Raw genomic sequence first — 288,358 nt, forward strand, 5'->3', positions numbered from 1 at the left:
CTTGATGACACCTTAGTCCATGTTAGTGTCTTGGAATTGACACTTGGATCCTTGAATTAGTGTCTTGATGATGACACTTGGATCCTTGAATTAGTGTCTTGATGATGACACTTAGATCCTTGAAATAATGTCTTGACACTTGGATATTTGATATGATACCTTGGTAGTTTGTTATCTAGCATTGCATATGTTGTTGTGCTCTTCTTGGAACATTTCAAATTGAGGTCAACCTTGTACCAGCTGAACAATTACGAATACCTCCCTAGTTATGAGGGAGTGTTGAAAATATAACTAGTATCAGTCTTCATGATTGTTTTCTAGTTCATGATATAATGTATTTATCAAAATAAAAGAAAAATAATAATTATTGTCAATGAAATTTTTTTAATAAGCATGGGTTTCATGCTCATTTGATTATGTTTCTAGGTCAAAGCAACCATTGAGTGCTTATAAGGCCGTGTCATGTGTCATATTCATTTTCATCATGTTCTAGACCCTTCTCTGGCTTATTATGTCAAGGAAAGAAAATTTATTTTATGTAATTTTGTCTTTTATGCCTCCTCCACCAAGTTGGCCTCAAGAGAAGACAAGTCAAACTCATTGAAGGAATTCCACCACATATAAATAATATAAAAGAAGTGCAATTCAACCTATTTGAGCATACTTCTAGGCAAGAAGTTTGATTTGTTGGGTGTGGAGCTTGATTATCTTCTTTATTCAGAGGTATCGCTGCATTGGACCCCAGTTTGTAGTGGGGCGGAAACGCCGCTCATTTTTTCACCACCGGGGGGGGGGGGGGGACAACAACAATTTTTATGAGCCCCCTCTGGCAGGGCTTTGGGGGAAGTGCCCCCGAAGCTAAAAATTAATGTAAAATTGCCTTGTAAAATATTGTAATTTTGTAGTTAATCTGAGCCATTCATTAGGCGGATGATTTGATGGTAGAATTTATGTTTAATTTAGGGTTTTTTTTTCCCTAGAAGGAAACCCCTCGCTATATATGAGGGAATTGTACTGCGACTATGTAGATGTGTATTCTGAGTGAGAAAGAGAGAGGAGATTGTGTGAGAGTGAAGAGGAAATTACAACGGATCTGCAGTAGGTTGTATCTATTCATTTTGTTGGATAATATAAAAGGAAGGACTGGCTGTGTCTCCGTGGATGTAGCCCAAATTGGGTGAACCAAGTATATCTGTGTCTCTCTTGTTTCATGCATTTTCTGTGTTTATATTTTTGCATTATTTTATGTGTTCCATTGCTATGTAATATATAATTTTCTAACACGATTTGCATTTGAACTAGAAAATAAGGTGCGAAGATGCTAGAAAGGAGGAACAAACTTAAGTGAAGGAAGAAGAAACATTTGTCAAGCTAAAAGAGTCGAATTTCTCTCTTGTTCTTCCACACGTGCGAGTTTTTGGGTTATAGGAAGGGGCCGAAATTGTAGGTCTACAGTAAGGCCAAAATTCTGATGCAGTAGGGCCAGAATTTATGGTTGATGAAATATTGACGAAGGTTGACTATTGTTGATTAGAATCTGATTTAAAGGACTATCTTAGAGGTTGAATTAATGAATTGGAGAAGGTATTTTCTCTTGGTCAAGAGTCTTGATTGTCTCATTTGATTTGGTTCTAAAAGAAGAGAAGCTAATTTTTGGGTTTTCCATTAGAAGAGGGGTTTTTCCTTGGCTGAGAGCCTACATCTTATGTCCTTGTTGTTTTGATCTTCATGCATTTATGTTTTGGTAGTTTCTTGACGATAAGAAGATAAAATAAGACATAAAATAAGTTAATAAGTTTGTTAAGAAATCACAAGTAATTATCAAGATAAGAAAATATTTATGCCTTTATGATTTTCTAATGGTTAGCACTCCTTTCTATGCATTTAGCTTGCTTAGATTAATTTTTCTTTGCCTGCTATCACACATTTCTACAAGTTTTTAATGCATAAATCCATATCTTATAGAGGTATAGGAAACTCCATAATCACTATTTTTCTAAATAAACTCCATTCATCATAGGCATAAGGACTTGGAAAAGACTTCTTGACCTTCTGTTATCCCTCCTTCACCTTATCCACTCTTCATCTCACATATAAAACACATTTTCCTACTCACGGGTCTGTATTTTGTAGAAAAATAGGAACTCTTGTAGCTGCCCACAATTTGCATAAAAAATCCTCAATATTTTCACCCAGAGCATGATCATCCTTCCTTAGCATGTTAAAATGTACACCAGACCCTAAGTATGGAATTTGGAATTTCAGAGACCCACTAGAATCCTTGATCTAGTTGCTGTAGCAAAACTTATTTCTTTTATGCAAATTAGGGTTTAATTTTTTAAATCTTTCTTTCAATTGCAAGACTGTTTCTAATGAAAAATAGAGTAGATTTGATGTTGGTCTGGCTTGCTTGAATTAGTTTTCCTTCTTTTCTGGCAAATATAATATATTTACTTGTTCTTTAATTCCTACAGTTTCTGAGTATTTCCTGTAGCATAGATAACATAACGATCTTTATGCGACTTAGTTTCCCTTCAATTTCTTTCACTTGCATCAGATCAACCAAAGAAGAATACATTTCATGTTGCACACATAGTGTTGACACCTCTTAAGTTTGTACGAACTCCAGGTTGACAATTAAAGTCAATACCCCTTGGGAGTTGCAAAATTCTTGATGCAATACTGAGGGTCATCACTTTTTGGCATCGTTGTCAGGGAGGTGTCAAAGTATGAATTGTATTCTTCCCTAGTTGATTCACTTTCTTCATTTTCTGAAAAAACAAAAGAAATTGCATTAGCATTTTCATCTATATAATCACAAAAAAAAAAATTATATTTCTTTCATGCCTTGTAGAATTAGGGATAATACAAGATTTTTTTTACTAAAAACCCCAATTCCCACAAACAACCTTCCTTCTCTTGCTGTCTATGTGCCTCCTACTCTATATACATAGGATAAAGAGACATTTTTAGGTAAGAAAGTGATGATTTCTAAGGAACTTGTAGGAGGAGAATAACCTTCATCAACCACTAGTACTATGTCTGGAAATAGAAAACCTAAAGTTTTCCCTATCAGGGAGGAAAATGGGGAAACCAAAATGAAAATTATCAGTCCAACTTCTCTCCCATATTTCCCTTGAGTGGATACTAAAGACCCTAACACTTTCAAGTTTTAATTTTTTGTAGTTTATAGGACATACGATTATACAACAGATGAGAAAAAGCTTAAATTGTTTCCTTCTACCCTTAAGGATGTAGTCCTTCACTAGTTTATTGGCTTGGAAGGAAGAAACATCACCACATGGGGATGAATGCAACATGCCTTCAACACCAAATACATGGATTATTATAGAGAAAGAGACACAATGGATGGTATATTCAAAATGAACCATGGACTATATGAACCTTTTTGAGGAAAGATTCTAGTTAAGTTGTAGGAGAGCACATAACTACACTCTTGATCCAAATTCCTTAAAACTAGTCTTGCTCTGGGGAGTCAGAGAAGAACTAATGGATACCATCAACATGTTGGCCAATGAATATATTTATTAGCTTAACTATGAATTCATTAAAACAATATTCAAAGAACATTATGGATCTACTAGAAAAAGAGGTAGAACAAGAATGGGTTTGTTAAGTACATCCTCCTCCACTTCAATCGCTAAGAGTGAAATAACAAGTATGTTAGAAGATTTAAAAATTGGGATCTTACACACCTTTTCTATGCATAATTATACTTTATATATTAAGGGAAAAAAGAGGAAGCAAAAAGGGAATTGGCTATTTTTTTCCCTAGATGTACTAAGAGTCATCCTAGGAATGAATACCCCATAAGTGTCATAGAAATATGTTCTACATGTGAAGAAATCTACTCAACTAAAAAATGTCCATATTTGCTAGATTTGAAAGATATGCACCAAGGAGCAGAAGGAGGCATGGAGCAACACTACTTTGTCAACTAGAAGAGGAAATAAGGACCCAAACCATATCAACAAGGTATGAACTACCCCTCCTCTTTCAATATAAGTTATAATGCACAATTTCAATCTTGGTATCCACCTAGAAGCTCACTTTGGTCTATTCCCACTCCATGGACCTATCCTCCCCAACATTCCATTCCCCATTTTAAGCCATACCAAAAACAATATCCTTAATGGACTAATCCATATTCAGGGTGGAGGCCTCAAGCAACCCCACCACTTTCTTTAATGCCTCCTCCTCCTTAGCCATAATTACCCCAAAATAATCCTCCAAAAAAACAACAAATTCCTGATCAACTGAACCTGAACGCTAACAATAAGAAGGACCAACCAATCTACAATGGAGATGCACCTTATCTAAGCCATGCTATACAAATCCAAGAAATTAACCTCAAGCCTAGGAAGGTACTTCTAAATTCCCACCCACCTTATCCAACGAAAAATCTTGAAGAGGAGAAGGGAGATCCCAATCCTCAAGCCAACAAACCTCCCTATCCTGAATGGTTGATCCCTCATAGAACACACACCACAAAAGAAGCTAAAGTTTTGGGAGAATTGAAAAATATGTGTCAAGGTTCCCCTCTTGCAATCCATCAATGATGTTCCCATATATAATAGATTCATCAAGGAGGAATGTCTTAGGAGGCTAGGAAGGAGAAAAAGAGATGTGACTACTATCAATGTCACATGAAGACTAGATGATCTTATGCTTGGGAAGGTCATCATCCAAAAGTATTTAGATCCTGACATCCCCATAATATATGTGCACATAAATTATATTGTAGTGCCCAACACACTTATTGACTTAGGGGCTGCAATCAATGTCATGACGAGGAAGACCATGCTTTAAGATTAATCTCCAAGGATCCCTAAAAAAAACCACCATGGTGTTACAACTTACTGATAGATCCATAGTAGCACCATAATGAATCACTGAGAATATCATGCTTTCCATGGATTCTTGGGAGAGTCCTACATATTTACTTGTTCTTAAACCCAAAAAAAAGTTTAATGGCTATCCTCTTATCTTAGGAAGACCTTGGTTGGCCACTACTAATGCCTACATTAGTTGTAGGGTTGGAAATATGACAATCACAAATGGGAAATATAAAAATAAACTTTTATTATATCCTCCTACTTAACCCCTCAATGAACATGATTCTATATGGGTAGAAGAGGAAGAGGAAGAAGACCTTTATCAATCATCACCCTACCATATATGTACATTAGAAACCACTGCCGGCAGTAGACGATAAGATGCATATAATATAATTCACAATTTTTTGTAGAATGAATATCATGCTGCCATGAATATTAATGGCCTAAAAGAATAATCTATAGGGAAACTTGGCTTATCTTAGGACAATTCATGGGTAGATATAATTACCATTGGTTCTGACCAAATCGATGAAAAAACCATAGAAATTAGCCACTACAAAACTCTAAGAAACAACCTCTTTCCTTCACGGTCTTACTAGGAAGAAAAATTTCTCATTGCTTTGAGGTAGAATATTGATGCAATTGCATGGGATTACAAGGAAATGAAGGGAGTCCACCCCTATATATGCACTCATCATATATACATCAAAGAGGACAATAAACTTGTTCGCCAAACTCATAGGAGAATGAACCTTGAACTAAAATATATTTTAAGAGAATAATTGTAGAATTTATTAGATGTAGGTTTTATCTATCCAATATCAGACAGTGAGTGGGTGCCCCCCTTAGTAATTATCCCAAAGAAAAATGGAAAATAGAGAGTCTACATTGATTATAGATAACTTGATAAATCCATCAAAAAATGTCTTTTTCCTTTTCCTTTTATTAACCAAGTTTTCGATGTTCTTGTAGAGAAAAAGTTTTTTTTTTCATTACTGGTTGGATTCAGTGGCTATAATCAGACCCAAACTAGTCTAGAAGACTAGGATAAGAGAACTTTCACCTACCCACGGGGAAACTTTTCCTATAGGGTTCTTCCATTTGGCCTATGTAATGCCCTTGCTACCTTCCAAAGGGTTCTATTAAGAATTTTCTCTGTCTTTGTACATGATTCAATAGAGGTATATAGATGATTTCACACCTAATGGAGATTCTTTCCAAGAAGCTCTCTCCAATATGTGTAATTTTTTTCAAAGATGTATATATGAATCTTTCCTTGAGCCCTAAAAAGTGCCAATTTTTGATGAAGTAAGGGATTGTTTTAGGGTTCTTTCTCTCTAAGTAAGGAATTCAAGTTGGCCCTAATAAAATAACCATCATTAGGAAGGTTCCCATTCCTCAATATATATATATATATATATAGGATTTTTCTAGGACTTGCTAGGTACTATAAAATATTCATTAAGTATTTCAACAAGATTTCTTCACCTTTATTCTCTATACTAATAAAATATTTAGAGTTTTGTTGGAAATATCTATGCAAAATGGAATTTGAAGAGATCAAGGATAAACTCACAACTGCACCAGTCCAAATCCAGACAAATGCATCATAAAAAAAAATTGAGGTAGCACTAGGGCAGCTTGAAGGTAAACGACCTTATGCCATTTATTTCACTGGCAAGAATTTGTCCAAAGTTTGTCTTAATTACATAGTTGCTAAAAAAAATTTTTAGTTGTTGTACATTCTTTGAATAAATTCAGGCACTATGAGACTGGATATTAGGTTCTTTTACATACTGACCATGCAAAAATTAATTATTTGATGTAACTGATCGAGCCATTAAATGGTTACTACTGCTACAACAATTTGATCTAACTATCGTTGACAAACCAAGGAAAGAAAAACCTTGTCAAAAAAGGATGAATAGATGGTGGATGACCAACACCCTTATGAGCACCTTTTGTCCATATCATTATTGCCTCCATGGTTTTCTCACATAACAAAATTTTTAGTTGTTGGCCAATTTCTCCCCCATTTATCTTCAAAGGAGAAAAGAAAGGTTGTCAGAAAGAGTGCTCCTTATACTTGGATCAATGGTAACCAATTCAAGTTTTGGCTTAATGATCTCGAAAAGATGTTTGAGGGAAGATGAGGTTAATTCCATCCTCTCAAATTGTCATGATGAACCCTGTGGGGTCCATTTTTCTGATAAGAGGACATCCTACAAGATCCTTGAGGTAGGATGCTACTAGTCTACCCTTCATCAATGTGCCCAAAGATACACTGCGTAATGTGATGACTGTCATAGGATGGGGAAACCTCCCTAGAAGGATGAAATTCCTTTACAAGCTCAAGTGACTTTCAACCCATTTGAGAAATGGGGTATGGATTCATTGGCCCTATTAATCCTCCATTTGGAAAAAAGAGTTACATCATTATGTGCCCATACTATTTGACCAAGTGGGATGAGGTGAAAGAAGTAAAGGAAACAACATAGAAAAAGGTGGTTGGATTCTTAAGGGAAAACATCTTCAACAAATTTGGTTTCCCAAGATAACTAATTATACACCAAGGATCCCAATTCACTTGCAATTTTAAAGAGGGGATCATGAGGAAACAACATATCGGACATAGGAAATCTACACCATATCACCCTCAAGAAAATGGGTAAGTGGAAGTGATTAATGAATAGTTGTAAAGCACTCTAACTAAGGTAGTTAAGAGAATAAAAAAATATTGGGAAAAAAGGATTGTTGAGGTCATTTGGGCTTGCAACACCACTTGGAAGACCACTTATGCGTTCATCCCCTTTGAGTTGCTATATGTAAAGAAGGCCCTTTATCTATGGATTTTGAGCATAATACGCTAATGATGGCAACATAACTTGACATGGATCTCAATGAGACACAAGAAGAGAGGTTGCAACAACTAAATTCACTTGATGGGCTTAAGATGAAAGGCCTAATGCACATTGAAGTACTTTAGCTGTAAAGGAAATTCTGGCATGATAAACATATTAATACTGGAGCCTTCCAAGAGGGTGATTGGGCCCTCTTGTATGAATCTAGGTTAAAATATTTTAAAGGGAAACTTATAACTTGATGGCTAGGACCTTATTTGGTTAAAACATTTCATGATAATGGCTTAATTCTGACCAGGACAATTGATGAAGAGAAGGTTCCACTTCTAGTGAATGGCTACATGTTAAAGTTCTATAGTAATCCCCTCTCAAGGGCCGAGTTTACTGATTCAATATGTAGAGAGATAAATTTGATAGAGAGAATTGGAGCCCCCAATCCATTCAACCTCCGATCAACAAAGGAAAAATAGAAAAAAATATAAAAACAGGGCGAGAAAGAAGAAAAAAAACCCTCAAGTGAAAACCATCCGTGAGGTAGTTGAGGTAGGATCATTTGATGAAATCCTCCTTGAGGCAACCTATAAGAGTGATAAAAAAAATAGAAGCAATAAAAGATCTCGAGGTGAAAACCTCCCTTAAGGCACCTAGGGTAGACTTGCTAAAGCTGAAAACCTCCATGAGGCAGCTAGTGGGCCTAAAAATAAAAAAAAGAGAAAAATGACTTTTTTTGTTTGTTTTACTCACTCTAATGAATGTGAAAGTACAATAGAAAATCAACAAGCAAGATATACCGGCCAACCTATAAGCACAAGTAAATTCACCTTCAGAAATACAGGGAAGCCTCTCAACACCATTTTTATCCATTATCCAACCATTCACAAGCCTCCACCCATCATTCACAATCCCTTCCCATTAATTTTTCCTCACTGTCCTAAGTTGCTATAGGAAGGTCCTATAATGCTACAATATTCCATAGAATGAATAAAAAATAACACTGGTCTGAGGTTTTCTTCACTTGCAAGCGAGAGGAAGGTACCTAAGGCTTCCCTAACATTGTTACACTCCATTAGAACCTGTCACCTCCCATTCTTCCCTTCAATGTCCCTCACTTTTCATTCACAACAACTAAACATTCTCACTTTCCCCTTATTAGTCACAAGTAATAACCTCTACCACATCACTGCCAACTTCCCTTGAATTATTAAGATTTTGTGAAGGTTCAGGAAAGTAAAATCACAAGTTTGAGGATTTTATTTCTACAAGAAACAAACAATCCTGTAGCAACCTTCATAAGCCCTACAGACTCAAGTCTCCATTGCGTTTGAAAAAGAGCCACTACATGTTATCGGGATGTGGATTTGACATCTTTTTGCATCCATTTTCCTACCTTTCTCATCATTTTGACCTTAAAAGTCATGCTCTATTACCTTATTCGTTACCCTCTAACCAATGCATGTTTCTTTTCTATGTCACCTTACTATATTAGTTTTTCTTGTATTTTGATGTGAGGCTGATTTTTTTAGGAAATTTTATTAACAAAAACGACAAGGGACTATTTAGGGGAAATCTTGGTTCACTAAAGGTGTTATTTTCAGGGATGTTGTGTTCCAACTTTTGTCCTGCTAGTTCCAGGATCAAATATGTGCTGATACTATTGTTGTTGTGCTGATACTCTGTCTCCTAGATCCTTTGTTTTTTCCAACCATGATAACAACGATCAACATGGGCTGTCACTTGGTCAAGTTAGCATTGAAAACTATGCCAACAAAGCAATTTATTTATTGATGGTACAATGAGTATTGATTGAAGCAGTTACGACTTCCAGTTATTGGTATTTTTGTATTTTGGAGAAGATTGTTACAATATTTTATGTTCATACAAAAAAAGAAAGATGTATTGTAATTTATAAAAGAGGAAGCCTTCTACCTCGCAGGTGACGGGTGGGCACCAATATTGTGATTTTGGAGAAAACTATGTAAATGCAATCATTCCTAATATCTATGAAATTCTTATGATTTATGACATCTTACTTCTTTATTGATTACCTATTAAACTGCGTGTGCCAAATCCATGCTAAGGAAGAAGATACCTCTTCTTTGGAAGGGATTGCTAAGTTAGTAAGGTATTCTAGATGTATGATTAGTTTCTCTCAATTTTGATCTGTAACTATTTCACTATTAATGCTATTAATCTTTTAATGCATTGCAATTGTTGATTGATTGAAGTGCACAATAATGGTTTCAATTAATTGTGTAACAACCTAAGTTCTAGGCCAATCCATTTGTGATCATGTGTGCTTGTGTTATTTCATTGTTACAGTTTGGAGATTCTTATTGATGCATTGATCTATGACTGATAAAAAGTACTTCTATGTTTGACCGAGTGTGTTATTTTATTAAATTAAAGTTCGAGTGGATGAGTGTTGATTTTCTTCTGCAAAGAGTGACTGAGTGATCAAGTGATTTGTGTGAGTGTGACAATGACGACTTTTGAATGCTAAGAGTGATGATTGCAGCAACATTTTAAGGAGTGATGTAACTAGAGATAGTTATACATTGTTCCTGCATATCTTGTGCATAATAGTTTGAAATAAAAAACCTACCTTGGTTGAAAATTTATGTGTGAGCGTGGTTAATTGGTCCTTATTTAAAAGACAATTAATCCAACCGGCACATTCCACATATTCCAATATCTTCAGAAGGCAAGAAAACTAGTCTTTAGCAGTTATAAGGTTTCCTATAGGCTGCTACAAGATTTCCCATCCACCAACAACAATAGAAAAAACACCTTGGTCACCTAAAATGGTATTAGAGTCATATAGAACAGTAACAACAACACCAAAGGGTTGCAACAAGATCACTAGGAGAAACAACAAGAACATCGGAACCCCTAGTAGAGATATTAAAGGTAGCTAAATATTCAACATAATCCTCAAAGGAAACCTCAAAATCTACACTAGTATCATCCATGACACCTGCAATAGGCACTGAAGGTAAGACACAAATATGAATCTCTCAAACCTCACCCTTTTAACCTATTCTAAGCTTGAGAAAACATTAAAAAGTGCAAGGAGGAAAGGTATTTATAGCAAAATTTAGTTTGCAGGAAGCCTCAACCATATCTAGCGGTGGACTTCACTTTTCCTCCAAGACACCCACATGGGTGGGAGAAGAACAAGACAAAAAGTGGAAAAATCTTGAAAAGGTGGGCTGATATCATTTACTCATTGTGAGAGACATGGAGTATGAATAAGTAGGTGGGGACCAACTCAACATTGCACGTAGACATTAGAGAAATTTTGAGGTAAAAAATGGGCCTCAAAAAAAAAATGTACAACAAAAATAAACTTTTTAAGTACCAATATGATTCAGTATGATGGTGTCAGCCATGGGGGATGATTCGCCATTTTTGGAGTAAAAAGGTAAAAAAATAAAAAAACAATTTTTTCAACTCATATTTTCAACTTATCTCCTTATGATTTTACTCAAATTTTAAGTGGGAGGACTCGTTGAATGAAAAATTTAATTTTGCACCCAAGGAGTACCCATGTTGCATACTTTCAATGGACCCTACTACAAAAAAAATGTGAAATACATGAAAACATGATTGTAATCACTTTTTTAATGTATTTGTGTAGTGGGGTCCTTGAAAGTATGCAATAGGGGTACTCCTCAGATGAAAAATTAAATTTCACATCCAACAATTGATTTTTCTCGAAATTTGAGTAAAATCATAAGGAGATAAGTTGAAAATACCAGTTAAAAAAGTATTTTTTTCTTTTTTTTTTCCCCTCCAAAACTTGATAAGGTAGTCTATTCTTATTTTATTATTTCCATAATTATTTTATAATAATTCTTAGAAGGCCCATTTTAAACCTCAAAATTTCTTTAATGGCCCATCACTTCACATCAGCCTCAACGAATGACTGCCTAAATCGAGGCACTCCAAGCCTATCGTGCATGCAAACTTGTTTACAAATCCATCAAATCCCTACCATTTCTACATGAGATCAACATCGTGCCAAGCTTATGAGGTAGTCTGCTACATGATCCTATAGGAGACAAACAATTTTCTATAGGAGACAGACATGGTGCTAGATGAAGGATAATTTCACCCAGAACAACAATTAAAGCCTTGAGAAGCAAGGGAATCTGCGAATGAAATGTAAGTCGAATAAATTCTCCCCACTTAAATCTGAAAAAAGTGTTCAAAATACCTCAATTATTAAGCATAAATCATTTGCATTTTACAGTTCGAATTCAAATAGGTGCAACAACTGGAGGGTCTAAATGTTTTTCTATGAATATAGTATACCAAATGGTGACTCAGACAATTGCATGGTATAATTTTCCTTTCCTATCCTTAAATAAATCATTCATATTTGGATATCTGCTATAAAAATTCTTGATGTATAAGAAACCCTAAACTCTTGTAGCAGTGGAAGACCAATATCTCATTCTACCAAATTTCCTTGCTCCATTTTGTAAAAAAAAGTACTAATCCATGGGGGGAGGTTTTAATATGAGAGATCCAATAAACACCTTAATATAACCTTGAAGTCAGATACATTCTTGAGAATTACAAATGGCTGGGATTCTTTAAAGTTTGAGAGGCTTCGATGATTAAGTTGCTCTAGAATTTTCCTCAAACCTCTGACATCTTGAAGGGCATGAGATGATTACTATAGTCAAAGACCTGATTATATACGTGAATGAAGATGCCATTAACATGATCACTACTCTTCCCAAGGGATTCAAATGGATTAAAGAGGAAAGGCACGAGACCATCACTACTACGAAAATATTTTCCCTCCCAAGTGAACAACCCGTGGAAGATAAGAATGGGGTGAGAAGAGAAAGACTACCACATCAATGGGATGAGGTGGCTTACCACATCCTCAATTACATTTCCTGTGAGGGCAGGCTAAGTATTTTCTATGCCTACCAATTAAGATTCCAAGCTGACTTATCTACCTATAAGCAACTCAACATCCCCCACTTCCTTCTTTAATTCTTAAAGGAAATGAGTACAAGAGTAAAAGGGGGGAAGCGTAACAATTTTAGCTCACCATGGTCTTATTTGACTGATAATTCTAGATGCCCTAGAGCACCTATAGAATCACGTCTCCTGGATTGACTTCATTGATATAGACAAGGAAGCTTCCCTAGAAACCCAATTAGAACCTCAAAGAGGGTCATAAGAGGCAGAAACAGAAGAATAAGCTGAGACAGGGACAAAAGAAGAAGCTAAGCCAGAAACAAGAGAATAAACAAAGGGATAAATTGAGGAAAATATAGATAAATAGGCAGAATAAAAATCATAGGTAAAAATTGATCTAGAAACAGAGGAAAAGATAGTTGAAGAAGGGTTTTTTAAGCTTCATTTAGCAGAATCCGAGGCTCAGGATATACTAGCACCATAGGAAGAATATGAAAATACTTAGGAAGCTTTTGAGACATTAAATATACCAACAAATAAGAGGAAGGAGGAGGTAGAGGAAGGTACCATAAAAGAGAAACTAGAGGAGGATGTTTCTGCTACTTTAGAAGCCCTGAGCACTCCAACAAATCCCAAAGTGAGAAAACCAAGAGAACATTCTGTTTATTTTAGGAGAAGAAAAATCAATAGAATAAATTTCATTGGAAAACTTAAACCTCCATTTCCCACTCTAATTACCATTGAATAATAATCCATCCTTGAGAAGGAAGGACCTCAAGAGGAAGAAGGGAAAAAGCTAATGGTAGCCCTCACACTGCATAAAGGATAATTACAAACACAAGTAGGAGGGCTAAGCACTCAAGCTACAATGCCACAAGAGAAAACTACATTGTATATGAGCAGACTGCAGTGTTATAGGAACATACAATAGAACAACATGAAACTCCAAAAGGAATCTGTTCCTATGACTCTTGGATGAGACAATGAAAGTACTCCCTAGTCACCTAGCACCAGTCTTATTCTTCGATCTTGAGGAAGAAAAGGGTAGAACCCATAGGTGGAAACATATTACAGAAACTAAAGGGGTTGTTGACGTTGGCATGATGGAAGAAAAGATGAAAAATATGGGGGAGGAGATGGACCTCCTTAGATTTCATGAAGCTGATAGAAGATATCATCTAGCAAAGGAAAACAAAAAGGTGAGGATCTAGCTGTAGCAAATACAAAAACTATTGTAGGAAAAATAAAACCAAATTACCACTATAGCCAATCTCTCTTTGGAAGATATGAGTTGTAGGCACCCCTCGAATACCTATTCCATTTTATTGAAAGATAAATGGCGTCAATTTTAGATTAAGATGTTGACACAAAAGGGTTTCCTTCTCATGTAGGATGTAAGACAACTCATTAGTTTTTTCCTCCAGTGTAGCATTGAGGACAAAGCCAAAATTGTAGAGTTCTACATGCATAACTTAGTGTTACCTAACATGAACATTTGGGACCCAAATTCTTATTTGGGTGATGCATAATTGATGGCCCTATCCTCATGGCTATGGCATCAATAAATCAGGGCAGAGGAGGTACAAAGATTCTTAACTAAAGAAGTGGAGGAAACACTGTGGGTTAGAGCAGAACTTCCATCTCCACATATCCTCATTACCAATCATAAAATCATATAAGAAGATACAAATGTAGTATAAATTTACAAGGAAAGGAAGGAGAAGGCCATCCTTGAATTTGAGGATATATTAAGACTATCAGGTGAGGAAATTTTGCATGCATGCTAGAGGAGATGGAACACATTTCTATACAATTTGAGGATAAAGGAATATCATTCACTTGAAAGGTTAAGAACTACATTAGCTGAAAATCACTTGTATAAGAGAATAATCAAAAGAATTGGAGTCCACTGGATTGGGCTCAAATTGAGTCTTCCCTCACTGCTAAGCCTACAATAACATAAAAATCAAGAGGAGACAAGGGAATGGAAAGAAATTAAGGAAAACACAAGTTTCCATCAAGTAGGGGCCACTACATCTAACACAACATGGGATGTGAGATAGACCATCAAGGGGATAAATGAAGAGCAAAAAAAAAAGGAAGACAAATAGGTTGCTTAGAGGATGAGCAACAATTTTAGTAGGGGGTATGATGGGCCTCCCAATTAGGTACACATTAAGGCCCATCTAACCTTTCCTAGGAACATTTAACCTCTCATTCTATACTTAATAATGTATTTTACAACAATAAGTTCTTAGGTAGGTTAGAGACGATTGTCATATCTTGTGTGCCTAATGTATTTATTGTGCATGATATTGAGAATATTTGGTGCAGATCACAAAGGAATCCAACCAAGAGGAAAATATGTGACTTGTGCCCTGTTGAAGGATGACCAAAACTCGGCTAGCTTAAGGCAACTATCATTCTCCTATAGCTGTGAAGTAATCAGGAAACCATATCCTATTTCTAGGGTTTTTAGAGGGAAGCAACGTTGCCTTCAAGGAGGCTTCCCCTTAGCCATTTTTATATAAATAATGGGCTCGAGTAGCCCATTAGGGATTCAAAATTTTAGAGATTAGAGTTAGTAGTAGTAGTGAAGGATTTTAGCCTAACAATTCAGTTATGTAACCCTTTTATGAATGAGAAAATTTCATGATTAATGAGAAGCAATCTTGGTTTTCAGACCAATCTTTCTTTAGGGACCCGAGTCTCCTTGGGTTAGGGCCCAACCTCGGTGCTCAATCCTCCTCTTTGTATTCTTAATTTCCATACATTAGTTTAGTTATGATTTTGTTGCAGTTTCATTTCTGAAAATATTTTTCTTTGCATGGTTAGGGAATGAGCTTATCTCCAAGTTTGTTTATGCATCTTGCTTTAATAAATTTATCAATAAATCATTTCATGCAGTGACTGTTTTCATGTAGTAATTCCATTCATCATTTGTGTTATTAATATTATTTATTATATGTGAATAAGCTAGTTAGTTTATCAACCTACATATGCATTTTGTTTTAAATTTAGACAACAATTCTTTGATGTAGTTAGCACTCCTTTCTATGCATTTAGCTTGTTTATAATACTATTTCTTTGCTCGTTGTCATATATTTCTGCAACTTGTTAGTGCATAAATTCTTGTCTTATAGAGCTACAGGAAACTCCATAATCACTCTTTTGTTGAATAAACTCATTCATCATAGGAATAAGGTCTTTGAATTGAATTATTGACCTTCCTTTATCCCTCATTTACCTTATCCACTCTTTAAATCATATCTAAAACACATTTTCATGCTCAAAAGTTTGTTTGCTATAGCAAAACAAGGACTCCTATTGTAGCCCTCAATTCAAATAAAAAAATCCTCAAGATTTTCACCCATAGAATGATAATTCTTCCTTAGTATGTTACAACATACACTAGACCCCGAGGATGGAATTTGGAAGTTTAGATACCCCCTAGAATCCTTGACCTAGTTGCTGAGCAAAACTGCTTTCTTTTATGTAAATTAGGGTTTAATGTTTCAAAGATTTCTTTCAGCTGCACAATTGATTCCAATGCATAGTATGTTGAAAATGTAACTAGTATCGGTCTTCATAATTGTCATGATGCAATTCTTATGAAAGGAAAATTATTGTAAATATCATAGAAAAAATATTTTTATAAGCATGGATTTCATGCTTAATTTATTTTTTTTATAGGTCAAAGTACCTATTGAGTTCTTCTAGGGTTGTGTTATAAGTCATAGTCCTTTTCATCATGTAATAGAACCTTATTAAGCTTACTGTATCGAAGAATAAATTTGTTTTCATGTCAAAATTGTAATTTGAGCCTCCTCCACCAAGTCAACCTCATTTTATATCAAATTGGCCTCATTGAAGGAATTCAACCACCTTGAATAATATATATAAGCAGTGAATTCAATCCATTAAGCATCCATCCAATTGTAGTTCGATCTAAATAAATTGCAAGGAAGATAAGCGAAGGTATAGAAGAAACAAGGAGAAAAATGAAGAAGCTGAAATCTGAAGTTTGTATCCATCTTCCTCACATGTGTGTGTATTGGCTAGGGTTATTGCAACTGTGATAAAGTCCGAGTTCAAGAAGATTGGATCTTCAATATTGAGAAGAAGAAAAAGAGAAAAATAGAAAAGGAAAGAAAGAAGAAACCCTAACAAAGAAAGGAAAATCTAAACTTGTGAACTTCTCCCACACGTGTGAAGTTTCTGAGTTGCAGGAGGGCTGAAAGTTGTAGGTCTGTAGTAGAGGTCAAAATTATATTGCAGGAGACCGAGATCTAAAGTTTGGCTGAGCTTAAAGGAGGTTGAATTGTGTTGACTTTTGGAGAAGTTGACTAGAGTTTGACTAACTCTCTTGGGAGGCTACCTTGGTGGATTGGAGGAGGACTTGTTGTTGTCTAAGCTTCTTGGTTGTCTCACAATTTATTTATTTATTTATTTTTTTATCTTTATGTTTTGGTTTTTATAGTTGCTTGTTGATAAGAAGGTAAAAAAAGACATAAAAGAAGATAATAAGAAATCAAGTATATCACAAGTAATTATCAAGATAAGAAAATATTTCTTTGTTTCTAATTTTCTAACATGGGTTTAGAGCTAAGGTGAAGAAAGGAAAAATGCAACTTGAATATCATTTTCTCTCTAGCAAGGGTTCAAGAAAGATTCAAAGAGAAAGAAGAGAAGTTTTGAACTCTTGAAGTTTTGTTTTGGAAGATGTATTGGAATAATAAGCAACCTTTTTGAATTTATATAGAAGACCCCATAAAAAGTGTCATTATAAAATATATCTATGGCATCATCAAAGAAATCCAAGAATAAAATCCAAGGAGCCTCTAACTTTAGAGCATGGATGACCAGGTGCTAAAAAAATAGCTCAAAATTAAAAGTTTTTGGATTAGTATGGAAACTGGACGAATCCGTAGTGCTCTTCATCCTGAATTTGGCGCAACTTGTTTCATGCGAAACAGACTCCGTATGAATCCAAAAATGAGTTATGTTCACTTTTGGAAATAAGTGAATTTTCAAAAAAATGACAACCCAATCAGTGGTCTGTACTGGTGACGTGGCACTGACTGGGAAGGGTACGTGGTCGATGAATTGGTCAACGAGCTCCTCAGCGAATGGTATGGTGCCAAGCAACACATTCTTATTGGTTGAATTTATGTAGTTCTGATTGGTTGAAGGGGTGGCTAACCATAGGCTGACACGTGGCCGAGCCAGAGGCCGCCATGTGGTAGCCTAGGAGGTCACCAAAAACTTGGTTATAGTCCGGGTGGAGGTAGCGGGGGTTGAACCCGCGACCTCCCAAAGATATTCCAAAGCCATTACCAATACACCATCGGGGTGTTTCTTAACCCCTATGTTAACGCGTTCTATTTGAAGTTAATGCCGCGTAGTTTTGGGGGTAGGTCCAGCCCGTGGACACACCACCGAACACAACCACCGTGGAGGAGGAGTGAGGGCCCAGCCGATAGGGGTGAGCTGTTGGCCTTACTCCCAGGCATGTGGCTCCCAACGTGGCCACAATTTTCGGTACATAGGCATTAGCGAACATTTAAATTGTTCAATAATTTCGCCCGGTTTTCGGCAAAATTATCACTCCATTAGCGTGTTTATGGGGCGAAATTATAGGATGATGCTAGATTTTGGGGAATTTGCAGTGCGCATAGCATAATATTGGGAAATACCATAACTTCTTTAGTTTTTGACCAAATCAGGAGCATAAAGAGGCTACACAGGAATTTTTGGGCATTCTAGAGCCATTGGAACAGGTTTCAGAGCATTCAGAGCATTGTAAACTGATGTATTCACGTTTTTGAGCATAATAGAGAGGGCCAAGCCATTGGAAGCTAGACCAAGCAGATGTAGCCCAGGAGGGGTGAACTCCTTCATCATGTGCTGTTGTGATACTATTTATGGTGATGTTAATGTATGTTATATTTTGTTGTTTAGTAATTTGTTTATGTTAATTTGCACATAAAAATTACACAAAAACACTAAAAAATCCATGTCTAAACTTGCAAACAATCTCACGAATCCTCAAGCATATTTAATATAATTTGAAAAGGAATTTTAGCACAGTAAAACTAATTTTATTAATTAGATCAAGTTTGGTATCAGAGCTCTTGGTTTTATTTTTGCAAGAAGGATTTAACTATTTGCAAGTGAATTTCATGCTTACAAGGTTAAAATTTCAAGGGAGGAGAAGGGAAGCTAGTTGAAAGCCCCGAAGTTGGGTCAGGGGGAAGGAGGGAAAGGTTTCCATAATCTCCACCACCACTTCCTCAAGTTGAAGTTGAGACTCCAATGAGTATGTCTCATGAAGGAGAACCTACAAACATGATAGAGGATGAGAAGGTCTTTAGGAAGGCTTTCTTTGATATAACAGAGATGGTGAAGGTCCTCTATGAAGAGAGGAATACCAGATTGCAAGGTGAAAGCTTAAAACCTCCCAAAGGAGAAGTGTCTTAAAGGGGAGGAGGTAATGGAAATGGAGGTAAACCTCCACCCTCTCTACCGTCTTCTTCATCTTGTTCTTCACATGCATCTTCACCCTCTTCCACTAACACAACCCTTACTCATACTCATCAACTTACCTCAAAAGGAACTGGTAAATCACCCTTATTAAAACTTGATGTTAAATTTGAACTAGACATGTATAATGGTGAAGTGAATGCAAAAAAGCTTGATAATTGGATTCATTAGTTGGAGGTCTATTGTAGAATTCAAAACCTTCAAGAGGATGACATAAAGATTCAATTAACTTCCTTGAGGATGGAGGGTGCAACATTAGTATGGTGGGAATCCAAGACACAAGAGGAGATTAAAAAACATGGTAAGATCTCAATTTCTCGGTCTAATTTAATTGTTGCAATTAAAAGGCAATTCTACCCTCTAGATTATATGTAGAAATCCATCATGAATTGGTAGAACTTTAGACAACTTAAAGGTCAAAATGTGCAAGATTACACCTAGGAATTCAGAAAAAAGTCTCTAATGTTAGGTGTAGATTTGCAATCAGAAGACATGTTGCTGAAGTACATAAGGAGTTTACACAATTACCTTAGGCATACTATCCTTATGTTTAATCCCAATTATTTATATGAGGTGTGTGTGAAAGCCACTCATCTTGAGGAAAGAGGGAAAAACACTCCAGAAGAGGGTAGTAAAAATCCATTTAAGGGTAAATAAAAAGAAAAGGGTTTCAAAGGAAAGAAAAATGCATCCATTAAAAAGGAAGGAGAGAAAACAATATATAAACATTGTTCCAAAGAGGGTCATGATGAAGCTAATTGTTGGAAGCTTCATCCTAATATGAGGCCTAAGAGATTTAAAAACAAAGGAAAAGAAAAGACAGTTGCCATCATTCAAGAGGATTTGGGATTTGATTCCGGTGATGAAAATAAAATTACAACCATGGGTATAAAAGGAAAATAATCCATTACTAGCACTGTTATATCAAATTGTCCTCCAAATGAATAAACAAGGTTTGAATTATTTCATGTGAGGATAATCTCAAAACATACAAAAATTGACAAACTTTTTGATAGTGGGTCTCAAGCCAACTTGATATCTGATGACTTAGTCAAGAAACTTAATCTTGAAACCATTTTACATCCCAAGCCATATCCATTGGGTTGGATATGCAAGGACACAAACTTACAGGTTACAAGAAAATGTATTCTTCGGTTTGCAATCACAACAAACTTCATTGATGAAGTTGAATTAGATGTTGTACCACTTGATATATCAGGAATTGTTTTGGGTAGTCCTTACCTCTATGATAGAAAAGCAATCTTCTATCATCATGAAAATAAGTACCACTTGTTCAAAGATGGTGTGGAGTATATTGTGAGAGCTCATTGCAAGAAACTAAATCTTTCATTAGTTAATGCAGGGCAAATGAAAAGACTAGTGAATTCAAGCAAGAATTTAGTGCTTCTTATGATCAAACCCAATGTTGATGTTGATTATGAAGCGTTTGATGGTTGTAATTCAAAATTGAAAACTGATTTGGTTGATGTTGTTGACCATGATGATGAGGTGTTTTAGAAAGCAAATGGATTTTGTTCCAAGAGGAGAATCCAACATGAAATATCATTGTAGCAAAAGTGTCTTCTTCCTAACATTGACATGCACCCGATGTCAAGAAGGGAAAGTGCAGAAATAACAAAGAAAATCCATGGGTTGTTGAAAAAAAGGATCATCCGACCATCTCCTTCACCATGTGATGCACCTATTTTTTTGGTGGCTAAGAAGAATGGAGAGCATTTCATTAAATGGGATTCAAGAAGTGGCTATCATCAAAGTAGAGTTGTTGAAGGAGACATATGGAAGACGACATTCAAAACCAAGCAATGTTTGTTTGAATGGCTTGTTATGCTTTTTGGTCTTTGCCATGCTCCTACTACTTTCATGCATATGAAGAAATATGTATTGAGGCCATTTCTAGACATGATAGTCTACTTGGATGATATTTTCATTCATAGAAAATTTCATTATGAACATGTCATGTGTGAGAAAAAAATATTTGATGTCATATGTCAAGAAAATTTGTTATTGAATATGTCAAAGTATATGTTGGATAAAACTTGTTTGATGTACTTGGGCCATAATATTGGAGAAGGTGAGCTGAAGTTAGACCTCTCCAAGATTAATGCCATTATGGATTGGTCAATTCTCAAGATAGTCATTTGGATAAGAGGGTTTTTGGGAGAAACCCAAAGTTGGAGGAAATATTTTGTTAATTTTTCTTCTACTGTAGCTCATTTGCATTCTTTGGCAGTTGTGCAAAATGTCTTCCAGTGGGGAGGCAAACAACAAGAGGCATTTGATGCTTTGAAACAAAAGGTCAGTTCAACCTTTATACTTTCTCTTCTATACTTGAAAAAGTCATTTGAGTTTCAAGTTGATGTATGCGACTATACCATGGGTGCAATCCTTATGAGACATGGTAAGCCCATTTCATTTCACTCAGAAATTTTTAATGGTGTAGAGTTTAAGATGCATCGACAAAGGCACTCTCATTGGATGGGTTTTATTCTACTATTCCACTTGGTCAAAAGGAATGAGAAAGGTACAAGTGACAAGTTTGTTGATGAACTTTCTAGGCCTCTTTTTTGCGTAACTACTTTCCTCAAGCATCATTTTGTTTTGCATGAAAGTTATGTTCAAAAAAATACATACTTTCAAGATGTACATTCAAGCTTGAGTCAAAGGAATAAAGTAGAAGAATTTGTTTACCATTTTCATCATAATGTGTTGTATCATCTTGGTAAGAAGGATGTTGCTATTGATGGTAACATGGACAAAGCCAAGGACTTCATTGAACAACTCCAAATGTTACATCAAATAGTGTAAGATCAGCTCCAAAAGACCAAAGGAAAGTACAAAGCAAGGCACAAAAATAATCATGTAGATCACAAGTTCCAAGTCAGTGATGAATGGATCGAGATTGGAAAGGTGAGGGAACTGTACCCTCATCTGTTGGACAACTGAAAGTGATCTTTTGGGGTCCAAAAGGGTTTGAGTGGGGAGGAATGATTAGGTGCTAAAAAAAAGCTCAAAATTCAAAGTTGTGGGATTGGTGTGGAACCTAGACGACTGTGTAGTGATCGTCATCCTCAATCTAGTGCAACTTGTTTCGCATGAAATAGATTCTGTTTGACTCCATAAACGAGTTCTGTTCACTTTCCCAAACAAGCGAATTTTCAAAACAATTGACAGCCCAATCAACAGTGCGTACTAATGATGTGGCGCTGAATGGGTAGGGTATGTGGTCGTTGACTTGGTCAACGGGCTCCTCGGCGAATGGTATCGTGCCAAGTGGCACATTTGTATTGGTTGAATTTTTGAGGTTTTGATTGGTTGAAGGGGTGGCCAACCACGGGCTGACACGTGGCCTAGCTGGAGGCTGCCATATGGTAGCCCAAGAGGCCACTAAAAACTTGTTTATAGTCTAGGCAGAGGTAGCAGGGGTTGAACCTGTGACGTCCCAACAATATTCAAAATCCATTACCAATACGCCATCGGGGTGTTGCTTAGACCCTATGTTCACACGTTCTATTTGAAGTTAATGCTGCGTAGTTTTGGGGGTAGGGCCAGCCTGTGGACACACCATCGCACACGACCACTGCGGAGGAGGAGTGGGGGCCCGACCGGAGAGGGTGGGTCATTGGCCTTAGCCCCAGGGACGTGGCCCCACAAATGGTCACAATTTTCGCTACGTAGGCATTAGTAGACATTTAAAATGTCCGACAATTTCACACGGTTTTCGATGAAATTGGCGCTTAGTTAGCGCGTTTCTGGGGAAAAATTGTAGGATGATGCCAAATTTTGGGGAATTTGTGGTGCGATTAGTAGAAGATTGGGAAAGGCCAAAAATTCTTTAGTTTTTGACTAAATCAAGAGTAGAAAGAGGCTACACAGGCATTTTTAGGCATTCTGGAGCCACTAGAACATGTTTCAGAGCATTATGAGCATTGTAAACTGATGTATTCACATTTTTAAGCATAATAGAGAGGGCCATGCCATTGGAAGATGGACCAAGGAGACAACACATGAGGGGTGAACTCCTTCATCATGTGCTACTATGATACTGTTTATGGTGATGTTAATGCCTGTTATATTCTGTTGTTCAATCATTTGTTTATGTTAATTTGCACATAAAAATTACATAAAAACACTCAAAAATCCATGTTTAAACTTGCAGAAATCTCATGAATCCTCAAGCATATTTAATATAATATGAAAAGGAATTTTAGCACAATAAAACTATTTTTCTTAATTAGATCAATGGAAGATAAGGATGTACCTCATCCTTGCAATAAACAAATTATTGAACCTAGCGCAAAGAAAGTTCAAAGAACCAACTAATGATGTTGGTAAAGAAAAGTACAAGGAAAATGATATTATATCCATAAACCTAATTGTGGACAGAGTTAAAGACAATTTGATTCCCTACATATTCACACTAGATACTTCAAAGAAAATGTATGATGCTCTCTGCAATTTATTTTTAATCAAGAATATTGTACAAGTGGCAAGTCTAAAGAATGACCTTCGATTTGTCAAAATGACCAAAGATGATACAATGTCATCATACTTTGTATGAATTGCCTGTATCTGAGATTAATTACAAGTAGTTGATGAAATAATCCTTGATAAGGAACTTGTGATTTCCACGCTAATAGGACTACAGAAGTCTTGGAATTAGTAGTTGGAAATATACTCCCTCATTTGAGAAAATGTTGACTTCTTATACTCAATAAGAAGCTCATCTTGCATTAGTAGGTGGAAGTCAAGAAGATGAAGAGAATACCAACTTAAATGCCTATTCTACCATTTCAAGATAAAAGGAGGAAAGAAGAAATTTAAAGGATGAAAGAAAAATCGTGGGAATATTGGCCTTTCTAAAATAGAGTGCTATCATTGTCACAAGATGGGACACTATAGGAATCAATGTCTCAAGAATCCTAAAAGACAAGAATCAATGCGTCAAATTCTTATTCTATTAAGCCTTTAGGGATGTTATCCCTTGCATATCATTTGATTATAGTATAGGTTATTATTTTAGGTCTTGTTGAGTTTCTATTCTGTTTGAATCTAGTATTAGTCTTTCTTTTGATTTCTAGGGTTTATAGATCTAATAAGCTTCGTTAGAAAATGCTTGAGTTATTGAAGAAATCCCTCACAATGACTAGATTGATGCAAGATCAAAAGGGAACTTCCACCTTTTCACGAAAGATAACTATTCTTTATTTTAATTTCTTTGTTGATTTCCTCTATATATATCTAGCTTTATTTTTTGTTGCATGATTATAATTCTTTCTCTTGTATTTTCCTTGGAAGAATGATTTGTAGGAATATTCTAAAAGAAATAATTGTGGCTAGATTCAGTGGGAGCCTTCAAAGGGAGATTTTTGAGAAGCCTTGTTGCAGAAGGCGCCTTTGAACGTTTGCAGTAGAAGCAACTCAAGGTATGTTTAATATTTCAATATTTGTAGTACATATTCATCATAAAAGAAGATGCAATCATTTGGTATTTAAAATTTTATTTATATTAATAAATCTGTCATGTATTGGGTTTTTCTATAGAATCATAAAGTTTCATATATTCAATTAGGGTGTTTAATCTCTAGATTAAATCAACCCTTGTAATATATTTTGCTATTTTTTCACTTAGATAAAAACCTAGCCTTTTGTATTTTAGGGCTTGTTGATAGTATTTAGGGTATATGATAAAACCCTAGGTTTTTAGGGTTTGATAATTGTATGTAGGGTTTATGACAAAACCATAACAAAGGTTGATGTAAAAGTCTAGGGCATGAAAGTGTAACCCTAGGTGTAAATGCTTTCGTTATGGTTGAAACCCTAAAATGGTTTAGTTGTTGGATATCTAAGATTTATTTTCAAAGTTTTGATAACCCTAGATGCTCTCCTTGTAATAAAATGATAACCCTAGATTGATAAAGTTAAATTCATGCTCTTGTACATATATTTTTGTGGTTGGTTTTACTTGTTGATGAGATTTACAGGTACATAGTTTTCAAAAGATTGTAAATATGTATGCCTGCCTCATATTTGATGACCTTATAATGATGTTGATCATGATGGAAAGAGGGAGCTACAAGAACCCTGATGACATTGAAGTTTACATTGTTGATTGAAAGATGATCTTTTTGACATATGAATATAAAGAATGATGCTCCTGAAGGTTAAATTTCTCTGATGATATGATGATGCAAAAGAAAAATCTTATGTAGCTATCTCCCTACATTGAAAGGTAGCTTGGACGTATTTAAAGGAGGACATGATGTATGGTAAAATACCATGAAGAAGGAATGAGATTGGAGAATAGATAAAAGCACTACTTTTTAGTTGTAATGTATCAAGAATAAGGCTTGGATGTTTTGGGTAGTGCTGAGGTGCTGCTAGGAGAGGAAGATTATGTGAAGATTTGTTTGGATATTGTGATGACCTAAGCAACATCAAAATGGTTGAGGACCCCAAATTTTATTCTAGAATATTGATGATATGTAACAATACTGGTTGGGTTTGTGGAGCTACAGTATGTTCTAATGGATGGACAAGTAGTTGACATGTTGATCTCTCCTTGAGAAGTTTGAATATTTGACAAGAATGCTTGGATTGATGAATATTTACGATTTGGTTGAGAGGGAGAGATAAGTACCTTACATAGTGCACCTGTACGATGGTACTTGGGAGGACATATTGGCCTAGTTGGCATTGAGATCTTAGTTATAGTTTGGTATTGATGATGTCTAGATCCTGGTGTGGGAGGGTATCTTGGTCTTGATGATATGCATATCCATTTTAATATTGATATATTGAACTTGATGATACCTAGATCCCTATGAGCGTTAGTCTATTAGCATGGAGGCATAACTGGTATCTATATCTAGTTGGATTAATACCAGGTCTATAGCTTGATGGTACCAATAGTGGAAAGTTTCCTTCATGACACCTTAGTCCCTGTTAAGTTGGTATCTTGGCAGGTAGCCTTGATGACAACTGGATTGATACCTTGGTAGTTTTTGGACTTGATGGTATCTAACATTGTCTATGTTGTTATACTTTTCTTGGAATACTTCAAATTGAGGTCATCCTTGTACTAGTTGAATAATTATGAATACCTCCCTAGTTAAGAGGGAGTGTTGAAAAATGTAACTAGTACTGGTCTTCATAATTGACATGATGTAATTCTTAAGAAAGGAAAATTATTGTAAATATCATAGAAAAAATATTTTTATAAGCATGGGTTTAATGCTCAATTTATTTATTTTATAAGTCAATGTACCCATTGAGTGCTTCTAGGAATGTGTCATAAGTCATAGTCCTTTTCGTCATGTAATATACCCTTATCGGGCTTATTGTATCAAAGAAGAAATTTGTTTTTATGTTAAAATTGTAATTTGAGCCTCCTCCACCAAGCCGACCTCATTGAAGAATTTCGACCACCCTTGAAGACTATATATAGGAAGTGCATTTGATCTATTGAACATCCATCCAAGTGAAGTTCGATTTGATGAAACAACAAGGAAGAGAAGTGAAGGTCTAGAAGAAATAAGGAGAAAAGGGAAGAAGCTGAAATATGAAGTTTGTATCCATCTCCCTCACAAATGTGAGCGTTAGCTAGGGTTATTGTAGCTGTGATAAAGGCCGAGTTTAAGAATATTGGATCTGCAATCTTGAGAAGAAGAAAAATAGCAAAATAGAAAATGAAAGAAAGAATAAACCCTAACAAAGAAAGGAAGACCTAAACTTGTGAACTTCTCTTACACGTGCCAAATTTCCGAGTTGCAGGAGGGATGAAAGTTAGGTCTACAGTAGATGCTGAAATTATATTGCGGGAGGCTAAGATCTGAATTTGGTTAAGCTTAAAGGATGTTGACTTGTATTGACTTTTGGAGAACTTGACTAGATTTTGACTAACTCCCTTGGGAGTCTGACTTGGTGGATTGAAGGAGGAATTGTTATTGTCTAAGTATCTTGGTTGTCTCACAATGATTTGGTTCTTGAAGAAGAGGAGAGAGTTTTGTTGGGTTTTCCCCTAAGAGTGGGGTTTTTCCTTGACTGAGAGCCTACATCCTATGTCCTTCATTGTTTTTTATCTTTATTTTTTGTAGATTTTTAATGTAGATTCAAACTGCTTATGTGATATGCCAAAAAAAAGGACATGAATCTACTATACTCATCAGTGGAAACAAAAATTGATCGATGAAAACACTAAGCAAAAAAGGAAGAATTTCAATCGCACATAACACTATATTTTTCTAGGGAAAGAAAATGCTCAAAACCCTGACTATCTACATCACATTAACCATAATATATGAGAAGAAAATACAATGCTTGTTCAACCCAAACAATCTCTGCATAGGTACAATCTATCTCACTGCTTCACAAAACAACTCAAGCCAACATTTAGCCAATTTTGTTGCCTTCCAAGCCCCTACTTCCTTGTGCAATCCCTAAGGGAATTAATCCATATTTAATTGGGAAAATACCTCACCACAACTGTGCAATCCATCATAGGCCTTCTACTAATTTCATGCACCATCTGTACAACTAGGAAGATGATACAACTGGTAGTACACTGTCCCTGAACTCTAATCTCAACAGGATCTTCCCCTGAACTGACATGCATGAGTTATTTTTGAGTGATTATCAATTATATGATTGATCGCTGCATGTGAATTAAATCCAATTTAATTAACTTGACCACTCACTAGATCCTCCAACAGTTAGAACTAGTTTAACTGAATTTAACTTAGTTAAACTGGATTAAATAATTACAACTCAATAAGAACTCAACTTGTCCCCCTAAAATTTAGGGATCACTCTACATGAATCTAGATAGACTTCCAACTTGAATTTACTAAACGAATTAAGTCAACTTAACTTACTTAACTGCTACAAGATGCCATGAGAATAGAATTACAATTTTAATTCAAGGAAAAATTAAATTAGGATTTTATTGTTGCTATTTTTAACACTCCCTCTCAAAAAGAAAGGGATTATTTGCTACCTCAATCCTGCCTTTGTGAAACTCAAATTTACATCTTGTCAATTCCTTTGTCGAAATATCTGCATCCTGCTCCTGTATAGGAATGCACTCCATTAACATGATTTTCCTCTACAAACAATTTCAAAGATGGTGATACTAGATGTCAATATGCTTTACCGATCATGAAAAAATGGATTCTTAGAGAGTTTGATACAACTCTGATTATCATAGTAAATAAGTGTTGGATCCATTTGCTGACCAAACAAACCAACTGATGAACCCAAATAGCTGAGCACAATCCAATTAGGTTACAAGCAATTGGAGATTCATAATACAAATAGAAACCTTGTTTTTCTTTTTTGATACCAGAACCGAATTCCTTGCTTCTTCAAAGAGAGCGCAGCCAATACAATACTTTTACAACATATAACAATGTTAAAACGCTTTTTAAAAGCATTTGCAGACATACCTATGTTGCATTTGGCCGCAATTAAAATATGATACCAACCATTTGCAGTTTGATTTAAATTTAATGCGATACAATCGCAATCGGAAAATTAACACAGGTTACAATATATGTATATATCGATTGACAGATGTTCCGATACGATACAACTGCACTTATCGCGATCGGCGGTCACCACAATTAATCTCAACAATTGAATGTCAGCAATAATAGTTCGTAGATGCATTCCGATGCGATGGATCGGTAGTCGCAAATCGCATTGATTTAAAAAAACAGAAACTTGTCCACTTTTTCCACGCTCCGACCCAATTAATCGGAAATAAGGAATCACCAGAGTTGATTGTCAATTGTTTATTGCCGATTTCATAAAGCCAATGCGGATTTCCTGGATCTGACTCAATTCAAAATGGTGACATTCAATTCCATATCTGTGTTTCGATAAGAATTTACTCCACATTTTCTGTATTAAGGACTTCTCAACTCACAAAAGGCGACAACGCTATGTTTGCAAATAACCACAGATTTTATGCGACTTTCAATACAAACACAGATTGAAATCACTTAAATTAATTATGCAGACATCAATACTCAATCTCCACCATTTGTCATTCGATTTTAGACAGAATATAATTGCGCTCATAATACACAGAAAACAGATAAAACAGAACCTCGTTTTGTTTTATTATTATTCCAGAACTAACAATTCTAATACACACTGTCACACTCTCACCCAACCTGCGCTTTTGCTCCACCCCTTCTCTAAAAGAAATCTCTCCCGCACATTACAAATTCCTCTATTTTTTATCCACTAATTCCTCCCACAATAACGAATGAAATCTTCTATTTTTGAAGATCCTAACAATTAAAATCTCCTATCTATTGGCGCTTTTGCACACCTATTTTAAATAATCTTATCACTAAGATAGTCACACTTAATACAATTAATAACTAACTACTTGAGGAATCGACCTCCTTAGTAAACCAAATTTGACCAAACAGTAAATGAATTCACTCTGTCACGCCACAACATGTGGACAAATTTCCACATTTCTGGCTAGTTCTGATGCTCCTGCATCAGACTCCCGGGGAAGAAAAGATTTGTTCTTTAAACTTTCAGGATTTATTCCGTATCTCTGTAGTTCAGCTGCTGTTAACCAACTAGAATCTTCCAGTGGCTGCTCCTTCCACTTGACAAGATACTGGAAATATGTCTGCCCTCGAGTTTTCTTAGATATCCTTTGATCTAAAATAGCTTCAACTTCTTTCTTGGATGTTTTTGGTACCCGTTCCTCCCAATCCACAATTTGAACTTCATCACCTGTAACTTCAGTCTGCATCTCTGTTTCTGCCTCTTTGAATGGATATAAGTATGCAATATTAAAAATGGGGGATATTCCGATCCATTCCGGCAAATCAATCTCATATGTATTGGCTGAAAATTTCCTTTTGATTTTACAGGGTCCTATCTTCTTGAGTTTCAGTTTATTATAAGTCTTTGTAGGAAATCTCTCTTTCCTAAAATATGCCATGACCAAATCTCCTACTTGAAACTCCTTTTCTCTCCTTCTCAGATCTGCTCTCTGCTTGTATCCCTTGTTGCTTTCTTGTAGTTTACCTTTAACCTCTTCCTGTAGCTTCTGCATTTGTTCAACAAAATATTCAGCACTTGCACTTCTGACTTCTTGTTTTCCCAAGTCTCTAAGCTCATATACTCCTCTCGGGTGCATTCCAAAGACAATGTGAAATGGACTCATTCCAGTGCTTCGGTTTGGTGTATCATTGTAAGCGAATTCAGCTTGAGCTAATGCCAAATCCCACTGTTTGGGATTCTGATGTACCAGACTTCTTAATATATTCCCCAAGCTTCTGTTCACAACTTCAGTTTGTCCATCTATCTGAGGATGGTAGGTTGAACTAAAATTGAGTTTAGTTCCCAGCTTCTTCCAAAGTTTCCTTCAGAAATTCCCTATAAATTTAGTATCTCGATCTGATACAATGCTCACAGGTAAACCATGCAATCTTACAATCTCAGAAAAGAATAAATTGGCTATGTGTGTGGCATCATTAGTCTTCTTACAAGCAATAAAATGGGCCATTTTTGAAAATCTGTCTACAACAACATAAATAGAATCATTTCCTCTCTGAGTTTTGGTAAACCCATAACAAAGTCCATACTCACTGCATCCCATGGTTGATCTGGTATGGGCAATGGCTGATATAGACCAGTATTTTGACTCCTTCCTTTGGCATACTAACATACCCTACATTTCTCAACAAACTTTTTAACATCAGTTTGGCTTTTAGGCCAATAATAAAAAGCATTCACCTGAGCGAAGATTTTATCTTGTCCAAAATGACCAGATAAACCTCCACTGTGCTTTTCCTTAATTATGTTCTTTCTCATGGAACATTTAGGAATACATAATTTTTTGTTTTTAAATAACAGGCCTCCTTGAATAAGGTAGTCCATCCACTAGCTTCTGTTATGGCTCATGGGATTCTGAACAGTTGTGTAGATATCATTAAAATCCCCATCATCCTTGTACATTTCTATCATTTCATCAAAACCTACAACACCCACTTTAAAATCTTGCAAAAGAAAACTTACCCTCCTCAATGCATCTGCCACTTTATTTGACTTACCACTTTTATGCTTTATTACAAAAGTGAAACTTTGCAGAAATTCCACCCATTTAGCGTGCTTCTGATTTAACTTTGGCTGATTATTAATAAATTGCAAAGCGTGGTTGCCTGAATATAAGATGAACTCCTTTGGTAGCAAGTAATGACTCCACTTTTTCAATGCTTGCACAATAGCGTAAAATTCTTTATCATAGGAAGAATATTTCCTTTTCACATCATTTAATTTTTCACTGAAATACACTATCGGTCTTTTGTCTTGACTCAGCACCGCACCAACTGCTTCTCCACTTGTATCAGTTTCTACTTGAAAGACTTTCTCGAAATTTGGCAATGCTAGAATAGGCTTTTCTGTTATCTTCTTTTTTAGTAAATTAAAATTCCTATCAGCTGCTTCGGTCCATCAAAATGGCTGATTGACCTCCCTGATTGTCTCAAGGATTGGTGCACAAACTTGACTAAACCCCTTTATAAATTTTCGGTAGAAACTAGCAAGTCCATGGAAACTTCTTACCTCGAATACACTCCTGGGAGTAGGCCAGTTTCTAATTTCTTGTACCTTCTCTAGATCCATTTTTAAACCTTCTCTGGATATCACAAATCCCAAGTATACCAGCTCTTCTTTCATGAAACTACATTTCTTCAAATTGATTAGTAGTTTTTCCTTCTGCAGAGTTTTCAGGACTAACTTCAGATGTTCCAAATGCTCCTCTTTACTTTTGCTAAAAACCAGAATATCATCAAGGTAAACAACAACAAATTTACCTGTATATTCTTTCAAGACTTCATTCAATAATCTCATGAACATGCTGGACGAATTAGTGAGCCCAAAAGGCATCACTAACCACTCATACAGTCCATTATTTGTTTTGAACGCTGTCTTCCATTCATCGCCTTCCCGAATTCTGATATGATGATACCCGCTTTTTAAATCTATCTTTGTAAAATACCTGGATCCACTTAAACAATCCATTAAATCATCCATTCTGGGCAAAGGAAATCTATACCTGACTTTTATCTTGTTGATAGCTCTGGAATCGGTGCACATGCGCCATTCTCCTCCCTTTTTCGGACTAAGCACCATTGGCACAACACACAGACTCAGACTTTCTCGAATCAACCCCTTGTCCATTAGCTCCTGAACTTGTCTTGCAAATTCTGCGTTTTCCCGAGGAGTTAATCTATATGCAGCTTTATTAGGTAGACTTGCTCCTGGTATTAAGTCGATATGGTGACTTATACTTCTAATCGATGGTAATTCATTTGGCAGTTCATCCACAATGATGTCCATGTAATTATTTAACACAGATTGAATTTCTTCAGGCAAATCATTTAAATTTGTGGAGGTTAAAATTACCTTTGGCCTCCCCACGATAGCGAAATGCACCTCTTCACTTTTATCAACCTCCTGTAGCAGTTCTTTTCCATTCATCAACATAATACTATTTTCAGGCAGCTCTTTATCAGCATCATTCTTCACTGGCAGCAACGTATGTTTAATTCCGTCCTTCTCTATGTTGTATGTATTTCTTCTCCCATCATGAATCACCTTCCGGTAAAATTTCCATGGTCTCCCCAATAACACGTGACATACATCCATGGGCATTATGTCACATAAAATCACATCTCTGTATGTGCTAATTTGCATTTCCACATTACACTGTTCTATCACGATGACTTGATGACCCTTCTGAAGCCAAGATACTTTGTAAGGTGCAGGATGCGCTTTCCTTGTTAATTCGAGCTTTTCCACCATCTCTGTAGACACAAGATTGTCAATACTCCCACTATCAATTATAATCTTACAGCACTTACCCTTTGATTTGCATGTCGTCCTGAACAAATTCTTCCTTTGCGCTGGTTCCCCAATCTCTTTTTCTGATCTAAGCAAAGTTCTTCTGAGCAGCAATGATTCACCTTCTTTAGGTGGTTCCTCTTTCACCACAAGTCGAGGTGGTTCTGGCTCTGCCTCAGCCACGTTTGCACCCCTCTAGCTTGCTGATTTGTTATGAGGACAGTCCCGCGACATATGTCCCCATTCTCCACAGGTATAACACCTAACATCTCTGCCTCGCCCTCTTCCTCTGGGCGCGAATCTCCCTCTACTAGATTCACCCATCTGTGGTGATCTGCTGCTTGAACTTCCTGTTTCAACTTGATGCTGTGTTCCTCTAGATCTGCCAGCTCCTCTACCTCTCGCTGAGTTCTTTCCTCTGTTTCTTTGACTCTGTTTTCTTAATATTTTCTCCTCTGCTTTCAGGCTTGCTTGATAGGCATCCTCAACAGTTTTCAAACTTAATAGTCTAATCTCATCTTGTATTTCATACCTTAGCCCATTAACATATCTAGCTACTTTCTCCAAATCATCTTCTACATGCCCTGTTCTGATACTTAACAGACATTCCTTTCTGCTTCAGATTTTGCATCTGCTTAAAAAGATTCAAATGATAGTCTTTAGGCGAAAACTTGGCTTTCAGTTTGCTTACCATTTTATCCCACTGCTTGATCTTAGATTTCCCTTTTCTTGTTCTTGATGTCTGTAACTCGTCCCACTAGATAGCTGCATGGCCCTTTAGTCTAGTGACTGCAAACTTCACCCTCTTATTCTCCTCAATCTCTTCATAATCGAAGTACTGATCTATGGATCTGATCCAATCCATGAGCTCCTCGGCATTCAGACTCCCTTCATACATAGGAATCTCCATTTTGGGTTTGCTTCCAGCCTTTGCCAGCATCTTGATGATTTTGACATTGTCATTCTCTTCTTCTGCTTCCACATCTGCATCAGATTCTTCTGATGAACTCTCATCTCCCTCATCAGGTTCTCTTCTTTGGGCTGTCTCCATTGTCTCCATTCGTTCACACAATCTCCGCACTTCTTCTATCAAAACTGCATTTGATTCTGGTCTCCCGCGACCAATTCCCCTTCTCGGTGGCATTTTTGCTGTAAACACCTGTCTCTTTGGCTCTGATACCAAAAATGATGCACCCAAATAGCTGAGCGCAATCCAATTAGGTTACAAGAAATTGGAGATTCATAATACAAATAGAAACCTTGTTTTTCTTTTTTGATACCAGAACTGAATTTCTTGCTTCTTCAAAGAGAGCGCAGCCAATACAATACTTTTACAACATATAACAGTGTTAAAACACTTTTTAAAAAAATTTGCAGGCATACCTATGTTGCATTTGGCCACAATTAAAATATGATACCAACCATTTGTAGTTTGATTTAAATCTAATGCGATACAATTGCAATCGGTAAATTAACACAGGTTAAAATATATGTATATATCGATTGACAGATGTTCTGATACGATACAACTGCACTTATCGCGATCGGAGGTCACCACAATTAATCTCAACAATTGAATGCCGACAATAATAGTTCACAGATCCGTTCCAATGCGATGGATCGGCAGTCGGAAATCACATTGATTTAAAAAAACACAAACCTATCCACTTTTTCCACGCTCTGATTCGATTAATCGGAAATAAGGAATCACCAGAGTTGATTGTCAATTGTTTATCGCTGATTTCATAATGCTAATACAGATTTCTTGGATCTGACTCAATTCAAAATGGTGACATTCAATTCCATATCTATGTTTCGATAAGGATTTACTCCACGTTTTCTGTATTAAGGACTTCCCAACTCACAAAAGGAGACAGTGCTATGTTTGCAAATAACCACAGATTTTATGCGACTTTCAATACAAACACATATTGAAATCACTTAAATTAATTACGCAGACATCAATACTCAATCTCCATCATTTGTCATTCGATTTTGGATAGAATATAATTGCGCTCATAATACACAGAAAACAAAACCTCGTTTTGTTTTATTATTATTCCAGAACTAACAATTCTAATACACACTGTCACACTCTCACCCAACCTGCGCTTTTGTTCCACCCCTTCTCTAAAAGAAATCTCTCCCGCACATTACAAATTCCTCTATTTTTTATCCACTAATTCCTCCCACAATAACTAATGAAATCTTCTATTTTTGAAGATCCTAACAATTAAAATCTCCTATCTATTGGCTCTTGCACACACCTGTTTTAAATAATCTTATCACTAAGATAGTCACACTTAATACAATTAATAACTAACTACTTGAGGAATCAACCTCCTTAGTAAACCAAATTTGACCAAACAGTAAATGAATTCACTCTGTCAAGCCACAACATGCGGACAAATTTCCACATTGCTAGCTAGTTCCAATGCTCCTGCATCACCAACAAGAATCTTCCTCATCTATATAGTCTCGCAATCTACTTCACTAGTAGTCATGTACTCTGCTTTCGCTGAATTAAGTGCAACTAATCACTGCTTCCTGCTATACCAAGAAACTGTTGTTGACCCAATACTAAAGATTCCTCTTGATGTGCTCTTCCTGTCAGATGGACTCCCTACCCAATCTGCATTGGTGAAGCCTTGAAGCTTCACTCCCTCTATCTGTCTGTACCAAATATCAAACTGAGTGGTGCCTCTGAGGTATCTAAACACATGTTTGGCTGCCTTCCAATTTAGTTTGGTAGACTTAACCATAGCTTGACTAAGTTGGTTAACTGCATAGCACATATCTAGTCATGTGTTCACCAAGTACATGAGTGAACCCACAAGCATCCTCTAAATAGTAGCTTCCACTACTTCCCCTGAAGTAGCATCCTCCTTCCTCCAGTTACATGCTAGAGGAGTCTCCATGGGTTTACTTATCTCCAAGTGGAACTTTTTCAGTGTCTCGTTGGCATACTTGACCTGAGAGACAAATAATTCCTCATCTCCTTTCCATACTTCCATACCCATAAATTAATGCATGAGCCCCAAGTCCTTCATTTCGAACTCTCTTGCAAGATCCTCTTTGAAGACTTGATCAAATTCTCATCACCTGTCAGAATCAAATAATTGACATATAAAACACTAATCAACAATTTACCTTCAACCACAATATGGTAAAGTTTCACATATACTTCACTTTTGGTGAAGCCCAACCCGGTGAAATAGCTATCAATCCTAGTGTACCAAGCATGGGGTGCTTGTTTTAGTCCATATAACCCTCACTTGAGTCTCCACACATGAGACTCTCTGTTGAAGGTATCAAATCCTTTAGGATGCTCAATCTACACCTCTTCCTCAATCATGCCATTGAGTAATGTTGTATTTACGTCCATCTGATATATCTTCCATCCCATCTGCGCTGGCAGTGCTAGAATATATTTGATTAATGAGTACCTTGCTATAGGAGAAAAAGTCTCATCGTAATCAATTCTCTCCACCTGAGAGAACCCTTTGGCCACAAATTTGGCCTTGTGTTTCTTCACTCTACCATTTTCTACTTGCTTTACCTTGTAAAGCCATTTGGAACTCACCACTAACTTGTTTGTTGGTCTTGGGATCACTTCCCAAACACTGTTTCTGATAATGGAGTCATACTCCTCAACCATGTCATCAAACCATACTAGTTTCTGCACTGATTCCTCGAATGAGGATGGCTCCATCTCTACACTCCCGCTCATCAAGGCCATGTACCCAGTGTACCTCTCTGGTGACCTCCTCTTTTTGCGCTGTGATGTGGGTTCTCCCACATTATCTCTAGCATCATTTAATAACCTGTTAGCCTCTCTGGTGTGCTTTCTCCCATCTCTGGAAGTCTCTGCATGAGTGGGTTTTTCCACTCCCTACTCCTCTGCATGTGGTTACTTCACATCATCCTAAGGTTCCTCCTTTGGAGCTAAAAGGTCCTCAACTGCATGTAGTTGAAGCTCCCTCTCAAGGGAACATCTCATGGCATTTTCTTCATTGTACTTCACATCTCTACGAACCATTGTCATCTTATTGGTTGGTAGGTATACCTGATAGTTGTGAGCTGTATCAGTGTACCCCACAAGTATGCCCAACTCGGCTGTTGACTCTCTATTTTTTTGTGCATCTTTCGTAACATGGTAGTAGACTGATGAACCAAAGGCCTTGAAGTGTGCCACATCTAGTTTCTTCCTTGAAAAATAATCTTCTGGTGTACTCATCCCGAGGATTCGATAATGGATTCTATTCTGCAAATAAACAATTGTGTTGCATGGTTCATCCCATAAGTGTAATGTTAGGTCGTGATTATGCAACATCGTCCATCATGCTCCCACAATACTTCTATTCTTCCTTTCAACGACCCCATTTTGTTGTGGGTTATAAGGTGCTATCAACTCCCGTTGAATTCCTTCTGTTGCACATATTTTCTTGAATTCATTCGACACATACTCTCCACTGTTATCGCTTTTGAGAAATTTAACTTTCCTGCTAGTATCTTTCTTGACAAGTGCTTTAAATTCACAAAACTTAGCGAAAGTCTGATCTTTCTTCTACATGAAGAAAATCCAAAACTTACGAGAAAAATCATCAACAAATATTACATATACCTGTACTTGGCCATGAATGCTGTTGAGAACAGTCCAAACACATATGAGTGAACTCGATTAAGGAATGCTTATGCTTGAGTGTCTTTGTCATGAAAGGAATCTTTTGGTGTACTTCCCCAATGTACACCCTTTGGATGTGTCTCTCTACTCTAGTGTACCCTTAAGAAGTCTTGTAGAAATTTGATGCATGATCTTCAAAACTTCTTGCTGTAAGAGACCAAATATTCTATGCCACAACTCATCGAAGTCTCGAATCTGCACCTTCTCTGCTTTAGTGCTCAAAGCAGTGTAGTCTTCTACCTCCAATTTGTAAAGGTTCTTCACTCGAACCCCTATGCACTTCACTTGTCCTGTGGCTATGTGATGAAGGAAATCCTTTCCCTTACTAGATATCACATCATAGCCTCTATCCTCCAACATGGCAACAAAAACAAAGTTATTCTTTAAATCCGGAACATACATGATGTCTCTCAAAGTGAGGGGAGAACTAGAATCCCTCTAAATGGTAACAGTACTGATGCTGGTTGCGCTATACCTCCCATCATCACTTATCTCGATATGCATATGGAGATCCTTCTCCTCCAAGTTATTAAAGAGCTCTTTGTTACCGGTCATATGTAATGAAGCTCCACTATCTTGGTATCGTACAATACCCATCACCATTGAAACCATGCAAGCGATGAGGGTAAAACTTAGTTCGAATTGCAAAGCAAGAGCTTCACCTGTCGCTCCTCCTGAGGGCTTCTTACTAGCCTTCTTGTGCAAACACTTTGTGGCAAAGTGTTCTGGCTTGTGATAGTGAAAACACTTGATTTTTTACATGTACTTCCTCTCGCCGCCCTGACAAGAATCTGATTTGGAATGGGAGGACTTCCCCTTCCATTTCGTTGCCTTACTAGCTAAGGCACAATTCTTCTCATCTTCATGTTTTGATGAGGATCCGTCTCTGGTGTTCTGCAGAATCTCTTCCTTTACCAAGTCAGATCACAATCGCCCCCCCTTTGGTAGCTTCTCCTTCCCATTAATTGAGTCCTGGTAGCATGCCAGCGCTTGGTAATTCCTAGAAGTGCTAGGCTCACCATATCATCTTCTGCAATAGTAACTCCAACACTTCAAAGCTCATACCGACATTGGGTGAACTTGGTTAAGTACTTCAGAATTGAGTCTCTCTTCTCCATCTTGACCTTTCTGAAATTTTCCTTCAGTGCCAACTTCCCGTGGTCACTGCTGTTTTGAAACAGGTCCATCAATTCCTTCCACAGTTCAAATGGAGTTTCCTTTCTGTGGAGATTTGAGACAATATGATCTTGAAATCCTTATAGGATAATCCTTCTTTTCATTTCCACACACTTTCTCCATTCAACCAAATATTTAGCATTAAATGTTAGAGGCTTTGGGATATCATGGTACATGAATTCCTTCAGCCCATTGTCTTCCAACACTACCTCCATCCTGTCCTTCCCAGCTATGTAATTTGAGCTGCCCTCCAGGTCATACTCAAGTCTTAATCTGTAGAATGACACCCTACTGAATCTGAAGTATGAAACTGCAAATTCGATTTCACCTACACAAAAAAATCGTATTCTCCTCTTCTAAAGTGAATCACTACTTCGATACCATGTAGTTTTTAACTATAGATTCAAACTGCTTATGTGATATGCTAAAACAAAAACCATGAATATACTCTACTCATCAGCGGAAACAAAAATTGATCAATGAAAACAATAAGTAGAAAAGGAAGAATTTCAATCGCACATAACACAATATTTTTCTGGGGAAAGAAACTGCTCAAAACCATGACTATCTATATTTCATTAATGAGAAGATCTGATAAGAAAATACAATGCTTGTTCAACCCTAACAATCTCTCGAGAAGTTTAATCTATCTCACTGCTTCACAAACCAACTCAAACCAATAATTAGCCAATTCTGCTGCCTACCAAGGCCCTACTTCCTTGCGAAACCCCTAAGGGTATTAGCCCATATTTAATTGGGAAAATCCATCACCACAACTGTGCAATCCATGATAGGCCTTCTACTGATTTCAAGCACCATCTATACAATGCGGAAAATTATACAACTTATAGTACACAGTCCCTGAACTCTAATCTCAACTGGGTCTTCCTCTAAATTGACATGCATGAGTTATTTTTGAGTGAATTATCAGTTATTTGATTGATCACTACATGTTAATTAAATCCAATTTAATTCTCTTTACCACTCACTAGTTCCTCCAACAATTATAACTAGTTTAACTAAATTTAACTCAGTTAAACTAAATTAAATAATTACAACTCAATAAGAACTCAACCTAGGCCCCTAAAATTTAGGGACCACTCTACATGACTCTAGATAGACTTCCAACTTGAATTTATTGAGCCAACTAAGTCAACTTAACCTAGTTAATTGCTATTAAGCTGCTATGAGAATACAATTACAATTTAATTCAAGGACAAATTAAATTAAGATTTTCTTGTTTCTATTTTTAACATGTTTTGGTTTTCATAGTTGCTTGATGATAAGAAGATAAAATAAGAAATAAAATAAGATAATAAGAACTCAAGTATAACACAAGTAATTATCGAGAAAATAAAATCTTTCCCGCTTTCTGATTTTCTAGCAAAGTAGAGTATATTTGATGTTGTTCCAACTTACTTGAATTGGTTTTCCTTCTTTTCCTACAAATATAATAGATTTTCTTGTTGTTCTTTACTTCCTACAATTTATGATTATTTCTTGTAGAACATATAACAAAATGTTCTTTGTGCAACCTAGTTTCCCTTTAGTTGCTTTCACTTGCATCAGATTAACAAAAGAAGAATGCTTTGCACGCTGCAAGCATAATGTTGACCCTCTTAAGTTTTTACAAAACCCGAGTTTACAATTAAAGTCTAGACCCCTTAGGAGTTGCAACATTCTTGTTGTAATACTAAGGGTCATCATTGATTGTGCACCATTACAAGCTTAAGTTAGTGCCTCTTCATTTATTCAGAATATATATATATATATATATATATCAAACCACTCTTTAATCATTATTTAGTTCTAATATATAAACATGCTAAGACAACTAGTGAGCAAATTTTCTTACCTTAAGCTTCCCATAGTGTATCTACAGGGTTTTAGGGATAATTTGGGGGAAAATGAGTAAATTAGTAAAAAACAAAGCAAGTGATTTCGCATCATAAAGCTCAATTATGTAGCTCATCAATGTTGTATTGGGGGTCTAATGGTTACAATTGTTAGGAATAATGGCTCTTAATTTTGAAAAATATTTCATGAGATTTTCCTTCAAAAGAAAGGAAATTGAACTTAGAGTTATCTAAGGAACTTCTCTAAAATGATAAGTTTGAACAACATTACTAAATTGATAAAAATGGATACAATGGTGTAATTGTCCAATTGTATTCACTAGATGTTCAAACACCTAAATCCTTTGTTCTCGTGGATCTCCAAAAGGTTATCAATAATCACTCTAAGGTATTTGGAGGGATGTCTAAATTTATTCCACCTTTTTGAGACCATGACCATGCTAGTGATTTTAAATGGAGAAGTCTACCATCTAACATTATACCCTACATACACTCATAGGCATAAAAGAGTGAGATTGAGTGTATAGTTCAAGAAATGTTAGAGGTTAGCATCATTAAACCTATCCAAAGTCTTCACTGGTTGTGATGGTTTACAAAAAGAAAGGTTCATGGAATATGTGTCTAGATTATAGAGAGTTCAACAAAAAAAACATTAAAGTTAAGTTTCCCATTCCTATCATTGATGAACTATTAGATGAATTGCAAGGAGAAATTTTATTTTCCAAGTTGGATCTCCATTTTGCATATCATCAAAATAATAATGAGGCAAGAAGACATCTCGAAAACAACGTTTAGAACATAGGGAGGTCATGATTATGAGTTTTTGGTGATTCCACTTGTCCTTTTTAATTCACCTTCCACATTTAAAAGCTTGAGAGATTCTATTTTAAAACCCTTCCTCAAAAAATTGTGTGAGTATTTTTTAATGATATACTAATCTACAACAAATCTTGGGAAGAGCATGTACGAATTATTCACATGGTCTTAAAACTATTGGAGGAGAAAAAACTATATGCAAAGCCTTCCATGTGTGTCTTTGGGGTTCATAAAGTGGAATATTTGGGTCATATTGTATCTCATGAATGAGTTAAAGTAGACCATAACAAAATTAAATCTATGAGAGAATGAACAATTATGAAAATCTTGATGAGTATTAGATAATCCTTAGAATTGGTGGGATAATAGGACAAGTTTGTTAAGAATTATGGTAAATAACAGTACCTGTAACAATGCTATTAGAAAATCAAGCATTTTCTTAGACTAAAAAAGAAACCAAATATTTTTAAAAACTTAATAAGTCTAGAAGAAACAAGGAGAAAAAGGAAGAGAAATTGAAATCTGAAATGTGTATCCATCTCCCTCACATGTGCGAGTATTGCCTAGGGTTATTGCAACTGTGATTAAGGCCGAGTTCAAGAATATTGGATCTACAACCTTGAGAATAAGAAAAAGAGAAAAATAGACAAGGAAAGAAAGAAGAAACCCTAACAAAGAAAGGACGACCTACACTTGTGAACTTCTCCTACACGTGCAAAAATTTTGAGCTGTAGGAAGAACGAAAGTTGGAGGTCTACAGTAGAGGCTGAAATTCTGTTGCAGGAGGCTGATATCTAAAGTTTGACTGAGCTTAAAGGAGGTTGACTTGTGTTGACTTTTGGAGAACTTGACTAGAGTTTGACTAATTTTGTTGGGAGGATGACTTGGTGGATTGGAGGATGAATTGTTATTGTCTAAGGGTCTTGGTTGTCTCACATTGATTTTCTTCTTGGAGAAGAGAATATAATTTTGTTGTGTTTTCCCCTGAGAGAGGGTTTTTTCCCTGGCTGAGAGCCTACATCATGTGTCCTTCATTGTTTTAGATCTTTATGTTTTTGTTTTCATAGTTGCTTGATGATAACAAGATAAAATAAGACATAAAATAAAATAATAAGAACATAAGTATAACACAAGTAATTATCAAGATAATAAAATATTTCTTCCTTTTTGATTCTCTAACATAGTAGAGTATATTTGATGTTGTTCCAACTTACTTGAATTGGTTTCCCTTCTTTTCCTACAAATAGAATAGATTTACTTGTTGTTCTTTAATTCCTACAATTTATGAGTATTTCCTATAGCACAGATAACACAATGGTCTCTATGCAACCAAGTTTCCCTTCAATTTCTTTCACCTGCATCAAATCAATAAAAGAAGAATTATATTGCATGCTGCACACATAATGTTGATGTAACAACCTTGGTGAAAATTTCATGTAATAAAAGATAATAAAGGAAAAATAAGACCATAGTTAAGGGACACTTATTCCAAGTTGAATGTTGGGCAAAGATATCCTAGTGGGCATCACTCGATGTGTTTATGGATAAGGAAATTGGAAAAGGAAAAGACATTAAAAGGAAAAAAGCATTTTGGGCACATTCATTTATGAAAATAAAGGAATTTACGAGAAAAGTAAGGTGAAAGGTCACAAGTTGCATGTGAGGAGGAAATTGAAGGAAAATAATGGAAAATGAAGAAATTAGAGGCCTCATTAATAAAAAGGATTTTGAGGATTAGTTGGTAATCTTTTGTCAGTTCAAGTTTTGGATCTCTCTCATTATTCTCCCTCTCTTTCTCACTCTTGGTCACTTAAATGTTTTTGGAGCAATCTAGATTTGGAGCAAGGAAGGAAAATCAAGCAAAGGGAAAGGAAGGAAAACAAGGATCAAGGAAGGAAGGGTAGGATCATGCAAATTCAACAAGAATACATGTAGGTAACATATTGCATGTGATTTCCTATCTTGTTTTGACATGCATGGATTTTCATGTTGGTGTATGGTTATCTTGTTATCCATGGCATGGTTTTGCCGTGTTATGACAATGGTTTTCAGCTTAGCCTTGCCTTTTTCTGGATGCCATGGTATGTTGGAATGTTTATCTTGGTTTTGAACTTTGGTTTTCTTGATGGATTTCAGAATCTGGGGTGGAGGTTGTCTCAAGGTTCATTCCCAAAGGCCTAGGAATCCCTTGACCAACTGAACTGGAATTTATCCAGGACAAATAATTAAAGGCATTACAGAGTCGTGCATGGATGCGCCTATGTTACTTTATGCAATGGATCAATAAGATTGCAAAATACATAGACACTGAGGTAGTTAGAGAAAACATAACAGGAAAACATGTAATACAACAAGTTTAATAAGAAGCTTACCCAATACTCGTAGGCTATGTCTCCTGGTCCAGCTTTCAGTGGTGGCCTCTATATTATGTTTTCAAAGCAGAGTTTCTTTACAATAGTGAGCTCAATTTGAGTCTCACTCAACAGATATGAATCAGTAGGATTTGAGAACACAAACTCTCCGTACTGGTACTTGACCTCTATTGGTCACAGTAGTATGAGCCCAATCTGAAACTCATACATGACAGGTCTATGCTGAGGAGCTCGCTTGAATCTCTCAAGCTTTCTCTGGAGTGCATAGACTCTTTGAATCTCTCTGGCTCTGTCTGGCTTGATGCTGCCCTCAGGTCAGCTCGACTTCTTCTCTCTGTTCTCTGCTCTTAGCTTTCTGCGTCTAACTAACTCCTCTGTGTGTGTGTCTCTGTCCGTTTGCTTACGTCAGTTCATGGCTTTAAAGCTAGTCTACTTTCTGTCGGTTCGTTTCTGCTTCCCAGCGTTCTGGTTTTCCTTCCTCTGTCCGTTCGAACTCCCCTGTTCTACATCATCATCACTATATAACGCTTCACAGGGAGTTGGCCACTTATTTTGCAACGAGTGAGTGTGTCAGGTTCCTTGGACACATTTGAACGGTCTTTATTTCCATTTGCTCCAAGATGCCCGCGAAACACGAATCTTCCACCAACTCATCGTCGACGTCGGAATTCAAATCCCATGTAATCTTGCTTTACAACCTTGTAAAATTCGGTCATTTATCGGGATGCACCTCCGCCGTTGATTTGAGCCCCTAGATCCTACGGTCATTGTTCATATCGGGCAAGTAAGTAGCATGACGTTTACCCGTCTGATGTGAGCAATTTTCTCTCTCTTCCGCCGGATAAGTGTCACTCAGTGTGTGGCATCAGGCGAGACTCGGTCAAAACTGCTTACCGCCTCGAGGCCTTTCGATATCCTGCCGGTTTTATGGAATCCACGGAATCAAATTTATTACTTTTCCGCATTTCATAGTCATTTCGGGTCCGGGAACTTGAGGGCTTTCCTTCACTAAGGGGGACGCCCTATGATACATAAGTAGCACTTTAGCACTAATCGTGTATCAGAAACCACCCCCGTTTCTTGAATTAGCCTTAGGGTTTGCCAATTTGTGCTAGTGCGTGTTACCATGGGCCAACGATCTGCATGCTCGACTAAGGGTCCTCATTGCTCCGCGCTGATAACAATTGCAACTGTCATGAAGATTCCTTCTGATAGCTTGACCTTTCTAAGACTTGAATCTGTTTGGCATAATTTGAATGAGTTTATGAAAACTTAGAGAGTGTTTAGGATCCAATTCGGATCACGGCCTTCCTACTGAAAAAGCTTTTGGACCACCTAAAGTTTATTTTTAAGCATCAATCAAGTGAGGGTACTAATTCCTCACTTGCCCAATTTCTATCCATTTCGCATTGCTTGGATTTGAACCTTTGAGTCCAATCCTAAGGTACTCAACATTCCCCCTACACATAATTCTCACCTTCCTATCCAAAACTGTATCTTCTTGCTATTCATTAAGATATTCAGGCAACAGATCATCAATAGAAGGTAATTGACTCTGATATTTGGGATCTTCAATTAATGAAGGTTCAAATAATCTCAAGCTATCTGCATTAACAACTGAGTAGATGTGTATGTAAGCTAGTAAATCAAGGCGAAAAGAATTCTCACCAATTTTCTCAAGTATCTTGAAAGGTCCATACCTTATTGGCTTCAGCTTCTTACCTTCACCTTGCATTCGGTCTTTACTGATATACAGCTAGAATTGATCACCCACTTGGAAACTATGCTCCATCCGATGCTTGTCATGCCTTGCCTTGTACTTGGCTTGGTTCTTTTCTAGCTATTCCTGTACTGCTTGGTGAATCTCTTGGATTTGTTCGATGAACTTGGTTGCCTTGTTCACATCATTATGTCCATGAACCACTATGTCTTTACCAAAGACCAAATCCAAGGGAGACCTTGGTGTGAAACCAAAACAGGTCTCAAAAGGAGATCTCTGTGTAGAAGAATGTTTAGCTTGGTTGTAAGCATGCTGCACATAACATAAATGTTCATCCCAAAGCCCATGATGCTTGCTGAAATAGCCTCTGAGCAATTGGATCACTGTCCTGTTGACTACTTCTGTTTGGACATTTGTTTGCGGATGAAAAGATGTGTTCTTCTTCAGTCTGGTGTCCATCAATTCCCATAGACTTGACCAAAATTTCCCAACAAATCGGGTATCTCGTTCAGATATAATGGAAGTGGGTAATCCAAAATGAACCCATTAGTTAAGCTAAAAGGCATAACCAACCACTCATACAATCCCTGCTTTGTTTTGAAAGCAGTCTTCCATGCATCTTGCTCTGCAACTCTGACCTGATGATAGCCACTATGAAAGTCCAACTTGGAAAAATAAACAGCTTCCTTTAATTTATCCAATAGATCATCTATGCGAGGAACGGGATAACGATTTTTGATCGTTACCTTATTCAGTGCTTGGTAATCAATGCACATTCTCCATGAGCCATCTTTCTTTCTCACCAAGACAATTGGAGACCCACATGGTGATGTGCTAGGTCTGTTGAACCCCTTCTTGAGTAGCTCTTGTATCTGCTTCTTGATTTCTTCATTCTCTAAAGCGGACAACCTGTACATTCCAATGTTAGGCAATGGAGCATCTTGTTGCAAATTAATATCATGTACTATTTCCTTTTTGGGTGGCAGACCTTTAGGTTCTTGAAACAATATATCATATTCTGAAACAAATTTTTCTAAATAAGCTTGCTGTTTAGCATCACAACCCTCAAATACATTGGTTTTATTAGGTTTCTTTTCCTTTACAACCATTAGTAAAAATTGTTTGCATTAATTTACAATTCTTTTCATCTGACCTGAGTGTATGAGAGTATAATTATTCTTGATTTTGTGAGCTCTTACAATATATTCGATTCCATATTTAACGAGTTGATACTTGTTCTCAGCTCTATAGAAAATAGCTTTTATATCATACAAGTAATATATCTAAAGGAATTTTATCTAACTCAACCTCATCTACAAATGCTGACCCAAAATAAAACCTAAGTTTACATTGTCTAATCACTTGTAGCTGTGCTTTATCACATAACCAACCTAATGGATATGGCTTTTTGTGAGGTATGGTTAGTAATCCCAACTTCTTTACAATTGCTTCAAAAATTAAATTTACTTGTGAGCCACTATCAAACAAAGTATCCATCTTTTGATGCTTGGAAATAACTCGAATATGAAAAAGCTCATGCCTTTTCCTCTCATTTTCTTCATTATCAGTAGATTGTGCAAAATTACTAGTAGATGCTTCAGAATTTTTACCTTTTATAGTTGTGGCTGTGATTGTTGTTTCATCTCTTGAGTCTGACCCCAAATCCTTTTGAATAGCTGCAACAGTCTTCTTCTTCTTGCCCTCGAACTTCCTGGGTCTCAGCTCCAGATGCAGGATCCAGCAGTGTTCATCATCATGCCCATCCTTCTTATAGTGAGTGCATGAAGACTTGGTATTTTGTACAGTATTGGCCTTCCTCTCTTTCCATTTATGTTTTCTTTTCTCCTTATTCTTGCTTGCAGTGGGTTTGGATGATCCCCCAACTTTTGGGTTCACATTCTTTCCTCTAGCCTCTAGATGTGTAGCTTGAACAGATACCTCATCTATACTAGTGGGACTAAACATGAGAATTGTATGTCTTAAGTAGTTGTGTAGACCACCTATATACTTCAACAAAGTTTTAGGTGAGTCTAAAGAAATTCGTAGAATCAAAGCTCTTTTCCTAAATTCTTGAGTGTAACGTTGTACACTTTGCCCTTTCAATTGTCGAAGAGTTTGCCAGCTCATCATGGCTTGTTGCATATAGGCTAGTAGATAGAATTTCTTTTTAATTGCAGAAACAAATTCACTCCAGACATAAAGAATTTTACCATGTTTCTTCATGTCAGCTTGTGTCCTGCCTTCCCACCATACCAAGGTAGTGCCTCCAAGGCATAGGTTGGCCAACTGAATCTTACTTTTGTATGAATCAATGCTCTGCACTCTGCAATAAACATCAATTTGTCTAATCCAATTATCTAGCTTCTCTGCATTCAACTCTCCATCATATATTGGTAAATAAAATTTAACATCTAATTTAATCAAAGATGTCTTCTTTTTGTTTTCAAGGCTACTAGGAGGTGTGGGAAGTTTTTATTCTTTCCCTTTGCCTTTAGAGTGGTCATGGAGGAGAGATTATTCTGCTCCTTTTTCTCTTTTGGAGTTTGATACATCTTCCTATGTACCTTTCTTAAATTCTCTATACATTTCCTCTACCATGGCCCTCATGGTCATGAAACTATCCATGAACCGAGGGTCTAATTCCAAGGGACTTTCTTCTAACATTTTCCTCTCGGGATAGACTCTTCCAATTTCAGGGTTAGTTTCAACCAACTCTCCTTCTCCTAATTTAAGCTTTGATCTAGTTATCATTCAACAACAAAATCCAGCACAAGCTTGTCTAACCTTAATAACCTAGAGCTCTGATACCACTTGATCTGGAATTTATCTAGGACAAATAATTAAAGGTATTACAAACTCATGTGCATGGATGTGCCTATGTTACTTTATGCAATGGATCGATAAGATTTCAAAATACATAGACACTGAGGTAGTAATAGGAAAACATGTAATACAACAAGTTTAATAAGGAGTTCACCCAATACTCCTGGGCTATGTCCCCTGGTCCAGCTTTCAGTGGTGGCCTCTCTATTATGTTTTCAAAGTAGAGTTTCTTTGCAACAGTGAGCTCAATTTGAGTCTCACTCAACAGATATGAATCAGTAGGATTTGAGTACACAGACTCTCCATACTAGTACTTGACCTCTACTGGTCACAGTAGTATGAGCCCAATCTGAAACTCATACATGACAAGCCTATGCCGAGGATCTCGCTTCAACCTCTCAAGCTTTCTTTGGAGTGCACAGATTCTCTGACTCTCTCTGGTTCTGTCTGGCTCGATGCTGCCCTCAGGTCAGCTCGGCTTCTTCTCTCTGTTCTTTTCTCTTAGCTTTCTGTGTCTAACTAACTCCTCTCTTTGTGTGTCTCTGTCTGTCTACTTCTTGTTAGTTCATGGCTTTAAAGGCAGTATGCTTTCTATTGGTTCGTTTCCGCTTCCTGGCATTCTGGTTTTCCTTCCTCTGTCTGTTCGAACTCCCCTGTTCTGTGTCATCATCACTATATAACGCTTCATAGGGAGGTGGCCACCTATTCTGCAATGGGTGAGTGTGTCAGGTTCCTTGTACACATTTGAACGGTCATTATTTTCGTTTGCTCCAAGATGCTCGTGAAACACGAATCTTCTGCCAACTCATCGTCCATGTCGGACTTCAACTCCCATGTAATATTTCTTTACAACCTTGTCAAATCTGGTCATTTATTGGGACACACCTCTGCCGTTGATCTGGGCCCCCTAGATGCTACGGTCGTTGTTCATATCGGGCGGGTAAGTAGCATGACGTTTACCCGTTCGATGTGAGCGGTTTTCTCTCTCTTCTGTCAGATGCATGTCACTTTGTGTGTGGCATCGGGCGGGACTCGGTCAAAACTGCTTACTGCCTCGAGGCCTTCTGATATCCTGCCAGTTTTGTGGAATCCACGGAACCAAATTTATTACTTTTCTGCATTTCATAGCCATTTCGAGTTCAGGCACTTCGGGGCTTTCCTTCAATAAGGGGGATGCCCTGTGATATGCGATTAGTGCTTTAGCACTAATCATGTTACCATGGGCCAACAATCTACGCGCTCGACCAAGGGTCCTCGTTGCTCCGCGTTGATCACAATTGCAACTGTCACGAGGATTCCTTCTGATAGCTTGATCTTTCTAAGAATTGAATCTGTTTGGAAAAATTTGAACGAGTTTATAAAAACTTAGAGAGTGTTTAGGATCCAATTCGGATCACTAGCTTTGGTGGGATACACTGTAAATCCTGAGGGAGAAGTACCAGTTTAGGGCTCGTTGATATGGCTTTGGATTGTGGTAAATCTGAAGAGATTGGTCTCGGTTTAGGGCCTAGTGATTCAAGATTAGATTGCAGTAAAGCTTGAGAGACAAGGACACAGAAAAATTCCTCAAGGATAGTGATGGATTCCAGATGGCATTCCAAGTTTAGTTCAGTTGTGATCAGAGCACCGGTTTTGGTGTGAGCTTGGTTTGGTGAGGGTGGAGGTGGTTTAACCTAAAGATTCCATTAGTTGTTTTTGGATTGGTTTATCCATGAGATCCCACATTCATGCTTGGAATATGGCATGGGGGTGACTAGTTGAAAGAAATATTTGGTTTAGCCATGTCTACGGTCAGGTGGTACATGGAAGTCCCGAACCTGGTCAAATTTACATATGATTAATGGAAGCTAAGTTCTCTTAATTTTTCACTTGTTTATATGTGGATTTAATGGCTGTTGTATATTTGTTATCTACATGGTTTTAATGTGGTTATAAGCATGGTTAATTGAATGGTTCATGTCATGGTTATTTCATGTATTTATTTGTAATTGTTAAAATTATGGATGCAATACCTAATTGATGTAATAATAGTTCAAGGGAGAAGGTGGTGATCCTTCCTATCATGTTTCATAAGAGTTTTCAGTCATTCATGCTCTGTGTTGTATCCTAGACTTGTAGGTTGCATTGATGTGAAGTGTTTGACAGGGTGTCAGTCCCAGTTGGGGATGGTCAGGCCTAGTCCTAAGGTTGATTTTAAGTTTACTAGTCTTGTCATCATGTATTTGATGGATTTTGAAATTTATAACAAGTACTGGGCAGTGGCCGGAATTTTGGGCTAGAAAAGTGCCTTGAATTCCACGGACGCTGGCACAAGGCTGTTGGGAAAAGTCCCTGGACATTGGATTGTAGGCCTCTAAGAGTGTCCATAGGTCCTTGGACGCTGGCATACCCATAGCATGAGAGTGTCCAAAGGTCAAGAGGTCTAAAATATTAGTGGGATCCAGAGGTAGGACGTTTGAGTGGCTGAGATGTCTCCTAGGGTTGTTGTTGCTGATGTGGAAGGTATGGTTGATGTGTTTCCGTCGATTCCATTTCCTTAAGGTTACCTAGGAGGTTGAATCATATCATAGTAGCCTATTCATCGCATGTTTACTCTGGTTGGAAGGTTACTTGGGTAGATGTGCGAGGAGGGTGGTTATAGATTGGTATCAGAGTGTGGTTGCACTCTCCTTGGGTGAATGTGTTTTTCATGCATTCATGTCAGTTGTACATGTGTTACTAATCCTTGTGGTCTATGTGTTTGTTGCATATGCATGGTGTTGGTCATGGTCATAGTGATTTCACCATGGGAATAAGGATGTCGTTGTGTGAAGCATGTTGTCATGAGTGTATGACTGGTTACATGTTGTTATATGTCACTTACATGTGTCATTTTGTATGCTTGGTTACATTCTTGTATGTTTGGTTACATTCTTGCATGCTTGGTTACATGTATCATTCTTGTAGGTTTGGTTACAAGTATCGTTGTTCATGCTTGATCATATGCATTCATGCGTGTGTGTGGTCGATTATGCATTTATTATGCATGTTAATGTTTTCATGTGGTCAAGTATACAATGGTGTTATGTTGTCATGAATGTAGTCATGGTATGTGTATAGTTGATATGGTCATGCATTGACGACTGGACTCTAGCTAGACTGATGGTTACATGGTTATGTGCTTATGTATCATATGCCTATATGATGTTATGAACATGTTATACATGTATCACACTGATTTGATGATCTTGCATATGATATATCCTCCCTGAACTACGCTAAGGTACGTTGGTTTATTGTGATTTGGTTTAGCTGACATAGTATGCCTTGCAGGAAAGAGATCAAATGGCTAGTAGGATGGTAGACTACAAAGACTCTCCCTATCAATCAAATGAGAAACATGGTGTTGGGATCTCTTTTGATTTGGAAGATACATTAAGAAGCTTGAAGGAAGAAATAATGAGTTGTAAGGTGGACAACGAAAAAATCATGCAGGCACAAGAGAAACAAGCATAGGTTAATGCAATACTACTTCAAAGTTTGTCCGAATTGTAGTGACAGGGACCACTTCGGATCAGGCATGAGAAGAAGGAGAGAACTAATGGGGCATGTGGTAGAAAGTCTTATAGTGGTCACCGGTCAGAAAAATATGACACCACCAAAGATGGTAGGTTGTTGGAAACTTCAGATAGGAGAGGTGATGGACACAGGGATTATTCTAGTTCTAGTTCGAACAAGCATCATGATCATCATCGTTATCATCCTTATAGGAGGAGTGATAGGGGACACTTTCCGGATGAGTTTAAGAAACAAAAGCCACCTACCTTTGATGGAGAGATGAAGAAATCACATGATGCAAAGGCATGATTGCTTGGTATGAGGAAGTTATTTAGATTGCATGATTATTCAGAAAACATGAAAGCAAAGATAGCCACTTTCAGTCTCAATGGTAAAGAAAATATTTGGCGGGAAGCTGTGAAGAACATTAAATGTATAAATGGGAACGATTTGACTTGGAATGAGTTTGAGAGGCTCTTCAAGAAGAATTATTTGTTAGAAATATGCTTTGATGACAAAGCTAAGGAGTTTTATGAGTTGTGGATGAGTTCCATGACATTGATGAGTATACTAGTAGGTTCTTGGAGCTATTGAGATATGTACCTTACCTCAAGGAGGAGAAGGCCAAGGTTCAAATATTCATCAGTGGATTTCCAGTAGAATACAAATACAAAATTGAGTTCAATGAGCCTAGATCCTTGGAGGAGGCCATTTGGAAGTTGAAACATTGTTATGAGCAGTCGAAGTGCAAAGTTGAGCCTAAGTGTGACTTGAAAAGTAATGAGAAAGCTAAAGGAAAATGACCACCAAAGCGAGGAATACCTCAAGATGAAAGTGAGAAAGAAAATGTACTTCCTCACAAAAGGTTCAATACCGCTGAGAGGGGACAATGGGGAGAAGTAGGCTAGAGGCGGTGGTAGGGAACCATTGCAGTGTTGGAAATGTGGTAAGGATCATCATAAGTGGGATTGTTTGCAATATTAGAGTGGTGGTAGACCCAAAATATACATTTCTCAGGACGCACATACAATTGGTGATGTTGGTCATAACATTCCTCGTATTTATATAGCTTTGGACTACAGGTAGGTGGATCATCAGGAATTTATCATTAAGATGGACGATAAGATTTGTCATCAAGTTGTTTCTATTTTGATTGATCCTGGATCCAACTATAGTTATATTAATCCTGACCTGGTGGACAAGTATGGTTTGAGAAAAGAAGTGCATGTAGAATCTTGGTTGGTGCAGTTGGCTACAGGTACAAAGAAGAGAGTTCGCCATTGGGTAAGATCTTATGCATTTGAGTTAAATGGTATGACTACAACAACACATTTGAATGTACTGCCATTGGGTTAATTTAGTATACTTTTGGGTATGGATTGGTTGTACCTTCATAGGACCAAAGTGGGTTTCTTCGACAAGGCCATTGAGTGTGTGGATGATAGTGGGGAAAAGAGAAATTTGTAGGGGAAGAAGAAGCCTACATCAGTGAGGATGGTTACTACTATGCAGGCTAACTGTAGTTATATAAAAGGTTGTTTTATGTTTGCAATGCACATTTCTAGTGACAAAGGTAAGGAAGTTGGGGATGCAGACGTTTTGAGAAGATACCTAGTTCTACAACATTTTCAGGATGTATTTCCTGAGGAGATTACAAAGTTACCACCACACAGGGAGGTAGACTTTTCTATTGAGTTAGTGCCAGGGGCAGCTCCGACATTAAAGGAACCTTACCGGATAAGCACACCTGAGTTGGTAGAGTTGAAGTTGTAGTTAACGGAGATGTTTGACAAAGGATACATTAGGCCAAAAGTATCTCCTTGGGGTGAACCAGTGTTATTCAAAGAAGAAAGATGGTACTCTTAGATTGTGCATTGATTACAGGCATCTAAACAAGGTAACGATTAAGAACATGTACCCATTTCCGAGGATTGATGATTTGTTTGATCAATTGAAAGGAGCAACAATGTTCTCTAAGATTGACTTGAGATCGAGATACCATTAGATACGCATCAAGGAAGAGGATTTCTTCAAGACTACGTTTAGAAACATGTATGGGAATGATGAGTTTGTTTTAGATCCATTTGATTTGACTAATGATTCTACTATATTTATGTGTTTGATGAATAGTGCATTGCATCCTTATCTAGACAAGTTTATTATTGTATTCATTGATGAAATAATAGTATATTCTAAAAATGAGGAAGAACATGCTGAGAATTTAGTAACAATGTTGAGATTGCTAAGAGAGCATCGGTTGTATACTAAGATTAGCAAGTGTAGCTTATTTCAGACTGAGGTACATTAATTGGGGCATGTTGTCTTCAAGGAAGGCATAACAGTAAATCCAGAAAATTTAAGGGCCATCATGGAGTGGGAAAATCCTAAGAATGTGGATGAGGTGAGATCATTTATGGGATTGGCAAGTTACTACATGAGGTTCATCAGGGACTTCTCATGCATTGCATATCCTATCACATCATTGTAGAGGAAAGGTAAGAAGTTCGAATGGATATAAGAATGTGCAAGTAGTTTTGAGCAACTCAGGAAGTTGTTGACACATGCACTAATGTTAAAGATAGTAGATCTGGAAAAGGAGTTTGTAGTGTGTATAAATGCTTGCAAAAGAGGACTTAGTGGATTTCTCATGCAAGAAGAACATGTAGTGTGCTATGAGTCATGGAAATTGTATGAGAACGAGTAGAACTATCTGATGCATGATCTTGAGCTAACAATGATCATACATGCATTGAAGATGTGGAGGCACTATCTCCTTGGTAGGAGGTTTGCATTGATGAGCAATCATAGTGGGTTGAGGTATTTGTTTGACCAACCAAATCTAAATACCATGCAAGATAGATGGTTGGCCACCCTTAATGAGTTCGACTTCAAGATCAGATACATCAAAGGAAAGGAGAACCGGGTTGCAAATGCTCTTAGCAGGAAGGTATAGGTAAATCATATAACAACTATGAGCTATTATGTGAAAGAGTTACAAGATAGGATCTTGTAGGTAGGATAGTGAGATGACAAGTGCATGGAGATCATGCACAGGTTACAACATAGTACAAGCATAGGTGTGGGTGTAGTACATGTATAGGCATAGGTACATGTGTAGGTACATGTACAAGTACAAGTATAGGTGATCTATATGTATACTATCATCTCACGGTAGATTGTTTGGCGAGATTTAGGGACAAGATCTATGTACCGAATTGCAGTGAGCTCAAGAAGATTATCTTGAGGGAGTTTCACATGAAGCCATACTTGGGTCATGCGGGATATCATAAGACATTGATGATGGTGAATAAGTTCTACTATTGGCTGAATCTAAAGAAGGAAGTGGCAGAGTTTGTGGTTAGATGTTTATATTTGTCAGCAGGTAAAGGAACAATGTAAGCATCTAGGTGGTCTACTACAACATATAGTGATTCTGGAATGGAAATTGGAGGTAATTTCCATGGATTTCATTACAGATCTTCCAAGGATAGTGAGACAACACGATTCTATTAGGGTCATGGTCGATAGGTTGAGCAAGGTAGCTCACTTCATTCCAATGAATACTACATATTCAGCTAGTGAGGTAGCACAGGTTTTCATCAGAGAGATAATGTTATTAATGGTGTTCTGAAGAAGATTGTGTTAGACAAGGATGCAAAGTTCACTTCCAAGTTCTAGAAGGAGGTATTTGCAGATGCGGGTACAAATTTAGCCTCCAGTAAAACTTATAATTCACAAACAAAGGGTCAGATAGAGAGGGTCAATAAGATCTTGGAGGACATGCTGAGGATGTATGTGATGCACTATCAAAGGAAATGGGAAGAGTATCTTCCATTGGTTGAGTTCGCATACAACAATGGTTATCAGGAGTCATTAAGGATGAGTCCTTTCGAGGCATTGTATGGATGGAGTTGTAATACTCCCATTAGCTGGAGTGATCGAGTGAATATGGTACTTATTGGACTAGATATGTTGGCAGACATGGAACAAGAAATTTAGGTTATAAAGAATAGTCTAAAGGAAGCACATGATAAACATAAGAGTTATGCAGACCGACACAAGGTGTTCAAGGAGTTTTAAGTTAGGGAGCATGTGTATTTGTGCATCAAGCCCAAGAAGAGTTATTTGAGGATTGGATCATGTGCCAAGTTGGCACCACGATATTGTGGGCCTTTTGAGATCCTTGAGAGGATTAGACCAGTGGCATATCGACTTGTACTACCTCCATCAATGAAAGTGCACGATGTTTTCCATGTTACATTACTTAAAATGTATATAAAGAATGTTGATCATGTCATTGATTGGTCTCTATTATAGGTGGAGCAAGAAGGAGAATTCTAGCTAGAGCCTCAGTGCATATTTTAGTGGAAGCATCTCATGCTTAGGAAAAAATCCATAGAGCAAGTTAAAGTGCAGTGGAAGCACTTTGGGCTTGAAGAAGCTACATGGGAGATGGCAGATCAAATGCAGGTCCTATATCCTTCATTATTTGCTGGTTGAGGCAAAGAAGTTTTGGTTTGATGTTTGGTATATGTTTGGCATATGTTTTGTTGATGTTTTGGTATATGTATATATGGATGTAAATACTGCCAACAACTAAGTTATAAAGCTCCAATAAGAAGTATGGTTGTTATCTTGTCATGTTGTCATGATGTTTTGATTTTGAGTAGGTCTTTCATTGTAAATACTGCAATGAGCTAAGTTATAAAGCTCCATGGGCAGTATGTTTTCTTTTCAGTGTTTTTACTAAGGTCTTGGTGTGGTTTAACACCAAGGATGATGTTCCCCTAGGGGGAGGGTTCTGTAACAACCCTGGTGAAATTTCATGTAATAAAAGTTAATAAAGGAAAAATAAGACCATAGTTAAGGGACACTTACTCCAAGCTGAATATTGGGAATCACTAGATGATTTGATGTAGAATATTAGATTGTTGTGCTAAGACCGTCCTTAGATTAGAAACAAAATGCTTTCATTGAACTTAAGGATTCATGAGTTTTGCAAGTATAAAATGAGTTTTTACGTTAATTTTATGAGCAATTTTAACATAGATAAGATATGAACAACAACATAAACATGTACAAAACATCACAAAAACACATCACAACAGGAACATGATAAAGGAGTTCACCCCTCCTGGGCTATGTCTCCTTGGTCCAACTTCTAATGGCTTGGGCCTCTCTATTATGCTCAAAAGTATTAAAATATGTGTTTGCAATGGTCGAATTATTCTGAAACATTCTCCAATGAGCCCAGAATATCCAAAAATGGTTACCTAGCCTCTTTTTGCATCCAATTTGGTCGAAAACTATAGAAGTTATGACCTCTCCTAGTTTCTCCACTATTCACTTTACAATTTGCAAAAAATTCAGCATCATCCTACAAATTCGCCCCATTTTCCGTTAAATGAAGCAACAAATTCCCTAGATTTTGGGCGGATTTGTAGGACCATTAATTTTTCTGCCGAGGCCTTAAAGCCAAAAACTTGGTCATATGGGGGCCATGCACCCAAGGGCTAGCCTCTGGTGCTGGCTCCCTCCCTCCGACGGTCACAGTTAATGCTTGTGGTCTTCTGCAGAGTGTTCTCATGTGAAGGCTATGTGTGGCAATCAAGTGGGCAGTGGCGGTTGTGGTCACGTAACTATCTATGGCTTGGTGATTATGTGTTCACTTGGGGGGCTGTTAAGTCCATTTGCGCTCAACCTTGGCGGTAGTCAAATTTAACATTAACCCAAAAACTTAATGATTAAGAAACATAGTGCAAGTGCATTGGTAAGTCGTTACATTTGTGAGTGGGAGTTCTTGGGGTTGAGCCTGGCCTCCACCTTGTCTGCCATACCAAAATTTGATAAGCCATTAGGAGGACACATGGCTGCCTCCGGCTTAGCCATGTGTCACCTCCTCATTGGACCAAACCCAAAACACATGGACCAACAAGGCAATGCCAACTCAACAAAATATTTTGAGAATATTTTAGGAATATTCCCCTTTCCACCTAGGCGGTACGGATGCCCAGTCAGCATCCCTGTGAGCCACCTGCAAATTTTTTACTTGTTTGACAAAGTGCACAGATTGCATTTATAGGAGCATACGATGTTCGATTTGTGTGAAACGAGTTGCACCAGATTTAGGATGAGGAGCACTATGTAGTCATTTAGGTTCCGTACCATTTTGACAACTTTGATTTTTGAGCACCTAATCACTGAATGTGTTTATAACGAAAGAAATTTTCAAAGGAAAAGGAATTAAAAGGAAAAAATGAATTTTTGGCACATTTATTTATGAAAATAAAGGAAATTAGGAGAAATTAAGGTGAAAGGTCATATGTTTCATGTGAGGAGGAAATTAAAGGAAATAATGGAAAATGAAGAAGTTAGAGGCCTCATTAATAAAAAGGCTTCTGAGGATCAGTTGGTAACCTTTTGTTAGTGAGTGTTTTGGAGCTCTTTCATTATTCTCTCTCTCTCCCCCACTCTTGGTCACTTAGAGTTTCTTGGAGAACTCTAGCTTTGGATAAAGGAAGGAAAATCAAGAAAAGGGAAAGGAAGGAAAGAAAGGATCAAGGAAGATAGATCAGGATCAGGTAGCTTCAACATGAATACTTGCACGTAACATATTTCATGTGTAATTTCCTAGATGTTTTTGATATGCATGGATTTGCATGTTGGTGTATGGTTCTCTTGTTGTCTATGGCATGGTTTTTCCAGGTTATGATAATGGTTTTCAGCCTAGCCTTGCCTTTTTCTGGAAGCTGTGGTACGTTGGGATGCTTATCTCAGTTTTGAACTTTGGTTTTCCGGATGGATTTCAAAATCGAGGTAGAGGTGGTCTCAAGGTTCATTCCCAAAGGCCTAGGAATCCCTTGATTGATTTTGGCAGGATACAGGGTAAAGCCTGAGCGATAAGTCTTGGTTTAGGCCCTAGTGATCTAGTTTGGATTGCGGTAAATCCTAAGAAACTGGCCTCGGTTCAGGGCCTAGTGACCAGGGATTGAATTGCGGTAAAGGCCGAGAGACAAGGAGACAAAAAGTTCCTCAAGGATAGTGATGTATTTCAGATGGCATTCCAAGTTCAGTTCAGTTGTGATTGGAGCACCGGTTTTGGTGTGAGCACAATTTGGTGAGGGTGGAGGTGGTTTAACCTATGGATTCCCTTGGTTGTTTTTGGATTTGTTTATCCATGAGATCGAAATTCGTGCTTGGAATATGGCATGGGGATGACTGGCTGAAAGAAATATTTGGTTCAGCCATGTCTATGGTCGGGTGGTACGTGGAAGTCATGAACCTAGTCAGATTTTCCTGTGAGTAATGGAAGCTAATTTCTCTTGATTTTTCACTTGTTTATATGTGGATTTAATGGTTGTTATATCTTTGTTATTTACATGGTTTTATGATGGTTATAAACATGGTTAATTGACTGGTTCATGTCATGGTTATTTCATGTATTTACTTGTAATTGTTAAAATGATGGATGCAAGACATAATTGATGGCATAACAGTTCAAGGGAGAAGATGTTGATCCTTCTTTTCGTGTTTCTTAAGAGTTTTTAGTGATTCATGCTCTGTCTTGTATCCTAGACCTGTAGGTTACATTGATGCCAAGTGTTTGACATAATGTCAGTGCCAGTAGGGGATGGTCAGGCCTATTCCTGAGGTTGATTTTCAATTTATTAGTCTTGTCATAATGTCTTTGATGGATTCTGAAATTTATAATAAGTTCTGGGCAGTGGCCAAAATTCTGGGCTAGAAAAGTGCCTTGAATTCTGCAGGACGTTGGTACAGGTATGCTGGGAAAACTCCCTGGATGTTGGCTTGCAAGCCTGTGAGAGCATCCATAGGTCCTTGGATGCTGGCATGCCCATAGCATGAGAGCATCCAGAGGTAAAGAGGTTTAAAAGATCAATGAGACCTAGGGGTAGGATGTCTAAGTGGTTGAGATGTCTCCTGGGGGTGTTGTTGCTGATGTGGAAGGTATGGTTGACGCGTTTCCATCGATTTCACTTCTTTAAGGTTACCTATGAGGTGGGATCATATCATAGTGGCCTCTTGTCACATGCTTACCCCAACTAACTGGCTACTTGGGTAGATGTGGGAGGTGGGTGGTCATAGTTGACCCCTCTTAAGTTTTTACAAACCTCGGGTTTACAATTAAAGTTGAGACCCATTAGGAGTTGCAACATTCTTGTTGTAATACTATGGGTCATCATTGACTGTGCACCTTTATAATATTAAGTTAGTGCCTCTTCATTTATCCAGACAATATATATTTATATATAAAAGTACTCTTTAATCATTCTTTAGTTCTAATCTATAAACATGATAAGAAAACTAGTTAACACATTTTCATAACTTAAGCTTCCCAAGGTGTATGTACACGATTTTAGAGATAATTTGGGGGAAAAATGAGTAAGTTAGTAAAAAATAAAGCTAGTGATTTCGCAACATAAAGCTCAATTATGTAGCTTGTAAATGTTGTATTAGGGGTCTAATGGTTACAATTGTTAGGAACAATGGCTCTTAATTTTCAAAAATATTTCATGATATTTTCCTTGAAAAGAAGGGAAATTGAACTTAGAGGTATCCAAGGAACTTCTCAAAAATGATAATTTTGAACAACATTACTAAATTGATAAAAAATGGATACAATGGTGTAATTGTCTAATTGTATTCACTAGATATTCAAACACCTAGATCCTTTGTTCATGTGGATCTCCAAAAGGTTATCAATAATCACTCTAAAGTATTTGGAGGGATGTCTAAATTTATTCTACCTGCTTGAGATCATAACCATGCCAGTGATTTTAAATCGATAAGTCTAATATCTAACGTTATACCTTACATACACTCATAGGCATAAAAGAGTGAGATTGGATGTATAGTTCAAGAAATGTTAGAGGTTAGCATCATTAAACCTATCTAAAGTCTTCACTAGTTGTGATGGTTTACAAAAATAAATGTTCATGGAATATGTGTCTAGATTATAGAGAGTTCAACAACAACACAGTTAAAGTTAAGTTTCCCATTCCTATCATTGATGAACTATTAGATGGATTGGAAGGAGAAATTTAATTTTCCAAGTTAGATATCCATTTTGGATATCATCAAATTAAGAATGAGTCAAGAAGATATCTCCAAAACAACGTTTAGAACATAGGGATGTCATGATTATGAGTTTTTGGTGATGCCACTTGGCCTTGCTAATGCACCTTCCACACTTAAAAGCTTGAAAGATTCTATTTTAAAACCCTTAAAAATTTGTGTGAGTTTTTTTAAATGATATATTAATCTATGAGAAATCTTGGGAAGAGCATGTACAACATATTCACATGGTATTAAAACTATTGGATTAGAAACAACTAAATGCAAATCCTTCCATGTGTGTCTTTGAGCTTCAGAAAGTGGAATATTTGAGTCATATTTTACCTCATTAATGAGTTAAATTGGACCATAACAAAATTAAAGCTATGAGAGAATGACCAATTATGAAAATATTGATGAATATTAGAGAATTCTTAGAATTGGTAGGATAATAGGACAAGTTTGTTACGAATTATGGTAAATAGTAGTACTTGTAACAATGTTATTAGAAAATAAAGCATTTTCTTAGACTAAAGAAGAAACCAAATTTTTTGAAAAACTTAAGAAGTCTATGTGTACAACTCTTGTTCTGGACATGCTTGACTTCCAATTTTTTTTTATTTTGGAGTGTGATGCCTTAGGGAATGAAATTGGTGTAGTTTTAATGTAAGAAGGAATATCCATTGTCTTTAAAAGAAAATAGCTTAAAGGAAAGAGCTTACTCAAACCCATTTATGAAAATGAATTGTTTTCCATATTGCATGTAGTTAAGAGATGTTTCCCTTACCTAATAGGAAGACATTTCAAGGAAAATATAAATCATGATAGTTTGTAGTGCTTCTTGGAACAATGATTATATTTAGAAGAAACACACAAATGTGATAAATGTTCAAAGTTTATGGTTGTGAAATGTTTGGTTTTCGAATAGAATAACGGAGATATAATCAAGACCTTGGGTATTTGAAAACAATTAGCAATACTAAGTCAATTTTGGGAAGATGTATCAATGGGTTTTATTACAAGTCTACTAAAGTACAAAGGAAAGAATGCCATCTTGGTAGTGGGGTACCAACTCACAAATTATGCCCATTTTTTTCTCTCCTTTTCATCTCTTAAATAAAGTATAATGGCTGCAACATTCATGGAAATGGTTTATAAGCTTCTTGAAATCCCCAAGATTATTGTAAGTGATAGAGATCCAATTCTAACTAGTAATTTTTGGATTGAATTATTTTCTTATTTGGGTACTCAATTAGCTCACAACTCTAACCATTCTCAATCCAATACGAAAAGTGTGATTCTAAATAAATTTATTTAATGGTGTCTTCATTGCTTTTCATATGAAAACATATACAATGGATTATGGTGGTACAACACATTCTTTGATACTTCATAAAAAAAATTATCCATTATTGGCACATAATGGCTATGATCCTCCATTTGTCACATCACCCTTGAGAGGTAAATCGAATGTTCAAGCATTGGAAAACCATTTAAAGCACAAAAAAGAGCTTATCCAACTATTGAAGGACAACTTGTCCATAAAACAAAATACGATAAAACAACAAGTGAATCAACATTGTAGCGAAAGGGAATTGGAAGTGGGGAATTATGTTTTTATGAGTCTACAGTAGTACAAATATATGCCCATTAAGAAATAATAGAAGGATAAGAACTTAGCACCCAAGTACTATGGTCCCTATAAGGTGTTATACAGGATTCGAAGTATGGCTTAAAATTTGGAGCTGTCTCTATCTTCATGTGTACGTCCAATACTTTGTGTTATTGATTAAGGAAGGTAATTAGTGACAAGATCCTGATTCATACTATTTTAGTAAACTTAATGAAGAAGGGAAACTCATACTGGAAATAGAAGTAATCCATGAAATATGGATCAAGAAATTGTGAAATCGAGAAATTCCTAAGTACCTCGTCAAGTGAAAAAACATACCAATATAAGAGGTGACATGTAAGATGGGTTCTTCATTCATAGACATCCACATATAATCATGTGTTGAGGTTATCACTTATTAAGCCCTAGACATTGAGTTATTACATTTCTGTGTTAAATTAGTGCTATCCTTATTGGTCCATTAGTCCACCCTTTAATTGTAATTGTATCCTTTGTTTCATGTATATACTAAATAAATATAGTTTTAGATATTGTTCCATATTGTGAATTTTTTATATTGTAAAAAGGAGGTTTCTCCCTTGAAGAGAAGCCTCATTCATTCTTCATTATCATTCTCAAGTCATGGAGTTACTTCTATTTCTATTTTTTCTTATTGAGGTTTTCAAAACATAGAAATGGTTAGAAAACTTCCCCATACTCCCCCATATCCCCACAACATCCTCCTAGGATTGGATTTTCTCTACCTCGATTAAAACATTATCAAATGCAAGGAACATTCCAATCTCTTAGACACTATATCACCTTCCAAATTGTGATTTGAAACCGTCTTGATGGTCTCCAAATCCACTAGTCCCACCCCCTTTAATTTGAATATTAATCATGCTAGAAGTCTATCTCATCTTGCATTAACTCCTTCTACTTAAAATGAAAGTCAAATCCTTTGTATAAATAAGTGATCTAATTAGTAAAATAACTGTCCCCTGATGTTTTATTTTTCCGATATGGAACATAGCATTATATAATACAAACTATATATGAGTTCTTGAATACACAATTATTTATAAATACAAACTACAATAAAAGGGGAATCCAATAAATTAAATTTATTTTTCACCCAGTGATGAGATCCTTGATAAATCATTTACATCTAAAGCTAAAATTACCACCATTTTGAGTAATTTACTTAATGCCTCCACTAACTCTTCCCTTCCAACATTGTTTCTTGCAATAAAAATATAGTTACTAACTTGATGAGGAATCTCTATAGTACTCTTTTTCAGAGGTTGCATTTATGACTACTTTTACTCTCATTTCAAAAAGTGGTGCTATTGGTCACACCCTTTTTTTAAGTTAAATTATAAATTGCATCTATGACATGTAATGTTGTAGAAAAAAAACCTTAAGTGATCCCCAAATCGAAAGCAATGTGTTGCATTTTTTTTTCAAGTTAAAAATTGTAAATTATATGAAATCATCACCTTGATAATCAAAAGTTGATGTTGCTATTAGCAACCCCTTCTTATAAAATATAAAAATTGAAACTTGTTTGACACCAAGATCTTGACAATTGGTGCTATTGTGAACCAAAACATCAAAATCAACACTCGAATTAGAATGTGGTTCTACTCATAACATTTTTTAAATCCATTTTGGGCATAGAATTGCAAAAATAAGGACAAAGGAAAAAAATAAGCCTCTTAAAAGAAAAATAAAAAAAAATGAGTATTTTGAATTAAAAAATAAAATTAAAAAAGAACGATTAAAATTAAAATTAAAAATAAAAACAAACCCTCAAGGTTCAAGTCACCTCCTTCCCTCTACTTGCATGTGGATCTTAAGTGGTTGAACCCCTCCTCTTGGCTCGCACATGAACTCAACTAGTGGATTATCGCCTTCCCTTTGCTTAGATGTATACCTCAAGTGGTAGGCCATCCCTTGCTCTCTGCCCTTACCCAATCCTCAAGTGATGGGTTTAAAACCAACTTCTTGATGGTCATGCTTGTATAATGGGAGGGGGACGTGGGATAGAAAGGGAGAGGAGGGTGATTATGAGAATTTTGTCATATTACTTTGTCATAATAATAATAATAATAATAATATATTTTCTTAAAAAAATATTGGCCTAATTTAAGTTGTTATTTATTTGTTTAAATTTATCCTCATTCATATTTTTTATTTATTCCTAATATCTTACTAATTATGCTACTCTTTTAATTTAAAATGCTCTTTTTTATTTCTGTTTTTAATTTAAAATGTTTTATTTATTTATTTATTTTTGAATTGTCAAATTTTAACGAATTCTTCAAGAAATGATTTAGAGATCAAAAAGTGATCTAATCTTTTTACAATGCAAACTTGTATTGTTCTCTTGTTTCTCGATGTTGGATTTAGTTTTTTGTGTTCAATATCCATCAAGTCAACTTCCTCCATTTTTTGTATAAAGTATCATAATAGACAATCCCTTTTTGTAGCTAGTCCCCAAACTTCTAAATCTCCCAAAGAAAAATATAAGTCCCCATCCACCACAACCAAACCATTATGGATCCATTCCATTTAGAAGGCCTTGTCCTAGTATTCCACTTGATTCAAATAGGGTCCATAAATATTCAGTAGAGTTATTTATTTTCCAAGGTCCAAAGGTAACAATGATGCCTCTATACTTATGAAGAGAGCCATGAATTAGTAAGGAAAAAGGAACCTTTATTCAACCTATTCATGCCTCCCCACCTCCATAAATCTCCTTATAACTTCAATAAATTTGAATTCATAGTTCCCAAATAATTTTGAAAGTTAATGAATTTTTTTCTTCATGTCAGTGACAATATCTTGCAAACAAATGATAGATCGATTTGTTACCTCTACTAATTGTTTAAAGAAAATATTTTTGAGATATGAGCTAGCCCTTGACAATATAGGGTTAAAATAATTTCTTTATAACATATTTAAGGGAGTTTTGTTTAAGATCTTGGACAAAGGACAACTACTTACCACATTTTATTCCTAAACATGTTTATTTTGAAACCAATGACATACATGACTTTCTTCCTAAGTGTGAAGATGTTTGACCTTTATAATATAAATACCTTGTTGGAATTATGACTAATGTGTTGTCCTTGATGGAAACCTAGTTGATAATTTTTCCTTTGATGGAAACCGACTTCATACAAATGTCAACACAATGTGTCTCCAGATGTGACAGAGAGTTTGGACAAAGGGATAACAATTGAGAGGCAAAGGAATGACAAAGATGAAATTCCAAGAAGTATACGCAGGTTATGCTAAGCAAAGTTGCGTACACATGTGGGTATGAAGAAGGAAAGGTGCGTATGGTTTCTACACCATGGTATTCTAAATACCAAGGGTACTTACCACGATATTTCCTTCCAGTATTAATCCCAACAAAAGATATTTGATCCTATCTAAGAATACCATTGGCATTAGTATGGTTTTGACCTGTGGTATTGAATAAGGGCTAAGCTATATAAGGAGATGATGATCAAAGTGGTAAAGGTGTGCAAGTGATGAATATTTTATGAATAGTTAGATTTGAAGCAAATATGCATGTAATGGGCTATTAATGTTTTGATTGATCTAAAACTAAGTATGCACCTGAGAATTTTATGATGGATCAGATCCAATAGATTTGAGATGACAATATTGATAATGATTTGATTTGATCAGTGTTGATAATGTATCGACGGATTATTTTTCTTTGTATGCCGAGATCTAGGTATTATGAAGTTCTATGATGTAGAGAAGGTTTGAGCCAGTAATTACAGATCTGTACGCAGGTTTTACAACCTAAAGGGTGTGTATACACATGGGTTTGATTCTGGTAAGTTGTGTATATATTATGATCTATACGTGGGTTTGTTTCACAAAAAGCGCATATACACATGAATATGATTTGAGGAAAGAGCGTACAGAAACTAGGGTTTTGATGAAAAGGATGTCTGATCAATTTAATCAGTCTTCTTGTGTTTCTGCTGTCTATCAATGAAGTATTTATTGATGATATGGGTTTAACAATAATGTTTAAAAGAAAAAATGTCTGAATGTTGAAGATACTCGCTGTTTGTGATTGAAGTTCAGTGAAGCTTCTATGATTGTTTAAGAATGATGCAATGGATCTATGTATGATTCAATATTTATTTCAGAGTGACATTGGTTCAGCTTTCAGGATTCAGTGGTTCACTTTTAGGTTTCACTGGTTTAGGATCTCTACGTGGGTATGCTTCATGGAAAGCGCGTACACATGCGGGTTGGCTACTGTAAAGTAGCATATATATTTTGATATATGGTTGATTAGGGTTTGTAGTAACATAATCTAGTTTCTGCAATGTGCAATATGTTGATTGATATTCTGGTTACAGTGATCTGACTTTTCTGTTTGTTTAAGTTTGGGTTTTAGTTGATTGGTTGAGTTTTGGTTGATTTGGTTGATTCAGTTGGGTCAGAGATTGGTTATTTCAGATGATGGTTAAGTGATTTATTGTAGTAATCAATTTTAGCTTTGATATTTGGTTTTGGGCTTAAATGTTGATAGCGGGTCCAGTATGAAAATTTGACGAAACATGGCCTACAATTGTGATGGTTTATAGCAGGTGGATCCAGTATGAATATTTATGAAACATGGTCCATGGAGGTGTTGAATCTTAGAGCCTTCACTGAGGGAGTTGAAGCTTCCTTCTAGTGGTAGCTGGTAAATCAGATTAGGGGGTTGGAGCTCCCTTCCAGTGGGTGTCAGTAAACGAGATCAGGGGGTTGGACCTCCCTTCTAGTAGGAGCTGAAGAATGAGCGAAGGTTGTAGCCTTCTGTAGTTGGGTTCCTGCGTGTAGGTATGAGTTTGCACCAGTACAAGATTGTAAGAAGTTTTTCTTTATATTAAAAAGAAGACAGAGATGGCAACAACAATGGTTTTTTCCCACATTGCGTTTCCACTTTAAATATTGGTGTTCATGTATGTTGATTATGTGTGATGGTTTATTTTGTTATTGCACATGGTCATTGTTTATTTAATTCTTAATGAAGTACTGATGCACTGACTCAAGATAAACAAAAGAAGAAATTAACTGAAAAATGTGTTTTACTGGATATACGCTAGTTGTATAAATAAAAGTCGTGTACACATGTAGGTTCCCTTCAGTAAATTCACATTTAGAAATCAAGATATGAAATTGAAAAGTTTAATATTTTGAAAATACTGATTCCCCCCCCCCCCTCTCGGTAATTTCCCAACGATTGGTATCAGAGTAGGTTATTTGGCAGAAGCTTGATTGCTTGAAGGAGACCTGTCAAGATGAGTAGTCACGAAGGAGTATTTTTTATAAGACATCCTATATTTAATGGAACTAACTTAGTCTTTTGGAAAGTTAGGATGAGAGCATACTTGCAGGCACTAGGAGCTGATGTATGGGAAATCGTTGAAAGTGGATATCAATATCTAGCCTCTATTCCTTCAGACACTGTAGGAAAGAAAAAATATGAAACAAATGCAAAATATTTAAATTCCATCTTGGGAAGTCTGTCCAAGTCCAAGTTTATGAAGGTAATACAGCTGAACATAAAAAAGGGAATGCAAGATATGATTATCCAAAGTTACGAGGGAAACACCAAGGTAAAAAGTGCTAAACTTCAAACATTCAGAATGCAGTATGAGACATTGAAAATGCATGATGATGAAATAATTGAAACATTTTTTCTTAGAGTAGATGAAATTGTTATTTCCATGAGAAATATTGGTGAAGAAATAAAATATACCACTATTGTTGAATTTTTTTTGAGATCTTTGACTCCAAAGTTCGACTCCAAAGTATCTGTTATTGAAGAAATGCAGGATCTGAAAAGTCTCACACTTGATCAAATCAATGGAATATTGACAACATTTGAGATGAGGAAAGGTGGTCCTTCAGATATGAGAGAAGCAACCTTCAAATCTACTGCAAAACGAAAGAAAAGGAAGAATCAAGTTATGTATTAGAAGAAGAAGAGGCAAACTTTGTAAAGAAACTCCAAGTGGGTACTGAAAGATTTGGAGGTAAGCTTCCTTTCAAATGTTTTTATTGTGGTAGAGTTGGTCATTACGTTGCTAAGTGCCCCTATAGAGAAAATCAAGAGAAAGGAAAAGAAGTTGCAAAAACAAATAGGAAGAGGTTTGAAAATAAGAAAAGTTTTTATACACATGAAGAGATTGATGGTCTTTTAAACGGTGAAGAAGGTGAGTATGATCAAGATTGTCACATACTTATGGAATCTGAAGATAAAAGTAGTAATGAGTTTGATGGCCTAGAATAAAAGGGTATGTTTATTGAAAACTTTGATAGGAATATATTAGATGTAGTGACAGTTACAGATGTCAACAAATATTCAAGTTTGGGAGCAACCCACTTTCTATTGATCAAGAATGAAGAAGACGAAGCATCATCAGGTATGGGTTTTTGTTCAAAATGTGATCCATTTCCTTGTCTATGAAATAATGATAGTGATGATGATAGTGAAACCATTGAGCTCACACTTATGGGTAAAAGTGAAAGTAAGCACTCTAAAGAGAAAACATATTAAAAAATGATGCCTCTTGAAGTAGTAGATCAAGGCAAGTTTGAATCAATGGACAATGAAAATGTGCCTATGCTAAGCAAAGGTAATTATAAACAATGGAAATAAAATATGAAGTATAATCTAATGAATCTTGATGTATGGAATCTAGTGTGCAATGGTTACACCAAGTTTCCTCCATTAGACAAGGAAGTGCAAAAGAACAATAAGGATTTGAGTAATATATTTTGTAGCATATCTAATTCAACAATAAATAAGGTTATGCAATATACATCTGCAAAGAAAGTATGGGGTAAGATACAAGCAATCCTTGAAGAAAACCCAAAGAGGGATCTTCCAGGTAATCTTATATCTAATAATGTCTCCAAAATGATAGATGGAATTACTGATTCAAAATAAGATAGGTTAGAAGAATTTTTTGATCTTAGAACAAAACTTGATCTTGCTTTGAAAATGATTGTTAATCTTAAAGATAAATTGCATGCTTACGATAACAAGGATCATGGTGGTATGGTATCTAACCAATATTGTGAAGGCCTTTAAGATGAGGTTGTCTCTCTAAGAGTAAATCTTGAAAAATCAAATAAGTGAAATGAAGAACTACTTCAAGCATTTGAAGAACAAGAAAATGGGCTGAAAGAAGAGATTATCAAATTAAAACAACAAATGGAGGAAGGAATAAAGGTTGAAAAATTATCAAGAAGAAGTATCTATAAAAGGAAAATCAATATCAGGTTGAGGTAAGAATCTAAAGGTAAATTAGAAGAAAAAGAAAAAAAATTGTGATTTCAAGATAGTACTAATATTTTGGATAATATTCTTAGTAGTCAAAAGTCTCCTGCCATTGAATCAAGTCTTGGTTTTCATGAAACTGTTGAAAGATAATATAGTTCACAAGCCGAGGCAAGGAATTCTAATGCAAAATATGAAATGCTCAACAAAGAGATAAGAAGTCAACCTCATCAACAACCAAGGAAAAAAATCTTCAAAGGAAATAATTTACTCCTAACTATAGAAGTGTTAATCAATTTTCTCCTATGATCAATAATGATGAATGTTCTATATGTCATAATTATGGACACGTCACAACCAATTGCAGAAGTAGAATGTTTCAAGCTAATAACCGCCTCATAGAAAGATCATTAACTTCCAGGTACTTTAAGGATATTGTTTTGTTTGCAATATGTTTGGTCACAAATCCGTTGATTGCAATAGAAGGAATATGAAACATATAAGATGTTATACTTGTAACAAGTTTGGGAATGTAGAAAAAGAATTCAGGAACAAGTCTATGGATTGTCACAGACAACATGGTAAGAAACTAGATAAGAACATTAATGTCAGAAGGCCTGAAAAAGATGGATCCACCAAAATTTCTCATAATAATCAGGAAGAAGAAGAACATATAAGGTGTGGTATTTCTCTCTTCTCATTTGAGGATGAAGATGAATGGTACATAGATATTGGATGCTCTCATCACATGATTGGATATAAGAGTAAAATGGAGTCTCTCAAGAAAAAACAAGATGGTAATGTTATTGTTGGAACTAATGTTTCAACAAAAGTTCCGGGACAAGGTAAATCTAGAATTAATAAAACTAGAGGAGTAGCTGATGCTTTATTAGTTCAAGGGATGAAGTAGAATATTCTAAGTGTAGGTCAGATGGTAGATAAGGGAAATATAATTGTGTTTACATCCACCAAGTGTAAGGTTATGAATGAAGTAACTGGAAAAGTCATAGCAAGAGGATATATAAATCCAAAAAAATTATGTGTTTGAAGAACAAAATTCTCACACATATGAGAAAGATTCAAACTTAGAGTAAAAGAAGATGGTGCCAATTGCAGTCATTATTCCTTAAACAAATACTTCCAATAATGACTGCAGAAGTGGTATGAGGTACTTGACCTCATAAGAACAAAAGATGATTATCAAGTCCTCAGGATCAGTGTTGTGTAATCTCAAGGGGAATAATACATATGTGTCTTCATGATGACTTCCATGGTTGTTTTAGATTTTCATGTTACTTATACTATTGACAATGCCTTTGGTGTAGTAACAGTACACAAGTACAGACAAAGTAGACTCAGGGGGAGCTAAAAGTGTGAAATTTCAGTATTTCACTTTCTGTATGTGGATCCTATGAAGACAAGTCGTGTATATACACGATTTCTGAACTAAATAGTTGTGTATATCTTGGGATGATGAAGAAACAAAATCCATTTTTTCACTTGCTGGTTATGGCATTGATTGAGTATAGTTTTCAAAGATGACACAGGTTTAGGGGGAGAATTTTCTATGCCTCTAATAATGAATTGTTGGCATTATGTTTGCTAATGATGATTATCAATGGTGATGCTGCTTATGTTGCTGAAGGTCTTGATTAATGAGGAAGAAGTGCATGTTGCTGCTAGAAAATGCTTATGGTGCAAATCATATGTGGTGTATGATAGTTTTTGATGACTATCATGGTCTTATTGAGGTCCTTAGTCTTGGTTATACATGTCATATCCGCCATTTGATGTAAAGGTCATGTAAATACCTATGATGTAATCATTGTAAAATTTCAGTCATGTATGGACTATTGTAGTCAAGTCTTTTTGGACATGTGATGTAATTTGTAACCCCACTATGTTTGGGAAGTTGATGTAATAATGATGTCAAATATGTAAACCCACTGTGACTAGGTGATTGATATAATTTTGAGTCCTTGGTTATATGAAAATTCATATGAGTCATAAAGTCATGTACATCATTGTACATTCTTCAGAAATTTCAGCATGTGCTCAGGGGGAGCATGGTCAGTCTTCAGTGTTCATACTCAACAGTTTAGATCTACAACAACCTTCATTAAGCATTGGTCACCCCCTTTCCCTTGATGTCAAAGGGGGAGAGTAACTTGGTGATGTGTTTTACATGTATCTACAGGTGGTGGTGACCAAACACCAAAGTGGTTGCCATCAAGTCCAAAGGGGGAGATTGTTGGCATTATGAATAATGTGTTGTCCTTGATGGAAACCTACTTGATGAGTTGTCCTTTGATGGAAACCAACTTGATATAGATGTCAACAAGATGTGTCTTCATATGTGATAGAGACTTTGGACAAAGGGATAACAGTTCAGAGGTAGAGGAATGACAAAGATGAAATTTCAAAAGTATACGCTGGTTCTATTAAGAAAATCTGCATACACATGTGGGTATGAAGAAGGAATGGTGCATACAGTTTCTGTAACATGGTATTCTAAATACCAAGGGTACTTATCATGATATTTCCTTGTGGTATTGAGCCCAACAACGATTATTTGATCCCGTCTAAGAATACCATCGATATTAGTATGGTTTTGGCCTGTGGTATTTGATAAGGGCTAAGCTATATAAGGAGATGAAGATCAAAGTGGTAAAGGCGTGCAAGTGATGAATATTTTATGAATAGTTAGATCTAAATAAAATATGCATGTAATGGGCTGTTAATGTTTTGCCTGATTTTAAAACTAAGTATGCACCTGAGAATTTGATGATGGATCAGATCCAATAGATTTGATCTAGCAATATTGATTATGAGTTGATTTGATCAATGTTGATAGTGTCTTGAGCAATTATTTTTCTGTGTATGCCAAGATTTGGATATGTATGAAGTTCTATTATGTAGCGAAGGTTTGAGCCAGTAATTGCAGATCTGTACGTGGGTTTTACAGCTTGAAGGGTGCGTATACACACGGGTTTGATTTTGGTAAGTCACATATATATTTTGATCTATACGCGGGTTTGTTTCCTAAAAAGTGCGTATAGACACGGATATGAATTGAGGAAAGAGTGTACAGAAACTAGGGTTTTGATGAAAAGGATTTCTGATCAGTTTAATTAGTCTTGTTGTGTTTATGTTGTTTATCAATGAAGTCTTTCTTGATGATATGGGCTTAACAGTAATGTTTAAAAGACAAAATGACTGATTGAAGAATGTTGAAGATACTTGATGTAGGTGATTGAAGTTCAGTGAAGGTCTTATTATTATTTAAGAATGATGCAATGGATCTATGTATGGTTCAATATTTATTTCATAGGGACAACGGTTCAACTTTCAAGATTCAGTGGCTCACTTTTAGGTTTCACTGGTTTAAGATCTGTACGAAGGTATGCTTCATGGAAAGTGCGTACACATGTGGGTTGGCTATTGTAAAGTAGCGTATATATTTTGATATATGGTTGATCAAGGTTTGTAGTAACATAATATAGTTTCTGCGATGGGCAATATGTTGATTGATATTCTAGTTACAATGATTTGACTGTTCTGTTTGTTTAAGTTTGGGTTTTAGTTGATTGGTTGAGTTTTGGTTGATTTGGTTGATTTAGTGATTGGGTTTTAGTTGATGGTTGATTCACTTGGGTCAAAGATTTTTTATTTCAGATGATGATTCAATGATTTGTTGCAGTAATTGGTTTCAACTTTGATATTTGGTTTTGGGCTTAAATGTTGATAGTGGGTCTAGTCTGAACATTTGATGAAACATCGCCTACAAGTTGTGATGTTTTGTAGCAGGTGGATCTAGTACGAAAATCTATGAAACATGGTCCAAGGAGGTTTTTAAGTTTGGAGCCTTCAGTGAGGGAGTTGAAGCTTCCTTCCAATGGTAGCTGGTAAATCAGATCAGGGGGTTGGAGCTCCCTTCTGATGGGTGTCGGTAAACGAGATCAGGGGGTTGGAGCTCCCTTCCAGTAGGATCTGGAGAGCGAGCAAAGGTTGTAACCTTTTGCAAGTGGGTGCCTATGTGATGGTATGATTATGCACCAATACAATATTGTAAACAATTTTTCTTTATATTAAAAAGAAGACAAAGATGACAACAATGATGGGGTTTTCCCACATTGGGTTTCCACCTTAAATCTTGGTGTTCATGTGTGTTGATTATGTGTGATGGCTTAATTTGTTCTTATTGCACATGGTTACTATTTATTTAATTCTTAATGAAGTACTAATGCAATGACTCAAGATAAACAAAAGATGAATTAACTGAAAAATGTGTTTTACTAGATTTACGCTAGTTATATAAATAACAGTCGTGTACACAGGTGGGTTTCCTTCAATAAAGTCACGTATAGAAATTAGGATATGAAATTGAAAAGTTTAATTGTTTGAAAATACTGATTCACCTGCCCCCCCACCCCCCATCAATATTTTTCCCAACATACCTCTTCCCTAGAGAAGCTATGGATCCTTTACTTCTTAGTCTAAGGTTATACCTTGAGATCTTCACGGGATTTAGGTCACTATGGATTTCCGTAAGTTCCATGCTCAATTTTGAATTTGACCCAATCAAGGAAATCTCTCATATATCAATGTATCACCTATACTAAAAGGTATGAGGGGAAGGGAATATGAATCTATAGTCCTTGAGAGTTTGAGAATAAAATTGCTAAAATGTTCTTCACCCTTGCTCTCTACTTCTAAACTTCAAAACCCAAAATTCACATCATTAGACTAGATGATTCCTATGGATTGCATGGAACCATATTTTCCATATTGCTTTTTTTATAACCAAAAAGGGTATATATAATATAAATTCAAAATTCTAGATTAGGGCCATAACCTTTACAATTTTTTTCAATGTTATTGCATTCTATAAATTCGAAACATCAGATAATTTTCAACCTAATTTGTGTCTACTCTTTCTTTCTAGCCTGAAAGCATTTCTTTTATAGACACGATAATAAAAACCTAAAACTAATACATATATGCATAACATTAATATATCGATATAAATAAAATAATTCCTTCCAAAATAACATTGGTCACCAACATTTTTTCCTTTAAATTTTGATTAGCCTCGAATCCTCCACGCTTGAACTCTACGCTGAGCTGGTCTATTTTTTTTCCCTTCCAGTACCGAATTATTTTGATCCATCCACTAAAACATGTCACATACTTTGTTATATAATTGTTCGAGAAATCCCTTAGAAGAATACACATAGGTAATGAAACATAGAACAAAGTACTCCTTTCGAGTCAGAGTTTCCATTAAATAAAATCCCATGATTAAGGAATGGGAAGAAGGTTCATTCTCCTAGAATTAAATTCAAATTATCATTAGGCCAGAGTGGCTCCTTTTTTTCTTGATCATTTGCTATAGAGTTTAATTGCTCGAAGATATGAAAAAAATCAACTTTTTCAAATTGAAGCGAGAGGAGGTGGATTCTCTGAAGAATTGATATGATAACAATTCTTTGTGCATTTTTTTCCCTTCCATTTGTTTGATTACAAAATTTAAATTGCCTAACATAGTGAGCCTTCCAATATTTATTGCTTATGCTAATTCCAAGCCTTTCCAAAGAGACAAATATTCTTCTTGACTATTTGACGACAAGCCTAGCCTAGGAAAAAAATGATCTCTAATTTTCCATCAGGATGGGGAGATCCCTTCCCGGTGCTACTCCCTCAAATTCCCTCTTGATGCTCCATAAAAAAATAAGGAAAATTGATTTCAATCCAAAATCTGTTTGGAAAAAACTTCTAAAGTTTGTTTAAAGCAGGGAGAGTGGTCTGGTGGTAGTTTCAGATTATATTTATTGACATGGTCACACTTCCTAATATCGATCCATTCCTTTTATGTCTTTGATAAATCATCTAATTCTTCATCACGATATCCACATACGCCCGTAATGTAGGAGGATACAAGCAATATGAAAGCTAGTCCCATCCCAAACTCTGGTCTCTAGAGTTTTGGTGTTTGGAATCGATTTGCAAGTTGTCCCACCCATGTGGGGGCCAACATTTGATCGTTAAAGATAGTTTTGTTTCATGATATCCATATTGGTCAGCTTAAATATTTAGGAAAAGTGGACCAACATCTGACCTTTGCCGTGGATATTTTTCCTTCCAATTTATGAACATGTCTTCCCAAGATCGAGGAATTTCCTCTAATTGACAGATTGGAGTATAAGTGATCTTCCAGACTTCCAAGACATAGGAGTAGTATTGGGGCCTTTGTTAATTTTGAATGATTTTGGCCAATTTTTACTGATTGAAGGGCGGGAAAGAGACATATGGTAGCAATGGTTGGGTGGCATAACGAAAAATTGCGGAGGAGTGATGGCAAGGTGGTAGCAAAAGGCAAAGGCATCCAAGTAGATGGGAAGGCGCAAAAGTAGCCAAGAGAGAAAGCAACCGAGTGAGAACTCGCAGTCCAGGTAGCCAGGAAGGACATAAAAGGGGAAGAACATAGAGGAAGAAGGTTGTTGTTGAACTCGCCAAAGGAAGAAGGAGTTGGTTGAAGAAGAGGTATGCAGGTGCCGATGCCGAAGGAGAGAGTGCTAGGATCCGAGGGACTGGGTTGTAGAGCTGATCTAACCCAAGCAACTGAGCTGGGTATTTTATGTAATGTTTATGGAAAAATTCCAGATTATGATGTATTATGTTATTCTAAGTTAATATAAGAAAGAACTGATGGTTGTTGAGACTTCTAATGTATTGAGTATCATGCCTAGCGGGCCCATTAAAATTTTAAATAGTATGTCTGATTGCATGTAGATGGTAATTCATAGATTGATGCGAGGATGTTGTTAGTTCTGTGTTGTTTATAATGGATCTACGCATATGAGTTAAGGATACTGTTATATTTGTTTCATGTATTATGAATACATGTGTGTGTGAATGCCTGTGCTCAGTTGATATTCTCTTGACACTATGCTAAACCCTTCTCCCTTTCGGCCACGGGGTGCCTCGAGTGAAATTCCTTGCCCCTCGGGGTGAGGTGAAAATGTTGGTGTTATCCTTGACTATAACGGACCACTATTGTCCTCCTGTGGCCGAACCTAGGGTCTTTTCCCTGATGACTCTTTTGAGCCAACAAATAGTTTCGTTGTCGGGACATGAAGTTGAGAGAACTGGTTTAGAATATGGTGTCAAGGGTATTTGAAAGAGAGATTAGAGACTGATGGAACCATAAGGTAGATCAATTTGTGGCAGAGAAAGCTGTCCGCAGGAATCAACCGATAGACAAAGTACATGAGGGGATTTTATATGCTGATAGCATAGATGACAAGTACGAAATTTTCTAGTGCAAGTTTCCTGAGGACTTATACAATTGGTTGAGGGCGCTGAAGAGGCAGAGTCAGTCAAGTGGCTCGAATACATTTTGCCATAGTTGGACTCCGTTAGATACTGTATTATTACAACAACTCGATAACGATTAGACGAGAGTAGTCAATTTCTGGGTGAAGACTATGGTGGAGGGGTACGTGGTCGTGTTTGCTGTGGAGAGCTTGATGAGCCTAGGTATTGCAACAATAATGCTGCAAATCCCAGGGCTACCAGCTTTACTTATCAACCTAGGTTCATACAAACTTGGAGGTGACAGTGCTATATGTGTAAGTAGAAGTGAAGGTCCTTCCTATTGTCACTGGTTAGAGAGTCAGAAGAAGTTTTAATTATTTGATGGAAGGAGAGCAAACCTTATTCTAAGAGAGGGTTACTTCTACTGCAGTAATGAAGAAAACAACATGAAAACTTGCACCATAACCTAGCTAATCAATCAAATAGCTATGCTAAGGAGATTTTATAATTTAACATTAATTTAATGCTAATTATTTATGTTGCAGAAGTAAAAACATTAAAACTAGACTAAGGGGTAGCAAATAAACTTAGGCTAAATTAGGTTTGAAGCAGAATAAGTGATCAAAGGTCGAAATCAGTGAAAGGAGGACATGAGGGAGAAACAACACACAAGAACCATTGGATCAGTTGGGTGAAAGGTAATGAATGGTGGAGATTTGATCGCAGGAGGTTACGTAGGTAGATGGGCGAACAGTGTTACTAACGAGATAGATGGTTAAGATATTATCATGAAGGTTTTAAGTGAAGGGATGGATGAACAAGGGAGCAAGGCAGATGAATGACAAAGATAGTGTCATGAGGGATTAGGTGAGTGAATGGATGAATAAGGGAACATAGGAGATGAATGGCTGATATTTAATCGCGTTGGTGAGGTCAAGAGATGGACGGGCGAGGCTAAAAGGAGCGTTGAATGGCTTAGATCTTATCGCGCAGGTGAAGGTCAGAGATGGACAATGAAGATCATATCACGGGGAAAAGCAACGTGCGGAAATGAGGGAGCGGGTTTCTAAGGTAGAAAGTAGTTTCTCGTGTGCCCTTTAGGCTGTACACAGTATTTAAAATTTTCATGCGATTAGCCTTACTGCGTGACATGTAGCATGATAAAACCACTTTTCTCACATGCTCTCGGGCAGATAACTTTCGTGCACTAATCCAGGCGAGATTGCTCGATAGTTGTTGGATCAAGCGAGGTTGATCAACAGTGGAGATCAACCAAGCTAGTTGGCGATCGAGTGAAGCGACAACTGTTGGATCAGGCAAGGCAGATCGACGGTGGGGGCTTAAAGCACCTAAAGTGATCAGGTGAAGCAACAACCGTCGGATCAGGCAATGTAGATTGACTGTGGGGACTTAAAGTTCATAAAGTGAATGGTGGACTCCATGCGAGGTAGCAGTTGAAGAAAATACTGAATCAGATGGTGATTGTGAAGGTTTGTTGGTGATCAGATGATGAGGAAGCGATGTAGGGGGAACGTGCTAGAGGCGGTTTCAAAGGAAAATGACAAAGAAAACCAGTGCGGGTAAAAAGCTAACTGCATTTAAACAACAAACTCCATAGCCCATGTGAGAACTAGAGACTGTGTTTTTGGGGTTGCTGGAGGGTCTCTATCTCAAGTCATGGTCCTAGAGGGAGGAGACGAGGCTGAGACAGCTGCGCACAACTTGATAATAATATTTTCCTCTAACTAACGTGTGAATTAAAAACACAACTGAAAGTAAACTACAACAAATGCAACTACTGAAACAGATGAACAAAAACAGGAAGTTATTCAAACAAATGAAGAGAACCAGAAAGCTTCTTAATCAAATGAATCTAAACCATGAAACTACTGAAGCAAATGAATAAGCAAACCATGAAACTATTTAAACAAATAACTAGAAAAAAACTCTAAGCTAGCATAACAGTATAGTAAAGAGAAGTTGTGGTTGCTTGGGTCGGGCCCTAATGCAAGAGCTTCAACCCTCAAAGTTTAACTCAGAGTTGGCTTAAACAGAACTCATATTTATTATAGAAACCATGGATTACAGAGAAAATTCACAAGTATTTGCAGTTCAGAAATAAAATAGAGTTTTACAAATGAAGTCTGAATCCTAGTGAGTTCCTAAGCCTCTCTATTTATACATATGAAGTCTCCAACAACTTCCTTCCAAATTAGGGTGGTTTGGCTCCCAACTCAAAAGAAACTGTTTTCTGTCCTTTTCACTTGCTTGGTTGTCTTTTAGTCCTCATGTTGTGGCTATTTGCACTCCAAGTTGATGGAGAAATATTCAAATGGAGGGGTAGTAGATGAGGAGGATTAACCTCCTATAATTCCTCTATCTTGTCCCATTCGAGTCTTGACCAAGGTATTTACTATAGTTCTTTTCTTTTATCCTTTATACTTGCATTTCTCCTTGTTTTCATCCTTTATTCCTCCATTATATGCACATTAGACCGCAAAGCCAAATATCTAACTCTAACTCATTTCATGAACAAAATATAATCAAAAGTATGCAATAAGTTGTGAGCATAGTTGGTTTGACTAAGCTAAGAGGTGAATTAAGGTCAATCAAGGCCCATATAATTACTCAATAATGAGGCTCATCATCACCCCCTACTGAAAGTGTTGCTCATCCTCTGAGCAACTTAGTGGCTCTGGTAGCCTCTTTGACATCCCATGCTTCTGCCGTGGTCTCTTCTTCTTGTTCATAGAAGCCTGCTTTCCTTTCTACTTCTTTTCCTCTTCTTCTTTTCTCTGATATTCAAACTGTGTGGTAGTGTGTTCCATTTTAGTAGGCATGTATATTATCATCTCTTAGCAGCTTAAATATATCCTCAAAATGTGAAATTACTTTCCCTTAGGCAACAAGATATCTAAGTGTCAACTGAGGAACATTTGCAATTAGATTATGGGTGCTGAGTAGGGCCATGGGATTTGATTGTTCAGCTCTGATGAAAAAAATGTTCATTTTTCTCTCTGACCAATATTCTTTCATATCTGTAGCCCTTGACTTCTCATGGTTTATCCATGATGCCAAATCCATTAATTGTAGATCTCATAGCTTTGCATTAGGATCCCAAATATTCATTGCTGTGAGGGCCATGTCATGAAAGTAAAACTCAACCATTTTGGCCCTATCCTCTAGTGCACTTTGATCACAAAGATCGATAAACTATCTACAGTCCTGAAATGGCATTGTGCTCCTTTTTTCTAGTGTTTTAATATGAAATTGTAGCTATTTTTCTTTGAGGTAAAGAGAATAGGATTTAGTTGGCATCCTACACTGGATGGCCTCTAAGGAGAGGTTGGCCATACATGCTAGCTAGTTTTCCTTTCCCTGCAATTGTCCTCTCTGTTTTTCTTATCTTCTTCCTTTTGCTGTTCTTTCGAATCTCAGTCAGTTTCTTCCTTTGTTTCCTCTTGTTTCAGCATCATCCTCCTTGTCTTCTTTCAGCATGTTCCTCTGTATTAGTTTCTTCTTCACCCATCTCATCCCCATCTAGCTTTGTATCTTCTTATTCTTGTTTTGCCTCCTCCTCACTGACAGAAGGACTAAAATCATAGGTGAGGGTTTTGATTTCATCTTCTGCTGGTAAGTTTCTAAAGACTGACCATGTTATGGGGATCCTGAGGCTTTGGAGGGCATCCTTAATGAGGATCCTGATCAACCCATGGTGAACCAACTGTTGGGAATTTCCTTCCTTTACTTTGATGGTGGAGTCTATGAGTGATTGCATCAAGAAATATGGTACACTGAGTCTTTGGTAAACTGGTGTTTCTACCCCAAATCTTAATCCTTCAAGAATTCTCAAATGGTTTCCATAACAACACTATATCTATGGACTTTTGCATTTTCTTTTGACTTATTAAAGAAGTTCATTTTTGCCACCTTTTCACTTATAAACCAAATACCTCTTAACCTTTACAAATTTTGATCAAATGATGCATATGGGTGGGTGAGTAGGATACTTACCTGTGGTCTTGATGCCATGTTGTAGTTGTAAAATATCAAAGGTGTTGCTGATGGTCATTCTTCTTCCTCCTCTACTGTCTATTGATGGTTTATTAGCTTTTGCAGGTGTCTGTGATTGAAGATTTGATGTTGTTGCTGCTACTATGGAGCTCTTGGATTTGATGCTGCTGTTGCTGTGGAGCTCTTGTATTTGAATTTGTTTCTGCTATGGAGCTCTTGGATTTGATGTTGTTGCTACTGTCGAGCTCCTAGATTACCACTTGGCAATGTTTGGTGTCTTCCTTAGAATTCTTGATCATGTTGTTGGATGGTGTTGTGAGGATGTTGTAATGAATGGACAGAGGTAGTAGGAGTGTATGTGGATGTAGGGATGATGGTAATGGTTGAGGTGATTCTGTTAGAAAACACAATCTTCACCTGAATGGGAGCAATGAAGTGAGAAAACAATAGAATTGATGGAGGGATGTGTTATCACTATAAAAGTTTTAACAATTTTGGACAGCCCGCATGGTTCCAAAGTTTTTATGTTAAATAGGTCAATTCATTTTTAATGTTTTTAGAAGTCTAAAACATAGAGTGGATTCTTGTTCCCATTATCAAATAAGGTCAACAATCTTTTTTTACCTATCATTGATCCCACATTGATTCAAAGGTGTCATGTGTTAAGGCTGTTTCAAAATTGACATGCGCTACGAAATCACCTAGGAGTTTTCATAGCGCAAAACTCAGAAAATACACTATGTGCGCTATGAAATCAAGGATTCGTAGTTAGGAGTTTTTGTAGCACAAAACCCAGAATTTGCACTGGATGCGCTACGAAATCACTGAAGCAACCTTTTTCAGTAGAAAAACTGTTTTAAGTAGTCAAATTCAAGGAGGTCCCTTGAGAAATTTAAAGCATATTTTGGAACACTGAAAGAGGTTTTTATTAATAACATACTGAAATGCAAAAACCTCTTTCAGTTTCTTCAAATTAATTATGATATGGGAGAAGTTGATGACTCAAATTGCGCTACGAAACTGCTGTAGGAGCAGTTTTTCAGAAATCACAATTTCCAGTTTACACCTGATATTCAAAGACAGTTTATGGGCAGTAGGAAGGTATTGAAAAAAAAGAGAGGTTTTTGTTCAACACAGAGTGGTCTACAAAAGCCTCCTTCAGTTTTTCAAAACACATTTTTGATGAGGAGAAAAAATCTCTATCCCAACACCTATTTTTCAGCCAGAACAGAGCAGGGGACAATTTCCTAGTTTTCAGGGTAGATGAAGGAGAAGCTATTGGCGGCCAGCTGGGGGGTTATAGACATCACCAAGTTCGAATTTAAGAAGAATCAGCTGTAAAAAATTGAATTTATTCCATAGTCAAGGTTGTTTCCAGCATAATAAGGAGTTACACTCCTAGTTGTATTAGGATTCTAGGACTGTCAGTTAACAACTATTGTAATTAATAGTTTGTTTTAGGTATGGGTAGGTGTCAGGTCAATAAAATTCGAATTATCTTAATGAATGATCATGGAATCCTTATTGTAAAAGCTATATATGAATCAAGATATGAAATTAGAATGAGGGAGTTGTCATTAGTAAAGGAAAGATTGTGTTATTGTAAAAACTATGTTTTTTCATACTTAATACAATGATCAATTTGACTACTCAAGATTCACAGAGAGTTTATATGTTTGATTTTCTTATGGATTGATAGAATTACTTATTCTCAGTGGTATTCGCTTGTGAAACTTAGAATTCATTGGAAAATTCTCTAACTTCCTTCACATGCTTGTAAACTGTGTTGTTTCACTGTGTTACAATTTTCTTCATAAACCTAAACTCTAAGTGCCTTGATTTCCATATCTTGCTGATCATGTTGTTTTGTTGAAGACCAATTTGACTTCATAGCCCAATAGATGTTTTATAATTGTACTTTCAACCAATCAATAAATTATACTTCCATTCATTTTGTTCCTAGAGTTAGCCATCTAATCATTAATCAAAAACCCTAAACCTAGCGAGAGAGCCCTCTTAGGTTGAGGAGGCTAAGCCTTAGCAAAAAGATTTGTTTGAAATAGTTACACTGAGATTGACTTGATGAGAAGCCTATCAAGGTCCTATTTTGGTGATAACAGGATGCATTGGTAAGGAGTGGAGGAGATGAAATATATGTGAGGCAGGGTTCCCTTTGGATCTTCTCTTTACTCCTTAGTGTCTTTCTCACCCACCTGCACATAACAAATTTTTTTTTTTTTTTTTTATTTCTTATATATATATATATATATATATATATATTAAACAAAACACCTAGGCTGCCTCAGAGAGGTTTTCAGCCTAGATATCTGCCCTGGGCGCCTCAAGGAAGGTTTTCACCCATGGATCTTATCCTTTTCATTTTTATCATCCTTGGGCCGCCTCATGAGGTTTTCAACCCAAAGATGGGACTCAGGCACCTCATAGAGGTTTTCACCTGAATCCTTATCCTTTTTCATTTTTTCAGTAATCGGATGAGGGAGGAGCTGGAACTTGCTCCACCATCATCACTGTATTATTAATGTTGTCAATGAACTCTTCTCTTGATAAAGGCCTCTTGTACATTTTCAATCTGTGTCCATTAACTAGCAATGGAATGGCTTCTTCATCAATAGTTCTGATTTGCACTAAACCGTTGTCATGGCATCTTTCCACCACATAAGGTCCAAGCCATCTTGTCCTTAGGTTACCCTTGAAATATTTAGACCTGGAATCATATAACAATGCTCAATCTCCTTGAAATTTATTCTCCTTGATGTGCTTGTCATGTTAGGTCTTCCTCTGAAGCTGAACTATCTCTGTATGTAGGAGGGCCTGCATTCTGAATTCATCCAAGCCATTCAAATGGAATAACCTTTCTTTCTGTGCATGACTAAGATCTAAATCTAGTTGGGCTGCCATCCTCAATGTGTTATATTCATATTCAATAAACATCACAACCTTTTTACCATAGACCAGCTCATAGGGTGTAAATACAATGGTGGTCTTCCATGTTGTATTATAGGCCCACGTGGCCTCAACTAGTCTCTCTACCCAGTCCTTTCTACTGCTGCTCACTACCTTGGTTAAGATGTTCTCCAGTGCCCTATTGGTCACCTCCGCTTTCCCATTAGCTTATGGATGATAAGGAGTGGAGGTCCTATGCTTGATTTTGTGATGGTTGAGTAGTTCTTCAATCATGCTGGAGGTAAACTGGCTGCCTTGGTCTGTGACTAGATCTCCAGGGTACCCAAATTTGTAGAATATATTCTCCCTTAGGAACTCAACCACCTTCTTTTTTGTTGCTGCCTTAATTTCCTTGTTTTCAACCCACTTAGTCAAGTAATCAGTGCACACAATAATGTGTTGTTTTTGCTTTGAAGGAGGATTGATAGGCCCAATTAAGTCCATGCCCCACTTGTCAAATGGTTCGAAAGTCACTTGAGGTTGTAGGGGAATTTCATCTCTTGGAGTAGGCTTTCCCATCCTCTAGCACCAATCACACTGACTAATATACTTCCTCACATCTTGACAAAGAGTAGCCAATAATAACCTACTTGCAACACTTTGAATGCTGTTCTCTTTGCTGCAAAGTGACCTCCACAAGGCCCATCATGATAGGTTAGAAGGATGTCAAAGACTTCCTCTTCCCTTACACATCTTCTCAAGATTTGATCTAGGCCAAGTGTGAACATATTGCCTTCAATCCAGGTGAAGGGGGAACTTTTCCTGATTACCTTGCTCTTTTCTCTGGAGGGCAGGTTTGGTGGGAACTGTGCTAATACCAGATAGTTTGCTATATCAACGAACCATGGGGAGAGAACTAAAATAGAAAACAAATGCTCATCTGGTAGCTGGTCATCCACCATTCCTTCTTCACCTGTAGGCAGATTCATCCTAGATAGAAAGTCAACAACAACGTTCTCCTTACCAGGCTTATCAACAATAGTTAGATCAATCTGTTGCAATAAAAGTAACCATCTTATGATTCTAGCATTTACATTTGGTTTGTTCATTAAATATTTAATTGCATCATGATCAGTATGCGCAAATGTTTGATAGCCTGCAATATAATGCCTAAACTTTTTCAATGAATGCACAATATCCAGGAGTTCTTTTTTGGTCACAATATAATTTAACTCAGCCTTTGATAGGTTTTTACTGGTAAAATAGATGGCATAAGGCAATTTCTCCTCTACTTGACCTAAGGTTTCTCCTAAGGCTTTATGTGAGCCATCAATATGTATATGAAAAGGGAGGACCCAATTTGGGCTTCTTAGGATTGGTGCAATGATTAATTTACCGTTTATAATGTCTAGGGCCTCATGACAACTTTGTGACCATATAACTTCAAAATATTTGGCCAACAATCCGAACAAAGGAGAGGCCAATCTGCTGAAGTCCTTTATGAACCTTCTGTAGTATCCATCTAACCCTAAGAAACTCCTAACATCTATTTGATTTTGTGGAGGTGGGACTCTTTGGATGATGGCTACTTTGTTTGGGTCCACCTGCAGCACTTGCTGAGATATGGAATGACTTAGCACAGTCCCTTCAGTCATTAAGAATTTACATTTTTCTGGACTGAGAGATAGGTTCATTTTAATGCATTTGTGTAATACTTTGCCTAGGTTAGTTAGGGCCTCTTAAAAATCATATTTGTAAGGTGTAAAATCATCCATATAGGTCTCTACAACATCATGTACTAACTCAGCAAAAATACTCAAGACTGCTCTCTAGAAAGTGGTAGGAGCATTGCATAAGCCAAAAGGAAGGACTCTATAGGAAAAATCACCCCAAGGATAGGTGAATGTGATTTTATCCTAGTATTCTGGGTAGATTTGGATTTGGTTATACCCACTGAATCCATCTAGGAAAGAAAAGAACTTCCTCCTTGCCAGGCCATCTAGCTCTTAGTCAATGAAGGGTAGGGGAAAATGATCCTTCTTTGTGGCTTTTTTCAACTCCCTTTAGTCGATACAAATCCTCCACTTACCATTCTTCTTATGAACTAACACTAAAGGAGAGACCCATTCACTATCAGAGATAGGGTAAATGAACCCTGCATCTAACAATTTTTTCAGTTCTTCTTTGACGATGTCTTTAAGGGCTATATTCATTCTCCTTTATGGTTGCCTGACTAGCTTGTAACCTTCGTTGATGTATATGTGGTGAGTACACATTGAGGGGTGTACTCCCTTCATTTCCTTATAGCTCCGAGAAAAGGTTTCTAGGTTCTCTTTCAACAATTTGCATAGCTATTCCTCTTCTAAAGTAGAAAGAGATGGATTAATCTTCAAGGTTTTCTCTAGGCCAGATTCTATGGTTTTGACTCTGAGTGGGTTGGAATTGGCCAAGCATAAGTCAATTTGATGAGAGCATATTCCTAGCTCTACAGCTAATGTAAGCATTAGCTATGGCTAACCATGGCCTCCCAAGGATGAGAGGGTAACCAGTAAGCTTAGCCTTAGGCTGGAGAACTAGGAAATATGTAGGGTATTCCCAGGAATCAATGGAGACCATCACATCCTCCATAATTCCCTCAGGGGTGACTGTGGAATAGTCTGCAAGTTGTAGCATTGTTGTGGTCTTTCTCAATGACCCTTGGAGGTTGAGCTTGAGCATGGTGTCCTTAGTAATCACATTAATGGCAGCCCCAAGATCAATCAGAGTGTGTGGGACAAAGGTGCCATTGATGTGCACATCTATTACAGGGCTTCCAGGGTCCAAATATTTTGGACATATCACTTGCCCCAACATTAAGTCATACAACTGCCTAATGACATTAATGGTAGGGGCATCCATTTTTCTTCTACCTGGATGCTTGAAACACTTCTCCTTAATTAACTTGTTGTAAATGGGAGCATCTTTGATGGTCTGGAGAAGGGGGATTTTTACACATAGATTTTTCAATTCTCCCAGAAGTTCAATTTCTTCTGGGGTAGGCTGGAGTGGTTGGGCTAATCTGTATGGAAAGGGTGTATTTACTTTAAGGTTACTTTCCTCTCTTTCTTCCTCAACCTCTCTATGTGGAGAGGGAGGTTGGTTATCAGGGAGAATTCTCCCTGATCTTAGGTTGATCTTCTGGATTTCTACAACATAAGCTGGTTATGAGGTCTCTCCATTGTATGCTTGTGTAGCCTGCCTATTGTTTGGGTTTGGTTTTGGTTGGGAAGGAATCTGGGGTTGCTTGGGTGGAGCAGAGTGTAGGAGTTGTGGTTGTGCAGGTGGTGGAGGCAATAAGGTTGGAACATTATTGAATTGGGGTCTCCACCCCTGGGGTGGGGCATTCCACTAATGTTATGGCTGGACATAAGGTTGAAATGACTGGCTAGTTGGCTGGGATTGATACTGAGATGCATAGGACCAAGGGGGGGTGTAGACCAGGAAGGATGAGTAGGGGTCCCCAAGAAGGTATAACTATGTCTTGGTTGGGGTTATGGTATGCATGGGATGGCCCTTGCATACCCTACTGGTATGGTCTAGGCCGAAGAGGTCTCCTTTGGTTGATGTAACAAAGCTGCTCAGTGACCCCTTCAGCTCCTTGATATGCAACTTTGAGTCTATGTAAAGAAGGCTACTTGTCTGTGGAGTGGTTTTCTTCACAGACTGAGCAAATTTGAATACAGTTTAATGGACATTCGTTCCTAGGATGCTTCCTAGTGCATCTAGGACAAAAAATGGCCAAGGCTCTCTCTGCTTCCTCTTGCTTCCTTTTGATGTTCATGGTGTCCTATTGCAAGTCAAGGGTTTGCATCATGTCACTTTTGAAATCTTCCAACATATTTCCAATTTCACCTTTGATGGATAAGTTAGAGGATGATGTGCTGACCATAGGTTAACTACCCCTACCCTTTTTCCTGGCTATCCTAGAATGGTTTCTAAAGATAGTCTTAATGTCCTCATAGGGTAATTGGTAGACATCTCCTCCTGCTATCATATGTAAGGTATCTAGAAGATCTTCCCTTGCTCCTCTAAGAAAGACCAGCTTTAGTGACTCAGGGTCCAGTGTGCACCTGGCCCTTTTGTAACTAAGTTGGAATCTTTCTTCATAGTCTTCTAGGGATTCATCCTGGCCTATGGTCATCCTAAACTTCTCTTATTTAGTGTCTTTTGACCTACAGTAGTCCCTAATTTTTTGTTAAAAGCTTGCTGCATCTGAGCCCAATTTGTGATGCTATCTCTCGGTAAACCCATGAACCATCGCAATGTTGCATCCTTGAGGGTAGATGGGAATAATTTTAACTTTTGCTCATCATTTGTATGGTCATAGGTTTGGAATATAACAACAAATTCAAATAGGAAAGTGTCAAGATCCTCTGTGGTCAAGCCATGGAAATGAGGTAGAGAAGAGGGGCTTATATTCTTCATCTTAGTGTCCCCATTGGTTTCCGTGATGGGGAAGGCACTCACAATTCGCTCTCTATCTCTCCTGTCATTTTAGTTTCCATTCATTGGTTTAGTAGGAATGGGTTCTTCCTCTTCTTCTTCTTCTGTAGGTTCCTCAAATAGGTAAGTTTTCTCACCTAAAGGGTCTTCCAATTCACCGTCACTGAAGAAGAGAGAAGGTTGCCTGTTGGATGCAGTGGGGGTATTTGACAAGAATTTTCCTGAATTGTCCCTAATCCTACGAGGCATGAAAGGAAATGTTTTTGGGTTGGTTTTTGTAAGATTTTGTTAAAGCTAGAAAGTACTTGCAAAATGGAAAGGAAAGTAGATAATGATAATTGAAAGAAAGAAAGAAACTAGATTACTTTTGCAGAAATAAACTAATGGAAGAAAGTTTGAAGACTAAAAGTAGAAGAAAAGAAAGTTTGGAGACTAGAAATAGAAGAAAGAAGTAATTACTTCTACTTAGAAACCTCCCCAGAAATGGCACCAAAAAGTGATGAGCCTAGGTATTGCAACAATAATGCTGCAACTCCCAGGGCTACCAGCTTTACTTATCAACTCGGGGTTCGTACAAACATGGAGGTGACAGTGCTTAAACCTTATTCTAAGAGAGGGCTACTTCTACTGTAGTAATGAAGAAAAAAACATGAAAACTTGCACCATAACCTAACTAATCAATCAAAGAGCTATGCGAAACAGAATTGCTAATTTAACATTAACCTAATGCTAATTATCTATGTTGCAGAAGTAAAAACATTAAAACTAGACTAGGGGGTAACAAAGAAACTTAGGCTAAATCGGGTTTTAGGTGGAAGAAGCGATCGAAGGTCAAAATCAGTGAAAGGAGGACGTGAGGGAGCAACAACGCATAAGAACCGTTGGAACAGTTGGGTGAAAAGTAATGAAAGGTGGATATTTGATCATAGGAGGTTACGTAGGTAGATGAGCAAACAGGGTTACTAACAAGATAGATGGTTAAGATCTTATCGCAAAGGTTTTAAGTGAAGGGATGGATGAACAAGGGAGAAAGGCGGATGAACAACAGAGATTGTGTCACGATGAATTAGGTGAGTGAATGGACGAATAAGGGAGCAAAGGAGATGAATGGTTGAGATTTAATCACGCTGGTGAGGTCAAGAGATGGACGGGTGAGGCTAATAGGAGCGATGAACGACTCGGATCTTATCGCGCGGGTGAAGGTCAGAGATGGATGACGGAGATCATACTGCGGGGAAAATCAACATATGGAAATGATGGAGTGAGTTTCTAAGGCAGAAAGTAGTTTCTCGCGTGCCCTTCAGGCTGTAAGCAGTATTTAGAATTTTCATGCGATTAGCCTTACTGCACGACATATAGCACGAGAAAACAACTTTTCTCGCATGCTCTCGGGCGGATAATTTTCATGCACTAATCCACACAATAGTGCGCGATAGCCGTTGGATCAGGCGGGGCTGATCAACCCGCCTGATCCAACGGCAGAGATTAGCCAAGCGAGTTGGAAATCGGGTGAAGCGACAACTGTCGAATCAGGCAAGGCAGATCGACATTGGGGACTTAAAGTTCATAAAGTGAATGGTGGACTCCACGTGAGGTAGTAGTTGAAGAAAATAGTGAATCCGACAGTGATTGTGAAGGTTTGTTGGTGATCGGACGTCGAGGAAGCGACGTAGGGGGAACGTGCTAGAGGCAATTTCAAAGGAAAATGAGAGAGAAAACCAGTGCGGGTAAACAAATAACTGCATTTAAATAGTGAAATCCATAGCCCATGCGAGAACCAGAGACTGTGTTTTTGGGGTTGTTGGAGGGTTTCTCCCTCAAGTCATGGTCCGAAAGGGAGGAGATGAGGCCAAGACACCTATGCACAACCTGATAATAATATTTTCCTCTAACTAACCTGTGAATTAAAAACACAAATGAAAGTAAACTATAACAAATGCAGCTACCGAAACAGATGAACAGAAACAAGAAACTGTTCAAACAAATGAACAGAAACAGAAAGCTGTTTAATCAAATTAATCAGAGCCATGAAACTATTGAAGCAAATGAATCAGCAAATGATGAAACTACTTAGATAAATAAACATAACATAACTCTATGCTAGCATAACATTACAGTAAATAGGAGTTGTGGCTGCTTAGGTTGGGCCCTAACCCAAGAGCTTCAACCCTTGAAGTTTAACTCAGAGCTGGCTTGAAAAAAACTCATCTTTATTACTGAAACCATGGATTACAGAGAAAATTCACAATTCTTTTCAGTTCAGAAATAAAACTGAGTTTTAAAAATGAAGTCTGAATCCTAGTGAGGTCCTAAGCCTCTCTATTTATACATATGAAGTCTCCAACAACTTCCTTCCAAATTAGGGTGGTTTGGCTACTAACTCAAAATAAATTGTTTTCTGTCCTTTTCACTTGCTTGGCTATCTTTTATCCTCATGATGTGGCTGTTTGCACTCCTAGCTGATGGAGGAATATTCAAATGGAGGGGTAGTAGATGAGGAGGATTAACCTCCTATAATTCCTCTACCTTGTCCCATTCAAGTCTTGACCAAGGTCTTTTCTATAGTTCTTTGCTTTTTTCCTTTATACCTGCATTTCTCCTTGCTTTTATCCTTTATTCTTACATTATATGCACATTAGACCACAAAGCCAAATATCAAACTCTAACTCATTTCATAAACAAAATATAATAAAAAGTATGCAATAAGTTGTGAGAATAGTTCGTTTGACTAAGCTACGAGGTGAATTAAGGCCAATTAAGGCCCATATAATTACTCAATAATGAGGCTCATCACAGCTACCAGTCCTTCTCAAAGGTAAAGGCTATGTTCAGCTCCGAGTTGAGGGAGGAATTGATAAGGTAAGTCCCAATGTGGATTAAGATGTTTTTGGTAGAGGAATGACTGCTATATTTACCCACTGCCAGGATGGAAGCGTAAAAGCCCAGTATCAGGGGAAGGAATTAGAGGGGGAAATGTTGCCTACAAAGGGATAGGGATGCTGTGAGGGGATGGATGCAGAAGGATTGAAGAGAGCTAGGGATGTTAGAGCACAGAGGAGGGCACTTCTAGTGGACAAGTGGCAGGAAAGAGCTGCTCAGGATCTAAGGAAGAGAAGGAAGGTACCCCACCAAATAGGAGTGGTGATGGGAAAAACCTGAGTTGAGATGAAGGGAGAAGACAATGCTAGGCAACCCGAGTGCGAGAGAAAGGAATGTTGGAATCAGGAAGAGGAGGAAAGACATTTCCTGGAGGTTGCAGAACTAGGATCACAACAGGAGACCAGAGGAGGACCATCTCTAAAGTTTGCGAAAATGGAATCACAATAGGAATCAGACAGGGAATCCTCCCCGTAGGTTGCGGAAGTAGGCTCGCGATATCAGCACCCATGTTGACATGAGGAAAGAGATGATGACAATGTGGGTGACGGGGTGAGGAGGTTGTTCGATGAGGAAAAAGCATCCATCAAAATTTAGCAGCCCCAACCCCGAAATATAAGTGGCGTTTTCCACGACGTTCCCTCGGTACTTTATAACAAACCAAAATAATTTGTCATTAGATTAGCCAAGGAAGCACGAGTATATAGCGCATGGGAGAAATACATGACCGATCTCAATATTGGAAGTAGTACAAGAATAGGCTATAGCAGTAACTTGGGACTACAGGGATCCCAACAGCCGTGAAGCAAAGGTTTTGTGTTATTAGCCCATACTCAAAGCAGTATGGCGCAATCATTTTCTAGATACCCGGAATTTACAGGAATGGGGAACGAGGATTTGGAGCACTGGTACCTTTGCGAAGCCATTTGGAGGGCTCATTAGACTTCGGATAATGTTCAGGCGGTGGAGTTCTAGACTACGCTACGAGAACAAGCTCTACGCTGGTTCATAAAGTGGGCAGAGTAGAACTAGAATCCCACCATAGATGATATTAAGAGGAGATTTGTGTAGGAATTCAAGGTGCTACAGATAGATCAATAGGGGTTATCAAAGATGTGGGAAATTAAGCAGAGGGAGGGTGAGACGGCTTGGGAACTCATGCAAAGGTTTAAGGATGCCATCGCCAAGCTGAGTTACACCTTGTACCCAAACCACTAGTGGGACTGGTTTATCAAGGCACTCTTGCTGCTGACCAGAACACCGCTAACTCAACAGAAGATAGGAACCCTGTAGGAAGCATTGGAGCAAGCCTCCTGGATAGAAGCAATGGTAGAATATCCCCACAAATACTGGGGAGCTACAAGTCTACAAGATTCGATGATCACAGGCTTGCAAAGCCAGATCATGAACTTGACCGAGAAGCCGAGGGATCTCCAACCCGTATGACTAGCTAAGCCCAATGTTTGGTGCACCCACTACTTGGTGGAAGGGCATGTTGCAACAGAGTTCCCATGGTTGCGGGGAATTAATCAACTAGTGGCGGTGGTGGGGTCATCAGGGACCCCTCCCGCCGTAGGAGTTGCGGCAATCAGAGCTCAAGGACCCTTCCCAGGAAGGAATAATATAGAATTCTGTGAGATTTGTAGGACATATGGACACCTGCCGCGAATTTTTCCAATTCTACAAAATTATTCTAATGTCCCCATTAACAACTATTGTGAACAAGGATAATTTTAGGGGTGAATGTTCGCCCTTTGGCGAAATTAAGGGGTTTTAAATTTTTAGTGGACGAATATTTTGTATCATAGTACATTTTTACAAATCACCTCAAATAGCCCACCTTATTTTAAGGGAGAGGGTAAAAAAGGTAAATTTAATCCTTGAAATTAGGACTTACAACCTTCCATTCGCCCATTTTCAAGAATAGGTTTTATTTAAGTGAATCCATTCGCCCATTTTCAAGAATAGGTTTTGTTTAAGTGAATCCTATGGGCCAAAGACCATATTTATAAAAGAGGTATGGTAAATTAATAAAAATATAAATAAATGAGAGGTATGGTAAATAAATAAAACATTTTTTATATTTACTCCATAAGTCACCTTATATACATGTAAGGGTGTAAACAAATAAAAATATAAGTAAAGTGGAGGTATGGTAAATAAATAAAACGTCTTTTTATACTTACTCAAAAGGTATGGTAAATAAATAAAAATATAAATAAACTAGACGTATCGTAAATAAATAAAACCTCTTTTTATATTTAGTCCATAACCCTCGTTCCATTTATGAAGGCTCAAGAAAGAGGTTTTATTTAAGTGAATCCTATGGGCCAAATACCATATTTGTAAAAGAGGTATGGTAAATTAATAAAAATATAAATAAACGAGAGGTATGGTAAACAAATAAAACATTTTTTTATATTTACTCCATAAGTCACCTTATATTTACGAACACTCAAAAAATGGGTTCTATTTAGGTGAAACCTATGGCCAAAATACTATGGGACAAATACCATGGACTAGATTGTTATTAATACCATGCAAAAAACCATTATTAACCCTAATATTAGAATTAATAAAAATAAAGATGGCACATGGTATTCACCTGGAATGTAGCCTATTTAAATGGGGGAATTAAACCAGCATGTAGCCTATGCTAAGATTCACTAGGACTTTACAAAGTTTTATTATTTAGTGAAAGACTCGCCAAGATCTTACAAGATTTTATAATTGAGTAAAATATTTGCCATGCCTGGTGAGAGATTCACCAAAAAATTATATATACATATTATATTATTAATAAAATCGCCTTCCATTTTTCCTATATACCATGGAGATTCGCCCATTTATTATATTTATAAATTTAGGGGGGGTTCTTAAAATTTTCCCTGATTGTGAATTCTGCACATCGAGCACTTATCACACCGATCAGTGCCGAGTGCTAGACACTCTAGCAAAAAGACTAGACAGATCCACGTTAAGGGTTAATGAAGCGAGTCAAAGGGGGTGAGGAGGAAATGGATGCAGAGGAAGAACGAGAGGTAGAGGATCCTTAAGGTGCTACAACTACGATCAAGAAGGAAATGTCGTAAGGGAATGTCCACTCCCGAGAAGACCCTGGTGTTCGCAGTGTATAATTAACACCCATGTGATGGAAGGCTATTTGGATCTCATTGCGAAGTGGGAAGAGAGAACCTGACAACGAGGGGCCAACCTAGTGAATGCCGAGCCTCGGACCAACGGGGGCTTCCTCGTGACAAATATTAATATAGTCACCCGTGGAGGGAAGAACATAGGGGAGGATCGCTACGCCGGGGAACCCCCGTGATCGTTAAAGTAGTGTCACCACGAAGGGAATATCATCTTGAGCGCCAAAAACAATATTACCAAGAAGAAACCAAATTATTCGAAGGGATAGCCAAAGATAGGGATACCCGAAGACCGCAAGTCCATGGGCCCGCTCCTGCCCAACCAATTGGGGAATTGTTTAAGTTATTCTTGAAAATTGTTGAAGATGAGGCCATGCTGAAGGAATTTTGGAAAAGATTATTGTCCATAGTATCCATGGGAAAAGAGGAAGCGGGAAAACCATGTGAAACCTGGCTAGAGAAAGCCTCCAGAAGAGTGAAGCGGAATAAGAAAAGAAGCGAAAAGAAGTTCCGAATCAATGCACGAGTGGTAGGATTCTAGATAAGGGACACCATGCTAGATTTAGGGTCGGATGTAAACATCCTACCTAGGAAGACTTGGGAGGAAATGGGGAAGCCACAACTGAGGTACTCACCAATTCAATTAAGAATGGCGAATCAATATTGTATATTGCCTATCGGGATATTGGAAAATGTAGTTGATGTGGCAGAGGTGAAAATTCACATCGAGTTCGAAGTAATTGAAATTATGGGGGATAAAGATCCATATCCAAAACTCTTGGGGATTGAATGGGCATACGAAAACTATGTTGTCATAGAATTGAAGGAGTCGATGATTTTTGAAGTAGATGGGCTAAGGATGATCTAGCTGTTAGAACCCTACCAAGGACCCAGATTTACAAGGCTAACAAATGATAGGGATGAACTAGGGGTGTTATACCAATATATATGCTCACAACAGGGAAAAGGGAGGACTACATAAATCCTATAGTCAGAGGATCTGTTAGATGGAGAAGCATTCAAAGCTCAGAAGCTGGTTCAGAAGCTGCATGGGGTGCATGGCAGCAGGGTGGATACGAGCTGACAACTCGACGATGTGAAATGATAAGCCAAGTAAACTGGGGAGACATGGGGAGGGGCGACAACTTGAAGTACTGTGGCCTTGAGCCAATAGATCGGTTCTTGGACAGAGTGGACTAGGACATACCAAAAGACTAGAGAATTCCCTTTTTGGACATTGCACTTATGGCAATGCTAGCAAGGTGGTGGAAGGTGCACTGCCAAGTACTAAAATATTGGAAGGACGCTAAGCAAGCAATGAAGGAGAGGTTTAGTAGGAAAGAAGATCGACCACGAGATGAAAGGGAATACACGTGTAATTCAAGTCCCGAGGAGCACATCAAATATTGCACGACCAACTGGGAAAGTCAGGAATTGTCGAGGAATTTGTGGGTACATGCTTTTATACATACCCTCAGCAATGTCCCCCGGGTTTGGTATATCCAGAAGGAGATACGATGACAAACGGCTAGCTGGGATACCTTGGGAGCACAGTTCGTCGGTGACTTTTCATTCAAAAGTAGTGAGGCACAACTAATAGAGGTACTCTAGGCAATGAAGGGGGTTATGTTCACCCCATAGACGCTAGTTGAAGGGGAGCACGAAGAACACTTTCTGCAGTGCTTGTATGATATGGAATCGTTAGGATTTGTGACTTGTTGCAAAATTGATGCAGAACTAGAGGAGGATGGATTGGAGGGGTTTAGACACCTGGCCTTTGAAGAAACAAAGGGAGAAAGAGGGATTCGAGAGAACCCCTCGATGGAAGGCACCCATCTCCTATCGCTGAAGCTGAGAAAACAGAATGTAGGGACGAAAGATAAGCCCAAGATAGCATCAGTGGGAGATTACTGGAACGAACAAACAACCAAAGAAATTTTTGATTTATTACAATAATACCAGGACCTGTTCGTAGTTTCAGTGGCAGAACACAAGGGGATAAAAGGTAACCTGGGCGAGATGAAAATTGTTCTGAAACCAGGTGTCCGACGAGTAAAGCACAGACCATACTGACTAAACCCAAGGGTAAAAGAGAAAGTTAAAAGGGATAATGACAAAATTTTGGATGCAGGGATCATATTTCTGGTAGATGAAGCTGATTGGATAAGCCCCATAGTTATTTAGAACAAGAAGGATGAGATTGAAATTAGGGTATGCATCGACTATAGAAGTCTAAACAATGCATGCGTGCATGACCCATTCCCCACGTCATTCAGCGATGAAGTTCTAGACAATGTTGCGGGGAATAAGGCATACTCGTTCACAGATGGGTTCTCAGGTTACCACCAGTTCGGGATAGCCGAGGAAGACAAAAGGAAAACAACTTTCATGATGGAGTAGGGGTCGTATGCATACAATGTAATGCCATTCAGATCAAAGAATGCACCAACAATCTTCTCATGGATTGTAATAGCTGCATTCCGGGATTACATTGACAAGTTCCTAGAAGTTTACATGGATGACTGGACAATATACACCCTACTAAAGAAGCATACCAGCTTATTGAGAGTGATGTTCGAGAGGTGCAGGCAGTTGTAAATTTCCTTAAATTTAAAAAAAAATGTATTTTCACTGTCCCCTTTGGAACTCTACTAGGCCATATTGTCTACAAAGTTGGAGTCTACGTGGACCCCACCAAGGTAGCAACAATTTTCCACATGGAACCACCGTGCAACGTGAAACAACTAAGGGAAACTCTGGGCCACATAGGGTACTACAGACAGTTCATCAGGAACTACGCAGTTGTCACATGGAATGAGTCGATCTTGCGGACAAGATTGACCTCCCTAGTATCTAACGATATCTAGTGACAAGCAAGCCAATCAAAAACTATCTTTCTCTAAATATGCAATTCATAAACAAAGGCAAACAAGTGTTTTAGGCCTACCTTGGGTCCAATGCAAGTTTGTGGAAGCGTCATTCCTTTGATCCAATGAGCTCCCTTGTAGCGAATCTGCAAACACAAACAAGCAAACAAATTAAATAGCACCTGAAAATCCAATATCACAAAGCATACTTATCATGATGATCAAGGAATTCATGAAACAAATGACATAAGACAATTTGTTGAGAAAAATTAATCTGATTGTATTAATTCAAATCAAAGAAGAACTTTACAACCTGTGCCTTGATGTTGTACAAGCTCCTCCCAGGGTCCAACAAGAAGTCTCCTCTACTTTGACAAGTTTCACTCTCTTCCCAATGAAGCCAAAAAGGTATGTGATCTCTCCTCTCAAGCTTAACTAGGAAGTCTCAATTCCACCAGCATTTACCCTCAAAAATGTTCAGCTTCTAACCCCTCTAGTAACCAGCCCAATGGCTTAATTTATAGTGCAATGGAGGGAAGTTACTAGGTCCTCCTTCAAAGGGATAAAGCCCTCCTTCAAAGGGATAGCTCCTCTCATAAATGGATTAGCTCCTTCTCTTTTGGGATGCATGAACCACCTAAGAGCGAACCATCCACATCAAAATTCATTCTAGAATCATCTAGAATTAACCAAAAGTGAGTTTTTTAGAATAAACTTGTGCCTTTTTTACTTTCACAGGGGTCCACACCCACTCCTTTAGAGACAGAGCGGGCAGGTTTGCAAGTAATGTGAACAGGGGGTGCGGGACCGCAGGCAACAGTGAGAGAAAGTGCGGAACTAGAGCTTTGTTGATTTTTAATGTCTTCCTCTCATTTTCAAAGCTTGACATGAAGAGATGAGATCTAAGACTTGCTTAGGAGGACAGTATAAGTGATGATAGACCCATACTGACTGCAAATAGTCATGGTGACAATATTTGTGTAACAGATTGCCCCAAAGTGCGAAATCTGTAGTAGATGAGGATTTCATTTATCATCTAGGAAGAGTGAAGTACTTTATCATTTCGAGGATCATCTTGTGGAGAGCCTGGTTGGAACCTGTAAAAACATTCAATGTAAAATATGTATACGAGATCATATCATCGCTGAGGTAGGCATTCCCATACTCAGATCAAAACTGACTAGGAAACTAATTACTGCTCTGATATAGGAATGATATTGTAATACATCACAAGTATAGAGACATGTAGACACAGTATGGACGTAGCCATCTGTTTATGAATAGTCCACAGTATAATGAATACAAAATTCCTCGCAGCCTGGATGGCAAAAACTAGATCCAGGGTCTTCATTTCTACTTCCCGAAATAGTACGATTCTATCCATGCAAATGAATGTGTTGAAGTCGAACATGGTAGAAACCACTTGATTACCAGTCAATGATGTAAACTGTTAACAAGTGTGAGAGAAACCACCAGTAATGTCAATGGCTCTCAAAGTACTCAGTACAATCCATGAGATGTGAATAGATGTGTTGATGTCGAACATGTCACAGAATCCTTTGATCGAAGGTCAATGATGCAACCTATCGTCGAAGGCGAGAAACCTGCCATTGAGGCATGAATATCCCAAGGTACTGACGATTTCTAGATCATCTTTCTAGATAGTGAGCTGAAGTCGATAGAAAGCAATCCGTCGTAGGCAAGCCCACAACACGAAATCATAGATCAATTTTGAAGAAATTTAGTTGCAAGGACTGACTCAAGGATGGTCAAGATGGATGACAGATATTTTGCAGATGAATGGCTTATTTGCACTGACCTCTTGAACACATAATGACACAGCAGATGGTTTGGTGACAATTGACCCAAAGTTAATACCCAGAAACTGGATGAAGACTTTCAATGTGGTTTGATCAACTGTTAGGCAAAGGATTTCCCAACCTAGGTGAATAAAAGTGTCGTGTTCAAGAGTGGTTACAAAGTATGACAAACAGGCTCATTTTTCTCTCTTTCCCCCACCATTTCTGGCAAGTACCTCTTTATTTTTGACAAGCTTGAGGAGGATAACATTTTCTTGATTATAAGCTCATCCGTCGGATGAGTCCAATTTAGTTTAAATTTGGACCCTAAGAAGGAGTGGTTCGTTCCTGTTTGTAATTGAACAGGTCCTTTACTGTTAAATTTTAACAAGTCCAGTATAGGAGAAACTCTACGTTCTTCAATTTTAGAGAGTCTGAAAAGACTTAAGAAGACTCCATGGTTGACCTTTATTGTAAGTTTGTGTCTCCCAAGCTTGAAAAAGTATAAAATAATCCCTGAGAGAACCGCTTGATCATTACGACCAAGGAGTACTTTTCGTAATTAGTGCCTTTGATCCAAAAAAGTAAAAAAGTGATCAAAGACACGTCATTTTATAACCAATATCGAATTTGAAACGACAAAAATCCGGCAATCTTTTCATGTCTTTACGGTCAGGAAAAGAGCTGTAAGTGGACCGTCTTTTTAGTTCTGCTTTAACGAGTTTAAAAAGAAAAACTCGGCGATATTTTCATGTTTTAGGAGTCAGAAAATAGCTTAAAGGTGAATCTAATGTTTTTTCGTCGAAAATGACCGATTTCGCCTGAAAAATCCGTTATCCTTAACAAAAACTCAAACATTACTCATACCTGTTTAAAATGGATAAAAATGTTGCAAAAGTTACCTTTCTAAAGTGAAACATAAACAAATTAACAACTCATTTATTCAAAAAACTTATAAAAAGGGCTTTCGTCAATTCATTTTTACCATTTGAGTTTTGGGTGAGAAAATAGAGCTTTTGGTCAGACACTTCCTGTGAATATTGTGGAAAATCCATCCATCGGAATCGAGCGCCGTCTTCTCCAGGTAATCCACATCATCCTACTCTTCAAATTCATCTGTTTCAAATTTGTTTTTAGGGTTTAATTTCATTTTTAAGAGGATTTTTAGGCTAGAAACCTGCGCGCAGGGGCCCGCAAGCACAACACAGGTAGCCTGCGGACCTCGACTTTTTCGCAATGGGGAAAAAGTCAGGGGTCCGCACTTGCCATGAAGGCAAGGTGCGGACCCACGCACTATCTCTAACAGAGAGGGTGCGGTCCCCGCAGCAAGGGTTTTTAACCCTAAATTTCTCAAAATTCACCCGAAAATTTCAATTTTGCATATTCTAATTCGCCTTTTTGTTGGATGTAGAGTATACATCATGCTTGATTGGCGAGAACGAGAGCATGAGGACATAGATCTTGCCGCGATAAATCATCAACCTTCGATTGATGCATTGAAGGCATGCGGCTTATACAAATTCTGGGCCATACCTGGTATGAGGGCCCAGGTGGACTTCTTGCAGTGGCTGGTAGACAGGTGGAGCATATAGGACCAGTGCTTCTTCATTGGTGGTCACCAGCTCGAAATGGAATCGGTATACATTTACTTTTTGACTGGTTTTCCTAAGAGGTGAACACTTGACTCTATTCGGGACTAGGCCAGGTGGCCAGTCTGTCGATAGCCTCCAGATAGAGTTCTGTAACAACCAGACTAGAGACAAAGGGATAGACATCAAAACCATATCCCTTCCTGAACTCATGGTAATCGCGTTTACTGTTACTAGGCTTTGCGGGAGTGCAGCACTACATATAGCCACTGGATCCCAAATGCGGATGGCAATTGACTGCTTTCGATGCACCATCTTCAACTGGTGTGATGCTGTGTTGGCTAATGTAAAAGGCCAACTGACTAGAGCCAAGAAAAGACAACTGAAGACCTTTGGATACGGTGCTTTAGTTGTGAGCTTTGGTCTGGAGAGGGTCCCAATGTTGGTCCCACAGCACCTCACTGTTGGAGCTGGACTTCCTCGAGAGCCCAAACTGATGTGATGGGTTGCAGTTATGGCCCATCATCTTGATGAGGGGACAGAGGTCGTTCAATTCAAACTTGAGTATTTCCATTGGTTGGAAAACCAGGTTTTTTCTATTCAAGACTTTCCTTACTCTGGGGTAGATTTTCGCGGTGACCCAGACATGGCTCTTCCACCAGGAGAGCAATGGGATGACTCAGGTAAAATCATTTTCAACATTTTCCTAATTTTTTTGTTTTTTGTTTTTATCTCGTCCCAAAATTGATAGTAAAAGTTTCAAATGCAGATGTGGGTCCACAGCGACCAGCCGCTCTCCGGCCTTACGAGAGGAAATAACCAGCTGCAGCGGCACCAGCCCCACAGGATGAATCAATAGAGACCTTGGCCGAATTGGAGAGCCATCTAGAGCATTTGACAGGAGACATTCCAGAGACCGGCATAGATGAAATTCCTCTTCGACTACAGCGCTATGTGATTGGGGTCCCAGGACCTTTTAGGAGGATCCTTTGTAAGGTGGCCTGTACAGTGGTTTCTTATCGAGATCATCACCAGTGATAGGATGATTGCCTATTGTAGACACATATGACATTTTTGCTTTTTGTACTATCATTTTTGCCAATCATAAGGTGTTTTTCAACCTATGATCGAGGGCGATGTATATTTTGACACACTCCTATATTATACTATATCACTATTACCAGCTTATCTTGTAAAACATGTTATGGAATGCTTTTAAATTTATTTGTATGATTATTGCAAATGTCTACTTAACATTCGAGAAGCAATTGCATTTGCTAATGTATTTAAAGATCTTGGAATATGCTGATATTCAATATATTCAAATTCACGTTCCAAGAGATGCACTCTCAAAAATAATCTCAATATCACTGGATTTCTAATGGCATATACTCTATTTAGTTGTAATACAACGAGTTCAGAATCTAACCTCACTATCAAACTCCAAATCCCAAATGAAACAGATTCAGATAATAACTCAATCACTGCACTATACTCTGCAATGTTGTTCGTTGTTTGACCGAGGCTTACCCCATGCATAGATACCAACTCGTCAGAGGGCGAATAGATAACCCAAGCTGCGGAAGAAATGTTCCGTGTATTACGACAAGCACCATCAGCAAAACCAATGTATGTTTGGAGAGGTGTCGACATCTGCAATAGCAAGAGTAAAACCAAGATAAGCAGGAATAATGACGAAAAACACTCTCTAAGCTAAGCACACTTTTAAAAATAAAACACACGAGCTAGAAAGAAAACTATCCTAACTAAAAATCTCCACACCCATTTTTAAGCATAATACCTCTTCAGGTAAAGACCATTTCTGGGTTTACCTAAAGAGGCCCCGTCAAAGTCTACCAATTCATAGGCCCCTTTTGCTAGCTTTTGCTTGACAACGTAGGGACCATGCCACATAGGTACGAATTTTCCAGTGCCTAATTTATCATTTGCTTGATCGTATAATAAGACTAGGTCTCCTTCTGAAAAATTTTGAGGGGTCACATTTTGATCATACTGAGCTTTAATACGTTTTGCATGAGTTTCGATTGCCAATGCAACATCACGTCGATTCTCATCTAGCTGAGCCAAGTATAACAAATGTTTCTCCTCTTCGGAAGTGGCTGGACATAACTCGATGGCCATTTGCAATGATGGGATTTCGCATTCAATGGGTAACACAGCTTCCAGACCATAAACTAGTTGGAAAGGAGTGAACCCTGTTGACGTTTTTACTGAGGTTCGGTACGCCCAAAGCACTGAAAATAGCATGTTATGCCAATTCAACCTATGAATCCCAATGATTCGTCGGATCATGATGACTAGAACTTTGTTGATGGCTTCAACCAGACCATTAGCTTGTGGATAATATGGAGTTGAACTATCGTGACGCAAGCCAAGCTGGCCTGTAAGTTTAGTCATCGTAACGTTTCGAAAATGACGTCCATGATTAGTGATAATCGCTTGTGGAACACCAAACCTAGCAATTATATTATTGAACATGAAAACGGCAGCTGTTTTGCCATCTGCCTCAAATGTAGGCATCTCCTCGGCCCACTTGGTAAAATAATCTACCGCAAGGATGATATACGCATGCCCCCCGGCCGAGTGAGGGTTACATGTAATAAAATCGATACCCCGTTTTGCAAACAGACTGATGAAAATTATAAGGTGGAGAGGATCAGGTGGAGCGTGCATCTTTCGATCAAAAATTTGGCAGTTGTGGCATTTTCGGACCGCGTTAATACAATCTTTAAACAAAGACGGCCAGAAGTAGCCAGCGTGCAATATCTTTTGGGCTGTGGCATACCCAGACATATGACCGCCAAACGCTCTAGAGTGATAGTAATTTAGAACCCTTTCAGCTTCCTCATGAGTTAAACAACGTCGAAAAACAGAGTCCGCCCCATGATGATAAAGAGTATCTCCAATAATTCTGAATTGTTGGGACTGGAATCGTATTTTTCGACGTTCCGACCTTGAAATTTCTAGCCGAAAGGATTGGGTTTGGAGATAAACGATGATATCCCCATACCATGGATCTGAAGTGCTGATTAGAAACAAGGATTCGTCCGCAATGGGCTCCTCCGCCACAGTTTCCGTGTCAGCATGCGGGAAGTCACACATTAACTCCGCAAAAACTAAAGATTTCTTCGACTTAGACTTTTCAAATTTCAAGTCGAACTCCTGCAGGATCACAATCCATTTGGAGTACTTTCCCCCTAGCAATTGCTTGGTCAAAATATATATCATAGGGTTGCAATCAAAAATTGCTATAGTTTTACGTAGTAAAATGTAATGACGAAAACGTTGGATAGCTTGAACAGCTGCCAGTGCCAATTTCTCCACATGTGAGTATTTTAGCTCAGTTGGATTTAAAGTTCGACTAAGGTAATATATCACATGTTCAGTACTGAATTCATCTTCCTGAACTAACACCATTCCGATGGTGGAAAGGGAAGCGGCGAGATACAAGAAGTAGTCCTGGTTGTAGTTGGGAGGATGCAGTAACGGTGCATGGGTCAACGCATGTTTTAGTGCATCAAAATATTTCTCAGCTATCTCATCCCAAAAGAATGGAGTATTCTGTTTCAACAACCGGGTAAAACCCTTTGTAATCTCGGCGTAGTTAGGAATGAATCGACGTAAAAAGTTTGCTTTCCCTTGCAAACTTTGGAGTTGGCGAAGACTCGAAGGAGGAGGCAATTTGACAATAGCTTCAACCTTCGAGGGATCGACGCGAATGCCGGCTTTCGAAACAACAAACCCCAGTAACTGGCCCGTTTCTATACAGAAAACACACTTGTGTGGATTCAACCTAATCCAATAATGCCTACACCTCATAAAGATTGCTAGTAAATATGTGAGATGATCAGCGCAATGTAATGAATGAGCAGGAAAATCATCGAGATAGGGTTGCACAATGTGCTTGATGTCATGAAACACGTAAGACATGGCCCTTTGAAAAGTTGCCCCGGCGTTCTTGAGCCCAAAAGGTAATTTGCAATAAGAAAATGTCCCCCATGGACAAATGAAATCCATTTTTGGTTGATCCGCAGGAAAAATATTGATGTGATTGTATCCGGAAAAACCATCCATGAAGGAAAATATTTCACTACCGGCACAATCATCAATGATTTGATCGATATAGGGAGTTGGGTAATTGTCTTTTGGACAGGCTCGATTAATGTCCCTATAATCGATACATATTCTTATTGTCCCTTGCTTTTTGTTAACAGGAAAAATATTTGATACCCAATCTATTAACAGAATTGGATAAATGAAACCTGCTTTGAGTAAATTTTCAACTTCTGCTTTAATAGCAGCAGCTTTTCGCAGGTGGATCTGACACAAACGTTGCCGGACGGGTTTAGCATCCGGGTAAGTTTTGATTTCATGAACAATAATTGTGGGGTCTATTCCTGGAATTTCCTCATATGACCAGGCGAACACGTCGCGAAATTCTTGAAATAGGGCCTTATATATTTGAATTTCATCTTCCGTACACGAGGCACCTATATGAATGTTTTCAACAATTCCAGGCTTAACCAAAATATCAATAGGAATAGTTTGAGAAATGTTTCCCAAATTTAACTCTGAATCAGGATTGTTCATTGGATTCTGAGGTTCCTTTACATATTCAGTCGTAAAAATAGATGAAAAATCATTTTCAAAACGATCACTCTCAGGTAAAAGCGAAGATCTATGATGAAGATCTTCCCATGGTAAATCATCGACACATAGGATTTCACGAATTTGCTCATCAGTGTGAACAAGTTCAGAAAACATTGTTGAATCAGAGTTTGATGTTGAAAGTGATTTCTCATGGACCACATTCATTAAGTCAATTTTGGTTGAAGATGGGTTGAAAAGTGACTGCACGGCCTGATACACAATTTCATATGGACTCAAAGGCATAACATCACCAAATGAGTCTATCTCAGATTCGGACGGTACGATCCAAGGATCATCATAAACAATAGTGTCTGATGAAATCATATGAATGGTTGCAGCAAAAGATGATGCGTTGATAGGAGGAAAAGGAAAAGTTCCCAGTAAACCAGCATCTTTAACTAGTCCTACTCCAACATCCTTATACGGGATAGTCGTTTTGCCGACATGCTGAATACTTTCAGAAGAGGCTGGGTCGGATGAAAAATAAGTCAGCTAGTCTATAGTTACATTATTTCCATTATGAGGGAACTTTATAAGCCGAAAGACCGATGAAACGACAACTGTCATAGCGTAAGACCAATTACGACCCAAGAGAAGGTTGTAATCTAGAGGGGCATCAACCACCTCCACATCTAGATTAACAATTTTTCCTTCAACCCCTATAGGTAAATCCTGTAGAATGCCAAAAGGATGAAACCCACGGCCATCAAAGGCCTTTAGAATCGTCGGGGATTGATTTAGCGAAGGAGAACCAAGCGATCTCCAACACTGTATCGACATAATACACATTGAGGCTCCCTCATCAATCACAATCCTATAAATAGGTCTGTTTTTTACTAACACTGGGATCTGGAAAGCCATTTGATGAGGTAAGCGCAATGTACTATTTTCTAGATCGAAAATTATAAGGTTCGAGTCCTGAACGTCAACAGCTCCTATAGCCAACAATAGTAATTTACGTTGTGCTGGACATGATTGCAGCACTTCTAAAGCCGACATTGCTGAAGGTGAAACAACCAAATCTTCAACAATGTTATAGTTCTGAGCTGCTCTCGCATGTGGATTGAAAGCTGACTTTCGAAGTATACCCTTAGCGGGCGGTTTGATTACTAAGTCTGGATTAGGTTTCTCAATCTGTAGCGGATCGGAACCGGGAGCTGAGGTTGATGGGTTAGAGTGAGAAGATTCTGCTTCTTTACCATCAACACGACTTTTACTTCCATAATCATGCGATCGAGTCGCAATCCTAACATGGGACATCATCAGTATGGGTTCTTCATTGGCATTTTAGGAAGAACCTATCATCTTACTGTCTTGACTTGGAAAAGGATCCTTCAAAACAGCAGGCGTTTGGGAACCTTTGACAATTTTCGCAACCTCTACACGATGAGGGCTGTCTCTTGTAAAATGCTCTTCATCACAAATGAGACAAGGATAACGAGGTTTGCGTTTCTCATCATTTGATTCCAATTTTTCTGGTTTCTCCTTCGAATTTTTATCTGTTTTATTTTCTTCTTTCCTTTCTTCTTACCACCGGATTTTGATTTGGCTGTAGATGACTCTACAACATGAATATCGGCGGAAATTTCCGTGGAAGAATCTCTTGTCGGGGAATCTGGCAAGGTTATGATAGGAGAATAATTCTTGGAAGACTTCTTCTTACTTTTGGTATTAACCATACCAATCATACCATCAACGGCATGAGACCCTGAAGGAGCTGCAACGATTTGATTTTGCTTAGGAAGATCGGGGATTTTCTCGTGCAATGTACCTGACTGCGTATAAACTAAGTCAAGGTACTAAGCTTGAGCAATTACTTGCTCCTTAGTAATGACTCCAGCCTTAGCCACATCCTCAGTGATCTTTGGCAATAAAGATCTTACAAACCATTCAGCTAAGATCTGATCCGGAATAAAAACCTTCACTAAACGCCGTCGACGTCTCCATTCATGAATGTGATCTGAAATGTAAGTGGACGTTGACTGCTTTAATGAAGTTAATAATTCCATGCCATTGTCATATCTAACTGGAAACTGAAAATGAGTTAAAAACGAAGAAGCTAACTGACTAAAATTATAAAAAGTGGCTCGCGGTAACTCAATGTACCACTTGGCCGCAAGACCAATTAGAATGCGTTGGAAAAGCCTTAAATGGATTGAATCATCTGAAATGGAATTAGACGCACACCAGAGGTGATAAGTCATCACATGGTTCGACGGGTCCTCTCCTGATTTGCCTTCAAACTTAGGAATATCACTAGGTAACTTATTCAGCATTGGCAGCCAAAACGGAAGATAGTTAATGGGATCGTTCGTAAGGCACGACAAGTCAGGAAAGTCCAAAGTTGCGATAAACGGTAACTGAAGATTAGGGTCCCTAAAACTCTGGGTCATGAGACCAGCCCCAGGAGGAGGATATCCAGGATAACTAGGAATTGGAATTGCATTTGGGATATTATATCCTCCCGGAAAACCAAGATTAACCAGACCGTACTGGGGTTGTTGAGGTTGTTGATATGTATACCCAGGGTACGGTTGATACTGATAGACTGGCTGCTGCACAGCAGGACCGAATTGGTACTGTCCCTGGTACGGTTGATAAGTAAATTGAGGTTGACTTGTGACAACCGTACTTGAACCAGGTTGTCCTACAGGCATTTGAACCGAAGTTTGAATTGTGGATCCAGACTGAGGTAAAGATGTCTGAGGAGTTGATACAAGAACAGTAGAAACCAGAGCTGTCGATACTCCAGAAGTAGGTGGGGTAGATTGAACAGATGTTGCAGCAGCCGTTTGAGGCGGAGTATGAGGTGTACTAGGCCCAGGCTGAGAAACTACAGAAGGTACAAAAGTTTGAATAGTACATTGGACAGGTTGTTAGGGTGAACCAGAAACTAAGGGTTGTCCAGTTTGAGATGACAACTATACATTCGGTTGTAAGACCTGTTGAGTTTGAGATGGATCCCACATTAAGTTCATTCCGGGGTATGGACCCATAAAAGGTTGAGAATATTGAGGACCATAGCCGGGTTGAGGGTAGGGTTGATAATTCAAAGGTACATTTCCAGTTCCTTGAACATATGATTGACCGGAAGGTGGGTGGAAACCTTGGTTCGAGTACTGACCTTGAGGTTGATAACCCTGAGGCATGTACTGATACTGGGGTTGACCTTGAGGTACATATTGATACTGGGGTTGACCTTGAGGTACATATTGAGTCTGGGGTTGACCTTGAGGAACGTATTGTCCTGTAGGTATGTACTGCCCTTGAGGTTGCCCCCCCCGCGCAAATTGGGTACCTTGAGGTTGTCCCCCAGGCGATAATTGAGGACTTTGAGGCTGCCCCTTAGGCGGTAACTGGCCACCTTGAGGTTGAGGATTAGGAATAGTACCTGACATCATGAGAATATCTTCTACACTCAACAGCTTAGTTCCATTATTTCCAGTTAATAACCCTTGTTCAATGGGTTGAGGAGATGCTCCCGAAAAAGTACCAGTAAGTGACTGATACCCAAAGGGAATAGAAGGACCGCCATACAAAAAGGTTTCTGGAGATTGAGAAAACATGGATGACTGTCTTGACATATTTAACAGAGGATAGTAACCCCTAGGTGTTGGGTGATAAGGAATACGAGGTTGTGAAAAACTTAGTCCCAGGTTTTCCAAAAAATTGGTCAGTGAAAGATACCAAGCACTGCTCCTAGGTGGATTGTAAAAGATTGATTCACGCTCCCTAAGTTCTATAACAGGTTGATTTTTAGGGATAGGGATACCTTCCTCTTCCGGAGTAGCAAGTTCTTCAATAGCTATAAGTCCAGAAGGAAGATTTTGGGTAATTATTCTTTCTACCCTGGGTGAACCAGGACCACTAGAAGTTGGAGAGGTAAATCCCGATGTTGGAGTAGCAGCAAATTCAGTTTCAGGTTCAGATATTTCAGGTTCCTCACCTAAATCACTAGTAGATGAAAAACTACCAGTAACTTCGGAAACAGACACAGATTGTGGATTATAATCTGCTACTAGAGCTTGAAAATCAGGATGTACCACCAAAGAAGACTCTCCTTCTTCAGGTGACCCAACTCTACTGTCTCTAGGAGTTACGAGGGCTCTTAACCCTTCAGGCTGGCTCGGTGAAAACTCAGGAGGTTGGCCCCGAAGTCTACGAGACTTCCTCGGTAATTCAACCACGATTAAATATTTTAACTACTTCACATGAAAACAAAGTAAAATCTCAATGAAAACCACCTAAAGCCCCTAAAGAACCAAACAAATTTGAATCACATGCCTAAAGAATCTAGGAGATCAAACTACACACAAACAGTAACTTTTGGTACTGAAAACACTAGTTGGTGATGAAATCCAACATTGCAAAGTTCAATACAGAAATGGCGGTTGGAACAGTTACCCCGAAAACCTACTTAATGAATAGACTGGCACAAGTTCCTCCACTAAACCGTCTCGAGTGAAGAGAACCCCCCAGAAAATCCAAGTGAGTCTAGCCGACGTCTGCTCCAGGTACAGTGGGATCTTCCCTCCACCGTCACCTTAGGAAGAATCCTATAGAATATGGTCACTATGGTTACCAACGGAAACAAATATACCTGGGGGAATAGTCTACGATCCGATACGCAAGCAAGGGCAGAGTAACAAGCTCAATCCCCTTGAAGGCTCCTTGACATAATCCAAGGTTTACCAACAAGTGACCCAGGCTCCTCGACAATGGTTAATCCGAGGTTTACAGTTTTTAATACGTGAATATCTGACGTTGTTCCCAATGAGGAAGGATTGATTCCCACACTGGTTCGGACATGATCTCGTGCTTCTCCTTTAAGAGGAGCTTTCCCAGAGCATAGATGTAACAATTGGATTTTTCTCCTACTGCAAGATACAACTACTTGTTTGTTTTACTGTCTTGGAGAGTTAATTACTCCCTACTCCAAGACACTAGCCTAAGCTATGTTGGTGTAATAGAGCCCTAGAAATAAAAAGATTACTAGATAGATTTTACTTTAAGCGTTAGTTTTATTGGTTTTTGTTTAAGTCAAGAGGTGCAGAGATGAAACTTGTGGTGTGAAGACTCGACTCGAAATCACTAAAAAATGCACTATAAGCAATCTTTTCCCTTCAATGAATTTCTAGCTAGGAAAGAGTTTGAGAATGCAAAAGCTTGTAAACACAAATCTTTCTTAACAAACAAATCAAAAGAAGAGCTTTTTGTCTTTTCCAATGCATTCAAAACGAGACAACTAGTTATTTTCACAAAAAATTCCCTTTTCTTTCAAACACTCAAATACTACAAAAACAAACTTTTTCCAAAAGAGACTTTTTATTTTTCATTAAACACTCAAAACTATGGAAAAATCTAATCTTGAGATCTATAAACTATAAAAAAAATATTTGAAGTAAAAGCTTACAAGATGTCTTTTCAAGGATGTTTTACTTAGCTATAAGCAAACAAAGGACTAATTTATCCAGAATCACAAATCAGTAAAAAAACAACCAATTTTTGTTTTCTTTTCTAAAAATGAAATCCAAACTTTTAACACAAGCCTTTTTGAAGTTTCGCAAAGAGAAAACACAAGATGGATTCCTCAACAAAGGTAGATCTTGCAAATGGTCAGACTCATAAGAAGGCCAGTAAAAACCAAGGTGATATGAGGCTTCTACAGCTTCTAAGCTTTGAGCTACTACAAGACCAAAATGAAAATCAAGCCCGGCAACCAAAACTTCTAGGAATTTCACCTAAAACCCTAACACCAATGGAATTAACCTAAGAAAAGCTTCTGACAAGTCACATATAGGTCTGGGCAGGGGATAACAACATCTAAACAAAAACTAAACTGACTGAAAGAGAAAATCTTAATTTTTTCAAAATTTTAGCAGGGTCCGCAGGCCCACAGTTCACACAGGTGCGGTACCGCTCTGTGCGAAAAGCAAAAGTGCGGATAGGTCTACACTATGTTGCAAGCCGAGGGTGTGGTCCTCTCCCAAAGTTATGAAAAACAAAAAATAATCCTAGATCTACTAAATCTACCCAATTCCACACACAACAAGCCAAAAACAGAAACAAAAATACAGTTTCTCAAGTCAAAGTAAAGCAAATCAAGAAATCAAGTCCCTAGTGGAGTCGCCATTTTGTCACACGGAATGAGTCGATCTTGCGGACAAGATTGACCTCCCTAGTATCTAACGATATCTAGTGACAAGCAAGCAAATAAAAAACTATCTTTCTCTAAATATGCAATTCATAAACAAAGGCAAACAAGTGTTTTAGGCATACCTTGGGTCCAATGCAAGTTTGTGGAAGCCTCGCTCCTTTGATCCAAATGAGCTCCCTTGTAGCGAATCTGCAAACACAAACAAGTAAAAAAATTAAATAGCACCTGAAAAGCCAATATCATAAAGCATACTTATCATGATGATCAAGGAATTCATGAAACAAATGACATAAGACAATTTGTTGAGAAAAATGAATCTGATTGTATTAATTCAAATCAAAGAATAACTTTACAACCTGTGCCTTGATGCTGTACAAGCTCCTCCCAGGGTCCAACAAGAAGTCTCCTCTACTTTGACAAGTTTCACTCTCTTCCCAATGAAGCCAAAAAGGTATGTGATCTCTCCTCTCAAGCTTAACTAGGAAGTCTCAATTCCACCAGCATTTACCCTAAAAAATGTTCAGCTTCTAACCCCTCTAGCAACTAGCCCAATGCCTTAATTTATAGTGCAATGGAGAGAAGTTACTAGGTCCTCCTTCAAAGGGATAAAGCCCTCCTTCAAAGGGATAAAGCCCTCCTTCAAAGGGATAGCTCCTCTCGTCAAGGGATTAGCTCCTTCTCTTTTGGGATGCATGAACCACCTAAGAGCGAACCATCCACGTCAAAATTCCTTCTAGAATCATCTATAATTAACCCAAAGTGAGTTTTTTAGAATAAACTTGCGCCTTTTTTACTTTCACAGGGGTTCGCACCCACTCCTTTAGAGACAGAGCGGGCAGGTCTGCAGGTAATGTTAACAGGGGGTGCGAGACCGCAGGCAACAGTGAGAGAAAGTGCGGAACCAGAGCTTTGTTGATTTTTAATGTCTTTCTCTCATTTTCAAAGCTTGACATGAAGCGCTGAGGTCTGAGACTTGCTTAGGAGGACAGTATAAGTGATGATAGACCCATACTGACTGCAAATAGTCATGGTGACGATATTTTTGTGTAACAACAGCCATAACAACCCCAATGGAGAAATTATTAAGGAAGACAAAAGGATTTATCTAGACTACGGTCTGTCAAGCAACACTGTATAAATTGAAAGAAATGTTAGTAAGTGCCCCCATATTAGTGTACCCCGACTAGAACAAAATGTTCCATGTACACATCAACGCGTTCGGAATAGCGATAGGAGTAGTCTTAGCACAACCAGGAGAAAACATGGACCATTCAGTGTACTACACTAGCAGAAATATCTCTACAGTGGAAAAGAACTACACAACAACAGAACGGGAAGCTCTGGCAATGGTCTACTCTCTACAAAAGTTTAGGCACTACCTACTAGGTGTGCTGTTAAAATTCTTTACATACCATTCCGTGTTGAAGTACTTAGTAAACAAACCAGTACTAGAAGGAAGAATATGCAGGTGGTTGTTACTATTTCAATAATTCACGTTTGAAGTGGTTGTTAAGTTAGGCAGATTGAATGTAGGGCCATATCACTTGTGGCACCCTGAAATAGGGGAGAAAGATGGAGCAATAGATGATCGGTTGTCGATGCCAACCTATTCAGGATAGAATCCATTCCTGATCACCTAGAAGAGATTGCTACTTTGCTAACAACAGGTCATTGCCCAGAGGGATACACGACAACACAGAGGCGAAACTTTGTGGTCAGAGTAGCAGATTACCAGCTCATCGCGAGACACCTTTAGAAAATGGGCTTGGATCAAATACTCAGATGCTGTGTCCTGCAACATGAAAGAAAGGTTGTCCTATGGGAGTGCCATGCAGGGGTTGCGGGAGGCCATGTAGGAGGCAAGTCCACCGCAAGGAAGATATGACATGTAGGATTATGGTGGCCCACTATCCATAAGGATTCTAAAGAATTTTCTAAAGAATGTGACGTCTGTTAGAGGGTTGGTAAGCCTTCTCGACGCAATGAGCTACCACTACACTTGGTCTATTCAATGAAAATATTTGATAAGTGGGTAGTAGACTTCATTGGGCCGATTTCTCCACCATCAAGACACTCGCGAGCTCGATACATAATCACAGCGATAGAATACCTCAAAAGATGGGTAGAGGTCACGCCAGTAAAAGACTGCACAGCAGAAACAGTGGCAAGATTCATTTTTGAAAATATTATTTCAAGGTTTGGATGCTTGAGGAGCCTCACAAGTGACCAGGGTACCCACTTTCTGAATGAAACAATTGAAGCTCTGCTAACAACTTTTATGGTCCAGCATAATAACAGTAGTCCTTATCATCTGCAAGAAAATGGTGCAGTAGAAGCATTTAACAAAATTCTGGAGAAAGGGCTAACAAAAGTCGTGTCGGACAACCAGGACAACTGGGATGAAAGAATTCTAGCGAACTCGTGGGCATACAGGACAACAGTCAAAAGACTCCACAAACAAACTCCATTTTAGCTCGTGTACGGTAGAGAGGCAGTGGTACCAACAAAATTTATACTGCCAAGCATGCTAATCTCAGAGGCTATAGGAATTATGGATAGGAGTGCCTTGCAGAACAGGCTAAGCCAGCTGATGGAACTCGATGAAACTTGATTCCTAGCAAAATTCCATCAATCAATCGAGCAATGAAGACAAAAGGCTTGGCACGATAGGCACATCAAGAAGAAATCATTTGAAGTTGGAGACCAAGTGCTCCTTTATGACAACAAGTTCCTGAAGTTCCCAGGAAAACTACAGATGCACTGGTTAGGCCCATTCATAATCACAGAAATAAAAGAATTGAGCGCGGTAAGACTCATGCAACTAGATGGACTCCTACTGCAGGGATGGGTGAATGGTGCACGCTTGCAACTCTTCTACAAGAAATATATATATATATATATATATATATAGATATAGTTTGAATAATAAGGTTGTGGCCATGCTTGAAATACCGCAACCCATTTGTGGTCGGGGGGGGTAGTGTTCAGCGGTCATATAAGGAGGCCAAGTGACCAGAGGGTGGATAGTGTCAGGGGTCACATTGGTAGGCCTAGTTAGCAAGATAATAGCCACACATGTCATCCTCATCAACATAAGACACTTAGGTCTGAACCTTTTCCAGAATTGATGGCCGCACAAGTACCTGTCCCATCCACTGTACCAGTAGTTATTTCCCAATTAAGTAATCAATAAGGCAACTATCAAGATAGGGTCACAAAATCTTTCCCGTTAAGCATAGAATTAGTTAATAAATACGCCCATCATGGCCAAATAAAGATGCAATGTAGCCCACTTTATACCTTCCAGACCACGTGATAGTTGTCACATACCAGTCAGCCGACGACGACAAAATATAGCTAGAATACATGGAAAGGTCACTTGAGTCATTAGTTGATTAAAGCCTCGTCATTCAGGGTACATTGTGTTAGAGTTGGCTACATAAATCGCAGGAGGATGCAGGGAACGCTAGAGTTTCAAACTATAGAAGAATTCCAGGATCACTCGGAAGAAAAGAAGCGGAAGAAGAGAAGAAAGAAACCTCTAGTACATATAGTTTACCGAAGAAGAGAAGCAATGGCAAAAGGAATAATATCAGTCCCACAAAATGCTCTGGATCCATGAATTGAAGCAGTGGATGATCTATATGGGAAGTATGACAGGCCAAATATGATCGACATTGACTTTACCAAAGGATCCTAGTTTGTAGCCATGAAGAGGGAGGTGTATGTGGAAGAATTCCAAAGGGAGGATGGCACTAGGGCCTCTAGAATCAGAGATGAATTTAGGGGGATACAGAGGTCCACGTTGTTCTACCCACGAAATTTTCCCATATTTGGCACCTAATTTGCTGCCATGCAGTGTACAAAATTGCTAGCAAGCAGGATGCATGGTGGGTTACTATGGTTGGACAAGGAATACACCATTCATGTCGAGGACATCTATCGACTCACTGGGCTGGAAAAAGTTGGGAATGCAGCCAACACAGCATTCCCGACCAGGGTCAAGTGGGGAAGAAGAAGACAGAGGACAACATCTACGCCAAATACAAGACAGAGCGAGTTGGGAGGGGTGCGAAGCTGGACAAAATCAACAAGGATAACATCAAGTTTGCTTTCTATCTTATTACAAGCAAGACAATGAGGCATTTCACGAGGAGCAAGTGCACCTTGGACACCATTTTCATTGCAAAACATTGCTGCCAAGGAGAAGTACAAAACTGGTCAGCTTTCGTGATCAACGAACTATTCAAGGCATGTGAAGATGTTTACAGGAGGAGCATTGGCTTTGTGTTTGGATACTTGGTAATGGCACTAGCAATGTGGAAATGCAGGCCACCACTAGAAAGGAAAATGGAAACCATTACTGAAGACGCCAATTCCACTCAGGCACGAACTATGGAAGGCATAAGGGGATCCTAACACAAAGGAGATCAACGAGAGGGATTTCAAGAGGTGGTACGAGAAGATGGTGGATGCCATTCAGTTCACTGAGAGATACCCAAGGCCCTCTTAGATGAGTTATCATGTGACCTCTGGTTTGGCTCCTCCCATGCGCACACTTATCTAAGACCACGCTGTGTCAACCCGAGCACATTCAAATTGAGGTTGCAAAGGTTTATCCTAACGGAGGAAGCCTTACACAGAGAAGTGGAGTCTTGGCCAGGAGTGGCCTGTGAGGTAAGAGAAGGGAACCCAATGTACCTTTTCAGAGCTCTGATGCCACAAGATCGAGAGGGAGATGGGGCAAAAAGCAGACGGAAGTGAGCAACTGATGAAGTGCTCCAATAGATGCTGCTCCAAATGGAAGAAAAAATGTTCGAAGCAAGAAGGACAGTCACCAGCTTCGAGCCAGATGAGAGTGACTATCCTGACCACTTTCAAGGTTTCACCATAATTTTCCCCATTGTAATGCCACCACTCGCTATGGCACTTCCAGCGGAAGCATCTTAGGCTCCCTCCTAGATGACGGTCCCCAAATTGCAGAAGAAGCGAGTCATCTGCACCCCACAAGTCAAAAAGCCGGCTACCAAAAAGCCAAAAATTAACTCGCCAACTCCAATCGTCGACCTCACTATTGAGGTTGAACAACCAATTCCTGCAACCACCATAGTTGAGGAGATCCTTGCTACCACATCCACCGCAGTACAGCAGTTGCAGGAGTCATCCCCGCAAACCGCTTCCACTTCTGTGACCCTATCCGAGATCCTCCCGTTCAGCCATTGAAGGACTACTGCGGAAGCAGAAGTTCAGTCAGCCAGTTGGACAGAGGGTACCACCTCAACCATTGGGATGCCACCAGAAGATAGTACAACACCAATGCTTGTGTTGGACCCACTAGTAGGGAGATGTCTGGATACCATTTGGTAGAGAGAAAGGACTGACTCGTACTTGCCCACTCTTCCTACAAAGCTCGTAGTCCCTCCTTACCCTAGCATTAATCCACTCACACCACAGTTCACTCCACCATCTTAGTAAGAACACTCGCCCGTCTCCCATTCAGATAAGTCCATTGCAAGTGGCCTACGCATACAACAACAATTCCCGGAACCAAGCACAATGTAGGCTGATACACTCCATCAACAGTCATCAGCCCAGTTATTTTCTTTTATTCAGCAAGCAACCCACAAGGTCGAGAGGCTCAATTAAGACCTAGTCAAAGAACATGAGCAGAAGAATATGTAGTTTCTCATAGTTTTTAGGGCTTGGATCTACCTCAGGCTGAGAAAGGTAGGTCTAGGGTAACATCAAACCACACTTAACCTGGTAGCTAGCCCTACCAGGTCGAGAGAGGGCTCTCTCCTTGTCAATCTAAAAAAAAATATGGCAAGTAAGGCTTGAGATGACTGATATGAATACTAATTTTAGGTTAGGTATATGCTCAGAGGAATTTGATTTATTTTAATGGTTGGTTGCAGGATTAGATGAGGAAGGTAGCTTTGGGTTTGGGAAATTAACTTAGATTTGTAGAGGTTTCTGTGGGGCGAGGTAGGCAAATGTTTTAGCACTTTGAAATGAATGTGATGGTGAGTCTAAAGACTGGTGAGGAGTTGGAGAGGGCATGCAAGTTTCATGAGTCCTCTTCAAATAACATAAAACATTTAAAACTAAATAAAACCCCAAGGCAGAGCACTTAACATCAATGTATTCCACCCTTTAATCTTGATTTATTTAGTTATGCAGATATTAAGATATATGATGGCACATATACACATAAGATAAACTTAATAAAAGAGGAGAAAACAATTCTAATTCACATTACCACAAGAATCCCACAAAATGTTGCAAAACCCTGGTTCATTTCCTTGCCAAACTGCAAAAGTGATGTACAAAGTAGCTCAATGCATCCACAAGAGTCCAACCTTGACAAATGACTAAGAAAGTACAAGATATAGGCATCCAACCACCTATGCTAGCCATTAGGGGTCGAATCCATGAGTAAAGGAGCTGTTTCAACAAGATATAAACTAGGAACTGAAAAATAGGCAGTGGAACAGCTTGCCTCTAAAACTATGGAAACCGATTCATTCATCCTTAAACCAAATCTAACTGATGTATCTACCTCCTCAAGTAATTTTTCATCATATTTACATCATAGTACATAAAGTCACATCATATTACATCATGAATTTACCAAAGAGAGAAGAAAAAGTCAAACTGTCAGGAAACTAGGCGAAATTCTGAGTTTTTAGGCAAAATTGGCAAAATTTTTCCTGATGCGCAGCGCCACTTCAAGGTTGAGTTTGAAGACCTTCCACTTCACCCAATCAGTTCCAAGATGACTTGTTGGAAAGCTCTACCTGTCTACTTTCTAGGAAAACTAGAATTTTTGGATTTGGAGTCCATCTGCCCCTTCAAAAATCAATTCTCCCAAGACTAGTACCTGTGGGTCCAAAAAGTCGCAGAGAGGGCATTTTTTAGGTGTTTTTAGCCCTTTAGTGACCCAGATCTCCTCCAAAACTTATGAAACTTTTTTGGTTTCATTATTTTTCCATGAGAAATCCAAAAATGCAAGCCATTTTGCAAAATTCCTAGCCAACTCAATGTGCAGCGCCGGTGGCGCTACGCATCAGCTGAAAATTCTTGTGTTTTGCATTTAAAAATTGTGAAATGACAAAATTTTCTCAAAATTCCTTCAAATTTGGCAAGTGGCAAGCTTACTAATTGCTTTGCTGAGCCAAGGAAGCTTCGGCCAAAATTTTAAGTTTATCTTGCTCCTTTTTGGCTTTTAGGGCTCTCTTTAACTTATCTTTTAGGTTGTTTATCCTTGTCTTGCAAATTTTATTTCAAGCTAAGTAATGATAAGCCATGTGGTGCAGAAATTTCTTCTCCTTGTTAGCCTTATCAATCATCTTCTCAAGGTGGATATTCACTCTTTCCAACCAAGATTCTTGGTCAGCCTCAATTTCTTGCTCAAGTGATGTCATCTTGATTTTTCTTCTTTTTGCCACCTGCCAGTTTTCCCTAATTGTTTGCAACTCCATAATTGCTTGTTTATCCTTCAGTTGCTTGTTTTCTTGCTCAAGAAAGTTAATGATCCATTTGGCCCTCTCAAGGTCAAGTGATAAGGCTTGGATTTCAGCCTCCTTCTCTTTGATGATCATATCCTTGAGTCTTGAGCTTTGAGGGCCCAAATCAGAGTCATCTTCCTCAACCAAAACAATATCCTTGTCCTGCCCTTCAGAAGGCCCTTCATCATGCATTTGTTGCTTTCCTTTGTCTTTGTCTTGTACATGTTCAGCTGGAGAATAAGGAAAATCCCCTTTCACTCCAGGTGAAGATAGCATTTGCCTGTGATCCGATGAAGAAAACAAGACCCCTTCCAACCCTGGTGGATATAATACTCATTTGGCGGCTACAAAAAGCCTCATGGTGCCTTTCTCATAAGTTATAAACACATGAATGTGAGCCTCTTCAATATTGCTTTCAGGTTCTTTTTGTTGCCCAGAAGGTTCACCTTCCTCTTGAGGATTTGCAAAAATTTGAGGCCCCTGTAGAAATTTTGAATAATTTAACACATATTCAACAAAGATTATCCTGATCATGTACTATTACGGAATACATACACAATACATAAGCTCCTCTACGTTGATCATCAATATAGCAACATCAATAACAATAAAACATCAAGAGCATTCACACATTAACACAATATGTAACCTGGGGAAAGCATCTCGCTAAAAACCCCACACTATCTGTATATTAATAATTGAGACCATGTAACATTACAAAGTACAATGCTTATCACAAGCAATCCAGTACCAGATCCACCTGTTACACACAATACAACTAAGATCTGATCTCCAAATCTATTCCACTACTTGCCTGCCTCCACTGCTCAATACCTGCTCAAGAATTGATGAGAATGGTTTACCAAACTCGTATTTCACCTGCAAAGAATCACTCACACTCTGTAAGATGTGAGCAGAGGCTATAATACTGGGCAAATACATGAGCAAACTCATTTGCATACTCAATCCCTTGATTGTGCAAGATCTGATGCACAACTATAGTCACAACTGATAGCAATCTGATTCTCTAACACCTGTCCCTGCTGAACTGAACATGCACTGACATGCAACTGAGTTAACTGATGTATTCTATAGTTATATTATGAGTTAATAATTAGTTTAACAACTCATCATTAGTCTATTTGCAGTTAGACTAACTAAAACTAGTTTAACCAAGTCAAACTGAACACAACTCCATCAACTCCACAATCAACTCCACCAAACTCAACTGATTGAGTTCTAACTGAAGTCATGCATGCAACAACTCAATTGACTCATAAGAAAAGCGTACTTCCTTTTGATAGCTGCATGGGCCACATCTGTAGCTCAAACTGAAGTGCTCCAAGAGAATAAGATCAAGTTTATAGTCCAAATATTATTATGAGACAATAATATTTGACTTTTCTATTTTTGACAGCCAGTGTAAAGATAGACTTTGATCACTCACACTGTGATCACTCACACTGTGGTCACCCACATTATGGTCACCCACACTGTGATCACTCACACTGTGATCACTCACACTGTGGTCACCCACACTGTGATCATCCCTGTTGGGATCAAAAATAGAACTTGCACCATAATTTGCCTGTGGGCCCACTTAGTGAAGGCGACTCTTTTCACTAAGCTCCATCATCTTGTTGCAATCTCAACACTCCCTCTCGACAAGATATGGATTATCAGCAACCCCTATCCTGCCTCGGTGGTACTCGAATTTGCTCCTGGTGAGAGCCTTCGTCAGAATATCAACATCCTGATCCTCCGTTGGAATGTATGAAAGCAACATGATCCTCCGCTGCACACAATCTCTGATATGATGGTACCTGATGTCAATATGCTTAGATCTATCATGAAATACAGGATTAGCCGAGAGTTTAATGCAACTCTGGTTATCACAGTAAATCACAGTAGGATCCAAATGAGAACCGAACAAACCAACCAGAATCTTCCTCATCCATATAGCCTCGCATGCAGCCAAACTTGTTGCCATATACTCGGCTTCCGCTGAACTGAGTGCCACGGATCTCTGCTTCCTGCTGTACCAAGAAACTGTTGTCGATCCAATACTGAAGACCCCTCCTGATGTGCTATTTCTGTCCATTGGGCTCCCTGCCCAATCTGCATCCGTGAAGCCACATAGCTTCACCTCATCCTCCTGCCTGTACCACAAACCATATCCCGATGTGCCTCTCAAGTAGCGCAATACATGCTTGCCCGCCTTCCAGAAGAGCTTGGTAGGCTTAACCATAGCTTTTGAAAGCTGGTTAACTGCATAGCATATATCATATCGTGTATTGACCAAATACATCAGCGACCCCACCAATTGTCGATAAACAGTGGCATCCACTTCTTCTCCCGAAGTGGCATCCTCCTTCCTCCAACCTCCAGGAAGAGGAGTATCAATAGGCTTGCAGCCATGCATGTTGAACTTCTCTAGTATCTCCCGAGCATACTTGCCATGAGAAACAAACAGTCCACCACTGCGCTGCCATATTTCCAATCCTAGGAAATAGTGAAGGAGGCCCAAGTCCTTCATCTCAAACTCTGTAGCAAGATCCTTCTTCCATGACAGTATCAATAGCTCATCACCCGTTAGAATCAAATCATCAACATACAGTACAATGATAAGCAACTTACCCTCCACCACAATCTGGTATAGGTTAGGATCCTCCTCGCTCTTGGAGAATCCAAGTCCTGTGAAATAGTTGTCTATCTGTGTGTACCAAGCACGTGGTGCTTGCTTCAACCCATACAACGCTCTCTTGAGCCTGCACACATGCGACTCGCTGCTGAGGACCTCAAAGCCTTCGGGCTGCTTAATGTACACCTCCTCCTCAATGACTCCATTGAGGAACGCAGTCTTCACATCCATCTGATGAATGTGCCATCCCATCTGCACTGAGAGAGCAAGAATCATCCGTATGGAAGAATACCTTGCGACAGGTGCAAAGGTCTCCTCATAATCGATCCCCTCTATCTGTGAAAAACCTCGGGCAAAAAATCTTGCCTTGTACTTCTCCACACTCCCGTCAGCTACCTGCTTGACCTTGTAGATCCATCTCGAACCCACCACTGATTTCCCTTCCGGTCTAGGAACAATCTCCCATGCACTGTTTCTGACAATAGAATCATACTCTTCCACCATGGCGTCTACCCATGCGGGATCCTTCACAGCTTCCTCGAAAGAGGATGGCTCAGTCACAACACACTTTCTCATAAGAGCCATGTATCCAGTGTACCGATCAGGTGACTATCTCTGCCTGCATTGGGCTGTAGGTGGTCCTACAACTTTCTTTGCATCTTGAGCTAGTCGCTCAGCTTCTATCAAGCGCTTTCGCCCTCTGATGGTTGGCGCTGCATGAGTGGTCTCTTCCACTCCATGAACCTCATCCTGTGGCTGATCCACATCCTAAAGCTCATCCTTAGGAACTAATAGCTCCTCATCTACATGCAAGTGTAGCTCCCTCTCAATCGAACACTTCATGGCTTTCTCCTCCTGAAATTTGATATCCCGTCGCACAACAGTTTTACCACTGTCTGGAAAATACACACGATAGTTGTGGGGCGTATCAGTGTACCCCAAAAATATCCCAACCTCTGCGGTCGGTTCCAACTTCTTCCTGGCATCCTTCGTCACATGCATGTAAACGTTAGCACCAAAAATCCTCAAATGAGAAAGATCAGGCTTCTTACCAGAATAAGTCTCCTCGGGTGTACTCATGCCAAGTATCCTATGAGGACAACTGTTTTGCACATAAATTGCTGTATTGCATGCTTCCACCCACAAGTGAAGGGGTAGGCCCTGATCATGCAACATTGCCCGTGCAACACCCACAATCGTTCTGTTCTTCCGCTCAGCTACCCCGTTCTGCTATGGGTTATGGGGAGTTATGAGCTCTCTTCGAATCCCTTCTGCCTTGCAGAAATCCTTGAACTCGTCTGAGATGTATTCACCACCATTATCGCTCCTAAGAGCCTTCACCTTCTTCCCCGACTCCTTCTCAACCAGTGCTTTGAATTCACAGAACTTTGAATATGTCTCGCTCTTCTTCTGCATGAAGAAGATCCAACACTTACAAGAGAAATCATCAACAAAAATCACATAATACCTGTGTTTTGCTGTCGAAGCAACTGAGAAAGGTCCACACACGTCTGTGTGAATTCTCTCAAGGATCATCATGGCACGACTATCCTTCTCGTGAAAGGTGGCTTTCACAAACTTCCCCAAAGTACACCCCTTGCACTGATCTGACTGCGCAAGTGTGCCTTTAGGAAGCCCTGTAGTGATCTGCTGCAGTATCTTCAAGGCTCCATGGTGAAGGTGACCCAATCTCCTATGCCACAACTCGCCATCATCCCGGCTCACCAATCCTTCTGCCTTGCCTGCCATTGCTGCGCATCCATCTACATGCAACTGATAAAGGTTTCTCACTCGAACCCCTATCTTCCGGGTCTCACTAGTTGTCTTGCTGCGCAGGAAAGCCTTTCCCTCGCTAAAAACAACATCATACCCCTTGTCTTCTAACATCGCCACTGAGATGAGATTCTTCGTCAATCCTGGAACATGCATGACTTCCTTCAATACGAAGGGTTTACCAGACTCCCTCTCAAAGGAAATGGTACCGATACCGGTCGCACTGTATCTACCATCATCGCCCATCTCGATGTGAACTCCAAGATCTTTGTCCTCCATATCAGAGAACAAATCTCTATCTCTCGTCATGTGAAAAGACGCACCATTGTCCAAGAACCACACTGATCCCATCACACTTGAAACCAAGCATGCGATCAATTAAAAATCAAGCTCAAACTGTGAGGCTAGAGCCTCTCCTGCTGAAGATCCAGCAGCCTGCTTGTTCTTCTTCTTCTGCGGACAATTAGTGGCATAGTGTCTGTGTTGGTGACAGTAAAAGCACTTCACCTTGGACATATCCTGCTTCTTGCCTTTCGCACCAGACTGAGAAGCTTTCTTGCTCTTCCCTTTCTTTGCTTTGGCAGCCAAAGCACAATTCTCTTCATCAGCTCCCTTTGACGAAGATCCGTCCCTGGTACTCCGCCTGATCTCCTCCTGCACAAGATCTGACCATAGTCTTTCCCATCCTGGCAATTTCTCCCGACCATTGACAGAGTCCTGATAGGAATGCCAACTCTTTGGAAGACCAAGGAGAGCCAAGCTCACCAAGTCCTCATCATCGACAGTAACCCCCACACTTCCCAACTCATCTCGACACTAAGTGAACTTCGTGAGATACTTGGGTATACTATCACCCTTCTCGTATTTGATGTTTCTGAGTTTATCTTTGAGCGCCAGCTTCCTCTAATCGCTCTTGCTTTGGAATAATTCTGTTAATGATTTCCACATCAAATATGGAGTAGCATTTCCATGGAGGCTGGACACAATGTGATCCTTCACGCCCTCCAACAGAATCCTTCGACATTTTGCGGTCTTCTTTTGCCAAGCATTAGCTTGAGTAGCATCAGTAGGCTTTGGGACATCCGTCTCTATGAACTCCTTCAGCCCGTTATCATCCAATACTGCCTCCATCATGTCCTTCCATGCAATATAGTTTGAGCTGCCCTCAAGAGCATACTCCAATCGCAATCCGTTGAAAGACATTGCTGCGTTGTCACCAAGAAAACACTGCTGCAAATTCGAATTCCACCAGCAACCATCTCAATTGCCTCGGATCTAAGATTCGTGAGAAGACAATATTTCTCATACAGAGATTGACTATATGGGCATTCACTGGATATCTCACCTTCCAAAGGAAGGATGAATCCAGAGGCTACCTGGCTTGATTACAGACTCTGCCTGAAGAAATAGAATGTAAACACTTCCTGAGTAGTAGATCTGATGATCAACATCGCTGATACCATGTAGAAATTTTGAATAATTTAACACATATTCAACAGAGATTATCCTGATCATGTACTATTGCGGAATACATACACAATACATAAGGTCCTCTACGTTGATCATCAATATAGCAGCATCAATAACAATAAAACATCAAGAGCATTCACACATTAACACAGTATGTAACCCGGGGAAAGCATCTCGCTAAAAACCCCACACTATCTGTATATTAATGATTGAGACCATGTAACATTACAAAGTACAATGCTTATCACAAGCAATCTAGTACCAACTCCACCTGTTACGCACAATACAACTAAGATTTGATCTCCAAATCTATTCCACTGCTTGCCTGCCTCCACTACTCAATACCTGCTCAAGAATTGATGAGAATGGTTTACCAAACTCGTATTTCACCTGCAAAGAATCACTCACACTCTGTAAGACGTGAGAAGAGGCTATAATACTGGGCAAATACATGAGCAAACTCATTGGCATACTCAATCCCTTGATTGTGCAAGATCTGATGCACAACTATAGTCACAACTGATAGCAATCTGATTCTCTAACACCTGTCCCTGCTGAACTGAACATGCACTAACATGAAACTGAGTTAATTGATGTATTTTGTAGTTGTATTATGAGTTAATAATTAGTTTAACAACTCATCATTAGTCTATTTGCAGTTAGACTAACTACAACTAGTTTAACCAAGTCAAACTGAACACAACTCCATCAACTCCACAATCAACTCCACCAAACTCAATTGATTGAGTTCTAATTGAAGTCATGCATGCAACAACTCAACTGACTCATAAGAAAAGTGTACTTCCTTCTGACAGCTGCATGGGCCACATATGTAGCTCAAACTGAAGTGCTCCAAGAGAATAAGATCAAGTTTATAGTCCAAATATTATTATGAGACAATAATATTTGACTTTTCTATTTTTGACAGCCAGTCTAAAAATAGACTTTGATCACTCACACTGTGATCACTCACATTGTGGTCACCCACACTGTGGTCACCCACACTGTGATCACTCACACTGTGATCACTCACACTGTGGTCACCCACACTGTGATCATCCCTGCTGGGATCAAAAATAGAACTTGCGCCATAATTTGCCTGCGGGCCCACTTAGTGAAGGCGACTCTTTTCACTAAGCTCCATCATCTTGTTGCAATCTCAACAGCCCCTTGAAACATTCATGGGCAATGAAAGTTTCCCATCACACTCCCAACTGAGTGAGCTGATGCACAATAATAATTTTGATGACAGCAAAGTGATAAATACTGTTGAGATGCTGTGGGTATGGTTTTCTTTTTGCAATTGTAGTCATCCTCTCTATGTTTTTGCATATGAAATATGGAATACTCATCATTCTGACCCTAGTGAAGTGCATAAGTAATCTGATATGGTAGGCATAGAGTCTAGAGAACCTACCCTCACATGTGAAGTATTTGATGATGAGTTTCTTAAGTGGAACATACCAGTCCTCTAAGAACTTGAAAGGAAACACCCTGCTGAGTTTACCATGATATTTGGCCTTAATATATGGTTCATAATGTTGCTTGATGATATTCTGCCTTTTGTTCCACATTTCCCCTACATCTGGCATTCTAGTCGCTTCTGCAATAATAGCTGGTGAAAGAGTGAAATTGATCCCAACAAGGTTTACCATATTATTCTCCATGTTTATGACAACCTACATTGCTAATTCATGATGGTATTTAACCCTCTCAACCATCTCACAAAACTCAAAGCAAGACTGGTATCTGAAACAAGTGGTAGCAAGGGGGCAAGCAAGGAGTTCTGTCATGCTTATAGGTTCCTCTGATAATTTTCCACCCTTATGAGGTCTCCTAGGATGTACATTTCTTACTCTTGAGCTATCACTTAGTGTTTCTTCTTCATAATTTGATTCACTACTTCTTGTCATGGTGCTTGGTGCTTGTCTTAGGGAAGTGATGTGATGATAATATGGTGGAAAATGGTAGTGAGGGAGGACAAGGGAGATGAGTATGAAGATATTTTACTAATGGGAAATGGAGTTTGGGAATGAATTGATAGGTTTTGGGAAACTAGGGTTTTGTGAGGGATTTAGGGTTTGATGAAGGGAATGTGTTGTCTTAGGGGAGTGGGATATGGAAAATGGGATTAATGGATTGATTTAGGGCAATGTAAGATATAAAAGGGGAAAATGATTTTGGTTTTGGTTATGGAGTGAAAATTGTACAATGAAATGGAACATGATGAAGACAAGCTAGGGTTTAATTTTCAAAATTAAAAACTCATGAAGAAAACATGTAGAAGGTCAAATTCAACTCAAATGCAATGAGGAGTTACTTGTAGAAGAGAAATGCAGTGTTTTTGAGGGTTATTGAGTGATTTGGAACATTTTGGAAACTTCTGGACTGATGAGCAGTGCACTGGGCCCAATGTGCAACGCCCTCTTGATGCGCAGTGCCCTTGTAAATTAACACTGGTAGAAACCCATCGATGTGCAACGCTAGTCTGATGCGCAGTGCCAGGCAGATTTGCTTGAAAAACAGGCTTTTCAACTTCCTTTGCTCAATTTGCCTCCAAATTGCGATTTTAGCTCTCCAAGGGTATCTTGCACAATGAAATAGATAACTAACATGTTTTCACTTTATATATGGATGCCTTTTAATTTTTCCTTATTTGAAACCCACTTTTATAATGTCAAAGTCACTTTTTCTCATAAACTCTGTTTTTCATTTGAATTGACTTTTCTTGATCACTTGATGAACTAATGCATTGATGCTTTTGTTTCTTGTAGTGGCTGGAGTTGGCAAGGTGACCAAGGGCAGCAGCTGGAACTTATTACATATAGAAAACACTTTAAATTACATAAAATTTGTACATAGAAATAAAGAACTCTGTTTTCACCTCATAGAGTTTTGAGGTAAAAACCATTTATTGGGAATATCATCAGTGAATTTATGATCTTATGAACTTATAAAACCTCCTCATGTGCCTGCTAACTTTTTATTGAGTTTTGGATGACCATGGTGGCAAACCCTAGATCTAGTGAAACTAAAACCCTAAAACTGATTTTGGCAAATGAAATGAAACAAAATGACAGTAAATGACGTAAACATGTGAAAACAGGTCAACAGGTAAATGCCATGACGAAATTGGCAATGAAACACTACCATCAGTTGATCCATGACCTAATGGAATGCAGTTTATCGGATGGAACACCTAATATGCATGCAAAGAGAAATTTGATCACTGATGGAGGGATGAAGATACCGACACTAAAAATAGTGACGGAAGAGTGAGATCACCTACTGGAAGCAAACACAGGATTACAAGCCCAAATGGAGCATATTACACAACGGTTCCAATCCATATGACCAACCATCACCGAAGCCAACACTGAAGCACCGATAGACATGTCCTCCTGCACGTTGATCGACTGTTGTAATCACATACATACGACGTGCACACGCCTTACAACCACAAATGCAAAGATGAGGTGGAACCTAGATACAGTAAGGTCTGCATTACCAGATCCCATCGAAATTTATGCATGAACGGTTGAAGGCAAGGTCAGGGAATTGGAAGTGAAGAAAAAAGCCTTGGCCAAAGCCCTCACCGATGGATATGCCCTAATGTGCAAGGTCCATGACTGGTTAGGCAGTTTAGCACTAAAGAACCACCAGGTTTACCCTTTAAGAGAACAATTTAGTCTTTGTTTGCCAACACAAGGGATTGCATAGACCATGCTCAGCTATAGCAAATCAATGAGAAAATTGACATCCTCCAAGCCCAGGTTGACAAGATTGAGGAGAAATTAGTAAGGACGAAAAGGATAATCAGAGACCTGTGGCCCTCGGTTCAAATGCAGGTTCTACTCTTGAAGGAGGCATGTGACTCAAGTGGCCAATAATGGTATGACCTGCAAAGACAATGGCCAACAACTCTAACATCGCAATCGGCCGAAGTGTTCTCTCAAGACGCTGATGCAATCCTCACCAACTGGGACCTGGAAATCCAAAGATAAACTGAGTTCAAGCAACAAACAACAACCTTAGTCCCAGAGTTGGAGCCTTCGTTTGGAATGGAGGAGCCACAAGATAAAGAAAGGGCCACAGGAACAAATGCCACGCTGCAAGCTAGAATTGAGACAGAAGAGGTGCCTACTCCACAAGAAAGTATCAAAGCAGTAGAAGTGCCGACACACCAAACACTAGAGACAAAACCGACAGTAGTGCGACCACCACCCGTAGAGCACATGGAAGTGGCAGCAAGACTGCCAGAGGTCGAAATGACTTGACTTGGGGATGAGTCAAGAAATTGTGGTCGGGGCCTATTGGGGCCTTCGTTAATTTTGAATGATTTTGACCAGTTTTGACTGACCGAAGGACATGAAGAGACAGATGGCAACAACGGTTGGGTGGCAGAACGAATAATTGCGAAGGAGTGACGGAGAGGTGGTAGTGGAAGACAAAGCAGCTAAGGAGATGGGGAGGTGCATAAGCAGCCAAGAGAGAAAGTAGTCGAGCGAGAAATGGTATTCCAGGCAGCTGGGAAGGACATAAAAGGGGAAGAACGGAGAGGAAGAAGGTTGTTGTTGAACTTGCCAGAGGAAGAATGAGTTTTTTACAGAAGAGGTACGAAGGTGTTGATGCTGAAGGAGAGAGTGCTGGGATCCAAGGGACTAGGTTGCGAAGCTGATCTAACCCGAGTGACTGAGTTGGGTATTTTATGTAATGTTTATGGCGAAATTCTGGATTATGATGTATTCTTTTATGCTAAGTTAATATAAGACAAAGCTGATGGTTGTTGAGACTTCTAATGTATTGAGTATCATGCCTAGTGGGCCCATTAAAATTTTAAATAGTCTGTCTGATTGCATGTAGATGGTAATTCATAGATTGATGCTAGGATGCTAGTAGTTCTGTGTTGTTTATAATGGATCTACACATATGAGTTAAGGATAGTGTTATCTTTGTTTCACGCATTATGAATACATGTGTGTGTGAACACCTATGCTCGATTAATATTCCATCGACACTATGTTAAACCCTTCTCCCTTTTGGTCGCGGCGTGCCTTGGGTGAGACTCCTTGCCCCTCAGGGTGAGGTGAAAATGTCGGCACTGTCCTAGACTAAAACAGACCACTATTGGCCTCCTGTGGCCAAACCTAGGGTCTTTTCCCTGATGACCCTTTCAAGCCAAAAAGTAGAACAAGAATAAATGTTCAATACTTTCTTCCTCCATCTTGCACAAAACACATATTGAGGGACCTTGGATACTCCTCTTGTAGAGGTTTTCAATTGTAAGGATCTTTTTGTGGACCAAAGTCCAACAAAATGTATTAATTTTGGGAAGGCCATCTTTATGCCAATTCTTCTTCCATATTTTATTTGGAGCTGGATGTGGAAATTTTTTAACTAAACTTGCATAGCCTTCTTTAACCGAAAACTGTTTATGAGAACTTAAAGTCCAAACATGCTGATCATATTTAGAAAGGGAGATGGGGGCCATACCTTTTAAAAAATGCAAAATATTTTCCCATTGCGACAAGAGGTACATTGGTAGGTGAGGTTGACACCATCCAATCTAGAGACCTTGGTCGCTCCATATAGAGATATCTCTAAGCTTGTGAAATTTATTTTGCTGCATCCATATGGTGAGATCGAGTATTTCTTCTCAATCACACAAGATTCCTTCTAGGGAAAATTTGCCCTTCCAAATATTGATAAGAGCCCCATTTCTAGAGCTCCAACTTAAATTATCAACTATTAGAGGAGCTACCTCTTTACATAAATTCCATATTTTAGATCCAAAATTTGACTAGTCTGCAATTTTTTCCCTTAAGAGGTGATTTTTATTGAAATATTTTCTTATAAATGCAGTTTTCCACCATTCATTTGTGTCCAGAATAAGATGCCATATGATTTTTACGCCAAGAGTTAGGTTCATAAATTATGGATCCCTGATTTCTAGACCACCATATGCTTTTGGCAATCGTATTGTGCTCCAGTTGATTAGGTGAAATTTTTTTTCATTGTTTTTGCCTCCGCTCCATAAGAAACGACAAATCATGATACTCATTTGATTGACTATAGCCTTGGGTGCAAGAATACCAGAACATATGTATATTGGAAGAGCTAAGGGAAAACATTTAATCAAATTTACTCTCCTCGCTGTGTTAAGCCATTGTGCTTCCCAAGCTTTAATTTTTTTTTTTTGTACTAAATTTTTAAAAATTTCTTGCCATCCATCCTTATTGGAAACTCCTAAGGAGATTGGTATACCCAGATATTTGAAGTGAGACAATCCTAATTCTCGAGGAATTTCAATTTTTGGTGATATGTCTTGTAATGTTGTGTCACTACAATTCCATCCAAACATATGCATTTTTTTCTTATCCACCAATCCCCCAGAAAGATTCAAATATGAATCAAGAACTTGTTTGAAGTGAAGTACCATGATCTTCGAGGATCCACCCAAGAGAAGGTGTCATTGGAAAATTGAGAATGATTAATATATTTTACATTCCTAGCTATTGTAAGGCCAGATATTCTTCCATCTATTCTTGCAATTTATAAACTTATGCTCATACTTTTAGAAACTAAGAGGTATATGAGAGGAGACAGGGGAAATCCATGTCTTAGCCCTCTAGAAGAAGAGAAGAAAGAACATGGACTCCCATTTATCAAGGGGGATATCCAAGGGGAATCAATGCATGCCTTTATCCACCTTGTAAATTGAGAACAAAAGCCAAGCTTTTCCATTGATGAAAACAAGGAGTGACACACCCAATCAAATGTGTTTTCCATGTCCAGTTTTATAACCATGCCTGGTTCACCTCGTTGTTTGCTGGAATGGATTGCTTCTTGTACCAAGATGATATTTTCCAAGATTTGTCATCCTTGCATGAAATCCACTTGATTTTCTGAAATAATCTTTATCAAGACCATTCTTAATCTGCTGGAAATTACTTTGGTTAAGATTTTGTAGGTTGAATTACACAGAGAAATTGGTCTAAAATGAGAAAAGTTTACAGGCTTTGACTCCTTTGGAATTAAGGCGAGGAAGGAGGAGTTTGTAATTCCACCCAATTTTTCCTTTTTCTTGGATGAGTTTAACATGCACATTAAATATTTTCTAATTAAGGCCCAAATGATCTGAAAAAGATGATCAAGAACCCATCTGGTCCAGGGGCTTTGTTAGGATCCAGAGACCAAATGGCATCTATAACCTCCTCCTCCTCAATGGGCCTAATAAGTTGTTGATTTTCGTGATCAAGGACAATAAATGAAAGACATGAGAGAAATTCCCTTTCAACATCTTGATCATTCTTCTTGTCTTCTATATAAAGCTCCTTAAAATAACAATGTGCTTCTTGCTTAATTTCTTGAAAAGAAGTCAGGGGGGATATGCCTTGAGGAGTTATTTCTCTGAGTCATAATGAAATGTATTTATCAAAAGAAAGAAAAAATATTATTATTATGGCTTATTAAAGCATGGATTTCATGCTTGGGTCATCATGTTTTAGGTCAAAGTCCCCATTCATGACTTCCAGGTTTTATATTAAGACATTAGATTCATTTTCCATTTAATAAGACCCTTCTTGGGATTCTGAATCATGTAAACATAATTATTATTTAGTAAAATAAGTCGTTGGTCGCCTCTACACTAAGTCGGCCCTTACTCGATCAAGTCGACCTACATTAGGGTAATTAGACCCATAGAAAAGGATGTATATAGAAGTTCAATCTGATTCATTTGGAGCTTCACTCACATTAATTCTATACCCAAGAGAAGGAAGCAGAAGTGCATGAAATTGTAGGTAAAGGAGGGATTACTAGATCGACATTTTCTATGTCATCTCTCTCACACATGTGAATTTACTGGGTTATTTGCTGGAAGGTCGAAGTGCCTCTTCTAGGTCAAAGTTCTGCTACTGCTACTAGGTCAAATTTTATGGGACGAATTTCTACTACTGTTACTAGGTTGAAGTTTCTAGGTCAAAGTTCTACTGCTGCTACTAGGTTGAAGTTTCTAGGTCGAAGATCTACTGCTGCATCTAGGTCGAAGTTATTGTTGGAAGGTCATCATCTGTAGAAGAAGGGAAGGGCTGACTTGGTGGTTTGAGGAAGTCTGTGTCTAGGTCAAGGAGTCTTAGATCATCTCGTGAAACTATTAAAGGAAGAGTTGTTGACTGGGTTTTCCCCTAGATAAGGGTTTTTCCCTAGCTACCCACCTACATATGGCGTCTTTAACCTTGTGTTATGGTTTTGGTAATTTCTTGATGAACTTAGTTAAAATAAGAACTCAAGAAATTTAATAAGAACATAAGAACATCACATGAAATAATCAGTATAAAGAAAAACTTTCTACATTTTTGATTTTCCAACATGGTTTCAGAGCTAAGGTGAAGAAGAAGGAAAAAGGTAGCTTGAAGATCTATTGAAAGGAGAATAAAGAGTCTTTAATAAGTTTGAATAAGGGTCATCAAGGGAAAGGACGATATAAAAAGTTAAGCCTATTATCTTCAAGAAAAATGTCTAACTCAATGAAGGGAGAAAAACAAATTAGAAGTAGCATCCAATTGAAGGGCATGGAAAAAGAGGATAGATCGCATCCTCGAAAAGAATAAAGTCTTGGATCTAGTGAAAGTAAAAGTAAAGAAGCCTACAAATGAGTCAAGTGATGTAGAAAAGACAAATTTAAGAGAAACAAAGATATTGGCCATGATCCTTATGGTGGGTGGAATAAAGGATAACCTCATCCAATATATATTCAACATAGATTCTACTCAAGAGATGAATGAGTCCTTATGCAAATTATTCACAATCAAGAATCTTGGTCAAATTGCAAGTCTTAATAATGAACTAATAACTATAAAGATGATAAAGGAAGACATTGTGCCGTCCTTCTTTGTAAGAATAGCTAGAATAAGAGAGGAAATCCAGGAAATAGATGAGATAGTACCTGAAAAGGAGCTTGTAATCATTTCACTTCCAGGATTACCAACATCTTGGAGTGGGTTTTAATCAAGTCTCAACAATTGGCAGGAAACTCCTACATTCGAACAATTATGGAATGCATGTAGTCAAGAAGAAGTCAGAATTCCATTAGTAAGCAACAAAGTGAATGAAGATGAGAAAATTTCAAATGCCTATTCTTCTCATCACAAGAACAAATGAACCTTCAATAATTCTAAAGGGCCTAGAAATAAGGTATACCTATCCAAGATTGAAATTTTACAATTGTCACAAGATGGGTCACTATAGAAGCGATTTTCCTAAGCATATGAGAAATAAAAAGAGAAATAGGGATCAAGAAAATGTTGCCAAAGAAGGATCTCCAAAGAAGAAAATTTTTGAAGAATCGGAAATAAAGGAATTATACTACTAAGTCCTTCCACTCTAAGTTTTTAAATTGTTTTTTTTTGTATTTTGATTTTTAGTACCTATAGGTTTAACATGCTTTGAAAAACATTTTGAATTGTTTTGTTAAATTTATAGGTATCCCTCGAGATTGAATTAAGAGGTGTTATCGGGAAATCTAGTGTCCACTCGGAGCTGCTAGTCCCACTAAGACTGGTAGCTATCTTAGAAACAAACAAACTAAAACTACTTTCGTTTTCCTTTATGAGAAGTAGATAAGAGGGGTATGAAGGACAACAACCTCAGTCTTGCACTTAGTTCCTTGCTCGGTTCCTCTCCCTTTTGATAGATCCTTGCCGCTTCTCCTTCGTCTACCTAGCTTCAAAGAGCACCTGTGGAATCAAAGCAACATAATACTATCGAAGAACAAAGATCTACAATCATAAACATTATAGGACCAGATATATATTGACCACACAAATGCATATATCAGCAAACATACAAGAACGTGGAGGAAAACTTGAATAGCTTTATTAATATCAAGAATAGCAAAGAGGATTACAACCAATTGTTCTGACCCAGCGTCATCCTCCAGCATGAAAGCCCTTCTTTCACCTCATGAAAAGCTTAGATCACCAAACACTATGATATTTCACCAAGAAACCAACAACACTTCCTTACAAGATACAAAATTCCAGCCTCTCACCTCTGGATCTCTGGAATGAGGGATCCATATATAGATGATTGCATGGAGGTGAGTCAGCTTCTAGGATTTTGATTAGTGTCTTCTCTCTGATAGTTCTTGATTCCACTTGGAGATCTCATTGATCTCTTACTCATCCTTGGGCGATTCTGAGAGGCAAGTGTCACATGAGAAGTTTCTAGAAGATTCCGTGATCATCCACATCGCAAACTGTCTCTGCCACTTGTCTATTCTCGCCCATCGCACCCTATAGAAGGACTTTTCAGTATGCATCACACCTCCCGTGTGTAGTAGGTGCGATGCATCTCACCCTTAGCACTAAGCAATTAGTATGGTCCGGTTTTGACCATTTCTGAGTAGTTTTTCACGGAGAACTTCTGGGAGATGATGTAATCAGCTGACCTTGTTCCTTTAGGGTGTGAAGCAAAAATTTTAGGGACTTAGGAGCCCTTGGTTTATGGACACATATGATCGGGGTTGCAGTGCCCAAAAATTTCTATAACAGTTGCCCCCTAAAGCATGAGGTCGTTAATCTTTTGATGTCAGGTGAAATGCTTTATCATGAGGATCCGAAGTTTTTTCGAGCTAGAAGGTGACCTGTAATAAGATACAATACAATACATTATCTTCATAATATTTTCATGATCTAGTTGAGGCGGGTATTCCCATGCTCAGCTTTATAAATTCATTTTCATGTACATAAGACAGACAACAGTCTGTGTGGTAGACTGATGATTCTGATAGAGCCATCATCCTTTGTGGTGAGCTCCAGTATTGTAGCAATAATGCTACAACTCCTAGGGCTTCTTGTCTCTTAATTTTATCAACCCGGTAGTTCGTACAAACTTGGAAGCGACGGTGCTGTATGCACAAGTACTAGCCCTTGTCGCAGCTGTCACTTGGTCAGCTGGCACAAGTCCGCTAGGGCTTAAGCCAACTTCTATAGGCTCACAGAAGAAGCTTTATCAATGATGGACGAAAGTTAACTTCAAAGAAAGGCTACTCTACTTGACAAACTGAATCAAAAGCAACTTAAAGCATGTAAATCTATGAAACCCTAATTTAACTAGTCTATCCTCTATAATGCAAAGAATGTGGGTGCAACTCTTATGAATGCTGTCATTGCTTCTAACAAGTATGAATGCATGGGTCTAAGCTACTGGCATCATGAGAAATGTGTTTTTGTGTTTTTCCTTTAAGTGTGTGGAATGATGGTGATCTTGAGCTAACTAGGGTTTGGTTGTGCAGATGGGATGGAGAAGGAAGGAAAGCGTGGGATAGGTTGGGGAGGCTAGGAGAGGTCCCTAGGGATCCTTAGCACCCATCCACAGAGGTTCCTCGCATTCATATGCTCAGCAACCGAGAGAGTGGCCTCCTACAGGATGGCTGTGGAGAATCCTACAGGATACTCTGTTTTCTACAGGATGTCGAGAAATGGCTACAGGATGACCTACTGTGAATGTTTGGAGTGATGGAGGGATGGTGAAATGGTAGTGGGAGATGTGGAAGGTAGGGATGAGGTTGGTGATGGCCTTAGAAGCGAAAGATTAGGATGGGAGGTGAGTGTAGGAAAGAGGATGGAAGGTGAAGGGCTATGTCAATGAAAGGCGAGAGAATGGAGACACGTGAGGAATGCAAGACTTGATGAGGTAACAGAGCGGAGCAGGGGTCAAAGAGATGTCTGCATGCGTGATCAAGATGGAGGACAAAGTGATGGAACGAGAGAGAGAGGGAGAGCAGTGTAAGTGAAACAAATGATTATGACTGTTACTTAACCAAAAATGCATCAACCTAAACTACTTGTGCTTGTAAATTCAATGAGCAACAATCGAAATGTGAAAGAGAACGTGCATGAAGCTGTGGTAAGGAAGTGCAGTGCATGAGTGGATGACAAGGAAGCATCTAACGTAACAGTGACTGTATTGCAGCAATCATCAAGTGAAGAAATGCGTGTTTTTGGTGGCTAGCTTTGGGCTGCACCCCAATCTTCAAGAAAGATGGCAGTGAGTCCTAACAACCTTTTTGTTGGAGCTCCAATGGACTCTATCTATCCTCTGCTACACTAAATGACTGTAAACAAACTCACCATAAGCAAATCCTATCTACTCATGAAAAAGACCAACTCATCAACTTGTAATTCGAATTGCATGTGTAAATGGAAAGCTCACAATGCTGCAATGAAATGGAAATAACACTACAACAGAGGGGATCTATGGCTCTCAGGTTGGGCCCTAACCTGAGAGCTATAGTCTCCTTAAGGAACTCAGAACTAGATCACAAACTGTCTTCTTTATTCATAACTAATATCATGCCAAATTGGCTTACAAAAGAGAATGAAACTTGAGCTGTGCTCCAAAATTACAATAGTAATACGAGAGTTTCAACAACCTAACCAAGGCTAAGGCTTCTATACTTATACAAAACGATGTTCCAACAGATATCCATGATTCTAGGAGCTCGGCTGTTCAATCTATAGTTTAACTGCTGATCCTGTAGGATGGTCATAAATGTTGTTTCCTGTAGAGCAGTTTTGAACTGCTGTTCCTGTAGAACAGCTGGCCGTGTATTAAGCTCGGAGGGAGGCTGAAGTGGGCTCGGAGTTCTTGGTGAGGATCACGAGGAATGTCCCCCAAAACCGTGGACAACCTCTCCTTATGTCAGCAATGCAAACTCGTTGTCTCCTTGCCACCTTTTCGTTGTCTTTTGCTCCCTTTTAATGCCAAAACCTGGAATCACAATGCATTAGCTACGTGGATAAAGTGCCTATCCTTTCTCCTACAAACAACATGAATAAACTAAGAAGTGTATGCATAAACAATAAAAATGAATGGTTTGAGCAAGCAAAATAGGCCAAAAATGAGCCCAAATTGTACCAAAATTGGGGCTCATCACTTTGATTCGGATGATCATCTGTGCAGCAATGATGTACATTTGATGTCTTTATTTTCCTGAATATATCGCAGCCCGTATGGATGAAACTAGATCCGGGGTCTTCAAACTCGTCCAATCTTCACTCGGAGTACAAGTCCATCCATGTGAAAGATGTTCTGGAGTCGAACATGGAAAGACATCGCCTGATTACTAGCCAATGATGCGAGTTGTTAACACGCACGAGAGGAATCACTGATAGTGATGATGAACCTCTAGGTACTATAGTACAATTCACGTGGTGTGAAAAGGGACTTGGCGTCGAACACCACGCAAAATATTTTGGTCGAAGGCCATTGATGTAAACTTGTTGCCGGAAGTGAGAAACTTGCCATTGAGGCATGCAAGCTTCAAAGCACTGAAAGGGTTGTTCCTAAGTCGACTTCTTGGATAATGAGCTGATGTCGACAAGAAGCGACCTGTCGTAGGAGGGCCTTAATGAATCCCATATCTATGACACATAACAGAGTAAATGATTTTGGAGGTGAAAATGATCTGATGATATAGGGTTCAGGTGGCGGTCGTGAAAGAATGGAGCGTGAATGTATTGCAACGGATGAGACACAGGTGAATTCTCTAAGCGACTTCTCTTGAACATACCGGTGACACTGACATGGATTGGTAGCATTAACCCCAAATATGGGTGGTGTGATGGACCAATGGTGATATGATCGATGAATGGAATAACCAAACCCGACTCGGATGTGGAGTGAAAGTGTCATGTTCAAGAGCGACTTGCTACCAATAAAGTTTCTTCAAGTTTTCTTCCCAATTTTAATCAAAGACTCGATTTGGGAAGGGAGTTGTTTCATTTTTTAATGAGGTTGGCACAGGAAAATAACTATCCTCAGAATCCACCATATTTACAATATTTGATAGAAAATAAAAAATTGAAGGATGATTAAGGTTGCCGGAATAATCTTCGTGGTAATTCAGAAGATGGGAACAATGGTGGTAATCTTCCCATGGTGCCTCTCCTATCATCTTTGACTGAATGATTCCTTTGTCTGTAGAATGTACATGCAACCAAGGATCTAAAGAGGTGCCATATTCCTTAGACCTATCTATCCAAACACTTGATGAGCGTTGATTTGGGTTTGCACCCCAGGCCAATAAAATTGATTGCTACAATAATTCTAAAATGGCGATGATCCATGCTGTCAAAATGTTCAGGGATCTTCTAAATCTAGAAGATATCATATTGCAGGTTCCCACCGTGGCCACTTCCACCAGATTGTTTGGAGGCGGTAGGGAAAAAGTACCCATCAATGCAGGGTCTTTTAGTAGGCCTACTCCGATATTTTGAAGTGAATGAGGGCTTCCATGGATCATTAGAATGCTTCTCGTAACTTGTGAACTATTGGGGAGAAATGTTTGTTGGTCGACGATTGTAATTCCTCCTTGAAAGGGAAATGCAATCTTTCTGAAGTAGGTCGACACAACGGCTGCCATAGCATATATCCATGGCCTTCCCAATAGGATGTTGTAATCAAGGTTTCCGTCAATTACTTCAACATCTATTTCTACTGTTTTTCCCCCCAGTTCAACTTGCAAGTTACTTAAATCCCATATGGGATGTATGTTTGTCCATCAAATTCTTTTAATGCCATCGAAGATCGCGACAAGGGTGGAGATCCTAAATTTTTCCAGCAACTCATCGACATAATACATGTATTGAAGAGAGATTCCATACAGGCTGGTAGAGTATTATGATTAATGGAAAAAACCTGTGAGCAATTTATGAAACCGATTTTGGACTAAAAACCTGTGAGCAATTTATCTGGGAACACTCCCTCGTACATCAAAGATTCCTCTTCCTTCATAGAATGGATCAAAAACCTAGAATTTAATGACAATGACCTAATGGTTAGCTTTGACATAGTGTCCCTCTATACCATGATTCCAGTAGATGAAGCCTTAGAAGTATTAAAGAACATTACAGACTTAGAAACAGTGGAACTTATAAGCATTTGCCTTAAATCTTCATACTTCAGTTTTAAAGGTAAAATTTATGAGCAAACTCATGGTGTTGCAATGGGTTCTCCATTATCTCCATTGATTGCCAATCTTTACATGGAACACTTTGAGCAATTGGCCCTTAAGTCTTTCCCCTTTACACCTGAAGAATGGAAACGTTTTGTAGATAATATTTTTGCTAAATGGAGCCATGGTTTGGATAGGCTCAAGGAATTCTTATCCCATATAAATAGCCTCTCTCAACACATAAAATTCACCATTGAAATTGAGAAAGACAACCAGCTCCCCTTCTTAGATGTCCTCCTCACCAAGAAAGATGGCAAGCTAAGCCACCAGGTCTTCAGAAAGAAAACGCACACTGACAGGTATCTTCATGCAAACTCCCACCACCATCCTAAGCAAAAAATGGGTGTCATCAAAATCCTAACCATGAGAGCCTCTAGAATCTCCGACCCAGAACATCTAGATGAAGAACTTGTCCATCTCCATGAAGTTTTTGTAAACAATGGCTATCAACATCACACCATCCGCAAAATAATTAAAGATTCCTTAACCAATAAACAAAACAAAAGGAAATCGTTTGAAAACCCTAGAATCTCCCTTCCCTATATCAAAGGAACCACTGACAAAATTTCCAAATTTCTCGCTAAGCACAACATTATGGTAGCTTTCACCCCCCCTAACACCATAAAAAACATGCTTGAATCCACGAAAGATGCAATTGACCCAAAAAATCACAAAGGCGTTTATTCGATTCCCTGTTCTTGCGGTAAAGTTTATATAGGGGAAACAGGGAGATCCCTTGGAGTAAGATTAAAAGAACACATTAGCGATATTACTAGAAATAGGTCTGATAAATCAGGTCTTGCAGAGCACGCTTGTTCCTCCTCTCACTATATATGCATGGAACAAGCTAAATTAATCCATAAGGAAGACCACTATTTAAAAAGAAGAATTAAAGAGGCAATTGAAATTGAAAAATCTTCTAATAATATGAATAGGGATGATGGTCTTAAACTAAGTAATACATGGAAACCTTTGTTGAATAAATAAAGTAACTTTACTTTATACAAACTCTTCCTTGAGACAACATTTACAGCTCATAATTTAAAAATTAAAATAAAATAAATAAATAAATAAATAAATAAATAAATAAATATATATATATATATATATATATATAAATAATTAAATTAATTAATTAATTAATTAAAATAAAATTTAAATTAAGTTTAAAGTTGATTTAATTAATTAATTAATTAAATTAATTTTATTTTAAATATAGTTTAAGTTAATTAATTAAAATAAAATCTAAACTAAATTTAAAGTTAATTTAATTAAGTAATTAATTAATTAATTAAATTAATTTATTTTAAATTTAGTTTAAATTAATTTTATTTCAATTGAGGTTAAATTAATTTTATTTTTAATTAAGTTTTAAATTTATTAACTAAAATTTATTAATTAAAATAAAAATTAAAAATAAATTAAAATTAACTTAATCAATTTATTAATAAATATATGAAAACCAAGCCGACCTCTCCAACCCTAAGTTATCTCTCTATCCTTCTATTAATAGGTTCACTTCTTCTTGACTCTCTCTTCTCAAAATACAGATCTCATTTCCCTGATGATGGACTCACCTAGCTAGTCCGAAACGTCGGTTTCATAAATTGCTCACAGGTTTTTTCCATTAATCATAATATAATACATGTAGATGCTCCTTCATCAATAATTGTTCGATGAACAGTTTTGTTGAGGGCTTTCACTTGAATCAGGAAAGCTAGTTGAGCTGGTAACTGAGGGTCATATCCTTTGTGATTAAAGGACAAAAGATTGGAATCCGTTGGGTCAATCCCACCTATCGCTGATAATAAAGCCTGCTTTTGGGAGGGGCAATTTTGCAGTACCTCAAGTGTCGACATAGCGGATGGCGATTGGGCCAGATCCTCCACTATATTATAATGATGTGCTGCTCTGGCACGAGGATTAAATGTCAATTTGTGTACTACTCCCTTTGGCGGCTTTATCGTTAGTTCAGGAATGATGGGTGGCACAACTTCGGTCGAAGTTTTTATCGAACTACTAGGTTGATCATTAGCCTTGTTGTCCGACAGTTGTGGATTCCCATAATCTTTATTCCTTGTCGATATCAAAGCATCATTTTGCTACTTTGAAATCGACAACATTAGCACTTGGGATGGGGAAGCATTGTCACTAGCAACCGGATTTGTTCCTGGATTTGGAAACGAATCAGTCAATATTGTCGAGGTTTTTGAATTCTTGAAGAATTTTCTAAGCTCAACTTTGTATGGACACTCTCTTGTCCAATGATCTTCATCACATATAAGGCATGGACGATTTAGTTTCCTATCTCCAGAAGGGTTTGCAGAAGATTTTTCAGTGGACGACTCCTCCTGTTTCTTCTTCTTCCCTTTCTTTTTCTTCTTTCCTCCTGGTTGCTTGGTTTCTTTGCCTTTGTAAGTCAATACGACATTTACTTCTGAGGCGAGAAGTTCTTCATTTGCATTTTGAGTTGAAACCATACTGGCCTTTTTCGACTTAGCCTTTACGGTTTTCGTGCTGGTCATTCCTATCATACCGTCCCGGCATGAGAGTCTTTGTTTGATTTAGGAGAGGGAGGAACAAAAAATTATGGTCTAGGAGCATCGGGGATTTTATCGTAGAGCGTGCCAGACTGAGTATAGATCAAATCTAAATATTGGGCACAAGCAATGACTTTCTCTTCAGTGACGACTTCTCCCTTTGCCACATCTTCTATAATAGAAGGTAACAGTGACTTAATAAACCATTCAACCAACAACTGATCAGGAACATATGTTTTTACCATTCTACGACGACGTCGCCACTCATGAATATGATTGGATATGTGAGTCGCTGTCGTTTGCTTGAAATTGGTAAGAAGCTCTGTTCCCGTTTCGTACCTTATGGGTAACTGAAAATGGGTTAAAAAGGTTGTGGCTAGGGAACTGAAGTTATCAAACAAAGCTCTAGGCAATTCAATATACCATTTTGCTGCCGGACCAGTTAACGTTCGTTGAAAAAGGCGAAGCCTGATCGAATCATCATTTAGAGTGTTAGATGAACACCACAGGTGAAAGGTCATCACATGATTCAACGGGTCTTCACCCACATTTCCATTAAATTTAGGAATATCTGACGGAAGTTTATGAGGAATCGCTGGCCACCAAGGGGCGTAAGCGATTGGATCGTTTGTTAGCCGATTTAGATCTGGTAACTCTAAAGTTGCCATGAAGGGAAACTGTTGATTCAGGTTCGACGAAGCATACCCAGGATAAGATGGTATTGCCTGAGCAGTGGGTATTTGCATACCAGCATAGTGCATTTGATGCTGATAACTTTGGTAAGGTTGATGGGAATAACCATTATGAAGTGGTTGATGTTGACCGTTTTGAATATACGGCTGCCCATTACTTGCAAAGATTTGGTGCTCAGATCCTTGGTAAACTTGTTGAAATTGCGGTTGTTGATATTTCACCAGCCATGGTTGTGAGACCATGTGCTGTTGTCCAATACTGGCTATTTGACCAAGATGAGGGGTAATGGTACCCGTTTGAGCCTGGGTCACTCCAATTAAGGAGCCACTAATCGATGATTGTGGTGGTGTCGTAGAGACAAGGGGCTGCTGGATTGCGACCTGAGAGACTTGAGGTTGGCATACAACAGGTAACGCTTGTACTTGCGACACCGTCACAATAGCCGGTGTAGTGGGGATATTTGACATAGGCAGACTTTGTTGCATTTAGTATACAACTCTTGGTTTTTGAGGCAGTATTGGCATCCAACCACTAGATGTAATTCTAGCATAACCTGAATTCTGTTGCGAACTCTCTTATGTTTGACCTCTCGGAGGAGACAATGAAAGGGCATATTGCCCCCCATATGGCGGTAATCCAACACTTAAGGGAATGATTTTCCTTTGCGGACCAGATTGCCCAAATTGACATTGCGAAGGATCAATTTGCTGAGACTCAACATAAGAGATTCCAGATATTATTCTAGAGGAACAAACGGGAATAGACCATACCATCGAAACAGCGCTTGGATGGATCCCATCCAGCGATTGAGAGCTAGTTGTGACAGATGGTACGCCGACGAACATTGTTGGAGTGGCAGCAAGAAGTTCTGCTGCTGCTGTGTCAGATGACACAGTTCTAGATGTCGACAGTTGTTCAGACATATCTAGTCCATCCAAAAGATTTCCTAGCGATTATACAGGAGCTTTTGATAACGGTAGACTAATTTCTGACGAAGAAGGATGTAGGGTGATCCCAACCCCAAAATGCAATGGAGTACTAGATGGGGGATCCTCCACAATCTCTTCTATAGTAATCAATCCAGGAGGAAGAGGCAGACCATCAGGTCCGTAAAATATTTTCGGTGCCGAAGAAGGTATAGATTCTGCAGCGACAGATGTTTCGGGAATAACACCTTTTGAATCAGCTGTAGATGGAGCTGGTTCAAGTATAGAAGTGTTTACCCTCACACTAGGATTAGTTGTACTTTCCTCTAGTGGCTGCGGAACTTCTTCTGTAGAGGCAGGGATACCAAAAATGTTTGGAGTAACCGGAGTCTCCAAGGCTGTTAGAACACTTGTTCCAACCAGACCAGGGGACTTTGAGCCGGTCAAACGAGTTCGCTTTGTCTGGAATAGTTTTGATTTTGGAGACAAAGACGGTTGACTCATAAGTCTCCGTGAACGACGAGGTTTCAATTGACTTTCTTCAACGATTGTGGATTACTCGAACAACTAAAAATAAAGGGGAAAATGTTTCTGAATTAAATGAATCTTAGACGCTTTGACACAACTTGTTTTTTCAATTTTTAAGAGTCGAGAAAAAACAAAATATGACTCTAGTCGCCTTCTATTTTTAATGAGCCTAAAGTGACAAGTGCTCAGATGGACCTTTTCCTTTAAGGCGTCTGAAAAGGAACGAAAGAGACTACTCTGGAAATCTAGACAGAGGGATTACCAAACCAATCGCAAAACTATAGAATACTTTTTACGGTACGGAAGTCAATCTTCCCGAATGTTGTGTTCAGTGCATTGCGATCGATAGGGCAGCAAACATGACTTCCTATGGATAAAGGATATAGCCTATTGTGGTCTCCTAATATATACTCAACGGTACGTGGGAGCACAAGTACGTACTGGCACTTGTCGTCTCAAAGAGGAGGAATCACCCAACCAAAAATGAAAGTGACAGTTACCAGGCTTTACGACGCCGGAATACGTCTCTAGCCTAGACTTCTAGAGATTGCGCGTTAGGTTCCAAAGCGTTTTTAGGTTCATTAAATTTATTTTACAGTTGATATTTCTTAAGAAATTTGCCTTTCAGGTTCACCGTGTGATGTAGATATACAATTCCTAAAATGCAATCTAAGATGATAAACAATTGTTTAATCTTCTTTTTGCAATGAAAATCTTAGCTACTAAAGAAAGAGAGACGATATTCTTTCAACATAGAGCGGAGAGCACACACTAGATGCACTGTCCTAAATTAAACCAACAAGCAGTCTAAATGCAAATGCACATGCATGTATTTGTTTTCAGCTTTCTTAATGTGTGAATGAAAAGAAGAATGCTTAGTACAAATCTGAATTATCTTTTCAAAGCAACAGTACTAACAAATTTCTCTTCAAAAACGAAAGGAAGATAATGACGACACTTTGCTATTTTGAATCGAAAACTACTTTCGACACTTTAAAAACTACTAATTCAAATCAAATACAAGAGTAAATGTATAATCGACCATCAAGAACAATAGAATTCTTTTCTTTGACTGAAAATGAAACTTGCAACACTTTCAAATCAAAATACGACAGTTTGACTATGCCACTTTTTGTAGAATAGAACTGTAAATGGTGTACAATACATAAAAAAATTCACAATTATTTGTACTATGGAGGCAGAATCATGCAAAGGAAGAGAGTTTCTATAGTGATATACTGATCACAGACAGTAAAACTCTTGAATAAAGCTGAAGAGAGTGAACACAAAAACCAAAATCTGAGAGCAGAAGAGGTCTTGTCTGATCAGTGCACTTGTAACACAGGGAAAGTGCAATGCCGGACACTTACTGCACACGAGAGGTGCGATGCATCCAAATTCCCAAGAGGAGAAAGTGCGATGGTCTAGGGACGAGACTTCAACTTGGTTCTAGGTCACAATTTGCAGCTTAGTTCAGGGATTTAGGCCGAGCTAATGATGTTCAGTAAATATGAATCACAGGGGTTGATCTAATGAGGTTACTAGAGCCACCACTAGGGCAATTAGAAGGTTTGCAAATCAGTTGTTCAGTTTATAAACAAAACCCAGAGATAGACTGAAGCAGCATTGATCTACTTTGCACTTGCATAGCAAATGCAGTTCGAAGGCTAGCTGGCTTTACTTCAGGCTCCGTCTACAAGTTTATAAAACAAACAAATATAGACAAGCAAACAATCTATTCACTCCCCAGTGGAGTTGCCATTTTGTTATCGGGAAATCTAGTGTCCACTCGGAGTTGCTAGTCCCACTAAGACTGGTAGCTATCTTAAAAACAAACAAACTAAAACTACTTTCATTTTCCTTTATGAGAAGTAGATAAGAGGGGAATGAAGGACACCAACCTCAGTCTTGCGCTTGGTTCCTCTCCCTTCTGACAGATCCTTGCCACTTCTCCTTCGTCTACCCAGCTTCAAAGAGCACCTGTGGAATCAAAGCAGCATAATACTATCGAAGAACAAAGATCTACAATCATAAACAATATAGGACCAGATATATATTGACCACACAAATTCATATATCATCAAACATACAAGAATGTGGAGGAAAACTTGAATAGCTTTATTAATATCAAGAATAGCAAAGAGGATTACAACCAATTGTTCTGACCCAGCGTCATCCTCCAGCATGAAAGCCCTTCTTTCACCTCATGAAAAGCTTAGATCACCAAACACTATGATATTCCACCAAGAAACCAATAGCACTTCCTTATAAGATACAAAATTCCAGCCTCTCACCTCTGGATCTCTGGAATGAGGGATCCATATATAGATGATTGCAGGGAGGTGAGTCAGCTTCTGGGATTTTGATTAGTGTCTTCTCTCTGATAGTTCTTGATTCCACTTGGAGATCTCATTGATCTCTTACTCATCCTTGGGCGATTCTAAGAGGCAAGTGTCACAGGAGAAGTTTCTAGAAGATTCCATGATCATCCACCTCACAAACTGTCTCTGCCACTTGTCTATTCTCACCCATCGCACCCTATAGAAGGAATTTTTAGTATGCATCGCACCTCTTGTGTGTAGTAGGTGCGATGCATCTCACCCTCAGCACTGAGCAATTAGTATGGTCCAGTTTTGACCATTTCTGAGTAGTTTTTCATGGAGAACTTATGGGAGATGATGTAATCAAATGACCTTGTTCCTTTAGGGTGTGAAGCAACACTTTTAGGGACTTAGGAGCCCTTGGTTTATGGACATGTATGATTGGGGTTGCAGTGCCCAAAAATGTCTATAACAAGAGGGAGCCCTCACCATGTTTCCATAGATAAGTATCTTACTCCTTGTATTATCTTTTATATTTGGTTTCCTTCTCTTATCTAGATGAGTTTGTATTAGATGCTAATAACATTTCTTTTCATATTTTCCTTGTTTAGGAAAGGCTTGCTAAATGATCAATGGCTATGGAGAAAACCTCACAAGACAAAGTATGATAGAAGTTCTATTGGAATGGATGTCCTATAAGGTTTGTCTAGAAATAAACTTGAAGGTATGTCTTAGACCATAAGCAGTGTTCTCTTCAAGAGAAAGGTACATTCATTCATTCTAATAAATCTGCTTTACACTACTAACAAGTGTTATGTCTAGGACCTTTTAATCATAGATATTCTTATTTGGGTGATTAATCATTAGATTGAATCTACCCTCATTAAAATCGTCAAGTTTGTGGAGCCCTACAAATTTCTCTATAAAAACCCAACCTAAGGGTTTGTCGATACTAATGTGAAATACTTAGTCTACTTAGGGTTATTGATGAAATCTAGAAAATACTATTCGTTTGATGTTTGGAGTTTTGATGGTAATGTCATGTTTGGGGTTTCAATATTCTTATGGAAACCCTAGCCCTTTTGGGTTGGATGGTAATGTCTATGTATTGAATTCCTAAACCTTGAGGCTTTGGTAAAAATAAGGTTTATAAGCAAAATCCTTATAATATCTAGAGTGGGCTTCTAGGAATGAAACCCTAGGTGTATGTTTATTTGTCTGATCAAAACCCTGTCCCATTCAATATTGTTATATGTATGACCTTAAATGTATCGATATTTGTGTCTTTGGCTTACCTAATGGATATTTATATGTGTATACATGAAATCCTAGATATGTATATGTGCTAACTTAATTGTTGATAGTGTGTAAATTTTAGGGCTTGTAACTAAGCCCTAGTAAAAGTTTGATATTCTATGATATGGTGATATTGCTTCCATTATGATGATAAATATAGGGTTCACTACAAACCCTAGTAGAAGTTGGTCATATTGTTGAAACCTTAGACTATGATGTGCTTGGTTTTATTTGTTGACATTTAAGGTTTAGTGTCCTTAAGATGAAATTTAGGATCTGTCATAAATCCTAGTAGAAGTCTAACATATGAGTTCTAAAGTTGTTGGATGCATTGTATAACTATAATTGTTTGAAATTTCTTCTAGGGTTTTCAATATATTATAGTAGAGTATTCCATGTCTCTAGAAGAAATATTTAGGCCCTAGATCTAATGAGACTGATATCTTGATTGAGTTACTGATGTGATCTAAAGGTTATAACCAAACCCAAACAAGAAATTGAAGTTCAAAAGTATGTGTCTCTTGCTGATTATGAGCCTAACTAAGTTTAGGTATTTGATGTCTAAAGTCTAATACTTCCATGCTTTTGATATAGTTGAGTTCATGATTTTATATATGTATTTGTTTGTACTGAATACCTGCTTTGTGCAAGCACATAATCTTCAAAATGATGAAGATGTTCGTAAGTAAAGTTGATTTGAAGCATGATGAAGGAAGTTATAAGAATAATGATGATCGAGATGACTTCAATAAGAAGGATGAAATCCATGAAAGATTCTCCAATGTTATAGAAGTTAAGAGGGAGCCTGGATAAAGGAAAGGGTATATCTCCCAAGTTTAGAGGGAGGGTACATTGTAGTCATGATGGATACCTTGAAGAAGAAATTGGAGAATGTATATTGAGGTGTTGCTAAAAGAAGGAAAGCAGGTTCTAGTTGTAGAATATGTTGTTGGATGTGAAGTAGGAAAGAAAGTTGTATAATTGAGGAAACTTCTGTTTGGGAAAGCCTCAAGTCCTAATGTGATAAATTGTGAAGCAACATCAAGATGTATGAATACCCCAAAGATTTGTGTTTGCTTATGTATTTGAAATTTTGTTACTGATTGGGGTTGTGATGTTCGGGTAAATCTCTCGAAGTTTTGGAAGCATGATTGATGTTACCAATATGTTTGATTGGGAGAGATTTGATGTTTTGAGGCTTTGTGTGTAATACACATTGCCTGGGAGGACATCTGGCCAGCCTATGTTTTTATGTTTAGTTCCCAAAGTAGGGAGGGTGGCGTTGGTCATAGGGCTATGGCCTTGCATTATGCACCTAGTTCCCTAGTTTGATGGTTAGTAAGTAATCTTGATGGTACCTAGAGAGGTTGAAAGCTTTAGTCCATCTTAGTCCCACCTGAATAGATTTCCCTGGTCAGGAATCTAGTTCACAACATCATGTGTGCCTAAACTATTCATGATTCATGTGTTTTGAGATCTTCCATGTACTTGTATATTTATGTCATTATGAATACCTCCCTAGTTGAGAGGGAGTGTTAAAGAATGTAACTAGGTCCAATATTCATAATTGTATTTGAGTCATTATGAAATGTATTTATCAAAAGAAAGAAAAATAAATTTTATTATTATGATTGCTATGACTTACTAAAGCATGGGTTTCATGCTTGGGTCATCATGTTTTAGGTCAAAGTCCCCATTGAGGACTTATAGGTTTTATATTAAGTCATTAGAGTCACTGTCCATTTAATGAGACCCTTCTTTGGATTTCGAATCATGTAAAAATAGTTATTATTGAGTAAAATAATTCATTTGTCACCTCCACACTAATTTTTCCCTTACCTGATCAAGTAATCTTACATGAGGGTAATTTGACCCACAGAAAAGGGTATGTATGGAAGTGTAGTTCGATTCGTTTGGAGCATCACTCACACAAGTTTAATATCCAAGAGAAGGAAGAAGAAGTGTATGAAATTGAAGGAAATGGATAAGGATTACGAGATTGAAGCTTTCTGGGTCATCTCTCTCACACATGTGAATTTACTGGGCTATTTCCCAGAAGGTAAAAGTGTTGCTTCTAGGTTGAAGTTATACTGTTGCTACTAGGTCAAAGTTTCTGGGTCGAAGTTCTTCTGCTACTACTAGGTTGAAGTTTCTGGGTTTAATTTCTATTGTTTCTACTAGGTCAAAGTTTCTAGGTTGAAGTTCTGCTACTGCTACTAGGTTGAATTTTCTGGGTCGAATATCTACTGCTACATCTAGGTCGAAGTTGTTGCTGGAAGGTCATTATCTGAAGAAGAAGGGAAGGGCTGACTTGGTGGTTGGAGGAGGTGTGTGTCTAGGTCAAGGAGTCTTGGATCATCTTGTGAAACTATTAAAGGAAGAGTCATTGACTGGGTTTTCCCCTAGATAGGGGTTTTTCCCTGACTGTCCGCCTACATCTGGTGTCTTTGATCTTCATGTTATGGTTTTAGTAATTTCTTGATGAACTTAGTTAAAAGAAGAACTCAAGAAATTTAATAAGAACATAAGAACATCACACACAATTATCAATATAAAGGAAATATTTTTTCCTTTTTGAATTTCAAAAATCTCTCGCCTTGGAGTGTTTATGGAAGAAATAAGTGTTTTGGTCCCCAAATTTTAATCAGAGGTTGCAGGATTCTAGGCACCAATATTCTTCTTCCTTTCTGGCAGCATTGTGAATTTTCTTATATAACTATTGCTCCCTGTTGAGATGAGTCTCTGTCACTATTCCATGATCCATTTCCACATGTGATTACTCCATTTGGATAATTAGTTTAGATTTTTCCTAACATGGGGATTTGTAGTTGGAATTTTCCTAGGACGTGAGAGTTGACTTAACCAATTTCAACTTGGATTCCAAAATGAAGGATGGGGAGACAAAGGTTGGGGTTGACCAAGCTTGAATAATTACTATAGTCACTCCTTCTTGATGTAGCCATAAAATATTGTAGCAGAAAGGAATCAGACCCAACTCCTCCATGGGATCAATCTCTAGCCAAATCATCCTGTGATCCGAATATCCTCATGCTAAGGTAGTTGACTTGCATTCGAGGCCTTTAAGAAGTTAGTTACTGTGGAGAGGAAATTGATCGTCTCACTGTAATATACCCCTCTCCACTTTGACAATTTGACCATGTGTACTCTTTTGTCTTTGGAACTATATCCACCATATCCCAATCACTAAGAAGATCCTCCATATGCTTGTGGAAAGGATCTCGAACCAAACTACCACCCCTATTTTCAGAATAAAGAAGGGTAGCATTGAAGTATCCCCCCACTATGTTGTTGGTATGCCGACAATATTCCTTCAACTTTAAGAAGGAGTCCCATAACTTTTTATTTTCAGAGTAGATGACCAAGGCATAAACATTGATTATGGAGATTTCTTCATTAGTATCCTTCTGCTTCAGTCGAACTGTTATAAAAAAATTAGATTTAGAAGATTATTTTAAAGTAAAGTGAGGCTTTAACCAAAAAATTCGCAATCCCCCAGAGGCTCCAATGGAACTTTTTTCTATTCCAATACTTGCATTCCAAAATCTTCTTGATAGATTTAACACTTCTTCTTCTGGTAATTTCGTTTCTTGCAGAAATAAAATATGAGGTTTTTATTGCCTGATTATTTCTTTTACAGATTGGGTTTTGGAAGGGTTTCCCATCCCTCTTATATTCCATGAAACTAATTTCATTTGATTTTGGGGGTGTTTGACTTACCTCCACCTGATTTGACACTTCCTTGTTCTTTGCTTGCAACATTTCTATGAACCTTTGTTATCTGTTGTTGATTCCTGAGTTTGATATTTTGAGCTTCTTCAACCTCTCTTACCTCCTTGTTGGAATGCCTTCCATATTTCCTAGGTGGGTTATCTAGCTCTTGGCTGGTGGAGTCATCACTCCAATTGGTTTTCTTTCGAACACTGCGAGTTATTATCTTCCCTGTACCTACCTCTCACTCTTGATGTTTTGTTACCAACTCTTCAGCTCTAGGATTATGACTTGATTTCCTATGTGAGGGAGGATCTGGGCTGTGGTGGCTACCAACTCATCTGTAGGAGGTTCCTCCTCTGGTATATGTCCTTATTCTTTATTTTCTAGGTCTAAGTTTTCATCATGAACCCCTTCTATCTGGACTGGATCGACCGATTCTTCAAGCCCTGGCAAGTCAAGGGTAGAAAAGGGATTATATGAGGTTGATGCCAAATTTTTTAATATTGCCTCTTGGTTCTTATTGGATCCTCCTTTACCCTTTCCAACATTTTTTCTTTGAGTTAGGCATTGCTATTCCTATGAGGGAGAAGGGTTGGATTTAGAAGAGCCATGGGATTTTTTGCAATCCCGGGCAAAGTGGTGGTATTTGTGACAGACCTTGCATTTAAATGGGAGTTGTTCATAGTCCGTGATTTTTCTGTGCTTCCATTATCCTTGATTTAACATGATATTTACAAGCAAACCATTTTTAAGATCAATATCGATACATATCTTAGCACAGGAAAATTGTTGGCCTTTTGGCTTAGCGCGATTTAGGTATCTTCTAAGACCATTTCCAATTTCTTTGGCACATCCATCACTCTAGTAGGATATGGGAAGTCAAGGGAGCTTCACCCAAACTGGAACATCAGTGGGGAAGCCCCCATCATGATCAAGATCTAGAGACCATGTATTTAGATACATGCCTTTGCCTCTGAAGAAATAGGGAGCATTTATGAAAACAATGTCCCTATCCTCTTTGAACTTGAAGAGAAGGGAAAATAAGTCATTCCCCACTGAAAAATTCCTAAGCCCCCTTTCATAATTTACTTTTAGGTTTTTCCTGCCCACTGTTCCACATATCTAAGGGAAGGCCATATCCCCATGAAATTTCCTACTAGGGCTCTTTTTTATTATGTTAATGAGGTTATTGATGACCACAAGTATTGCAGCAAGGATGCTGCAACTCCTGGCCTACCAAATTTACTTATCAACATGGGGTTCGTACAAACTTGGAGGTGACAGTGCTATATGCACAAGTAAAAGTGAAGGTCTTGTTTGTTGTCACTATTCATCTGGCAAGAGACCCCAGGGGTTCCAAGCCAGACTTCTATAGAGTCAGAAGAAGCTTGATTCTTTGATGGAAGAAGAGAAAATCTATTCTAAGAGAGCTACTCTACTGCAGTAATGAAGAAAACAACATGTAATGATAAATCACACCATATCCTAATTAACCATTTAAACAGCTATGCTAAGAAGAATTGCTAAATCAACACTAACCTAATGCTTCTATCTGAGTTACAGAAGTAAAGAGCATTAAACCAAACTAATGTGTAATCAAGGAAACTAAACTAAATCTATTTTTTTTTTTTTGGTTTTTTTTTTTGGTAAAATCAAGCATGCAATTTAATTGTCCTTGTAGACGTGACAGGTGGATGGAAGGTGGTTGAGGATGGCTAGAAGGTCTATGGAGTGTTTGGATAGTGACTCAGGAGTGGCAGTGTTTAAATAATACACAAAGAAAGTTTGGGAAGGAGTCAAGCAGAAGAGTAATCAAAGATTGAAATTAGCGAAAGGAAGAAGTAATGAAGCCGCAGTGTACAAGAACCATTGGATCAGTCGGGAACAATATCAATGAAATATGAGCGGCGAAGATATTATCGCAAGAGATTACATTAATAGATGGATGGATCACATTAAGTCACGTGGCGACAGAAGGAAAAAAACGTGTGGAATGATGGAGCGGTCTTTGTGGGTGGTAAGAAGTATCTTGTGTGCCCTAAGAGCTATAAGTGGAATTCCTAAATTTCACGTGATTAGCCTAAGTGAGTGAAACGTAGCATGAGAAAACCACTTTTCTCGCATTCTCTCGGTCGGATATCGGTCGTGAAAGAATTCACACGAGATTGCGTGATAGTCGTTGGATCATGCGAGATTGATCAACGATGGAGATCAGCCAAGCTAGTTGGGGAGTGGGTGACACGATGGCCATTGGATTAAGTGAGACAGATCGACAGTGGAGATCAGCCAAATTAGTTGGCGAGCCAGTGACACAATGGAGTGATCTTCATGGGTGGTAAGTAGTATCTCGCGTGCCCTAAGAGTTGTAAGTTGTATTCCTAAATTTTACGTGATTAGCTTGAGTGAGTGACACGTAGCACGAGAAAACCACTTTTCTCACGTGCTCTCGGTTAGATATTGGTAGTGCAAGACTTCATGCGATATTTCGCGATAGCCGTTGGGTCATGCAGGATTGATCAATGGTGGAGATCGGCTAAGCTAATTGGCGAGCGAGTGACACGATAGCCGTTGGATCAAGCAAAACAAATCAACGGTGGAGATTTGGAGTGTCTAAAGTCAAACTTTGAAATGAATATGCAACATGCAGTTAACGACGATTGGTCAGGTTTGTTATGGATCAGATGGTAAGGATATCTATGGGTATAATATGATTATGACATGATTTGTTGGCTTCTGCAGTGTTGAGGGAAATGAGAATAAGAGTGAGATCTTATTATAGAAAGAGAGTGATGGAAAAAGATGAAGATGAAATGAACCAAGTATTGAATCAAGATGACAAACTCTAAAGCTCATGCAAGAACTAGAAATCTGTGTTTTTGGGGTTGCTGAAGGGTCTCTTCCTCAATTCATGGTGTCAGAGGGAGGAGGTGAGGCCAAGACACCTGCTGAAAACCTTATGTGGATCTTTTTCTCCTTGCTAACTTGTGAATTTAAATAAAGGCACAAATGGAAGCAAACTAAAACACAACCAATCTATGCTACCCTCTTGTAATGGAAATGCATCTACTTAAGAAAATGAACAATTAAATCATGAATCTATGCACTACACTGTTGTAATGGAAATGTAGCTACTTAAGCAAATGAATGATTAAACCATGAATCTATGCTAGCATACATGTACAATAAAGAGGAGCCTCGGCTGCTAGGGTTTGGCCCTAACACAAGAGCTTCAACCTTCTGAGTTAACTCAGTGCTGGCTCAAAATAAAACTCATTCTTATTATCAAAACAATGGATTACATCAAAATTGTCACAAGTCTTACAGCTCAAAAATAGAGTAAAGTTTTACAATAAAATTCTGTACTTATACATCTGAAGTCTCCAATGACTTCCTTAAAATTAGGGAGGCTCGGCTCCCAAACTCGAGATAAACTGGTGCTTTGACTTTCACTTACTCGGCTGCCTTCTAGTCCTCATGATTTGGCTATTTTCACTCTGAGCTGATGGAGGAATATTCGAATGGAGGGGTAGTAAATGAGGAGGATTTACCTCCTATAATATCTCTCCCTTGTCCCATTTGAGTTTTGACCAAGGTCTTTGCCAAAATTCCTTGATTTTATCCTTTAATCCTACATTAAATGCACATTAGACCACAAATCAAAATATCCAACTCTAACTCATCTCATAAACAAAATATAATAAAAAATATGCAATAAGTTGTGAGAATAGTTGGTTTGACTAAGCTAGGAGGTGAATTAAGGCCCATGTAATTACCCAATGATGAGGCTCATCATCACCCCCTACTGAAAGTGTTGCTCATCCTCTGAGCAACTTAGTCAATGTCTATTTCCTTCATGGCTCTGGTAGCCTTTCTGACATCCCATGTCTCTACTGTGGTCTCTTCTTCTTGTTCATAGAAGCCTGCTTTTCTTTCCACTTCTTCCCACTACCTATTTTCCTCTTCTTATTTTCTCCCTTCTAGCATCCCTAGGAGTAGTGGTGGAATGAGTTTTAGGCCTATCCAATTGCCCTTCAACCTTTGCATTGATTACTTATACATAGGTGTCCTCTTGAGTGCCTCTCTCAACCTTTGAGGGGAGTGATATTCTTTGATCTTCAAGCTATGTGGCAGTGTGTTCCATCTCCTTAAGCAGGCATGTATACTATCATCTCCTATCAGCCTAAACATATCCTCAAAATGTGAAATTGCTTGCTCTTAGGTAGTAAGATATCTAGGTGCTAGCTAAGGATCATTTGCAATTAGACTATGGGTGTTGATTAGGGCCATGGGATTTGATTGTTCAGTTATGATGAAAAGAGGTTCATTTTTCTCTCTGGCCAATATTATTTTCATCTTTGCAACCCTTGAATCCTCATGGTTCATCCATGATTCCAAAGCCATTAATTGTAGATCACCTAGCTCGACATTAGGATCCCAAACATTCATTTCTATGAGGGCCATGTTGTGCAAGTAAAACTTAGCCATTTTGGCCCTATCCTCTAGCATAATTTGATCACAAAGATTAATAAAATACTTATAGTCCTGAAATGGCATGGTGCCCCTTTGTGCTAGTGTTTTAATTTGAAATTGCAGCCATTATTCTCTGAGGTAAAGAGCATAGGATTTAGCTAGCATCCTACACTGGATGGCCTCCAAGAAGAGGTTGGCCATACATGCTAGTTGGTTTTCCCTTTCCTACAGCTATCCTCTCAGCCGTGAATTTTCCCTCTCAAGTTGATCTGTCATTATTGCTTCTCTATCCCTTAAGCCACTTAGCTCTTTGCACATTTCCTTGAGCTTCTCTTCCATGTGCCCAATGTCTTCTTCTTTTGTTTCTTGCTGCTCCCCTACCTTGCTCTCCAATTTCTGTGCTTCCTGTAGTTTTTGATGTGGAATCTGTAGGATGGCCTTACCCTCTAAGGAAGTTGATCTGGTACTAGGCCTCCTTACATAGGTGATTGGTGACTTAGGGGAAGGTATTTTCTCTCTTGGTGTAGGGGAATCTTCAATATCAATAGGGATTTTTGTTGATATTTGTGGCTTCCCTTGTTTGATTCTTGTGCTATTTCTTGTTCTGAAATATAGAGGGGTTTGCCTCGTTCTTTTCCTTATTTTCTTGACTAGGGTGTTGAGAGCAGTGAGGGCAGCTGCTATCTCCCTCTCAGGGGCCTCTGGAGACACCCTAGGTGGCTCCTCCTTGTGTTTTTCCACTTCTGTTTCAATGCCTTCTTCCTCTCCGTTTTTCTTATCTTCTTCCTCTTGCTGTTGTTTATCATCTTCTCGGTTTATTCCTTTGTTTCCTCCTCTGTTTCAACATCATTCTCCTTCTCTTCACTCCCTTCTTCTTCTGCTTCATCATGTTCCTCTATATTTGAGTTGAGTGCAGCCACATGTGAGAGGACACTTGGTTTTGTATGTGATGACTGAACAAAGGTGGCCAAGTTAACTGGCCACCTTTTCACTTATAAACCAACTACCTTGTAACCCTTATAACTTTTGATCAAATGATGCATATGAGTAAGTGAGTGGGATAATTACCTGTGGTCTCGATGCCATGTTGCAGTTGTCGAAGATCAGAGGTGCTACATTGTTTATTTACTACATGGTCATTCTTCTTCCTCCTATACTGTCTGCTGATGGTTTCTTGGCTTTTGCAGGTGTCTGTGACTGAAGATCTATAGGGTACCCAAAATTGTAGAATACATTCTCCCTTAGGAACTCAACCACCTTCTCTTTTGTTACTTCCTTAATCACGTTGGTTTCATCCGACTTAGTCAAATAATCAATGCACACAATAATGTACTATTTTTGCTTTGAAGGAGGGTTGATAGGCCTAATGAAGTCCATGCCCTAGGATTTACCAATTTTCCCTTTGGTATCAACTTGTTCTTGTTGGTTGCAGATGTTGGAGAGTACATGAATTCATCAGAGATATACATGGAGCAAATATTTTTTATTTTTTTCTCTTTTTTGCTAGGCCTACTAGCCACCTCAAGGAGGTTTTCAACTAGTAGGTTTGCCTAGGCGCTTCAAAGGAGGTTTTCACCTAGGTTCTCCTTCTTTTTTTTCTCTTTTTTTTTTTTTTTTCCAAACCCATTGACCACCTCATGGAGGTTTTCAATCAATGAGCCAATCTGAGGTGCCTCTAAGGAGGTTTTCACTTGATATTTTTATTTTTATTTTTTATTTTTCATTTTGTTTTTTTTTTTTCCTTCTACCCTACCCTACTTGAAAAAAATCACTTTCAAGTATAAGAATACTTCCAATGGAGCCATGTGCACATCAATATGACAGAAAAAATTATGTGGAGGCTTGAAATATATGTGTTGACATGTACCTGGATTTCAGAGACCAAATGTTTTGACTTTGAAAGGATCAAGCATAGTTGAGGAAGAGAGTGATGCTGCAACTTAGTGACAGTCTCGAACCATATTTCAATGTAGTTGTGATGTCCTTGGTCCTTTTGCTGATCTGGATCATTGTTCATGTCTTCTTCTACCATGACCTTCAAATCTTCCTATTTTTGCTGATTGCTCTCTTGAATACATGGATTATTTGATGGTAACCATGAGGGATTTCTCTTGATCTTTGATTTTTGATGTTTTCTCTTCATCAGTCGTAGCCCATGGTTCTGTGGTCTTCTTATTTGAATCTTCTTCTTTTGGATGCGGTCCTTCAATTATATCAAGATGATCTCTTTTTTGCAATATGCTTCCCGAGCTATGGTGAATACCATTGATCTCAAGAGGAGATGTTTGGAAGTGTTGTACCTCAGTATTGTAAGTGGGCTGAGCTACTTCAATGTGTGGGCTTGGGAATGATGATACGGGTAGTTGAGTGGGAGTGTATATTTGAGATGGATGTGGATGGGGTTGTGGTTGTGGTGGAGGTGAATGGTAAGGATAACATGGAGTTTGGTATGGAGGATATTGAGGAAAATACTAAGGATATTATGGATGGCTCCCATAAGTTCCTTGCCAGGGTTGTTGCCAAGATTGGTTTTGGGGTTGAGATGGCCAATGTTGCCAAGGAAAGGGTGTGTTCTAATTACTTTGAGGTGGATGTGCATACACTTGAAATTTTGAATTAGGCTCTTGCATCATATCAGGCTGAATAGGCTGCCATGGTCCTCTTGGGGCTACATAACATTGCTACATTGACAATTGACTTGCTCGATTGCCCTCTTGGTAAACTTCCTTCAACCTTGGTAATAAGGGACAATGTTTAACATCATGTGATTCTGCAACACAAATATCAACATTTTCTTCTCCTTCATCTTGCATTCTTAACATTTCCACTTTTTTTGTTAGATTGCTAAGAATTTTTGTTTTAAAATCATCAAACAAATTTCCAAGTTTAGCTTGACTTACCGATCTTGATGCTGATTTACCTACTCTTTATTTTCCTCTTGATATGTGTTTGAATTTTTCACAAATTACCTCAAATGATAATTGATATACATCACCTCTACTTATGAGATTAAGGAGATCAATCCACTCATCCCTAATTGTTCTAAGTAAGAGGGTTTTTAGTGTCTCAAATCATAAATGATGTAGTTTTGTCCTCTTAAGATTATACATGAACCTCTCTATTAGATCCTCTAGACTCTCATCTTCTCTTTGATTCATTATAAAGATATATTATTTAAGATCATGGTCTTTATATATTTTCCAGGAATCTATTTTTTAGTGAATTAGTACCTAAACTCATGAACCATTTAAGAGCTCTATCCTTCAATGTTGCCAGAAACAATGTCAATTTTTGAGTTTTTAATAAGTAACCATAAGATCTACAAACAATCTCAAATTCAAAGAGAAAGGTTTCCGGATCCTCTGACCTTAGACCATGAAATTTTGGAAGAAAAGATGGAGGGATGTTCTTCATGTGCACACTTCCATCAGTATCTTGGATGGGAAATCCAAGAGGATCTTCCTCATTGTCATCATCTCCACCCATTTCTTCTACATTCTTTGCCATCTTCTTCTTCTACTTGCAAAAGTGAATGGTGATGTGGCTCTTACTGCACCATGCGATCAAATGGGGGGTGGGTTGGTGTTGGAGAATTTTGTTTTTGTTTTTATGATTGAATGAAAACTATAATGCAATGCAATTTTCTACTTTTGAAATTAAATATGCCTAATGAAAATATTTTTTTGTTTTTGCAAAAAGTAAAAAGAAATGAATCAACTAGGAAAGGAAAGTAGATAATGACAACTGAAAGAAAGGAAGCTACTAGATTACTTTTGCAGAAATAAACTAATGGTAGAAGATTGGAGACTAGAAACAGAAGAAAAGAAAGGAATACCCACATTCTACTCAGACACCTCCCCGGTAACGATGCCAAAAAGTGATGAGCGCCAGTATTGCAGCAAGGATGCTGCAAATCCTGGGCTACAAGTTTTACTTATCAACCCAGGGTTCGTACAAACTTGGAGGTGACAGTGATATATGTACAAGTAAAAGTGAAGGTCCTACCTGTTGTCACTATTCATCTGGCGAGAGACCCTAGGGGTTCTAAGCCAGACTTATATAGAGTCAGAATAAGTTTGATTCTTTGATGGAAGAAGAGAAAATATATTCTAAGAGAGCTACTCTACTGAAGTAATGAATAAAACAACATGTAATGCTAAATCACACCATATCCTAATCAACCATTTAAACAGCTATGCTAAGCAGAATTGCTAAATCAACACTAACCTAATGCTGCTATCTACGTTACAGAAGTAAAGAGAATTAAACTAAACTAATGTATAAGAAAGGAAACTAAACTAAATCTGTTTTCATTTTTTTGGTTTTTTTTTGGGTAAAATCAAGCATGCAATTTAATTGTCCTTGTAGACGTGACAGGTGGATGGAAAGTGGTTGAGGATGGCTAGAAGGTCTATGGAGTGTTTGGATAGTGTCTTAGGAGTGGCAGTGTTTAAATAATATGCAGAAAAAGTTCGGGAAGGAGTCAAGACGAAGAGTAATTGAAGATCAAAATCAGCGAAAGGAAGAAGTAATGAAGCCGTAGTGCCCGTTGGATCAATTGGGAACAATATCAACAGAAGATGAGAGGTGGAGATCTTATCGCAAGAGATTATGTTAATAGATGGATGGATCATATTAAGTCATGTTATGAGAGAAGGAAAAAAAAAACATGTGGAATGATGGATCGGTCTTAGTAGGTGGTAAGTAGTCTCTTGCACACCCTAAGAGTTGTAAGTGGAATTCCTAAATTTCACGCGATTAGCCTAAGTGAGTCACACATAGCACGGGAAAACCACTTTTCTTGCGTGCTCTCTGTCGGATATCAGTCATGCAAGAATTCACACAAGATTGTGTGATAATCGTTGGATCACGCGGGATTGATCAACGGTGGAGATTGACCAAGCTAGTTGGCGAGCGGGTGACACGATGGCTGTTGGATCATGCGAGACAGATCGACGGTGGAGATTGGCCAAGTTAGTTGGCGAGTGGGTGACACAATGGAGCAGTCTTCATGGGTGGTAAGCAGTATCTCGCGTGCCCTAAGATCTGCAAGTTGTATTCCTAAATTTCACGCGATTAGCCTGAGTGAGTGACATGTAGCACGTGAAAACCACTTTTCTCGCGTGCTCTCGGTTGGATATCGAGCGTGCAAGACTTCACGCAAGATTTCACGATAGTCGTTGGATCATGCGGGATTGATCAATGATGGAGATCAGCCAAGCTAGTTGGCGAGTGGGTGACGTGATAGTCGTTGGATCAAGCAAAACAAATCGACGGTGGAGATTTGGAGCACCTAAAGTCAAACATTGAAATGAATATGCGACATGCAGTTAACAACAATTGGTAAAGTTTGTTATGGATCAGACGGTAAGGAGATCTATGGGTATAATCTGATTAAGACGTGATTTATTGGCTTCCACATATATTATGCATGAAGAAAGTGCCGAAGGAAATGAGAATATGAGTGAGATATTATTACAGAAAGAGAGTGATGGAAAAAGATGACGATGAAATGAACCAATTACTGAATGAAGACGACAAACTCCAAAGCTCATGAAAGAACTAGAAATATGTGTTTTTGGGGTTTCTGAAGGGTCTTCCTCAAGTCATGGTCCCAGAGGTAGGAGGTGAGGCTGAGACACCTGCTGAAAACCTTATGGGGATATTTTTCTCCTTGCTAACCTGCGAATTGAATGAAAGGTACAAATGGAAGAAAACTAAAACACAACCAATCTACGCTACGCTGCTGTAATGGAAATGTAGCTACTTAAGCAAATGAACGATTAAACCATGAATCTATGCGATACACTGCTGTAATGAAAATGCAACTACTTAAGCAAATGAATGATTAAACCATGAATGTACGCTAGCACACATGTACAATAAAGAGGAGTCTCAGCTGTTAGGGTGGGGCCCTAACCCAAGAGCTTTAACCCTCTGAGTTAACTCAGTTTTGGCTCGAAACAAAACTCATTCTTATTATCAAAACAATGGATTCAATCAAAATTGTCACAAGTCTCGCAACTCAAAAATAGAGTAAAGTTTTACAAACAAAAATCTGAATCCTATTGAGGTCCTAGGCCTCTCTACTTATACATCTGAAGTCTCCAATGACTTCCTTAAAATTAGGGAGGCTTGGCTCCCAAACTCGAGATAAAATGGTGCTTCGATTTTCACTTGCTCGAATACCTTCTAGTCCTCATGATTTCGCTGTTTGCACTCCGAGCTGATGGAGGAATATTCGAATGGAGGGGTAGTAAATGAGGATGATTTACCTCCTATAATTCCTTTCCCTTGTCCCATTCGAGTTTTGACCAAGGTCTTTGCCAAAATTCCTTGTTTTTATCCTTTAATCCTGCATTAAATGCACATTAGACCACAAAGAAAATATCCAACTCTAACTCATCTCATAAACAAAATATAATCAAAAGTATTAAGTTGTGAGAATATTTGGTTCGACTAAGATAGGATGTGAATTAAGGCCCATATAATTACCCAATGATGAGGCTCATTAGTTATCCTAAACCTTGTAAGGAGAGTGATTGAGAAGATGATGTCAAAACTTTTAACAAAACGAGAGGGAGGGTCATTTGACTTTGTATTTTTCTTCAAATTCACGACCAAGGATTTGAACGCGGACACCTAATTACATGGAGGGATGCCCCCCTGGGGCCATTGGCCATGAGAGATCAACGATAAGGGCACCAACTGTAGTAGATGCAGAGGCTAAGGTTTTAGAACCCTAGCAGAGTAGAATGATAATAAATAAACTATCACATTTTCCATAATGTTCACCCCAACTCTAGTTGATTGTTTTCCTCTAAACATTTCTTCCTCCATGATGCTCAAATGCATCTTTTGAGCCCATGGTTTGGATAAGTGTTGGGAATGTGTTATGTTCTTTTATGGTTATCTCTAAAATAATTTGGGTTGTTTTTGGTCCATTTTTGGTTCTTTTTAAAGATTTTTGATCAATGGTTTTTTTGGGCCATTGTAATCTAATCATGGTTAAGGAATTAGGGTTGTAATTTAATTTGGATTAATAAATTAGGTATTTGGAAATTTCAAATGGCATAATGATTATATTATGCATAGTAAAGCTAATACAATGAAGAATATAGAGGTGAAAATCTAAGCTTTGTTGGGTTTTAAGGTAAATATCTATGCAGTGTTATTTTTCTTTTTACTTTTCTTAAAAATTCATATGCTTTTTTTTGCCTTGAAGGTTTAAAACTTACAATAAGTGCATTTGGAAACTAGATGTTTGTAAACATGGCATTAACCACACCTAGAAGGAATGCCTTCTTAGTCAATGGTCCAATGAAATGTCTCACATTCCCCTCTTACTTAACATAGAATCCACCAGACTTCTTTTCAAGTCTAATCCAACAAGATTTCAACTCATCCTCATATACCTAGAGTCATGATATGACATATCAATTTCATAAAATATGCTAAGCAAATTTCTAATTTCCATGAAAACTTTCTCTGACCTTAAAACTAGTGGGAGCCCTAGATGTTTTACCTAGACTATGGGAAGTTCTAGGCGAGCTATTGAAGCATCAAAATCCAAATGATATTTTTTTGAGGATAGAAGTTGGGTTCCCCACTTCCACCACTTTTTGAGGATTTTAATAACTTTACCCATGGACCTAAATATCTAGACTATCCAACCTTTTACATAGTTAAACTTTGAGGGGAGAAACCTCCAATAGGCTTGAAATTTGTGTTCATCCATTCCTTTAAGGTATCACTAGGAAATGAAATTTTGTTCCTTGATTCATCTTTCTATTTAGGAATTGACTAAGCAAAGCCAAATCCACTAGCTCCAAGATTTTGTTTAACCTCAATTTCCCCCCAAAGTGCAAGTTGACTAGTTCTTGCACCCTCTTTGTCCATTTACAATGTTTTCACTTCCTCACAATCTTTAAATTCTATACCTTAATCCTCCTATTTTATGGTTTGACAAACCACTTATAAGTTCATGGTTTTGTATCATGATCATTGCTTCTATCCTTGGTATAGTAGGGTATCTGCAAATGCTTGTTTATCAACTCCAAAGGAAATGAATTAGTAGAAAATATTGTATGACAATAGGAAACTTTCATCTTAGGCATTGAATTAAATTCCTAAGATATAACATATCTAACTATATATACGTCTCAAGTGAAAGCCCATACTTGTATGTATATCTCAAGTGAAAACCCATACTTACTGTGACATCCCTTTTTGTCAACCCTCTTGCAAATATTATTATGAGTTTTAAATTCATGTAAATAATGCTTAGTTATAAATGATAACTGGCTAAGAGGGGACACGATTTCATAGGTTTACAGGAGGAGGAGTTCCTTGTAAACCCATATCTTGCATTTAAGTTATCACCTAAATCGTTGTTGGGAGGGATGGCATTGTTATGAAACCATGGGCTCCTGAATGAGATGACGAGTTTGCAGACTGCCTCATGGATCTTGTTGATAGAGTCAACATGCAAGAAGAGAGATAGAGGGCATTATGTGTGTATGGATAAGTTGGGAAGTAAGGGGGAGGAACAATGAGAGAGGAGGCATTGAGGGACATAAGTTTTCTCTTGCCTGTGTATTCCCTATGTTTGTGCAATTTAGTGCAATTTCCCTTGTGTTTCCTTTCATCAAGGGAGGCTATAGATGCACATGTGTATTCCCTGTGTTTTCATAGGCCAGTGTAATTTCTTGTGTGTTTCCTTGTGTTAAGGGAGACTTATAGATGTGTCTGTGTATTCCTTGTGTTCGCGCAGGTTGGTGTAATTTCTCATGTGTTTCCTTATGTTAAGGTACGCTGGTAGATGTGCTTCTGTATTCCTTATGTTCACACATGCAATGTTATTTCCTATGTGTTTCCTTGTGTTAAGGGAGGCTTGTAGATGTGCCTGTGTATTCCCTGATTTTAAGAGGCTAATATTTGTGCTTGTGTATTTCTCGGTGTTTCCTATGCATGCCTATGTTGAATTCGAGAAGAGAGTTCAATGGAGTAGTGATGCTTTGGTGATAGCCAAGTTGAAAAACCTATGGGTCTTGCTTGCCGAGAATCATGCGATCCATGGATTGACCTAGGATGATAAACCACTGGAGACTAGCTGGTTAAGAACTTACTAATAGGTTAAGGCACCCTGGTGCTAGTTGGGCTGATAACATCTAGTGTAGTCTTGGGGTTGAGAATACAAGTGTGAGTACTAATGAGCAGTTCTGGACAAGTGCACTTACTCCTATAGAAATAATACAATTGATAAACCTCCCTTTTATTTATATATCTCTCTATCGAAGATCAAATTGAGACTCTTTGCGCTCTTCTTGAACCCTTGGGTTGTTTTGTTGTTGATTGAGAGCCACTGGGGTGTTATAGCTGAGAGTTGTTGAGAAACACCTGAGAAATAGGCTTTTTTCCTTGTAAATGAGTGACTAATTGAGGGCTCTCGATAAATTACCTCCTCAGACTTTGAATTCGGCTCGAAGGTGGTTGGATGCAAGAAATAATAGCAACGCAGTTAGCCTATGGTTGGGTGGAGAGTTGAAGTCCCATTCTCAGTCATCAACCATCTACTTCATAAGGTAAGTTCCTCATGTATGCAATGTAAACATCTATTGCTATTGTTATATGGATTTTTTTGTTGACGAGGAATGTGTGTTCTTGTGTATTATGATATGATTGATGCATGTTCATCGCCATGATGTGAGAGATATGAGGAATCTCTATTTCATTGGTTAATTTCTTGTATTGAAATGACTTGTATCACTTGGCCCTGGGATGTTGAATTCTTTAAAGGAATCATTCCTATATATATATATATATATATATATATATATATATAATTGCTATCATATTACTGAGGGATTGTTATGTGTATGTCTCGAGGCCTTGGATCAAGACGACGTGGAGTCAAGATCTCGATGCATGAGAGTCGTGGGCTCCCCTACTAATAATACAACTTAGGAGGGATAGCCCCAGATTTGTTTAAGTATCAAAAGGCATCCCTGTCTATGTGTATATATGTATGTATGATGTATGTATGTAACATCAAGGCCCTTTAATAAGCCTTAACTCTTCTTTTAATGCCTACAAGAAGGGTGAGGGCAAGAGATGAAAAGACTAATGGAGAATTGTTCTATCATGAGATGAGAACATTTACATCTTGACTGCAGGCCCTTGGGGAAAATGATCCATTGCATTATAGAAAGACGGGTTGGGACGAGATTACGAGGAGGGCATAAGGTCAGACTCTTGCATAATGCCTAAGTATTATAGTAGAAAATGTTGCTTTACATGCAAAGCGGGACCTCGGTGGGACCCAATATGGTTTGAGGTGGAAGAATGATGTGGAAAGGTGATGACATGGGATGTAAGTGGCATGACACATGGTTGGTACAATGAACCTTTTGGAGGGCCACTTGGCCTAAAACCAGTGACACATGGCATCCTCAGGGGGGACACATGGCTGGTATGATGCTAGCATGACATCACGTTGAGAGTTCAGGACCTCGAGAGGTAAGAGAGGAGCATCATAAGAGGAAGTTGAGATTGACAAAGGTCGAGGGACGAGAAATCTTTCTAGCACTAGATGAGAATTTGTATGTCTCGAGACCTTGGACCTCTAGGTTCCTTGTTGTGTGTATTTGTGGTGGAGAAATTTGAGGTTGATGAAGTCCAGGGGACGAGAAGTCTTCTCGACGCTTGACAAAAATATGTATTAAGTATTGGGGGTTTTCGCAGTGCATTATATTAGATATCATTTTTTGGGATTCAATTGAGTTAAGTAAGTCATTCATCTATGACCATTTCCATAAGAGGTAGTCATAACTAACTAATTTCTCATGATTTTTGAATAGCCCACTTAGCACTCATTGCATCGGGTGATGCTCACAAAGGTGAAGAAGTGGGATTGAAACTAGTGAAATAAATCACATAGTGTCAATCACTAGTTTCAATCCCACTTCTTCACCCCTATGAGCATCACCCGATGCAATGAGTGCTAAGTGGACTATTAAAAAATCATGAGAAATTAGTCAGTTATGACTACCTCTCATGGAAATGGTCATAGATGAATGAGTTACTTGACGCAGTTGAATCCCAAAAAAATGATATCTAATATAATGCACTGCAAAATCCCCCAATACTTAATTCAAAAAGAGTGAAGGGAACTCCACTTGAATGCTTCATGAGGCACAATACTTGCTAAGGTTTTGAAAATGGGGTAGCAAGATAAGTGGGCTTGATTGTGGAGAAAACTCCACAGTTAAGCACGCTTGAGCCAGAGGCGATCTGGGATGGGTGACCTTCCGGGAAGACTTGGTTACCGGGTGCAAGCCCCCAAGGTGATGATTGATGCTATGTGATTTATTTCACTAGTTTCAATCCCACTTCTTCACCCTTGTGAGCATCACCTGATGCAATGAGTGTTAAGTGGACTATTAAAAAATCATGAGAGATTAGTCAGTTACGACTACCTCTCATGGAAATGGTCATAGATGAATCACTTACTTAACGCTGTTGAATCCCAAAAAATGATATCTAATATAATTCATTGCGAAAACCCCCAATACCTAATTGAAAAATAGTGAAGGGATATCTACATGAATGCTTCATGAGGCACAATACTTGCTAAGGTTTTGCAAATGGGGTAGCAAGCTAAGTGGGCTTGATTGTGGGGAAAAATCCACAATTAAGTGTGCTTGAGCCAGAGGCGATCTGGGATGGGTGACCTCCAGGGAAGTCTTGGTTACCGGGCGCAAGCCCCAGAGGTGATGATTGACACTATGTGATTATTTCACTAGTTTCAATCCTACTTCTTCACCCTTGTGAGCATCACCCAATGCAATGAGTGCTAAGTGGACTAGTAAAAATCATGAGAAATTAGTCAATTACGACTACCTCTCATGGAAATGGTCATAGATGAATGACTTACTTAACGCAGTTGAATCCCAAAAAATGATATCTAAAAAAATATGTATGTCGTGAGGTCGTGGACCTCAAAGGTTTCTCACAATGGTAATGCATGTGGTAGAGGTAGTTGTGATTAATGAGGCCATGGAATGATAATAGTTCCTAGTAAGTGATGCCAAGTATTTTTGTCCCACATCAGAGGTTTCATATGAGTTAGAATTATGGCTCTGAAAAACTCGAAAACACTTATAACGTAACTTGGTTAGAAAACCAAGTTAAGGATCGGTCTAGTGGGGTTCAAAGTGAGGGGGATGATTTGGCAAGTGCCACAGGGGAAAGAAAATGTGTTGATGACATGGACTTAATAGGTGAGGTGGGGTTGCCCATGGAAGTACTAGTTGATGTGGCAAAGGTATATTGGCTAGCCCTTGAATGACCATAACTTTTGATCTGTAATTTAGATTGAGATAAAATTTATATTGTTAGAAAGATTTCGACGAGCTAGTTGTGATGGTGGTGTTATTTTTTTAGTTTCGTGGAAGTCAAAATTTGAGAAATTTTGTGACCCCTTCTCCATAATGAGACCTTAAAAGTCGGGGATAAATGAAAGTAACACTTCCCATCTCACTTGGGTTATGGTAACATTACATTGATGAACCTTAATATTTTTTATGACCTATCCTTTCACAACCAATCATGAAAATGCACCATCCCAATGATAGTTCCCGGATAGATCTTTTGACATTTCTTTGATTTTATTATTGTCTCTTCTATTGGATTTAATCCCATGTGGAATGCACATTGTGGATCTAACATTTCTTTAGATGGTATGATCAGTAGGATGGACCAAGGTTGTTAGCCTTCCAATAGATCATCCAAAAATTTCACCACCTCTTCCTCCATTGGCAACAACGTTTTCCAGTCCTCCTCACTAAAGATAAAGCCTCTTCATTACAAAACCCCTCATTTGGATTGTTAACTATTATTATGTGCATAATTATATTTCTTCAATAAAAAGTCAAATATTTTGCATTTATATCATTTTCTTTGATTTTCTCTTAATTTAAAACTTAGCCTTCATCTTAGTCCCTTTCTTGATGAGGAATTGGGTTATGTATACTCTTTCCCATTCAAGAGGGACTTTTGTACATGAGAATCAACAAGAGGGATTTTTGTACATTAGAATCAACAAGAGGGTGTTACCTTATGAGACACATGGGCTACAATGATTGCACATAGATTAATTAAGTTTTGGCAAGTGTTAATTACATTGAAGAAATGGTTGCAATTATAACATCTTGCTAGAAAAATGCTTTTATGTTACCTTTAAGTAAAACATGATTTTGTTTTTAACCATGGTGAATCAACAACTTTAAAAATTGTCATAAAAAGGACAATTCAAAGCACACTCAACATCCCACTGTCTTGCCACCTAGGTAGTAATGACTTTAAACAATGTCCACAATAAAAGGAAACTCAAAGCATACTGAACATCTCAGTAGCATCTTCTCTCTTAACATTAGTAGTAGTGGAAAAGTTAGACATGAACTCTCTAAATAAATTCCATCTGTGGGTTAGATCTGAAGCGAGTTGGAATGTTAGAAGTGCACTCGGATTGAAAGGTCTACCCACTGGAAGGATCCAGAGTGACGTGGTCATCAACTTAGGAAAGAACATGTTCAATTTCATTTCACTTTCCCGTTTAATCAATTTACCTCCTAGTCTCGTTGTTTTGCGTATGAATTTTCTCCTTTTACTAAAAAAAAGGATTTTGAGTTGTGTGCCAAGAAAAAGGTCTTTCCCTTTTGAAGCCAACCATCATCTATGTTCATAGTTTTTTTCCTTGTTATAACTTCCCTAGTTCCCCCACTTGTCCCTCACTTTGGTTGCCTAGTTACTGTCTCCTAGGTAGCAATTTCATCCTTTTGTTCGTTGCAAGCTCCCCTCTTTTCTTGCACCATGTGGCCTCCCTGTCTCCTCCCACCATTATGAGGTAGAGAAGACTTAACATCAAAAGCGGAGGGAGGCAGACCTTGGTCCCCTCTAGCTCTAGGTCTCAACATGATGGGAGAAATTTTGTTATGCATAGATGAATTGAAAAAATACACTAGAAAGCTCAATGTTTAGAAACTCATTATGCATAGATGAAAGAGAGGACCATCTCAACACAATCCAAGTGAATTCACCATTCAAATATATGACCATGCAATTTATTTTTGTGAGAATATACAATGCCAAAGACGTTATTGCTATTACTAGTCTACTTTCTCACTAGTTTGTCTAGTTTTGTTGTGATAAAGGAGCGGAAATAACCATTTTCATGTGTATTACATTCTCTAACAATTTTTTTATGTGATACATTCTCCTAAGTAGAAATAATCATTTTTAGTTGTGATGCATTCTCATAAGTAATACAAACTACCTAACTAAAAAACAAATAAAATCTACAATATATTCAAAATTTAAGAATGAAAAGATTATGTTTAATTTATATTTATATATCGATATATATATATATATATATATATATATATATATATATATATATATATAACCTCCACTAATGGGGTAACCTTAAGAAAATAGGAAACCATAAGAAAATAGGAAAGAACTGCCCCAGGTCACTATAGTTGGGCTAACTTAACAAGTCAAGAAGATTGGAGGACAAGTCAAGAATATTGGAGGGGAGATGAGAGCAATCTAAAAGAGTTAGTATTTTCATTTTTTTCTTAGTGTTGGTTAGAACAAAGAGATAATTCTCTTTATCAAAAGTAGGGTTGGCAAAAATCACTATAGTTGGGCTAACTTAACAAGTCAAGAAGATTGGAGGACAAGTCAAGAAGATTGGAAGGGAAATGAGAGCAACCTAAGAGAGTTAGTATGTTTATTTTTTTCTTAGTGTTGGTTAGAACAAAGAGATAATTCTAGTTATCAAAAGTAGGGTTGATAAAAATCTTTTACCAAAAGTAGGGTTGATAAAAATCTTTCACCAAACTAAAAATCTTTCACACACTGAATTTTTTTTTTTAATGCATAAATAGTTTTTTTTAATGCATAAATAAAAAAACATATTGTTAAAAGATGGAGTAGTTTAACTAATAATACAATTTTTAATGAGAATGTGATTTCTTGTTAAAAACATAATGTATAAAAAAATTTAACACTAAAAAAACATAAAACACTCTATCTTTACAAATTAACAACTTAAATTTCAAATAAAATTAATCCAAAAACTGATGATGATGATAAATTAAACTCGTCTCATGTGATTTTTATGGAAAGACTTTCTCTCATGAGATTTCTACCAAAAGAGTTTGTTTATAGAAAGACTTTCTCTCATGATGAAATTTCTACCCAAAGACTTTGTTTAATTCATTATAGATCAAACAAACTTAAATACAAAGACTAAAAAATCATTGAAATAAAATAAACATAAAATTATAAAATTTTAAATATAAACTAATAAAATTTATAATTATTAAATATTTATACATTCAAATATAATTAAAAAATCATAACCAAATTCCAAATCTAAGTCTCGTCACTATAAATGAAAAACTTAAATCCCCTTTTTCGAGTTATAACATTTTCCTTTTTCGAAATGTAGGTAAAACCATTTTAGAAAAACGGCCTACTCATGTTTTCCGTTGAGGTCACATGGAAAGAACTAATCCAATCAACCTCTGGTCACCTGCGCGCGTGCTGGCAATCGGATGAGGACTTCTCGCCGTCGATGTCCCGCCTGTGGAAATTGCGATGGCAATGGCAGGCCGCGCATTGGAACTCTTGATGGGCAGAGGGCATGAACTCCCCGCACCCATCGATTGCGTAGCCGCCAATGGCGGCGGCCTGGTTCTTCCTGCACTCTCTGTACCGTACCACTTTCTTGACGTTGTTACTCACGCCGCCGCCGCCATGGACGTTTCTGGAATCAATCGCATTCTGGTCGTGGTGGAGAAATGGGCGGTTTTGGGTGTGGTTGTGGAATTGAGCGGCCTGAGTAAGAGACCTAATGTTCTGCTCTCCCTCTTCTGCCGCTGCCGCCCCTCCTGCCGCGGCTTCATTAACCACCATAGCAACTGCAACTGTTTGTATGCCGTCGGTGGCGGCGGCCGTTGTGTGGATTTCTTGTTCGGCCTGCAAGCTGTTCCTTGGCGGCTGCTGCGCAGATAAGTTGTAGATGTGTAGAGGATAACTCAAATTCTGGTTCCCCGCATCCATCTCTCTCGCTGCCTCAACGCGATGAAATATCTGACTTGCTATCTGCTTCGCCTATCCCAATGGCGATGGCTGAATAGTTGAATTCATTCCGCGTTCCTAACGGTTCCAAATCACCAAATTGTAACTACCTCTCCTAGTTGTTCAAGTGCTAGCGCCAATCCTTTGGGTTATTTCTATTGGTTCTATTCCCTCCAATAGGAATAGGAATAAGGGACCATGTGGTGATTGTCTCACTGGCCTGTTATAGTAACGCTTGAAGGATAGGTATTCTCTTGGATTTCGGTTCCAATTTTCGGTGGTTTCAGGATGTATCAGTTCTAGGCTCCTAGGTTGATCTATGAATTTATGATATATGTAGCTTGTGGGTTGTTACATATATTTGGGGAGGTTGCTAGTACATAGAAATAGAGAAGTGAAGGTGAACGGGAGGGTGCAATTTTTTAGGAATGTGGAAGTGAATTGGACATAGAAATAGGAATGTGAAAGTGAATGGGAGGGGGCAATTTTCTTGGAATGTGGAAGTGAATTGGACATAGAAGTAGGAATGTGAAAGTGAATGGGAGGGGGCAATTTTCTAGGAACGTGGAAGTGAGTTGGGCAGGGGGAGGCAAGAGAGATAGGGAATAAGAATGTTAGAAGTGAGTTAATTGGAGGGGGAAGAGAGAAGGAATAGGAATAGGAATGTTGAAGTGAGTGAATTGGAGTGGGGAAGAGAGAGATAGGGAATAGGAATGTTAGAAGCAAGTTAATTGGAGTGGGGAAGAGAGAAGGAATAGGAATAGGAATGTTGTAGTGAGTGAATTGGAGTGGGGAAGAGAGATAGGGAATATGAATATGAATGTTGAAGTGAATTGGAGGATGTATAGAGCACGAATGTGAAAGTGAATTAGGAGATGTAGATATAAGTTTATTTAATGGTAGATGAGGAAATACCAATATGGAAGTGAATTAGAAAATAGAGGGAAAATGTAAATGTATAGGAATGCAGAATTGAATAAGAAGATAAAGAGAAAATGTTAGAATATAAATGAATTTGAGGATAAAGAGAAATGTGAATATGTAAGTGCATTAGAGGATAGAGAGAGATAGAGAGAACTGTGAACGTGGAAGTCAAATTTGAGGATGGAGACATATGATGATCCTTAGAAACAAGGAAATAGAAATGTGGAATTGAATTAGAAGATAGAGTGAAAAATATAACATATTAGTGAATTTGAGGATAGAGAGAAATGTGATTGCAAAAGTGAATAAGAGGATAGAGGGAAAATGTGAATGTGTAAGTGAATTAGAGGATAGAGAGAATTGTGAACATGGAAGTCGAATTTGAAGATGGAGACATATGATGATCCTTAGAAACAAGGAAACTAGATGGTGGAAGTGAATTAGGGAATTGAAGGGAATGGAAACATGGAAGTGAATTACAAGATAGAGAGGAATGAGAATATGGAAATTAATTAGGGAATTGAGACATATGATGACTTGTGACAGAGGGAAATGAGAATGTGGAAGTAAACTAGAGAATATAAAGGAATGGGGGTGTAGAAGTTAATTAGGGGATGGAAACACGTGACAACCCTTGGAAACAAGGAAATTGGAACGCATAAATGAACTAGAAAATTTAGGGGAATGGGAATGTGGACACAAATTATAAGATTTAGGGAGAATGGAACAAATTAAGATGGACCTTGTGTTATCTTTGTTGTGGTGTCATCACTTGAGTAGGAGCTAATCATCAAACAAATGATGTGTTTGTAACAAAGGTCTTTTCCCAAATCTTGTCCTTGGTTTCCTTTGCCAACCTTATTCCTCTCTTCTTGTTGAATAAGATTCACAATCCCTCAATACCTTTGTAGAAAGACACACAAAGGTTCAAATTGCTTTGATAAAGCATAAATTAAATACAAAGAGTTGAGTAATTTTGTTAAGGACTCTGTACACTAAATCCTTCATAATGATCAATGGTTGTTATTAATTGCACAACATGCAAAAGGTTTTGTAATTACTTTGGCAACATTATTAGTTAATTCTTGCACATACTCAAGAGTAACATATTAAAGATATCAAACACATTTTGAATTTGTTTGAGAAGTTTTAGCATCAAGGGGAATGGGGACATTGAAGTGATATGGGATGGTGGAAGAGGGCAAAGTAAGTAGGACTTTGTGTTATCTATTGTTGGACCCCAAAACATTTTTGTTAAAATTTGTAGGTATAAGACTGCACAGTAGGGATGAAGAGCGTGGGAAGTTGAGTAGAGCGCAGTACGGGGTATGCATAGGAAGCAAGGCGTAGCGTAGGTGGATGCTGCACAACAGGATGATAATGGTGTCTGAGGATGGGAGGCACGAGTAGAGGGAGCATTAGAAATTAGGATTTTGCAGAGAATGGAGTCATCTGAGGATGTTCTGGTAGATAGAAGGATGAAGATATTTGCAAGAGGAAGAGAAATGGCAGAGTGGCACCGCCTGGCGGGAATGATATTTTGAACAACTTATATTACGCATGGGACAACTCAAGTAGGGATGAGAAAATATCTTAATGGCCCGCAGGACAGCTAGAGAAACCAGGCATAAGGTCAAGAGGGTTTGAGAGGTTTCCAGATGAAGATAAGGTCGTTGAGGACAAAGCGCAGGTTGGATGTTGGACATTGTTTGTTAGATGTTGAACATTGGAAAAGCAACGAAGGAGAGAACAAAGCCACGGAGTTTGTGTCTAGTTATTTGATGTCTGTGTTTGTCTATTTTGGGTCTTAGGAATATGTTTGAGTCCACAGCTGCTGAGCAACACCATTGTAATTAATTATGCTTACTTTTATATGAGTTTAGCCCCTATGAGTTGAGTTTATGGTCTGTTTCTATTAGTTTATGGTGTCTATTTGGAAGATCGATGAGCATGTTGGTCTAATGAATGTAACTCTGGGAAAACCACCTTTTTCATTAATGCTAATATAACCTAGTGGTTGTATGAGTTGCTCCATATATTTCGTGCATTTGTCTGAATGTTATATGCTATTTAGATGGATCTGTTTCTTGTATGATTTATGATGATTTGAATGTTTGTAGTAGTGTTTAATAATCTGAATTTTTATGATAATTATGCAGTATAGGACTATTATATGCAAAGTGGATTAATCTGGGTATGGTGTTGATTTAACCCTCAATGACCAAACCTGCCACCTATTGTCATCCACTGTGCATGCTTGTCTCAACACTCAACACATTACTAGGTAATGGGTAGAAAGTGAAGTATGTTCCAGTTAAAAGTTGTCCATCATGAGTCATAAGATAGTCTTGTTAGATTATGGAAATCTAGTTCCGAGAGTCAACCATTAGCATCTCGAGTGAGATTTCACTCACTTCATGGGTTTTGCCAAAAGGGTCGATACTAAGAAGGTCTTTGTTGGCCACTGCATAGAAAATCCCAGGTCTGCTAGAATATCGCACACCAACAAATGGTTCCATTTTTGGGACAAGGAAGCTTGTGTGACGAGGTTGTCATATAGGAATGTGGAAGCCATGGAATCCTACTCAAAAGGAGATTACCAGGTGGCTTAAACAAAAAGAGCGTGAGTTTTCAACAAAGGAAATCAGAGATAGAAAGAAGAGCACGAAGAAATGGTTGAAAAAGTACATGTACATTGATTTTCATGAAGTTTTTTTTGCAAAGTTCCCAAACATCCTGATAGAGTGGATCTAGCGGTTAAATGATAATAACTTGACGTATCGGCACAACGAGCCAGGGGAGTGGACGTCGGAGGAAGTGCATCAAATCCAAGTGGTAAGGAATACGACATCTCACGTTGTTTATTTTTGGTTTGAAAGTATATTGGAAGGATATATCATTGAGTTTGCAGTAGAAGCAGCATTGTCCTACAAGTCTATAATGGAGCTGAAGTTTTTGAAGGGACCAAGAGGCATGTTCATAAGATTGATACCCAAATTTTTGAGAGGCACGCCAAAAACCTTAGCAAAAGCTTGATTCCAGCTCTCACTTCTTAACTCCTCCGCCCTTTCCTCACCTTTATCTTTTTTCTATCCTAAAATTTATTTGCTTTCATCTTGCTATTGGTAATACCTTTATCTCTTTTTTTGATTTCCTCCTTTTCAAGGAGGATAAACTATCCTTTATCTTTTGATGGTCTCTTTTAAAGTATAATTTTGATAAATAGTCCTTATAGAGGTTTTGGTAATTTTAATAAAATATTCTAAAATATAACGAAATAAAATTTATTTTGAATCATTCCTAACAATGAAGCTTCAACCAAATATACTTTAATCAAGTCACCCACAACTAATAGAATTTTAAATAATTATTTTAGGTCATAGTATTATAAAAAATGAATTAATTTATTACATAACAACTAATTTTCAACCAAATATTATTATATAAATTACTTATTTTTAATTATATTATTAACTAATTTATTATATCATGATAACGACTAGTTTCTACCTAATTCACATTGCATAGGTCAACTCTAACTAATAATATTACATAAATAAATTATTCTTAGATAATATTATTTTTTGAATTGATAAATATATTAATTATTTTTAATAATATTATTAACTAATTTATTATAACAGCCAGTTTTCTACCTAATTCACATTGAATAGGTCAACCCTAACTGATAACATTATATAAATAAATTACTCTTAGATAATATTATTATTTTAATTGATAAATATATTAATTATTCTTAATATTATTATTAACTAATTTATTACATCATGATAACTGCTAGTTTTCTATCTAATTCACATTAAATAGGTTAACCCTAACTAATAATATTATATAAATAAGTTATTTTTGTATTATATTATTATTTAAATTGAAAAATAATTTCCAATTTCGATATTAAATAATTATTTATCACATAACAACTAGTTTCTAACTAAATATTAGTTAATTTAATAAACATCTCTTCATCACATATTCCTAAATAAATTTATTTCACCAATGGATAATTTTGAATGGCCAACCCTGAACAATGATGCACCCTTGCTATTTATTCTCTCAGATCGATTGGTTTCTCACCTCGTCCTAAGGATGAACCACATTAGCTGGTTCGAAGCGTTGACCCAATCCTTACAATGTGATTAATCCGAAAGACTGTTTTCTACATTATGGATCACAAAAACTCTTATATCTAACAAGATTGATACCATTGTTGATAAATATATTTTTGTACGGCCATGGTGTTCTTCCTATGAAGTCTAATAATATGAGTAGCTAGATAGCTCACGTAGAAGGGGAAGTGGGGGAGACCCATGAGCTGGTCTGAGGAATAGAAAAGGAGAAGATGAAGAAGGATTGTGGTGGAGGATGAAAGTGGGCCTATAACTGTGCATAAAAAGGAAAACGATGGAGCAAGAGAGTTACAAGGATGAGACTTTGAGGAGTGGGAGGAGATATCGACAGGGTGACGCAAGAGGAGGCTAGTCAGGGTTGATGTCTGCCGAAAGAAGGAGCCTAGAGGGAGGGATTAAGAGAGGCCATTGTAGGAAAAGGATTAGTGTTAGTGAACAGAACTATGAAGGGATGCAGTTCAGCATGCTGCAAATGGAGGAAGGAGAGAGAGAACGACTGAGACCATGCAGTACACAAGCTTCAGAATTAGAACAATAGGATCAAACATTGCTTGATGTTGAGCCCATGACTGCGTGCACATCCACAAATCAAGAGGTAAGTACCCAACGCACCAATATGACCAGTGTAGAGGGTAAATGTAGTAAAGGTGGAGGAAATATTAGTAGTAGTGGAATTGGTCAGGCTGTGGAAGGGTCAACACAAGGTGCTCAAACTCTGAGTTATGTGCAGTCGGGCACACAATTTTCTAGCAATTCAACAATTGCAGGTGAGAGTACTTCATCGGGAAGTACTGCATAAAACACAATGGTGGGTATATATTTACGGATGCCCATGTTTCCTGATGCTAGGAAAAAAGACCTAAAGCAAAATTTGTTCATGTGTGAGGCCGTCTGGACAACCAAACAAGTCCAAGATGAGGCCACAAAGATTGCACAGCTAGAAATCATTTTCAGGGATTGTGCGTTAATGTGGTAGATGAAGTTCATAAGTGCAACTCTAGCTGGACATAACATGACCCTAATGGATATCAAGCATGCATTTATCAGGGAGTTCCCAAAGCCAAATCTAAAGTCCCAATGTATTATGAAACTAAAGGAAATTAAGCAGAGTTTGGGTGAGTCAATATGGGATTTTGATCAACAGTTTAAAGTTTTGAAGGATAGGTTGGCGTTTGAGATTTCAAACGTGCAACATAAACAATGGTTTATTGCAAGACTGTTGTCGCATATCAGGATACCCTTGACACAATAACAGATAGGAACATAGTCGAAGGCTTTAGAACTTGCGCTGAAATTAGAAGCCTCACTAGCAAGGGGAGAGGTCAATGGCATGGCACAAGTGTAGTAACAGTTGGTTGCATTGAATTTGCATTTGCAAGACTTAACTAAAGGGAAGGAAAAGTGGGAGGAAGTTTGGTGCACCATCTATCGAATAGAAGGTCACTATAGGAATGAATGTGAATTGTTGACCAACTATATGGTGACTGGTGCAACAAACATGCTTGCGCAAGGCAGGGGAATGTGGTGTGATATCTGCAGGGTATGGGGCCATATACTGTCCAATTTTCTGATGATGTAAAAATACGAATCTATGACTCGTACTTTATTTCACGACTTATTCAAATCAGTAGAACATGATATCCTTCATTTCCATTTACTAGAGTGAATGCACGAGCACACGCTTAACTTGTTCGGGGTGCAAGGACCCAAAGGGATGGAGGCCATGTCGATTAGATTCAACCAACTCGGATATAACCAAGGCGGAAAGTATAATTAGCAAGGATGGGGATGAAGATTGAAGATTAGAGTACCAGGTTGAGGAAGAGGAGGATTTGGTTATGGACAAAGCACCATAGTTTGTTACAACTATGGGAAGCAAGGGCATTTGGCCTGGGACTGCACTAATCCTTGTTGCACTTTTATCTATTCCAAATCTTTAGATCATCCGTTTGAGAGATGACCCCAATTGATCGCTAACTGGTAGGAGAAGAAGGGACCCAACATACAAATGATAGTCGTCAAACCTTGTAGGACTCAACAATGAGTAGACGCAGTAACACGGCGAGGCTTCAAGAGAGGAGCAGATATTGTGAAGCCCCAGACACCACCACCACAAATGGGTAAGGAGGGTCCTTGGAACCCCTCTGAAGTTCAACCCTGTATGAGAAAAGACTACGTATAAGGAAGCCTAGTGAGAAATGGTTCTTACAAAATCGGATAGGTCTGAGGTTATGCATGAAGTGGATATTTCAAAGATATTTGACGACACTATAGGTAGGGAGTAGAGGACAATAGTAGATCCATTTTAAAGATTGTTGCAAATTTTTTTAGAGTTGGTAAAGGACCCCTAGGTATTAGAAAATTTTAGGAATATGGTGGAACAGTTTGCTAGTGAATCTGACGAAACTACTACGTCAACTTCACCGCGGGTTGAGAACCAGGTAGCTTACAGGAAGAGAACTAGTAAATAATTTCAATTTGACGTAGATATCGATGATTATGATATGGACAACATAATATTAGACTTAGCATCAGATGTCAATATTCTACCAAAAAGCACATGGGAGATGATGTGGAAGTTGAAGCTGACGTGGTCTCCAATTCAACTCAGGTTGGCCAACCAACATTAGATTTTTCCCATCGGATGCTTGTCAGGAGTATTAGTGGACATCGATGGGTGTCAAGCACCATTGATTTTGAAGTGATTGAGATCGTGGATGATACTGATCCTTATCCAAATCTTTTGGGGATCGACTAGGATTTTAACAACCAGGTAATTATCAATCTAAAGAAAATACAAATGATTTTTGAAGGCAGAGATATCTGAGTGATAATACCATTGGATCTGTGTGAAGAAGATTAGTATGTCAAGCTAGTTAAATGAGAGCTTAGTCAAGAGGAATTGGACAACATATACAACGCCATAACTCGACGAGATGAGTATGTAAATCCTATAGCTGAGGGAGTACTAAGATGGTGCAACATTGGATCTTACACCTCAGATTTAGAAGCAGCCTTGGAGAATTGGAAAAATTGGTTGCATGAAATCAATACCCAGAGATGCTCACAGGTTATGAGGATGGTGCGTTGGATAGTGACAAAAGTGCATAATCCACCTCGCTTCAATGGGTTGTCGGAAGTAGATATTTTTTTCGGGAGTATGAGGATTAGATACCGAACTATGAGAGGATTCCCACATTGGATGGTGCATTTCATGCCACCCCAGCTAGATGGTGGGCCACGTGTAAGTAACAAATCATGGGATGGAAATAGTGTAAACAACTTATGAAGGATAGATTGAGGACCATCTTCAGGGTCCCTGGAGAGAAATATCCAGGGATGGAATGCCCTAGGACTCACCTAAAGAGATGCATTGTAGCATGGACCATGGGACAAGTAACACGAAAAGAATGGGTACATCGATTTATACACACCTTGGGAATCATTTCAAATAACTGGTACATTGAGTTGGAAGTGTGTAGAAGAACATGGGATTGGGATGAAATGGCACAAAATTTTAGGACTACATTTAGGTTTGAAGTAGAAGATCCAATTTTGGATGAGCGTTGAAGGTGTTATGACGAAAGATATTCACTGCTAATGAAAAAACATTGATCAAGAGTGGGCCATTGTGTTTCGCACATCAACACTCACAGTGGGTGCAAGAATTCTTGGAGTGCTACAATGTAGTAGGGTAGGGAGAGAATGATGATGATCCCCATAATATTCAAATACCGGAAGAATAAGGTGAGCATGCAATAGAAGGACCACCATTGCAGTTCACGGAGTATGCACAGTCGATCAATACCACGAAGGTGAACATTGGAAAGTAAGAAAGTCCCAAGATGAAAAAAATTGGCGATTATTGGGATGATGACACAGTCGAAAAGGTTGTCGACTTACTATGCAAATACCGAGACCAAACTCTTGATGCTTCTAAGGAGGAGGGAATCACTATTAAAGCTAAGCTTGAAGATGCAAAAGCTACAGGAACAACAATGCATCAGGAGAAGGTGGGAACGATCCACAATTGCACCACCTTACAAGAAGAGGGTTAGTTAACCAAGTGGTGATGGAGGGAGTTTTCGAAGCCAAAGCTAAAGTCCTAGTGTATTACGAAACTAAAGGAAATTAAGAAGAGTCTAGGTGAGTTAGTATGGGATTTTGATCAACAATTTAAAGTTTTGAAGGATACGCTGGCGTTCAAGATTTCGAATGTGCAACATAAATAATGGTTTATTTCAAGATTGTTGTCACATATTAGGATAACCTTGATGCAACAATGGATAGGAACACAATCAAAGGCTTTAGAACTTGTGCTGAAATTAGAAGCCTCACTAGTAGGGGGAGAGGTCAATGGCATGGCACAATTGTAGTAACAATTGGATGCATTGAATTTGTAGTTGCAAGACTTAACTAAAGGGAAGGAAAGGCTAGAGGAAGTTTGGTGCACCATCTATCGAATAGAAGGTCACTATAGGAATGAATGCGAATTGTTGACCGAGTATATGGTGACTGGTGCAACAAACATGCCTGCGCAAGGCAGGGGAATGTGGTGTGAGATATGCAAGGTATGGGGCCATATACTATCCAATTTTCTGATGATGTAAATGTACGAATCTATGACCTGTACTCTGTTTCATGGCTTCTTCAAATCAGTAGAACATGATATCCATCACTTCCATGCATTAGATTTGTTGCACGAGCACATGTTTAACTTGTTCTGGGTGTAGTAACCCAAAGGGATGGAGGCCGTGTCGACTAGATTCAACCAACCTAGATATAACCAAGGCAGAAAGTACAATTAGCAAGGATGGGGATGAAGAATGGCGACTAGAGGACCAGGTTGAGGAAGAGGAGGATTTGGCCAAGGAAAAAGCACCATAGTATGTTATAACTATGGGAAGCAAGTGCATTTGGCATGGGACTGCACTAATCCTTGTTGCACTTTTATCTATTCCAAATCTTTAGATCATACGATGGAGAGTTTCTCCCAATTGATCGCTAACTGGTAGGACAAGAAGGGACCCAACATATAATTGATAGTCATCGAACCTCGAAGGACCCAACAACGAGTAGGTGCAGTAACATGGGGAGGTGTCAAGAGAGGAGCAGATGTTGCGAAGCCCTGGACACCACCACCACAAATGGGTAATGAGGGTGCTTGGAACCCCTCTGAAGTTCAACCCTGTATGAGAAAAGACTACGTATAAGAAAGCCTTGTGAGAAATGGTTGTGACAGAATGGGATAGGCCCGAGGTTATGCATGAAGTGGAGATGTCAGAGATATTTGATGACACTGTAGGCAGGGAGAAGAGGACAATGGTAGATCCAATTCAAAGATTGTTGCATAGTTGTTTAGAAATTGTAAAGGACCCCCAGGTCTTAGAAAATTTTAGGAAGATGGTGGAACAGTTTGCTAGCGAATTTGACGAAACTACTGCATGAGCTTCACCGCGAGTTGAGAACCAAGTAGCTTGCAAGAAGAGAAATAGTAAATAATTTCGATTCAGTGCACAGATTGATGATTATGATATGGATAACATAATATTAGACTTGGGATCAGATGTGAATATTCTACCAAAAAGCACATGGGAGATGATGGGGAAGTCGAAGCTGATGTGGTCTCTAATTCAACTCAAGTTGGCCAACCAACATTGGATTTTTCCCATCAGATGCTTGTCAGGAGTATTAGTGGACATTGATGGGTGTCAAGCACCTTTGATTTTGAAGTGATTGAGATCGTGGATGATACTAATCCCTATCCAGCTCTTTTGAGGATCGATTGGGATTTTAACAACTAGGTAATTATTAATCTAAAGAAAATACACATGATTTTTGAAGGTAGAGATATCTGAGTGATAAAACCATTGGATCTGCATGAAGGAGATTAGTATGTCAAGCTAGTTAAATGAGAGCTGAGTCAAGAGGAATTGGGCAACATATACAACGTCATAACTCGACAAGATGAGTATGTAAATCCTATAGCTAAGGGAGTACTAAGATGGTGCAACATTGCATCTTACACCTCAGATTCAAAAGAAGCCTTGGAGAATTGGAAAAATTAGTTGCATGAAGTCAGTACCCAGAGATGCGCACATGTTATGAGGATGGTGCGCTGGATAGTGACAAAGGTACATAATCCACCTTGCTTCGATGGGTTGTCAGAAGTAGATATTGTTTTTTCGGGAGTATGAGGATTAGATACGAAACTATGAGAGGATTCCCACATTGGATGTTGCATTGCATGCCACCCTAGCCAGATGGTGGGACGCGCGTAAGCAACACATCACAGGATGGAAACAATGTAAACAAATTATGAAGGATAGATTGAGGACCAACTTCGGGGTCCCTGGAGAGAAATATCCAGGGATGGAATGCTCCAGGACTCACCTAAAGAGATGCATTGCACCATGGACCATGGGACAAGTAACACGAAAAGAATGGGTACATCGATTTATACACACCTTGGGAATCATTCCAACTTACCAATACATTGAGTTGGAAGTGCATAGAAGAACATGGGATTGGGATGAATGGCACAAAATTTTAGGACTAAATTTAGCTTCGAAGTAGAAGATCCAGTTTTGGATGAAGCGTTGAAGGTGTTATGATGAAAGATATTCACTGCTAATGAAAAAACATTGATCAAGAGTGGGCCATTGTGTTTCGCACATCAACACTCACAGTGGGTGCAAGAATTCTTGGAGTGCTACAATGTAGCAGGGCAGGGAGAGGATGATGATGATCCCCATAATATTCAAATACTGGAAGAATAAGGTGAGCATGCAATAGAAGGACCATCATTGCAGTTCACAGAGTATGCATAGTCGATCAATACCTGGAAGGTGAACATTGGGATGGAAGAAAGTCCCAAGATGAAAACAATTGGGGATTATTGGGATGATGACACAATCGAGAAGGTAGGAACGATGTGGAGGCTATAGGAACAACAATGCATCGCAATAAGGTGGGAACGATCCACAATTGCACCACCTTCAAGGAGTGAGCTAGTTAACCAAGTGGTAATGGGAGGGAGTGTCATTTTGTATGTATATATGTAAATTTTGATGTAAATAAGTTCATACTAAATAGGATTAGTAATAATTAGGTTGATGTTTGGAGTTGTTACGAAGGAGAGGTACAAACCGATTTAGCGTGTTAGAAAAAAAGAGGCTGAGTTGGAGTCAATTCAGTCCATAGATATGGTAAAAAATAGACAACATACTATGTTGTGGGCCATACTTCCAAGGAATAATAATGTGAAGAGTTTATGGTGAGAGACGAGGGTCCCTATTCCGCATACAAGGAACACCAGGGATGACATATATTGACATGTGAGGGTCAAGAGATTTAAGCGAAGGATAGGACCGCGCGATAAAATTGCACCATTGTGATCAATCCATCCATGGAAATATTTGATTAAATGAAATAAAGTGACTGAATGGATTGCCGAATCCTTCTCTGTGGCAAAAGGAAGCTCATGAGTTGTCAAGAGAACCATGGATTATCAAGATGAGGTGTCAAAAGTGGGTAATATTAAGGTGAAGAAAATAAAAATCAACTGAGACTGACTGAGGCGAGATAGGTAACATGTTTGAACCATCACGTCAGGTTGATATAAGGAATATTATGAAGTAGGTCGATGAAAATTCAAATTGATTCATATAAAAAAAACATGATAGCAAGGTCAAGATCAAAAGCAGGTATGATGAAGAATCAAGAAGTTAGAAATGTTATAAAATACCACCCAAGGGCCCTATTGAGACCAAAGAAATGTTTAAGAGGGAGTTAGAGGTTAATAAGAGAACAAAAGGAATAAGGATTGTTTCGAAGTGAGGAAGAGAGTACTGCACAAGAGGGGCATGATGAGAAAAGGTACTTATGGAGATGTGTAAAGGGAATGGAAGGAAGAATATTAAAAGTTAAAGAAATGGCAAAAGGAACCGCCCCAGGCTTTACTACCAACAAGCGGGCATGACTGTGGAAAATAAGGTTGCATCAAAGAAGCCAACATGAGAGGAGTGGGAATGGGAGGTATAGGCCAAAGAGGTTGGTTAAGTTGGATCAGGTGGCCTAGATGATAAAGGATCCTCGCTGCTCATAAATATGGTTCTCACGTCACACTACAGTCTCACCAGTAGGTCCATCCTAACCCTTCTTGAAGGAATCATTTACGAGTCTATATGGTAGAGTGGTGTCAAAATATTTCCCACTCGAGGAGTTGTAATAGTAGGATGATATTTTGTCCCTGTGCATGATGGCATGACATGGGAACCTCACCCCTAACTATTACTTGAAATCTGGAAGAATCCTTGGTTCGATAGGTAATAGGGGCTGGAATTGCTTTGAGGAAATAAGATGGTTTATTGAAAAATGATGAATCACCCCCTAGTAACCCTCAAAGAAACTTGGAGAAGACATGCATATTAGAATCCTACCATTAGCTACCAAATAGAATAGGAGGTACGACTGCAGGAAGGAGATAAATTCCAAGGAAAAGCATCGGACTTGGATCTAGAGAAACAGTGGTGGCCAAGTTTCTCTTTCTGAGAGCACCATTATGGGGAAGGGGAGCATGGCTAGCCCCTCCTCATTTGTTTGAAGAGCTCTAAGGAAATCAAGTTCTCTATTTACTCACATAGTCACTGTACCAAAAGAGAGAACACAACTTCAGTAACAGTCAGGGTCCTGGATCCATGTAGATAGAAGGAAGACTAAGTGGATTGAGATGAACCATATTTTTGTGTTGGGCGTTTGCTGGATCCCAGAAATTTTTTGTTAACTTTTGTAAGTATAAGACTGCGCAGTAGGTGTGAAGAGTGCTGAAGGTTGAGTAGAACGTAGTATGAGGATGGCGCATGAAGCAGGGCATGGCGCAGGTGGACGTCGCGCATGAGGATGATATCGATGTCCAAGGATTGGAGGTGCAAGCAGAGGGAATATTAGCAGTTAGGATTTTGCAGAGGATGGAACCAACTGAGGATGTCATGGCAGGTAGAAGGATGGAAATATTTTTTTGGAGGAAGTGAAAGAGCAGAGTGGAGCCTTTTGGCAGGAAGGATATTTTGAACAGCTGGTATTATGCATGGGACAACTCAAGCTTGGATGATAAAATATCTTAATGGCCTGCAGGATAGTTGGAGAAATCAGGCATAAGGCCAAGAGGGTTTGATAGGTTTCTAGATGAAGATAAGAAGGGCCACTGAGGAAAGAACGTGTGTTGGATTTTGGATGCTGGCCACTGAATGCTGAATGTTGGATAAGAAAATGAAGGAGAGAATAGAGCCATGGAGTTTGTGTCAGGTTATTTGATGTCTATGTCTGTCAGCTTTGGGTATTAAGCATATGTTTGATTCCATAGATACTGGGAAACATCATTGTAATTAATTATGCTTACTTTTATATCATTTTGGCTCCTACGAGTCGGGTTTATGGTCTGTTTCTGTCAGTTTATGGTGTCTATTTTGAAAGCAGATGAGCCCATTTCTATGATGAATGTAACTCTGGGAACAACTTCCCTTTTATTAATGCTAATATAACCTAGTGGATGGATGAGTTGCTCCATATATTTCGTGCATTTGTCTGAATTTTATATATTGTTTATATGCATCAATTTCTCGTATGTTTTATGATTGTTTGAATGTTTGTACCAATGTTTACTAATATGAATGTTTATAATAACTATGCGGTACAAGACTATTGTATGCAGTGGATTAATCTGAGTCTGGTATCGATTTAACCCTCAATGAATAAACCTACCACTTGATGTCATCCAATGTGCATGCTTGTCCCAGAGTCTTGCGATGTATGATGAGTTTAGGGGCTTAACACTATGAGCAGTGCACAGTAATGGATAAAAAGTGAAGTATGTGTCAGTTAAAATTTGTGCATCATGAGTCATAAGGCAATCCCGTTAGACTACAAAAACCTAGTTCTGACAGTCACCCATTAACATCTTAAGTGAGACTTCACTCACTTCGTGGGTGTTTCCGAAAGCACCAATGCTAAACGGGTCTTTGTTCGCCAGTATGTAGAAAATCTCCGGTCTTTGAGAATCCCACACACTAACATCTATGTTGTGGCATCATCACATAAGTAGGAGCTAATGATAACATGAGTTATGCACTTGTGACCAAAAATGTCATCCTTGGTCCTGTCCATGGCTACTTTTTATGACCTCATTCTCTTATCATTGAGTAAGATTTATGATTTCTTGATATCTTTGTGGAAAGACAAGAAAATGTTCCAATCACTTTGACAATATGTAAATTAAATACAAAGAGTCTAGTAATTACATCAATACACCGTGCTTTAAATCCTTCATGGTGCCAACGATTATTATCCATTGCATGATTGGCAAAGGTTTTGTAATTGCATTAATAAGATTGTTATTTAATCTTGTACATACTTGAGAATAAAGTAGTAAATATATAAACTACATTTGGAATTTGTTTGAGATGTGTTGATTGAGTGACTAAGGTATTAGTGAAGACCAAAGGGAAAATCTATATTTTCAATGTTGCGAAGGTCATTTTCACATATTCATTTGGCCTTCTTAGTTGTGTTAACCATTATTTCAAATGCCATGTCCTAAAATCAAAATGAACCCATAAATCCTTCTAAGAGAGAAAATTAATGACCTTTTTCCATGTATTTTCAAATTTGTGAATACAAATCATGAAAGAGTACAACATCATATTAGCCACACCATACAAAATATCATTTGTGTTCATTGTACATCCAAAAAAAATCAATGAAGGTGTCATGACAAAGTGAATAGAGTATGACAACAAGTAGTAGGATTTTTTTGGGGCAGTGACCACAATGTCCTTGTATTGATTGATGGCTAGCCTCTAACATTGGGGGAATTGTAGAGGAAGTTTACATGGTGACCTAACACTTAGATAAAGAGAAAATATATATGAAACTTCAATTTCTAGAAAATTCTTAACCACATTGATGCTTAAAATCAAAATTGATTAGGGATAAGTAAATCGACAACATCGAGAAAGATACTTAAAATGGTCAAGTTAGGGTTGGTGCTAAATAGAAAATGGAATAATCCATCAAGATTGAGGTCATGAAGTTGGGACTCACTCAAATGCCTATGATGGCATAATGTTTAAACAAATTGCTAGGCATCTTTCTTGGTGGTGTCGATTTACCCCCACTATATTGAAAACACAACTTAGCATAGTTTTCTAGTGTTACAAGTTTGGGTAAAATATTTAATTGCAAGTGGATGTTCATTATAAGTAAAATTTTTAAATGATTGGATGCTATAACTATGTATATGTCTATGTACATTAAATTTTATTTATTTATTTTCCAAGCTTAAAATAGTATGAGAAACTTGTTTACACATAATTTATATGCATTAGTGTATATTATATGCATTGAAAGCACTAGAGAATATCATCTATATCAAAAGCATTGGTGCAAATAATATGTACATTAATTTTTAACTTTATTTATTTATTCACCAATCTTAAAATAGTAAGACACACTTGCTTGCGCATATTTTATATTCATTAGTGTGTATTATATACATTGAAAGCACTCGTGCATATCATATCCATCAAAAGCACTAGTGCATATAACATAATTTTAATGCATGAGTGTGCATAATATATTTTCAAAGCATCGATTTGTTTTATATGATTATGCATTGGTGTGCATTATTTACTATAGAGCATGTGTGTATATGTCCTTACACATTTTAAAGTTTTGACAAATTTTAATAATTACAATTACGAGGACGTAACAATATAGTATAAGGGTATTATTTCTTATTTTATTTGGGAACACAAATGATTTTACTACAATGATAAGCACTAGTGTGTTTTTATTAAAAGTATATTATATCAATGCATAACAACCATTTAAATGCATCAATATGTAAATAGGCATGAAAGATACTATTAAGTTCAATTGAATATGTTTGAGAAGTTTTAGCATCAAGGGGAATTGGGACGTTGAAGTGATTTGGGATGGGGAAGAGGGAAAAGTAAGTAGGACCTTGTTTTATCTATTGATGGACCTCAATTTTTTTTTTTGTTAAAATCTTTTAGTATAAGACTGCATAGTAGAGATGAAGAGGGTGGGAAGTTGAGTAGAGAGCAGTACGGGGTAGGCGCAAGAAGCACGGCCTAGCGCAGGTGGATGTTGCACAACAGGATGATAATGCCGCCTGAGGATGGGAGGCACGAGCAAAGGGAGCATTAGAAATTAGGATTTTGCAAAGGATGGAGTCAACTGAGGATGTTGTGGTAGGTAGAAGGATGGATACATTTTTCAAGAGGAAGAGAAATGGCAGAGTGGAGCCGCCTAGCAGGAATGATATTTTGAACGATTGATATTACACATGGGACAACTCAAGCAGGGATGAGAAAATATCTTAATGGTCCACAAGACAACTGGAGAAACTAGGTAGAAGGTTGAGAGGGTTCGAGAGGTTTCTAGATGAAGATAAGGTCGTTGAGGAAAAAGTGAAGGTTGGATGTTAAACATTGGAAAGGCAACGAAGGAGAGAACAAATCCATGGAGTTTGTGTCTGGTTATTTGATGTCTGCGTCTGTCTATTTTGGGTCTTAGGAATATGTTTGAGTCCACCGCTGCTGAGCAACACCATTGTAATTAATTATGCTTAGTTTTATGTGAGTTTAGCCCCTATGAGTCGAGTTTATGGTCTGTTTCTATTATTTTATGGTGTCTATTTGGAATATCAATGAGCATGTTGGTCTAATTAATGTAACTTTGGGAACAACACCTTTTTCATTAATGCTAATATAACCCAGTGTTTGGATGAGTTGCTCCATATCTTTCGTGCATTTTTCTGAATGTTATACGCTATTTAGATGCATCCGTTTCTTGAATTATTTATGATGATTTAAATGTTTGTAGAAGTGTTTAATAATCTGAATGTTTATGATAATAATGCGGTATAGGACTATTGTATGCAAAGTGGATTAATCTGGGTATGGTCTCTATTTAACCCTCAATGATGAAACCTGCCACATATTTTCATCCACCATGCATGCTTGTCTCAACATTCAACACATTGCTCGGTAATGGGTAGAAAGTGAAGTATGTGTTAGTTAGAAGTTGTCCGTTGTGAGTCATAAGATAGTCTTGTCAGACTATGGAAACCTAGTTCTGACAGTCAACCATTAGCATCTCTCGTGAGACCTCACTCACTTCGTGGTTGTTTCCGAAAGGGTCGATACTAAGTGGGTCTTTGTTGGCCATTGCAAAGCGAATCCCAGGTCTGCCAGAATCTTGCACACCAAAAAATGGTTCCATTGTTGGGACAAGGAAGCTTGTGTGACGGGGTTGTCTTATAGGAATGTGGAAGTCGTGGAATCCTACCCAAAAGGAGATTACCAGATGGCTTAAACAAAAATAGCGTGAGTTTGTAACAAAGGAAATCAAAGATAGAGAGTAGAGCACAAAGAAATGGTTGAAAAAGTACATGTACATTGATTTTCATGAAGTTTTTTTTGCAGATTTCCCAAGAATTCTGACAAAGTGGATCCAGTGGTTAAATGATAATAACTTGACGTATCGGCACAATGGGCCGAGGAAGTGGACGTCGGAGGAAGTGCGTCAAATCCAAGTGGTAAGAAATAAGACATCTTGTGATGCTTATTTTTGGTTTGAAAATATATTGGAAGGATATATCATTGAGTTTGCAGTAGAAGTGACATTACAAGTCTATAATGGAGTCGAAGTTTTTGAAGGGACCAAGAGGCATGTTCATAAGATTGATATCGTTGTTGATAAATATATTTTTGTACAGCCATGGTGTTATGCCTATGACATCTGATAATATGAGTAGCTAGATAGCCCATGTAGAAGGGGAAGTAGGGGAGACCCATGAGCTGGTCTGAGGAGTAGAAAAAGAGAAGAAGAAGAAGGATTGTGGTGGAGGATGAGAGAGGGCCTGTAACTGTGCTTGAAAAGGAGAAGGATGGAGCAAGAGAGTTACGAGGATGACACTTTGAGGAGTGGGAGGAGTTACCGATGGGGTGATGCAGGAGGAGGCTGGTAAGGGTTGACGCCTGCCGAAAGAAGGAGCCTAGAGGGAGGGAATAAGAGAGGCCATTGTAGGACAAGGAGTAGTGTTAGTGACTATAGCTATGAAGGGACACAGTTCGGCATGCCATGAATAGAGGAAGGAGAGAGAGAACGACTGAGACCATGCAGTACAAAAGCTTCACGCACGGAACAATACGATCAAACCACGATTGATGTTGAGCCCATGACCGTGTGCAAATCCACAAATCAGGAGGTAAGTACCCAACACACTGATATGACTAGTGTAAAGGGTAAATGTAGTCAAGGAGGAGGAAATATTAGTAGTAGTGGAATTGGTCAGGCTACTGGAGGGCCAACACAAGGTGCTCAAACTCTGAGTTGTGCGCAGTCGGGCACACAATTTTCTAGCAATTCAACAATTGCAGGTGAGAGTACTTCATGGGGAAGTACTGTGCATAACACAATGGCGGGCATATGTTTACGGATTCCCATGTTTCCCAATGCTGGGACCAAAGACCTAGAGCAAAATTTGTTCATGTGTGAGGCTGTCTGGACAACCAAATAGGTCTAGGATGAGGCCACAGATATTGCATAGCTAGAAGCCACTTTTAAGGATTGTGCTTAATATGGTATATGAAGTTCATAAGTGCAACTCCAGCTGGACATAGCATGAACCTAATGGATATCAAGCATGAATTGATCAGGGAGTTTCCGAAGCCAAAGATAAAGTCCTAGTGTATTACGAAACTAAAGGAAATTAAGCAGAGTCTAGGTGAGTTAGTATGGGATTTTGATCAACAATTTAAAGTTTTGAAGGATAGATTGGTGTTTGATATTTCGAACGTGCAACATAAATAATGGTTTTTTTCAAGACTTTTGTCACGTATTAGGATACCCTTGACACAACAGCGGGTAGGAACAAAATCAAAGGCTTTAGAACTTGTGCTGAAATTAGAAGCCTCACTAGCAGGGGGAGAGGTCAATGGCATGGCACAATTGTAGTAACAATTGGCTGCATTGAATTTATAGTTGCAAGACTTAACTAAAGGGAAGGAAAGGCTGGAGGAAGTTTGGTGCACCATCTATTGAATAGAAGGTCACTATAGGAATGAATGTGAATTGTTGACCGACTATATGGTGACTTGTGCAACAAACATGCCTGTGCAAGGCAGGGGAATGTGGTGTGAGATCTGCAGGGTATGGGGCCATATACTATCCAATTTTCTGATGATGTAAAAGTACGAATATATGACCCGTACTCTGTTTCACGACTTATTCAAATAAGTAGAACATGATATCCATCACTTCCATGCACTAGAGTTGGTGCACGAGCACATGTTTAACTTGTTCCAGGTGCAGGAACCCAAAGGGATGGAGGTTGTGTCGACTAGATTCAACCAACCTGTTATAGACATATTTGGTCACTGTAACCCCAATCAAATATGTCCATAAACCAAGGGCTTCTAAACCCCTAAAAGTGTTGTTTCATACCCTAAGGGAACAAGGTTAGCTGATTACATCATTTCCCAGAAGTTCTCCCTGAAAAACTACTTAGAACTGGTCAAAACTGGACCATACAGACTGCTCCATGCTGAGGGTGCGATGCATCTCACCTGTTACACACGGGGGGTGCGATGCATACTAGAAAACCCTTATGTAGGGTGCAATGACTGAGAGCAGACAAATGGCAGAAGTAGTTTTCTAGGTGGAAACTCAAAGAATCTTCTAGAAACTGCTCATATGACACTTGCCTCTCTGAATTCACCCAGGGATGAGCAAGAGATCATGAAATCTCCAAGTGGAACCAAGAACTATCAGTGAAATGACACTAATCAAAATCCTAGAAGCTGACTCACTCTCTTGCAAACATCTATATATGGATCCCTCATCCTAGAGATCCAAAGGCTGGAATTTTGTAATTTGCAATTAAGTGTTGTTGGTTTCTCTTTGAAGACATTGTTGGGTGATCTTACTTTGTATGAGATGAAGAGGGTTTTCATGCTGGGAGGATGATGTTGGATCAGACAGCCTAGTTGTAATCCTCTCTTCTACTATTTCTATCAATAAAGCTATTTGAGTTTTCCTCCATATGCTTGTATATCTCTAAATCTTGTATTTGTATATGCATTTATATGGTTAATGTACATCTGATCCTACATTGTTTATGGCTATAGATCTCTATGATTTGATGGTATTTTGTTGCTTTGACTCTACAGGTGTTCTTTGAAGTGGGACAAGTGAGGAAGGAGTGGAGAAATCTCTATCAAGGGAGAGAGGAAAGACTAGCGAAAGACTGAGGTTGGTACTCTCTGCTTCTCTCTCATCTATCTCTCATAAAGGAAAACACAAGTAACTTTAGTTTGTTTGTTTCTAAGATAGCTACCTGTCTTAGTGGGACTAGCAGCTCTGAATGGACACTAGTTTTCCCGATAACAAAATGGAAACTCCACTGGGGAGTGAATAGTTTGTTTGTTTTGTTACTGTTGTTTGCTTTATAAACCACAGACGAAGCCTAAAGTTAAGCCAACTAGCCTTCGAACTACTTTTTCTATGCAACTGCAAAGTAGATCAATGTTGCTTCAGTCAATCTCCAGGTTGGTTTATGAAATGAACATCTAGCTTGCAAACATCCTAAGTGCCCTGGTGGTAGCTCAAATAACCTCACTAGATCAGCCCCTATACTTTGTGTTTACGGACAATCATTAGCTCAGCGTAAATCCCTAAACTTAGCTGCAAACTGTGAGTAAAAACCAAGCTCAGTCTCGTACCTAGTCCATCGCACTGTCTCTTCTTGGCAACCTGGATGCATCACACCTCCTGTGTGTTGTAGGTGAGATGCATCCCTGTTTCCCTATGTTACAGGTGCGATGATTGAACGAGACTGTTTCTGCCTCCAGATTTTGGTTTTTTCTTCATTGTCTTCAGCTTTATTCAGTAGTTTTGTTGTCTATGATCAGTATATCACTGTTGAAACCATCTTCCTTTGCATTGTTCAGCCTCCATCAGAAGGAATTCTGAATGTTTTTTTATGTATTTTTCATCATTTATAGTCCTCCTTGGCAAATAGTAGCTTAATCGAACTATCATCTTTTGATTTGAAAGTGTCACAAGTGTCGTTTTTAGTCAAGAAAAAGAGTGTCCTAAAGCATTCCTCTTTTAGATAGTTGATTACACTTTTTCCATTGTATTTGATTTGAATTAATAGTATTTCAAGTGTCGAAAGCAATTTTAAATTCGAAATCGCAAAGTGTCATCTTAGCCTTCCTTTCATTTTTTGAAGAGAAAATTGTTAGTACTGTCACTTTGAAAGAAAATAATTCAAATCTATACTTAGTTTTCTTTTTGTCATTCTCACATTAAGGAAACTGAAAAACAATACATGCATGTGCATTTGCATTTAGACTGCATGCTGAAAATTATTTAGGAAAAGTGCATCTAGTGTGTGCTCTCTACTCTATGTTGAAAGAATTTCATCTCTCTTTCCTTAGTAGCTAGGATTTTCATTGCAAAAAGAAAGTAAACGATTGTTTATCATCTTAGATTGCACATTTAGGAATTGTATATCTACATCACGTGGTGAACCTTAAAGGAAAACTTCTTAAGAAAGATCAACTGTAAAATAAAGCTCAATGAACATAAAAACGCTTTGGAACCTAATGCACAACATCTAGAAGTCTAGGCTAGAGAGGTATTCCGACGTTGTAAAGCCTAATAACTATCGCTTTCATCGTAGGTTGGGTGATTCCTCCTCTTTGAGACGAAAAGTGCCAGTACGGACTTGTGCTCCCACGTACCATCGAGTATATATTGGGAGACCACAATAGGCTATATCCTTTATCCTTAGGAAGCCGTGTCTACCGCCCTATCGATCGCAATGCACTAAACACAACATTCTAGTAGATTCACTGTCGTACATAAAAAGTATTCTGCAGTTTTGTGATTGGTTTGGTAATCCCTCTGTGTATATTTCTAGAGAAGTCACTTTCATTCCTTTTTAGACTCCTTAAGATAAAAGGTCCATCTGAGCACTTGTCACTTCAGGCTCATTAAAAATCGAAGGTGACTAAAGTCATCTTTAGCTTTTTCTTGACTCTTAAAAATTGAAAAAGCAAGTTGTGTCAAAGCGTCATAAAATTTATTCTAATCGGAATAACATCATTGTTCCCTCATTGGTCTTTGGGTTGAGAAAATGGACTCTACCAATCAAGGATTTCCCCTTGGGGGAAATCCTAGTCCCTTCTCCTCTTGGGGGGATGTTGGTGCTCTACACATGGCCACATTGTCGCTTCCAGGACTCACAATTGACCTGCCAGTATGGATTTTCTCGACCTCTGTCGTTCAAAACATCGTAATTCCTCAGCAATCAAATCAGCAACCAGATGATACTGAAATTTCTCCCCTGCCTTCTACTTCGTTTGTTTCTTCCTCTCCTTCTTCCTCTTCACTTGGTGAAGCTGGTAATGCTAAAAACCAAGTAATTGAGAAGAAGAAGAAAGGGAAGGAGAATAAGAAGAAGAATCCAACGACAGAAGGGGGAAACCGTGCATCGTTTGGTGAAAATCCACACACTACACCTTCCAAACCTAAATCTCCATGTGTCATTTGCAAGGGGGACCACTATCATCAAGATTGTCCCTGTATCCCATGGATCGTGAGGCACTGGTCTCCCCACTTGCACAATCCGGTGTCTTCAACCTCTGACGATCATGTTGAGAGCACACCATCAACTAGTGAAAACGAAGCCAATGGAAAGAAAGGAAGATCTAAATTTCCTTGTAGACTATGTGAAGGTGATGATGTCCTCCATCGTTGTCCTTTCTTAGACGAAGCTAAAAGAGTCTTGGATAACCGTCTTGCTTCACTATAGCAACTTCCTCCTGGATACAAGAAACTCTTACCGAGTCCATCGCTAGTTGAAAATCCGACTGACACACCGTTGTTGTCGGTCGAAGCACCTATCATTGAAGATAGACCCTCTGAGTCCACACTGGACCAAATTCAATAGGTCGAGATGACAGTCGACCCAATCTTGTCTTCAGAAGGTCCACCTTCAGATGATACTGTCACCAAAGAGAATGAGAATGACACAGTTCAAATTATTTTCGTTAACATAGACTCCGATGAACATGGGGGCAATCTACCCATTCCTTTACTGCAGGAAGGAAGTTCGTCAGAGATTTATTCGACCGTTTATTCGGCCCCACCTCCAAGCAATCTAGTCATTTCCTTCGATTGGAATCTACTATGGAGACCCCGCCTACCATCTAATGTACCATTCCGAATCATAGTACAAGCTTACAGAATGATCATGGTTGGTACTATCATAGATGAAGGGGCTTCTATGAGTATCCTTTCCTCAACTGCTTGGAATCGCTTCTGCTTGAGATTGGAAATCTGACAGGCTTCAACAAAGTAACCAGTCGACTATTAGGGATCCTTCCAAATTTGCCTATAACTTTGAGAAGGAAAATTGTTCATCTAAATGTGATGGTAGTCCAAGGGCCTCTAGATTACAATCTACTCCTTGGACGTGACTACATTTATAGCATGGGAGCTATTGTTTCCTCACTCTTTCGAGTGATGTGTTTTCCACATGAAGGCAGAGTGGTCTAGCTCATAGACCAGCTTTCGTTCCCTGGTTCAAACACAACTATTAGTCAAATGCCATCCCTAACTAGTCTTTTTGCACAAGGAATGTCTCATCAATTTCCAGTCTATCCACCTGATGAGTGCGAGTGATTCGGTGATTGTGACTGAAACCTAGGAGGCATGCACCCTGATCTGCTTCGACAAAAAGACCCCAGATATAAGGTAGGTTTCCGCGTAGGAATATGACTAGTTTGACTCCCCTGTCCTTTTAGGAAAATGGAAGTAGACTAGAAAAGGATTCCCCCATCAAAGGTTATGTGATTGGCACTGACAAAAGTCACCTATTTCCATTTCGATGGACATCGCCAAGGAAGTGTTTTGTCTGCTACGCGGATGGAACAATCTCGCTAATGCAAGAACTTCCATATGGTGACCTGGAAACTCTACTTTATACCTGGGGGCATGCAAACCTTTTTGCATGCAAGTGAAAAGTGACCATTTATTTTCTTAGTTTGTAGGCTATTAACCCTTTAAACTCATAGGTTGGTCGTTCCTAGCTTGCATAATGAAAGGCTCAGGAGCAAAGTTTCGAATGGGGCAAGCTCCCTAAAAAATGAACCTATCGATGAAACATCCTTATTGTACGACTTGAACGAGTAGTTTTACGCAAAGTTCAAGCTCGTTAAAAAATAAACCTAGCCACGAGCAGTTTTATGCGAAGTTCAAGCTTGTTAAAAAAATAAACCTAGCAATGAGCACATGTTTGCCCAAAGTTCAAGCTCATTTAAAAATGAACCCACCTTTTGTAAATAACCATTGCGATCGCATAATTATCAGCTTTTGAACCTTGGTCGTGTTCTTACCATCACCTCCACCTTTTTTAGTTGAGCATACGCCTCCATTTGATTGTTTACCCCTTTTGAGGAACAACCGCGACAAGTGATTCTATTAGCCACCTTCTTTACACTGCCGTGATTGAAAAGTTCCAAACCTTACCTGGAACTAGTTGCTATCCAAAAATATCACTCGTTCCTCAAAAAACGAGTCTACTTTAAGCTCTTTTCATCTGAGTCGTAAAATATGAAAAGATTGCCAAGCAATTGGCCTCTCTAGCTCATTAAAGTGATTGGAAGTGCCATCCCTCCTCTAGATTTCAATTTTTTTTGACCTGAGGGATCATTACACAAAAAGATCGAGCGCTTGTCTTGTTCGGCTCGTTGAAACTATTGAAAAGTCATCCCTTTCGTATTATTTTACACTTTTTTAGACTTAAGGGATTACATTACGAAAAAAGACTACTGGAGTTGCCTTTACGTCTCTTTTTAGACTCTCTAAAATTGAAAAGTACCGAGTTATCTTGGTCATTAAACTCATTAAAACAATAGCGACAAACTTGTCCATGCAGACAAGAGTGAGTTTCACTGCCGCTAGGCTCATTAAAACATAGCGACAGGTTTGCCTGAAGGGCAAATTATAGAACAAGCATATGTTATCCTCCTCAAGCTTGAAAAAAATAAATAGGTACTGGTCAACAATGACTGGGGAAAAAGGGAAGAAAAATTGAATAACTTCATTGGTAGCAGGTCGCTCTTGAACTTGACACTTTCACTTCGTCACCATGATTGAGTTGGGTTGGGTTATTCCGTTCACCGGTCATATCACCATTGGTCCATCATACCATCCATTTTGGGGTTAACGCTACCGATCCATTTCAGTGTCACCGATATGTTCAAGAGAAGTCGCTAAGAGAATTCACCAACCTAGCTAACACCTCATCTGCTACAATACCTTCACTCTCCATTTTTCATGGCCGCCACCCTGAAACTTGTATCATCAGATCATTTTCACCTCCACAAAATCATTTGCTCCGTTCCATGTCGTAGATGTGGGATTCATTAAGGCCCTCCTATGATGGGTCACTTCTTGTCGACATCAGCTCATTATCCAAGAAGTTGACTTAGGAACAACCCTTTTAGTACTTTGAAGCTTGCATGCCTCAATGGCAAGTTTCTCACTTCCGGCGATAGGTTTACATCAATGGCCTTCGACCAAAAGATTTTGCGTGGTGCTCGACATCATCTCATGTATTCACACCACGTGAATTGTACTGTAGTACCTTGAGGGTCATTATCATTATCGGTGATTCCTCTCGTGCCTGTTAACAACTTACATCATTGGCTGGTAATCAGGCGATGTCTTTCCATGTTCGACATCAAAACATCTTCTTCCATGGATCGACTTGTACTTCGGGCGAAGATTGAATGAGTTTGAAGACCCCAGATCTAGTTTCATCCATCCGGGTTGCGATATATTTAGGAAAATAAAGACATCAAATGTATATCATTTCTACACAGATAATCATCCAAGCTAAGGGATGATGGCTCTACCAGAATCATTAGTCTGCCACACAGACGATTGTTTGTCTTATGTACATGAAAATGAATTTATAAAGCTGAGCATGGGAATGCTCACCTCAGCTAAGTCATGAAAATATTATGAAGATAATGTATTGTATTTTATCTTATTATAGATCACCTTCTAGTTTGAAAAACCTCAGATCCTCATTATAAAGCATTTCACCTAACATCATAAGATTTACATCCTCATGCTTTAGGGGGAAACTGTTATAGACATATTTGGGCACTGCAACCCCAATCACATATGTCCATAAAAAAAGGGCTTCTAAACCCCTAAAAGTGTTGTTTCATATCCTAAGGGAACAAGGTCAGTTGATTACATCATTTCCCAGAAGTTCTCCCTGAAAAACTACTCAGAACTGGTCAAAACGGGACCATACAGACTGCTCCATGCTAAGGGTGTGATGCATCTCACATGGTCGACTTCAGATCATTTATTCCCATGATGTAGAAATGTACCACGGCGGTCGGGGAAGACCTCAGGTTGTATCAGCATTCATTGGTTCACTTGACAGTTCCTCCTGTTGCTGCTAGTTGATACCACTCCACTTTATATGTTGCAGTCAGTCATGGCGACATTCTATATGCTGGCACCTGAGTTTGCAGTGTAGTACCATCCTATTCCATCATGTTCAGTTGGTACCTTTTGGGATCAGTCTTTGATATCAGTGATCCGTTGCATCTTTCAGCATCATTGACAGTCTTATATGTCTATAAGACTGTCTTATATGTCATGTTGGAGGGAAATGTTCCCCTAGGGATTTTTGGGTTGAAACCCTAGCAGACTGAAAGTTATCTATTCAAATAAACATGCATTCACACAACCATTATGCTATTATAAGCAAATTCTGTTGTAAAGGGTACGTACCTTAGGTCCTACGTTCGAGAAGGCCCTTAGGGTCCAAACCCTTCTTGGAGTTCCCTTCTTCTCTTTTGTCCTGCAAAACAACCAATTCCAAAGAACACAACAGTATATGGACAAAACCTTATAAAGAAACCATCTTCATGTTATAAATAAAGGTAGTTAGTTATGAAATCCAAACAACCATCTACATATGAATTCTAAACATGAATATCATTAACATAAAGAAGATTCATTTCGGGAACCAAGACATGTGTTTCTTTTATTATAGACAAATAAAGTACATGAAAAAGGAATATTTTCACCTGAGTCACCTTCAGCAGGCTCCAAGCAAAGCTTCCTTCCGGATCCATTCTAGCCTCGAGCCTTTAACAAACTCCTTCCATGACTCTCTCCATGATGTCACAAGTAATGGATGAACATCAACGCACACAAGGAAACAAGGGTTTCCTGTACAAATGGGGAAGTGCAGAAGGCACAAGGGACTTCAGACCTGGTCAGGGGAAAAATCTCAGCATAATAACCTTTCTCTCTCTTCTCTCCTCCTTTAGGCCTTCCCTTTGAGGTCTTTTTATACCTCTCCCAAAGTAGTTTTTTAGTTGGGAGTTGGTTGGGAACAGTTGGGCCACAGGCACTAACAGGTGATCAGCAGGTAAAACCCGTGATCTCCGCCCGAAAATAAGGAATATTATATATTTTTAAGTGTTTTAATACATATATGCGAGTTGGGTATACACAGACCCACGTATACATGCATTTAACTCAAGGAAATGTTGCGTATAAGGGATAAAACACTGTTTTTTAAATTTTAGGACCAGGTCTGGAAGGAGGGGTTGCCCTAGGCCATGAGTACAGCATCACAAACCATAAGAGTGAGATTTGGAGATATAACACAACCCGAATCAAATATGTCCATAAACAAAGGGCTTCTAAACCCCTAAAAGTGTTGTTTCATATCCTAAGGGAACAAGGTCAGTTGATTACATCATTTCTTAGAAGTTCTCCCTGAAAAACTACTCAGAACTAGTCAAAACTAGATCATACAGACTGCTCCATGCTAAGGGTGTGATGCATCTCACCTATTACGCACGGGCGATGCGATGCATACTGGAAAGCCCTTCTATAGGGTGCGATGAGTGAGAGCAGACAAATGACAGAAGCAGTTTTCTAGGTGGAAACTCAAAGAATCTTCTAGAAACTGCTCATTTGACACTTGCCTCTCTGAATTCGCCCAGGGATGAGTAAGAGATCATGAAATCTCCAAGTGGAACCAAGAACTATCAGTGAAATGACACTAATCAAAATCTCAGAAGCTGACTTACTCTCCTGCAAACATCTATATATGGATCCCTCATCATAGAGATCCAAAGGCTGGAATTTTGTAATTTGCAAGGAAGTGTTGTTTGTTTCTCTTTGAAGACATTGTTGGGTGATCTTGCTTTGTATGAGTTGAAGAGGGCTTTCATGTTGGGAGGATGATGCTGGATCAAACAGGTTGGTTGTAATCCTTCTTCTACTACTTCTATCAATAAAGCTATTTGAGTTTTCCTCCATATGCTTGTATATCTCTGAATCTTGTATTTGTATATGCATTTATATGGTTAATGTACATTTGATCCTACATTGTTTATGGTTATAGATATCTATGCTTTGATGGTATTTTGTTGCTTTGACTCTACAGGTGTTCTTTGAAGTGGGAAAAGTGAGGAAGGAGTGGCAAAAGCTCTATCAAGGGAGAGAGGAAACAAGCAAGGAGACTAGCGAAAGACTGAGGTTGGTACTCTCTGCTTCTCTCTCATCTATCTCTCATAAAGGAAAACACAAGTAACTTTAGTTTGTTTGTTTCTAAGATAGCTAACTGTCTTAGTGGGACTAGCAACTCTAAATGGAAACTAGTTTTCCCGATAACACAACCCAGATATAACCAAGGCGGAAAGTACAATTAGAAAGGATGGGGATGAAGAATGGCGACTAAAGGACCAGGTTGAGGAAGAGGAGGATTTGGCCAAGGAAAAAGCACCATAATATGTTGACTATGGGAAACAAGTGCATTTGGCATGGGACTGCACTAATCCTTGTGCACTTTTATCTATTCCAAATATTTAGATCATACGAAGGAGAGCTGCTCCCAATTGATCTCTAACCGGTAAGATAAGAAGGGACCCAACATACAAATGATAGTCATCGAACTTCAAAGGACCCAACAATGAGTAGGTGTAGTAAAAGTGTAGGTGTCAAGATTGGAGCAGATGTTGCGAAGCCTTGGACACCACCACCACAAATGGGTAAGGAGGGCACCTTGAACGCCTCTGAAGTTCAACCCTGTATGAGAAAATACTATGTAAATGAAGCCTTGTGAGAAATTATTGTCACAGAATGGGATAGGGCCGAGGTTATGCATGAAGTGGAGATGTTAGAGATATTTAATGGCACTATAGGTAGGGAGAAGAGGACAATAGTAGATCCAGTTCAAAGATTGCTGCAAAGTTGTTTAGAGTTGGTAAAGGACCCCCAGGTCTTAGAAAATTTTAGGAAGATGGTGGAACAATTTGCCAGTGAATCTGAAGAAACTACTGCATGAGCTTCACTGTGGATCGAGAACCAAGTAGCTTGCAGGAAGAGAACTAGTAAATAATTTCGATTCCGTGCACAGATCGATGATTATGATATGGATAACATAATATTAGACTTGGGATCAGATGTAAATATTCTACCAAAAAGCACATGGGAGATGATGGGGAAGTCAAAGCTGACGTGGTCTCAAATTCAAGTCAAGTTGGCCAACCAACATCGGATTTTTCCCATCAGATGCTTGTTAGGAGTACTAGTGGACATCGATGGGCGTCAAGCACCATTGATTTTGAAGTAGTCGAGATCGTGGATGATACTAATCCCTATCCAACTCTTTTGAGGATCGAATGGGATTTTAAAAACCAGTTAATTATTAATCTAAAGAAAATATAGATGATATTTGAAGGTAGATATATCTGAGTGATTAAACCATTGGATCTACGTGAAGGAGATTAGTGTGTCAAGCTGGTTAAATGAGAGCCGAGTCAAGAGGAATTGGACAAGATATACATTGTAATAACTTGACGAGATGAGTATGTAAATCCTATAGCTGAACTAAGATGGTGCAGCATTGGATCTTACACCTTAGATTTAGAAGAAGCCTTGGAGAATTGGAAAAATTAGTTGCATGAAGTCAGTACTCGGAGATGTGCACATGTTAAGAGGATGGTGCGAAAATAGTGACAAAGGTGCATAATTCACCTTGCTTCGATAGGTTGTCGGAAGTAGATATTGTTTTTTCGGGATTATGAGGATTAGATACCGAACTGTGAGAGGATTCCCACATTGGATGTTGCATTGCATGCCACCCTAGCCAAATCGTGGGATGCGCATAAGTAATACATCACGAGATGGGAACAATGTAAACAACTTATGAAGGATAGATTGAGGACCAACTTAGGGGTCCTTGGAGAGAAATATCCAGGGATGGAATGCCCCAGTACTCACCTAAAGAGATGCGTTGCAACATGGACCATGGGACAAGTAACACGAAAAGAATGGGTACATCAATTTATGCACACCTTGGGAATCATTTCAAATAACTTGTACATTGAGTTGGAAGTGTGTAGAAGAACATGGGTTTGGGATGAAATGGCACAAAATTTTAGGACTACATTTAGGTTTGAAGCAGAAGATCCAGTTTTGGATGAAGCGTTGAAGGTGTTATGACAAAGGATATTCACTGCTAATGAAAAAAGATTGATCAAGAGTGGGCCATTGTGTTTCGCACATCAACACTCACAGTGGGTGCAAGAATTCTTTTAGTGCTACAATGTAGCAGGGCAGGGAGAGGATAATGATGATCCCCATAATATTCAAATACCAGAAGAATAAGGTGAGCATGCAATAGAAGGACCACTATTGCAGTTGATGGAGTATGCATAGTCGATCAATACCCGGAATGTGAACATTGGGATGGAAGAAAGTCCCAAGATGAAAATAATTGGGGATTATTGGGATGATGACATAGTCGAGAAGGTGGGAACTATGTGGAGGCTACAGGAACAACAATGCATCACGATAAGGTGGGAACGATCCATAATTGCACCACCTTCCATGAAGCGAGCTAGTTAACCAAATGGTAATGGGAGGGAGTGTCATTCTGTATGTATATATGTAAATTTTGATGTAAAAGAGTTTAGATTGAATAGGAGTAGTAATAATTAGGTTGATGTTTGGGGTTTTTACGAAAGAGGCATAAACTAATTCAGCGTGCTAGAAAGAAAGAGGCTGAGTTGGAGTCAATTCAGTCCACGGGTATGGTAAAAAATAGAAAACACACTATGTTGAGGGCCATACGTCCAACGAATAATAATGTGAAGAGTTTATGGTAAGAGACAAGGGTCCCTATTCCTGAGACCAAGAACACCAGGGATGACATATCCTGACATGTGAAGGTCAAGAGATTTAAGTGAAGGATAGGACCACGCGATAAAAATTGCACCATTGTGTTCACTCCATCCATGCAAATCTTTGATTAAATGAAAGAAAGCGACTGAGTGGATTGTCGAATCCTTCTCTATGGCAAAAGGAAGCTCATGAGTTGTCAAGAGAACCATGGATTATCAAGATGAGGGGTAAAAATGGGGTAATATTAAGGTGAAGAAAGTAAAAATCAGCTGAGACCGACTGAGGCGAGACAGGTAGCACGTGTGAACCATCACATCAAGTTGATCTAAGGAATATTATGAAGTAGGTCGATGCAAATTCAAAGTGATTCAGATAAAAAAACCATGATAGCAAGGTCAAGATCACAAGCATGTATGATGAAGAAGTGAGAAGTTGGAAATGTTATAAAATACCACCCAAGAGCCCTATGGAGAACAAAGAAGTGTTTAAGAGGGAGTTAGAGTTTAATAAGAGAACAAAAGGTATAAGGATTGTGTGGAAGTGAGGAAGACAGTTCTACGCAAGAGGGGCATGATGAGAAAGGGTACTTATGGAGATGCATAAAGGGAATGAAAGGAAGAAGAAGAAAAGTTAAATAAATGGTAGAAGGAACCACCCCAGGCTTTACTACCAACAAGCGGACATGACTATGGAAAAGAAGGTTGTGTCAAAGAATCCTGCATGAAAGGAGTGGGAATGGGAGGTATATGCAAAAGAGGCTGGTTAAGTTGGATCAGGTGGCCTAGATAACAGAGGGTCGTCACTGCTCATAAATATGGTTCTCACGTCACACTACAGTCTCACCAGTATGTCCAACCTAACCCTTCTTGAAGGAAGGATTTGCGAGTATATGGTAGAGCGGTGTGATAATATTTCCCACTCTAGGAGTTGTAGCAGTAGGTTGATATTTTTCCCCGTGCATGATGGCAGGATAGGGGAACCTCACCCCTAACTATTTCTTGAAATTTGGAAGAATCCTTGGTTCGATAGGTAAAAGGGGCTGGAATTGCTTTGAGGAAATAAGATGGTTGGTTGGAAAATGATGAAGCACCCCCCTAGTAACCCTCAAAGAAACTTGGAGAAGACATGTGTATTAGAATCATGCTAGTACCCACCAAGGAAAATAAGAGGTACAACTGCATTAAGGAGATAAATTCCAAGGACAAGCATGGGACTTGGAGCTAGAGCAACAGTGGTGGCCAATTTTTTTTTTTTGAGAGCACCATTATGGGGAAAGGCAGCATGGCTAACCCCTCCTCATTTGTTTGAAGAGCTCTAAGGAAATCGTGTTCTCTATTTACTCACGAAGTCACTATAGCAGAAGAGAGAACACAAATTCAGTAACAGTCGGGGTCTTGGATCCATGTGGATAGAAGGAAGACTAAATGGCTTGAGATAAGCCATATTTTTGTGTTGGAGGCCTATTGGATCCCATAATCTTTTTGTTAACTTTTGTAAGTATAAAACCGCGCAGTAGGTGTGAAGAGCACTGAAGGTTGAGTAGAACGCAGTATGAGGATGGCGCATGAAGCAAGGCATGGCGCAGGTGGACGTCGTGCATGAGGATGATAGTGATGTCAAAGAATTGGAGGCGCAAGCAGAGGGAATATTAGCAGTTAGGATTTTGCAGAGGATGGAACCAACTGAGGATGTCGTGGCAGGTAGAAGGATGGAGATATTATAGGAGGAAGTGAAAGGGTAGAGTGTAGCCTTTTGGTGGGAAGCATATTTTGAACAGTCGGTATTATGCATGGGACAACTCAAGTAGGGATGAGAAAATATCTTAATGGCCTGCAGGACAATTGGAGCAATCAGGAATAAGGCCAAGAGGGTTCGAGAGGTTTCTAGATGAAGATAGTGAGGGCCGTTAAGGATAGAGCATGAGTTGGATGTTGGATGTTGGCTACTCAACGTTGAATGTTAGACATGAAAACAAAGGAGAGAATAGAGCCATGGAGTTTGTGTCAGGTTATTTGATGTCTATCTCTATTTTCTTTGGGTATTATGCATATGTTTGATTCCATAGCTATTTGGAAACATCATTGTAATTAATTATGCTTACTTTTATCTGATTTTGGCTCCTATTAGTTGGGTTTATGGTCTGTTTCTGTCAGTTTATGGTGTCTATTTCGAAAGCCTATGGGCTCGTTGGTATGATGAATGTAACTTTGGGAACAATGCCACTTTTATTAATGCTAATATAACCTAGTGGATGGATGAGTTGCTCCATATCTTCGTGCATTTGTCTGAATGTTATACGTTGTTTATATGCATCGATTTCTTGTATGATTTATGATGGTTTGCAAGTTTGTACCAATGTTTAGTATTATGAATGTTTATAATAATTATGTGGTACAAGACTATTGTATGCAGTGGATTAATTTGAGTTCGGTGTCGATTTAACCCTCAATTAATAAATTTACCACTTGATGTCATCCATCGTGCATGGTTGTCTTAGATTCTTGTGTTGTCTAATGAGCCGAGGGGCTTAACACTTTAAGCGGTGCACGGTAATGGATAAAAAGTGAAGTATGAGTGAGTTAAAATTTGTGCATCATGAGTCATCAGATAGGCTTGTTAGACTACGAAAACCTGGTTCTGACAGTCACCCATTAGCATATTAAGTGAGACTTCTCTCACTTCAGGGGTGTTTTTGAAAGCACCGATGCTAAGCGAGTCTTTGTTCGCCACTATGTAGAAAATCTTGAGTCTGTGAGAATCCCACACACCAACATCTATGTTGTGGCATTATCAGATAATTAGGAGTTAATGATAACATGAGTTATGCACTTGTGACCAAAGCTCTCATCCTTTTTCCTATCCATGGCTACCTTTTATTACCTCATTCTCTTATCATTGAGTAAGATTTATGATTTCTTGATATCTTCGTGGAAAGAAAAGAAAATGTTCAAATCACTTTGATAATATGTAAACTAAATACAAAGATTCTGGTAATTACATCATTACACCGTTCTTTAAATCCTTCATGGTGCCAATGATTTAACCAAGTGGTAATGGGAGGGAGTTTCCGAAGCCAAAGCTAAAGTCCCAGTGTATTACGAAACTAAATGAAATTAAGCAGAGTCTAGGTGAGTCAGTATGGGATTTTGATCAACAATTTAAAGTTTTGAAGGATAGGTTGGCCTTCGAGATTTCAAATGTGCAAGATAAATAATGGTTTATTCCAAGACTGTTGTCACATATTAGGATACCCTTGACGCAACAATGCATAGGAACACAATTGAAGGCTTTAGAACTTGAACTGAAATTAGAAGCCTCACTAGTAGGGGGAGAGGTCAATGGCATGGCACAATTGTAGTAACAATTGGCTGCATTGAATTTTCAGTTGAAAGACTTAACTAAAGGGAAGGAAAGGCTAGAGGAAGTTTGGTGCACCATCTATCAAATGGAAGGTCACTATAGGAATGAATGCGACTTGTTGACCGACTATATGGTGACTAGTGCAACGAACATGCTTGCGCAAAGCAGGGGAATGTGGTGTGAGATCTGCAGGGTATGGGGCCATATACTATCCAATTTTCTGATGATGTAAAAGTACAAATCAATGACCCGTACTCTGTTTCACGACTTCTTCAAATCAGTAGAACATGATATCCATCACTTCCTTGCACTAGAGTTGTTGCACGAGCACACATTTAACTTGTTTCGGGTGCAAGAACCCAAAGGGATGGAGGTCGTGTCGACTAGATTCAACCAACTCAAATATAAATAAGGTGGAAAGTACAATTATTAAGAATGGGGATGAAGAATGGCGACTAGAGGACTAAGTTGAGGAAGAGGAGGATTTGGCCAAGGAAAAAGAACCATAGTATGTTATGACTATGGGAAGCAAGTGCATTTGGCATGGGATTGCACTAATCCTTGTTGCACTTTTATCTATTCCAAATATTTAGATCATACGATGGAGAGTTGCTCCCAATTGATCGCTAGCTGGTAGGATAAGAAGGGACCCAACGTACAAATGATAGCCATCGAAACTCGAAGGACCCAACAACAAGTAGGCGCAGTAACACGGGGAGGTGTCAAGAGAGGAGCAGATGTTGCGAAGCCCTAGACACCACCACCACAAATGGGTAAGGAGGGCACCTGGAACCCCTCCAAAGTTCAACCTTGTATGAGAAAGGACTACGTATAAGGAAGCCTTGTGAGAAATGGTTGTGACAGAATGGGATAGGACCGAGGTATGCATGAAGTGGAGATGTCAGATATATTTGACGACATTGTAGGTGGGGAGAAGAGGACATTAGTAGATCCAGTTCAAAGATTGTTGTAAAGTTTTTTAGAGCTGGTAAAGGACCCCCAAGTCTTAGAAAATTTTAGGAAGATGGTGGAACAATTTGCCAGCGAATCTGACAAAACTACTGCATGAACTTTACCGCGGGTCGAGAACCAAGTAGCTTGCAGGAAGAGAACTAGTAAATAATTTCGATTTGGTGCACAGATCGATGATTATGATATGGATAACATAATATTAGACTTGGGGTCAGATGTAAATATTCTACCAAAAAGCACATGGGAGATGATGGGGAAGTTGAAACTGACGTGGTCTCCAATTCAACTCAAGTTGGCCAACCAACATCGGATTTTTCCCATCAGATGCTTGTTAGGAGTACTAGTGGACATCGATGGGTGTCAAGCACCGTTGATTTTGAGGTGATCAATATCGTGGATGATACTAATCCTTATACAACTCTTTTGAGGATTGAATGGGATTTTAACAACCAGGTAATCATTAATCTAAAGAAAATAGAGATGATTTTTGAAGGTAGAGATATCTGAGTGATAAAACCATTGGATCTGCGTGAAGGAGATTAGTATGTCAAGCTAGTTAAATGAGAGCTGAGTCAAGAGGAATTGGACAACATATACAATGTCATAACTTGACGAGATGACTATGTAAATCCTATAGCTGAGGGAGTACTAAGATGGTGTAGCATTGGATCTTACACCTAAGATTTAGAAGAAGTCTTGGAGAATTGGAAAAATTAGTTGCATGAAGTCAGTACCCGGAGATGCACACATGTTTTGGGGATGGTGAACTGGATAGTGATAAAGGTGCATAATCCACCTCGCTTCGATGGTTTGTCGGAAGTAGATTTTTTTTTTCAGGAGTATGAGGATTAGATACTGAACTAGGAGAGGATTCCCACATTGGATGTTACATTGCATGCCACCCTAGCCAGATGGTGGTACGCGCGTAAGTAACACATCACGGGATGGAAATAGTGTAAATAACTTATGAAGGATATATTCAGGACCAACTTTGGGGTCCCTGGAGAGAAATATCTAGGGATGGAATGCACCAAGACTCACCTAAAGAGATGCGTTGCAGCATGGACCATGGGACGAGTACAACGAAAAGAATGGGTACATCGATTTATACACACCTTAGGAATCATTCCAACTAATTGGTACATTGAGTTGGAAGTGCATAGAAGAACATGGGATTGGGATGAAATGGCACAAAATTTTAGGACTACATTTAGGTTTGAAGCAGAAGATCCAATTTTGGATGAAGCGTTGAAGGTGTTATGACGAAAGATATTCACTACTAATGAAAAACATTGATCAAGAGTGGGCCGTCGTGTTTCGCACATCAACACTCGCAGTGGGTTCAAGAATTCTTAGAGTGCTACAATGTAGTAGGGCAGGGAGAGGATGATGATGATCCCCATAATATTCGAATACCGGAAGAATAAGGTGAGAATGTGATAGAAGGACCACCATTGCAGTTCACAAAGTATGCACAGTCGATCAATACCCAGAACGTGAACATTGGGATGGAAGAAAGTCCCAAGATGAAAAAAATTGGGGATTATTGGGATGATGACACAATTGAGATGGTGGGAAAGATTTTGAGGCTACAAGAACAACAATGCATCACGATAAGGTGGGAACAATCCACAATTGCACCACCTTCCAAGAAGCGAGCTAGTTAACCAAGTGGTAATGGGTGGGAGTGTCATTTTGTATGTATATATGTAAATTTTGATGTAAATAAGTTCATATTGAATAGGAGTAGTAATTATTAGGTTGATGTTTGGAGTTGTTACGAAGGAGAGGCACAAACCGATTCAACATGCTAGAAAGAAAGAGGTTGAGTTGGAGTCAAGTCAATCCACGGGTATGGTAAAAAATAGACAACAAACTATGTTGAGGGCCATATGTCCAAGGAATAATAATGTGAAGAGTTTATGGTGAGAGACAAGGGTCCCTATTCTGCATACCAGGAACACCAGGGTTGACATATCTTGACATGTGAAGGTGAAGAGATTTAAGCGAAGGATAGGACCGCGTGATAAAAATTGCACCATTTTGATCACTCCATCCATGGAAATCTTTGATTAAATAAAAGAAAGCGACTGAGTGGATTGTCGAATCCTTCTCTGTGGCAAAAGGAAGCTCATGAGTTGTCAAGAGAACCATGGATTATCAAGATGAGGGGTCAAAAGGGGGTAATATTAAGGTGAAGAAATTAAAAATCAACTGAGATTGACTGAGGCGAGATAGGTAGCACGTTTGAACCATCACATCAAGTTGATATAAGGAATATTATGAAGTATGTCAATGAAAATTCAAATTGATTCAGATAAAAAAACCATGATAGCAAGGTCAAGATCACAAGCAGGTATGATGTTGAAGCAGGAAGTCAGAAATGTTATAAAATACCACCCAAGGGCCCTATCGAGAACAAAGAAATGTTTAAGAGGGAGTTAGAGGTTAATAAGAGAACAAAAGGAATAAGGATTGTTTGGAAGTTAGGAAGAGAGTATTGCACAAGAGGGGCACGATGAGAAAAGGTACTTATGGAGAAGTGTAAAGGGAATGAAAGGAAGAAGAAGAAAAGTTAAAGAAATAGCAGAAGGAATCGTCACAGGCTTTACTACCAACAAGCGAACATGACTGTAGAAAAGAAGGTTGTGTCAAAGAAGCCCGCGTGAGAGGAGTGGGAATGAGAGGTATAGGCCAAAGAGGTTGGTTAAGTTGGATCAAGTGGCCTAGATGACAGAAGGTCCTTGCTGCTCATAAATATGGTTCTCACGTCACACTACAGTCTCACCAGTAGGTCCAACCTAACCCTTCTTGAAGGAATGATTTACGAGTCTATATGGCATAGCAGTGTCAGAATATTTCCCACTCTAGGAGTTGTAGCAGTAGGATGATATTTTGTCCTTGTGCATGATGGCAGGACATGGGAACCTCACCCCTAACTATTACTTGAAATCTGGGAGAATCCTTGGTTCAATAGGTAAAAGGGGTTGGAATTTCTTTGAGGAAATTAGATGGTTTGTTGAAAAAGGATGAATCACCCCCCTATTAACCCTCAAAGAAACTTGGAGAAGATAGGCGTATTAGAATATTTCCATTACTTGCCAAATAAAATAGGAGGTACAACTGCAGGAAGGAGATAAATTCCGAGGACAAGCATGGGACTTGGACCTAGAGAAACAGTGGTGGCCATGTTTCTCCTTCTGAGAGCACCATTATGGGGAAGGGGAGCATGGCTAGACCCTCCTCATTTGTTTGAAGAGCTCTAAGGAAATCGAGTTCTCTATTTGCTCACACAGTCACTGTACCAGAAGAGAGAACACAACTTCAGTAACAGTAGGGGTTGTGGATCCATGTGGATAGAAGGAAGACTCAATGGATTGAGATGAGCCACATTTTTGTGTTGGGGGCCTGTTGGATCCCATAAATTTTTTGATAACTTTTGTAAGTATAAGACCGCTCAGTAGGTGTGAAGAGCCCTAAAGGTTGAGTAGAACGCAGTACGAGCCTGGCGCAGGTGGACGTCATGCATGAGGATGATTGCGATGTCTAAGGATTGGAGGCGCAAGCAAAGGGAATATTAGCATTTAAGATTTTACAGAGGAGGGAACCAACCGAGGATGTCGTGGCAGGTAGAAGGATGGAAATATTTTTTTGGAGGAAGTGAAAGGGCAGAGTGGAGCCTTTTGGCGGGAAGGATATTTTGAATAGCTAGTATTATGCATGGGACAACTCAAGTAGGGATGAAAAAATATCTTAATGGCTTGCAGGACAATTGGAGAAATTAGGCATAAGGCCAAGAGGGTTTGATAGGTTTCTAAATGAAGATAAGAAGGGCCACTAAGGATAGAGTGTGAGTTGGATGTTGGACGCTGGCTATTGAACGTTGAATGCTGGACAAGAAAACGAAGGAGAGAATAGAGCCATGGAGTTTGTGTTAGCTTATTTGATGTCTATGTTTGTCTGCATTGGGTATTAGGCATATGTTTGATTCCATAGATACTGGGAAACATCATTGTAATTAGTTATGCTTACTTTTATATGATTTTGACTCCAACGAGTCGGGTTTATGGTCTGTTTCTGTGAGTTTATGGTGTCTATTTGGAAAGCTGATGAGCCTATTTGTATGATGAATGTAACTCTGGGAACAACGCCCCTTTTATTAATGCTAATATAACCTAGTGGATGGATGAGTTGCTCCATATATTTTTTTCATTTGTCTGAATTTTATTCATTGTTTATATGCATCAGTTTCTTTTATGTTTTATGATGGTTTGAATGTTTGTACCAATGTTTACTAATATGAATGTTTATAATAATTATGCAGTACAAGACTATTGTATGCAGTGGATTAATCTAAGTCCAGTGTCGATTTAACCCTCAATGAATAAACGTGCCACTTGATGTCATCCACTGTGCATTCTTGTCCCAGATTCTTGCGCTGTTTGATGAGCCGAGGGGCTTAACACTATGAGCAGTGCACGATAATGGATAAAAAGTGAAGTATGTGTCAGTTAAAATTTGTGCATCATGAGTCATAAGGAAATCCTGTTAGACTACGAAAACCTGGTTCTGATAGTCGCCCATTAGCATCTTAAGTGAGACTTCACTCACTTCGTGGGTATTTCCGAAAGCACCAATGCTAAGTGGGTCTTTGTTCACCACTGTGTAGAAAATATCGGGTCTTTGAGAATCCCACACGCCAACATCTATGTTGTGGCATCATCACATAAGTAGGAGCTAATGATATCATGAGTTATTCACTTGTGACCAAAAATGTCATCCTTGGTCCTGTCCATGGCTACTTTTTATGACCTCATTCTCTTATCATTGAGTAAGACTTATGATTTCTTGATATCTTCATGGAAAGACAAGAAAATGTTCAAATCACTTTGACAATATGTAAATTAAATACAAAGAGTCTAGTAATTACATCAATAGACCGTGCTTTAAATCCTTCAGGGTGCCAATGATTGTTATCCATTGCATGATTGGCAAAGGGTTTGTAATTGCATTAATAAGATTGTTATTTAATCTTTTACATACTTGAGATTAAAATAGTAAATATATCAGCTACACTTAGAATTTGTTTGAGATGTGTTGATTGAGTGACTAAGGTATTAGTAAAGACCAAAGGGAAAATCTAGATTTTCAATGTTGTGAAGGTCATTGTCACATATTCATTTGGCCTTCATAGTTGTGTTAACCATTGTTTCAAATGCCATGTCCTAAAATCAAAATGAACCCATAGATCCTTCTAAGAGAGAAAATTAATGACATTTTTCCATGTATTTTCAAATTTGTTAATACAACTCATGAAAGAGTACAATATCATATTAGCCACACCATACAAAATATCATTTGCGTTTATTGTACATCCAAAAAAATCAATGAAGGTGTCATGACAAAGTGAATAGATTATGACAACAAGTAGTAGGGTTTTTTTGGGGCTGTAACCATAATGTCCTTGTGTTGATTGATGGATAGCCTCTAACATTGGGGGAATTGTAGTGGAAGTTTACGTGGTGACCTAACACTTAGATAAAGAGAAAATATATATGAAACTTCAATTTCTAGAAAATTCTTAACCACATTGATGCTTAAAAACAAAATTGATTAGGGATAAGTAAATTGACAACATCGAGAAAGACACCTAAAATGGTCAAATTAGGGTTAGTGCTAAATAGAAAATGGAATAATCCATCAAGATTGAGGTCATGAAGCTAGAACTCACTTACATGCCTATGATGGCATAATGTTTAAACAAATTGCTAGGCATCTTTCTTGGTGGTGTCGATTTACCCCCACTACATTGAAAACACAACTTAGCATAGTTTTCTAATGTTACAAGATTGGGTAAAATATTTAATTGCAAATGGATGTTCATTATAAGTAAAATTTTTAGATGATTGGATGCTATAAATATGTATATGTATATGTACATTAAATTTTATTTATTTATTTTCCAAGATTAAAATAGTATGAGACACTTGTTTGCACATAATTTATATGCATTAGTGTGTATTATATACACTGAAAGCACTAGAGCATATCATCTACATCAAAAGCATTTGTGAAAATAATATGTACATTAATTTTTAATTTTATTTATTTATTCACCAAGTTTAAAATAGTAAGACACCCTTGCACATATTTTATATGCATTAATGTGTATTATATACATTGAAAGCACTCATGCATATCATATCCATCAAAAGCACTGGTGCATATAACATAATTATAATGTATGAGTGTGCATAATATATTTTCAAAGTATCGATGTGTTTTATATGATTATGCATTAGTGTGCATTATTTACTATAGAGCACGTGTGTATATGTCCTTACACATTTTAAAGTCTTGAAAAACTTTAATAATTCCAATTACGAGGACGTAACAATATAGTATACTATTATTTCTTATTTTATTTGGGAACACAAATGATTTTACTACAATGATAAGCACTAGTGTGTTTTATTAAAAGTATATTATATCAGTGCATAACAACCATTTAAATGCATCAATATGTAAATAGTTATGAAAGATACTATTAAGTTCAGATGAATATGTTTGAGAAGTTTTAGCATCAAGGGGAATGGGGACGTTGACGTGATTTGGGATGGGGAAGAGGGCAAAGTAAGTAGGACCTTGTCTTATCTATTGTTGGACCCTAAAACATTTTTGTTAAAATTTGTTAGTACAAGACTACACAGTAGGGATGAAGAGTGTGGGAAGTTGAGTAGAGTGCAGTACGGGGCAGGTACAGGAAGCAGGGCGTAGTGTAGGTGGATGTTTCATAACACGATGATAATGGCGCCTGAGGATGGGAGGCACTAGAAAAGGGAGCATTAGAAATTATGATTTTACAGAGGATGGAGTCAACTTAGGATGTTGTGGTAGGTAGAAGGATGGAGATATTTTGCAAGAGGAAGAGAAATGGCAGAGTGGAGCTGCTTGGCAGGAATGATATTTTGAACGACTGATATTACGCATGGGACAACTCAATCAAGGATGAGAAAATATCTTAATGGCTCACAGGACAACTGGAGCAACTAGGTAGAAGGTTGAGAGGGTTCGAGAGGTTTCTAGATGAAGATAATGTCGTTGAGGAAAAAGCGAAGGTTGGATGTTGAACGTTGGAAAAGCAACGAAGGAGAGAACAAAACCATGGAGTTTGTGTCTGTTATTTGATGTCTGTGTCTGTCTATTTTTGGTCTTAGGAATATATTTGAGTCCACCGCTGTTGAGCAACGCCATTGTAATTAATTATGCTTAGTTTTATAAGAATTTAGCCCCTATGAGTCGAGTTTATGGTATGTTTCTATCAGTTTATGGTATCTATTTGGAAGATCAATGAGCATGTTGGTCTAATGAAAGTAACTCTAGGCAGAACGCCTTTTTCATTAATGCTAATATAATCCAGTGTTTGGATGAGTTTCTCCATATCTTTCGTGCATTTGTCTGAATGTTTTACGCTATTTAGATGCATCCATTTCTTGTATGATTTAAATGTTTGTAGTAGTGTTTAATAATCTAAATGTTTATGATAATTATGCGGTATAGGACTATTGTATGCAAAGTGGATTAATCTAGGTATGGTGTTGATTTAACCCTCAATGACGAAACCTGCCACCTATTTTCATCCATCGTGCATGCTTGTCTCAACGCTCAACACATTGCTCGGTAATGGGTAGAAAGTGAAGTATGTGTCAGTTAGAAGTTGTCCATCATGAGTCATAAGATAGTCTTGTCAGACTATGGAAACCTAGTTCCGACAGTCAATAATTAGCATCTCAAGTGAGACTTCACTCACTTTGTGGGTGTTGCTGAAAGGGTCGATACTAAGTGGGTCTTTGTTGGCCATTGCATAGCAAATCCCAGGTCTGCCAGAATCGCATGCACCAAAAAATGGTTCCATTGTTGGGACAAGGAAGCTTGTGTGACAGGGTTGTCTTATAGGAATGTGGAAGCCCTGGAATCCTAGCCAAAAGGAGATTACTAGGTGGCTTAAACAAAAATAGTGCGAGTTTTTAACAAAGGAAATCAGAGCTAGAAAGTAGAGCACGAAGAAATGATTGAAAAAGTACATGTACATTGATTTTCATGAAGTTTCTTTTGCAAAGTTCCCAAGCATCTTGACAGAGTGGATCCAGTGGTTAAATGATAATAACTTGATGTATCAGCACAATGGGCCAAGGAAGTGGATGTTGGAGGAAGTGCGTCAAATCCAAGTGGTAAGAAATAAGACATCTTGTGATGTTTATTTTTGGTTTGAAAGTATATTGGAAGGATATATCATTGAGTTAGCAGTAGAAGCGACATTACAAGTCTATAATGGATTCAAAGTTTTTGAAGGGACCAAGATGCATGTTCAGAAGATTGATATCGTTGTTGATAAATATATTTTTGTACGACCATGGTGTTTAGCCTACGAAGTCTGATAATATGAGTAGCTAGATAGCGCACACAGAAGGGGAAGTGGGGGAGACCCATGAGTTGGTCTGAGGAGTATAAAAAGACAAGAGGAAGAAGGATTTTGGTGGAGGATGAAAGTGGGCCTGTAACTGTGCATAAAAAGGAAAAGGATGGAGCAAGAGAGTTACAAGGATGACACTTTGAGGAGTGGGAGGAGGTACTAATGGGGTGATGCAAGAGGAGGCTGGTTAGGGTTGATGCCTGCTGAAAGAAGGATCCTAGAGGCAGGGACTAAGAGAGGCCATTGTAGGACAAGGAGTAGTGTTAGTGACTAGAGCTATGAAGGGACGTAGTTCGGCATGCTGCAAATGGAGGAAGGAGAGGGAGAACGACTGAGACAATGTAGTACAAAAGCTTCACAAACAGAACAATAGGATCATACCGCACTTGATGTTGAGCCCATGACTGTGCGCAAATACACAAGTCAGGAGATAAGTACCCAACACATCGATATGACTAGTGTAAAGAGTAAATGTAGTCAAGGAGGAGGAAGCATTAGTAGTAGTGGAATTGGTCAGGCTGCAGGAGGGCCAACACAAGGTGCTCAAACTTTGAGTTGTGCGCAGTCAGGCACACAATCTTCTAACAATTCAACAATTTCAGGTGAGAGTACTTCATCGGGAAGTACTGCGCATAAGACAATGGCGGTCATATATTTATAGATGTCCATGTTTCCCGATGCTAGGACCAAAGACCTAGAGCAACATTTGTTCATGTGTGAGGTTGTCTGGACAACCAAATAGGTCCAGGATGAGGCCACAAATATTACACATCTAGAAGTCACTTTCAAAGATTGCACTTAATATGGTAGATGAAGTTCATAAGGGCAACTCCAGCTGGACATAACATGAACCTAATGGATATCAAGCATGCATAGTGCAGGGTATGGGTATTGTTATGCTCCTATACCAATAGGTGTCATATTTCATGATTGACTTGATGGGCTATGTAATATGTTCATACCTTTCCTTGTTGCAAAGGTTTTCCATATTGTTAAAAAATCAAAAATTTAAAAATTGTAAAGAGGGTATACCCTAAAATAAAAATCAAAGGGTGAAAAGAATAAAATGGTCAAAAAAGTGAAAGAAAATGAACCCCACCAAAAGAAAGACCAAGGAAAGTGTGCAAGTCTAAATGCCACTACTTTTTACTCTTATGTAATAAACAAATTGTGTGCAACTTCTAATTTATGCCACAATTGATGAACAATCAAACAACTTAAGCTTGACTGGTTCAAAATTTCAATTTTATGCTTTAGAGATAGAGAATAAAGATCTTACCAAACTGTTTAATCTTGGTAGATAAGTAGATAGGTAGAGTGAATAAAATGAGCTCAACAATTTAATCTGAGCCCTTGGATGTAAAAAGGTTAGACTTAGATAGATATCTGCATGTAAAAGAAAAGAAAGTGTGATAGGGGTTTGCCAGTCCAAGTGCACCCTAATAAAGAAGAAAAAATGTTAGGTTAAAGTAGGTATGGTAGGTAGATGATGTTGCAGAATTACATGTGATGGATAATGACTCTAAATGTGTTAATTTTCACTTTCATCACAAGTGCAAGGCAGACATTACACTTGATGCATTTCAAGCAAGACAAGGTCAAATAATTAATTGCCCTTCTCATTTTTCCCTAAAAATTTCACTCATTCCCCCTAGAGTACTAAGGCCTTTGAAAATTAGAGGGGCTCAGAGCATTTCTCTGACTTTTGGAGGGACCGGACCCTCGGCCCAATAATTTAAAAGCCCAAGTACCTAAAATCATCATTCATTCACTCTCATAAATTTTTTCCTAAGTAAAATCCTATTTTACTTAGGAAAATATACAATATCACATAAAAACCCCTTTTTTCCACTTAAGCCTAAGTTAAATACACAATCCTAATGTTTTCTTAGTGCTTTTACATTTCATGTCATATTAACTATTAACCTATGTATTATATAAATCCCGCACTTTTTCACCCTTTCCCATATTATTTAACTATATATTAAAATCCCCAAATTGTTATATATCCCACCCCTGATTGAATACAACCATAATCAGCGTTTAAAATAGGATTAATGAATTAATCCATAACTCATTAACAGCCTAATTCCCCTGCTGCACAAAATGGGATTAATTAACCCTCATGGTTAATTAAGAACCCTTCCCAACTAATCATATCACTCTCGATACGATTAAATAATGTTTAATTGGGTCGGGTCTACTCTCGTTAAACTACGCCATATCACGCCTCCCGTCAACCGTCCGATCACACCTCCATCATCCAACAACCATTAATGATATCACGCACCACTTTGTGACCACGCGTTAGCACCCGATCGCAAAGTGGTTTCCGCACAGTACCTTGTCACGTGTTGCAAAGTCTGTGGAATCGCTGGCTCTTGCCCGAAAGTCGCCCATCTCTAAAAGAGGTGCGGTACCTGTTGTGGGGAAAAGTATCCGACTCGGATGACCCTATCCCTACTCTAAGGGTGACAGTCCTTAGCAACAACTGAAAGTAAAGCTTTGATATTTTCCTTTATGAAAGTACAGAGAAGGAAGAAAAGATTGACCAACCGGTGTCTTTCGCTTTTGTCGATCCTGTCCTCTCTCCTTGTCTCTCGTTCCCAGCTCCTTGCTCCCTTTGCCGGCCCAGCTACACACAGATCCTGCACAAACAAGAGAGGGAAACTACAAGAAACATGTACTCATAACTGATGCATGGATTAGAGTGAATCAGATATACAAGTAAATACAATACATCAATGCAATACAAGTATATAGGAGAACATTCAAAGCTTTATTGATAGAAGTAAAAGGGTTCTGAGAAGGTTACAACCATCAATGGCTCCAATCCAGCAGCACCTCCCCAGCAGCAAGAAATCTCCTCTTCACCTCTATAAAAGCAATCACCCAATAGCTCTAACTGTAAACCAACAGCACTTCCTTGCTTTGCACAAAATTCCAGCCCCCTTAGACCTCATAGAAGAGCTCTATATATAGGAGATTTGGAGAAAGGATGAGTCAGCTTGAGGCTGGCATAAAGCTGACTAGTGTCCTCTCCCACTTTAGTTAAACTTCAGTTCTTGAGTCCACTTGGAGATCCTTGCTTACACATGGAGATCAAGTACCTCTTACTCATCACAGGGCGAATCCCTTGAACCAAGTGTCAGTTTGGAAGCTTCCTGGGCAATTGACACCTTGCAGAATGACTGTGCCACTTGGCCAATCTCGCCCAGCGCAGGTAGCCTTCATTGGAGTTGACTTTCAGCGCAGGTACAAGGAGGAGCAGTTGACATTCAGCGCAGTTGCTCAGTGGAGCAGCTGACATGATCCAAAAATAGCTGTTTTGAGTGTTTTCAGGTGGAGAACTGATGGGAAGTGCTGTGGTTTGCTGACCTTGTTCTTCTAGGGGTAAGAACAACATGTTTAGGGACTGAGGATCCCTGTAATTATTGACATTTCATGCTCCATGCTGCGAGGCACAAAAATGTCTATAACAGTTGCCCCCTAAAGTATGAGGCCGTTTATCGGGTGAAATGCTTTATCTAGAGGGTCCGAAGTTCATTCCAGTGCTGAGGAGGCGCCCTGTAATACAATACAATACAATACATTATTTTTCATTCTGTTTCCATGATCTAGCTGAGGTGGGCATTCCCATGCTCAGCTTTATAAATACATTTTGGTACATAGAACAGACGATCGTCTGATGGTAGACTGATAATTTTCTGCTGAAATTATCATCCTTTGAATAGGATGATCATCTGCTGCAATGATGTACATGACAAATGCTTTTATATTTCCCGAATATATATCGCAGCCCGGATGGATGAAACTAGATCCGGGGTCTTCAAACTCGTTCGATCTTCACTCTAAGTACAAGTCGATCCATGTGAGAATTTCGCTGAAGTCGAACATGGAAAGACATCGCTTGATTACCGGTCAATGATGAAAATCGTTAACAAGTGCGAGAGGAATCACCGATAATGATAATGACCCTCAAGGTACTGCAGTACAATTCACGTGGCGTGAATAAAGGACTTGGTGTCGAACGCCACGCAAAATCTTCTGGTCGAAGGTCATTGATGTATACCTGTCGCCGGAAGTGAGAAACTTGCCATTGAGGCATGCAAGCTTCAAAGTACTGATGGGGTTGTTCCTAGATCAACTTCTTGGATAATGAGCTGAAGTCGACAAGAAGCGATCCGTCAAAGGAGGGCCTTAATGAATCCCACATCAATGACACGGAACGGAGCTAATGATTTTAGTGGAGGTGAAAACAAACTGTGATATATGATTCAGGGTGGCGATCATGAATGGATGAAGGATAATGTATGGCAGTGGATGGGACACGGTTGACACTTTCAGAATGACCTCTCTTGAACATATAACGACACTGATGTGATGGATCGGTAGCATTACCCCAAAATGTGGATGGTTTGGCGAAGACCATGGTGATGAGACCGGTGAATGAAACAACCCAACCCGATGTGGTACGGAAGAAAAGTGTCATGTTCAAGAGCGACTTGCTACCATTAAGCTTTGATGTTCTCCAAATTTTTCCCCAGTCATTTCTGACCAGTACCTCTTTATTTTTGTCAAGCTTGAGGAGGATAACATATGCTTGTTCTATAACCTGCCCTTCGGGCAAGCCCATCGCTATGATTTAACGAGCTTAGCGATAGGGAAACTCGTTCTCGTCTAAAGACAAGTTTGTCGCTATTTAATCATTTTAACGAGTCTAACGACAAAGAAAACTCGGTCCTTTTCATTTTTAGAGAGTCTGAAAAGGTACAGAAAGTTAACTCCATAATTCCTTTTTCGTCATCTAATCCCTTAAGTCCGAAAAAGTATAAAACAATACAGAAGGGATGAGTTTTCGATTGCTTTAACGAGCCGAACAAAACAAGCGCTCGATCTTTTTGTGCAATAATCCCTCAGGTCCAAAAAGATTAAAATCTAGAGGAGGGATAGCGTTTCGGTCGTTTAACGAGCTGGAAGGCCAAAACTCGGCAAACTTTTCATATTTTACGAGTCAGTGAAAAGAGCTCAAAGAAGACTCGTCTTTTGAGGAACGAGTGATAAACAGGGATAGCAGCAGATTCCAGGTACAGGTTGGAATTTTCCAATCACGGCAGTGTCACAAGGATGGCTAGGTGAAATCACTCTTCGCAGCTGTTTCTCAAAAGAGGTAAACACACAAATGGAGGTGAATGATCGGCCAAATGAAAAGTGGAGGTGACGGTGCACAAACACGACCAAGGCTTTTATGGCTGATGAATTTACGATCTCAAAAGGGTATTTACTGGTTCATTTTTTCTGAATGAGCTTGAACTCTAAAGGAAAGCCTGCTCATAAACTTATGTTTATTTTTTAACGAGCATGAACTATGCGCTAAAACTGCTCGGATCTTGCGTTTATTTTTTAACGAGCATGAACTATGTGCTAAAACTGCTCGAATCTTGCGTTTATTTTTTAACGAGCATGAACTATGTGCTAAAACTGCTCGATATGCCCGCAGCATAATAATGCAACCGAGGCACATGCCCCCTAGTCTTTATAGGGTGATTTCATTTTTTAACAAGGTTGACACGGTAAAGAACTATACTTATTTCATTTTTTAACGAGGTTGACCTGAGACAGGAACTATCCTCGAACTTTCAGATCCGCTAGAAACAGAAGGTCTCATATTCCATTGTGGTCATTTCCGCCAGATTACTTGAAGGCGGCAATGCGGAGGTACCCATTAAAGTAGGGTCTTTTAGGAAAATGACTCCGATATTTGGGAGAGAGTGATTCCTTCCCTGGATCATAGGAATGCTTCCCGTAGTAAATGGTGGCACAACTTTTGTCGAAGTTGTCGTCGAACTACTTGGTTGATTATTTCCTTTATCGTTCGACGACTGCGGATTCCCGCAGTTTTTGCATTTGGTTGACCTCGAAGCATCATTCTGTTGTTCAGAGGTCGACACCATTAGCACCTGGCACCGGGAAGCATCTCCACTATCAACCAGATTTTGACTTGGATCGGGAAACGGATCAGTCAATACAGCTGGGGTTTGTGAATTCTTTAAGAATCTTTTAAACTCGGCTTTATATGGACAATCTGCTGTCCAATGATCCTCGTCGCATATATGACATGGACTCGTTGGTTTCCCTTTCTTAGGAGGGCTTGAAGAAGTTTTTTGAAGGGATGAGTCACCCTGTTTCTTCTTCCTCCCTTCGTTTTGTTTCTTCTTGCTTCCTGGTTGATTGGAGTTTTTGCCTTTATCCGTAGATACAGCATTTACCTCCGAAGCAGGAATCTCTTGATTTGCTTTTTGATTCGAAGTCTTACAGGCTTTCTTATTGGAATCCCTTGTCGACTTAGCGTTTGCAGTTCCAATCACGCCATCACCGGCATGAGAGTCACTATTTGATCCGGGAGGAGGAGGGATTGAAAATTCCGGTCTGGGGGCGTCAGGTATCTTATCATAGAGCGTGCCCGACTGAGTATATACTAAGTCCAAATATTGAGCACGAGCAATAACCTGCTCCTCTGTTACGACGCCTCCCTTGGCCACATCTTCTGTTATAGCAGGAAGAAGCGACTTTATAAACCACTCAGCCAATAGCTGATCTGGAACATAGGTCTTTACCATTCTGCGACGACGACGCCACTCATGTATATGATCTGATATATGTGTGGCCGTTGTCTGCTTGAAATTGGTCAAGATCTCTGTTCCAGTTTCGTACCTTATAGGTAACTGAAAGTGTGTTAAGAAAGTCATGGCTAGGGAACTAAAATTGTCGAAAGAGGCTCTAGGTAATTCAATATACCATTTAGCCGCCGGACCAGTCAATGTCCTCTGGAAAAGGCGAAGCCTTATCGAATCATCATTCAAGGTATTCAACGAACACCACAGATGGAATGTCATCACATGATTCGACGGATCTTCGCCAGGATTTCCATTGAATTTAGGAATGTCCGAAGGAAGTTTGTGAGGAATTGCTGGCCACCAATGGGCATAGGCGATTGGATCGTTCGTCAATCGATGTAAATCTGGTAATTCTAGAGTCGCCACGAATGGTAACTGCTGATTCAGGTTTGGCGAGGCATACCCCGGATACGATGGAATCGCCTGAGCAGTAGGTCTTTGCACACCAGCATAATGCAACTAATGTTGATATGACTGATATGGCTGGTGGGCTTGGCCACTGTAAAGTGGTTGATTTAACCCGTTCTGAATATAGGGTTGCCCACTATTCGCAAAGATCTGTTGCTCAGATCCCTGGTACACTTGTTGAAACTGAGGTTGTTGGTATTGCACCATCCATGGTTGTGAAGCCATGTTTTGCTGTGCGACACTAACCGACGGACCAAGATGCGGGGTTATGGTTCCCGTTTGTATCTGTGTCGTCCCGGCAGTTGGCGATTGTGGTTGTGTTGCAGGGTCAATGGGCTGTTGCATTACAACTTGGGGTTGACATACAACAAGCATCGATTGAACTTGCGACACGGTTACAATTGCTGGCGTCGTCGGGATACTAGACATAGGTACACACTGTTGCATGGAATATACAACTCTTGGTTGTTGGGGTAACATAGGTACCCAACCACTCGTCGTTACTTCAGTCAAACCTGAATGTTGTTGAAAACTGCCGTATGGGTATCCCCCCGGAAGGGGAAGTGAAAGGGCATATTGCCCCCCATACGGTAACAATCCGGAGCTCAAGGGTATAGATTGCCTTTGAGGACTGGATGGCCCAAACTGATTTCCAAAGGGATCAATTTGTCTAGTTTCAACATAAGAATTACCGGGTATTATACCGGAAGAACAAACTGGAACAGACCAAGTTGTCGTAATAGTCCCTGGGTGGACTCCTTCTAGCTGATGAGAGCTAGTCGGGACAGCTGGTATGCCGGCAAACATCGTTGGATTGACAGCAGGAGCTTCTGCTGTCGCTGTGTCATTTGGCACAGTCCTAGATGTCGACGGTTGCTCAGACATTTTAAGTCTATCCAATAAACTGCCTAACGATTCTACAGGAACTTCCTGTGGCGATGGACAAACTTCTGATGCAGAAGGAAAAAGAGTGGTGCCTACTCCAAAATGAGTTGGAGTATTTGCTTGCTGGTCCTCTACGATTTCCTCTATTGCGATCAGACCAGGAGGAAGAGGAAGACCGTCAGGTCCGTAAAAGATTTCTGGTGCCGAAGAAGGGGTTGTTTCGACAGCGACAGTTGTTTGAACAACAAGACTCTGTGGACCGGTTTCAGATGGAACTGGTTCAGTTATGCAAGTACTTGTCTTCAGACTAGGATCAGTACAACTGTCCCTCTGTTGCTGTTGAACTTCTTCAATAGAGGCAGGGATTCCAGAAATATTAGGAGTGACCAGAATCTCAGATGTTGTCGGAACTGTTGTTCTAACTTTAATGGGAGATTTTGACCCGGTCAAGCGAGTTCGCTTTGTTCGTACTACTCTCGGTTCCGGAGACAAAGACGGCTGACTCGTGAGTCTCCTCGAACGACGGAGTTTTAATTGACTTTCCTCCACGGTTGCGGATTACTTGATCAACTAAAATACCAAAAGGGGAATTATGTTTTCGTATTGAATGAATTTTATTAGACGCTTTTAGACACAACTTTGCTTTTTCATGTTTTAAGAGTCGAGAAAAAGCTAAAGATGACTCTAGTCGCCTTCGATGTATTAACGAGCCCGAAGTGACAAATGCTCGGTTGGACTTTTTCAGTTATAGAGTTTGAAAAAGGCCAAAAGAAACTGCTCTGGAGATCTAGGCAGAGGGTGTGCCAAACCTTTCGCGAAACCACAGAATACGTTTTACGGTACGGGTGGTCGATCTTCGTGAATGCTGTGTTCACTACATCGCGATCAGTAGGGCGGCCGACACGGCTTCCTAAGGATAAAGGATAAATGCCTATAGGGGTCTCCCAATATACGCGACGGTACGCGGGAGCACAAGTCCGTATTAGTGCTATCGTCCCTCGGGAGGAATCACCCACCTTCGTAGAGATCGACAGTCACTACGTTTAACGACGCCGGAACACGTCTCTACCTAGACCTCTATTGTGAGCGTTATGTTACAATGCGTTTTTAGATTCATTCAATATATTTTAAGTTGATCTTGTTTAGCAGTTTGTCTTTCAGGATCACCACGAGATGTATTGGTACAAATTCCTAAATGCAGCTAAAATGATAAGCAAGCTTTACAATCTTTTTAGCTTTGAAAATCCTAACTACTGAGGGGAGAGAAAAACATAATCTTTCCACACAGAGCACAAAGCACAAACTAATGCACTTTCTCCTAGATCAATCACGCAAACTTATCAAAAAAATGCAAATGCAAGATGCATGTATTTCTTTTCTTTTCCCTTAATGTTGATGTAGACAAAAGGAAACTGTCGTATAATTTTCGAATTCAATTTGAAGTGTAAAAAAACAAGTTTTGTCTAAAATGAAAAGACGCCTTACAGGTACTTGTTTCAACACTAAAAATGTATGAATTCAAACCATAAAATGAAAAACAAACAAACTCAAACAGCCATGAACAGTAATAAAACTAGCTCTTAAGACCACTACGACACTTTTACAGTTCAGGATCTAAGAGGCCACAGCTATACTGGTTTGCTTTTCACAATGGGAAACTGTAACTGAAACAAGAAATACTGAAAGAACAATCACAGTTTCATCACACAACTGAGGCGGAATAATGTCAAGGAAAGTTGGTTTACAGCAAGTACAATGACAAGCAATCAGCAGCAAAACAACAGTGAAAACAGGGCTAAGACACAGTGGGAAACCTCAGGAAGACATAGTCTAACTGGATCAGCGCAGGCTCTGGTCTGTCAAATTGACTCTCAGCGTAGTTCCCGAAGGGAGTACCTGCGCTGGAATGCAGACTGCCTGTGGACAGCCTGCACTGAGACACGAGAGTTGCGTTTACAAGGATTTCCGGGTCATAAAAAGCTCAAAAATGCACTGTTTTTGCTGAAATAAAAAGCTATAGGTCAAGTACAAGCTAAGGGATGATCAAGAGGATGAAAAGCTATCACAAAGAGTACAAGAGTCTTTTGTAGATCAGCTCTTCAAATCATGAATCTGCTCAGAAAATGAGCAAGAGTAGCAGCCCCTCTACTTCGCTTTTGATATAGTCAAAAGCTTTTCGATTCGGTACTCTTTGGTTCAGGAAATGAATAGCAAAGATACTACAAACACCAACAAGATACTAGGCTCCCCAGCGGAGTCGCCAGTTTGTTGTGGGGAAAAGTATCCGACTCGGATGACCCTATCCCTACTCTAAGGGTGACAGTCCTTAGCAACAACTGAAAGTAAAGCTTTGATATTTTCCTTTATGAAAGTACAGAGAAGGAAGAAAATATTGACCAACCGGTGTCTTTCGCTTTTGTCGATCCTGTCCTCTCTCTTTGTCTCTCGTTCCCAGCTCCTTGCTCCCTTTGCCGGCCCAGCTACACACAAATCCTGCACAAACAAGAGAGGGAAACTACAAGAAACATGTACTCATAACTGATGCATGGATTAGAGTGAATCAGATATACAAGTAAATACAATACATCAATGCAATACAAGTATATAGGAGAACATTCAAAGCTTTATTGATAGAAGTAAAAGGGTTCTGAGAAGGTTACAACCATCAATGGCTCCAATCCAGCAGCACCTCCCCAGCAGCAAGAAATCTCCTCTTCACCTCTATAAAAGCAATCACCCAATAGCTCTAACTGTAAACCAACAACACTTCCTTGCTTTGCACAAAATTCCAGCCCCCTTAGACCTCATAGAAGAGCTCTATATATAGGAGATTTGGAGAAAGGATGAGTCAGCTTGAGGCTAGCATAAAGCTGACTAGTGTCCTCTCCCACTTTAGTTAAACTTCAGTTCTTGAGTCCACTTGGAGATCCTTGCTTACACATGGAGATCAAGTACCTCTTACTCATCACAGGGCGAATCCCTTGAATCAAGTGTCAGTTTGGAAGCTTCCTGGGCAATTGACACCTTGCAGAATGACTGTGCCACTTGGCCAATCTCGCCCAGCGCAGGTAGCCTTCATTGGAGTTGACTTTCAGCGCAGGTACAAGGAGGAGCAGTTGACATTCAGCGCAGTTGCTCAGTGGAGCAGCTGACATGATCCAAAAATAGCCTGTTTTGAGTGTTTTCAGGTGGAGAACTGATGGGAAGTGCTGTGGTTTGCTGACCTTGTTCTTCTAGGGGTAAGAACAACATGTTTAGGGACTGAGGATCCCTGTAATTATTGACATTTCATGCTCCATGCTGCGAGGCACAAAAATGTCTATAACAGTACCATACCACTTACCGCCCTCCACATGCAACAAAGCATTATTTCCTGCTTACATCACCCGCCCGAATAATAAAACTCCTGCCACCTTTGACTTTGTGAACAAAACCAACAAAGTGTCATTTTCATCATTCTGTATAGCAACCCGTGCTCCCATGCAAACAACGTTGAAGTCAACTGTACAAGCTTTCCAACCGCCACCTTGCTAAGAAAAATTGCATCCAACGCCGCCCAGAACCTTTTAGCCACCGTCAGCACCCGTCATTACACTGTTCATTCCCTAAATACAGGTATTTATCCAATTTCCACTGAAACTCTACAAGTTTTCTTTTACAGTATAAAATCCACAGAGAAAGGAAAAATTCATTACAAATTCAGTCTTTATTTTGCCAATATAAGTTTCCAGATCAGTTAATTCACCCATTTTTCACCAAAAACCGAAATTCCTTTCTGAATCCACAAGAACCAGAAATGGAAACCCTTGTGGCTCTGTCTGTTGTACCCATGAATGCCCCTCATAAAAACTTAGACTATCTGCCTCTTGCAGATAAATACTTTCAGATAAGGGACTTATCCATTGACATAAACCACCTAAAAGTATTTTTCCAAGCCAGAGAACAATACCTAAATGGCTCAGATATGCTGGGACTGTGGGAATCCAACCTTCCCAAGTATTTTCTCCCCTCAGTCCATATTTTCCCTGATCTGATTCATCAATGCCAGGCAAATTATGACCCTAACCTCAGAGCTGTTATGTCCCCAAGTCAAACAGTCTTTTTCCCCATAACAACTGCATCCATTAATGAAATGTTGCAATTCTCCCCTGAACAAGCTCTCACTCCTCTTTCTATAGGATATTTACTTGAGAAATCTACCTAATTGTCTCAGTCAGAACTGACTCGCATCTGTTAGATTTTCATGGAGCCTAAACATCAGCTTAAAGGCCCACCTCCCTATCTACAAACTTTCTTCACAGACATAGGAAAACTCATTGTTGAAATGATATCCTTAATCATGGGATTCAACTCCAGTGAGTATGTTGATGACATAACCCTAGTGTTGTTGTCAATTTTTACTCTTAGACAGCCCCCTGTTGTTAAGTATGATTATGCCTCCTATATTGCCAATAAAATTCATGACTAATTCCTAAGATTGGACAATGAAGGAGTCTTTAAATACACCACTTTCATTTATCATCTTATGTTGTATTATCAGTCAGAGAACTTCCCTTTCCCTGTGAGGAAACTTGACAATAAAGGCAATCCAAGGTCTGTTACCTTTTGGAGTCCCATCTTCCATGCATCCTATGAGTCCCCTTACTCATACAATGAGTTCATTGACCAATTTGTTCATCCTGCAACCACTCTATTGACAGGGGTTTCCCCTCCTAGAATCAGTGGTGACATCAAGAGAATCCTACAGCTCTCCAAGCAATACAGAATAGGTGATTGGTACCTATACAAGAACCATACAGAGATCCAGATATATGGATGTGAGCTCTGCCCTTTCAAGTTACCCAAATACATTCCAATGAGACTATTTGCATTGGAGTATTTCAAACAAATGATACATATAGACATGGTTCATTTTTTCAAAGACAAAAAGAAAGGTCAACTCAGAATAAAAAATTAGTTAGGCCCTTTTGTTTGCAATGATAGGGAAGCATGGAGAGAAGCAAATATAATTCTAGAAGATCATCTTAAGTTGCACAAAAGTTTTGGTTGGAGGCCATATGACCCTAATAGTTTCATCTGTGATAGGAGAATGAAAAACATGTTGTCACCATACATTCACCATAGGATTCCAGAGATTGAACAATTTTCAAATATGGATGAATGGAGGGAAGGGACCCTAGTAGAACATGATAGTGAACAGGTCAATATTGAGAATGTTATGAGAGATCTTGAGAAAATGCTTGACCTGGATTCTTTTGGGCAGGTACCATTTGAGTTATCTCAAAGATCAGGAATTGGTGCCTCCATTGCTGGAACTTCTTAGCAACCTTCACAGGAAACAAGCACATCAGCCACAGGAACATTAAAGGGCAAGGAATTAGAGACCAACTTTCAAACCACAAAACAGTCTACAATGTCTAAGCAGCCTGAAACTTCCAAAGAACAGGCTCAAATACATACTCCTCCCACTCAGATCAATATGGGAGAGCCTCCAGTTCTGCAAACTCCTCTAAATGAGGAAAGAAACAAAAAGAGAGATAGGGAAACAACTACCCCTGCCAGTGAACCTTCAGGACAACCTGGAACAAAAAGACAAAGACTAAATCCCCTTTCAGAGGAGGAATTTGCTGAAGAAACTATAGATAGTCAGAGGGAAGAAAGAGTGGAGAGTCAACAAACTTTTCTAGTAGGAGGAGCATCCACTAGCTCCCAGAGACAGGAGCTAGAAAGACAACAAAGTGAAGAGATATCTTCTTTCAGGCCACTAGGGACAAATGCCTAAGATATGAAGAGAACATTTATAGAAATAAAGGCTAGGAATGATCCATTGAGGCTTCAGGTTTGTAACCAATATTTTAAGATGGCCCCTACAAATCAATAGAGATTGATGTCAGCCTATGACATCAAGGAAGGAAAAATGATAATGAGCTATTTCAAGCCAAAGGTGCAGCACCCTAAATCAGCAGTAGATTATCTCAGAAAATTTTTGAAGTTATGGCAAAGGATATTCATCCTTTGGATCAGATTGAGTTGCATAAACAAACTGGAGAAATGATTTATTCAACCTTGACTGGTAAGGAAATGATGGCCCAAAGGTTTCAAAATTCTTTGGATAACACTACTGCCCAACTACACTTGGAGAAGGCCTCCTCTTAAGCCAAAGACAACATAATAAAGTCCTTAGAAGAAATAATTATTGGATTGGGTCATGACCCCAAAGATGTAAGGGCTACAGAAGCCTTGATCAAAAAGAAATATGAAGACATTGCTACCCTAAGGATACAACTAAAGGTGCCACCTTCCAGGCATCCACAGACTGTTGAGATTATAAAGCAAAAATATGATGAAGAGCTGATGGATTTGCTCTTAAAACTTAATGAACGACTGAATGAGATTGAGCAAGAACTTGAAAAAGCATTGAAGGACAAGCAGGGAGAGTCGACCTCTCAGCCTCCCAATGTGATACCGGTAGTCTCAACTGCAGTCCCATCAACTCTTGGAGTAGCATTGGCACCAAATATTCTAGCAGTCACAACGGAGGTGGTTACAGGTACAACAACAATAGGAATAGCAGGAGTAGCACAGGGCAGCATTGCTAATTTGAGCACAGAGGAAATAATAAAATCAATGGAGGACCTAAAACTACAAGTTTTAGAGCTAAATAAGGTAAAAGAGCAGTATGCCAACTTAGAGCAAAGGTATGATCTCTCAAAAATAAATGCTGCAGAAAAGACAAGAGAGATTAAAGTGTTAGAAAACAAAGTGAAATCATTGGAAAAAGATCTTACTTTTGACAAGCCTCTGTCAAAAATCATGAAAATTCTTTGGGCCAACATCAATCAATCAATAAATGATGCTTGGCCATCAATTCAAATAATTTTTGATCAAATTGATTTAGTGAAACTAGCTCAAGTAGAAATTCAAAAAACAAGGGCAGAATTAGGAAATATGCCTGAGGAAGCCAACAGGCTCATACAGTTTTTGAATACCAGGAATAAGTACCAACTTGAAGAGCTGGGCATTCAAGATAGAACAGGGACAATTTTGGAAATCAAAAGGGTTTTTACTAAAATAACTCTGATGCAAAACTTAGAAAGAAGGTGCCATGACATGTAGGAAGAAATTAATGCCTTCATGAAGAGATTTAGTATTTTACAAAATAAAGGGTTGCCAAGTCCTTTAGTTATTCATGATAAACTAATGAGTAATAAAGACTATGTGGAGGAAGGAAAAATTTAAAGTGGATTTGAAGCGGGCGCTCTGCAACTCAAACCCTCATGGCGGCAAGGCGGTGAAAACCTAAGGAAGTGTGGAAAACCGACACAGACTAGTCCAGCAACAACTGACAGCGGCCAAAGCAACAAAGGTATGACAGAAGATGTCAGGAGGGGAGAGATCCCCTCTTACCAAGATACGGCGGTAGGAGACGGACAGAGTAGCCAGGAGACAGAGGAATGGAAGAACACGGGCCCGGTGCTAGGAGTTGCATGGAAATCAGGTCGCAGAGGAAAGTGCCTGCCATGTACAACAGAGAAACCTAGATATGTGATCCCAGCGAACAAGCAGGAAAAGTACCAAAGTTACATGAGGGACCATGCCCTTATCTGCAAGTTTGTCGGAGTCTGGCCGTCGGAAAGATACCTCACCAAGTGGATACAACAGAAATGGCAGCCCCAAGGCCACATCGAGCTCAAGCTAGGAGCGAAAGGCTTCTTTACGGTAATCTTCTTTAACCTGAAAGATAGAGAAAAGGTATTTGATAATGGCCCGTATTTTTATAATAATGCTGGTCTGTTCATATGCTTCTGGGAAGATTGCTATAACCCTGACAAAGAAACCTTTTTGGCTACTCCTATCTGGGTTCGCTTATTTGGGCTCCCCATAGACTTCTGGGACCCGGATATCCTGGAAGGAATAGGAAACTCAATAGGAAGCTTCGTGAAAATAGCAGAAACTACAAAGAAAAGTAGATACACCTCGTATGCCAGGATCTATGTCTACATGAACCTAGCAAACCCCATCCCTGACACCATAGAGCTTGAATATCATGAAGAAATTTGGTAGCAAAACATAGACTATGAACACATCTCGTTTAGGTGTCACAGGTGCCATATCCACGGCCATCTAGCAAAGGAATGTCCAATAACCAGGGAGGAAGAAGAAAACAGAGGGCCCCCAAAAAAAAAGAGAGCCGGACCAGGAGGAATTCCAAGAGGTGAGAAACAAAAGGAAAGCCAACAAGGAACCCCCCCAGAAAGATAAGAAAGGCAAACAACCCGACACAGTGAAACCAAACAGTTTCGCTATAATGCAGGCAGAGGAGGATGAGGAAGATCAACTCATGGAAAATCAGGAGGATAAAGGCTCAGACTGCAGCGAAAACTGCGAAAGAAACCTAGCTAAAAGAAAAGCCCCGAGTGAGACACCAGAACATGATAAGGAAACAGATGAACAAACTGATCGGATGGAGACAGACCAGGAGTCCAGTAGGGAGGACCTAAGCCAGGAAGAGGAAGTGTTGGAAAACTTGCTGCATGAATGGAAGAACCTGGATGAGAGGTTATTCCTGAAGAACAGAAGAAGCTGTATACTGAAGCCTTCCAACAATACAAAACCAAACTAGAAAAAGGCAAAGCCTCAACAGAAGAAAACCAAGAGACTCAAAAGGAAAGCAGACCAAATTAGAATGGACAAAATAAAGGGGGGAAAAAAGGAGGAAGAAGAAACATTCAGGACTCCATACAACTCATGGGAGAAACGTTAGTCAATACTGGAAAAGTAGTCCCGCTATCAGCGGTGTTCCAAACCCTTTCCAAAGTTAACCAATGATTTTGACATTGTGGAATATCAGAGGCTTAAATAGCAAAGGAAAACAGAGACTTCTGGCAGCACGAATCAAAAAGACAAACCTCAGATTATGCTTCTCCAAGAAACCAAAATCCCAGGCCAGAAAATGGATGAATTCTCAATAAAATAAAACCAAGATACGAACATGTCACTATAGATCCCAAAGGAAGTGTAGGAGGGATAGCTATTCTCTGGAACCCAACTGAAGTCCTCGCCAACTGGTGGATAGGAATGCCAAGAATCCTCACTGGGAGATTCAGAATAATAGGACAAAGTGAATGGGTGGTAATCTCGGCTGTATATGGTCCCCACACCCGTGCAGACAGAGACCTATTCCTCAATCAGCTGACTAAGCTTCGAAGTTTGCACTAGGAGCAGAGATGGATCCTGGCAGGAGACTTCAACTTAATCGCTTCTCGAGAAGAGAAAAAAGGTGGAATAAGTAGGGAAGACCCCGAAATGGAAAGATTCAGAGAAGTGTAGAAAGAATTAAGAGTGGTTGATATCCCAACCATAAACGAGAAATTCACATGGAATAACAGAAGAGGTGGGTCCAAACAGATTGCTTCAAGACTAGACAGATTCCTCATCTCAGAGCACATAATCGGGCTGGATATCTTCTATGAAGCCTCTATCCTACCCTCAACAGGGTCGGACCACTGGCCAATAAAGTTGGAAATAGCCTTAAATAATCAGAACAAAAAGAGACCCTTCCGGTTCGAGTCCTTTTGGCTCAGAGCCCCTGACTTCCTAGACAAAGTAAGAGGCTGGTGGCAGGACAACAAATGTGGAAAGGAGGGCCACAAAAGAATGCACTCATTTCAGCTAAGGCTCAAAGAAATTAAAAGCAAAATTAAAAAGTGGAACAAGGAAGAATTTGGCAATATCCAACAGGAGCAGGGAAAACTCCAATCCAGAATGGAAAGAATCCAGCAGCAAATCATCTTGGAAGGTCGAAGTCAGGATCTGGCAGAGGAGGAAGGCAGAGTAATCACTCAATTAGAGGAAAGGCGAAAACAGGAGGAAATCCTGTGGAAGCAGAAATCCCGAATCCAATGGCTCAAAGAAGGAGACAAAAACTCCAAATTCTTCCACAAAGCCATGATGAACCATCGCCAACACAACAGAATCTTCTCCTTGAAAGACAAGGAGGGAAAAAAAGTGACTCAGCAGGATGAAATAGAACATCTCTTGGTGGAGCACTTCAAAGGTATTCTCTCTGAACCAAATATCAACAGATCCAAGGACATAGACAAAATCAGCCACCATATTCCTAAGAAAGTCTCCAGAGATCAAAACCTGGCCCTTCTCAGGGTAATCACCAAGGATGAACTAGAGGAAACAATAAACAAAATGGCTAAAAATAAGACCCCGGGGCTCGATGGCTTCACCATCGAATTTTATCAGGCGACGTGGAGCTTCATGGGAAATGATTTGCTTGATCTTATGGAGTAATCCAGGTGCTCCAAGCGCATGCACCAAGGTTTGAATGCCACCTTCCTGGCATTGATACCAAAGTCTGGCTGCTCAGATGAATCGCATGGTTTCAGGCCCATCTCCCTATGTAACGTTGTCTACAAAATCCTTGCAACTATCATGGTCAACAGGCTCAAGCCGATCCTATCGGATCTCATTGCCCCGGAGCAAACTGGATTTGTCAAAGGATGGCAGATCACAGATGGCATCATAGTTGCCTATGAAGTGATTCATTCCCTGAAAAGCTCCCGTGCCCCAGGCATTCTTATCAAACTTGACCTAGCCAAGGCATTTGATCGGCTCAAATGGAACTACCTGGATGGTATCCTAAAAGCCTATGGATTTGATCAAAGATGGATAAAATGGATCCTGTCTATGGTTAGCTCTCCTGTCATGTCAATTCTCCTAAACGGCTCCCCCTCTGAATCTTTCACTCCCTCTCATGGGATAAGGCAAGTAGACCCCCTGTCTCCCTTCCTCTTCATCCTAGCTGCAGAAGTCCTAGGCAGATTGGTCAAGGCTCAAGTTTCTAAGGAACAGATAAAAGGCCTCTGAATCTATGGAGAAGACATTCTGGTCTCCCACCAGCAATTTGTAGATGACGTGATGCTTTATGGTCAAGCCACTCTAAAGGAGGCCCAAAGAATTATCAAATCCTTATCTCAATTCAGCAAAGCCTCCGGAATGGAGATCAATAAAGATAAATCGGAAGTGTTTTTCTTTAACACCTCCTTGGCAGCCCAAAGATTCCTGGCTCGTACTCTAGGCTTCAACAGGGGATCCTTCCCATCCAAATACCTGGGTATCATGCTACATGAGCACCAATTCTGGTCGGCCAACTGGAATCTACTAATAAAGAAAATCCGAAATAAAATGGAGAACTGGACCCACCGCTCGTTGAATGCCCCAAGTCAGATAACCTTATTGAAAGCTGTTCTGCAAGCCATCCCAAATTACCAGCTCTCGTGCCAAGCAATTCCAAAGACTGCAAGCCAAAAGTTGGTCTCCCTGTTCAAAAACTTCCTCTGGTAGGGGACCAGCAAAGCAAGAAAGTCGGCCCTTGTCTCATGGGAGTGGATTTGCTGGCTCCCTAAAGATGGCGGTCTAGGACTCTGCGACCCCTTCGTCCTCAACCAAGTTATGGGTGCGAAGCTCTGGTGGAGGTGGCTTCAGGGTGGCCCTGACCTATGGAAGGAGCTATGGGAAAGAAAATACGACACGGCAGGGGAAATCGAAGAAAGACTAAGAAGCATGACAGAGACCAGAGGCTCTGCAACCTAGAACCTGGTGAGAGGCAGCAAGGACCTGATAAGGGAGCACAGTTTCTGAGAAATTCGGGCAGGGGACAAAGCCAGATTCTGGGAGGAATCCTGGCAGCAATGAGACCGTCTCATACAAAAAGACAACCTCCATGTCATCCTTTCCTTCTCGTCCCAGGCCGAGGCTTCAACTGTCGGCAACTTCTGGAAGCCTGACGAGGCTGGATACTGGCGCAATTGGAAATTTAAAGAGGACTGGGAAGGAGCGCCAAAAACCGACAGATGGCAAGACTACTATATAGAGATGGCTTCTCGGAAAATAGCAAGGAAAACAGGGTCTGACATTCTCAGATGGGGCAAACGCATTCAAGGAAATTTCACAATAGCAGAAGCCTACCACCTTAATAGCAACCAAAATTTTCAACCGGAAACAAATCAATGGAAAAATATTTAGGAAATCAAGCACTGGCCTAAAATCTCTTTTTTCATTTGGACCATTTTACACGGTAGAGCGCTCACCTGGGACCAGATTCTGAGGAAGGGAATCCAAGGCCCATCCCACTGCGCCCTCTACTTCACCCAAGAGGAAACCATGGAACATTTGATGAACCACTGCTCCGTCAGCTCCTCCCTATGGGAAAACCCAGCAAACTGTTCGAGCGCCAACACAGAAACCAGCAAAACATCGTAAGCACCATTGTCAATTGGCCGAAAAAGCCTTACCTGAACGTGGTGGTCAACCATGCTTGGATCCTTTCCACCGGATTCCTCCTCTGGAATATCTGGAAAGCTCGGAATGGGGCCATCTTCAAATCAGAAACCCAAACCCCCGCAGCAATCTGGGAGAAATTCATTAGAAACACTCGGGAAACAATCCTATTGGAAAGTTGGAAGGACGAATATTGGCAGGTTTTGACTACGGAAGAAACAATCCTGAATAAACTAGAGGTCAGACAGTATGGTCACTAGAGGGGGTTCTCGAAAAGAACTAGCCAAAGAAGTGGCCGAAAGCAACTAGTACAGGCACCCCCCATAAGGATTCATAAAATTAAACTTCGACGGCGTTGCAAAGCACAACCTAAGTGAGGCCAGCATTGGAGGAGTCTTTAGAGACACCAAGGGTGACACTCTAAGAACTTTTGCGATGGACTGCGGGGAAGCTTTGAATAAGGAAGCCGAGCTGCACGCTCTGAAGTGGGGCTTGGAAATAGCTCTTCGGGTCAACTTCAAACGTCTCCAAATTGAGGGGGACTCGAAGTTGGTAATTGACATGGTTAGGAAGCTCCAGTAGCAACAACCAGCAGAAAGGATTAGCAAAAGCTGGAGAACTTCTTGGCTGGTTGGCGAAATTGGGAAGCTCCTTCCCAAAATAGACTACCTCCTCCCGACTCACACCAGACGTGCAGGTAACAAGCCGGCAGATTGGCTTGCGAATTGGGGATGCCGGAAGTGGGGCAAAGAAATTGACAGTGAAGGTTTGCCTCATCTGCACCAGGAGGAGAAAGCTCAACTTCAGCAACTACTAAAAGTTGATAAAGATGGTAATGGCATGAAGGAGATGAATGGTCAGGATTAGGCGGCACGCAGCGGAGGCGGAGATAATCTCCAACAACAGGGATCAGACAACTCATCTGTGGGAAAAGGCAGAAGAGAAAGGCAGGCATAAGTTGGGCAGGTGACGGGGAAGGCAAGAATGGCCGAATGAACGGAGGGGGCGTGCGAGCTGAGACAACATTAAGGAATGATCTAGAGCCAGCTCCGGAATTCGGGATAATGGACAGAGGAAGGATGACAGGTGGCACCAGGAGTAAAGGAAGGCTACGGCAAGAGCAGCCAGATGGAGGTTGGAATAATGAAGCATAAAGTGGAAAGGTCAAGTCACGCCACTTCCCGAGATGGGGAAGCCGGAATGCATGACGGAAAATTAAATGGCCAAGCGGAGGCCGGAATTTCAACCAGCCAAGTGGCGGCCCATTCGACACGGAAACGAGTTAATAAGCCCGAGGAAACAGATGGCAGGCTCATTCAGCTTGGTAAGAATGATGAAAAAGAACGGAAAGACGCCTGCTCACCTCTGCGACCAGCCCTCCTCCTCGCTCTAGGAAAGAAAAGGTGGTATGGTTCCTACAGTCCTCATCCTTCAGACATGCATGCTTGTTTCTCTGTTCTCTTGGTCTAGTTGGATATGCTCTGGCCTTGCATGCAGACTCCCTGCTGCTGCGATGATAAGGGCCCCCCGGGCTCTTTTTGGTTTCTCCTTTCCCAACCCCATGATGGGAATGTTTTGATTTATGCTAGTTTTGCATCCTGCTCTGAGAGTCAGGCTGTGTGGGGGGCTTCGTTGGGCTTCATCACGCTTCTGGAGGGTCCTCACACCCCTGGTATTTTCTACTCTCTGGCCTTCTTCCATGGCTGGCTCCTCTTCTGTTTCCCTCTTCTGCTGGCCAAGGCCGTTAGGTTTTTGCCGCTTCGTCGGTCGGGGGTTTCTCCGGGATCCTGTGAGATGGTGGTGGGTCTTCAGCCGCCGTGCCCATAATGGAATTGCTCCAAGGACCCAGGCGCCCATTCATGCTGAGTTCGCCGTTACAATGGAACAGAACCCAATTGTGTTCCATCTCTCTCACGCTGACCTTTGGTTTTCTGCTGTGATAGGTCGGAAAGCTTCTTCAATTCCCAAGCCCCAGGCCAAAGGAAAGATGGCTCCAAGAAAGACCAGTTCTTATAAGAAGAGGGATGCTGGCACCAGTAGTCAATCAAACAAAAGGGGCAGGAAGCCCGACCTCGACAAAATCCTTCACCTGATTGATGGTTACATAACCGGCATTTCTCCTGAGGTCCACTCTCTTATCCATGAATGGGAGCACGAGCTAAGGGAAATCAGCGCGAACCAAGAGATCCCTCATGAGGACTGGGAAGTAATCACGGATCCTGGAACCACCAGAGGCATGAACACGCTATTCAAAAGAACATTACAATTCTATTGGATCATGAAGCATGTGGTCGATAGGGCTATGGAGGTTAACCAGGCTATTCACGAAGAGGAGGATGAAGAGCGCAAACATGCTGAAGAACTCCTCAAATGCCAACTAACGGAAGAATCAGCCTCCATAAAGAACATTCTCCTAAAAGAGCTTGCGGTTGTCCAAGTCCAGGTTTCCAGAAACCACCTGCCGCTAAAGGACATGGAGCAAATGATGCTGGAACTCAAATGGGCCATTGAGCAGAATATCCTGAAGCTGGGCGCTAACGACTCTAAGCCTGCCCCGGTTAATTTGTCAGATGAAGATTAGTGGTGTTTGTGTCTTCTCTACTGTATTTTGTGATGAATCTGAACTGTATCTAGGCACTGTATTATGTTACTATAGTTAGCCTCGATTTTAATAAGCAGAACAATGGTTATGATAGGAGGAAGGAACTAAACATTTTAAAATTTTGGTCAGGCTTTAAGGCCAAAAGGTGGCGGTCTAGTTTCCTTCGGGCAAACTTGCCACCCAAACTCTAGTATGATGTATTTTTGTTGTTTTCCGAAATGAAGAATGCCTAACCTTACACAAAAAAAAGACTATTTGGAGAAATTAAATAAGTATGCAGGCAACCAAGCAAGTTCATCAATAAGTGCATCAGGAACAAAAGCATTGCCTACAAGCAGAGTTCTCTATGACAGTCTGGAGAACTTGTTCTATGTCGAGCATGAGATGAAGCACTTGTTCCCAATTCAGCCTACCTTTTTCAGGTACACAGAAACTGATGAGACCCTGAGAAAACTTCAGAAAAATAGATTGCCAGAAGCAAAATGGTGGGAAGACATATTGGAAATTTTGTAAAATTATCCTTGGTAAAATGTAAATTTTGGTTATTTACTGCAGTAAGTAATGGTAAAGAAGATGAAAAGAGATCAAACAGGCTGAAGTGTATCAGAACGGGTAAAGAGTATCAGTGAAAACAAGGCAGCCAACACAGAGTTACTAAAGAAGACAGCAGCAATCCAAATCATAGGGCCCGCCTCTAGCACACTCACAAGAATAGAAAGAGCACAACATTAGTTTACCTTTTCTCCTATCTTCGAGATCATTTGTCTCTATTTTTTTCTAACTTATTCATAGTCATCCTAGAATAAATCTCACTCTGTTATGAGATATTTTTTGTATAAATACTCCCTCAATTGGAGTATTGGGGGTGGATTCTTAGACATTTCTTTAATACTGATTATTTTGGAATAAAGTGATGTTGGACCAACTTTTGTATGGCTTGCTGGATAAAGAATTGATGCAAAGGAATTTTCACAGATTTCTTGAGTCAAACACCAGATCAATAAGTCCTCTATACCTTATGTTTTAAAGTTTTCCTTGTTTCTTATATCATCTATGTTTCATATCTAAATGATAAACGAAAAAGAGTAATTCGGAAAATGCTTGATTGCAATCTGTTTTCAATCATTATTATTCTCAATGTTTTCTTCTTAACTAGCATAAATAGTGAAATCTTAATTGCTCCTGTTTTCTAGTTTATTCACTTTGATTATTTAGTAAATAATACTTAATTGCTCTTTATTAAGTAACCATTCAAATTCCCTCTTTCGAATAAGTTGAAGGATTCTTAACTGCCCTTCACCCAATTTGAGCCCATTCCATCTATTTTAAGTCTTTATTTATTCCCTGTTTGACCATATTGCCCTGTGAAACCATCCCTTGTTAAGAAACCAAATCCAGTTAAGCCATCTTCTTTGACTCCATTAGCCCAATGGCCTAAACTACTCAGTCCTACCCCCTTGCTATTGAATTTCACCACCAAACACAATCAAAACCCCTAAACTTTCATAACTAGCATAGTATCTTTCAAAACGAAGCTAAAAATTAAAGAGAGAGCGCTCTCTGGGTACAGATTAGCTAGATTCTATACCTAAAAGTTGGTTTGTGGTTACCTCGGACCCCTTTCCTCTTCCCAACAACTTTAAGGAAAATCTGAGTGATAACATAGTGGCGACCATACTAGGGACCTAAAAATTTGTTTGTTACTATTGTTTACTTTATAAACTACAAACGGAGCCTGAAGTTAGCCAGGTAGCCTTTGAACTGCTCTTGCTTTGCAATTGCATAAGTAAATGAATGCTGCTTCAGCTATCTCTGGTCTAGTTTATGGATTGAACATCTAGTTTCAAATACTTGATCAGTTCCTCTTGTCAAATAAGTCTTTAAGAAAGTTCAAATCCCATACCTAAAGCCTCTTAAAGAAACTGTTGAAGTTGTATTGTCAAACCCATTTAGAGAAAAACCAAAATACACCTAGAAACCTGGCTTAAGAAAGGACTCATTACACCGGAGCTAGTCCTTATCCAAATCCACCACCTGTGTTTGAAAACCCTAATCTGATCCCCAGAATTCTTAGGAGATAGGAAAGCCAAGAAAGTTCTGCTAACTCTCGGCCTCTATACAGATCAAGATCCTGTCCTGTGAAGTGGATCTACCTTGAGGATGAACCCTTTAATGAGTATTTTGAGGCCTCTTTATTTGTAACCTTTTTTGACTCTGGGTTAGCCCGCACAGTTCATGACCCATTATTTATTGAAGATTTACAACTTGAAGTTATCACTTCACATCTTGAAAGACATTTGCAGAACTCCATACAATCTGAGCTTAGCTCTGAAGGAACACCAAACCTTTCTATGATCACTACAGCCTCTCTAAGTTCATCATCAGTACCTCAGACATCTCAACCTCAAACCACCCCTTCCACCCCTCCATCCACCACTCCAAGACCAACCCCAGCTGTTGTTTCAACACTATCTACTGCAATGGCAAACAAATATACTCCTCTGGTATTACCAGCCAATCCAGGGGCTATGCCCGAAGACTATCAAAGTAAAATCACTCCTTTCGATGGATCTGGTACTTACACTGCACAACAACATACCAAAAGGATGACTGATTACTTTGAGATATATGAAATAGATAGAGATGATGTCAGAATGAGAATATTTGTTCAAAGCATGACTGGAGAAGTTAGAACCTGGTTTAGAGCCTGTTATGAAACCAGCTCAAGAAAAGATAGAAAATATAGATCAACGCCTTATAATTTAGCCTCTTCGAGGGGGCAACCTCCTTTACATTACATAAATGAACACTTCTTGGATGATACAAATGAAAAGACCTCCTTTCTATATATAGGAGTCTAAGGGGTCATAACATAATCAAAGCCGACATAACAATAATAATGTAAGGGCACAATAATAACAATAGTGGGCTTCTATGGGGCACATTAGTAACAATATGGGCACTACATGGGTACATCAATATAATAAGTGGGTTCTACTAATAACAATAAGGGGTTACACTAGTAGTATAGGGGCCTAACATGCCCGTCTCCTTCAAAAAGCGTTGTCCTCAACGCTTGAGTAGTTCTTGATGCATCTGTATAAAATTCTTGTCCTCCCATGTGGAATCTTCAGTGGGTAAGTTCTTCCACTTGATGAGATACTCTGAAATTGATCGATTTCGTAGCTGTCGGGTTCTTGTTTCTGTGACTGCTCCAGGTTTGAATATGATTTTTCCTTCCTTTTCAATATCTGGCAATATTATTTGAATTGGGATCTTTTGCAACTTTTGAATAAGTGGCCATACTTCTTTGTCCTTCTTCCATTCATCCCTTGCTTCATTTATCCAATCTGGTTGGATAATAGAAATAGCACAAAACAATGCTTCCATATCCTCATCCTTGAAGAGTCTTCCCATTCGGTAAGGTCGCCATTTTTTAAGTGCATGTAGTATTGCCAACATTTCCTTCTCATAAATAGCTTGCTTTAGATGTAGCAGTAAAAATACCCAATCGCCTACATCAAAACATTTTTCACTATGATGTTGATCTACCTGTTGTTTCATTTGATTTTGCACCGAAGTGGCGCTATCCTTTAAAATTTGGAGAACTTGTTGTTGATGCTCGATGTGATCTTTCACTGCTTGAACCTTTTTCTTCTTGATATGTCCTTCTATCTTTAGAGTTTGAGGAGTGGTAATTTCTTCCAATCCTTTATAAGATATGGTCGGATTCATTTCTTGACACTTGATGTGATCTTTCACTTCTTGAACATTTTTCTTCTTGATATGTCCTTCTGCCTTGCTAGTTTGAGGAGTGGTAATTCCGACTAGTGAATTACAAGATATGGTTGGATTCATTTCTTCTTTCTTGATGTGATCTTTCACTTCTTGCACCTTTTTCTTCTTGATATTTCTTTCTATCTTGAGAGTTTGAGGAGTGGTCATTCTTGCCAATAGTTTACAAGATATGTTCTGATTCATTTCTTCTTTCTCTGGGGTCGGGTCCTGGCATATATCCTCTTCTTTTGATGTTTCTTGATCCTTTTCTTCCTCCTCTTCATACTCTATGTAAAATAATTTCTTCTCAGCACACTTATGACCTTTAGTGCATTTGCTATCACTATTGTAACAAAGCCCTTTTTCTCTTTTTTCTTCCAATTGTTGTGGTGTAACCCTTGTAGGTTGTGGAAGGCTAGGAGGAACAACACGTCCATCTTTATAGTTGTGAGGGGTAGACTTCCTTGTTGCCATAATTTTACTTTCAAATATGTCACAAATACCTTTTACTCTTTCCAATTGTTGTGGTGTTGTTCTAAAGAAGGTGTTGCTCTTTGTATCCTCATAATGCACTATCATTTCCTCCGTGAGAATTGACCACGTAACAAGTTTTTTACGAGAAAAAAGGCCTTTATACCATAAAAATTGATCCGGTTCTAAATATGAAGATGCAATACATACCTTTTGTAAAAGTGGTACACCATGTAGATCAAAATATTGCTCCATCTGAAGTATCCAATTTACCGGATCCTTGCCATCAAACTTCCTCATCTTGCTTTTTCTTGATTTTAGGACCTCGAACTTGAAACGATTGTAACTCTATACTTGCAGATATTTAAGTTCTGAAATTTCTACCTGTAGTCACCTTCTGTGTCCTCTTTCCAATGCCACTAGTCTGATCCAAATTGGATTCTCCAAGAAAGAGTTATGCACAATCTCCCACAGTGACTTGATTGTAGACTAGTTCAGTAGAGCGAACTTGTATGAAGTGCCACGTGTCATTGTTTCAAGATTTGACTCTGAAAAATATATAAAAGAAAACTGTAGTCCGTCCTGTTTTTGTACCTTCTTGCAAAATTTCAATCCAATGCTCAGAAAGAAAGCTATGACAATTTTCCCCAGGTCACCTGTTTGGAATGTAATTCAGGATTCTGCAAAAAGACCAACTTCCTCAGATCATATCTCCACAAATGTCACGCGAAAATATCTGAAATTCGGACCCAAGGTTCAGCATGATTTCTTCTCAAATGGGTTTTTTTTGCGACTTCTGAAACGTCACAGAAAAAAAGTTATAGTGAAAATTCCACGATGACCTGTTTGGAGCAGCGAAACCCTAGAATCCAAAGCTCTGATACCAAATGTTATGAAACCAGCTCAAGAAAAGATAGAAAAGATAGATCAACACCTTATAATTTAGCCTCTTCAAGGGGGCAACCTCCTTTAAATTACATAAATGAACAATTCTTGGATGATACAAATGAAAATACCTCCTTTCTATATATAGCAGTCTAAGGGGTCATAACATAATCAGGGCCGACATAACAATAATAATGTAAATGCACAATAATAACAATAGTGGGCTTCTATGGGGCACATTAGTAGCAATATGGGCACCACATGGGTACATCAATATAATAAGTGGGTTGTACTAATAATAATAAGGGGTTACACTAGTAGTATAGGGGCCTAACAGAGCCCTTCCTGTAAACAGTATCAATGACCTAGAAGCTCTTTATAGAACATTCTTAAACATATGGGAAAAGAAGAAAGATCCTCTCCAAATCTTATCAGAATATGAAAACCTGAAGAGAGGAACACAAGAAACTGTGCAAGATTACTGCACTAGGTTCAATAATGATTACAATGTTATCCCTCAAAACCTTAGACATCCTCTAGATTTGGCATTGATCAAATTACTTGATGGATTTGATTCTGATATGGCATACTAGCTTAGGGAAAGATCTCCTCGTACCTTAGAAGATATGCAAAGTATAGCTATCAGTGTGGAAGCCAACCTGATATCCAAACAAGCTAAAGCCAGAAGTGAAAGGAGGGTACCATTGAAAGAAGAACCCTCGGCCTTTGAACAGAAACTGGATGCTATTATTAAAGGGATGGATAGGCTAGGAGATAGAGTAGAAACAATTGAAAGAAAATCCCCTTGGGATGGTCAACCAAGTAACACTGGGAGAAATCCAAATTTCAGGAAAAACCAAAACCAGAACACTAGAAAGATTGGCCCTGAACAAAACATTAAGCCCCCATTCCAAGAAAATTATACTGAAGCCTCAACTTTTGATGAACCATTAGAAGATACTCAAATAAATTTGATGGGACTCAACAATGAACAACAATTTTTCTTGACCCGAGAGGATCAAGAATCTCACATTCTTAAACAATTCCAAACTCAGTCAGGTGAATCATTTGACTTCAGGGAGGGATATTATACAACCATTTATGAAGTCCACATGCAATATAATCTAAGGAGCAGAAGAATTGATGTCCCTGAAACCAACAAACAAAAAGCTACAAAACATCCCAACAAAGGCAAGACCAATACCACCCCTGTACATATTCTTTCTAAATCAGATCCTAATCCTGCTAATCCAATTATTGACGATGTATCCGATAATCAACCTAATAACAAACAACTCTCCACTTCTCTTCCTTCCAAAGGAAATGTGGAAGAACCTCCAGAAGTTGATTTGGAAACAACTTCAGCCCATAACCCCACTCCTGAAAAGGAGAAAAACACAGAAAATACAGAAGATAAAGAGAATCCAACTGTCCAAAATACAATAACTCAGACTGAAAAGCCTTTTAATCTGGAGACTAAAGTAGGAAAATTAAAAATATCTGTTCCATTATCTGAATTAGCTAAACATGATGTCTACCGAAGCCAAATTAATAGATCACTCAAAATCTCTGTAAATGAAGACTCAGTAAATGTTTTTGATGACCAACCTGAATTAATCTTTGGCCCTGAAGTAAATGGAAAACCAGTAGATGGAGGAATTCCTCCTTTCTATGTAAGTTTGAACATACATGATAAAATACTTCATAATGCCATGTTTGATTCTGGGGCATCTCATAACCTAATGCCTAAGTCTGTAATGGAGAAATTAGACCTAGACATCACCAGGCCATACAAAGACCTCTTTTCTTTTGATTCGAGTTAGGTGAGATGTTTGGGATTAATCAAAGACTTGTGTGTATCACTAGTTCAATATCCTACCAAAACAATCTTAATGGACATAGTAGTAGCAGATATTCCACCAAAGTATGGCATGTTATTGTCTAGATCTTGGGGTGCAAAGCTTCAAGGATCTCTACAATTGGACATGTCTTATGCTACTATTTCAGTGTTCGGTCAACCTAAGAAACTATACAAAGAAACCTTAATGAAATATGTAGTAAGTAGTCAGGAGAAACCCCAAAATTTCCCTATCTACTCAGTACACTCTGATATGGATTCTTTCATTCTTTACAATGCTGAAAGTGATCCCTCAAATGAATTAGAAGTTTTAGCAGCAAAACCAAAAGAAATTACAAATGGAAAGTCTAGTGTTCAAATCCAGGAAATCTTTGAGAACAATGAAGCATCATATACCCAAGAGAAACCAGAAGGAAGTAAAAAACTAGATCTCACTATTAAAGATATTCCTGAGACTCCTGATATTAATTATGAACATGAAATTCTTTGGCACTTAGAATTTGATGGTTCAGTTAACAAATTAGGAGCAGGAGCAAGAGTTTGGGTGTACAATCTTGAAAATGATCATGCTGAAGGCTATGCCTATAGATTAAAATTTAGGTGCACCAACAATATGGCAGAATATGAAGCTATGTTGCTAGGTCTTAAACTTGTTAAAAGATTAGGGGCAAATAGAGTATCTATCATAGGAGATTCTGATTTGATAATTCAACAAATCAAAGGGAAGTATCTAAAAAATGATCCCAGATTGAGATATTACAGAGGAACAATGATAGAGATTCTCAACACATTTCTGGAAACTAAGCTTGCTAAAATCCCAAGAAAACATAACTTGCAAGCTCATAGTCTGGCAATGTTTGCCAGCACCTGAAAATTACCATTCGAACCTAATCATCAGTTCATAGCTAAGATTAGACACAGACCAACCATACTTGACAATTTAAAGAACTGGCAAGTGTTTGATAGTGATAAGCAGATTAATAATTTCTTGACTTTAGATGAAGAATTTTCTAGCAGTAACATAGATGTAGATACAGTTAGTGAGTTTGATCAAACAAATAAGATAGAAACAGACATTTCAGCAGAAAGTGCAATTCAAATGCTTCATCGAACAAAGTTCACCATCAAAGAAATGAAGGACCTTAAAGAAATGGATATTGATGAGATTATTGAAGGAGAATCTGCAATCATTAATTTAAAGGACAATCATTTGCCTAAAGGAGTAACTCCTCTAGAAGATCTCTTTGATTTTAATGATATTCCAAAGAAATCTAAGATGGAACCATTAAAGGCATATATTGAGGAATATAACTTGGGTACTAAAGAAAATCCGAAAATGGTAAAGTTATCTAAATCTTTGCCTCCTGACCAAAAACTCAAATATGTTGAACTAATGAGAGAATTCTAGGATGTCCTTGCCTGGAGCTATGAAGTCTTGAAATCTTATGACACCTCTATAATTCAGCATACAATACCTCTGAAAGAAAATAAAAAACAATTCAAACAAAATCTCAGAAGAATTAACCCTGTACTACTTCCCTTAATTGAAAAAGAAATCAAACGTATGTATGAAGCAGGGATAATTTCTCCTATTAGGTTTTCAGAGTGGGTGTCTAATTTAGTACCTACTAGGAAGAAAACTGGAGAAATCAGATTATGTGTTGATTTAAGAAATGTAAATAAAGTTTCTTTGAAGGATAATTACCTTTTACCCAAGATGGATCATATTTTACAAAGGGTAGTAGGTGCTTCTAGGATTTCACTTTTAGATGGGTTCTCAGGCTATAACCAAATTCTAGTTCATCCTGATGACCAAGAAAAGACTACTTTTACAACACTATCGACCGGATAAGTCGTTCTTGCAGACAAGACTGACCTCCCTAGTATCTAATGATATCTAGCGACAAGCAAACCAAACAAATTCTATCTTTCTCTAAATATGCAATTTATAGATAAAGGCAAACAAGTGTTTTAGGCCTACCTTGGGTCCAGTGCAAGTTTGTGGAAGCCACGCTCCATTGTTCCAAATGAACTCCCTTGTAAAGAATCTGTAAACACAAACAATCACACACATTAAATAACACCTGAAAAGCCAATATAATAAAGCATATTTATCATGATGATCAAGGAATTCATGAAACAAATCACATAAGACAATTTGTTGAGAAAAATGAATCTAATTGTATTAACTTTAATCAAAGAAGAACTTTAAAATCTTAGTGCCTTGATGCTGTACAAGCTCCTCCCAGGGTCCAGCAAGAATCTCCTCTACTTTGACAAGTTTCACTCTCTTCCCAATGAAGCCAAAAGGTATGTAATCTCTCCTCTCAAGCTTGACTAGGAAGTCTCAATTTCAACAACATTTACCCTAAAAAATGTTCAGCTTCTAACCTCCCTAGCAACCAGCCCAATGCCTTAATTTATAGTGCAATGGAGGGAAGTTACTAGGTCCACCTTCAAAGGGATAAATCCCTCCTTCAAAGGGATTAGCTTCTCTCATCAAGGGATTAGCTCCTTTAGTTTTGGGATGCATGAATCACCTAGGAGCAAACCATCCACGTCAAGATTCCTTCTAGAATCATCCAGAATTAACCACAAGTGAGTTTTTAAGAATAAACTTGCATCTTTTTGACTTTCACAGGGGTCCACACCCACTCCTTTAGAGACAGAGCGGGCAGGTCCGTAGGTAACATGACCATGGGGTGCGGGACCTCAGGTAACAGTTAGAGAAAGTGCGGAACCAGAGCTTTATTGATTTTTAAGGTCTTTCTCTCATTTTCAAAGCTTGACATGAAGAGCTGAGGTTTGAGACTTGCTAATGAGGACAATATGAATGATGATAGACCCATACTGACTGCAAATAGTCATGGTGACAATATTTTGTGTAACAGATTGCCCCCTAAAGTGCGAAGTCTGTAGTAGATGAGGATTTCATTTATCATCTAAGAAGAGTGAAGTACTTTATCATTTCGAGGATCATCTTGTGGACAGCCCGGTTGGAACCTGTAAAAACATTCAATGCAAAATATATATATGAGATCATATCATCGCTGAGGTAGGCATTTACATACTCAGATCAAAACTGACTAGAAAACTAACTACTGCTCTGATATAGGAATGATGTTGCAATACATCAGAAGTATAGACACATGTAGACATAGTATGGACGCAACCATCTGTTTATGAATAGTCCACTGTATAATGAATACAAAATTCCTCGCAGCCTGGATGGTGGAAACTAGATCCAGGGTCTTGATTTCTACTTCCCGAAATAGTACGATTCTATCCATGTGAATGAAAGTGTCGAAGTCAAACATGGTAGAAACCACTTGATTACCAGTCAATAATGTAAACTGTTAACAAGTGTGAGAGAAACCACCAGTAATATCAATGGCTCTCAAAGTACTCAGTACAATCCATGAGATGTGAATAGATGTGTTGATGTCGAACATGTCACGGAATCCTTTGATCGAAGGTCAATGATGCAACCTATCGTCGAAGGCGAGAAACCTGCCATTGAAGCATGCAGATCCCAAGGTACTGACGATTTCTAGATCATCTTTCTAGATAATGAGCTGAAGTCGATAGAAAGGGATCCATCGTAGGCAAGCCCACAACACGAAATCATAGATCAAGTTTGAAGAAATTTAGTTGCAAGGACTGACTCAGGGATGGGCAAGATGGATGACAGATATTTTGCAAATGAATGGTTTATTTTCACTGACCTCTTGAACACATAACGACACAGCAGATGGTTTGGTGACAATTGGCCCAAAGTTAATACCCAAAAACCGGCTGAAGACTTTCAATATAGTTTGATCAACTGTTAGGCAAAGGATTTCCCAACCCAAGTGAATAAAAAGTGTCGTGTTCAAGAGTGGTTACAAAGTATGACAAACAGGCTCATTTTTCTCTCTTTTCCCCCACCATTTTTGGCAAGTACCTCTTTATTTTTGACAAGATTGAGGAGGATAATATTTGCTTGATTATAAGCTCATCCTTCGGATGAGTCCAACTTAGTTTAAATTCGAACCCTAAGAAGGAGTGGTCCATTCCTGTTTGTAATTGAACAGGTCCTTTACTGTTAAATTTTAATGAGTCCAGTATAGGAGAAACTCGGCGTTTTTCAATTTTAGAGAGTCTGAAAAAACTTAAGAAGACTCCATGGTTGTTCTTTTTCATGAATTTGTGTCTCCCAAGCCTGAAAAAGTATAAAATAATACTTGAGAGAACCGCTTGATCATTACGACCAAGGAGTAATTTTCATAATTAGTGCCTCTGATCCGAAAAAGTAAAAAAGTGATCAATGACACGTCGTTTTATAACCAATATCGAATTTGAAACGACAAAAATCCGATAATCTTTTCATGTTTTTACGATCAGAAAAGGGCTGTAAGTGGACCGTCTTTTTAGTTCCGTTTAACGAGCTTAAAAAGAAAAACTCGACTTTTTTCGTGTTTTAGGAGTTAGAAAAGAGCTTAAAGGTGACTCTAATGTTTTTTGTCGAAAATGACCAATTTTGCCTGAAAAATCCGTTATCCTGCACAAAAACTCAAACATTACTCATACCTGTTTAAAATAGATAAAAATGCTTCAAAAATTACCTCTTTAAAGTGAAAAATATACAAATTAAAAACTCATTTATTCAAAAAAGCTTATAAAAAGGGCTTTTGTAAATTCATTTTTACCGTTTGACTTCAGAGTGAGAAAAGAAAGCTTTTGGTCAAAAACTTCCCATGAAGATTGCGGAAAATCCGTCCATTGGAATCGAACGCTGTCTCCTCCAGGTAATCCACATCATCCTACTCTTTCATTTCATCCGTTTGAAACTTGTTTTTAGGGTTTTCTTTTGTTTTTTAGGAAATTTATAGGTTAAAAACCCGCGCACGGGGGTCTGCAGGCACAGCATAGGAAACCTGCAGACCCCGACTTTTTCGTAAAAGGAAAAAAGTCAGGGGTGCGCACCTGTCGTGAAGGCAAAGTGCAAACCCATGCACTGTCTCTAGCACAGAGGGTGCGGTCCCTGCACCATAGGTTTTCAAACCTAGATTTTTCAAATTTCACCCAAAAATCTTGATTTTAGATATTCTAATCCGCCTTTTTATTGAATGTAGGGTATACATCATGCTTAATTGGTGGGAACGGGAGCACGAGGATGTGGATCTTGCCGCGATTAATCATCAATCTTCGATTCATGCATTGAAGGCATGTGGTTTATACAAATTCTGGGCCATACCTGGCATGAGGGCCCAGGTGGACTTTTTGCAGTGGCTAGTAGACAGGTGGAATATACAGGACCAGTGCTTCTTTATAGGTGGCCACCAGCTCGAATGGAGCTGGAAGACATTTTCTTTCTGACTGGTTTACTTAAGAGAGGTGAACATTTGACTCTATTCGGGATTAGGCCAGGTGGCCAGTCTGTCGATAGCCTCCTGCTAGAGTTTTGCAACGACCAAACTAGAGACAAAGGGATTGATATCAAAACCATATCCCGTCCTGAGCTCAAAGTGATTGCGTTTACTGTTACCAGGCTCTGCGGAAGCGCAACACTTCATGTAGCCACTGGATCCCAAATGCAGATGGCAGTAGACTGCTTTCGAGGCACCATCTTCAACTAGTGCGAGGCTGTGTTGGCTAATATGAAAGGCCAACTGACTAGAGCAAAGAATGGACAACTGAAGACCTTTGGATATGGTGCTTTAGTTGTGAGCTTTGTTCTGGAGAGGGTCCCAATGTTGGTCCCACAACATCTTACCGTTGGAGCTGGACTTCCCCGAGAGCCCAAACTGATGCGTTGGGTTGCAGTTATGGCCCGTCATCCTGAGGAGGGAACAGAAGTCGTTCGATTCACTCCTGAGTATGTTCATTGGTTGGAGAACCAGGTTTTTTCTATTCAGGACTTCCCTTCTGTTGGGGTAGATTATCGTGGTGACCCAGACATGGCTCTTCCACCAGGAGAGCAATGGGATGACTCAAGTAAAATCATTTTCGACATTTTCTAATTAATTTTTATTTTTATTTTTATTTTTATTTATTATTATTATTATTTTTCATCCCAAAATTGATAGTAAAAGTTTCAAATGTAGATGTAGGTCCATGGTGACCAGCCACTCTCTGGCCCTATGAGAGGAAACAACCAGCTGCAGCAGCACCAGCCCCACAGGACGAATCTACAGAGACCTTGGCCGAATTGGAGAGTCATCTAGAGCGTTTGACAGCAAACATTCCGGAGACCAGCATAGATGACATTCCTCTTAGGCTACAATGCTATGTGATTGGGGTCCCAGGACCTTTCAGGAGGTTCCTTTGTAGGGTGGCACGTATAGTGGTTTCTTATCGTGATCATCACCAGTGATAGGATGATCGCCTGTTGTAGACTCATATGACATTTTTTGCTTTTTGTACTATCATTTTTGCCGATCATAAGGTGTTTTTCAACCTATGATCAAAGACGATGTATATTTGACACACTTCTATGCTATACTATATCACTATTACTGGCTTATCTTGTAAAACATGTTACGGAATGTTTTTAAATTTACTTGTATGATTATTGCAAATGTCTACTTAACATTCGAGAAGCAATTGCATCTGCTAATGTATTTAAATATCTTGGAATATGCTGATATTAAATATAGTCAAATTCATGTTTCAAGAGACGGACTCTCAAAAATAATATCAATAACACTGGATTTCTAATGGCATACACTCTATTAAGCTGTAATACAATGAGTTCAGAATCTAACCTCACTATCAAACTCTGAATCCCAAATGAAATGGATTCAGATAATAACTCAATCACTGCATTATACTCGACAATGTTGTTCGTTGTTTGACCGAGGCTTACCCCATGCATAGATACCAACTCGTCAAAGGGCGAATAGATAACCCAAGCTGCGGAACAAATGTTCTGTGTATTACGACAAGCACCATCAGCAAAACCAATGTATTTTTGGAGAGGCGTCGACATCTGCAATATAAAGGGTAAAATCAAGATAAGTAGGAATAATGACAAAAAACACTCTCTAAGATAAGCACACTTTTTAATCTAAAACACACCAGCTAGAAAGAAAACTAACCTAACTACATATCTCTACACCCAGATTTAAGCATAATACCTCTTTAGGTAAAGACCATTTCTGGGTTTACCTAAAGAGACCCCGTCAAAGTCTACGAATTCATAGGCCCCTTTTGCCAGCTTTCACTTAACAACATAAGGACCATGCCACATGGGTACGAATTTTCCAGCACCTAATTTATCATTTGCTTGATCATGCAATAAGACTAGGTCTCCTTCCGAAAAATTACGAGGGGTAACATTTCAATCATACTGAGCTTTAATACGTTTGGCATGAGTTTCAATTGCTAATGCAGCATCACGTCGATTCTAATCTAGGTGAGCCAAGTACAACAAACGTTTTTCCTCTTCGGAAGTGGCTGGAAGTAATTCGATGGCCATTTGTAATGACAAGATTTCGCATTCAATGGGTAACACAGCTTCCAGACCATAAACTAGTTGGAAAGGAGTGAAACCGGTTGACGTTTTTACTAAGGTTTGATACACCCAAAGCACTAAAAATAGCATGTTATGCCAATTCTACCTATGAATCCCAATGATTCATCAGATCATGATGACTAGAACTTTGTTGATGGCTTCAACTAGACCATTAGCCTGTGGATAATATGGATTTAAACTATCGTGACACAAGCCAAGTTGGTTTGTAAGTTCAGTCACATAATATTTCGAAATGACACCCATGATCAGTGATAATCGCTTGTGGAACACCAAACCTAGAAATTATATGATTGAACACAAAAATTGCAGCAGTTTTGCCGTCTGCCTCAAATGTAGGCATTGCCTCGGCCCACTTAGTAAAATAATCTACCGCAAGGATGATATATGCATGCCCCCAGGCTGTCTGAGGGTTACATGTAATAAAATCGATATCCCATTTCGCAAAAGGACCGACGGCAATTATAGGGTGGAGAGGAGCAGGTGGAGCACGCATCTTTCGATCAAAAATTTGGCAGTTATGGCATTTTTGGACCGCGTTAATACAATCTTTAAACAAAGATGGACAAAAATAGCCAGCGCGCAATATCTTTTGGGCTATGGCAAACCCAGACATATGACCGCCACATGCTCTAGAGTGACAGTCATTTAGACCCCTTTCTTCTTCCTCATGAGTTAAACAACGCCAGAAAACAAAGTCCGCCCCACGACGATAAAGTGTATCTCCAATAATTTTGAATTGTTAGGACTGGAATCGTATTTTCGACGCTCTGATCTTGAAATTTCTGGCCGAAAGGATTGGGTCTGGAGATAAACGATGATATCTCCATACCATGGATCTAAAGTTCTGATTAGAAACAAGGATTCGTCCACAATGGGCTCCTCCGCCACAGTTTTTGTGTCATCACACAGGAAGTCACACATCAACTCCGCAAAAACTAAAGATTTCTTTGACTTAGACTTTTCAAATTCCAAGTTGAACTCCTGTAGGATCACAATCCATTTGGAGTACTTGCCCCCTAGCAATTGTTTGGTCAGAATATAGATCATGGGGTTGCAATCGGAAATTACTATAGTTTTGCGTAGTAAAATGTAATGACGAAAACGTTGGACAACTTGAACAACTGCCAATGCCAATTTCTCCACATGTGAATATTTTAGCTTAGTTGGATTTAAAGTTCGACTAAGGTAATATATCACATGTTCACAACTGAATTCATCTTCCTGAGCTAACACCATTCCAATGGTGGAATGCGAGGCGGTGAGATATAAGAAGTAGTCCGGTTGTAGTTGGGAGGATGCAATAACGGTGCATGGGTCAACGCGCGTTTTAGTGCATCAAAAGATTTGTCAGCTATCTCATCCCAAAAGAATGGACTATTCTGTTTCAACAACCGGGTAAAACCCTTTGTGATCTCGGCGTAGTTAGGAATGAATCGACGTAAAAAGTTTGCTTTCCCTTGCAAACTTTGGAGTTGGCGAAGACTTGAAGGAGGAGGAAATTTGACAATAGCTTCAACCTTTGAGGGATCGACGCGAATGCTAGCTTTCGAAACAACAAACCCAGTAACCGACCCATTTCTATACAGAAAACACACTTGTGTGGATTCAACCTAATTCAATAATGCCTACACCTCATAAATATTTCTCGTAAATGGATGAGATGATCAGCTCGATGTAATGAATGAGCAGGTAAATCATCGAGATAGGGTTGCACCATGTGCTTAATGTCATGAAACGCGTAAGACATGGCTCTTTGAAAAGTTTCCCCAGCGTTCTTGAGCCCAAAAGGTAATTTTCAATAAGCAAATGTCCCCCATGGACAAATGAAAGCCGTTTTTGGTTGATCAGTAGGTAGAATATTTATTTGATTGTATCCAGAAAAACCATCCATAAAGGAGAATATTTCACTGTGGCACAATCATCAATGATTTGATCGATATAGGGAGTTGGGTAATTATCTTTTGGACAGGCTCGATTAATATCCCTATAATCGATACATATTCTTATTGTTCCTTGCTTTTTGTTAACAGGAACAATATTCGATACCCGATCTGTTAACGGAATTGGATAAATGAAACCTGATGTAAGTAATTTTTCAACTTCTGCTTTAATGACAGCAGCTTTTCGTGGGTGGTTCTGACGCAAACGTTGCCGGACGGGTTTAGCATCTGGGTAAGTTTTGATTTCATGAACAACAATTGCTGGGTCAATTCCTGGCATTTCCTGGTATGACTAGGCAAACACGTCGCGGAATTCTTGAAATAGGGCCTTATATGTTTGAATTTCATCTTCCATACAAGAGGCACCTATATGAATGTTTTCAACAATTCCAGGCTTAACCAAAATATCAACAGGAATAGTTCAAGAAATGTTTCCCAAATTTAACTCAGAATCAGGATTTTTCATTGGATTCTGAGGTTCCTTGACATATTCAGTCGTAAAAATAGATGAAAAATAATTCTCAAAGCGATCAATCTCAGGTAAAAACGAAGATCTATGATGAATATCTTCCCATGGTAAATCATAAACACATAGGATTTCACGAATTTGCTCATCAGTGTGAACAAGTTCGGAAAATGTTATTGAATCTGAGTTTGATGTTGAAAGTGATTCCTCATGGACCACATTCAATAACTTAATTTCGATTGAAGAAGGGTCGGAAAATGACTGCACGACTTGATAAGCAATTTCATATGGACTCAAAGGCATAACATCACCAAATGAATCTATCTCAGATTCAGAAGGTACGATCCAAGGATCATCATAAACAATAGTGTCTGATGAAATCATATGAATGGTTGCAGTAGAAGATGATGCGTTGATAGGAGGAAAAAGAAAAGTTCCCAGTAAACCAGAATCTTTAACTAGTCCAACTCCAACATCCTTATAAGGGATAGTTGTTTTTCTGACATGTTGAATACTTTCAGAAGAGGCTGGGTCAGATGAAAAGTAAGTTAGCTGGTCTATAGTTACGATCTTTCCATTATGAGGGAACTTTATAAGCCGAAAGACCAATGAAACAACAACTATCATAGCATAAGACCAACTACGACCCAAGATAAGGTTGTAATCTAAAGGGGCATCAACCACCCCCACATCTAGATTAACAGTTTTGCCTTCTACCCCTATAGGTAAATCCTGTAGAATGCCAAAAGGATGGAACCCACGGCCATCAAAGGCCTTTAGAATCATCGGGGATTGATTAAGTGTAGGAGAACCAAGGGATCTCCAACACTGGATCGACATAATACACGTTGAGGCTCCCTCATCAATCATAGTCCTATAACAAGGTGTGTTTTTTACTAAAACTGGAATATGGGAAGCCATTTGATGAGGTAAGTGAGGTGTACTATTTTCTAGATCGAAAATTATAAGGTTCGAGTCCTGAACGTCAATAGCTCCTATAGCCGACAATAGTAATTTACGCTATGCTGGATATGATTGCAGCACTTCCAAAGTTGACATTGCTGAAGGTGAAATAGCCAAATCTTCAACAATGTTATAGTTCTGAGCCGCTTTCGCATGTGGATTGAAAGCTGACTTTCGAAGTATACCCTTGGCGGGCGGTTTGATTACTAAGTCTGGGTTAGGTTTCTCGATCTGTAGTGGATTGGAACCGTGAGTTGAATTTGATGGGTTTGAATGAGAAGATTCTGCTTCCTTACTACCAACAGGACTTTTACTTCCATAATCTTGCGATCGAGTCACAATCCTAACATGGGACATCATCATTATGGGTTCTTCTGAGGCATTTGAGGAAGAACCTATCATCTTACTGTCTTGAATAGGAAAAGGATTCTTCAAAACAGCAGGCGTTTGGGAACCTTTGACGATTTTTGCAACCTCAACGCGATGAGGGCAGTCTCTTGTAAAATGCTCTTCGTCACAAATGAGACAAGGATAGCGAGGTTTGCGTTTTTCATCAGTAGATTCCGTTTTTTTCTGGTTTCTCTTTCGAATTTTTTTCCGTTTTATTTTTCTTCTTCCCTTTCTTTTTACCACCAGATTTTGATTTCGTCATAGATGACTCTACAACATGAATATCGGCAGAAATTTCTGCGGAAGAATCTCCTGTCAAGGAATCTGGTAACGTTATGATGGGAGAAGAATTCTTGGAAGATTTCTTCTTACTTTTGGTATTAACCGTACCAATCAGTGGCAGGAGACCCTGAAGGAGCTGCAGTTATTTGATTTTTTTAGGAAGGTCAGGAATTTTCTCATGTAACGTACCTGACTGCGTATAAACTAAGTCAAGGAATTGAGCTTGAGAAATTACTTGCTCTTCAGTAACGACTCCTGCTTTAGCTACATCCTCAGTGATTTTTGGTAATAAAGATTTGACAAACCATTCAGCTAAGATCTGATCCGGAATAAAAACTTTCACTAAACACCGTTGACGTCTCCATTCATGAATGTGATCTGAAATTTAAGTGGACGTTGACTGTTTTAATGAAGTTAATAATTCCGTGCCATTGTCATATCTGATTGGCAACTGAAAATGAGTTAAAAACAAAGTAGCTAACTGACTAAAGTTATAAAAAGTGGCTCGCGGTGACTCAATGTACCACTTGGCTACAAGACCAATTAGAGTGCGTTGAAAAAGCCTTAAATGGATTGAATCATCTGAAATGGAGTTAGACGCACACCAGAGGTGATAAGTCATCACATGGTTCGATGGGTCCTCTCCTGATTTGTCTTCAAACTTAGGAATATCACTAGGCAAATTATTCGGCATTGGTGGCCAAAATGGAAGATAGTTAATTGGATCGTTCATAAGGTGTGACAAGTTAGGCAAGTCCAAATTTGCAATGAATGGTAACTGTTGTTGGGAAAAGTATCCAATACGGAATGACCCTATCCCACTCTAAGGGTGATAGTACCTCAGCAACAATCAAAGCAAAGCTATTTGAGATTACTTCTTTATGAGATGTAAGAGAGAGGAGGAAGAGATCCACTAACCGATATCTTCCGCTAATGATTGATCCAATCTTCTCTCCTTGCTGCTTGCTTCCAGCTCCTTGCTCTTTCACTAGCCCAGCTACACCAAGATCCTGCAAAATAACAAGAGAGGGAAACTACAAGAAGCATACATTCATAATTGATTCAAGGATTAGAATAAATCAAATACACAAGTATAACAACACATCATTGAGACACATGCATATAGAAGAACCTCAAATGCTTTATTAATGGAAGAAGTAAAGTTTAGGAAGTGATACAACCATAAGAGGCCCAATCCAGCATCACCTCCTAGCAGAAAGAAATCTCCTCTTCACCTCCTTCAAAGCAAATCACCCAATAGTTCTATACTCAAACCAACAGCACTTCCTTACATTCACAAGATTCCAGCCCCCCTTAGACCTCATGAGAGAGCTCTATATATAGGAGTTTTGGAGAAAGGATGAGTCAGCTTGAGGCTGGCATGAAGCTGACTAGTGTCCTCTCTCACTTCAGTTATTCTTCAGTTCTTGAGTCCACTTGGAGGTTCTTGCTTCCACTTGGAGATCTAGAGCCTCTTACTCATCACCAGTCGAATTCTCTGATCCAAGTGTCATTTTGGAAGCTTCCTGGGCATTGACACCTTGAGGAATGACTATGCCACTTGGCCAAACTCGCCCAGCGCAGGTAGCCTTCTTTGCAGTTGACATTCATCGCAGGTACATAGTGGAGCAGTTGACATTCAGCGCAGATGCTCAGTGGAGCAGTTGACATGATCCAGAATTAGCTTGTTTTTGAGTGTTTTCAGGTGGAGAACTGATATTCAGTGCTGTGGTTTGCTGACCTTGTTCCTCTAGGGGTAGGAACAACATGTTTAGGGACTTTGGATCCCTTAGATTATTGACATTTCATGCTTCATGCTGTAAGGCACAAAAATGTCTATAACAGTAACTGACGATTAGGGTCCCTGAAACCCTGGGTCATGAGACCAGCCCCAGGAGGATGATATCCAGGATAACTAGGAATTGGAATTGCATTTGGGATATTATATCCTCCCGGAAAAACAGGATTAACCAGACCGTACTGGGGTTGTTGAGGTTGTTGATATGTATATCCAGGGTATGGTTGATACTGATAGACTGGCTGCTGCACAGCAGGACCGAATTGGTACTATCCTTGGTACGGTTGATAAGTAAATTGAGGTTGACTTGTGACAACCGTACTTGGACTAGGTTGTCCTACAGGCATTTGAACTGAAGTCTGAATTGTGGATCCAGACTGAGGTAAATATGCTTGAGGAGTTGATACAAGAACAATAGAAACCGGAGCTGTCGATACTCCAGAAGTAGGTGGGGTAGATTGAACAGATGTTGCAGCAGTTGCAGCAATCGTTTGAGGCAGAGTACGAGGCATACTAGGCGTAGGATGAGAAACTACAGAAGGTGTAGAAGTTTGAATAGTAGACTGGACAGGTTGCTGGGGTGAACCAGAAACCAAAGGTTGTCCAGTTTGAGATGACAACTGTACATTTGGTTGCAAGATCTGTTGAGATTGAGATGGATCCCACACTAAATTCATTCCGGGGTACGTACCCATAGCAGGTGAGAATATTGAGGACCATAACCGGGTTGAGGGTAGGGTTGATAATTCAAAGGTACATTTCCAGATCCTTGGACAAATGATTGACCGGAAGGTAGTTGGAAACCTTGGGTTGGGTACTGACCTTGAGGTTGATAACCTTGAGGCACGTACTGATACTGGGGTTGACCTTGAGGTACATATTGATACTGGGGTTGACCTTGAGGTACATACTGAGTCTGGGGTTGACCTTGAGGAATGTACTGTCCCGTAGGTATGTACTGTCCTTGAGGTTTCCCCCTAGGCGGTAATTGGGTACCTTGAGGTTGCCCCCAAGGCGATAATTGAGGACCTTGAGGCTACCCCCCAGGCGGTAACTGGCCACCTTGAGGTTGCAGATTAGGAATAGTACCTGACATCATAAGAATATCTTCTACACTCAATGACTCAGTTCCGTTATTACCAGTTAATAACCCTTGTTCAATAGGTTGAGGAGATGCTCCTGAAAAAGTACCAGTAAGTGACCGATACCTAGAGGGAACAGAAGGACCGCCGTATAAAAAGGTTTCTGGAGATTGAGAAAACATCGACGACTGTATTGACATATTTAACAGAGGATAATAACCCCTAGGTGTTGGGTGAAAAGGAATGCGAGGTGGTGAAAAACTTAGTCCCGGGTTTTCCAAAAAATTGGTCAATGAAAGATACCAAGCATCCCTCCTAGGTGGACTATAAAAGATCGATTGACGCTCCCTAAGTTCTATAGCTGGTTGATTTTCAGGGATAGGGATACCTTCTTCCAGAGTAACAAGTTCTTCAATAGCAATAAGTCCAGAAGGAAGATTTTGGGTAATGACTCTTTCTACCCTGTGTGAACCAGGACCACTGGAAGTTGGAGAGGCAGACCCTGATGTTGGAGCAGCAGTAGGTTCAGTTTCAGGTTCAGATATTTCAGGTTCCTCAACTAAATCACTAGTAGATGAAAAACTACCAGTAACTTTGGAAAATGAAATAGATTGTGGATTATAATCTGCTACTAGAGCTTGATAATCAGGATGTACAACCAATGAAGACTCTCCTTCTTCAGGTGACCTAATTCTACTGTCACTAGGAGTTACAAGGACTCGAAGCCCTTCAAATTGGCTCGGTGAAAACTCAGGAGGTTGGCCCCGAAGTCTACGGGACTTCCTCGGTAATTCAACCACGATTAAATATTTTGACTACTTCACATGCAAACAAAGAAAAATCTCAATGAAAACCACCTAAAGCCTCTAAAGAACCAAACAATTTTGAATCACACGCCTAAAGAATCTAGGAGATCAAACCACACACAAACAGTAACTTTCCGTACTGAAAACACTAGTTGGTGTTGAAATCCAACGTTGTAGAGTTCAATACAGAAATGGCAGTTGGAACAATTACCCCAACAACCTGCTTAATGAATAGACTGGCACAAGTTTCTCCACTAAACCGTCTCGAGTGAAGAGAACCCCCCAGAAAATCCAAATAAGTCTAGCCAATGTCTGCTCCAGGTACAGTGGGATCTTCCCTCCACCGTCACCTTAGGAAAGAATCCTATAGAATATGGTCACTATGGTTACCAACATAAACAAATATGCCTAGGGGAATAGTCTACAATCCGATACGCACGCAAGGGCAGAGTAACAGGCTCAATCCCCTTGAAGGCTCCTTGACATAATCCAAGGTTTACCAACAAGTGACCCCAGGCTCCTCGACAATGGTCAATCTGAGGTTTACCGTTTTTAATACGTGAATATCTTCTATCGTTCCCAATGAGGAAGGATTGATTCCCACACTGGTTCAGATATTATCTCATGCTTCTCCTTTAAGAGGAGCTTTCCCAGAGCATAGATGTAACAATTGGAATTTATCTCCTACCACAAGATACAACTACTTGTTTGTTTTACTATCTTGGAGAGTTAATTACTCCCTACTCCAAGATACTAGCCTAAGCTATGTTGGTGATGAAGAGCCCTAGAAATAAAAAGATTACTAGATAGATTTTACTTTAAGCGTTATTTTTATTGGTTTTTTCTTAAGTCAAAAGGTGCGGAGATGAAACTTATGGTGTGAAGACTTGACTCCAAATCACTAAAAAATGCACTTAAGATGATAAGCAATCTTTTCCCTTCAATGAGTTTCTAGCTAAAGAGAGAGTTGAGAATGAAAATGCTTGTAAAAACAAATCTTTCCTTAACAAACAAATCAAAAGAAGAGCTTTTTGTCTTTTCCAATACACTCAAAACAAGACAACTAGTTATGTTCACGAAAAATTTCCCTTTTCTTTCAAACACTCAAATACTACTTGAAACAGACTTTTTCAAAAGAGATTTTTTATTTTATTTTTATAAAACACTCAAAACTATGGAAAAATCTAATCTTGAGAACTATAAATTCTAATAAACTATTTGAAATAAAAGCTTACAAGATTTCTTTTCAAGGATGTGTTACTTAGCTATAAGCAAACTAAGGACTAATTTGTCCAGAATCACAAATCAGTCAAAAACCAACCAATTTTTGTTTTCTTTTCTAAAAACGAAATCCAGAACTTTCAACACAAGTCTTTTCGAAGTTTCGCAAAGAGAAAAACAAGATGGATTCCTCAACAAAGGCAGATTTTGCAAACGGTCAGACTCATAAGAAGACCATCAAAAACCAAGTTGATATGAGGTTTCTAAGGCTTCTAAGCTCTGAGTTACTACAAGACCAAATGAAAATCAAGCCTGGCACACAAAACTTCTAGGAATTTCACCTAAAACCCTAATGCCAATGGAATTAACCTAAGAAAAGTTCCTGACAAGTCACGTGCAGATCTAGGCAGAGGCTAAAACACCTAAACAAATCCTAAGCTGACTGAAAGAAAAAATCTTAAGTTTTTCAAAATTTTAACAGGGTCCGTAGGCCCCCAGTTTACCCAGGTGCAGTACCGCTCTGTGTGTAAAGCAAAAGTGTGGGTACGTCCGCACTGTGTTACAAGCAGAGGGTGCGGTCCTCTCCCAAAAGTATGAAAAACAAAAAATAATTCAAGATCTACTAAACCCAAGGATAATTTTAGGGGCGAATGTTCGCCCTTTGGCGAAATTAAGGGGTTTTAAATTTTTAGTGGGCGAATATTTTGTATCATAGTACATTTTTACAAATCACCTCAAATAGCCCACCTTATTTTAAGGGAGAGGGTAAAAAAGGTAAATTTAGCCCTTGAAATTAGGACTTACAACCTTCCATTCGCCCATTTTCAAGAATAGGTTTTATTTAAGTGAATCCATTCGCCCATTTTCAAGAATAGGTTTTATTTAAGTGAATCCTATGGGCCAAATACCATATTTATAAAAGAGGTATGGTAAATTAATAAAAATATAAATAAATGAGAGGTATGGTAAATAAATAAAACATTTTTTATATTTACTCCATAAGTCACCTTATATACATGTAAGGGTGTAAACAAATAAAAATATAAGTAAAGTGGAGGTATGGTAAATAAATAAAATGTCTTTTTATACTTACTCAAAAGGTATGGTAAATAAATAAAAATATAAATAAACTAGACGTATCGTAAATAAATAAAACCTCTTTTTATATTTAGTCCATAACCCTCGTCAAGAAAGAGGTTTTATTTAAGTGAATCCTATGGGCCAAATACCATATTTGTAAAAGAGGTATGGTAAATTAATAAAAAAACGTAAATAAACGAGAGGTATGGTAAACAAATAAAACATTTTTTTATATTTACTCCATAAGTCACCTTATATTTACGAACACTCAAAAAATGGGTTATATTTAGGTGAAACCTATGGCCAAAATACTATGGGACAAATACCATGGACTAGATTGTTATTAATACCATGCAAAAAACCATTATTAACCCTAATATTAGAATTAATAAAAATAAAAATGGCACATGGTATTGACCCATGGTATTCACCAAAATGGCACATGGTATTGACCCATGGTATTCACCTGGAATGTAGCCTATTTAAATGGGGGAATTAAACCAGCATGTAGCCTATGCTAAGATTCACTAGGACTTTACAAAGTTTTATTATTTAGTGAAAGACTCGCCAAGATCTTACAAGATTTTATAATTGAGTAAAATATTCTAATAAAAATAAAAATGGCACATGGTATTGACCCATGGTATTCACCTGGAATGTAGCCTATTTAAATGGGGGAATTAAACCAGCATGTAGCCTATGCTAAGATTCACTAGGACTTTACAAAGTTTTATTATTTAGTGAAAGACTCGCTAAGATCTTACAAGATTTTATAATTGAGTAAAATATTCGCCATGCCTGGTGAGAGATTCGCCAAAAAATTATATATACATATTATATTATTGATAAAATCGCCTTCCATTTTTCTTATATACCATGGAGATTCGCCCATTTATTATATTTATAAATTTAGGGGGGGTTCTTAAAATTTTCCCTGACTAAACCTACCCAATCCCACACACATCAAGCCAAAAACAGAAACAAAGATACAGTTTCTCAAGTCAAAGTAAAAGCAAAGGAAAAATAAAAAATTCAAGTCCCCAGTGTAGTCGCCATTTTGTCGGCCGGATAAGTCGTTCTTGCGGACAAGACCAACCTCCCTAGTATCTAATGATATCTAGCGACAAGCAAACCAAACAAATTCTATCTTTTTCTAAATATGCAATTTATAGATAAAGGCAAACAAGTGTTTTAGGCCTACCTTGGGTCCAATGCAAGTTTGTGGAAGCCACGCTCCGTTGATCCAAATGAGCTCCCTTGTAAAGAATCTACAAACACAAACAAGCACACACATTAAATAGCACCTGAAAAGCCAATATAATAAAGCATATTTATCATGATGATCAAGGAATTCATGAAACAAATCACATAAGACAATTTGTTGAGAAAAATGAATCTGATTGTATTAACTTTAATCAAATAAGAAATTTACAACCTTAGTGCCTTGATGCTGTACAAGCTCCTCCTAGGGTCCAGCAAGAATCTCCTCTACTTTGACAAGTTTCACTCTCTTCCCAATGAAGCCAAAAGGTATGTAATCTCTCCTCTCAAGCTTGACTAGGAAGTCTCAATTCCAAGAGCATTTACCCTAAAATTCGTTCATCTTCTAACCTCCCTAGCAACCAGCCCAATGCCTTAATTTATAGTGCAATGGAGGGAAGTTACTAGGTCCACCTTCAAAGGGATAAAGCCCTCCTTCAAAGGGATTAGCTCCTCTCATCAAGGGATTAGCTCCTTTAGTTTTGGGATGCATGAACCACCTAGGAGTGAACCATCCATGTCAAGATTCCTTCTAGAATCATCCAGAATTAACCACAAGTGAGTTTTTAAGAATAAACTTGCACCTTTTTGACTTTCACAGGGGTCCGCACCCACTCCTTTAGAGACAGAGCGGGCAGGTCCGCAGGTAACATGACCATGGGGTGCGGGACCGTAGGTAACGGTAAGAGAAAGTGCGGAACCAAAGCTTTATTGATTTTTAAGGTCTTTCTCTCATTTTCAAAGCTTGACATGAAGAGCTGAGGTTTGAGACTTGCTAAGGAGGACAGTATGAATAATGATAGACCCATACTAACTGCAAATAGTCATGGTGACAATATTTTGTGTAACAAACACCATGGGGCACATTCAAGTACGTCAAAATTCCATTTGGACTTAAAAACGCAGGAGCAACCTTCCAAAGAGCAATGGACATAGCATTTGCAAAAGAAATTCATGATTTTCTGGTTATATATCTAGATGATTTAACTGTTTTTTCTAAATCAGATCAACAACATTTGGATCATCTTAGACAAGTATTCTTAAAATGCAAAAAAATGGTATTTCTTTGAATCCAAAGAAGTCCCTGTTTGATCTAGAGGAAGGCAAACTCTTGGGCCATATCATTTCCAAAGATGGCATTAGAATTGATCCTGTTAGAATAGAAGCTATTCTGCAAATACCCCACCCTAGAAATGTCAAAGAACTTCGAGCTTTCCTAGGAAAGATTAATTTTTTGAGAAGATTCATATCCAACTTAGCTGAATTAATTAGATTGCTTAATAATATGTTGAAAAAGGATTCAAGTATTAAATGGATAGTAGAAGCCAAACAAGCATTTGAAGAAATTAAAATGGCTTTGACCAGAACACCAGTCCTTACAAGTCCAAAGTTTGATAGAGACTTCATAATATTTTCATTTTCATCAAAACACACCATAGCACCTGTTTTATTACAAAAGGATGATCAAAGATGTGAGAAACCCATAGCCTTTTTTAGTAGAGCACTTAGGGATGCACCATTAAAATACAAAATCATGGAGAAACAAGCTTTTTCACTTCTAAAAGTTATTAAAGACTTTAGAGTCTACATATTGTACTCCCATGTGATAGCCTATGTACCAAATGCTGTTGTCAAAGACATCTTGACCCAGGATGGAATTGAGGGCAAAAGAGGTAAATGGATTGCTACTATATTAGAGTATGATATTGAAATAAAACCTACAAAGCTTGTAAAAGGATAGGGATTGGCCAAGCTCATGACTGAAACAAATTGTCAAGCCCTGGACATCAATGAATTGGATAACGAACAGGAGATGGCGACTCCACAAATCAACTAGGCCTTCTTAGATTCACCTTGGTATGCTGATATAATTTATGTACTATTAAACCTGCAGGCTCCTCCAGGGTTATCCAGAACAAAGAAAAGGTTTTTAAAGATGAAAGCTTCAAATTTTTGTATTTTAGATAATGCTCTTTTTTGGAAAAATCATGAAGGTATTCTATTGAATTGTTTATTAAAAGAAGAAGCTAACAAGGCTCTCCAAGAATTTCATGCAGGAGACTGTGGTGGACACCTTTACTGGAAATCAACTACAGACAAGATCCTAAGGGCTGGATTTTATTGGCCAACCTTGTTCGTTGATGTAAAGAAATTTGTCACTGCTTTCCATAAATGTCAAATTTTTGAAGGCAAGAGAAAACTATTACCTTTACCCCTAAGACCAATTTCCACTGAAAAACCCTTCCAACAATGGGGCCTGGACTTCATTGGAGAAATCCATCCTCCCTCTTCTGGCCAACACAAATGGATTCTCACTACCACAGACTATTTCACCAAATGGATAGAAGCCATTCCTTCTAGACAAGCTAATGACACAGTGATTATAGGATTCCTAGAAACCAACATATTATCTAGATTTGGCTGCCCTGATAAAATCATAACTGACAATGCTGCTGCCTTCAAATCCAAGAAGATGATAAGTTTCTGTAATAAGTACCATATCACTTTAGGCCATTCCACAGCCTATTACCCTTAAGGAAATCATTTGGCTAAGTCTTCCAACAAGAGCCTCATTAATATTATTAAAAAATTATTGGAGGAGAATAAGAAAAATTGGCACAAGAAACTTACTAATGCACTATGGGCAGACAGACTCACCACCAAAAAATCTATTGGAACTAGTCCTTATGAGTTAGTCTATGGCATGGAGGCTATATTTCCTTCATATTTAGGAGTTCCAGTAATGAAATTACTTCAAGAAGCTTAGGTGGAACCTAATGATATTCAAAGGAGGATAAACCAAACCATCCATCTGCAACAGACCAGAGAGAAAGTATATCAAAGATCCCAAGTGTTGCAGGAGAAGCTTAAGAAGATATTTGATAAAATAACCAAGGCAAAAGATTTCTACCTTGGTGACAAAGTTTTAAGATGGGATTCCAGGAGAGAGGATAAGGCAAAACATGGGAAGTTTGACTTCCTATGGAAAGGACCTTTTATTATCTATGCTTTACAAGGAAACAATACTTATTATCTGAAAAACTTGGATGGCATAGAAACAGAAGATGGGCCAGTTAATGGTCAGATGTTGAAACATTACTTTGATTCTACTTTTTAATGTATCCTGATTTTAACATGTACACACTATATCCTTAGTAATGTCACAGTTTTGATTGGATAGTAACTTGCTGGAGTTGAAGCCCAAAGAGAAGGCCCTAAGCTTCAGAAGTGTCACTATCATACATACAATAAAGTAACAAGTAGAAGGAGATTTCATAGTTCAGTCAAAATCATTCAGAGGCCATCTGACCTACTGTTCTTGACTTTCCACCAGGAAAAGCCATCCCCAAGTGGAGCAAGTGTTATGCTTCTATACCAATAGGTGTCATATTTCATGATTGACTTGATGGGCTATGTAATATGTTCATACCGTTCCTTGTTTCAAAGGTTTTCCATATTGTTAAAAAATCAAAAAATGTAAAAAATGTAAAGAGGGTATACCCTAAAAGAAAAATCAAAGGGTGAAAAGAATAAAATGGTCAAAAAAGTGAAAGAAAATGAACCCCACCAAAAGAAAGACCAAGGAAAGTGTACAAGTCTAAATGCCACTACTTTTTACTCTTATGTAATAAAAAAATTGTGTGCAAATTCTAATTTATGCCACAATTGATGAAAAGTCAAACAACTTAAGCTTGACTAGTTCAAATTTTCAATTTTATGCTTTAGAGATAGAGAATAAAGATCTGACCAAACTGTTTAATCTTGGCAGATAAGTAGATAGGTAGAGTGAATAAAATGAGCTCAACATTTTAATCTGAGCCCTTGGATGTAATAAGGTTAGACGTAGATAGATATCTTCATTTAAAAGAAAAGAAAGTGTGATAAGGGTTCGCCAGTCCAAGTGCACCCTAATAAAGAAGAAAAAGTGTTAGGTTAAAGTAGGTAGGGTAGGTAGATGATGTTGTAGAATTACATGTGATGGATAATGACTCTAAATGTGTTAATTTTCATTTTCATCACAAGTGGAAGACAAAAATTACACTTGATGCATTTCAAGCAAGACAAGGTCAAATAATTAACTCCCCTTCTCATTTTTCCCTAAAAATTTCACTAATTCCCCCTAGAGTACTAAGGCCTTTGAAAATTAGAGGGGCTCAGAGTATTTCTCTGACTTTTGGAGGGACCGGACCCTCGGCCCAATAATTTAAAAGCTTAAGTACTTAAAATCATCATTCATTCACTCTCATAAGTCTTTTCCTAAGTAAAATCCTATTTTACTTAGGAAAAATATACAATATCACATAAAAACCCCTTTTTTCCACTTAAGCCTAAGTTAAATACACAATCCTAATGTTTTTCTTAGCGCTTTTACATTTCATGTCATATTAACTATTAACCTATGTATTATATAAATCCCGCACTATTTCACCCTTTCCCGTATTATTTAACTATATATTAAAATCCCCAAATTGTTATATACCCCGCCCCCGGTTGAATACAACCATAATCAACGTTTAAAATAGGATTAATGAATTAATCTGTAATTCATTAACAACCTAATTCCCCCGCTGCACAAAATGGGATTAATTAACCCTCATGGTTAATTAAGAACCCTTCCCAACCAATCATATCACTCCCGATACGATTAAATAATTTTTAATTGGGTCGGGCCCGCTCACGTTAAACCCCGCCGTATCGCACCTCCTGTCAGCTGTCTGATCACACCTCCATCATCCAACGGCCATTAACGATATCGTGCGCCACTTTGTGACTGCACGTTAGCGTGCAATCACAAAGTGGTTTCCGCACAGTGCGCCGCCATGTGTCACAAAGTCTATGGAATCGCTAGCTCCCAGCTGAAACCCGCCCGTCTCCAAAAGCGGTGTGATACCATACCACTTACCGCCCTCTGCATGTTACAAAGCATATTTTCCTACTTACGTCACCTGCCCGAATAACAAAACTACCACCACCTTTGACTTTGTGAATAAAACCAACAAAGTGTTGTTTTCATCATTCTGTACAACAACCCGTGCTCCTATGCAAACAACGTTGAAGTCAATTGTACAAGCTTTCCAACCGCCACCTTGCTAAGCAAAATTGCATCTGACGTTGCCCAAAACTTGTTAGCCACCGTCAGCACCTATCATTACACTGTTCATTCCCTAAATACAGGTATTTATCCAATTTCTGCCAAAAGCTTTCAAGTTTGGTTTTATAGTATAAAATCCACAAAGAAAGGCAAAATTCATTGCAAATTCAGTCTTTATTTTGCCAATATAAGTTCCCAGTTCAGTTAATTCGCCCACTTTTCACCAAAAACCCAAATTCCTTTCTAAATCCACAAGAACTAGAAATGAAAACCCCTGTGGCTCTGTCTGTTGCACCCATGAATGCCCCTCATAAAAACTTAGACTATCTGCCTCTTGCAGATAAATACTTTTAAATAAGGGACTTATCCATTGACATAAACCACCTAAAAGTATTTTTCCAAGTCAGAGACCAATACCTAAATGGCTCAGATATGCTGGGACTGTGGGAATCCAACCTTCCTAGGTATTTTCTCCCCTCAGTCCATATTTTCCCTGATCTGATTTATCAATGCTAGGCAAACTATGACCCTAACCTCAGAGCTATTATGTCCCCAAGTCAAACAGTCCTTTTCCCCATAACAGCTGCATCCATTAATGAAATGTTTCAGTTCTCCCCTAAACAAGCTCTCACTCCTCTTTCTATAGGATATTTACTTGAGAAATCTACCCAATTGTCTCAGTCATAACTGACTCGCATCTGTCATATTTTTATGGAGCCTAAACATTAGCCTAAAGGCCCACCTCCCTATCTGCAAACTTTCTTCACAGACATAGGAAGACTCATTGTTGAAATGATATCCTTAATCATGGGATTCAACTTGAGTGAGTATGTTGATGACGTAACCCTAGTGTTGTTGTCAATTTTTACTCTTGTACAACCCCCTATTGTTAAGTATGATTATGCCTCCTATATTGCCAATAAAATTCATGACCAATTCCTGAGACTGGACAATGAAGGAGTCTTTAAATACACCACTTTCATTTATCATCTTATGTTGTATTATTAGTCAGAGAACTTCCCTTTCCCTGTGAGGAAACTTGACAATAAAGGCAATCCAAGGTCTGTTATGTTTTGGAGTCCCATCTTCCATGCATCCTATGAGTCCCCTTACTCACACAATGAGTTCATTTACCAATTTGTACATCCTGCAACCACTCTATTGACAAGGGTTTCCCCACCTATAAAGTGGTGACATCAAGAGAATCCTACAACTCTCCAAGCGATACAGAATAGGTGATTGGTACCTATACAAGAACCATACAGAGATCCAGATATATGGATGTGAGCTCTGCCCTTTCAAGTTACCCAAATACTTTCTAATGAGACTATTTGGAGCATTTTAGACAAATGATACATATAGACATGGTTCATTTTTGCAAATCCAAAAATAAAGCTCAACTCAGAATAAAAAATCAGTTACGCCCTTTTTTCTGCAATGATAGGGAAGCATGGAGAGAAGCAAAGATAATTCTAGAAAATCATCTTAAGTTACACAAAAGTTTTGGTTGGAGGCCATATGATGCTAATAGTTTCATCTGTGATAGGAGAATGAAAAACAGGTTGTCACCATACATTCACCATAGGATTTCAGAGATTGAACAATTTTCAAATATGGATGAATGGAGGGAAGGGACCCTAGTAGAACATGATAGTGAACAGGTCAATATTGAGAATGTTATGAGAGATCTTGAGAAAACGCTTGACCTGTATTCTTTTGGGCAGGTACCATTTGAGTTATCTCAAAGATCAGGAATTGGTGCCTCCATTGCTGGAACTTCTCAGCAACCTTCACAGGAAACAAGCACACCAACCATAGGAACATTAAAGGGCAAGGAATTAGAGACCAACTTTCATACCACAGAACAGTCTACAATGTCTAAGCATCCTAAAACTTCCAAAGAACAGGCTCAAATACATACTCCTCCCACTCAGATCATTATGGGAGAGCCTCCAGTTCTGCAAACTCCTCTAAATGAGGAAAGAAACAAAAAGAGAGATAGGGAAACAACCACCCCTGCCAGTGAACCTTCAGGACAACCTGGAACAAAAAGAAAAAGACTAAATCCCCTTTCAGAGGAGGAATTTGCTGAAGAAACTGCAGATAGTCAGAGGGAAGAAAGAGTGGAGAGTCAGCAAACTTTTCCAGTAGGAGGAACATCCACTAGCTCCCAGAGACAGGAGCTAGAAAGACAACAAAGTGCAGAGATATCTTCTTTCAGGGCACCAAGGATAGATGCCTCAGATATCAAGAAAACATTTATAGAAATAAAGGCCAGGAATGATCCATTGAGGCTTCAGGTTTATAACCAATATTTGAAGATGGCCCCTACAAATCAACAGAGATTGATGTCAACCTATGACATCAAAGAAGGCAAAATGATAATGAGCTATTTCAAGCCAAAGGTGCAGCAGCCTAAATCAGCAGCAGATTAGCTCAGAACAAATTTTGAAGTTATGGCAAATGATATTCATCCTTTGGATCAGATTGAGTTACATAAACAAACTGGAGAAATGATTTATTCAACCTTGACTGGTAAGGCAATGATGGCCCAAAGGTTGCAATATTCTTTGGATAACACTGCTGCCCAACTACACTTGGAGAAGGCCTCCTCTCAAGCCAAAGACAACAAAATAAAGTCCTTAGAAGAAATAATTGTTGGATTGGGTCATGACCCCAAAGATGTAAAGGCTACAGAAGCCTTGATCAAAAAGAAAGATGAAGACATTGCTGCCCTAAGGAAACAACTAAAGCTACTACCTTCCAGGCTTCCACAGAATACTGAGATTATAAAGAAAAAATCCGAAGAAAAGCTGATGGATTTTCTCTTAAAACTTAATGAACAAGTGAATGAGACTGAGCATGAACTTGAAAAAGAATTGAAGGACAAGTAGGGAGAGTCGACCTCTCAGCCTCCCAATGTGATACCAGTAGTCTCAACTGCAGTCCCATCAACACTTGGAGCAACATTGGCACCAAATATTCCAGCAGTCATAGTGGAGGTGGTTATAGGAACAACAATAACAGGAACAATAGGAGTAGCACAGGGCAGCACTGCTAATTTGAGCATAGAGGAAATAATAAAATCAATGGAGGACCTAAAGCTACAAATTTCATAGCTAAATAAGGTAAAAGAGCAGTATGCCAACTTAGAGCAAAGGTATGATCTCTCAAAAATAAATGCTGCAGAAAAGACAAGAGAGATTAAAGTGTTAGAAAACAAAGTGAAATCATTGGAAAAAGATCTTACTTTTGACAAGCCTCTGTTAGAAATCAAGAAAATTCTTTGGGCCAACATCACTCAATCAATAAATGATGCTTGGCCATCAATTCAAATAATTTTTTAGCAAATTGATTTAGTGAAACTAGCTCAAGAAGAAATTCAAAAGACAAGGGCAGAATTAGGAAATATGCCTGAGGAAGCCAACAGGCTCATACAGTTTTTGAATACCAGGAATAAGTACCAGCTTGAAGAGCTGGGCATTCAAGATAGAACAGGGACAATTTTGGAAATCAAAAGGGTTTTTACTAAAAGAACTCTGATGCAAAACTTAGAAAGAAGGTGCCATGACATGCAAGAAGAATCTAATGCCTTCATGAAGAGATTTGAAATTTTATAGAATAAAGGGTTGCTAATTCCTTTAGTTATTTATGATAAACTAATGAGTCATAAAGACTATGTGGAGAAATTGAATAAGTATGTAGGCAACCAAGTAGGTTCATCAATAAGTGCATCAGGAACAAAAGCATTGCCTACAAGCAGAGTTCTTTATGACAGTCTGGAGAACTTGTTCTATGTTGAGCATGAGATGAAGCACTTGTTCCCAATTCAGCCTACCTTTTTCAGGTACACAGAAATTGATGAGACCTTGAGAAAACTTTAGAAAAACAGATTGCTAGAAGCAAAATGGTGGGAAGACATATTGGAAATTTTGTAAAATTATCCTTGGTAAAATGTAAATTTTGGTTATTTAGTGTAGTAAGTAATGGTAAAGAAGATGAAAAGAGATCAAACAGGTCGAAGTGTATTAGAACAGGTAAAGAGTATCAGTGAAAACAGGGCAGCCAACACAGAGTTACTAAGGAAGACAACAACAAGCCAAATCATAGGGCCTGCCTCCAGCACACTCACAAGAATAGGAACAACACAACATTAGTTTACCTTTTTTCCTATCTTCGAGACCATTTGTCTCTATTTTCTTGTAACTTATTCATAGTCATCCTAGAATATATCTCACTGTGTCATGAGATATTTTTTGTATAAATACTCCCTCAATTGGAGTATTGGGGGTGGATTCTTAGACATTGTTGTAATACTGATTATTTTGGAATAAAGTGTTGTTGGACCAACTTTTGTATGGCTTGTTGGATAAAGAATTGATGCGAAGGACTTTTCACAGATTTCTCGAGTCAAACACCGGATCAATAAATCCTCTATACCTTATGTTTAATGTTTTCCTTGTTTCTTATATCATCTATGTTTCATATCTGAATGATAAACGAAAAAGAGTAATTCGGAAAATGCTTGATTGTAATATGTTTTCAATCGTTATTATTCTCAATGTTTTCTTCTTAACTAGCATAAACATTGAAATCTTAATTGCTCCTATTTTCTAGTTTATTCACTTTGATTATTTAGTAAAGAATACTTAACTGCTCTTTATTAAGTAATGATTCAAATTCCCTCTTTCGAATAAGTTGAAGGATTCTTAACTGCCCTTCATCCAATTTGAGCCCATTCCATCTATTTTAAGTCTTTATTTGTACCCTGTTTGATCATCTTGCCCAGTGAAACCATCCCTTGTTAAGAAACCAAATCCATTTAAGCCATTTTCTTTGACTCCATTAGCCCAATGGCCTAAACTACTCAGTCCTACCCCTTTGCTATTGAATTTCACCACCAAACACAATCAAAACCCCTAAACTTTCATAATTAGCGTAATATCTTTCAAAACAAAGCTAAAACTTAAAGAGAGAGCCCTCTCTGGGTACAAATTGGTTATATTCTGTACCTAAAAGTTGGTTTGTGGTTACCTCGGACCCATTTCCTCTTCCCAACAACTTCAAGGAAAATCTGAGTGATAACAGGTCCATCTACTATCTAATTTTCTGATGATGTAAAAGTACGAACCTATGACCTGTACTCTGTTTCACGACTTCTTCAAATTAGTAGAACATGATATCCATCACTTCCATGCACTAGTGTTTCTGCACGAGCATGTGTTTAACTTGTTCCGGGTGCAGGAATCAAAAGGGATGGAGGTCGTGTCGACTAGATTCATCCAACCCGGATATAACCAAGGTGGAAAGTACAATTAGCAAGGATGGGGATGAAGAATGGTGACTAGAGGACTAGGTTGTGGAAGAGGAGGATTTGGCCAAGGAAAAAGCACCATAGTATGTTATGACTATGGGAAGTAAGTGCATTTGGCATGGGACTGCACTAATCCTTGTTGCACTTTTATCTATTCCAAATCTTTAGATCATACGATGGAGAGCTGCTCCCAATTGATCGCTAACTAGTAGGATAAGAAGGTACCCAACATAAAAATGATAGTCATCGAACCTTGAAGGACCCAACAATGAGTAGGCGCAATAAGACGGGGAGGTGTCAAGAGAGGAGCAGATGTTGCGAAGCCCTGGACACCACCACCACAAATGGGTAAGGAGGGAACCTGGAACCCCTCCGAAATTCAACCCTATATGAGAAAATACTACGTATAAGGAAGCCTTGATAGAAATGGTTGTGACAAAATGGGATAGGCCTGAGGTTATGCATGAAGTGGAGATGTCAGAGATATTTGACGACACTATAGGTAGGGAGAAGTGGACAATAGTATATTCAGTTCAAAGATTGCTGCAAAGTTGTTTAGAGCTAGTAAAGGACCCCTAGGTCTTAGAAAATTTTAGGAATATGGTGGAACAGTTTGCTAGTGAATCTGACGAAACTATTGCATGAGCTTCACCGCAGGTCGAGAACCAAGTAGCTTGCAGGAAGAGAACTAGTAAATAATTTCGATTCGGTGCACAGATTGATGATTATGATATGGATAACATAATATTAGACTTGGGATTAGATGTAAATATTCTACCAAAAAGCACATGGAGATGATGGGGAAGTCAAAGCTGATGTGGTCTCCAATTCAACTCAAGTTGGCCAACCAATATCGGATTTTTCCCATTAGATGCTTGTCAGGAGTACTAGTGGACATCGATGGGTGTTAAGCACCATTGATTTTGAAGTGATCGAGATCGTGGACGATACTAATCCTTATCCAAATATTTTGAGGATTGACTGGGATTTTAACATCCAGGTAATTATTAATCTAAAGAAAATACAGATGATTTTTGAAGGTAGATATATCTGAGTGATAAAACCATTGGATCTGCATGAAGGAGATTAGTATGTTAAGCTAGTTAAGTTAGAGCTGAGTCAAGAGGAATTGGACAACATATACAATGTCATAACTCGACGAGATGAGTATGTAAAGCTTATAGTTGAGGGAGTACTAAGATGGTGCAGCATTGGATCTTACACCTCAGATTCAGAAGAAGCCTTGGAGAATTGGAAAAATTAGTTGCATGAAGTCAGTACTCGAAGATGCGCATATGTTATGAGGATGGTGCGCTGGATAGTGACAAAGGTGCATAATCCACCTCGCTTCGATGGGTTTTCGGAAGTAGATATTTTTTTTTTCGGGAGTATGAGGATTAGATACCAAACTATGAGAGGATTCCCACATTGGATGTTGCATTGCATGCCACCCTAGCCAGATGGTTGGATGCACATAAGTAACACATGACGGGATGGAAACAGTGTAAACAACTTATGAAGGATAGGTTGAGGACCAACTTCGGGGTCCCTGGAGAGAAATATCCAGGGATGGAATGCCCCAGGACTCACCTAAAGAGATGCGTTGCAGCATGGACCATGGGACAAGTACCACGAAAAGAATGGGTACATCGATTTACACACACCTTGGGAATAATTCCAACTGTTGGAAATAATACTGAGAGGGGGGGTGAATCAGTATTATCTAATTCTTTTAATAAATCTTCTTTATTTGTTCTTTGAATTATTTTTGCATGTCAGTACCATAAAATAATGAGCATGAACAAAAGAAAACAGATAGTCACACCAAAGAACACAAGATGTAAGGTGGAAACCCAATGTGGGTGAAAACCACCTGCTGCAATATGTCTCTATCTTCTTTCAAATTAGAAACTCCTTTTACAATGGTTTTGTACTGGTGCAGTCCTTTACCAGTACGCAGGCTGCAACCTGCAGAGAGCTACAACTCTCTCTCGTTTTCTAGTCTCTCCTGGAAGGGAGCTACAACCCCCTACTTCTTTTCTTACAAGGACCACTTTTCATAAATTTTCAAACTGGATCCATAAGAATCAAATGATCATCAAGTATAAGAGAATCACCCAGTCAATGATAGGACTAAACCCAGAACACAACAATGATAAACAAAGATTTTAAGAGAAGTAAGCACCCTGCTCAACTGCTCGCCTGCTTATGTAAGCACCCTGCTCAACTGCTCACCTGCTTACAGTACTCACCCTGCTCAACTGCTTGCCTGCTTACAGTACGCACCCTGCTCAACTGCTCGCCTGCTTATGTACGCACCCTGCTCAACTGTTCACCTGCGTACCTCGCTCTCGGTCCATTGAACTGCCTGCGGACCTCCGCACCTGCAACCCTTCTGTGCCTGCGTATGTACGCACCTGAAACCCTTCTGTGCCTGCGTATGTACGCACCTGAAACCCTTCTGTGCCTGCGTACTGGCGCACCTGCAACCCTTCTGTGCCTGCGTACTGGCGCACCTGAAACCCTTCTGTGCCTGCATACCGGCGCACCTGAAACGCTTTGTTCCTGCGTATGTACGCACTTTTCTCTCACTGTACCTACGTACCTTCGGGCATAGATGATTTCAAGACTTCAGAAATAACCCAGACAGTCAGATCTACAGATCTGAACATGCGCCGAAGAGATCTCGGTCCATCAGTAGATTCGCCTTATTTAGATCTAGACCAGATCTAGCCCTCATAAGATATTCAACCAAAAACATGCTTAAGCCAAATGATCTCCTTTGCTTTATATAGGAAAGCTCTTCCTTAAATCATGGATCAATACCACGAGCCGACACCATAATAACACAATACCGTCGGCTAAATACCAAGAGTAAAACATAAGAAAACCCCACATGTGAATTTCTTTGCCTTGAAATGTGTGCACTGGGGGTACGCACCTCCTGAACGGGATAACTGCGGGTATGTACGCACTTTATGTAACACTGACCTGCGTGTACGCACCTTATGTAAGGTGTACCTGCGTACCCCTTATTTTCTTCAATATTTGATAGCTGATCATCAATCTCTGTTGCTGACTTGAAGTACTGTGATCTATCACCTGAATGGGTTGCCATCAAGGACAACACTTTAGCCATAATGCCAACAATCTCCCCCTTTGGACTTGATGGCAACCTCAAAACTTCAGCTTCATTCTCCCCCTTTGACATCAAGGGCAAAGGGTTATGCTCCCCCTAAGAACATGCTCCCCCTGAATATGAACCAGATCTGCAACGAAGAACCATAATCCACCATGAAAGAGATAGAGACATATTGCAGCTACTTCCAAGATCTCCTTCTGCACATCCTCCATAATGCCAACAATGCATTATATGCTCCCCCTGAACCTATACCATCAATGAGAAGAGGTTCAGCAATAAGATGATGCATCAACAACCTCCAGCTTTTGCCTGAGGTATTCAAAAGTGTCCCTGGGCAATGGTTTGGTGAGAATATCAGCAACTTGTTCCTTAGAAGGAACATACTCCAACTTGACCTTCTGTTCAAGCACTTGTTCCCGGAGAAAATGATACTTGATTGGTATGTGCTTGGTTTTTGAATGCATAACAGGATTCTTTGAGATGCTGATTGCACTTGTGTTATCACATAAGATGGGGATTGGTGGTGTACAAGTGATTTGAAAATCTTGCAAAGTCTGCATCATCCAAAGGAGTTGGGTGCAACAAGATGCAGCAGCAACATATTCTGCTTCAGCTGTAGACAAGGCAATCGAACTCTGTTTCTTGTTGAACCAAGATACCAGTCTGGAACCCATAAAGAACGCACCACCACTTGTGCTTTTCCTGTCATCCACGCTTCCGGCCCAATCTGCATCTGTATAAGCATGAAGTGTAAGATCTGTATCTCTAGGATACCATAAGCCATAATTTTGAGTCCCTTGAAGATATTTGAAAATTCTCTTCACTGCCTGAAGATGAGTCTCCTTCGGATTTGCCTGAAATCTTCCAACTATTCCAACTGCATGCATGATGTCTGGTCGGGTACCTGTCAAATAAAGTAAACTTCCAATCATAGATCTGTAGGTTGGTTGATGTACTGCTGCAGATTCATCATTTGCATTGAGGCTACATCCTGTGACCATGGGTGTACATACTGGTTTTGCATCTTCCATACCATATTTCTTCAAAATCTGTTTGAGATACTTGGTTTGAGATAAAAAGATTCCTCCTTCTTTTTGTTGGATTTGCAAACCAAGGAAATATGTCAGTTCTCCTAGCAAGGACATTTCAAATTCTTTCTGCATGACCGAGGCAAAGTTTTGACTCATAGCTTCTTCATTGCTCCCAAAAATAATGTCATCTACATACACAACAAGTATTAGCAATTTGTCATTTTCAACTTTTATATAAAGATTGCTATCTGCCGATCCTTTTGAAAAGCCTTGTTGATGAAGATATTTGTCCAAACGGTAGTACCAAGCCCTTGGAGCTTGTTTGAGACAATAGAGAGCCTTTTTCAATCTGCATACAAGATTTGGATCATTTCCAAGAATGAACCCATCTGGCTGTTCAATGTACACTTCTTCTTCCAAGTCTCCATTCAGAAAGGCTGATTTCACGTCCATTTCAAATACTTTGAAGTTTTGAAAACTTGAGAGAGCAAGGAACATTCGGATGGCCTCAAGTCTTGCAACAAGAGCAAAGGTTTCTTCAAAGTCTATTCCTTCTTGCTGCGCATACCCTTTACAAACAAGTCTGGCTTTGTTTCTAATTACTTCTCCATTTTCATTCAATTTGTTTTTGAAGACCCATTTTGTCCCGATAACATTCTTATCTTTTGGTCTAGGAACCAGCTCCCAAGTGTTGTTCTTTTCGATCTGCTCAAGTTCTTCATCCATTGCTTTCACCCAACATTCATCTTTGCATGCCTCTTTCACATTTTGTGGTTCAGTAGAGGAGAGTAATGCCAAATAGCTTGAAGCTTCTGCAACTGTTCTTCTTGTTTGTACACCTACTTCTTTCTGCCCCATAATCTGAGATTCTGGATGGTTCTTCTGAACATATCTGGATGGAGTCTTTTCTTCTATTCTTGTTTGCTCCTCTGGTTCTTCTTGAGGTTCTTCTTCTTCATCATTCTGTCGTTGGGGGTAGCCTTCATCTTCTTCGATGTCTTCATGATGTATTTGCCTAGGAATGTATCCCTTCTCATCAACCACTACATCAATGCTGTCAACAATTCTGCCAAGTCTTTTATTGTAGCATTTGTATGCTTTGCTATGTGGAGAGTAACCAAGAAGAATGCCTTCATCTGCTCTAGGTTCAAGTTTGCCAAGCTGCTCATCAGTATTCTTGATATAGCATTTGCTCCCAAAGATTTTGAAGTGCTTTACTGAAGGAGTCCTACCACTCCAGAGCTCATGAGGAGTTTGAGTGTTGTTCACCCGGACATTTGTTTTGTTGAGAATAACAACTGCAGCATGTGCAGCTTCACCCCAGAAAGTTGCGGGAGTTCCTGACTCATCAAGCATAGCACGAGCCATTTGTTGGACTGTTCTGTTCATTCTTTCCACAACTCCATTTTGCTGAGGAGTTCTTGCTGTAGAGAATTCTCTTCTTATCCCATGTTCTTCACAGAAATCGAAAAATTCATTTGAAGTAAATTCCCCACCTCTGTCGGATCTGAGGCACTTAATTTTGTGACCTGATTCATTTTCAACCAAGGCTTTGAAGGATTTGAATTTTTCGAATGCTTCATCTTTGTGCTTCATAAGTCCTAACCAGACAAACCTGGAGAAATCGTCAATGAATAATATAAAGTATTCTTCTCCTCGAGGTGTTCTTTTCCTGAAAGGACCGCATGTATCTGTATGTACTAGCTCAAGAGGCATGCTAGCTGATCCTTCTTTCTCTGGAAAGTTAATTCTGGTTTGTTTTCCAAACTGACATGATTTGCATATGGTGTTGTCAGGAATTTTGATATCTGGAAGATCGCGAACTGCCTGATATTTGCATGCTTTCCTTATTTGTGAAAAGCTTAGATGTCCCAACCTCCGATGCCATAACCAGTGCTCATCATCCTTGCTCAGATAGCATTGTTGTTGTCCTTCTTCAAATATGTACAGATTATTTGGAGTTCTTTTGCCTTTGATCACTGTTTTACCTGTATCAAGATCACGAACAAGACATCCATTTGATCTGAATATAACCTCGGTTCTTTGATCACACATCTGGCTGACACTTAGAAGATTATGCTTCAATCCATCAACATACAAAACATTTCCAGCCTTGACCTTTTCTTTTAACTGAGCAATGCCTTTTCCTTTTATAGTTGCAGGAGTATCATTTCCAAAAGAGACTTTCTTTCCCTTTTCTAGAGTAGAATAAGACTCAAGTTTTTCTTTATCACCTGTCATATGCTTCGAACATCCACTGTCAATGTACCATAGATTTTCCTGTCCCTCTGCATAAAATGCTATCCCACATCTTTCTGTTTGAGGTTCCTTTATTCTCCATGTTTTGGTGCTTGAGGCTTGTTCCTTTTTCTGCTGAAACCTGCTCCTGCATTCAGAGTCTTCATGACCAAAGTTATTGCAAATAGAACATTCAACTTCATTTTCAAGAACCGAAAAATTGTTATAGGTCCTTTTTGTAATCCCCGTCATACTTCTTTGTTTTTGAGCTTCCCTAGTCATGATCGTTTTATATGCAACACATTGAGCTGCTTTGTGACCAAAGTTATGGCAAGAAAAGCATTGTCCATTGAAGAAACTTATGCGGTTATCGAATCTACCAGCCAATTGATTGTAATTTCTATTGTCATCTATTCTTGAACCAAATTGAGAAGATTTTACCTGTGGCTGGTTGTAGCTTTTGTTCACCCTTAAGATGGATTGCCCCTGATAGTTTCTGTTTGTAATTTGTCCCTGCTTTACCTGATGATCTTCATTGTGCTTTTGCTCATTTCTTCTTGCTGCATCAAGATAACTTTTTGAGGTGGATGCTTGAGAAGTTTCTCCATTATAGCCCAGACCTGTCTTGTTTAGTGGAGACCGCTGCACATTGATAATCTCATCCAAAGTTTCAGATCCTTTGACAAACTTGAGGTTAATAGCTTTTTTTTTCTCAATCTCTTTTCTAAGACCAACAATTTCACCTTCTAATTTTTCAAGATGTTTTTCCTTTTCATCAATTTGAAATTGTAGAGTATCAATGATCATGTTCTTTTCTTCTATACATCTCTTGAGTCTAGTAATTTCATCATAAAGGTTATCCACATCTATAGCATCCATATAATCATCATCTTCAAATGCCATTAACAACTTATATTCATTACCTTGTTCATCTTCATCACTGTTTGATAGACCATCACTATCTTCATGAGTGTAGTAGCTTTTCTTATTTGCATTCTGTTTCTTGTTCCATCTAGCAGGTTCCTTTCCTTTATCCTTATAAGGACATTTTGCAGCATAATGACCTACTCTTCCACAAGCAAAGCATTTAAAAGGTAACTTACCTCTGAACCTTCCAGAACCCCTTTGAAGATTTCTGACAAAATTTGATTCTTCTTCCTCTTCTTCTGGGACGTGGCTCGCTTCATAATAATCTCCTTTGCCTGATGCCTTGAAAGAAGCTTCTCTTCTGTCTGATGGACCTCCCTTTCTCATTTCATAAGCAGTTAGAATTCCATGTAGCTGAGACATAGTAAGAATTCGTAGATTTTCCTTTTCTTCTATTGCAGATACTTTAGATTCAAACTTGGGGGACAATGATCTTAGAACCTTTTCAACCACAATAGCCTCTTTTATTTCTTCACCCAAATTTTTCATACAGTTAACAACCTCATCTACCCGAAGAAAATAGTTAGCCACACTTTCATCATTATACATTTTGAGAGTCTCATACTGAATTCTGAGAGTTTGAAGTTTAGCACGCTTTACCTGTTCATCTCCTTCATAGCTTGTGACAATTTTGTCCCATATCTCTTTTGCGGATTTATAGTGCATTACCTTCATGAATTCTGATTGAGATATACATCCTAATAGAGTATTGACTGCTTTCGCATTTGTTTCATACTTCTTTTTCTCGGCTGCATCTGTAGGAGTAGCTGAAGGAAAAGCGTAGCCTGTCTCTACGATGTCCCAAACTTCTGTACCAAGAGATTGAAGATAGGCAGTAACTCTTACCTTCCAATAATTGAAGTTTGTCCCATCAAAAACCGGTGGCCTGATTGATGCTTCTCTCTCGTAGTTGCTCATGATGAACGATCTACCTTCAAGCGATCAAGCTTCTCTGAAGGACCTGCTCTGATACCAATTGTTGGAAATAATACTGAGAAGGGGGGTGAATCAGTATTATCTAATTCTTTTAATAAATCTTCTTTATTTGTTCTTTGAATTATTTTTGCATGTCAGTACCATAAAATAATGAGCATGAACAAAAGAAAACAGATAGTCACACCAAAGAACACAAGATGTAAGGTGGAAACCCAATGTGGGTGAAAACCACCTGCTGCAATATGTCTCTATCTTCTTTCAAATTAGAAACTCTTTTTACAATGGTTTTGTACTGGTGCAGTCCTTTACCAGTACGTAGGCTGCAACCTGCAGAGAGCTACAACTCTCTCTCGTTTTCCAGTCTCTCCTGGAAGGGAGCTACAACCCCCTACTTCTTTTCTTACAAGGACCACTTTTCATAAATTTTCAAACTGGATCCATAAGCATAAAATGATCATCAAGTATAAGAGAATCACCCAGTCAATGATAGGACTAAACCCAGAACACAGCAATGATAAACAAAGATTTTAAGAGAAGTAAGCACCCTGCTCAACTGCTCGCCTGCTTATGTAAGCACCCTGCTCAACTGCTCGCCTGCTTACAGTACTCACCCTGCTCAACTGCTTGCTTGCTTACAGTACGCACCCTGCTCAACTGCTCGCCTGCTTATGTACGCACCCTGCTCAACTGTTCGCTTGCGTACCTCGCTCTGAGTCCATTGAACTGCCTGCGGACCTCCGCACCTGCAACCCTTCTGTGCCTGCGTGTGTACGCACCTGAAACCCTTCTGTGCCTGCCTATGTACGCACCTGAAACCCTTCTGCGCCTGCTTATGTACGCACCTGAAACCCTTCTGTGCCTGCGTACCGGCGCACCTGCAACCCTTCTGTGCCTGCGTACCGGCGCACCTGAAACCCTTCTGTGCCTGCGTACCGGCGCACCTGAAACGCTTTGTTCCTGCATATGTACGCACTTTTCTCTCACTGTACCTGCGTACCTTCGGGCATAGATGATTTCAAGACTTCAGAAATAACCCAGACAGTCAGATCTACAGATCTGAACATGTGCCGAAGAGATCTCGGTCCATCAGTAGATTCGCCTTATTTAGATCTAGACCAGATCTAGCCCTCATAAGATATTCAACCAAAAACATGCTTAAGCCAAATGATCTCCTTTGCTTTATATAGGAAAGCTCTTCCTTAAATCATGGATCAATACCACGAGCCGACACCATAATAACACAATACCGTCGACTAAATACCAAGAGTAAAACATAAGAAAACCCCACATGTGAATTTCTTTGCCTTGAAATGTGTGCACTGGGGGTACGCACCTCCTGAACGGGATAACTGCGGGTATGTACGCACTTTATGTAACACTGACCTGCGTGTACGCACCTTATGTAAGGTGTACCTGCGTACCCCTTATTTTCTTCAATATTTGATCGTTGATCATCAATCTCTGCTGCTGACTTGAAGTACTGTGATCTATCACCTGAATGGGTTGCCATCAAGGACAACACTTTAGCCATAATGCCAACACCAACTAACTGGTACATTGAGTTGGAAGTGCGTAGAAGAACATGGGATTGGGATGAAATGGCACAAAATTTTAGGACTACATTTAGGTTTGAAGCAGAAGATCTAGTTTTGGATGAAGCGTTGAAGGTGTTATGATGAAAGATATTCACTGCTAATGAAAAAACATTGATCAAGAGTTGGCTACTGTGTTTCGCACATCAACACTCGCAGTGGGTGCAAGAATTCTTAGAGTGCTACAATGTAGCAGGGCAGGGAGAGGATGATGATGATCCCCATAATATTCAAATACCAGAAGAATATGGTGACCATGCAATAGAAGGATCACCATTGTAGTTCACAGAGTATGCACAGTCGATCAATACCCATAAGGTGAACATTGGGATGGAAGAAAGTCCCAAGATGAAAACAATTGGGGATTATTGGGATGATGACACAATCGAGAAGGTGGGAATGATGTGGAGGCTATAGGAACAACAATGCATTGCAATAAGGTGGGAACGATCCACAATTGCACCACCTTCGAAGATGCGAGCTAGTTAACCAAGTGGTAATCGGAGGGAGTGTCATTCTGTATGTCTATATTTAAATTTTGATATAAATAAGTTCAGATTGAATAGGAGTAGTAATAATTAGGTTGATGTTTGGAGTTGTTACATAAGAGGCACAAACCAATTCAGCGTGCTAGAAAGAAAGAGGCTGAGTTGGAGTCAAGTCAGTCCAAGGGTATTGTAAAAAATAGACAATACACTATGTTGAGGGCCATACATCCAAGGAATAATAATGTGATGAGTTTATGGTGAGAGACGAGTGTCCCTATTCCGCAGATCAGGAACACCAAGGATGAAATATCCTGACATGTGAAGGTCAAGAGATTTAAGTGAAGGATAGGACCGCGCAATAAAAATTTCTCCATTGTGATCACTCCATCCATGGAAATCTTTGATTAAATGAAAGAAAGTGAATGAGTGGATTGTCGAATCCTTCTCTATGGAAAAAGTAAGCTCATGATTTGTCAATAGAACCATGGATTATCAGGAAAAGGGCTCAAAATGGGGTAATATTAAGGTGAAGAAAATAAAAATCAGTTGAGACTGACTGAGGCGAGATAGGTAGCACGTGTGAACCATCACATCAGGTTGATCTAAGGAATATTATGAAGTAGGTCGATGCAAATTCAAAATGATTCAGATAAAAAAACCATGATAGCAAGGTCAAGATCACAAGCAAGTATGATGAAGAAGTGAGAAGTTGGAAATGTTATAAAATACCACCCAAGGGCCCTATGGAGAACAAAGAAATGTTT

The sequence above is a fragment of the Pinus tabuliformis genome, chromosome J (assembly GCF_031772625.1).
Source record: "Pinus tabuliformis cultivar Carrire ecotype Pingquan chromosome J, CPIR1, whole genome shotgun sequence".
In the NCBI taxonomy this organism is placed as follows: Eukaryota; Viridiplantae; Streptophyta; class Pinopsida; order Pinales; family Pinaceae; genus Pinus; species Pinus tabuliformis.